The sequence below is a fragment of the Xiphophorus couchianus genome, chromosome 8, assembly GCF_001444195.1.
Source record: "Xiphophorus couchianus chromosome 8, X_couchianus-1.0, whole genome shotgun sequence".
NCBI lineage: Eukaryota > Metazoa > Chordata > Actinopteri > Cyprinodontiformes > Poeciliidae > Xiphophorus > Xiphophorus couchianus.
The window spans coordinates 10,907,373-11,146,365 of NC_040235.1; the positions used below are offsets into that span (position 1 = coordinate 10,907,373).

The 238,993-nt window shown below is 36.8% G+C and overlaps 5 protein-coding genes across 9 annotated transcripts; 4 read left to right on the top strand and 1 right to left on the bottom strand.

The window, feature by feature from the left end:
* The first annotated feature begins 63,690 nt into the window (after window positions 1-63,690).
* Window positions 63,691-169,376, top strand: mmp17a (matrix metallopeptidase 17a). Its single transcript, XM_028026244.1, has 11 exons — window positions 63,691-63,796; window positions 63,960-64,198; window positions 115,300-115,432; window positions 117,235-117,370; window positions 130,254-130,540; window positions 138,667-138,843; window positions 139,293-139,395; window positions 148,746-148,828; window positions 153,261-153,413; window positions 153,535-153,792; window positions 164,523-169,376. Exons 2-11 carry the CDS (start codon window positions 64,049-64,051, stop codon window positions 164,846-164,848), a joined length of 1,806 nt encoding a protein of 601 aa, XP_027882045.1. The 5' UTR covers window positions 63,691-63,796; window positions 63,960-64,048; the 3' UTR covers window positions 164,849-169,376.
* Window positions 169,377-177,749: 8,373 nt separating this feature from the next.
* Window positions 177,750-198,671, top strand: ulk1b (unc-51 like autophagy activating kinase 1). Of its 4 annotated transcripts, none has more exons than XM_028025366.1 (27): window positions 177,750-178,407; window positions 179,152-179,244; window positions 179,943-179,984; window positions 183,146-183,178; window positions 183,886-183,922; window positions 184,710-184,883; window positions 186,200-186,273; window positions 186,396-186,497; window positions 188,430-188,488; window positions 188,859-188,941; window positions 189,174-189,224; window positions 189,437-189,528; window positions 189,693-189,861; window positions 189,982-190,036; window positions 190,184-190,270; window positions 192,199-192,342; window positions 192,471-192,616; window positions 192,927-193,186; window positions 193,278-193,483; window positions 193,824-193,942; window positions 194,288-194,407; window positions 194,762-194,946; window positions 195,156-195,340; window positions 195,969-196,087; window positions 196,181-196,338; window positions 196,811-196,946; window positions 197,072-198,671. In XM_028025366.1, exons 1-27 carry the CDS (start codon window positions 178,318-178,320, stop codon window positions 197,125-197,127), a joined length of 3,075 nt encoding a protein of 1,024 aa, XP_027881167.1. In that variant the 5' UTR covers window positions 177,750-178,317; the 3' UTR covers window positions 197,128-198,671. The 4 variants fall into 4 exon arrangements, with proteins under 4 accessions (XP_027881167.1, XP_027881169.1, XP_027881168.1 ...); XM_028025368.1 differs by having other exon boundaries at window positions 193,305-193,483; XM_028025367.1 differs by having other exon boundaries at window positions 189,985-190,036.
* Window positions 198,672-200,851: 2,180 nt separating this feature from the next.
* Window positions 200,852-205,600, top strand: ccdc74b (coiled-coil domain containing 74B). The gene is made up of 7 exons (XM_028024908.1): window positions 200,852-201,389; window positions 201,966-202,013; window positions 203,345-203,450; window positions 204,545-204,734; window positions 204,880-204,980; window positions 205,078-205,137; window positions 205,392-205,600. Exons 1-7 carry the CDS (start codon window positions 201,110-201,112, stop codon window positions 205,510-205,512), a joined length of 906 nt encoding a protein of 301 aa, XP_027880709.1. The 5' UTR covers window positions 200,852-201,109; the 3' UTR covers window positions 205,513-205,600.
* Window positions 205,601-210,523: 4,923 nt separating this feature from the next.
* crkl (v-crk avian sarcoma virus CT10 oncogene homolog-like) lies at window positions 210,524-220,776 on the top strand. 2 transcript variants are annotated; one of them, XM_028025506.1, is made up of 5 exons: window positions 210,524-210,852; window positions 211,023-211,089; window positions 211,234-211,713; window positions 212,772-213,225; window positions 218,742-220,776. In XM_028025506.1, the coding sequence occupies exons 3-5, from the start codon at window positions 211,403-211,405 to the stop codon at window positions 218,874-218,876; spliced, it is 900 nt and encodes a 299-aa protein (XP_027881307.1). In that variant the 5' UTR covers window positions 210,524-210,852; window positions 211,023-211,089; window positions 211,234-211,402; the 3' UTR covers window positions 218,877-220,776. The 2 variants fall into 2 exon arrangements, with proteins under 2 accessions (XP_027881307.1, XP_027881308.1); XM_028025507.1 differs by having other exon boundaries at window positions 210,528-210,664.
* A 5,846-nt stretch (window positions 220,777-226,622) lies between these two features.
* On the bottom strand, window positions 226,623-230,416 carry LOC114149900 (T-box-containing protein TBX6L-like). Its single transcript, XM_028026008.1, has 8 exons — window positions 230,255-230,416; window positions 230,030-230,132; window positions 229,276-229,440; window positions 229,032-229,178; window positions 228,293-228,369; window positions 228,082-228,155; window positions 227,675-227,888; window positions 226,623-227,519 (listed from the first exon to the last, which is right to left on the bottom strand). The coding sequence occupies exons 1-8, from the start codon at window positions 230,380-230,382 to the stop codon at window positions 227,318-227,320; spliced, it is 1,110 nt and encodes a 369-aa protein (XP_027881809.1). The 5' UTR covers window positions 230,383-230,416; the 3' UTR covers window positions 226,623-227,317.
* Between the last annotated feature and the right edge of the window lie 8,577 nt (window positions 230,417-238,993).

A 238,993-nucleotide genomic window follows, 5' to 3' on the forward strand; every position in this document is an offset into this window, starting at 1 on the left:
GATCAGCTGTGGTTTTGACCTTGGCTCTCCCTGTCTGCTTCTTATTGTTAAAGCTTGAACACTGACCGTAACTGAGGTAATTGTGACCACCCGGTCATATTGTTGATGTGCTCTTGGAGTAATTTTGGTTGATTGGCCTGTCCTCTGAAGGTTCAAACTGTTTCATGTCTTCTCCATTTGTGGGTAATGGCTCTCACTTTAGTTCGCTGGTGTCTCAAAGTCTTATAAATGGTTTTGTAAACCTTTCTAGATTGATGGATCCCATTGACATTTTTTTTTCCATTTTCAGACTTTTTAGATGTTTCTCTTTTGATTTTTATTTAACCTTTATTTTACCGGGCTAAAAAAAAAAAAAAAAAGACTCTTATTGACATCTTTCAGCTGCGCGAGAGGCTTTTGCTTGTGAAACTGGGCTAAGATTTCTAAAAGATGTTATTTAATCACAGTTCATTCGTGATTTAAAAAGGGCAATTGCCTTTAGGAATTAGTATTTTATTGTTTTCCCTTAATGAATGAGATTATTATTTGGAAGCTGCTTTGAGTTTACTCAGGTTATCTTTATCTAATATTAAAATTATTTTGATGATCTAAAATACTTAATGTTGACCAGAACAACTGAAGCATGAAGGCAGTGGACACATCTAAGCTATTCTCTTGTAGCTCTTCCTGTATGATTCGAGTGAAACCTGAATGTCAATTCCTTTGAAGCTTCTGTCTTTTACTCTCTTTTTTTGTTGACTTTTTTGCAGGTTTGCTCTGTTTTCAGCGTCATCCATCTTTCCATCAACTCTGACCAATTTTCCTATCCCAGCTGATTCTTCATTGTGGCGCAAGTATTGTTTCGATTTATGCTTATATGCGGTATTAATTTTATTTCACACAGTGTTTTGCATGTGAGCAAAAAATGTAAGTATGTACGTGCGAGTGCTTTAACCTGCACATGACAAAAAAGTTCATTACCCTTCTGGCTTTGCTTTAATAACAGCCTGGAAGTACAGTGCTGTTGGGTAATTCTACCTTAATTGCCTTAGACTATGTGTCAGTTCATAAGGGAAAAATTAGTCAGACTGATAATCAATTTCAAGCTTGTGTGGTCAAAATCAATTAAGATGTTGACAGGCGACTTGAGGGAAAAAAAAGTTTGTTTTACTTTGTGTATAAACCTGTTCGCATCTTTTTGTTTTATACCTGTGAAAATAACAATTTTGTGTCCAAATACTTATATCATGCTGTGCTAGTTATTAGCATTATTGACTTAATTATAAAGAATATTTATTGCAAAAATGCTCAAATCCCACATGTAATTGAACTTAATTATTCGTATCTTAAAGCATTGTTTTGTTCTCTATACCTATTTATCTTGGATCTAAACAATGTTTTAGATTCTTCTGAATATGATAATTATGAAACCAGATCAAAACAAACTAACTCAGGGAATCAAAACTTGAAACTGTGAAACAACTAAAACTGCAAAGGCATGAAAGGATAAAATGAGCAGCACCTGTCCTGGTATGATTTTGGATGTTTCAGATCACTGTAATGGTGAAACGACCTGGAAAAAGTCATAAAGGAGTGCCTTGAGAATAGAAGTGTTCTTACACTTGCAAAACTTTTCATGCCCCTTGAATCTTTTCACATTACAGCACGAACTGCATTGTAAGTCATTAGGAATTTATGTAAGATCAACCCAAAGTAGAACATTATCAGCATTTGTGAAGTGAAAGAAAAGATATCTGTGGTTTCAGATATTTTTCCAAAAATAATTTGAATAGTTTTCATACTGCATACTCCAAGTCATCAATATAGTTAATAGAATTCATTGGTGTCTAATCTTAATTCCAGTGTGAATACAGCAGAGCGGGGGTTCCCGACTACTTCTCAGGACACGTAATATTTAACCAAGTTAAGGTTTCCTACACTTTGTACAATCTTTATAATAATAAATAATAAATAATTATAAAGGATGCAACTCTTTTATAAAAACTTGTTGACTTTGCTTTCTTCTGTCAGTTAAATTTTTCGTTTTTGATATATATAATTAGTCATAGAAGTCTTGAACTTTTTCCTCCTTACGATCTTAAATATTTCTGCTAATGTTTGATCTCTTTCAGTCTGTTATTAAAGTTTTCTTTTTATTGTAGACTTCATATGCAGTTTTTAAAAAACAATGAATTGCTTCCCAAGCTTACAATATGACGGGCCAGTTGATCTCAATACAGCCTATCAATACGACTGGCTTCATTTCAGTGAATTTAGGCTGACTTTAGCGCTTTGTTGTCCAAAGGATGCTTGACAGAGTGTAAAATTGGGCTGGATTTGTTTCTGCTTTATTGGCCTTCGTTATCAACTCTGCTAATACTGCTTTGTCTTGTCTTTTCATGTAGTTCCTAATAGAAACCTAACAAACTTAAGAGCTCTGTTTTTAAATTAGTTTACCTAATTAAACACGGCCTTTTGGCTCTGTAGGCAAACTTAAGACTATGGAAAGTTTGTCTCAAGAAAGCACATTAAATAGTTTAAAACTTTATACAAACACACACATATATATATCTTTCCCACATTTGGGAGGAGACAATCCCAGTGGGTTACTCCAAAAGGTTGTCTGCCAGTCCCCCACAGTCTGATTCCTATTGAACACACATTCATCACACAGAGTTAAGAGTTGGCAAAAAACTTCTGCAGCTGGCATGGCTCAGAGTTGACTTGAAGGTTTGAGTGGTAAAGAGGGATCAGAAGCAGAGACAGGACAGCCTGCTGCGGTGTTCCTGTGTGACTGATCACCACATCAGGCTGGAACCTCCCCTAGCAGAACATTTTGAGAGCTATCTGACAAATAATCACCCATCTTGAGGGGCTTGTCACTCAGCAAAGAAGGCATAAAAAAAAACATGCCTCTCTCCACCACCATCTGGGTAGGAGTGACCTTTCTGCAGCAGATGACAGCATCATTAAATTGTGGATGGGCTGGTTGGGAAACTTGAAAGGGTAGCGAACACTCCTTATCTGTGATCCAAAATGGGCCAGAATTAGTCTCGCCAGAAGCTTAATAAGACGTGAGGTCAGGGTGACCAAGTTTGAAGTTGTTGAGGCTGTTTCCATAATGTCAAGTACATGTGGATTCAACTAAATTTGAAACGGGGAGGAGATGTTTTTCTGACAATGTTTCATTTTCCAATTATTCACTACTTTTGTTGGTCTATTTCAAAAAATCCCAATAAAATACATTAAAGTTTAAACGTGTAAGGTGAACAGATATTTTAAGGAAGACACTGTATCAAAAAAATCATTCAAAAACATTTTACACACACTTTTGCAGATACTTCACATACAAGTCTAATTGACCATGTCTCTGCTGACTCTACTGCACAGCTTAAGCCTGCCGGTATAGTTTTACAACCTCCAGCCTGTCTTGACTCTCTTGGTTTTAATCACACAAGAACTACAGAGCAGTTGACTGCAATTTCACAACAATAATTTTGAAGACAATTGAGCAGCTGTTTGGAAAGAAGGTGAAAGGCGTTAGCTACGCTTTGAACAATGTATAGTCAGCTAAATCTAAAATGAAGACTTGGCTGACTGTTGTGCACCAATCCCTTTTTTTCTGGGACACAATGGATTGGGAGAAAAATATCCTCAGACTGTGTGAAGTTCAGCTTCTGCCCAAGATATACATTGGGTTAATTGGTTGCTTGCTTCCATGATGCCCTCTGATGGACTGGCAATCTGTCCAGTGTGTGTTCTTCCCCCCGCACCAGCACACTCGGAGGGGAGAAAGTAGATGTCTGAAACAAATTCATCTCAAAAATATATTCAAGACAGAAAACATGTGCTGTTGCTGTTGATAAACTGATAAACAGTGATTCATGGCAATCACTGTGCACACTACAGTTCTTTTAAACAGCTACACTTACACTGTCTGTGTGGAAGATTGCAGGGGGCAGAAGGAGCAATTTGTGCTTCTCACCAGGAAATAATAAGCTTTAACAACTGAGGGCTGGGAGTCAAGTTCAGAGGACAGACAACATACAGTAGTGAGATTCTTTCTTGGTGAAGAAAAAAGGGGAAAAAAACTAGAACTGTTCAAATCCAGAAGTTCTGCTTAAAATTTCAGAGCTCTAAAGGGTTTTTAGAATAGCAAAAAATTTGATGTAAAGGTTGAAATTGTTGAAAATCAGCCAGAGTCTCTGTTGAAAGAGAGCCCTCTCTAAGAGGCAAGCATTTTTCTGATGCTTGACTAAAATAACAATGGTCCCCATAAGAAAATAATTTTTTATGTATATCAAATCATTGTCATGCTAGAAAAAAACACATTTGTCACATGCCTGCAGAAACTGATAGTCACGTCTTCATGCCAATAATCTTTCTATGTAAATCTCTATATTTGTCCAATAATGCCAAAGGAAGGCACGAGAAACTGTGTTGTATGTATGACAGCAGCAGCTTTTCTCCTATGAAACTAATATTGACCTATTGTCAATAATAGTTGTATGATAGAGCACCAGACTAAAACTCAAAAGATTAGCAGATCAAATTTCAGCTAGTGATCTAATCGTAAGAAGCAACTCACATATAAAAAAAACAATAAATCTATTAATTGAATTCAATAATTCTATTATCAGCCTATAAACCAGTGAACCATTACCATGCCCTTTGATTCACAATTCTTTTTTGTAACTTGCAGAGAAGAATGGGCAAAAACTGGATGCACAAAACTTGGAAAGACATGTCTTAAATTAAGATTTGCCGCTTAATTTAAAAATCCCGTATTGCCCCTTCTACTTCATGAATAAGTTGGTTTATCTGTCGTCTAATATAAGAATAAAAAAATAATCTGCTGTTTTAATGTGGTCAACTGAGAAACATCTCAAGTGGTATGAATTTATTTGCAAGGCAGTGTACTTGCTGATGAACCTGTTGCATATGTACTTGCATCTGTTGACATTCCAGTTATCCAGGGATTGACATTAGCAGGAAAACACAGTGGTGTATCTGTTTCTAGCAGGTCAGATCTAAGCCATGCCTGTACCTCATTCTGTCAGCTCAGTCGGCTGGGATACCGCCGCAGCTCGGGATAAAGCTAATATCTGATACCCAGCTGTCTGTTATTGTCCGTTATCCTACAATAGCTAGCCCCGCCCACTTCATCACAACCCTCCGGGGCTGACTACTGACCAGTTCTCTGTCTAACAGGTCCGGAAAATCTCTAAGACCTGGGTATTACCCTAAACGAGATCTATAAGAGATAATCTATTCAAACTGGCGTCGAAAGCGATTCGTCTAGCTCTAACTACCTTCAATCCAGAAGCTACGACCCTTTTCAGTTAAGGAACAATCAGCTGAGTAGCCCTCACAGCTGCATAATTCCAATAACCACTCCTGTTAACGGTAGCTCGCTTTCTAAGATATAACTTGCTCTTGGAACCGGCTAGATTAAATTTAGTGACTTGGATGTAAGTCCCTGGGTCATTATTTTACTCTCACCAAAGGAAATTATGAAGCCTCCTCTATACTAGAACCATGTACATTAGTTTTACCTTTATTAAAAGAACTGAAAAATGATTAAATGACTCAATTAATTCCAATGTCCACCAACCTCATTAGAATTTTAGAGTATGAATTTATTAAGCAAGCTTAAGCAGGGATATGTGACATACAAATCAATAATCAATTGTATATAATTCAAGAGCAGTGTAATAAAATCAACATGTATAATCATACCCTACTGTCTCTTTTCCCTAACCAATGTCGCAGATTCTGAGATAGCTTTTTAGGAAGCAAGTTCAACTCATACCCAGTTGGTGGTGGATCTTTAGCAACAGGAGCGTCCGAGAACCTTGGCCTGAATCTTTGTCCTTTGTGTGGAAAAATCCTCTTTAGAATAGAAGCAAAGTAGAGAGGGTTCAATTGCTTTGAAAACCCGACTCTTTATCCCTCCGGAACCTTTGTCTTTTCTCCAAGTCTGTTGCAATGTTTGGGTTGAGGCAAGACCGACGATCGAATCAGGAACCCGGGTTGGACAATTGGAACTTGTCTCCCTTTGGCGGCACGAAGCTTCAGCTTTCCCCGTAGTTCCAAGGTGTGGTCTGCTGCTGTCTCCTCGATCTGCTTCCTTGTGTCAACTCTACTTCGGTGCCGCAGACAAAGAACAAGAACTTCTCCTTTTCCGTCTGCTTATATACAGTTCTCTGCCATGTATGTGTATGGGGAGTGTTCGTTTACGTGGTTTCCTGAACATCTGCTGATTTCACGGAAACCCCCGTCGGCCCCTCCTGTCTGCTGGCTGGGATGGAAAGTACCGTCCTTTCCTCAGCGTGTTGTTCTTAGCCAACCATACCGCTCCACCCATCCTGTGCGTCTGGCCATCTGTTCAGAACTGCTTGCGACAGCAGGAACTCACAAGTTCCCCTTCTCTTTTTACTCACCCTTTTCTCTGATTAACTATTAAACACAGTCAAATATTAAAAACTATGTGCTGATTTCCATTAAGCATTAATCATAAGCATTAATCTGCTCTTTCACTTATTATAAATCCTCAAACCTTAATCATTTCATTGTTGTTATGTCATTACAGATCATGATTCGTACACTTCAGAATCATTCAGTGATTACTTACACACAGTCATTTTACCTATTGTATTCATACATGCTCAACTTAATCATTATAAATCAAAACACAAGATTGCTTTATTTCTTTCAGGCCTTCATGCACCTTTTTCTGCGTGTACCTGGATAGATCTCAAACCCCATACCAGTTTTCTTCACTGGTATGGGGTTTTTCTTGACTTCCAGAAATCCTAAAAGCCTACCATTGGCCTCACCCTAATCTTTAACTCCTTCCACAGATTCTCAATCAGATTCAAGTTATTACTCTGAGTCACTCCAAACAATAATATTACCTCCAGTTAAAATAAAGAGCATTGGTCAAATTAAAACATTACATTGAATTCAAATATGCCAAGAGGTCTGAATACATTCTTTTGCTACTACCAGGAGCAGCAAAAGAACACTAGTCTTACTGGTCTCCTGACAAAGCAAATGAGGCTGAATTGTGTTAAATGCACTGGAGAAATCAAAGAACATAATGTCAGTCCTTGTTTAGTGTAGATCTTAGATGAGACTAGAGCTTGGATGCCCTGCTTTGTGCTAATCGATCACCTAAAATCACAATAGCCCAATCGCTTTGAAGTTTGTATTGCAGCATTAAGGAATATGAAACAGTTCAACATGTAAGAGCACTTTTGTAAAACTATGTGCGATAAAGCAGTGTGAAAATCACTGAATCTCATGCTGTCTGACTACAGCAGAAGAAAATTGTTGAAATGTTGGTATGGTACATTCTTACCACCTTTCCTTGATACGGTGCAACCCGTCGGTCAGAAATTCAGCCAGTGCTTCATCTGGCCAATCCAGTTCATGTAAAGGGAAACTTCCTTTATAATTGTCTTTTATCTGTCAGCACAGCTGTGCTGGATTTGATAAGAAAAAGAGGCGAGTGACGCCTTATGTGGCATTTTTCAAATAGTAATTGAGCACTACTACTGTGGAATAGATAAGTACGAGTCAAAAGGCTCCACTGAAGCAGATTTACATGAAGAACGAGCCTTTCAGTGCCAAACCAGATTGTCTAATAATGCTTCTAAGCACGTTTGAAGTTTGTTTAATGTAAAAACTCTTTTTATTTATTTCTGAAGACAAAAAAGGAGTATCACTGATAAAGGTTTACTCATATCTTCAACATCATATATGGAAACTGAAGTAAAAGTAGGTGATATGTTTTATGTTGAGAAAACATTAGACTTAGAGAGCAATAGTGCAATTCTTCACATCAGTCATATATCATCTTCAGTTGTCAGCTTTACGTCTCGAACTCTGAACTCTACTATAAAGTTCATGCCATGTTGAATAGAAACCTATAAAAACCCATTCACCTCTGACTCTTGCTCTCAGTACGGAAGTATGACAGTAACTTTCAGTTGAGGTCAAAGTTCATCTCCAGTCTGAATTGTCAGTAATGGAAACATAGGAGGGTTTGTCAACTTTATATTTATAATGTGTATTCTTTTGTAGTTATCTTTGCCCCCAGCAGTTTCTTCTGTCAGTCTGAGAAGTAAACGTATCAGTACAGAAAACTTTTCTGGGCTTAATTCTGGTCATTCACACTCACCTGCTGGTAGCGTTGTCGTTTTAGGAGAAGTGAATGTGCTAATTTTAAAAGAAATCCATTTCTTATTGCTCACACGTTGTATATTCCTGCATTAGGGAAACAAGACTCATTTTTAGGAAATAAAAACAACAAAAACATGATTGCTGGGACCCACAACTATGTTTTCAAACAAATGCAATGTTTTTTTTTTTATTTAATTTTTTTTATCATTATTTATACTTTACATCTTGAAGTTCATCAGACTTTCTGTGAACTCCTAATTAGAAATCCATGACTCCCCTAGGCTCTAGACATAAAATCAGATAGAGGTCATTTTTATCAAAGTGCTTGTCACTCGATTTGATGAAAACCCAAATTTATCTTGCCACCTCAGGATGGCAAGGGAGGCAAAATAAAACTCCAAAGCTTTATTATTAACAGTGCCTTTAACTGTTAGAGAAAGGCAGCAAAACAGGATATCTTAGAGGCACCAAACCAGAATAACAATCTTCAGACACTAGCAACAGTGATGGCAGTAAAACACACTTTCTGTCCTACCATTACAAATGTAGAATTATCAAGTTTGCTACTTGACTAATATGACTTTAAATGAAACATCGTGCTTTGGCCCAGTAAGGCTACAAATTAGTTTGCCGGTAACAGATTTTTCCAACATAAAATGAGGTTCTATGTGGGAAAAGAACCTCGGGCACTTTGTTTAGTATGGTGGAGAATTTGTGAAGCTGTGGACTTGTTTCCTCTTCAAAGGACCTGCAAATATTGGAAGAGCTAACTGTATCATGACCTTTCTCAAATTTAATAATAGCCTGGTTGACAAAAATATTATTATTTTTTATTATTATTATTATATATTTTTTAGACTTTCATCAGGATCCAAAGCATGGGGCCAAATTAAGAGAGAAACAGAGAATGAAGAGAATGAAACATGTGAAACGACTCAGAAGGCTCATGAGAATTAAAGGAGAAATGGTCCAAAGAGATTCTCTGTATTATCCAACCTAGTGACATGTCAAAGAAGAACAGTAAGTGCTATCCAGCTGGCAAAACTGGACTGTGTGAAGTATTGACAGGAGTGATTTTGCTAAAAAATAATACTAACTGTCTGTATGAACTCAAATAAAACCTTGAACTTAAAAAATATATATAATTAGTAACATAAGACTTTTAACAGACTGTGTCTGGCACTGTAAATAGAGCAGCATAAATTTAAAAAAAAATCCAATTGTGCTTCATTCCATTAATTTAAAATAGGTATTTTCATAAAGATGTTATCTCTTACTTTTAACTGATAACATTTTAAATGATAAGACTAAGAGACAAAAGAAAATAAAGTCTTCCTTTTTTGTATTCCTTGAATAAAAACATATTTAAAAAATATCTTATTAGGACAATGTAAATAAGCCTGTCAGTTTTAAAAGCTCCTCAATTTAGAAACTCAGTTTATTTATCAGACTGGAGCTTTCAATATAAAACAGATTTTGTTTAAGAACGTTTCTTTGACCAAATTTTCTGATATATTATGTTTGCTAAGCCTTATAAAGGACAACATTGGTTAACAAAAATGTTTATTGATGTGATTGAGTAGAGTTTTAAGAGCAAAAACAAAAACTCATTCATCCAAAATACACATGGGACAGTTTATTTGCCCACAAAAACAAAGTTCAAGAAAAAAAGATAAACACATATAATAAATTAAGTAACTGTTACGTAACTGTTTTGGAGGCCCACAAGTCGCTCCTACGTCTTTGTCTTAATCATAAGAAAATAAAGTTGACTCCTGCAAAAGTCATGGCTTGGAAACTAAGGGATCCTACCTCTGTCTTTAAAGCTATAAAGGTGTCCATGCATACTTTTAAGTAATTTTTTTTTTTTGTATTTGTGTGTATCTGAAGACATTTCTTGAAACATCCAGTTCTTACAAGAAGGTTTTTTCTTTAGGAGACTTAATGGAACAATAACATAATTTATGGACTCAATTTATTGTACTCTGATCAAAGCCAAAACTCACTTTGATCTTATTTAAATGAGCTTTCTGCACTAACTTTTATCTCAGATGTGTATTTGAAATTCTAATAAAAAAACTTCCAAAAATAGAGTTTAGGACAAAACAACCTGATACCCTGTTTGCTATTCAATCTTCCATTTGAGTCTTATTATAACTGCACAATATTCACACAACTGTTGAATTGTTGCAGATGAAATGGGAAAGGCATTCATAATCGAAATGGTACATTGGTGCCAATGGCTCATCAAAACAACAAACAATTCAAGAAGTTATAAGAACAGCAAGTCCATCCTGCCTGTTCAAAGTCCTGTCAGTAGTGACCAGAATAACCACAAGGCCTCAGCCAAGCAATAAATCTGAATTTTATATGTAATCAAGTCAAACTCATCACATCTGCACTGATTGATTCCAGACCAAATTGCGGCCTGGCATTTGCAATTTCATTAACTCATACTGGCAGAGAGCGGCTAAACGTGTGGGGAGCAAGACACTGTGAAGCAGAAAGAAAGAACGTGCCAGGCGAAGTGACTCGGGCGAGCCGTGAGAGAGAAACATGAGGGTAAGGGAGTGATTTGTTTGTTCTGCGGGATGTGAATGCATCGTAATTCAGTAAGACGTGAAGAAATGAGGGTAGGGGAGGAAAAAAAGGTCCTGGTGAAAAATAATGGTTCCATTCCCAAAAGCAATTCATGTCTTATTCATAGTTTTACAGGCAGACATTTTGGTGAGTCAGGTTTTCTGATTAACCCTGATAGGATTTGACATCATGTGCCATATGATTTTTCAGCGTACAGCTGTTCAATGTTTAATTTCAAGAAAAAAAATAAAATAAAATTGCCACACTTTAGCATAATCATGGTTCACAGCTTCGGCGGGTTTTAAGAACGCAGGGTGAACCTGGCTTTGATGGATAAAGCTCCTAGAGCTGGCAGCCATCTGTGGACAAAGACACAGTGCTCTAATTAAGACGTGATTGGCAAAGCAAGAGCAGAATTCCCTTTGGTAAACAGAGAGCAGGGGAAGACCAATGTAGACATCTATCTATGAACCCTTCTATCTACCTAATCTATTTAAAATTAAACTAGAACTTCTTTTAGATTCCTCTTGGTGTTGCAACAGTTGCCACTTGTTTTAATTAGACCAATTTGACTTGTCTGGGATAAAAGTGCCCTCAGTCTTTCAGTCTTGTAACTTCAGTACACGGTGGCTCAGACTCTCTCCCACTCACTCTGAACTGCACAGAGACAATCCACTTAGTGTGATTACAGTCCCTAATACTCTTCCTACATTCAGGAAGGCACACCGACTTTTCTTTTGTGGTAGTTTGAGTTAAAAGGGATGATTTTGCCTTATTGTATTCAGACTTGCTATGTAGGATAAGAGTCAAGTTGCAGGTTTATTTTCAAAGATGTTACTGAAATCTTTGAAAAGAATGCTTTTTAAGCTTTAACGCTCAGGAGAATTTATTGCTTTGTTGCATTGCTGATGGACTGCAAACCCTTTCATGCTCAATATCATTTGTTGTATTTTTTAAAAGCCATCACAGTTATTGCTGTTTCACAGATGAAGACCATACACCATACCATCAAATGATCAGCCAGAAGATGGATATAAAAGAGTAAAAAGAATTTCACCAAGTATATGAATCAAGCAAACTAACACACAAACAAAACTGTCCCATGTTATTGTTCCCCACACATAGAAACCAGTATGCACTCCCTCCAAGCTGGAAAGATGTACTCATCTATAAACTATGAATGTTGACAGGTTTCAGGAGGAGCCCTGTGAGTCCACATGCACTTCCAATGCAAGATGTATTTGGTCATGCAAAGAGAAGTTTAGCAGTTCGTAGAGGAAAAAATTATAAGCAACAACTCATAGAATCTTAACATGTTTTTTTTTTTTTTTACAAAAGTCACAGTGACTCATAAAAAACACTTTTAGCTTAAGGGCCTTGGCGTGATCACTTCAGAGTGACCTAACAAAAATGCTGAGACTTTGAGCTCCTTTGGACTAAATTTGCTGAGATCTGTGAAGAGAGTGGTGCTGCAGGTGAACATAATTAGGTGAAATGGCACCTAATTCAGTATTGCGCTGAGAAAAACCTTTCACCTGCAGTGAGGTTGCAGGGGGAACAGACTACACAGGTTGCCAGTCAGTTATAGGGCAGCACAGGAACACACAGGACAGACAACTATTTAGGCACACACTTATACCTAAAGGCAATTTGTATTGATTAGCCTAACAGTCGTGTTTTTTTTTTTGACTAGGAAACCAGAGTGCCCTGGAGAGAATCCACACAGGCAACTGGAGAACAAGTAACCCAATGCAGAAAGACCACTGGCTGGGATGCAAACCCAGGACCTTCTTGCTGCAAGGTAACACTGCGTCCAACTGTTCCACCACTCAGGAAAACACTATTAAATCACTGAGGATTTATTTAATGATGCGGAATTGCTCCTTTAATGTTTATTGCAAAGCTGGTTTTCATATTTGAATGCATTTCAAAGATACTAGGTTTGTGGTTAAACAATCCTAACATAAAAGCTGACAACATATCATCAAGACTTATGACCTAAAATCAAAGACCTGTAACTTCCCCAAGACTGACCCATTCAAAAGAGACTCTCCTTTTTTTCATCAACACTTTCTGCTTCACTGCCTGCAAATTACAAGACCAAAGAAATTATATTGCATTTCCTACTGTGAAAGTGGGTGTGAACTGGTGTCAGAATATTAGGGCATATGGATGGATGGCTGGATGGATGGTTGGGTGGAAGGATAGTAGGATGGATGGACATGCCACCTCAAAGTTCACCTCTTAATAAACAACTGACTGAAACATTAGGTGGAAGATAAACTTCCCTTTTTGTGCATCTCTGTGTGCATGTTGATGATATGAGACAAAACCAAAGAAAATACTTTTTCTATGTTTCAGGCTTTTTTTTTTTCTTTTTCCAAAATCAGTATTTAGGTAATTATGTGAGTAAAATAGCCCCCCATGTAAGATTTAGGAAAATGGTGACTCTTCATAAAAATTGCAAATTTTCTACTGCAGGATAATCACATTTGGAGAGATTCAAGCCAAGATAGTGAGATAAATGTTTTGAAACCATCCCAGAGACGGTAAAATTCTACACCTGTGTGTGTTCTATCAAAAGAGATAATAATGTTTATTGTTGGAATAGATGATTAAATTCTGCTTTTAAAAGCCAAATTTTCAAACCCACCACTTATGCCAGTGTTTACCTTTGCTTTGGAAACCATCTGCAGTCTGAACCATAGATTTGCTATGTTCCTGTACATTCATATTACTACCAATTCCAGCAAAAACAAAAAAACAAAAAAAAACTCCATTAAATTATTACAATTATAAAAAAATTGCTCTCTCAAAGTTCTTTATAGTTCTAGCAGGCATGTTTGACATGCAACACTGACAGCTATACTTGTAAGTATTCCATTTGTGTTCAAACATCCCTTCAACAACAGCATTATAATAGCCCCTGGGATCTGAGAGACAACAGATCCGAAGAATTACTGAGGAGACCATAAACCACACAGTAAGAACAGATGAATTTATGCAAAAAAAAAGGTTGTTATCTTTAAAAAATGTGATTTTCAGGACCATAACTGCTTGCAGAGTTTTTCTGTTTTCCAAATGTTACACATTTACATAAGCTAAACTATATTCTCATCTGTGTGATCTAATCTTAGCTCTGTTTGTGTGGAACAATTGTTGGCCATTGTTCACAGTAAGAGCCATTATCATTACACCTCAATTATGTGTATGCACAGCAGGTTCAACACAAACTGCAAACTTCTCAAAAACATTTAAAGTTATTTATGGTATAGACACAGTACATGTGTGCAAATATACACAGAGACTTTTAATAAAAGATAGTGAGAAGATGAAAAGAGTTATCTTCATATAAATCTATCTAATTAACACTTAAAGTTATTTATTTATGTTTAATTAGACTTTATAGACCATTATGTTGTATGAAATAAATTGTAAATAGGCAAATTAAAGATTTGGTCTTAATTGCTTTGAATGCTCATTGAGAATAATAAACCAGTCTCGAAAAGGTACCTGCTCCCTTACTGTTCATATTTTTGCTGCTTTATCATTTGTTGTACTTATAATATATTGTAATATTAGACAAAAGCAATCTGAGTAAATACAAAATGCATATTTCAAATGATAATTTGAACGGTTTGTGTCACCCTCAGTGGCAAAAACTGCCATTAAAAAGGCTAAGTTACAAAGTAAAATTTCTTTTAAGACGTATTTGATACATGTAGCATATAGTAGTAACATAGTTATGTGATTGTGCTATAAAATGCAACTATATGTCTGGAAAATATATGAAACTGCCCCCAAAACCACATACTACTGTTGTTTTTTCTTGCTACTGATTAATATAGTCATAATCCTCATGAAAAAATGTCCATCTGATTTTGTTGGAGTTGTTCTGAACCTTACAGTGAAAACAAAGTAAATAAATTTGACCTTTCAATGAATTGAATGGCGAGTTGGGCCTCATTCGTCAGTCGTTTGTAGTTTTTTAGACCAAATTTACATTTCAGTTGATGTGGCCGAGGTCCAAGTTTCAGAAAGATTATTCGGCGTTCAGTCAATAAATAAGTGGAACACTGGAGCAGAAGCTGTTTCTGTTCTTTAAGCACTTTTTATTGACAGAAAACCAGAAACCTGGAAGGATTAATTTTGTTCAATCTGACTCTGACCTTTTCTCTTAATTTAAGGCTAGAGAGAAGTTTCCTTTTCACACAAACTTCTCCAGTGAAGCACTCAGAATTCTATAGGTGAGACATTTTCAGGATACACGACCAGACAATAAGTCTCTGCTGACCAACAGACACACTCTATCTGCCACAGAAATTGAAAGTGGAGGTAAGATATCAGAGGGAATTTCACCACCAGTTGCAGCTGCAAGGCATTGACGCACCAGTCAGAAATCAAATGTTTACCCAGGTGTGAAGCAGGGAGAAACAAGAAAATGAAACAATTGATGTTCTTTATTTTATAGGTACATTTGCCAATAGTTGTAGGTAATTTAATAAAGCATTTAGAAATCCAGCCTTACATTAGGTAATAGCTTTGGTGGGACAATTTATTATTTTTCTTAGCATGGATTGTCATTAAAAACCCTGCAAATGTTTTCTTTTTTGCAGTTTCAGATTGCTAGATGGATTTCAACATTTTACTTTATTTAAATTTAGATTTATTTAAATTCTGCCATGCCTTTATTAATTTGGGAAAGCCTAAAGGGTTTATAAGCCTCTTACAGGGTAATTCACAAATTTTGAGTTACTTCACATGTAGATGTTTTTTTTAATTTTTTTAATACATACCAAAACGCACTAGTATTTTCTGTGACATCATGGAAAATTTATAACAAATCAGGCAAGATATCAGGAGAATTGTGGACCTCTGTAAGTCTGATTCATCCTTCATTTCAAGATGCCTGAAGGAGCTGCATTCTCTTTTTTCTTCACATAAATCTTTCCAAATATAAACAGCACATAAATGTCTAGCCAATCAGGAAGTAGATGGCTACTTTATAAAGATTTTTATATTGCATTACTATTTTGTAGGAGAGTCAGTTTTATTTTCTATCATCAGTAAACTTCTCGGTACAATGAAAATGTTTTTTTGTTTTTTTTACTACACTTCATAATACAACTTTTTTTTTTGTTTTAGATGAAACAATAATTCTGGTTAGTTGCATTGTATAATGTTACTGCTTTTTGCAAAAATGGGTTTTGCTGTGGTTGCATATGTGTGCTTTGTTGAGTGTGGTTCAGTCGATAAAATGGAGCACAGACCAAGGTTTGTTCAGAGCACCATTCATGCAAGAATCACTGCTGACTGGGACACAATCACTGGACTAATACACCCCATGTAATCCTGATGGAAGGTAGAGTCTTATTTTACTGCAAGTTCAAGATGCTGAGTGTTTAAGTGTATAACCATGGCATTGATTTTGTTAGATTTTGTGTAGTATTGGACTGGGGCTCTGTGTCAGCCGTAGGTTTAATCTTTAATTCTTATTGACGACAAACGAAAAGTCTTTTTTGAACTAGATCTGTGCACTGGGAAAAAAACTGTTATTTTGTAGCAGCTTTTATCAAACAGACTGTTTTGTCAAATCATAGATATTAAAAGCTGAAAAATTGAACCCTAATAAAAGTGAGATTCTGACGGTAAATATATTAACGGCCCAGAAAATATCTGTGTTGTGCATCAGCAGATATACGATGAGTCACACAGACTCATAGTTTTACTACGCTGTGATTTTATGTGGGCTAATGATTCTTGCTCAAGGACATAAAAATGGAAAGATTACTGCTAAGGCAACACAAACAAACCATACCTCTTGCTATGTTAAATCATAGACTCTCACCATGCAGACAATTTCACTAATGCTGAATAAAAGAGTGAATAAAATACAGACCAGAGCGGTTTTTGACCCAGAATTTTGAAAGGACTGCTGATTACAATGCAAAGTGGCAGGCAATTTCACCCAAGAATGCATTACATTGTATCTTGGCATTGATTTTTCTTGACTCTATTCAGAGGTATGGACAGATGTAACAACTAAGGAGGAAATAGGGGGGAAAGGGACCAGAGAAAGGTGAACGGTTTGAGTAGAAACATGATGAGGAGAGACTTTTCAAGAGAATCAATGTCAAGAGTTATGTCAGCATGTGCTACAATGTTTCGCAATGTAAATGTTGCAGTGGGACCTACCGTAAGTGTAAGTGGGAAAATCATATACGGTCTTATGAGGAGAACATTTTAAGACTAAACGCTGCAATTTAAACTGCCATCCTTTTCAAAATTCAAGGAGAACTTTGTTATTGTTGCGATCACACAACATGAGTTCTCACAATGGGACCGTCCTTGAGACAGAAAACCTGGTTTTGCTTTTATCTTTTCATCATTGAACTAAATACATTGCTATTTAAGAAAAATACTGTGGGCATAATGGGGATGAGAAGTTTAAAAAAGCCTTCTCCCTCAGACAGAAAATACAATTTAATATCATTTCTATAATATAAATTCTATATACGTGCCACTAAAAATCTTTCCACATGTACATGTTTTATTCTCTCCCTATAGCCATTAAATAAAAAAGTAGACATTTATTATTTTGACCTTGTGGTGAAAGTTTAGTTTAATTTATTGGGTTGGGTGTGGGGTTAATGATAAAATCACACAAACTAGCACAACATCAAGGCTTTCCTTGTCCATTTTTAGTTTCTTTTGTTATCCTGCCACCTCTTTTCTTGCCTGTTTGGTATCCAGTGTTCCTAGACCTGTACTGATCTCCCAGAAACTCCTATTGACAGTTTTCCTTTGCTTTATTATTAAAAGTACTTTGTTTATTCTCCATTAATCTCTGCACTAGGGTTCTTTAAAAAACTACAATGTGACACCTGTGCCCTCCAGCACCCTAACGCTTGCATGTGCACCCCTACATATGTGCACATATACCTATGAGCAGTCATGCACATATGCATGGATTTCAAACAGCAAGCTTAGCAAATAAATGTTTTTTTTTTTTTTCAGGAGAACAGCTGATATCCTTTCAACAAAAACTAACAGTTACCTTATTATTTTATATTTACATTACTGAGCATATTTTACAATTAAATTTGGAGCTGCTATAAATAGTTACAAAGGATATTTTGTTATGATATCAATTTTTCACTGTGTTATCAGGTCTTGTACTGTTAGTTCAGCTCCATCTGGGATTATGGTGAACCTGTATGTCAGTCACTAGTGAGCTTTTGGCGTCTGCCTGTATTTTTTTTTTTTGTCTGGGTATCAAATCCATATGGAGAAAGCACAATACACTAAAACACACATACCTCTGAGATCTCATAAAATGTACTAAGCCTAAACACATACAGTCAGCAGCACATGCACACACTAATACACTTATTAATGTAGATACAGCTGTGGACAATACCGAGCTTTGTCTCCTACCCACACACACACACACGCACACACACAACCCCTCTCTCCTCTGCATTTATTTTACAGCCATCTGAAAACGTTTGAGTGCCTTGGAGTGCATGCTTCAATTGTTTCCCACCTTCTTAGTGTAGGAACGCAGCAGGGACACATCTTCCCTGGTGCTTTTAAAACCACTTACCAACTTGTGCTCAGTACACACAAGTGTAGTGCCTGGGTAGCCATTAGTTTTGACTTTTCATTGAAGTGTTCCTTTACTTCTGATTATGAATGATTTTTTTCCCCACCTTATCATGCAGACAACCTTTTCAGGTCCCTTTTTTCTTCATTCATGTGGTCTTTTTTGCTGTTTATTAAGAATCTCCTTGTTTTGCTTTCTTTATCTCACCACAGACAAAAATTCCCCATGTCATTGTTCTTTATTGCGAAAAGGTTTAATAATGTAAATGTGTTCCAATGGGATAGTTAGGATTTCTGGAGGTTTCTGGGACAGAAAGATTCTTAAAAATAAGGGAGGGAAATCTCAGCGCAAGAGAACATTAACAGTCAGATGAGAGGCCTTGTTTTAGCTGATATTAAACATCTACACTTTCACAAGACCGTGTTAAGTTTGTATTACATCGTCAGTGCTGTTGCAGAAATGATGATGCAAACACAGCACATTACCACTCATCATCCTAACCACATGGTAAGGTGTCAGGACTCTTCTTCCGCCAGGGAAGTGAAGCTGATGATGTTGCCTACTGCAAAATTAAAAAGCTAACGTCACTACTTATGCACTACAGGCAGGCCAACAAATTGGATTTAAACAGCCTTGTAAGTTTATAATGCAAGTTTATGAACAGTTTTGCTGAGAAAAAGCAACAAATTGAACAATTGTCTCTTGTAAAACTGTAGATGTTTAATGTCCCTAAATACAGCATTGCCTTCATGCAGTGTGAATACATTCAGTTGAAGTTGTTTTGAATAGTTTAAATTACTTTTAAAAAAAAATCACAGGACTTCACAAAATGTGAATTTTCCCTGTTTTTGTCTAGATGTTATAGGAACTCAGCTGTCAGCCACAGAACTGGACTGGAACCTCTTGGGTTTTTTCCTGAATCTGCAAACAAAAGCAGTAGTCCTGGTCTTAACCGTTTTGCCCACTCCTCTCCTCTGTGTGTCGCAATCTCCTGGCTGGTTCTCACAGACGGTCCGGTTCACCTAGACCTCGGGATCTGACTCTTATTTCAAGCTGCTATTGTTCCCCTGAAATGTGAAATCCTTCACAGCCATTCTCCCAGGTTCCATTCTTTGGAACGCAGACAGAGCACTCTGAACAATGGCTCCTGTATAACTGTGATGCTGGATGTGCAGGCAGATCCACTGTAATTGGAAAATACCGCTAATAAGTGAGGTTGAATGCCTGTCCATGGTCCACAAGGTCCAGTGCCTGGGAGTTAGCATTGTCTTTTTCCTCTGAATGCTTTGAGTGTAAGCTCTTTGACATTGCTTGTGGGGGTGAGTGTGTGAGTTATCCCCACTCCCACCTGCCTGATTTGCATTCACTCAAAAGCCTTATGCTTCTATTCAGTGATCCACTTAGTGGTCTTGCTGTGCATCATAACTACCTGGATTGCATCTGCAAATCAGGTTGCCTTTAAATCATATCAAAGACTTTTATATTCCCTTTCCAATTATACGCACTGTCAATGAATGGGTACGTTTCAGGCCAGCTTGCCGTTTTCCTTTGATTTTTTGTGGTGGCTTAGAGATAATCAAAATTGAGGGCAACATTACAGCTCGGAAAGTGCAAAAGGCATATATATTCATATCAATTCAGCTGCCATATAAATAAATCAAGATGCCAAGTCTTTCGTTTCCTTGTCATATTGTCAAGAGATTTATCAACCCATCTTTGTTCAAACCTCCTGATTTACAGCAGAGCAGCAGTGGTTGAAAGCTCACAGATATTACACACCGCGGTCTCGGTCTGTTTGTGCTGCACTCTGACTGAGTGACAGCCACAGTGGATTTCCTCTTTAATTGGTGTAGCATACATTTAATCTGTCTTTTTGACCATATGACTAAGTGTGTGTCCATAACTGGGCAACCTCTTCCACCAACACAGGAAAGCAATAACATGCCTGAGACTCTGAGGCACGATATATTTTCTGCTTTATATCTTTTCTGATTTGACAACTCTCTTATACGTTTTTCTTTGTAAAATTGCACAAATTTCCATACTGAGATTCTAAGAATTTATCCATGCATTTGTTTTGTTTAATTTAATTTTGGTTAATGAAACTGTATTTGTTTAATTTAAATGTTTTTAAAAATTGACCATAACCCTGGTAGGATGATTGATTACTCAGTTGGTCCAACTTTTGTCATGCTACAAATAAAATCAGTAAATTAAAGGCAATCTACATGAAACTAGTTATATAAAATGTCTATAATAATGGGCTTTAACAAAAAAAGTAGTTTCAGAATTGCACTTTTGAATGTCCTGACATTTAAAGATCAGAATTTGCCATTCAAAAAAATGCAATATGCATTAAACAGAATTAAGTTCAACATGTAGGCATTTTTAAGAACTTTTATCTCTGCAAATAATATAAATATAAACCACTATAAACCGTTATGTTACTCTTACAAAATATAATGTTCATAAAACACACAACTATGAAATGAGGATGTTGGGGATATGATCACTCTAGTTTTTGCTCTGGCATTTTCATTTTAGACATAGGAAGCACAAATCTCTTTCTAAATTTTCTTTTCTCCATGCTAACCAAAAGCATGGAAGAGCAAAGAACTAATTTAATTATTTTTAATGATTTCCTAATAGGAACCCTAATCTGATGTCAGCAGGTTTAACAATGTCACTTGTTGCCCTTCCAGTATATTGTTACAGCCCTTAAAATACGCTTTGATCTGATATTTATAAAAATCATTGTTTCAATTGATCAGTCTGATAAAATGTATTTGTAGAACAGTGCAAGTGTCAGAGCTATAGATGTTTTTTTTCTTCATACATCACTGGTTAGGCCACAGAGAATTTGATCGACATGTAAAAGACTAATTAGAGAGCCAGACCAAAGGAAACTGCTCATAATTCTTGTTAAACATTCCTGCGGTCATCAGCTCACTGTGCAGCCTGTCTGGGGGTCAGCAGGTCAGACTGAGATGATAAAGTGCCATGTTCATGTTTCCTGAGTCAGAATGAGATGTCTTTTAGATGCCTGTGGTATCTAATGTTTACTTCGATCATGTTTTTTTTTTTTTTTTAGATGAATGGTGACTAATTAGTGTGACATAAATAATTTTCAGACCACTTCTGTCAAATCCTTCACATAAAGTCATATTCAATGAATTAGTATATATGTTCCATTGAGGGTTACTTCTTGATTAAAGAGTATCACAATGTTGCATTACGAAAAATATGAAAATTGCTAGCTTTTATTTGAGTCAATTTATTCAGTGGAAGAAAAAGCCCAATAAGGGACTTAATTAATCACACTTCCCGTGTTACCCCAAACTCTGCTAACTTATTTAAAGGCCCGCCTCCAGCTCACAGTTTGAACTTGCTCACCTGTCTTCACTGTGGTTGTGGCTTTGCTGTTGGCGTCTTCCACACAAATTGATCCAAATCTTTGAATATACGGACTTGATTGGCTGGTGAGTCTGTCATCTGATAGCAATATTGTTTTTACATCTGAAACTTTTGCTCAATTGCTCATCGGGGAGTTGTTTAGCCAGAATTGTTGGCGCTGTTGACCTGAAACGTCACCGGGATTCTGTCACCACACATTGTGGGTAAGTACGGCCCACTACCATTGAAAAGGTATATTGTTTGGTGCATCAAGAATTTTTGCGTGTTCTGGCACTTTAGCATTGATGCTGAGGCGGCAAGTAAAGTTTAAAATGACGGTGAAATTGATCAGAACAGAATGTAGCTGCACTTTTAAGTTTGATATTGTGCAGTGTATTTATCTATTTTTCTCTCTCTCACTCTGCTTGAGTATTTGACAATTAATTTATTATTTTTTGATTGGTATTTTGAAAGTGCACTTTAAATTGATTAGCTTGAAATATGATTGATACTTTTTTCTTCTTTAAATTATGGTTAATTTAACATGATTATTGAAATGTTGGATCATTATTAGAAATCTAATAATTGCATTTGCATTTAATATGCATAACCCAAATGCCTAAATTTAAAATTTATGCTTTTGTAGCCACAGTTAACTGCCTAGCCCTTAAGTGTTACATTATAGAGGTAACATAAATATTGCTGTGCTTTCTACACACATATTTAAACAATAGATCTTGGTCTTCAACATTTTTGCAAGCCTTGAGCACACAGAAAACAATGTATTTTTTTTTATCATTCCTCTTGTCCTGTGTCTGTTCTATTGCTCTCTGCTCCACAGCTCACTGGTTCTCTATATAGTATGTCTGTGATGGTCATGGAAGAAGATTGATTTTGTGTCTACTGAACCCTTCCTCTGTTGATTTGGCCATATGTTTTGGAGTGTTATCCTGTTTTCTGGGAAAGACCATCACATTTTAATTTGAAATATATGCTATTTCAAAGAGTCTATGATGTGATGGACTCTTAACACGGTTACCATGGGTTTTGGAAGAGATACAGGCCCACAGCATAATAGATCCTCCATCATATTTAGTCCTAGGCATGAGTAGTGTTTCTACATATTTATGCCAAACCTAATTGGAGTGTGTGTTGCAGAAAAGCAAAATCTTGATCTCATGTGATCAGAACACACAATGCCAAAGTTCATGTAGCATTCAGTAACTTTTTCTGGTGTCTCTCTAAAGTAAACAACTCGCATGTATACAGCATCTAACGGTGATTATGGAAACCCTGCTGCAGTTTTCTCATACTGAGCTGCTACTTATGAAGGATGGCAAGATAAACCTGGTTCATTGTTTAATGTATGTTTCATGTTTCCATTTATTTTGAAATTATTCATTTTCAATTTTAGTTGCCCTGACTGGCAGTTTAGAAGTTTTTTTTTCTTTTTTGTAGTCAAGAAATAAATCTAAACTACATTTATTCTTTTTAAGTTATATTTGCCTATTCTTTCCCACCTCTGACATTGTTACAACAATGAATTCTCAATGTAGGATTTTTCTTTTCTTTTTTTTTTTGCCTGATTCATGTAATTAAAAGTTGTGTTTTTCCAAATTTTTCAGTGCTATGCTACTGCAATAATATATATATATATATATATATATATTTTTTACATTTTTCCAAGTCTGAGTCAACAAAAGTAGATGGCAATGAAAATGTATGAAATGTATAAATCTTTCATACTCTCAGTAGTATGCCAGTTTTGTGCAGAAGCTTGGGTTCTTTTCATCCAGCCTTTTACACCCACTGACTCATCAGCAGTCTTTGGGGCTCTGCATACTATACCAGTCCATCACAAGGCAAAGCTGACTGTAAAATCAACTTTTTAGTCTACTTTTTAACTGAATAAAATGTATGTGGTCATGATTTTTAGCTTTTATTGCTGAGCCATAATTTGGACTCTTTCATCCATGTTGAAACAGATTTGCACATAGCTCTTGAAAGATACTAATGACAAGTAATGTCTATGAGCTCTAAGGCTTCCCAGTGTATAAGTAATTCTAGAAAATTCAGATCTGCAATGCTTCAAGTGATCTAATGCCGACACGCTTTGGCCAGCTAGTGCATATTAAATTAAATGACATATTCAAACTAACGTCAAAGAAGATTCAATGTACTTTACTGAATGCAAAAAAGAGGATTATTATGGACAATTAAATTAGATAAATCATTCAAATAGGTGGGAAAGAGAAACTCTGAGCCACCAAATGGAGGGCAAAGAGCACTATTGCCTCTGACAAAGACAAACAAGTCTAATACCCGAGACAGAACATAAAAAGTTCCAGTTTCACCAAAATAAGACTTTAATAGATGGCAGGTAATTGTGCCCTTTTCTGTGACAGATTATGTTTTTTTAAACTAAACTCATATCACGTTTACAATTCACTCCAGATTAAAGTTTTATGTTTCTTTGTTTGGGTGCTTCTGCTGGATCCGAATGACTGCACAGGCTCGATCAGGCTGGCAAACTGAATCACCCCAAGGGACGGCAGGGAGGGATCAGCCAAGAGTAACGGGACAGCAGGTCATTGAACAATACAACTGTCTAGTTTGTGTTGGAGCTGCAGCGCGGACGTGCAGTCGGTGATGTAAATAAGTAACAGTGTTGCGAGAGTCAGTCAGGAGCAAAAATGCCAAATTGTGGCGTATTTGCATGAGTTTCCTTGACATTCCCCAAACTTCATGTATTCTTCATACATTTTGCTTTCACTGCCCCAAACTTTATGCATTCTTCATGAACGATACGTGTATCTATTTTCCTTTGGGAGAAGGAGCAAATATGTAAAGATATACATAAAGAATGAGATAATAATGTCATTTCTTTTCCCTTTTTAACACAAAGTTTTCAAAGGGAAAGATAAGTTTAAAAAGGAAAAAAAACTCTGACAAGGAGTGAACAGGTCACTCTTCTCCTGATAAGCCCACGTTCCCAAAAGTCACAGCCAGAGATGACTGATTGAAGAAAGCAGATTGCTACAGAAGAGGCTGAAGAATACTTGAGTTGGAAACCTAACCTTATGCTTGAGGTTTAGGAAAACATGCTACCAAAAGTCTGACCTTCATACAAGCATCTTAGACAAAGCATAAAACAAAGTGGAAGCGCCTATGAACCTTGACAGAGTCCAGAGAGCTTGAAGAATGTAAGGAGATTAATGGAGTTCAGGAGGTCAGCTCATAGTAAGGTCTCAAATCCCATGGGAGCTACTGGACTCATATGATGACCAAAGGAAGAAGTTTAGTTTCTGTAATAAAGAGCTTGAGCATACTATTTAAGTTCAGAAGGTAGCTGAGTCCTTAAAAATAAAGACTAAAAAGCTCATTTGTTAGATTAATTCTCATCTTTATTCCAGTACCTTATGGTAATAATTATGGATGATTTTGATCCTGATATTTGAGATGTAAAGCACTTTTAACTGCTTGTTGCTTAGTCTATATTGTAATTCATGATGGGCTGTCCATAAAATGTTTTTTTTTCCAATACCGACTATTGCTGGATCCTCACCATACATTTCAGATCGAAATCCTAACAGTCTAGGAGATTACAATTATCTGTATTTTGTGTTCATGGTACTTAATCAGGTTATAGGTGACTAACAATTCAAAAGAAGAAACAGGATCCTGGAGGATATTATTTATAGGCTTCAGAGAGACATCTAATAGACTGTTTTAGTGATAATGTGGTGTACCATGTCATCTGCTGGTGTTGGTCCACTGCGCTTCAAAGTCAGTGCAGCCATTTCCCAGGAAAGTTTGAAGTACTTCCTGCTTCCCTCTGCTAACAAGTTTAATGAAGATAGGGCGTTTATTTTTCTGGATGACTGACCATTTGACCACGCTAGCAAAAGTATCAGTAGCTGCTTTAATGATCTTGGTTCCGAGCATGATTGTCCAGAAATCTTTCCTTACCTACACCCCATAAAGAATCTGAGGTATTGTCAAGAAAATGAGAAATACCACGCACAACAATACAGATGGGCTGAGGGCCATGATTGAAGGAACCTTTCATACCATAACTCCTGCTCAGTGCCAAAGGCTGATGCGGTAATTCATGTGAAAAGAGCCCCAGCCTAGTGTTGAGTGCATATACCATACAGTACATGTACATACAGCAAGTTAACATTTCTCTGCCTTCTTAATGGCCTTGTGTATCATTCTAATTTTCAAAGAAATTCAATTTCAGGATTCATTGCGTTTATGCTATAAGCATGAAAATGACAGAAAAATTGCTTGAAATATTTCACTCTGTGTATAATGAACCTAGATAACATAGAGTCATTTGTACATTTCACTTTTTTGAACAGGTTTACTGAAATTTCTTATTTGGATTTACTTTACTGAGACACTTCACCAATCTTATTCCCAAACAATCAGTTGAACATAAAACTACCAGGTGTATGTTTTGTTGAAATAATACCTTTTATTCCCAAATGGAAATGAATTATTGATTTCATCAACGTGAGCTGCAGACTGAATCACTTTGCATTAAAGTCATTTTCACAGGTTTATTTTCATTCCCTTCCAGCTTTAATGTTCTCTTTCTATAGATGGTCCCACCTTTCTGTGTTTATTTTAATTATTTTAAACCCTTGAAACCATTTTTTGTCTGAATAGCAAGGGCAATGGTCATGGCAGGAATAATTTCCTTGGTTTCAAAGCAAATGGATAAATACTTCTTTACAAAGCTAAACCTTGGAATGTCCTTGCAGATGCATACAACCAGTGAATTGCTGTGTTTACAGTGGCTCTTATCTGGTCAGAAAAACACAGATTAATGCAGACACAGCCTGCAACCAGCTCAACCTATACAAGCTGAGGAAAAGAAAATCAGCAGTCAGGTCTTTTTTTTATTTTTTTATCCTTAATCCTTTTCGCCTCAATCTATTGATGTTTAAGCTTAATTTTAATTGAGGAGGGGTTTACTTGACAGAGCACAAGTCCTCCTTTATTATACCACATTAGAGCAGCTCTCCTTGAGCTGGAAAAATAAAATGTCCTTATTCTCCCACGTGTCCTGCAGTCATTTTTGAAAGGATCAATTGTAATTTGAGCTCAATAACCTCAATGATGGCTGATGGGCTGCTTACACATGCTCACAGGAATGAAAAGACTAATATAATTTTTAAAAATGTAGTCTTTCTTCCTTCCTTCAACATGAAACGTATATTTTAGTGCCTTTTTAAGTATTCAAACCCCTTTAATTATTTCACATTTTGTCAAGCCACATTTGATTGTACATCACAAAAACACAAATAATAAATGATTTTTTTTCTACCCTCCCGCCCATTAAAAAATCTGAAAAGTGTGGTGTGCAGCTGCATTTAGCCGTCTTTATTCTAAAATCCCTAAATAAAACCAGTGGCGTAATAATTTTTCCAGAAGTGATCTAACTGGCAACATCGAGTCAACATGTACAAAAGTTCATCTCAGTATAAATCCAACTCAAGGCTTGTCACACTGCAGTAGTGGGAAAATAGACTCACATGAACCAAGGATGATACTTCCCATAACCATGCGGAAAAACTCAAGGTAAAATTTGGATATAAAAACATGTTAAAGTAAGGCAAAATAGAAAATTAGTGAATTAGTCCATCCAAACTGTGAAGCAGCATTGAGTGTGTTCATAAGTGGAGCACGTACAGTATTTTTAAGAACTTTGAACTAGACAATGCTGTTTTTAAGTAGAAAACAATTTAATTTCCATCTGGGATCAATAAAGTATTTTTGAATTTGAATTGGAATGAAGATAAAACATTTCATTTTGACTGGTTTTTATCAGTCAAACTTGAATATTTGAAATGAGTGCCGTGGTGGCGTAGCGGTTAGCGCGACCCGTATTTGGAGGCCTTGAGTCCTCGACGTGGCCGTCGCGGGTTCGACTCCCGGACCCGACGACATTTGCCGCATGTCTTCCCACCTCTCCTTCCCCGTTTCCTGTCAGTCTACTGTCATATAAGGGACACAAGAGCCCACAAAAGTCCCCCTGGAGTGGTAAAAAAAAAAAGTGAAATGAGTGTGTTTTTTCTAAGACAACTTCAACTTTCAGCATTACTATTGTTTTTAATTGTGCAATGATACTTTAAGTGACTAGGGAAAAAAATATTCCCAAATCCTTAATGTGCTGACTTCATGGTAATGAAACTGTTAAGAGACTGCAGTTACAAATTTAGTTTAAATGGATGCTTTCAGTTATTTTTTTATAAAACATTTCAAATATGTGAATGAGTGTCTGACTGGAAAACTAAAGCACAATTTACAGCAGCAAAAACACCATGGGATAATAAAAGATGCTAAGCAACAGTATATTAATCCTTTAATGATATCATGACATGAGACACACCCTCTCAATGGTGGTGGGACAGTGCTGTGGGGATGCTGTGTCTTCTGTAAAGACTGGAAAGCTGCTCAGAGTTGCTAGGAAAACAGGCTAAAATAGAAGAAATGGCTGCACACCTGACATTGGTAAAGAGGTTCACCTTCCAGGAAAATAAAAACCTAATATGCACCCAGAGCTACACTGGAATTGAGCAAAGCATAAAGTTTTTTTCAAAGAAGAATGTTAGGTTAAAATTCTAGCCTGTGGTCATGCAAAGTTGGTAAAGTCACACAGCAAAATGCTGGAATTGCAGCAACATGTGGCAAAGTATTGACTAAGGTGGGTGAATATATCACAACCTTTTTTGTTTTCAAAGAAATTACAGATATTGGGAATATTCTTTCTTTCCGTCCAGAAATATGCACTTTTAAGTGATACTCTACCACATAACATTCTCAGGGGATGGTTGTAAAGTTGTACATATTGATGGACTTGTGTTTCCCCACTTTAAATAGTTTCTTTGCTACCTTGGATTTATTGACGTTTGAGGTCTCGTTGATTGATACGTTGCTGAAAAGAAGCAACAGTTTTCTTTGGCTGGCTTTTGAAAAGCACCAAAAGTATTTTATTTTATTTTTTTACAAAATAGACTTTCTGTAGATGAGAATTCCTAACACACTGGATACAGAGAGTAAAAGACATGAAATAAATGTGATAAAAGTCAAATTGTTTTTGAGCAAATTTCATATGCAAGCTGTGTATCATTGTTAAAAACTCATTTGAAGATCATAGTAAAACTCTGTGATAACTCTCAAAGCACACTTTAACACAATACTCAAAACAACCTGCTTTTTCTTTTTCTTGGACAAAGAAACATATTGTGATCATAAACATTGAAAAGAAAAGTAGCCTTACACAATGGAAGCTTTTCTCGCCTGTGTATGCTCAAGATGGGTTTCAGTGGCCATAGTGACAGCTAGCAGAACCTGGTTCAGTCATGATTTCAGGGTCAATTTTATGCTAGCAGCATTTATTTCATTTTATACCAGTTTTTTAATATTTTTTATTTGGTTATAAAGGCCTCTGCTGTCTGTTGTCATTAGTTGAGTTTCTTCTTTCTACAGACTTACTTGCAGGCAGTTGATCATACATGTTTTTGGTGTTTTTCACAATTGTTGGCAATAATCTAATAATTAAATTCTTCATAATTTGTAAGTTACTGAACATACATTTTACTTTTAACTAATTCAGCCCTTTATGCTATTTTGCTGTAGGAAGAATGTTCTATTATTTTGGAAGTGTAGTCTTTTTTTTTTACTGTTCATTTGAATTCTTACACTGGAAAAGTAAGGACAATCTATTGGCACATCAGCCCCACCAACAGTTTTTTTTTTTTTCACCAGCTGCCACTGGGTCATAAGTAGCAAACAATCTAAGAGTTGACTAGATAGACACTGGAGCATGCTCTTGCTCAATCCCAAATATGTTTGTTGTTGATGTGATTAACTGCAGCAACCATTAGGGAACTGAGGCGTGATATAACCATGTCTTGTGGAATCAAGAGTTGTGGTCGTATTCAGAGGTGAAATTTGAAGCACACCTTAAGTTCCCTGGTACGATGAGCTAAATAAATATGTTATGTTGTTGTGCAAATGAGCCACCTACTTTGTATTCCAGCTCTGCTTCCTCCCTGGGTTTTTATCTTGGTGTGACACCCCAAGATCATCACTGGCTCCCATTTAGCAGTATTTAGAAACTTCCCCTGTTCATCAGTATTAGGAAGCATTTCATTTATACATTAATATCCAAGCAATATTACCTTTAAATATTTTGAATATGACACTCTAAATTAAAACTCCATCAAGGGTTAAACACTGCAGGTCTGACATACAATAAATACTGTAAATACAAATTCTACCAAAGGAGTCTTTTTCAGATTTGTATAACTTTTGTTCTGTTTTTATTTTAACCTTGATCTTTCAGAATGCAAAGGTCTGTTCTCTAGCTGTATTTTACATGCCTATCATTAATACATGCCTTCTCATAAGTGCACAAACTGTTAAAGCAGAGATAGGATATTTGCTTAAAACAGAGACCTTAGCAGCAGATCTGGCTTTCTGCTTAATTTCAGAAAAGGACGAAACTACAAGTTTGCACAGATTTAGCACATCCACATAACCTTATGAAATTGTCCATTTGTTTCTCTTAACAGTTGTAGATCGCAGGACTATTTAATTCAAAAATACTCCTCAATAGATATGAGCACGTGGGTTAAGAATTTCAAGTATGGGATTTTCTTCTTCAGATGTACAGTATTGCTTTTTCATCTTTCTTCTGCTAATAACTGTATTTGCCTGGAAAACACATAGATTAATTAGTGCATAAAATGAGAATTTGAAAAGCACAGTCAGTTTGATATTGTTAAGCTTGGCAACATTTTGACAGCTCTTCCCTAGAGGCACAAAAAGAAATAACACATTTAAACTTCTAACGTCTGTTCTTTTTTTTTTTTTTTAACAGAAATATCTGTAACACAAACACCAAAAACAAGCTAATTACACCAAAATATTATTTTGGGGTTAATAACTGGCACAGCCTACTTTAGGATCTTGTCACAGTGAGGTGTTTTCTTTGTACACTCATCTCATAAAACCTCAGTGATTAGTGCTCAGACTTATCACAGGGACTAGATCAGTGGAAGGTATTGAAAACATGTTCTGCATGCAGAACCATCACCAGGGAATTGGATAAAGGAGAAATTCCTTAGAGTTTTATGCACAGATGCAATCATTAGCTTACTTATTTTCCAGTGATCAAGCTACCACTCATAGGAGGATTAAAGCTTTAAAGGATCAAACATTATGTGTAAAAGCAAGCTGGTCTGCTCTCAAGGTGCTGTTAAGGCATATGTTGATGGCAGCATTTTACACATCAGACTGAACATCCATTTGCTTTATGGAGATGTACCTTGTAGCTGCTGTTGCACCTCAGCATCATTCCAGCCATGACCAGTCATGTCAGGATACTGGCAGAGTGGTTGGCCTATTGCATCTATTATTAAGAAACCCATGTGTTAGCAGCTGTTCCCTGCCTCATTAGACCTAGATCATAGCGGTACTGCGGTGCATGTTTAGCTGTGATCTGACTTGTTCTTTGAATGCTGCTATACTGATGCCACAGAGCTTATGGGCAAAGCCACAACTAAAATAAGACGAATGAAAGCATGTCATTTACTGGGACAGTTTGTCTGCTCTGGTCATATCCCAGATAGCTTTTCTTGTCTATGCTGTTTAATAAAATGTCAATTCACACAATGAATGTAATTCAGCAATTTCTTGGAAAATATTCAATTTGTTGGTTGTGATCATCTGATCTCTGGCACTAGTGGAAATTCATTTTAATTTTACAATTCTCAAAAATAGACCAATGAGAAATATTCTCATATTCTCATATTTTCTGACAGAGCAGAAGCTCTGTCAGAAAATTAACCTGACTGCATTACATGGCGCTAAAGTATTTTATGTTTGTTTGTTTTATTTTTCCTTTCTTTGGACAGTTTTCTTGAGGGTGCTCGTCCCAGTAAGGCTAAAGAGGTTCTGTTAATGACCCAAAGAAAAATTAAGAAGAAAAAAATAGAAAATTTATAGATATTGAAACCTGCGGCAGAGGAAGCTCAAGCTTTTCAGATGTCTTTTTATATAATTAATACTGTTTTGATTGAACTAGCTAATATGAGCCAACTGTACAATAAATAATAATAAAAAAAACATGTACTTTGATTATATGGGTGGCAAGCCACAAAGTGTATAAAAAGCAGGAATAAACCAATTCAAGAAACAGTCTAAGCATTAGTGAGATTGTTCTCTCTCTTACATGGTGACATTTTGCCAAGCTTTGTCATTAACTTTGTTGTAACTTGAATTCAATTGATTTAAGTTTATAATTTTTCCTGTTGTGGAAGCTATAAACTTGTGGGAACTGAAAGAACTGGACACTTCACGTGGGTTGTTTATTTAAAAATCTGAGACTTTCCTCAGTATAGGGAGAGTCCAGAGCAAACTGATCTCCTGATTGCAGCACTGTAATTATTTTCATACATATTTTTTTCTTCTTTTCACATGGGAGCTTCAGTGCCAAGAGCGCAGAGACTGCTTTAGCCTTTTAACGGCCCGAGGCAGCAAGAAAACTGCCACTGTTGCCCCACCTGAGGAGGAGTGAACTGCAGTGTTTATGTTCGCTGTCATATTCTGGAGTCAGGGAATTCAGAAGGAAAACATATACCTGACAGAGTAGAACCCAAACATTTTCTATAGTTTTTCTTTGCTTGGTGCGTCAGAAGTATTAAGAGATAACATTTTACCATTGGTAAACACAGTAGAATCCAACTTTTGATCAAAAAGCACCGCACTAGAACCAAAGATACACTTGCAAATTGAAGAAGCCTTTAATGTCAAATTTGAAAAAAAAAGAGTCAAGTGTTGGAGAAGGGTTGTACCAGCTCTGGACTTTATTAGAGATGCTCTTTGATCCCCCTTGTCTCTTCTCAGATGCTCAGATTGCTGGGGTAATTAAGGAAAAAGCCAGAATCCCCTACAAGTCCTTTCTGGAATGGCCCACCCTGCCATTTACTCATATCCAGCTGCTAATTAATGAAGTGCTATGGAAGGGTCATCCAATCAAATCATTGTATGAATAAATCAGACTTCCATTCCCATGGGGTGCTTGTTGTGTAATCAAAGAAACTGCTCATAAAACGAAGCATTAGGTCTTTGAAATGGCATTGAATGAATTGGGTGTTTTTTAAGTGTTGGCGTGTTCTCTGGAGTGTTTGTGCAGAGCAGAGAGTTGCTACATTTTTGTTTTGTATGCTCACGTATGAGTGTGATGGCAAAAAGAAATATTTTCTAGACAGGGTTATAAGACATTTTGAGTACGAGATTGTACTGCTCAGCTGCACTAAGACCGGGGCCATTAACCGGATTAATTTAGGAGATTGGCTGTATGTGAAAGGACAGATGAAGGGAGAGCGAACAGAAACCATCATGGCAAAGAAGGGCAAATGAGATGGAATGACAGGCAGTTGTGTGGGGTAGTAAAGGGACCTGAGTCACAAACACGCACACACGCCCACAGGGAGAGAAATGAAGAATGATAAAGAAAAAAAGTAAGATAGAAGGTCAAGATCATCGGGATAAAAAACAGAAAGGGATTGAAAACAGGCAGGTTTGGTGGAACATTATCGAGTGAGACACCAGAAAGGCATGGGATACCGGGATTTCTGTGGATGATAATGGTTTCACTCTTCTCTCTCCTCTACTGCACCCTGAAGGTCATGAGTATTTGTACCCAAACATTGTGAATTAACTCCTAGATAGTTTAGACACTTTTTAGAGATATGGGATCCAAGTGCTTATCCAGGTGCTAATCCAGTTTCTAATCCAGCTAAGCTGAAAACAGAAAAATACAATGGATGGTTTTCCAATTTTTAATGAATCCTATTTTTTTTAGAATTAGGACTGAATGAGGACAAGGCTTGTCACATTGTTAACCCCCTTGAAGCACAGGTTGCTAGCTGTGAATCATAAATACATTCTTTTGAATAGGTTTGCATTTGAATAGCAGGCTTTAAGTGTGCTTCACTGAGGCTTCAAAATAAATAAATTTCCACATTTGGAGCCTGTCTAGTGTTTAATGGAACACTTAAACAGTAAGCACAATAGGTTTTACTACATATTAAAAAGGATGTGCTTATAATTTTGTTTTTCAGCAAACCAGTTGATTAGAGAAACTGTAATTGGAGGCAAAGCCAATGTGCCCGATTTTGTTTTTATTGCAGTTGTGGATTTAGATCTGAACTACATTTTGCCTTGTTTAAGCCGGACAGCTTTTATGGTTTAGTGTGGTTAACGATCTTGTGTTTAATTGGTTTTTATAAGTGCCACAACATGTGTAGGTTTAGCTGCTATTAAAAACAGTACATGCTCTGCCAAGACAGGTATTGGTGGCATGCTGGGTGTTTAAGACCTGTCTGTTGTTTTTAATTACCAGTGTGAAGAACTGGTTCAGACTTCCTGTGCAACCACAGCAATAAAGAGGGAGCTATGGTAATATGGCAAGTACATGGCATCATAGGGAACAAATGATTTATTTTAGGTTTGTGTATTTATTCTTCATTATCTACATCATGCATAATTTTTCCTATTGATTTGAATTGTCTGCTTTATTTAAAGAAATAAGTTTACATGCAATAAGTTTATGGCACCCTTAACCAATTTGGGAAAGCCCAGAAGTGGACAAATAAACACTATGGGGATTTTTCAATTAGCATAGTGCTCAGGAAGAAAACCAGTTCTGGGTTCTTGAGATAAATATGTTGAAGTGCATAAAGTGTGTATCAATTCTGGATCAAAAGCAAAAGGTGTTATGAAGATTTTGAATGAGGCTGAAAAGAATCTTTTAAAGGTTTTTTTTTCCACAATGACACAAGTTCTGTATCGATTGGTGCTGAAACAGCCTGTCCAAAAGTAAGATTTAAAAAAAATACTTGATTATAGTTTGAAATTGCACACAGTCGCAAAAATATGTTTTCTAAGCATTGAAGGTTTCCAGTTACTGCATATGTAGTTTATGAATTTATTTTTTTTCTTTAGTTTTAATATTTAAGTGATTTCACTGTGCAAATTAATCACCTGATAAAAATACTTCTAACCTTCATCATTTTTACAAAACTTGAAACTGGTTTAGTAGCATGTAGTAGCATGTAAAATGTAAAACCAGCACACCTCCTGACCCCACTAGGGACAAGGGTGTTAGAAAATGGATGGATAGTATGTAAAATTAAGAAGAAAAAAATGCAAATATAAATTGGACGTAGGGCATCAGCATATTTTAAAAGAAAATTTGTGCTTCTTCTCTAATAAGTACGTGATAAGAGAAAATAACTGGGAGGTTAGGGTAAAAAAATCATGGAAAACTTTCTTATTATTTTAGAAAAGTCAGTTTACTGACTATTCTGCTAATGATGAGCTAAGTTGATAATTATCCAGTTCTGTATTAATTTTTGTACTATTGTTATAGTTTTTTTCTTATAAAACTTGGCCAATATTTGCCATACTTATGATTCCTCTCCACTGTTAAACATTCCCACATGTCATCATTTGTATCAATGAGCTGTGTTCATCAGCTGTTCTTCTAGAGCTGATTGGATGAGCAGGGAATTTAAGACCAGGTGGGACAGCCTGAGGCAACTTCTCCCTATGATAACCATCAGCCAGCCACATGCCCTGCTGATCTTTTGTCTCCTTTTTTAATTATTTCACTTGGGAGCCTCCAGGAGTATGTTTTTTTACTTTGTTTTGAGGTTAGCTTTTCGTTTGGTCTGAGATAGCTTCTTGCTGTTTATTTTTTAATCATCCGACATCCTCTTGTTGTTTTTTTTGTTTTGTATGACTTTAACTGTTTATGAGATTAACTTGTGCACCTAATCTGATCTTCATATTATCACTATTTAATTTAGATGAACTCAAAAGCAGTTCCATTTTGCAAAATGAATGTTTAGTAGGAATAAAGTGTCACGTCTGCTGGGTTGTGTGCAGGTTTTGTGTGAATGTGCTTCTGTCATGAGTTTTCCTGCAGCAGGGTGTGGCTGGCAATACAAATGGAGCACCAGAGCAAAGAGAAGATCGACAGATTGTTTTCCAAAATGGTGACGATCAGCTCTTTCCTCCTGGAAGTCATTTTTCTACTGCGAGTTACGTACTTACCTCTTGCTTTCTCCGTGTCTTCGATCCTATGGTCCCTCGTGCTTACACTGAAGGTTTTCTGCTGCTTCCTTTGTTGTTCCAGAAGGTTATTGCTCCTAAAATCTACCTCTTCTTTCCTCACAGCATATCCACCGATACCTTTGTCACTCAGACTTCCTCCTCAACCATGTTGAGTGCTCTTAATCTTAATCATTCTGAAACCCACTAGTCTGCCTGTCCGCCCTCATTCTTCCTGCAGTCATGTTTTTCCATCTATGCAGCATGAAAAACATGACTAATATACCACTGCTTTGTATTAATCAGCTAGCTAACCTCAGCCTAGACCTGGTATACAGCTCCCTCTTCCTCTGTATTCAAAGATTCTCTACCCCAAATAGGGAGTACAACCACCTGAACTCAACAATCATTTCTTTATTCACAAAATTACAAATCTTCCCAGCTAAGGCATCACCTCTCCTCCCAATCCTCCTGGACTTCTATTACCAAAGACAAGGGAGTATTCAAGCTACCTGTCTTTTAAACAACTGGGAAGGAAGCCCTACTGATGCTTTTACAAGCTGTGCAATATTATAATTGACTGAATCATTCTGATAAAACAAGATTTAACAGGGTGCCTTGCAGTACGTCTGTTGTAAATTACTAATCTTTCCCTGAACGGTGGTGCACATTTTGCTATTAAATATGGGGTTCATTACACTATTTGGTATTCAGTTCAATTTGAAGCTATATCACAAATGCTGTAATCAAGACAGACATTTTCATAGTTTTAAAAAAGAATAATGAATCAATAACCTTAATTTCTGCTCACTTAAATGACAACAAGAAACCATAGTGGTTGAGTACAGAAAGTATATTAGGAGAAGAAAAAATGTAATTTACCGAAGCAACTTTTCCAGAAGAAAACATACATTTTATAATCCCCGTGTGTCATCTGAGGGATTTTAAATTTATGAACTTGAATATTTGGGGGGTCATCCAGAATTGTAGCAACTGCGGTTGACCCCCTTTTAATGTGACAAAACAAACAAAAACTATTAATTATAAGATGTAAATAGTATCAATTTTCAGTTCACTCCAGTTATTTACCTCTTGCTGAACTTTTGTATGTTTTACCTTCGTTGTCCCTTGGAATGGTTATAATCATTCAAAGCAATTAAGATACTGCAGTCAAGAACAACAGTTTCATAGTATAGAACAAAGCTTGAAAAATCGAAACTTTACTATTAACAGACAGCTGTTGTTCTTCCTCTAACCGTCTTCAGATCAATACTACTAGAGATCTAACTGGAGCCGAAAAAATCAGTTCTAAAGAAATTTCAAGAAGATGCATGGAGTTTTGAAAACTGACATCCACTTTTCAGGTGATGCAGAGATATTCCACTTGTACGATATTTCAACCTATTTATGGTTTCTGTGCGTATTGTAGCACTTTTGTCAATATTGATTCTTTTGACCTTAAAAGAAAGGGAGAAAGAAGCAAGTGTTTTAAAATACAGCAATCACACTCTTCCTACTCATTTGTGTCTTACAGAAAGAACAGAGGACATTCTCCCCAAGATTTACGAGGGACAACGTCTCATAGAGGATGCTTAAAGACTGCTGGTGGGCTATGCCTCAGTAAATCTAAGAAATGACATTTTGAAGTTCTGACCCTTCTAAAGGGCACATTTATCTTTTCAGGAGCATCACATGCCAGTCTGGGGCCACCATGCTCTCCATTTCAGAAAAGGTAATAAAAGGAGCCTCAGGAGAATACAGCTTTAAAAAAAATAAAAAGGATTTCTGCACAGAATTGGAGATTTGGGGTGGTTTCAATTTCAGACACTCTTCTTGTTATACACATTTATTTGCTACCACAGGAATAAAGTATGGATTTGAAGTAAAAATGCAATATAGTACTTATATCACTATCATCCTTATACACTTAATTTACCTAAAATAATTGTCTCTGTGAGATTGTTTAAGAAACTCACTGTCTGTATGCACTGAGAAATGAGGGTTTGAAAACTTTGTTAAAGGGTCACGGGAATATTTAGGATGTAGCTTAAAACTGACGATATAACTTTTTAAAACTTATGCCAATAAGTAACAAATAGAATAACTAAAACATACTTATGCTTACTTAAATTTACAAAGGATGCAGTATATTTGATATCAAGAAGCAGCTGATCTCATGGTCGTGGGAAGGGCAAACGCAGAGCTGTCTCCTTTATGTTTGCATCTTGATGCAGGGTTGGATCCTTTGCCATTTTATACCTTTGTTGTTATATACTTGACAGTCTTCCATCAATTTGAATCTGCCTGGGAGACATTTCATACTCACTTTGACAACCGACAGCTATAAGTAATTTCTTTTACCTTCCTCAGTGTCAACAGTAACAAAATATGGTTTGATGCCCCCAATAACTAATACCCAGCACACAAGCAGAACATTTTGAGTTGGCTGGGTTTGATCAGAGATTGTTACAGTGTCAGATTTTATAAGAGCTGTTTGGCCCCACCACAAAAATAAATTAAAACAGGGTGTGAGACGAAGTAAACACTATAAAGTGAACATAAAAAGTTTATGTGTCCCTGCTAACATGCTTGAGTTTTGGTACATAAAAAATGAAACCATAAGAAATAATTTCAGAACTTTTTAATCTTTTATTTAAAATGTTTTCTGAGCCCATAAGGCAAGTAATATGTAAAGTGGCCTTCCCATTTAGGGTTGTAAACACAATATACAGAATCTTAAAATGAATCCTAAATTAAATGTGCGGTCAGCACAATGAGGCTGTTACTATAGTGATGTGCTCATGTTTTGGATGTGCTCACTCAACAGGCCTGTAGCATCATTTTGGATCAGGAGCAGCCCCTGTAATTGAGCCTGAGAAATTTCTGGGTATGACCCATTCCAGTGTGATAAATTAATGAAGGGAATAACTGTTCATATCTAGACATTAAAATGCATTTAGGTTTAGCAATGATTCTTAGCTGATTGTTAGCTTTGCCATCTGTGATGATCTGTTTACCAGAATGGAGACGTAAATCTAGAACACCTCCCATGTTTTTCAATGAGGCCGTGATGAATCGAGTAAGGTGTTCCAGCCAGTTTATTGTTCAGAAGAACGAGCTAAAAGTTTTGTTCAAACACCAAAAGAGAGTATATTTATGCTTACAGTTTTATGCCTCACATAAATAAATATCAACCAAATTTGTTATTATATATTTAAAGAGTTTATATTCATTTGTCATCTAATAATGTCGGCATGCTGGAACTCTGCAGGACCTGCAAAGGCACAACAATAAAATTCAAAATTTCAATGAATGAATATTTTTCTTCTTGTACTTTTCCGTGCTGTTTTTTTCACCTTAAAGCCCATTGTAGTATAGCAAAATAAAGTAACGGTGTAGGGCTGTCAATATTTTTGCAAGGCACTTCAAGTTTTCAGTTTGTTGGCAAAACAAAGAATTAAAAATTGAACAAACAAGAGATTTGCATTTTATCAATAAAATGGCTGCAATTTATATATAGTTCACACACACACATCTTCACACACAAATAATCCAAATGATGCCTTAATTGGGCAAACATCCTTGAATCTTTTTTCCAACAATTTAACAATTTATTTGTGAGTTTACAGCCATTCCCTCTGGAATCCAACACATTTTGGGGGCCTTAGAAGTAGCGGTGCAAAATTAAGAGCTAAATTAAAGATAAGAATAAGCTACACATCAACTACAGAAGTAAAAAAAACTTTCTAATAACACTACTGCAGGAAGACCCCAGAGCTTTCTCTTCTCTTCTTCCTTTTTTGAGTTTTTGCATAATTATATAACTTTAAAATGCCAAATGTAGGAAATTTAGTTTAGAAATCTTAATGTTCAAAATGTGTCAGCTTCAGGGGTGAAGAAGTATGTGAATAGCTGACAGAAGATCCACCAAAACCTTTCAAATGGAGACAATCATTTGTGTTTACCTTGCATAGCAGCCACAACACTCTTGCTGCCTGTCTGGCTCAGACAGCACTTTTTATAAGAAAGCAGACTGAGACCCCAGTGACCACTCAAAGCGTATCACCAGGGTCCTTTGAAGCAGCATATCAAAAGAGAAATTGTGGAAGACTGGCGATGTTTTGAACACCTAATGGCGTATGACAGTACAGCTGAGATTTGTTGGGCACTTTAGGAATGTTGAACATAAAGGGAATTGTCTTGAATGCCAGGTTCCACACTTGGGAAAAATGAGGATTGTCTATCAAGGATCTGCACAAACTATAAACCGTAGATAGAAGTATGAAAAATACACTGAAAAGAGTGCATCACCAGTGATATTGTATGGCAGAGCTTTCTAATTGTCCTTCAGTGAGAATGTTAATACATCATATAAAACAGCAGTCAAAAAAACCACTATATAAGCACTTAGAAAAAGCCAAACGATCTGAACTCTGCAGAATTGCATTTCCATAAAAAAAACGTCTCTTTTGGCTTCAGGATCACTTATCACAAATGACAGAAAAGGCCAGAATTATTATTTTTTTTTTTTTCAAATTTTCTCTTTCAGGACCTTGAGACTCAACAGTTGTTTAAAAGGAAAACAAAGTTTGATTTCTTTTTTCTTTTTTTTTTAAATTAGAAACACATCAGGGACACTAAGATGATGGATAAACCGCAGAAAAAGGCACAGAGCTGCAGACTCACGAGCAGCACAGCAATGTTGTTTCTCTCTCTTTACTTGCAGTCTGATTATTCCATTAATGTTTAGTCACAGCTGTAAATATAAAATAGGAAGTGGAATATATCTGAAAGCATGAAACCAAACAGGGTCAAGTTGTTTGAAATTATCATCAGGTATAATTTTATGTTTCTTCTTTCTTGTTTGCATTAATGAATATGTGCAAGTCCAACTGACAGCAAAGAGCTGATTCAATGCAAGTTTTATAATTTATTATTATTTACTTACAATTATGGATTTTCCAGTTCATACAAATGAGCTTAGTTCAGTCCAACTAGCAAAGCGCCAGGATCCACAACAGACAGCAGAGTTATAGTTTAGCACACCACTCTGCATCTTCTGTACCGGTCATCCACCCGTTTCCCCATAGACAGTGTTTTGCCCATGGCCAAAGTCAAAACAAACCAAAGAAAAAAATACACTAAATGGAGCAAATCATGAAACCCTCATTAAGACAAATATGACTCTGACTGCGCAGAAAAAAATAAAGCAATTAAAACGTGGTTTATTGAAAATAACATCCATCTCTTCAAAGACTTTGATTATTACAAATCAAGTCATTAACCAACAGTGTGATTTATTTTCGCAGAAACCTGGCTGCAGTGAGGGGATTTTGTTTGTGCAAATCAGTCAGCTCCTAATTATTTACATTTTCACATTCCTCAAAATGCAGAGTGGTGGAAGAGAAGTAGCAACCATCTTCAAGTCAGATTTATTGATTAATCTCAGTCCAATTTATTGCTACAGAAACATCTCCCTGGAAAGGTGCTTTGGCTGGGCTACTGTTGCCAACAGTTTTAATATTCTCCTCCTATAGACGATTCACTTGACACGGTTACCTAGCGCATAGCTTTGTCTCTCCTAGACATAACCACTGGCTGAGCTCTTACCGTGACTAACTGTATGGGCTCTCTTTCATCTTACAGAAGTAAAAACTATCTTCTTAGGTGTGTTTCTCTCCTAGTTGCTCCTACTAAAAGGGTGAAAACTGCCATTGATATGTTACTCTTCTTCAACATGTAAAATACTCCTGGATTAGAGCTTCTGAGTTTTTTGTGTGTTTAGTGTGTCTTCTCAACTGTCTAGTCAGTTATGGCACATGGTGACTCATGCCGAGCCAGGTTATGATGCTTTCTTCTTGTTAATGAGGAATAGTTGCTACGTGTATGCTCAGAATGAGGGACTGCTGCAAAGTCAGCAGCACATTGCAAGCAACAGTCTTCCGTCATCTGTATGCCAGTGACTCGATGCAATCCACTTGATTTTGTTTGACAGAAATCTTTTTAACCAATTTGATAAAATGAACCAATTTGATAAAATGAACATAACTGTTTGGAATGTATGTATTGTACAGTGGAAATAGTGTTTGCTGCCTTCCTGAATGTGCAACTCCAGGGTGATGTAGGTAGCCCACTCCAACAGATAAGCTTTTGTAAACTTATTAGAACATTTTCTGTTTTAATTGTTAAATTGTGATGATGAAAAACAAGATTTCATATGGCCTTGAGATGTTGAGGGTGTTTCTTAGCAACCTGGACTCCTTAAATGTTGCATAAAACTCCACATGGGTGAGTTTTATGAGTGGTAGACTTGAGCTGCATTATGAAAAAACAATATGTAAATTCAAAAGTCACCTGAAATCCTGTGTGTTTGGTAAGCCAGTGGAGAACAAGAAATGATTCCTGGTTAAAACAATTACATGCTTTCAGTCAGAATGTAGTGAACTGCAAATAAAATGATGTCCCTTAAACTTGTTTCACATTTTGTCCCATCACAACGACAAGCCTCAAAGTCTTTTCTTGACAATTTAGATCAAATAGCAAAACATAATTCTGGAGTGACGGGAAGATGATTTAGCTCTGCTTTTTGCTTCAAAACATAAAAATTGTAAAGGTGTGGCCTTCATTTGTAGTCCTGTCGACAGTTTCCTGGAGAACTCTGTAGAACTTCCTTTGTTTAACAAAATACCTCAATCTCAGTGCAACTGGATCCATAGAAGTCTGTCAGCAGCACTTTTTTGTCACACATTCTCAATTTACATTAGGTCTGAACTTTGACTAGGCTATTCTTTGGTCTAAATTTTGCACTGTAGCTCCGGCTAAATATTTAGTGTTATAGATCTGCTAGAAAGTAGACCTTTACCTCAGTGTAAAGTGTTTTGAATCTTAACCAGCATCTCTGATCAGCTTGCCTGACCCTGGTAAAGTCCAGTACTCCCACAGAATGATGCTGCCAGAATAGAGTTAAGTTTGTGATTATAACAGGGCAAAAATGTGGGAATGTTCAAGGAGTGTGTATACTCATACAAAGCGCTCTAAGAAATACAGCACTTTTGCATTTAAAAACTTAATGTAGGGTAATTTTTCTCCCTGCCATTCTATCTGCCCAGAGCCAGTTTTAAATTTTGGTGACTGTAATTGCTAATGAATAATAGAAACAAAGAAACTGTAGTTAAAAAAATCTCAGAGAAAGAGTGCAGCTTGTAGCTGTGCTTCTCCAGATCCCCTTTTTGAATCTCTTTAATCACAGGTTAGTCCAAGTCTAATCTCCATCTCTAAAGTTAAAAGGGCTTTAACCCCTTAACATGCATCGGGATGCCAGCGTGCCGTTTTTCCATTGTATTTTCCAGGGGTGAGGGTTAAGACAAGTCTACCGTTTTGGTTCTCAAGATGCAGCTTTTTAAAATACTACCACTTTATTCAGAATAGTGTTAAATCAGTAGAAATGTGTGGTTAATTTATCTTAGTTTGAATTGGCTGGAATGGAAATCCATGTGGGGGAGTGTTAATGTGAAGGTTTTCATTCTTTGGATGTACAGCCAACGGAAAGAAGACATTAATTACAACCATAATGGCACTGAAAAAACACTTTACGTGCCACAAAGATCAGTAGAACCCGCCCACTCCACATTTTTGTCTTGCATGCACAGCAACATCCATCATGTTTTTGTCAACTTATAGGCCAATCAACATGGGAGCACCTTTGTTCTCATGCAGAAGCTGTGTAAAGGATCCTCATCTCTGAGTACGCGTGTTGTATTTATTTTTATTTTTCTCAACTTCACTCATTTGAACATCAGAGCATATGGCAATGCGTTAGAAGTCCTTCATTGAAGGCCATTTCCACTCGTTGTTTACTCAGTTGTGGTGGTAATTTACAAGCACTATTCCATTTTCCTCCAAGAAAAGGACACCCATCTGGGTAGTTCACTACAGATGGTCAAATATCCAGGAAGTCTTAAGGGAATGGCATCCTTATTTACCCCTAACTAACACCATCAGTGCAAGCCAAAACTTTAGCACAGCTTTTTTATCGTATGGGCACCTGTGAGTGGTTTTAATCATTCATGGTGACTCTGGAGGCTTTTTCTTCAGAATGATCTATAAGATAAAGTTGCACTTGAAGATGCTGCAGTACATGGCTCCACTCTGTAGGATTGTTTTAGTAAAACTGAATAGAACATTGGCAAAACATATAGCTTTGTATATGTGGTGTGCCACATATACAAAGCTATATGTGGTTATACCTTTGTCTTGTATAACCACATCAAATTTTAATGTATTTATGTTCAATTTACTGTACACAAGTAATGAGATCAAATGGGTTTACCTGCTATTTTTCATTTTTATTAAGAAAAAGCTTTACTTTTCTCCCTTTAAGTTCACATTTGATAGTCATAAATATTATAAAGATCTTCAAACACAACTATCCCATATTTTGGAAAATATTTCTAAATAATTACTGAACATATAAAGTGTGTATATTTTCATTGCATGTCCTTATGGTTGATAAAATAAGGTATTATTTCTCAGAAACAAGATACTACTGCTCACAAAAAAAGAGACTGAGATAGACTGAACATTTTTATGATTTCGGAACAATAAATTACAGAACTTTTGTTCCTTAAGGACACTCATCTCCAACTCACATGAAGCAGCAGGTGATTGAGTTAATTCAAATCCTTCTCCTGGTTGAACATCTGATGAACTCTAAATTTCAACCTTATAAGTCATTGTATTCAAAACATTTAAAACACAAACCAACTCCCTGCGCTGCACTTACAACACATGCCCTTGAAACTTTTCCATCTTTGTCAGTTTACTACAACCCAAAACTTTAAAGTATTTTGAGTGGCTTTCGTGGTACATCTATTAAATTTCCCTTAGCCTATCCTTGGATTTGTGCATTTTGAGGACAAAGTGCCCAAACACTCTCATTTAAACTCTAGTGCAGATCATAAAGGCATACTGTTGTGTACATGAAAACACCGGTCTCTGTTTTCTTGGAAGTTCACTTACAGAGGGAAAGCAAATAGACTGGCAAATCAAACAGAAAAAGCATACCAAAGGAAGGAAGTGACATATGATTGACCATGGATAAATGTGATCTGAAACATCAGAATTATTTCAGTGCCTTGCTTGGGGCTGTGTGACAACATCAGCATTCATATTCTCTCCCTCTTTGTCCTTTTCTGAAACATTGAATTTTGTCACATAAATGGGCTATGTTCTCAACCATTACATTACAGACTAGGCAGTGTTTTTATGGCTTTTGTCCTGTTTGAAGGTGAACCACAACCCCATTTTCTAGGCTGTTACAGCTTCTCTCCACCGCCTTAAGTACTGGGTGTCTGTGTGCCACATGTGGAATTTTGTTTGCTGAACAAAAAGTTTTGTTCTCCTCTTATATAACCCCGTCATGAGTTGTGGCAACCAGGCTTGTGTTTTTCTTTCAACAATAGCCAGATTTGTGAGTGCACAAATATTGTCTGACCTGTGACCAGACTGTCCCACCTGAGCAGTGACTGTCTACTGCGAATGTCTGGAAATTGGCTTATTTGCTGTTTTAGGAGGATGGTCTTGTCTAACTAGGCTTTCAGTTGTGTCATGCTTTTGCTTTTTATTTTTAGATGATTGATAGAACAGTTCTCTGTGAGATGTTTAATGCAGCTGCAGTATTGTTTTATAAACTAACCCTGTTTTAAAAGTTTCCACAGCTTTATCTCTGCCCTGTCTGCTTTCTTCCTTTTGCTCTTTATGATGCTGTTTGTTCACTAATATGTTAACAAACCACTAAGGTGTTCACAGAGCAGCAGAGTTTATCTTGAGATTAAATTCCTCGCAGGTGGGCGCTCTTTGCTAATTGGGTAACTTCTACGGGCAAATAAATGCGCTGGATTTTATTCAGGGGTATCACAGTAAATGGAAATGAAATCATGTTTCTTCCTTTCCTCAATTAGGCACTATTGCATGTTTTCCTGTCACATAAAATTCCAATAAAATGCATTTAAAGTTTGTGCTTGTTACATAAAAAAATGTGGCCAAGTCAGTTAAATCTTAATGACATGACCATAAGACTCTGGCTCAATGGGAAAAGTAATAGTTGTCTTGCAATCAGGAAGTTCCTCTCCCATGTTTAATTTCAAGGCATCTAGGGCCAAGTTGCCTATTGGTCTGTTCACTTACGAAGGAGTGTGGCAGGATTAATGTGCTTCTGGGGTAAAACATGAAACAAACAACTAAGTTCAGTCCATTTAGCACTCCAATCCTCCCTTATTGTTTTAGAATTCCAGGCTCGCCTCACAAAACTTAAAAAAGACTACTTTCATTGGGATTTATTCAGAGGCCTAATACTGTAACATAAGATTAAATATGTGTCTGTTGTCTTCAATAGCAGTTGGAGACATGAACCTGATGGAGCCTAAGGCCTTTTAGTGCAATGCACTGCAAACCTGCTCCTTGTACAATAGCACTCCCAGAGTGCTCCAGGCTGGTAATTAAGATGGAAAACTAAATATCTATTAACCTCATTGTTTTTACTGTTACTTGCTAATATTAGAGTGTTTAATTAGACGTCCCGGGGCATTTTCTTGGCCTAATTCTGTCTGTTCCACAGAAAGTGAGACAGCACTTTTGTGCAGAGACTCATGCATACGCAAGTTTTTAGTACACCATGTAATGTGTTCATGGCTAAAACTAAAAACAGAAAATGGCACTTTCTTTCTTCTCATTTTTAATTGTTGCTCTTACGCATGCATTACCTGTGGAAATGCCACTGCATTCTTCTTCATCCAGGTAATTGGACAGCAACTCTCCTTCAGTTGTGGAATGGCACATAACCTTGTGGCACTCACAAACCGCCTAGCAAATGAGGTAGAACTGATGTTTTCTTTTAACCTGTCTGGTTGCTTAACACTTGTTGCCGACGCTTTTTATTGTTTTGCAGTCGAGACACATCAGGGCCTTCAAAGGCATTCCGCGAACACAGACAAATACAAATTATGAGAAATGCGTGAACGACGGAAAAGCAAGGTGTCTGAAGAGTGGATGAAAGCAGAATATAGAGAAGCAGAAGGAGTGAGGAGTATTGCTCCCATGATGTATTGGTTTGCCGCATCCCCCATGGTGCAGCTGTTTGTTATGTGTCAGAATCCCAGCACTGGGGAAGTGAGGAGGAGCGAGCATTTGCTAACTAGTCCTTGCAGTGTTGACATTTATTAGCACAGAATAAATGATGCTTAATAGACCACCCAAGATCTAAACATATACACAAACAGACGAGCAGCAATGCAAGATAAGATTTCAAGACACGGTGGGCAGAGGGGTCTGCAGGTGGCTGCCATGGATACACTCCCTGTCAGCAGCTAGTCATCAGCATGAATGCAGTTAGAATCTGTGGCTCTCAGTCATGGATTTGAAACAATGAATTAAAAAAAAACAAGAATTCGATGCATAGCTTTGAACTTAACGCTCACATAGTAAAAATGAGATCAGAGAAACCACACACTTCTTGTTTTTTTCAAAAAGGTTTTGTGATAATTTTGACTGGATATTTGACGACTCGGCTTATTAAAATGAGTAGAATTTTTCAAAATCTGTCACAGATTTTTAAAAAGAATGTTTGAGTGGTTGCAGTCAGAATTATTCCAAGTGTTTAATGTTAACCTCCTTTATCCAAATGTTTACAGTCTTGATATTTTGGAGTAAAGTTAAAGAATTCGGAGACAGTCCTCCTTTAATATTCAACTTGCTTCGGGCAGAACACCAATGCCAGTAAAACTGACTCTTACCATGATTCTGCCATCACAAGTGCAACATAATAATCTGTTGTTAAGTCTGAAAGCTTTACCATGAATGCTCCAAGCATTATTTTGGTTATTATGACCAAATGGCTCAGTCCTTGTCTGCTTTTGCTACATAGGTGCACATCCCTTTGACTTAAGTATGCTACGTTTTAACTGCACACTATTATGTCACAGTCTTGTCCTTATTGTACAATAATCATTGTTTCTTAGTCTTATTTTTTATGCATTTTAACACTCTCTAGTGTTAAAAAAGATATTACAAATAACATTGTTTCTTTTTTTTGTTATGGGGCTACTCTTTTAAATATTAATAAATTCATCTGAAAAAATTGAATTTAAATTGTAGCATAGCTTTGTAACACAATACACTTGACAAGCTCAGGCAAAACTTTAAAACAAACAAGTTAATTTGAAGACAATTTTGTATCATGTGGTTTTTTTATCTGCAAGGCAAACCTTTCCGTGAATAAATCATTATGAATTAACTTTACTATTTCATATTTTCTTTCATATATAATGCATCTAATGATGCTCAATTAATGAAACAAAATAAGCTTTGACTTCTTTTGACCAACCGGTTTACGCTGGAGAAGAACTTCAATGAAGACAACACTTGTGTTTCTTTTCTCCAACTGAGTGCCCATCGTAGTCATACTGTAAGTATATAATAATGTCAAATGAACATGAATCCTTGTCTTTGTCTCCTCTAAATATTGTTCTAAAACTCCCAGCCTTAATGACAGAGTATCTCAGTGTATAATTGTGTAGAAAAAAAACAAAGAAAACCATTAGTAGGTAATTCCTTTACTCCTTGGTGTCAACGAGGCTGTAGGCGATCTATGGGCAATCACCTATGAGTTCGCTTTGATGAGCTGGAGAGAAATCCGCCAACCCAGGGAACATGTGTTGAGGTGGTGTGTGTATGTGTGAACATTCTGAGTGGATTCTTACTCATCCATGATTCTGCTCTGTGTGCTTTTTCTGAAGCCCTTTTTTTTTTTAACAGTAACCCCTCTTATAAGCCTGGACGAGAAGCTTGGCTTTCTGTCTGTTTGGCAGGATGGTGTTGAGACTCTCCATGAGCACTGGGGCGACAGTGTTTTGGGATGTGTTCTGGGTGTTAATGACCTTAAAAAAAGAGAGAGAGAGAACTCTCAGTGCTTGCACTTGTTGTGAATGTACTACAGCATAAGCACCAGTTGATGGCAGACGAAAATGTCAGTCATCTCATCAGTTTGAATGGCAACTAAATTGGTGCTCTAGCAATCCAACATGCAATCTAACAGCTTACTTAGTACTTGTGTTGATATGCTGTCATAAATGGTTCCTATCCTCAGATCCTCTTTGAGCACATTATCAAAGAAGGCAAAACAACCTTCTTTGTTTTGCCTTTCAGTGATCCATGGCTGTTACATCTGTCCCAAATAACACACAAAATGAACAAAACAACTTTAACCAAGCAGTTATCTTAGAGTATACATGTTGGTTTTTATCCATCTAGTTTTTTTGGACATCAACCACCAACTCAAAGCTGTCATTTAGCTGCAAATTCATATTCTGTTGTCCTAATGTGACAGGTCAATAATGTGTGTTATTGCCTTTTTCAGTACTTCATAACCATCACCAGTAACTAAACAAGTTAAATCCATTGTGGTTTTGAAAACATATCAAAAGCTACACACACTATTAGCTCTTCACCAAAATGTAGGGACATTTGACTTTTGGATGAAAAATGTGGAAAATGTAAAAAGTTCACACTACAATTATATATCATTAAAGTATATCATGTATTAAATCAATAGCCAACAACACTACATCACAACAAAAAATATTAAGGTCTCAATAAGTGATGACACTCTAAGATTAGTGGCCACTTCTGTCTGAGATCATTGTGTTTGAAGCCTCGCAAAGGCAAGGCTATGATGATCAGTTGTCAGGTTTCGATTTAAACTCATGATGTCAAAATGTGAACTGGATGAGTTCTGACTGAACCAGGAAGTGCATTGATTGATTCATGGATCAAACACCAATTGTGAATTTTGCTGTTGCTGAGCTCCCTGTTAGAGAACAGCACGTTGTGCGAAAAGTAATGAAAACATGAAAAGGTGGACAAGTGCATTCAAAAGGTTAGAGAATGTCACATTGAAGTCACCTTTAAAGGTTATAGTGCATTGTAGGTTCTCCCTGAAATTTCACCCAGAAGTCAAATATTACTAACTTCTTTGTGATGAATGTATGCTTGGAAAAAAGCAAAATAAATAAATCATGCATTGAGGGGGGTTTCTGGTATTGCTTGGAATAAACCTGCTGACTTGTATTGTGCTGTGTATGCAATAATACAATATGTAGCTGAAAACTCTGCTTTGAATCTAAAACTCCCTGCAGGTCAGGCATTGTGTTCAACTTTGAAAGGACAACCTGTCCAAGAGCTCTTCTGAATCATGACTGCATAAAATAAGAAAAATAAATAATTTAACAATCTATCCCATCTGTTCAGGATGTCTTTAGAAAAAGTGTCAGGTTTGAACCTAGGAATTAAGTTTAGGTTTTAAAGTTATGAATTTTGGAGTTAACATGTAGCATGAAATTATAATTTGAAAACTGCCTGTCCTATTTTATCTGGTTATTTCTGTCACATGTGTCTGATGATCTGAAATGTCTTTGTGCGACAGAAAGAAATCTTTAGGATGTAAATGCGTTTTCTCAGCACTGTATGTATCATTCTTATCCTATAAGTCCCTTCAGTTTCCCTGCATAGTTGGTGAAGGTAAAATTGCCACATCTGCTTAACCAGTGGAACAGCAGTGGGGGTTAGAAAGGTCCTCTCATTTTTGGAGAGCTAAAGATTCTCTACATAATTAATGATCCATTTCAAAAAGCGAAGACCTCTAAAGGAGCCCTTTAAGGTTGAAGAATAAATCTGATAACGGTATTATCCACTGCAACTGAGCCAAATTTCAATATTTAAATAGATGCTATGAACCTCAGTGGCTTTTCCTGCAAAGGATGAAAGGCAGCTATCTTAATTCCAGATACAAACCTAACTGTCACTGTGGAAGCAGAACCTCTGCTCTTCGCTTATCCCTCCTGCGTTCATAGACACTGCACTGGGGCACTTTACAGTTTAAGTGCCTTGGGTTTGGTTTTCAGCCCATTCTTAATCAGTATGTGCAACCAGACTTTAGCACTATGCAAAATACACATTTCCATGAAAAATAAATGTATTCTTTCCATATTTACTGAAATATTACAAACATGCTGATATTAAAAAGCAAACTTGTCGTCTTAATTCTTTTAGTTTACTTGCAGTGTTTTTAGACGCAATTTAGAATCATCTCGCAACGCAACTGCTGATGCCAGCAAAGTCTTTGATTGCATCTAACATAATAATGATTTGATGAATTAATTAACCATTTAGCATTTAGTCATAGTGTCCTTGTCAGCATTTATCCAATGTCACTACCCACTTTAAGGTACATTTAGTTAAAAAGGGTAAAATAAAGATTTATTTTTGCTAAAAAAAACTTCCTAAATACAAACAGAAGACAGAGACAACTGTGCAACTGTGCAGCTGTAGTGTCAGTGAAGCTTTTCAATTGATTTCAAATGCAACCTTAGTGAAGTCGGTGCTAGCTTCTTTCTCTTGACGTTCTCTCACCTGTTCCAAATGATGAATTCTGGATGACCCCAGTGCCTCGGTGAGACTAGTAGGCAGAACCATGTTTGAGAAAGCGAATAGATCTTTAGGGCTGACTTAAGATCGGAAGAGGGGCAAGTTGGGAGGTAAAGTGGATATGAAATAAAAATATAGCAGCACGAGGCTTACTTCAGGCTGATGGACAGAGAGTGAGGCTCTTTCTTAGGAATAGCAATGAAGACTATTCTATTCTATTTTTCATGGGGACCTGAAATAAAATTTTGTTGGAGCTGCTAGATACAATTGAACATTGCATTGCCGAGGTATGTGGATCACAAAGCCACTTTGGGAGGCTGGGAGCCTGCCAAAGAACAGCTCATACACAAAGAAACAAAACTCAGAAAGATACTATTAATTTATCTGAAAACAATAAATAAGCATCACAGCAGATATAAAGACATGTAAAGTAAATTGCAAAATGATTTGTATTGCTTAAAGCTTTTCATATTTTATTACTTTAAAAAATATATATTTTTTAGTATTTTTATGTGATAGTCCAGCAGAATGCAGAGCATGATTATTCAGGGGAAGGAAAATTACTCAGTTTAACAATATTTTTGACAAATAAAAATCTGGAGGATTATGTGAATATTTTCTTAGACTAGCATGTGAGACCACTTGCTGCTTTCCTTGAAGTATTGAATGTACATGACTAAATATTGTTCTGTAATCAGATTCCTCCACATGAGCTGTGGGACGTTTTAGCTTCTTAAGAACAACTTTCAGTTTCTTTGGCTGTTTTTGATGGTTATTTTATTTATGCCTAGATCCTCAGTAAAGGCCATGTTGGTAGGTTTACTGCTGTGCCATGCTTTTCTCTCTGCTTTTCTTGTTGAAATGATGGCTTGAGCAGTCCTCAATAAGATGATTAAATCTTGTTTCATTATTTTAAAACAAAACCCTGTTTTAAAATTTTCCAGTCACTTTGTCACTGACCAGTTTGCTGTGTCCTTTTTGGTCTTTATGGTGCTGTTTGCTCACTACTTTTTTCAAACAAATCTCCTAGATTTTCAGTGAACAGCTATTTACTAATTAGGTGACTTATGATCGCAATTGGTTGCATTGGATTTTACCTGAAGTGTCAGGGGAAATGGCCAGAAAACATCCCAGATTTTTCATTTACTGTCACCAAAATCTGGCAATTTTGATAATGGTCAAATGAATTTTAAAATGTATAGGTTCAAAAACCAAAAGCTTTTCTGCATGTTTTGTAAATTCTATCATACTAGAAAAAATAAATTTTAGAAATTATAGATCTAGATTTTTTAAAAATAAGTGTTGTTTTCCCAGTTGCATCAGGACAGATTAAGGTCTTTTCAGAAATTATCCCATATGCTTTATAATCTTTTCTGTAAGATGTTTCTTTCATTGTTCGCAGGTAAACCATAGAATTTCACACATGTTGTAAGATGAGGATCAGTTCAGGTTTCAATAAATTATCCTGGAGCCACTTCTGTGATTTCTTGCCAGCTTGCTTGAGGCTGTTATCCTACCACCCTCTAAAATGCAGGGCGCTGCACACAATATATTCAGCTGAAATCGTTCTAAACATTTCTTCATCCATATTTCAGAGTTTAGATCCTTGTCACAGAGGACTCTCCCACTGAAGACCTGCTGATGCCAACATGTTTGTTTGTTGTTGGATTTTTTACCTTTTGTTCAGTAGTAATGAGGTGGTTCTCAGGTTCGATGCTTTTTCTCAACACACCTTGCTGGGTTTTGTTGGGAAAAGCAAATGAATGTGTTCCGTATGATCAGAAGATTTTACTTTCATCAAAGTCTTCTGGTCATTCAAATACCTAATGGTAATGTCCCAGTAGGGTGGGATACCATACATTAGAATAATCTTCAGTCATTTTTACAATAAAAAAAAGTTTAGCAGCTCTCTGCATTGCAGCATTCATTAAGAAGATACATAATATACACAATTACATTTCCCATGAGACAATTAAGTTCTTATTAAGAGGAGTTCACAAAAAAGTACACAGCGAATGTCAGCAGCATAAGGTCAGCCTAAATTATATGCAAAAGATGTTTGCATATAATGTTTTGCTAAATCAATGTAAGGAAGAAAACTTCAAGAGTTATATTGTTTGGCCACAGTGGTAAAGTCTTCAATTGCGCACTAAAAATAGAGAACCATTCAACCTCAAGAACACAATTTCCACAGTCAAACATGGCGGTAAAGATAAAATTCTTCAGGGTAATTTCTCAGCCAGTATGACAGGCAACTGGTCAAAGAAAACACCAACATGAAAAGAGAAGACTACATCAATGCTCTCAACAAAAATATCAGGCAGCCTACAGAAAACTTGATTTGTGCAACACTGGAATCTTTAGAATGACAATGACCCAAAACACACCACTAAAGTTGTAATGACAGGGCTACCCCAAAAATGGGGTGGCCCAACCAGAGTCCTGACTTGAGTCTGATAGAGAATCAGCAGAGGAAGTTAAAGATGAGATTGATGGCAAAGAACCCTTGCAAAATCATTACAAAAAGAGGGTTAAATATAAAATTAAAATAGCAATTAAAAGATTGTGTTTGATTACTGTAATAGATTTTACATTGGTTATTGAGAAGGATATGAGCTCTTTTGTAAATTAATTTTTTTTCATTTAAATGTAAATAAAAACAGATTTTTTTTTTTTTAGCTTAATATCCTTCATAAATTGTAATATTATCTTTGCGAGATGCATTTTTTATTTTCAATTGCAAAACAACTGCTTGGTTCAGTGACTATGACTTTAAATGTCATCCTGTCAGGCTTATAAATAATGTTGGGGCTAACTTATGTCCCCAGCTTTTGTCTGAGTCTGACAACAAACAAACTAAATGGTTTGTTATCATGAGATGGAAGGACTTCTTTTAATTAATGCTCATTAATCACACTTCTATTAACAATAATGTTTGTCAGACAGCGAAGATGATTGATAAAACAGATGTTATGCATTGTTAAAGAAGCAGATTAAAACTGAGGGCCCGCTGCTTGTGGTGCCGCCTTTGGAATCTGGAGGAGAATTCATAATATTCTTGTGATGAATGATGATGCCGGCACACCTGCGGATTGTGCTAAGGAGTGAGGAGAGGGCTGTTGATCTAAATCATTGATGGCTTTCAGCGATGGCTCATGCTGAGGTCCTACCAATGAGGCGAGCAGGTTCCTAACACAGAGCACGTTTTCTATTAGAGCAGTCCCTGTAACAAGATAGGAGCATGCGAGGGTCTCTTTTTGCAGCTATCCATTGCTGTAGGACTGACAGTAACAGATATCCTGTTAAAGCAGGAAAGGCAAGAGGGATCCTAGAGGTACAACAACAGGTTTATCAAGCACACCTACACACCATGTACTTACACAACTGATTATTCCTATATGCTGATCTAAAAGGATTTGAAAGAAATGGATGAGGAAAGAAGCATCTTGTTCTTTCTTGTCTAATAACATTGTTATTTCCTATCTATATGGAAAATAATAACCCTAAGCCAGATGTTTCCAGCTTTGGAAACATCGGTAAACCTTACATAATCTGTCTAAAATTGTGCATCTTATCAAGGCGTTCAATTCCACTTTTAAAATGTATTCATACCATTTTAACTGCTCCACATTTGTCACATTGTGACAATAAATCTCCAATGTGATTTATTGAGATATTATGAGATGAAATAATAAAAAAGGCTGTATAACTATGATAAGAGAAGAAAGTGATACATTGTTTTCTACCTTTAGTGTTTTATACATTTAGATTCAGCCCATCTGGATCACCAGTTGCTAGAACAACCTTTTGTTTTTCCTTTGTTTTATCATGTGATTGGTATGTAAAGGGATTTTCTCCCCACCACACATAGCTTTCTACATGTAAAAGAAAAAGTTTCAGTTTTTGTCTTATCTGACAAGAACATGTTCATACATATATTTGCTATGCCCCCACATGGCACATGGCTTCCAACAAACAGCAAATAGGATTTTTTTATTTTTTTTATCAAATAGCATTCTTCTTTCCACTTCTCCATAAAAGCTATGTTTGTGGATTTGTAGATATCCACAAGTTTAAAGTTTAAATAACCAGAATAAAAAGATGCATACCCACTTTCTCACTGAGAGAAGTTTAATCAGACCCAGTTTGTCTTGTATTCTTCTTCTTCTTTCCAGAAGATAATTGCAATAGATTGCTTAAAAGTTTGACCTTTTTTCCTGACGGAATCGGTGTGACTGCTTCAGGTTCGTAGGCCACCCAGCTCTAACACACCTTTTCAGATCTACCCACAAATATGTCCACTTTGGCTGTATGCTTAAGGTCGGTTGCAAGACCCATTTAAACCTGATCATGTGCTTGGCTAATGTACTTTCCAAACGTATATTAACCACTATGCCATGAGATGTTCAAAGTTCGGAATAATGATTTATAATCTAATGCCACTTTAAATTTATCCACCGTTTCTTAGACAGGTACAGTGCCACTTGGTCTTCATGAGAAAGCTTGTTCTGAAGGCATTTTGTTGGACAGCATTTTATTTAAGGATATAAGGAAAAAGTAGGCTGTGAACAAATTCATCCTATGAGGTAAAGTTTGATTGGTGTAAAATAAGGAAACTGTTTTTCTCCCAATTATGCACTGCTTTCCAAAATGGAAAACATTGACGCATCTTCATCCAAGCCCTTTAAAGTGTGAACTGACATCAAATTTGATTACTGCTATACTTTGTACTGTGATACCTCTGCACAGGGCCAATTTATTCCCATCTTCTATTCTTTATTCAAAGCTAAGCTCTGTGTCTGGCCTGAGACACATTATGCAACTCGAAAACATTTGAGATTGATTTTTTCACCTTACTCTCAGCACCAAAGTATAAAAGAATGTGTCTAAATATTGAACAAGTCCCTTCTTAAATTTAAAGCTAGAGTCAAAGAATTTTGGTTTAAGGGCAGGAAGAAATTTTATAAAATAAAAAAGTATATATTTATTGATCACACAAGAAATTTTTTTTTGCAGGCTTTAGTAGAAGTACTTTATTCATCCCAGCAGGGAAATTACTTCGCAGTTACAGCATAGAGACAAGACAAGAGACAAGACACAATAACAACGTCTGGGTGTTGAGTCTGGAGTTTGGCTGTGGCAAAGCTGATGACGTCACAGGCCACAGCTGCATCAGCTGATGGGGGGATGTAAACAGCGATCAAAATGGCGGACGTAAACTCCCTCGGTAAATAACACGGCCGCATTCCCACAGCCAGAAGTTCAATGTCCGGGCTACAAATCTGTTCCTTCACTTTAACATGACCGGGATTACACCACCTCTCACTCACATAAAGTGCAATCCCGCCGCCCCTCTTCTTCGGACTCTTGGAAAAGTCCCTGCCCCCCCCCCGCCGCACCAAGAAAAATCCAGGGACCTCCACACTGTAGTCCGGAATAAATGAGTGCAGCCAGGTTTCCGTGAAGCAGAAGATACTGCACTCCCAGTACTCCTTCTGGGTCCTAACCAGCGCCGTGAGTTCGTCTGTCCTATTTCCCAAAGACCTCACGTTCCCCACGATAATCGCCGGTATCGCTGGCCTGCGCCGTCTCCTCTTCTACCTCCGTTTAGCTCCAGACCCGCAGCCCCGTCGTCTCCTCCATAACTCCTCCGGAACCACAGGCCCGTCTCCGGGCAGCAGCAGAGGCCCACACAGCGCAATCAGCCGTTCACGCGAGCAAACAATGCCGCTACTCCGCTCGAGGTTCTCCACAACCAAGAGTAGAAAAAGTAGCAGAAGAACGCGGAGAAAATCGACAGAACCACATCCAGCCATTGTGGAAAGCCCAACTGATGATCCATGGGTTCTTCAAGCACGGATACTTAATCGGTTACAGCAAATATACACAGACAAACACACACGACGGGGGCTGCGTCCGCAGGCAGCCAGCTGCGCCGGCGCCATCTTGGCCAACAGTGAAAGTGAGTAAAAGAAAAATGCTGTAGAAATAATAAATACCCCAAATTAAAGCTCAAGTAGATTATTATCATTTTAGGTTTTTGAAGCCTAACCCTTTTGTTTTCTGAACACAAATAGGAACCTTACAAACAGATTCTCAACATATATACTGATCATTGCCAGTGAATTCTAATTTATATTTTGGACTTTAATAATCAAATTCTTAGATATTTATATAGGTATTATATAGATATTATATATAGATATTTGCTTATCTCAAACCATTTAGACCAGACTTATATTTGAAAAATGGAGGACTTAAACACCATTCTCCAAATTCAAACTTCCCCTGAAGTGACAGATTTGCATTTGTTACAACTCAGTTTCTCCCAAAATCAACGATTCTCTCAACCTCTCTGTGATGTTTTCTAACAGTTTCTCTCATGTATGTATGAATGAAAATGGCTCTACTGTCTTTTTACACAGAAATATGCAATTGTGGTGTTTTTGCTATTTCTTCACTGTTGCATCAAATTTGTTGCATGTAGACAAAGATAGCTGTATGAATGTTATTAAAATTTGCATATGCATTAATTTCTAATTAAAGGTAAAGTGTGACAAAGTGTCCATGTTGTGAATAATCGATGATCTGCAAGAAAAACATGCATGCTGGCATTTAAATTGGTATTACTTTGACACTTTACACCCATCTGAAAGATTTTGCAGTCCACAATCACTAACACCAACACCACAACAGCTACAGTATCTTTGACAAAGTATTTACACCCCTTAATCTTTTTGCACTTGTGACAACCACAAACTTTATTTGTATAGCACATTTCAGCAATAAAGTAGTTCACATGTTAAAAACATAAGACAATGACCAAACAAAATGTTACGTTGTTGTGGTAAAACAGAGAGAAACAATAAAAAATGTAATCCACACTAGAATTAATAAATGTTCCAATTATTATTAATCAAAATCAGCTCAAAGCAAATTAGTTTTTAGCTGTGATTTAAAGTAACTTTAAGTTTTCCGGAGGTTTGTTCCAGATTAGTGGTACATCATCCCCACAGTATGATCCTAATTTATCATATATCAGGATCAGATTTGTGATGTGCACAAAGATACTATTGACCACAGATTCCCCCGCCTGAGCTGTACAGTTGTTACACTGCAGGCCTTTGGCTGCATCTCTGATAAATGTTCTCCTTATCTTTCAGTTCTGTGTGGTAGTCCATGTCTCTGTATGCTTGCAGTTTTGCCATGTTCATGTCATCCTTCACAGAACAGCTATATTCATATGCATGGATATAGTGGTTTATACATGCTTTGAATTATATACAATTATATCCTATTTAGAAATTAGAAGAATTCTGATGTCAATTACCAGATTGAAAGGTGCTGTAAAACAAAATGTTGAAAACCATGTATAATTTTCCTTCCGCTTCAGAGATATGTGCTGCTGTGTGTTGATTTATCACATTGGAGTTCATAGTTTTAACAAGACAAGGTATGTGGATGTTAAAGGGGTATGATTAGTTTTTTATGGAAGACAGAGATTAAGTATGCTTGCATTATTTTTTAACCACATGGGCATGACTGATGGAACAGCCGATTAAATAAAGTGTGACTACTCAATATAAAATGTGTGAGGTTTGAATTTATTTATTAATACTTCATCTGATAATGTCTCCATAATATTATATCATCTTATTAGATTTTATATAAAGTGGTTCATCACTCTTAAGTGGAAACTGACAGGGATTGATGAATCCCAAAGATGTCTACTTATTTTTCTTTGGGGCTGTATATAAGAATGGTAGTCAATAAATCTTGATCATCAAAGATTTTTGTTATGGAAAACGGTTCTGATAAAACTATAGTGTCTCAGTTTGAACAATAGTTCTGAACACAGAAGGGGGCAAAAGGTTAGCTAGATGAGTTGTGAAGAAGGTGAGAACAAAATTAAGCAGCTTTCGTTGTGCAACTGCAACAATGGGAACCAATTCTGGCAGATTGGCATTCAGACCATTTAGAGCAGTGATGTCAAACTGCAGTTCTCAAGGGCTGTTGTCCTACAACTTTTAGATGTGCCTCTGCTGCACCACATCTGAATAGAATAATTAGGTCCTTAGCAAGGCTCTGGAGAACTTATCTACACAAGGAGGAGGTAATTAAGCCATTTCATTCCAGTGTTTTGTACCTGTGGCACATCTAAAAACTGCAGGACAGCGGCTCTTGAGGACTGGAGTTTGACACCTGTGATTTAGAGCCTTTCAGGCTTTTCTAATAAATTAAAGACAAAACAAAACTTAAAGTTGCATATGGCATACATGGATTTTGATATTGCCCCCCCATCATCTGCAATGTTGTGTAGGTCCTGACTTTGACAAAGGCATTCTAACACAAGTTTAGTTGAAACCAGTGGTGTCCAAACTTTTTGTCTTTGGAGCCAACGTTACCAAGTGAATGTTCTCATGGACCCCAATTATATAATTTTTTTTACTACCAAAGACACAAAAATAGTTTCAGTGTTATTTTGTATATGTACCTGCTCAACAGTAAATTAAACTCACAATATTTTAATAGAACAGAGTTCTCTGCATTTTGTATCATTAAAAGAGTATATTTGACCTGTTAGAAGAAATGCAAAGTTCTACATTTTTTGCATCTATTGCTTTCTCTTTCTTTGTCTTGCAGGTTTGGGCCTCAGCTCATTCCTATAATATTCACTGGAACCTTAATGGCACCAGCTAGCTAGGCTCACAGGTAAAAAAAAAAAAACAACAAAGATTGATGTATTTAATAATTAGAAAGAAGCTTTAAATAGATAAACTGGGTAAAAACAGATTTTTTTATGTGGACGCTAGAGCCCACGCGATTGTTATGCAACTTCTTTTACAGTCCAGGCTGTGGTTGTGGTGCACAGAAGAAGAGCAGTAAATCATTAGTGACAGTGCAGTTAGGTTATGGATACTGTCGATCAAAGTAGATACAGAACGGTTAGGATGCTGGCATGGGCTGCCAATCTATGGACTTTATACAGAGGTGTGTGTATGCAGCTATATTGTTATTCAGGCCTAATGCTAAGTCACCTTGACACAGCAGCTAACAATGACTTCCCAAAAACAGATCATCTGTCTGTTTTTGGGAAGTCATTGTTAGTTGCAAAGTATATATATATATATATATATATATATTTATATTTATTTTTTTTTAAGGAAGGGGGGCTAAAAAAATCTGTTTTTTGTTTGTTTGTGTAACTTGCAGTGAATAGATTTTTGTGTGCAGATAATGTGTTATTATTAAGGTTTTCTTCAATTCTGTGAAGAAAACATAAAAAGTTGGAACTAAAAAGTTGTTGACCTGAGAACATTTTATGTGAGTGGAAAAAAGAGATTTATAATCTCAATGAGAAATATGCTGTTAAATAAAGGCTACAAAAAACAAGACAAAAAAATCAGATTGTCTGCATCACTGAGACAAAACATCTTGCTATGAAATATTAAATTCCCCACTGTCACTGTGAAGAGATTAAATTGTCCACTTTTGGTTTCTTCTTGAAGATGCGGTATTATCTATTTTCCAGCCATTTCTTTTTAGCACAATCAAGTAACTATGTTACCTTCAGTTGTTATAAAACTGCAACATACATCAAACAGCTGACACCTTAACATTTTCCTTGGTCTCTTTAAGAAGTTCCCGCTCTTTCCAAAACTCTGCCTTCAGCTCTTCATCACAAGCTTAATTTTTATGAGTGCTAGACTGAGAAGTAGTTTGTATAATAAGCTCTCAGACACGCAGTTCCTCCAGATGTTTGCTAATTGATGCTGCCGCTAGTCTGTTGGAGCTGAGTGGGTCCTCTGTGAAGCGGAGTCTTGGCTTGAGACGACAGTTCTAAGGTGGAGCTTTGAGTAATTACATGAAACTTTGTATGAGAAAACATTTAGGCACCCCTCAATGGCTGCCACGGGAGAAGGAAGATTCAACAATTACTCAAACATGCATGAAAGAACCAAAGCAAAACTCCCGGCATGTTTTTGATGTGGAAAAAAGTGTGAATAAAACTGTTACAAAGCCCTAGATCCATGATATGCAGAATAATTCTTGTTTGCACAAGGCTGATTGTGAACAGCCTTGAAACAAGCATTTCTTTAAATTATACGTCCTTGAGCAAAAATAATAAAATACAGAATATGCCACATGCTCTGCAGATTTTAGCCAACTCAGATCACATAGACCTTTATTTTAAGATCTTTAAAGAGACTGAGAGATACGCCAATTTTGTTTTGGCACAAGGGATGAGAGGTGCAAGCCTCAGCATATACTATGATTAAAATGTGCTTTTTAGACCATTAAAAAAGACATAATGCATTTCATGGCATCCCAAAATGTTGGCCTCCAAGACCAAATGTTTCCCTAATGTAATTATGCCACTACACCATTAGACTTGCCCAGGCTTGTATATTATATCCCATATGAAAAAAAAAAAACAACAACAAAAAAACACAAAACAAAGCAAAACAAAAAACTAACAGCAGGAGCACCTGTGATCAATCAGCAGTATAATTTCTGGCACTACCTCAGATCACATTAGTAGACCATTATAACAAAAAAGCCATTTCTTAATTAGCCTTTAGGACACTATCTTTTTTTAATCTCTGATGAATCATGATCAAAGTCAAAAGATATTAAATAATGGACCCCTCCAGCTGAATTTAAATTCTCCAACAGCTGTTGAAATCGACTCAGCAAAGTCACTGGTAAGTCAAAGGATGCTTGAGGAGAGATTTAAACTTCAAAATAAAAGCACACAGAAATCCAGTAATTTTGAAGGATGGTGTTGATTAACTGAGTAATTTTTCACTGGAGCAGAAAATCGTAAGGTCATAATGACTCGGGGGAATAAATACCAAGCCAACCAAACATGTTAATTTCAAATTTAAAGATAGTTTGTTCTTGCTACCTTGTTAATAGCAGCGGATTATTTCAAAACTTAAAATATGCTGTAAATTGTGTAGTTTTAGTTTACCTAGTGAAAATAAATAAATACATGTTTAAGCACAATGATTTTTGTTTACTAGAGTTCCTCTGTCAAACTTTGGACCAATGTTTTCAGGGTTTATGATGAAGTTCTTAGAAATGGTTTATTTCACCATGGAGCAAAAGATAATCAATCAATAAAAACATGACTAAATTTTCAACCTACCACACAGATTCTCTGTGACTAATAATTTAAGCATTTTCAATTATTATTGCCATACAATAATTTAAGTACTTTAGGATAAAAGTGATGTCTTAGTCAAAGTTTTTATTCATTTCTAAATCAAAAGATTACTTTGGAGGTTTTTGTGTCTCAACAATATTTGATCATTTCTGTATCAACATTTTCTATATTCAAAGTGGTCGAACCTCAGATGAACAGAGAATATTTGAAACCTAATTTGAGATTCATAAAATCTCTTTTCTCTTTGAGGCCACTTAAAAAGTTAGATTTAGTAGTGCCTCCCAGTGGGCCAGAGCCTCCAGACTCTTTTGACCATATGGATATTCCTCAAAAATAACTTTTTTAACTAAAAAAATGATATCTATAATGACAATTTATTTATTATGTATATGTATATGTATATGAATATGCATTGACAGACATACACATACAGTATATGTCAATGTTTGTCAAAGAAAAACAGAAATTGGTGCGCTTTCTTCTCCAAAGCGCATCAATTTAGAACACCCAACCTTGCATGACAGCATAAGATAATGCCCCAAAATGGACCCTGGATATCAGCAGTGAAAGTTTTTTAGATGTGCCTCATTTGATTGAGACCAGCATGAAAAATACAATATATAGAGCAACCAAATTTGGATTGAGTACAGTGTTAAAAGATGCCTCTGTCTGTCTATCTATCTGAATCAACTGTTATCTGTAGTTTTAGTTCTTATCATTTCTGATAAGTAGAATGGGCCCTGTCAGGGAAGTAAGTGCCTGTTTGAGGGAGCACGTGGTGACAGAAAGAAGCCACTATTCATGGAAAGACTTACACTGTTTCTTTTCCCGTCATCATCAAGTTTATAACATTGCATACAGAAATGCTCCTCACAACGTACCTACTACATTTTCTTTCCATTTATTGATTTCTGAAAATATTTGACAATATTTTCATAAATATAATCGACAATAAATTATTTTTGCTATGTCTGTGACATTTCCACAATACATAATTGTTATTTAGTCTATAGGTTTTTCTTCCATCAATATTTTTACTTTGGGATTTTCTTCCGGAATTTGATTGGGTAACTGCGCCTGGCTTGGGGGTCCTACTTGCGCGCGACATAACCTCGCGCAGCTGGCGGTGGCTGCTTGCATTTTTTTCCCTCACTTTGTGCTCGAGACTCTACAGCGGAGCGCAGAGCTCGCGCGTGTTGCCACAGGGATCTCAGCTCTGACGGACCTGGCACGAGACAGTTATTTTGTCTGTCACAGAAAATATTTAGGTGTTTATCGCAAGTTTTCTGCTTTATTTTCTGGTAACAAAGTGTTCTGTTTGCCTAAACTGTTTTACTGGCAGCGTGTTTCATGTGTTTTATGTGTTTGCGCTCAACAGTGAGGTAGACTTATACTCCCATAGTTTTCTTTTTTTTTTTTTTTTTTGTACAGTGTCTTTGGCTTGTGATTTATCCCGCGGATGGATGCAGCCGTCGGGGTGGACATTTGAGCCCAGCAGGATCAACCTGTCTTAGGGCATCATGAATTCTCTGGTTCTCCGCAAGTGGATGAGGAATATCTCCCACGAGATGCTGCTGCTGCTCCTGCTGCCGCTGGTGCCGGTTTGGTGTTTTCTGCCTCTGACCGGAGCGGCTCCTTCGCTGACGACCGAGCAGCTGGACATGGGGGTGGTAAGTTTTTGTCTTATTTCCTCTGCTTACTAATCAGAAAACGGCGGACTTAGAAGTTTCCCCTCATTCACAGTTTTTACATTAATCATTCTCACGTCAACCCGGCTGGTTTGATCCTCTTTCTTATTTTTTGAGGGCTGGGGGGAAGGGGGTCCTCTTGAACGTCCACTAAAAGCAAGTGCCGTCTTCTCCAAATACTTGCTCTGAATTTTAACACCGCTCTGCAGTCTAGTTCACAAAGCAGAGAGACGGTGTAGCATGCAGACGGCATGATTAAAAATAAGACCCTTATACTCCAAAGAACAATCAAGTCATGAAAATAGGCATCAAGTTGTCTTTGATAAATACATGCATTTGCCTCAGGGACTCCCACGTTTCATTTCCTTCTACAGATAGAAAAAAAATAATTAAAATGGTCCAGTGGACTGTACAGCAGTCTGTGAGAGAACTGAAAATTCACATAAATAAAGAGAGCACTATTGATTAGAGAAACAGGCAGCTGTTTGAGTTGTGACTTCATCTTGAAAGTGTGTCTGTTTTTCTGTTAAATATAGATTGCACTAGAACTCTTTATTGATTTTATAGGTTCTAATCGGTCTGTAAAATCAGTATTGGACCGGTCTATCATAATTTATCACATGTATGGTATACAATGTAGATGTAGACTCATTTGTTTGTGTTTTCCTTCCTATGTAAGGATTTGATGGAGAATGCATCAGATCTGAAATGAATCTGAGTATGCAAGACTTTCTTTGAAAATGAGTCAGTATATGCCTCGTAAAACTAGATTATCGTCAACATTTTCCTCCAACTAGATGCATTTTCTCCACTTTAATGTCTGACTTAAACTTTTCTCTCTCTCAACTATGCTTATTTCTATGAAGACATTTTTTACTTGACATTTCCTTGAAGCTTACTCTGTCTGATCCTACGCATCTTATATATTATATCTTTTTCCAAGTCATCACTTTTATCACACAATGATTTGAACCCAGCTACTTAGAAGGACATGTGAGGAAGTTATGTAATAGGAATACTAGTAATGAGCACAAACTGTACATCCAGCCAGCCTATTACCAACACATTATGATGGTATTTAATACCGAGAGGCTCTGCTGTTCTTGATGAAGAAAAAGCAGACACTGAGACATTATCTGATGCACTTTATCTCCAAACAAATTGTTTCCTGGCTTTCGAAAAGGTTAGTCTGGCCACATCTGATAATATTTTCACCAAGTGCAAACTGCATAGCTTTTGACGCAAACTACTAAAGCCTTGATTCAGGATGATGCATAAACTGAACAGTTTTCCCTCCCTTTCACTTTTACCTCTATGCTTTGTTTTACTCTCTGGTCCCAAAATGACTTTGTGGTTCTGCATCTGAACTTTGAGTCACACAAGCACTTTAGCTACTGAGAAACAAATATTAATTGGAACTTTTTAAAAACAACTTAAAAACAACTCATAAAAGTATGAGCCACATATTTATGTATGTATGAGGCTCACTCACATATGTGAGCCCCATACAAGTATGAGGGTCACATTAACCCTACCATGTGACCATCAAAGGGTTTTAGCATTTTTTCAAGCAAATAAACTCCTTAAAATGTCCCCCCTTTGATCTAATACCCTCAAATAAACTCTGGTGTTACCACTTGTAGCTATTTTGCAAATACATCTGTTTTTTGTGAAGGTTTTATAAGTGTGCTAGCCAATGTTGAGTCGAGTTTATTTGTGTAGCACGTTTCCAAAGGTAGTTCAAAGTACCTCACGATAAAAACATGAATATATATATATAATATAACTGTATCCCAAACTTTGAACAATTCACCAATCTATGTTCAGAGAATTGAGAGAGCAGGGCTCTTCCAACTGCTGTCCTCAACTGCTACTGTCCCGCAGAGCTTAAATACATTGCTGTTCCAACACAATTAAATCTGCATAACTTGATGATTCACTAAAGACAAAATTCAGTCCTTATATTCAGATATATTCAAGTAGGGATGCATCTAATATTAGCAGAAACATAGTACTTGCAATCTAAAGATTGCCCCTTTAGGGTTTGGCATATTTGCAAACTTAGCAAAACATAGAATGCCACCTAAAGCAGGAAAAAAAGAGAAAAACACAGTGACTTGCTGGAAGTACAGATATTAACAACTCTGGTGGTAGAAATCATCATCAATAGTAGTTTTGCTTTTCCAGTGAAAGACATAAAGTTGGTGGTTATAATGTGAGAAATTGCGAAAACATAAATTAGGACAATGAATACTTTTGCGTACTACTCAATGGAGTGTGTGAAATTATACTTAAGAGATCCTTTATTGTTTTTGTTGTATTAAAATGTATCTGTTTTCTCAGACACCAGAAAATTGTGTAAATAACTATACAGTTGTAGAGGAGGGTAAAGGCAGCAGGACAAGAAAACAGCAAAAGAGACCATTGGCTCATCTATATTCATGTTTTTGTAGTAAAATTAGCAGTTTATGTGTTTGTATGCTGGATAAAAGCAAGAGAGTGGGAGAAACTTCAAGAACAAGTGATAAACATTTTAGACAGGAAGTATTGTGAGCACACAAATACACATACTTGCCTGTGTGAATGCTCTTGACAATTATCTGTTATATGAACACATTCAGACAATTTTCAAGCTTTGGACTTGAGAGCTTTCCAGGAACTTCAAAGTCTGATCCATCTGATGCAAATGTCTGTGCTCTCTCACGCAGCTCCTCTGAAAAACATCTTGGAAATGTCATTTCTACACAGCTTGCTTGAAAACAGCCAAAGAATAATACTTGACGCAGCCGTCTTTGTCCTTTAATTGCTGTTGACTTAAGAGCATCAAGTACTAGCAGTTAGTAATGGTAAGTCTAGGACAAAGTTCTATTGAGAGTTGGATAAACAATGATAGACACACACAGCAGTGGCTGCAGATGAAAAGCTGTTACCATAGCAGAGAAAGTAGAAACTCTGGATGCATTTGTTGACCAAACTGTGCAAAACACTCAACTTCACTGCAGCTTCATGTCTGAAAGACTTCAGTCTTGATGTGGAATCTGTGCTTTGCTGAACGTTATTCCCCTGTAAATGCAAAAAAACATAAGGTAGTTGTTATGTTCGCATTTGTTCTACAGACTTGCGGAATATAAGCTTCAGGTGTGCATTTTATGGAACAGAAATGACACCTTCCTTCAATTTCCCTACTTTCCTCTTGAGGAACAAAAAGCAAAAACATGTTTTTATTGCTTTCTGTCACATAAAGATGGAACATTTGATATTTTCATAAGGTTTGCATCAACCATCAGTCTTGTGTGTGCCATTTTAAAAAGTTTTATACTTTGATAATTTTTTGCAGTTAAATAATTTATTATTATTATTTTTCCCATTTCCAGCTGTCAGCCGGGTATATGCTCTTTTCAACAAAGAGCCGCTGTATATATTTGAATAAAATATAGATGGTTTTTTTAGCCTATTTTTATAAAATGATTGTAACATTGTGACTTGAGGTGCATTGTACCACAATTGGTGCCAAAATAAAAAGAGAAATGTGCTGCAAAATTGTTTCAACTTTATAGACAACAGTTTGCATCGGTATATTTGTTGTTTACAGCACTTTTATAAGCAAATAAGTGGTTTGAAAAGCCTTAAAAATATAATTTATTTATTGTGGTAGCATAAGCTTGCAGTATTAGAAAATCTGATGTAAAATTTGTTTATTTTTGTAATACATAAAGGAATTTAAATGTTACTTTATAGTTTTCCCAAGCTCATCAGAGTGCCACAGACCAAATGTTTTTTATACCACATCTATGATAACTTGATGTCGGCTTATCTGCTTTGGACAGCTTCAGGTGACTTCTGATGAAAAAAGTAGATCAGGTACACTTTATCTACAAACAAAGACCAGCTTTTGAAACTGCTTGTTTTGAGTGGATGGAGTCAACCATTTTGCTGGCTAAATGCAACACACCCATCTCTGATGGAATGAATTGGTGAGGGTGCTGCTTGGACTGCTGGTTCTGATGAGATAGAGATTGTCTTGCTGGAAGAAAACATGTATTCCCATGAAACGCAGCCAGGCTGGATTTTTCACTGTGCCATACATTTGAGAAAAATAAATAAATAAATGGAAGCAGCTTAAAAAGTATCTGTGTTCTTCTGTGGTTCACCCTAGAAAGCAAAATACAGGAAACTCTTGAGCCCAGAAACAACAAAGACATGAAAGTGGCCTTCAGTTTTGTTGTTTTGAACCAAGCTTGGCCATTTCTTACATATAACCATGTTGGCTTGCTTGCAAGTCCAGGAGACATCTCATATTTCTATGCTTTGGGTGCTAGAAAATATTTGGGATGCAGTATCTTCTGTTAATAGAAGCCACAAAATGGAGTTCCTTTATAGATGTAAGAAACTGTGCTGTCTTTTTAGGGTCCATCTCTCACTGCGGAGGTCAGCAGGCTGCACAGTAAACTTCATTGCTGTGACCTTTTCACCATGATAAATAATTTTATGTTCATGGCTGACAGGCGCAAATAGGTGCTGATGGCACAAACTTTATTCTTGTTTTCTTAATTGTAAAGCTTGTTTTAAAGAATTAGTGTAAAATAGTCTCCTTCAGCAATAAAAACAAATGAAATGAAGTAAAAATTTGTCATTTTGACTGTTTATGGACACTTGGAAAAACTACATACCTTTTTAAAAAAACAATCAATGTATAAGAATTATTATTTTAATAACTTCTATTATGGTTTCAAATGGTGATTATTTTGATTGCCTACTAATTTGTCAATACTTTTCCAGTTAGTTGGTATGTCTGTTTTAATTTCACCTTGAAGCCCCTACGCTTCATATCAGTTCTAACAGTATTTCAATAAATAAGAAAATTTATACAAATACGTTTTCCCCTTCTTCAATCAGCTCTAATGTGAAATGCAAAGTAAAATCAATCTGAACAGGTTTATTCTAAATATCACTAAATATAGATTTTTTTTAATCCTAGAGTGTGATTAGTGAATCCTTTATTTTATTTGTAAAGGAATTAATTTAGTTGGCTTTCAGGCCACCTTGGATCAGCTTTAGCACAGCAGCTGCAAGAAGCCTGCTAAAATAGATTACTAAACAAGCCCTTTATGTTGTCTCACATAGAATGAAAGGTTTTGAAAGTTATTTGATTTAAGGGCTATACAACATGAAAGTATATTCTTGATTTGACTTGAATCTGACTGAAAATGAAGGCATTGCAGACTTTGATCCATTTTTGAGGAAAAGCGATGAGTCAAACTTGATATGATTTTTATTCATTTCAAAAAGTGCATCAGATACATGCTGTTAGTTAAAATATTCATAGACTGAAAATTCAGGGACTTTGTTGTGATGCATCTAATAAAATCGGAAGAAATTTTGATATTTTCAGTATATGATCTGCTAAATAATTCCTATTCAGTAAAACAAAATGCCAGATTCCAATCACTAAGTGATAAATTGATATTTTAGACTAATTTGTGTAGAACAACGCAGTTCAGGTTTGACCAATATTTAAAAATTTGAGCTAAGCTGAACAAAGATAAGTCAATTTCCTAAGATTCAGTATATGATATCCACAACAAAACCAGGAACAAATCTCCCCGGGGGTATTTTGAGATATTTTCAGATTCTGAAAGTGTGGATTCTAATCTTTCCAATGGTGTCAAACACAGTGAAAAAAAATTCACCTCTCCACAGCATGACATCTGAGACCCTTTTAAGCTTTGTTCTACTTTCAAGCATTTCAACATCTAAAGAAACTATCCATGGGAAAAAATACAAGGCTATGCAATACTTTGTAGCACATTTCAGTTAAAAAACAAAATTTCTGCGATTTTTCAACAGTAAAATATTTTTTTCTTGGTACTTGATGTGATTGATTACATTGACTGGTCATTATAGCCATACGTCACATTTATCAAAGTAATTCTACACCGAGGCGATTTTGGCTCAGGAGGTAGGAGTTCATCCTGTAACTGATGGATTACTCCAGAGGAATGATTAGAAAGTGAGCTGGTATGTAAAAGTAAAGATATATGTTTGTGAACGGCTGAATGTAGGATAAAGTGCTTTTGGGTCTTCTGGACTAGATAAAGTGCTACACAAGTACAGACAATTTACCATATGTCATCTAATTAAACTTTTTTGTTCCTTGTGAAAGACAGGAAGGAAATAGGAATATAGCTTACTTTATTATTTGTTGACCAGTGAGAATTGCCATCACTGTGGTGTCAGACTTGAATCTTCTTCACTGAAAGGTCTGTAAAGTGCAGAGATTTTCAGATCGAACACATAATTTTCTATTTACACTGGATATATGTTTGTGTGGATGTTTGCATACATGCCTGAGTGATGGATGGCCACTCTGAATGTGGAAACAACCACTAAACTGCATATAATTCACCTGGTGGCTATCGTTGCAACATCCAGTCCCATTAAGCTCTGCATTCTGCTCATATGTTGCTTTAGTATATATTGGTTTTGTCTATTTTGCAACCATGCATTAAGTTTTTTGGAGCTCACACACTTACTTCAGGACATCTCAGGAGTGTTCATTTTACAGCTGTGCAACAAGCTAGCTTTATCTATTAGTTATTTGCGATTTAATTTAAGCGCTTACGGGAATTACATCAGCTGAAATTGAATGTCCGCTGTGTTTTGTGCTCATCATATTATGTTTCTCTGGAGGAATATTATCTCTCCTGAAATGTAGCTGACAGCATCTCAGTGGAACTATCCGCTCACCACAAAGAGCTTTCCCTCCAAGAAGAGAGCATGAGCTGACCAGATTAGCAGCTGATAAATTTCTTTAATCACCGTATTTTCAGATGCATGGAGAGTCAAATTGATAGAATTACATCTGAGTAATGATTAGAAACAGGTGAGACGGTATGAAAAACTAAAGATTTGACAATGTGATTGTTGTTGGTGGGTGTTTGTCAGTTTATTTGGCTGAGAAGTTGTTTTTTTATGATTTAATAATAACATTTCATACATACAATTAACACAAAACCTATAAAAAAATAAAATTCATTAACTGATGGTTGTGACTTGCTTTGCTTCCTAAAAGGGGCATTTAAGCTGGCATCATTAGAGACCTGGTAGATTCTGATGCTTCAACAGTGCTCCCTTTACACTTTTTTTAGGTAATAAATTAATTTTAGCGAAACACTTTGCAAGCTCTGAAGGGTAGGGCGACCTTAAATCCTGTCAGCATACTTGGAGTTGCCTCAAGGACTCCATTGAGGCTACTGAGAAGTACTTTCTGTGTCTGTTTCCCATCATGTTGAGGTGTGGTTCAGTCTGCGTGCTTAAGAATGAGGAACTGGGTGGTAGTGAACTCAATAGAGCTAGATAGTGCAGGATTAATTCCCTCAGGCATCCCTGGGCAGTGACACTCATGTTTACATTCAATGTTATTGCTACCTAAGGGTTTATGGAAATTTATCTGATGGCAGTAACTTGAAATACCAAAAAAGAAGATCTTAGTGTAAATGTCTTAGCGAAAAATAAACTAGTTTATGCAAAAACTATTTGAATAATTCGCAGGACTCCTTCAATCTTAACCAAGACCCCACCATGAGGTCTTTGTAAAGTCTTGGTCAATACTTTTGCTTCCCATTCATGGACCAGGAAACATGAGTGTAGCCTTCCAGATTGTCTTCATTGCACAAAAAACTGCTGTGGTGAAACTGTGTTGGTTTCATTTGTCCTGGCTGCCACATGGAAAGTAGCAGTGGCAGTTTAAATATACCTTTGGACCTAATGCACCTGCATGCCTTGGTGATCAGACAATTTAAAATATTACTGGTGATGCTGGCTTTATCCCAACACTACAATTTAATCATGTCCACAATAAGCTGGCAGTCCTCCAGGAAATTTATTGCACTCTTTGCTCCAAGAGAAGAGGATTCTAAATAGATCTCACCAAGCAGCTACAATTAAAAATACAAGCCATGCTCAGGTCCCATGGTGAGAAACACACATACCTCCCAATTGTGCATGTAGGTTGAATACAAGAAGACTAAGGGGAGTTTTGAGATTTTTGGCTGCATCTCAAATACATATTTTTTTCAATGTTGTAAAAAGATGTCCATAAATGTTCACTGTTTTGAATTGACACACCATTGACTCCCCCCTGCCATTTGGAAAAATGTTAAAGATTTTTAAAATCTATGTACAGTATGTCCAAAAGGACACAAAATCCTATTAAAAGGGTGCAATTTTTCAAGCATAGCAACCACTTTTTCTGTGTTTCAAATTGTTCTTCCTAGACAAGTGAAGTCCAGATTTCCAAACTGCATAATTTTCCATTTAACCACATTAATGGCATTTTTAAAAAGCCTGTGCTTTTTAATGTTGTTTTCTAGAACATGCTGGTGTACTTACACCCTCACCCATCTCTCCCACACAGGAATAATTTAAGTTTCTGTTGACAGTATGTTTCTTCTTGCTCACATGGGTCTCAGGGAATGTTAGTAACCTCACCAATGAATACCAAAAGAAGGCCCATTTTCCACCTTGTCAAGCACTGATTATTTGGTGCTTGAAGTAAAAAAAAAAAGGAAATATAAGAAGTCAGCCTTGTGAATAGTGAAAAGTCTTTGTCAGTAAGCACCAGCAGGTCTTGCTAAATCCATTTCTCACTTTTGTTCTGCTGATAAATTTTATTATTCATAAAACGATTAACATCAAGAATCTGTAGCCACAGGATTTTCCTTCTGCTCTCCTGAGGCACTCAACGCCCGCCCTGACATCTTATCATGTCCTAATATTTGATATCCCATTGAAGATTATTATGCAAAAAAAAAAAAAAAGACTGAAGGAGCTTTAAATAATTAAAATCAATTAATTATTTTGCGGTGACTTTTTTGTCCCCCAATCTAAACGACTTTTTTATTTTTATATGAATGTTTCAATGTTTTTTAAAGAAAAAAAAACAGGGTCAATGAAAACCCATAATTCTCTTTGCAAATTAGTTTAATTATTAGTAGAACAGAGGAGCTTCTTGGATTAATATTTTAAATTGTCTTTTTCTCCAAAAATAAAGTTGTAGCTTCAAGTAGATCAGATTCATTTCCTTCATGCATCAATATTCAACCATCGAAGAAGCAGAAACCCGTGAGGTTTTAGCTAAGGGGAGAAACAGGGATGCCAGTATTTTTATTATTAATATTATTTCCATTCAGAACAGTAAAAATATGAATGTTTGAGCTGGCAACCAACAGATCTTCCACTTTCATCAGCATCTCATATTTCTAAAGGTTTTTAAGTTTTCTCATTCATTCTGTGTTTCCATTCTTTTATTTTGCTCTTGCATTTGCACATTGCACACTTTCCACCATGCTGCTTACTGTCAAATCATGATTCCTCTAATAGCACCCAGGAGTTCGGGGATAGAAAAAGCTGAAAGCAAAGACTAGACACCGATTTGTGCTCTGGAATAACTAGTCAAGGAAAGAAGGTATTATCTAAGTGGCAAGTGCCCAGCGGTGATCTTCAGGGGGAAAAGTCCTCCAAGTTTGTAGTGTGTCTCTGCTTCAACACAGCTGATTTAAATGGTATGTCACAAAGTCCTGCAGAGGCCTGCTATTGAAACATCATTTTATTCAGGTGTGTTGAATCAAGGGAAGAACGGAAACATGGAGAATCCCGGCCATTGAGGTCTGACTTTGGACACCACTAGGATTCCCTGAGGACAGTTTTATTACTTACAATAGTTTTAAAATGAATAAAAACCATCCAGTAATACATCATATGGTTATTGGCCGTATTTTTTGTTTCTGGTTCATTACTTCTCACGAAATGTAATTTTGTGACTTGGTCCATGCTTAAATAATCTGTCTTCTTTAATATGTCAGCTATAAACCTTGATTTAACTCAACCATTAAAATAAGTAGTTCTCAAAGTAATCTTAAGAAAAAGGCAGCTATACTTTATAGAAATTGCAAAAGACTGTAGAACAAATAATTTATCTGTATTTAAATGTATTTAAAGTTCAACAATTTTGTCAGTATAGAAAAAAAAGAAGGCTGAAAATTGTTATTGATGGGAATCCTTTATTATGAGTGCATCTTTCTTCATGGAGCCGTTTTGTGTTTTCTCCATGTAAATAGTCTGAAGATCAGCATCTCTTAAGGTTAACTGTGTTACATCCTCTCTTCATGAAATGCAACAAAAGTAATTCTACTTAAAAACTTGTTCAACTAGGGATTAGATGACCATCTGGAAATGAAATGCATTTTTTTGTGTGCGCCCATAAGTAGTCAAATAGTTATTTTATGAGGTAGTCACACATTTTTCAGTTTGACTTTTTATTTGCTGATTTGAGCTGATAAATGAAAATGTCCCCATTTAAATTAAAGTAATTGGGTGTATATGTGTTTGTAGGTTTTTTAGAAGAAACATGTTAGAACCAGGAACAGATGTTTTATCAATCAGACCTTTTGTATGTTGTTCACACCTCTTATCCTCATGAAAACAATATTTTCAGTGAGATTTTCATAAAGTGAAATGATAAAAAACACATTTATTGTTAGTTTCTGTGTACACCTGACAAACTGGCGCTTTGGCAAATCAATAATATTACATCCTATGCCGTGCCTGCTCACACTGCTTTTTGTATTGAGCTTTGCTACAAACCAGCACAACAATCAAAACTTTTTTTTAACCATTTTTTCAACATCTGACAAGATTCACCTGTACAATGTTGCAATCAAATTTTCCAGTTATGTTGGATATGTGCACCATTTGAGGTTTTTCTGGTCAATACTGAACTTTTTATATCCAACTTACCAGAACCAAATTTGACTGACTGATTTTTTCCAAATGACAAACCTGTTAGGTTTTTTACTACTTCACCTGTTTTTTATATTTTATTTATTTATTTATTTTTACCAGCTAGAGCCAATTACAATCTCTGCTTACTCATTTGGAACATTCACATTTGAATAATAAGTAGATTATGCATTTTGTCATCGGATTAATTGCATAGACTGTCACCACCTACTGGATCAACACAAATATTGTAATTTTGTGTTGATCCAGAAAATTGTTTTAAATTTCACCATCTCATCTGGATTATTTTGCTGATGACAAGGAGGAAAAAGTATGCCATTTTGTACCCTTTTTAAATACTTAAGGCCTTAAGAACAGTGGTGCTTCTAGGACAAAAGCATTCACACACAGCTCAAAGGTCCTATTTGCATAATTTGAAACATCAAGGTGGATGCAGATATGTTTAACGATGGATAAAAAAGAAGAAAATACATTATTTTTATCTTCATCCAAAGCTTGGATCCTTTTGATACTTTGAGCCGTTCCATTTTCATCAACCAGTTTGACCTCCCGTCTGTAGAAATGTATCATGGGACTCATATTCAGGACAAGGAGATTATTTCAGGAACAGTCACGTGGGATGTGATTTGGATCTCGAGGACGCAATATTTCTCCATAAAGATTGACAGGGAGCAATTGTTCAGCATGTCGCACACAGAAGACATTCTCAGCATTGCTGGAAGGAAGAGCAGACTACTTCAATCAGCGCACATCTAATCTGTCATCTATAGGCTGTGTTGAGCAGTAAAGTTTCCGAAAGGACATGCAGGTTCCTGAGAAGACTGTCAGTGTTATTGGGGAGTTCATGATATCCCCAGAAATCAATTCAAAATGGATTTCAAGGGCTCCAAAAGCACATGGTTGTCACTCTGTTGCATGGTGATGTTTTATTTATGTGTGGCACAGCAAGACTTTTGCAATTGGTGTGATTTTCTTTCAGCCAATGATTGCATCAAAACGCAGCTAAAATACAGCAGCATGTCCCTGCATCCTGAATTAACCGTCAGCTTTTCTCATGCTGACTTGGAGAAACAATAGAATAATTTTCTTAAACGAATCATCTGGATTTCACAAACGTGTCCACAAATTACTGTATATGGGTTTTGGCAGTATGAGATATGAGAAGCTGTTTGCTGTCATTGAGAACAGGATGTTTTTGGGGGGTGTAGTTGTAAACAACAGATGGATATGTTTACTAAATAAATAGACACATGAATCACTTAGATCTGCTTGTTAAAGGCGGCATGTTGTGAGAAGATTTTGTATATCAGTTTTTATCCGTGTTTGCGCAATGTATAGGTCATTCATACAACTGAGCTATATTTTGTGCAGTAGAGAACAGAGTGAATTTTAAGCTATATGCCCCTAAATAACTCCAGTAAAATTTTAATATTAGGATGGTAGAGTTAGATGAATTAATTTGATCAATTTTGTCTTCTTTCTAATTTTGTGCAATCACATAGAAATACAAATTGAAGCGGATGTATAGAAGATGCTAAAGAAAGATGCTATTTTATGAGTGAAATCCTATTTCACCCACTAGCTCTTCTCCGAATGAACAATTGCTGATAAGTGTCTGCAGGAACAGTGGAAAAAACCCATTGTGTTTAATTATAATTTTAAAAGAATAATCTGAATCTGCTTAAATTGGTTTCACCAGCTTGTACAAAAACCACGTATCAGTTACAAATTTCCTATGTCAAGTTGCAAGGTGAACATTTAGAGTATTCTGAGGGAAATAGCTTACAGTAAATTTCAGAAATATGTATTTATTGCAAGTAAGGAGCAAAGTGACCGCAAACACAGGGCAGTAGTAAAATCTCCCATGTTGATGGTTAAAGCTTCATAAATTGTTGCTGTGGATATGATTCTCTGTGATCTCTTTATGTTGCTGTATAATTGGAAACATGTATTGTAAGTTTTCAGACTCAAGGAAGTAATCACATTTTGGTCTGTCTAATTTAAATAACATAATTATTTTCAGTAATACAGCTACTTATTATTAGTTGTAATAACAAAGTTGCTGAAATGTTCAAAACAAAAATGTTTTCTTGCAAAATATGCATTTTAGTTACTATTTCAACATTTCTTTCAGTACCTTGTTGAAACACGTTTTACAGCAGTGGTTGTTTCCAGACATTTTAGGAAGGATCCTATAAACTCAGCACATCTTTCTTATGAAAGTTTCTCTCATCTTTTTGACAGAAACATTCATCTTTAACCAGATTGGATGGGGAGCATCAGTGCACAGCCCTTTTCAGATAATTTCAGAGATACTCTTCAGAGTTCAGGTTCAGACTCTAACTGGGTCACTCCAGGACTTTCTCAGAGTTTTATTTAGCCCCTTTGGTGTTTTCTTCTTCATGTGCTTCTGGTTGCTGTCTCATTAAAATGTGAACCTTAACCCTAGCCTAAGATGTTGGGAACTTTGGGGGGAAAAATCACAGGCTCTTTACAATTGCATACCCAAATGCTACAAAGGTTGATGTTGATGCTTTAAAACATCTCCATTAGATGAAAAAGCAGTTTGTGCAGGACATGAAGAAGAGTGCTGAAAATCAGGCATAGATTTCTAATTGTGTTTTATTTAGGCACTTCACTTGCCAAATTTAGAAATATAATCAATCTGAAAATAACAGCTTTACCAGGAGGACAGCTTTGGGCAATTAATGAAATGTAACATGAGTTTTAAAGAAAATGGGTGAAAAATTAAACAACACAATTTAAGACAATTCATAATAATCAAAGTAAATGGTCCAATTTACTAAAAATGACCTGGAAACTTCACATAATGATAATGTTGATGACAGATATACTATAATATTTGGGCAACACTCACATATGTTTCCATTTAAATACAGTAATGTAAATGTATTGATGGAGAACTAATTAGATCCATACCTCCTCTTAATTACTCCTGTCATTCACTCAAAAGAAAGCCAAGCTTCAAGGGTAAAGTTACTTACATGGCTGCTTTATCTGTGGAGATGCTATATGCTTTTCTTTCAGCCCTTGTAGCATAAAGAAAACACCCTCTCGGTGTACTATAACTTATTACTGTTATTTTTTCTGCCATTTCAAGTACAGAGTGTATGAAGAAAGCCTTCTTTCAAACACTCAGCTCTTATCATAATAGCCTGGAGACACAAGAGAAATGAAGAACCTTCTGTGGATTAGAAAGAAGTGTCTTGTTCTTGTGATCCCAATACTATGTCTCATCCAACCCTAGTGGCAATGTACAAGTTTACTCCTCAGTACAGCCTTCACAGTTGTAAATCTGTTACTGCATACAATTTAAAGCACCACAAACATACAGTGCCATGAAAAAGTATTTATCCTGATACAAATTTCTACAGTTTTTTGCTTTTTTGCCGCACCACAATGTCACTTATGATCCTGAGTAAATGCAAAAGTTGTCAAATGTTGACTTTGTTGAATAGTGGTGAAAAAGCTATCCAAACTCATCTGACCCTGAGGTTTAAAAAAATTATATTGAACAACACATCATCTAGTCTGAAGAAAATGAAGAAACAGAGTCATTTACACCTGTCAGTCTGGAAAGGGTTACATAGACCGTTTATCTGATGTTAATATTGCTTTTATGCAGAATAATTCATATTATGATGTAATTTTCCCTATTGCTTCGACGCTGTGAGACAAAACTAGAACACTTCCTTTTAGTTGGAATAAATGTCTAACAAAATTCCAGGCTCTTTATGACTCTTTATCAGCTGCAGTCGCCTGAGGGGTTGAGAGAACAAAAAGGACTTGGTCAGTGAATAAAATCAGTTAATTTTCTTTTAAACGACCCTGACAAACAATCCAGTTCATTAAATAGATCAAAACTAAAACATGTCTTTGAATGTGTTAACAAACAGCACATTCTTAGATTCACTTTTTGTTTTCAATTTAGCAAAAATCAGGTACAGAGCTACATATGATATAATGCGTAGATATTCTGCTAATATTTCGACACAAAAACACTACATCTGTCAAGGATCCTGCAGTGTGCTCATTTTTTTTTGCGCCTCTTGTTTTAGTGTTTTGCATTTAGAACTATTGGACTTTTCAAACACATGAATATTTTATGTCATGGAGCATCAAAGAAATTGCATAAATATGTTATACATGATTGACATTGCTGATGTTTTGACCATCAGACTTTGAGCACAACACTGTCATTGTGATTCATGATGTCTCCCGTCTATGTGGCAGTTGGTCTCCGTAGATTTTTCAAAAAGTTCAACTTCTGAGGAAAATGCACAGAGAAGTTCACAATTGATGAATCCCATTTTCCCAGTGTTTTCTGTGTCAGAATAGAAGAAGACAAAATTGTGAAAACAGTTGCCTTTTTTGCTGCAGCAGCCGTCTGTTGTTTTCATGTGAATTAATCAAGTAAATTGTTGTTCATGATGACATGGAGCTCAGTTGCAGCCGTTCTCAAGTTGGAGGCTGAAGATTTATTAAAATTTCTTTCTTGCTTGCTGTGTTTAGATGGCTGTAAGGGTCTGAATGAACAAGTTTTGTAACAAGAAAGTATGAAGCAGATGCAGACACTGGATAAAGTAACAGCAAGGTAATTATAGGCAGATGGAGACTGATTAGCCATCATTACTGCTGTAACCACAATAAACAATGTGGTTTTGATTTAAATGGTGAAAACGGTTTAATTAAAATGGTTAATCTGCACTTTAAGCCTCATTCTGTCTTTTCTTTCTAACTGCTGCAAGTACTTTGGGCTTGATTGGTTTTGGCAGAGGTGATAGATCCATGTAAACTGTTTGGATGAACATTGTCCGCTTCTTCTCTGCGTTTTTTCCAATGCTTACTGTAACTGGTTCATTTTAGGAAAACCCTAGATCAGCTCCATGTGGCCTTTCTATTTTCGGTGAGGTGAACCACCCTCCTCTTGTTATACACCACATAAAAGTTGTTTGTCTGTGCCAAAAGTGCCCATGTAATCATGGTTGCTTCAGGGGATTTACTCACTGCTAGTTGAAGTTAAAATAATCATACAAAACCTGCCAAACATCTTATACATGATTGATTTTATTCTTTGCCAGATTTTAAGATGTTCAAATGTCTAATCTAGGAATTTGGCTAATTTCATCCTTCCTGGAATTAGATTTATTCTGAAATAAATTCCTTTCTAATCAGCAGTGATGATAAAATGATTTGAGATGACAAGTAGTGACATAGTCTAACATAAATATAGCATCTGCTGTATTTGTGCTTACTTCAACATGACTTTTCAAGTGGGCAAGCTGTTGGGACCTTGCTGACATACACTGTTTACATTCACACTATTTTTGTCTCTGGCATACCACAGCAGTCTCCTCACAGTGTTTTTCAAACCAAGTTGTCTTGTTTTTCTTCCTTCAATCTTGGTTTCACTTTCTTCATGGTCTGCTGTGTGTTTGGCATTTGTTGATTGAGAGTTTTATCCCTGAATATTCCTTGTTGGCCCGCACATTTGGGATGGTCACCGACATCCGGATAGGAACCCACTGCATATTTATAGTTTTACACATACTACACTTGTCAGATGTTATATATCTAGTTAAATCTCACTACAAACAAGCAACACCAAAACAAGTTCTGAGATTTATGCAGCGTGAGAATTCAAGGGATTTTAATGGCCCCCTGCTGGATTGGGGTTCCTTAACGGCACCTTTGTTTACTTATGCCTTCAGGCGGCTCAGTTGGACTGATCCAAACAACTTTAAGACAGATACCGTTTGTCTACTTTCACCTCACCCTTCCTCTATTCTTAACTTAAGTTAATAGGTCATATGTATTAGTTACAGATGTTTACAAAAAACATTTTTAGAAAACATTATTTCTCTGTTCACATACATATTCACACTGTTATCTAAACTAGGATATATTCCATATATATCCTAGTTTTTAAACAACTGTCTTGCTGAGAGAGTTAGTAGATTGCATCTCATCTATTCTTAATTTGCTTCCTAATACTGATCCTAGATCAGTGAAAGGCAATAAAAAGGAAGAAACAACTTTCTTTTAAAAAGGAGAGATGGTGATTAGAGACAAGTTCAGGTAACTAACCTCATTTCATGGCTTAAATAAGATGAGAATCAAATTTATGAGCAGGCACCTTCTAAGTAATTAGTACATGTTATTTGTACATTGCAATCAACATTTTATCCACATACTTCCTAGATACTGGAAAATGTTCATATATTTAATTTTGACTTGTTTCCAGCTCCTCTTTTTATAATTATGTTTAACCAATGAGATACATAACAAAAAAAAGCAACAAGCATTAATTCACTGTCCGATTCACGTTACATAGACTTACACAGTTTATTTTTGTTTAAAGTTGTTCATTTTAGCAAATGCCAGGTAACTTCTTCAATGGTATCGGTATTATGTTTTTCAGTTAATAGTAACACTTAGAAAGTGTACATTCACATTCAGTTGTTCTGCTATTGTTTACTATTACAGCTGCAGTGTTTCCTTCCTTTAGTATGATGTGCTTCAATTCATCATAATCCTCCATCAGATGCTGCTCGCTTCGTGGGAAGTATGGTGCACACAGTTTACTATGCGATCTCATGGTCTATTGAAGAAATCTGTGGATGCACATTTACCTGAATTACTTAAGCCTGGCTTGACATAGTCACACCTCCTGAGCCGGTTTGTCAGGATGAATTGATCACATTATGCCAACCCTGGCTTTATTTCTCATCCCGGATTTCTGAAACAGCCCTCTGCTATAAGAAAGGGAACAAAAAGAAGAAGGAATACCCAGTTAATGACAGCAGTAACCTCTTATGTTTGCGTATGATTGGTTTGTGATAGGGAATAAGATAGAAGTATATGCTCCAAGTATATATTCTTGGAATTGAAAATTGTGCTGCTTTGTTATTTGTTTATCCTTTCTTTTCATTGAAAGAAAAGAAAGGTATTACATGCCTCTGGCCCAGCCGTCCCTAAGCAAAGGCAGAACTCTGCTTTACTTCACGGTCTGAAAATGGCTGCATTGGGGAAAAAAGTTTTTTTACATGGGGATATAAAAAAATCTGTTTCTTCTCTGCAGCGCAATGTATAATGCTTTTTATATCACTTATTTTTTTTCTGAGAAGTGATGGGCACTATTGGGTTTTGGCTGTGAGTTAGCATTTTTTTGTGCAAAAACATAAAAAAACAATCATAAGAGCTGAGAATAAAATGTAACATTTTAAATATGGGTTCTAAGCTTGGCACCTCACAGAAAAGACTGGTTGTATAATTACTAGTTATATTATCTCACATTTAACATATTTTGCCTTAATGAGACTATACAGATATACAGTAAGAACACAAACACATTCTACTAGTTTCAAATGTATTGGTCTCCGTTTAGGAGTGGACCATTGCATACTAGTGTTTTTCAAGACAAAAGGAATTAGCATCAAGTTATTGAGTAGTATTAGTATTAAACAATTCCTTGCTGTTGTGGTGGAAAATTGTATTACATTATACATTATTCTTATGACTTAATCTAGTTATAATTTCATCTTAAGTTTTTGTTTAAAGCTTATGAACTTTCACCACATGAACCTGTCTGAGTTACACCCCCAATGTTAGATGTTGGGGGTGTTGTCTGGCTCAGCTGCAAGTCTCTAGTGTTTATGATTCTTTGTGCTTGGCATAATAATTATGTGTTCTGACAGACTATGTCTGTCAGAGCTTTTACTCTGACCTCCACCTGGTATTAACAAACCTTACATACAAGCTTACATACACTGAATAAAAATACTGATCCATATTTTCTTGTCACTGTTTGAAGTTAAAACAGACTAAACCTGTTTTAGGTCAGTTGAAATTAATCATTAAAAATCACAAATGTATTGGTATTGATGTCGTTACTACCTTTCTGTGTTCAAATTGTTAATTTTTGCACTACACAATGCACTTGAAAGTGTTTAGAGGACCAATTCTTAAAAAAAAGAAAATAGCTAACATCAGCTAATACTGATGTTATTGATGATTTATCGTGCATCTTTAATTTTTAGCGAAATTGGAATTGGCTATGATTAGTGGAATTATATCAAAGCTATAGAAAAATCGGACGCAAATCACTAAAACAGAACTGTCTGTTGAAATTGGGTCCTTAGTGAAAATGTTTGTTTGTTGTCAGATACTCTGTAGGACTGATAGGGTTGCATGCCAGCCTAAAATTCCCCATCATCCATCTCTGATTTTAGATCTCATGAAAAGGTCCTAAAAACATCCAGACTCGTCTCTTTCTATACTCTAGCATAGAAAGCTGCTCTAGCAGCTATTGTTTAGCACACTTATCACGTTTCAACACAATTATCTGAATTTGCTTTATTTTAAGTTTTAGGGTGCTATATAATTAACCCTCCGTGCCTTTTGCTTTCAAAACGTGGCTGGAATTTATCTGTAAGTCTGAGTAAAATTAAAAAAGGAAGACAGTGAGACACAGAAGCAATTTGCACAAGTGGAAGACATTCAGAGTTTGGCCAACGTCTGTGAGTAATGTGTTTATTAGAATTGCTATAAAGGCTCGGATACAATAAGCATTAAGGCGTAAAAATGTGTCCTTGCCACAGAGAGTCGACTCTCTTTGTCCCATGGCACGGCACACAGCAACATTAATTTGGAGAGTGACTACTTTCCAGATTGTATCTTGAGATGCGTATTAGCTCAGCAATTTTTCAACGGCTAATTAGATGTTTGCTATGTCTTTTTCTCTCCTCAGCCCATGGGAAAGAAACAAAAAGAGTTATTTCTCAGGATGTCTCTCCCCAAGTAACAATTAAACTAATTAGATATCCTCCACAAAAGAACAAGTAATTTGAATATCAGTTTTTTTTAAAGCAGTATACTCATGGAAGTTCATAACTAAGAGATTGAATTGCTAAGCAGCTAATATACACACAAGTAAAATTGATCCCTCTTTGATGTTAATCGAGTGCAAATGTGATCTTAGAGCATTTGATGCTCTCTCAAATGGAAATTGAGAAATTTGATAACCAATCTGAATTGACAGATGCCTACAGATTTTAACAGTGTAAACAATAGAACTGAATTTTAGCTGGTCTTCTTCCATAGCGGAGCTGTAAATTCTCCATTGTTTCTTTTAGGAGTGGAGCAAGCCGAAGAGTTTTGGTTACGATCCCATCCCGATCGATCAGGTGGAAAAAAACCCCTATAGACTGAACTAAAATAATTCCCTGAGCAGCAGCTGCACACCAAACCTGCTGTATGCCTCAGTCTGTGTGGTTGTTTTTACACTGAGATGAAATTATGCTATAGCAGAGGGAGACTAACAAATTTATTAACTGAAGTAATGAGATGGCAGTAAGATTAATTTAATACTTACACAGCTTCTTGATCTTGCCAAGCTTAACCAAAATTAGAAAAATAAATATACTGGCCTAGATCAACTCACTGAGGATCCTTGAATATCTCTTTATGCAGCATTAGTCCACTGCAACTGGATAGGCTTGTGCCTAACTGAATATACAGATAGTTATAGTTGTTTATTTTCACATTTTCACATTGGGAATAGAAATGGATGCATGTTAGATTTTACAATAAATGATAAAACAAGGCTAGCTAAAAACAGATTGTGAAGAACTGCATCATGAAACTATCAAGTATCTTTGCAAACCTTGTTGCATTCCTGTCACAACACCTTCACCAGGTGCTAGAAGGTCTCTCATTGCAGAGCTGTGAAGCCTCTAGTCTGTGTCAAAGCATCACACGCTCCCTGTCTTGTTGAATATTCTCACCGCTGGAGAGCATTCTGATTCTTTCCTACCGACAGTCCTAAAAACAAACTGCAAGCTCAATTTTGCTGCACTTTCAATTGATGTTGCAAGAATACCGAGGTGGCCTTTTGTCAATAGCGCTGTGATAAACAGCACAATTTGAAAAATTGATCTATACATGTAAACTATAAAGAACCATGATAATGACATGTGGATTGTTCAAATAAGCAGCATGTTCATGTTGACCTCCTCTGCTCATTCAGAGGAATGTAAATCCCGTCGTGCAACACAAGCTGTGACTGTTGATTGATTTTAGTTTAGACACTGACAGTCAGTGCAGTTGTACTCAGCAGCCTGTGGAGCCAATGAACTACAGAAGATGACAGAAATGCAAATAGTACAGATGTAAGCTTGTGCCATGTGTTTAATTAAAGAACATCTAAGGAGGCTTTTGTGAATGTCTTTTAATATATGTTCAAAAACTGTTTATGCTCATTTGGTTTGAAATCATAAGAGGTACGCAACAACAATTTTGTTTAATGAAGAAACAGAAATTCATAGGATATTGAAATTAGTCATAGAAAATAAATATTTGCATGACTGTCGATGCAGCAATAGGGAAAACTGCAAAACAGCAAAAGTACAACATCACTGCTTGCATAGAAAATTAGCAACCAGATGCTGTTTGTTGCAGAATAAATGTAATTCTGTTATTTCACTGTTAAAAGAGAAGAAACAACATAAATATAAAATGAACTTATTTCTCTTCAGAATATTAATGTAGTTTTTGTCTTTGTTGTTAGTTAGAGCTAAGTTATCCAAATGGTTCAAACAGCAGTTCTACATTCAATGTATTCTTTTGAAACAAACATAATTGCTGTTTTGTTTTGTAATTCTGGTTGTGATCTGACTGCCAGAGCTCATTTGGCAGGTATGGATGACAGAATTCATGTCATTAAAGATTTAGTTCTCAATAAGCAAATTAAATATTACAGCCACTATCATTTACAAAAAAAACAACAAAAAACTAATCAAGTATGGTTTGTTTGCAAGGTTGCTGAGAAAGAAACTCATTGTTTTCTAAAAAGAACATGATTTCTGAGTGTAGGTTTTGAATGTTCCAATGTAGCAATGAACACAATGCTTCTAAAACAATGTTCTTTGACCAGACGAGACTGGAAATTTTTTTATTTTTTAATGAAGAGCACCAATGTTGGACAAAAACTAAACATGGCATCTCTGCATAAAGACCTCACCCTAACTGTAAATCACAGTGGTGGAGACATGATCATATGGGTTTGTTTAGGAACTTTATGCTAGATTGTTCTGGAGATGAAGCTAAAAGTTGACCTGAACTGGTCCAAAGGACACAAAACATTGATCTCAGAGCACATCAGGAAGTCTGTTACAGAACAAAGAAAAGGAAAATAATTAAAGTGTTGCAGTGATCCAGTTAATGTCCAGACTTTAACCTGGACTATTACAGTGCTGTGAGAGACATTCAAAAAGAAAGTGTTGAATTTCCATTGTTTTCTATTATTATAAAGACAGGCTGTGTGATATTTGATGTTTTTTATGTATTTCTCATGCATTTTATAATAAAACGATGATGTAGCTTTATCTCATCGCAGAATCTACTAAGATTTATTTATAATTGTGTACATAAAGCTTCTCTGTTGTTTGAAGTGCTGCTGAGGAAAACAGAGGCCATAAATAGCACAAAAGTGACAATATTCATTTTAAAATACTGTAAAAAAAAAAAAAAGGAATACTCAAAACAACCATGTTTGGATTATTTTTATATTTGTGGCCATAACAAAGCATAAATGTGCCTCATAGAAGCAATTGCAGTAAATTTGGATATTGTTAAAATCCATGCATTGAACAGAATAGTTATTCTTTGACTACAGGCCTGTCATGAATATAACACAAGCTCCACTTGGATTTGTCGCCTACATAGTTTTATTGCCAGGCAGCTGGATTGTGGTCTGACAGACAACTTCTTATTACCTCACTACATCACAGTGTTACTTGGAGCTGTGTTGAAAACACACACACAGCCACACTGACATCCAGCATGGCGAAAGATTTATAAAAATTAGAAATAACGTGAGTAATTGAATAAAATGAAGTTGTCCAAATGTGTTCCTGCCCCTTAAACTTTTCCACATATTGCCACATTAAAACTACAGAATAGTATTTTTATTGTATTATACTTACTTTCATTTTATTTGACAGATAGAAGAAGTAAAGCATAGTTTTGAAATGGAAGGACAATTATACAATAAAGTTTTTACCAATAAAACTTTCAAAAGTCAACATTCATTTGTATTAATTCCCTGTGAGCGAATGCTTTGTAGAATCACCTTTTGTTGCAATGACTGCTGTGAGTCTTTTGGGCATAGATTTACACTTCTATAGACTGACATTTTCACCCTTTTTTTTGCAAAATACCTCAAAGTATTGGACTGCATGGAGAATGTCTGTGAATGGCAACTCTCAAATCACAGGCTGTATGGATTTTTGCCTGGACTTTGACTGGACACACTCTAGGACTGGCGGTAAAAACTGTCTTGTTTTTGCTAGAAGGCCATCCAACTCCTTTTCTTAAAGGTCAGGTTTGTTTAATGTACAAGTTATCCTGCCGGTAGATTTCCCCATTGAGTTGTGCATCTCTGCAGCTCCCCCAAAGTTACCACAGGCCTCTCAGCTTTAGATGGATGGCTGTAATTTGATAGGTTTGAGCTTGGTCTTGTTGATGCTGTTTGTTCACTAATGTCTTCTAAGAAATCGTTTGCAAAACAGCTGCATTTATACTGACACACAAGTCTACACAAATTTAGAGATTGAGGACTTGTGAATGCAATTATCCACACCAGTTTTTTTTAGGGTTATCAAAGTACATAATTCTTGAAGGATTTTCTGACTTATGTATTATCTTCCTTCCAATTCACAGCTATGTAATAATTTGTGTTGGTTTATAGGAATCCACAAAAATAAAGTAAACTTTCTGGATGTAACATGGGAACTGTAAAGAAGGAAATAAATACTTTTGCAAGGCCCCATAATTGTGTATATATTCTGTGTGGAAAAACTGTGTTAGCCCAGAGGTGTGGCTTTATTATATGACCTTACTCTTTTTTTTTCGGGCTGGATGTAATGCTAGAGTTTGAACTTTGACCCCATTTTCCAGGCTACAGCTATGTCGAGTTGCAAAGCAAGAAAGTTCCCTCGGCTCCTTATTTTCTCCAATTGATCTTTCCATTCTTCAAGTTTGAAGTTTTGTGACCTCTTGCCGTACAGACTCGTTGCTTTTAGTTTCAGTGTCTGGGCCATGGAGAGTGTGCGTGATTCCCAGCCAGGCTGTCATTTCGCTGCAGGGTTGTTATTGCTGTAGGTACAGTACAGCTCCTCTCAGCCTAGCTTCCCTAATGAAACAGCACATATCCAGACACTTCATGGCTTTTTTTTTTTTTTTTTTTGCAAGGTGCAGTACAGAGTCTCACGCTTGGGATCCTCGCATTTCTTCCTCCCCTCTGGTACTGCTCCTCTTTTCTCTGAAAACCTTTCAGAGCAGTCACAATAACTACTCATCACAATAGATTTCCTTTTTTTGCTGCTGGGCACAGAGCGAATGGGAGGTTGTAAATAAAATACTAACTTTATGGTGTGTCTTTGAGGATTTTTTTTTGATAATGTAATGTAACAGGAAAAAGGTTTGTGCATGTGTTGGTGAGAGGTTTATTTGACACGTCAGGAGATGATCTGTTCTTTTTGTGAAATCACTGAGAAAGCCCACACACAGGCAAATACGTTGTTGTTTTCACATAGTGACGGGATCTCCCAAGTGCAGCATTTTAGCTCACTGGATGATGAACTCTGTGTAAAGGTTCTCACAATTAAGCATTAATTGTACAGCCATTCATTCAGTACTAATGCAGAAGAGTATTTCTGCATCATGAGCCTCAGCTTCAGTACTCAACTGAGCTTTGTTACCAAAGTTTAACTGCCTCTGACAGATTGTGGAACAGAAGACTATTACTATAATTTCACCTTCTCAAGGGTTTTCCATAGTCACGGCAAAAGTAATATTCTTTCTTTCCATCCTGCCTTATCATTGAAGCAGAAAGTTGTGGAGATGCTTCCACAATGGTTTGTGTTTGTTTGAACCCAGCTCTGGGTCAAAGTGTTTCTTAATAAATACATACTTTCATTTAGTACCCAGGTACTGCCATTTCATTGTTCCCAGTTATTCCATACTCGTAGACAAACCATTTCTGTAATAATTTAAAGAAATCACTGACAGTTGACTATCAGTTGTTTTGTTGTAGCTAAGTGTGTTCTCGGAATATGGAGATGCTGATAAAAGTGCTAAAACATCTATTATTCTTATTTTGCTTTGACAAAATGTCACAAAATTCTGATATATTTGAGCTCCAGAAATGGGACCACCCTTTGCGGTCTTCATTCTAAAACATTATTTCGAGCCTTATATATTACAACCCCCCCCCCAAAAAAAACAAAGAAAAAACATTGTTCACATTTGATCTCTCTGAACTTTCACCAGCATAATGACTTCCATGTGCAGATATGTTTTACAACTTGGAGGAAAATAGCTACGTCTTGGCATTTAATGCACTGGTACTCTTTGGTTATTTGGCACACCACACTTTTGCTCTGGGATGTTTGTGGGTTTTACAGAGCTGGAAACTCCAACATGGAAAAAAAGATCTGTTTCTGTGTCTCTATTTGCATGTCCCTTTTCTACTAACCCTCACTGCATGTTGTCATGTTCTGGCTTCATACCGAAACCCTCAGGCCTATAAATGACATACAAGCTCCATAAATACACTCACGCTTATTCCTGCAGTTTATTTGAACTTTAAGTTGACAGAGATGCAATTTCTCATTCATATGAATGTTTTATGAGCCAATAAACCTACACACAGAGCTACAGAGCAAAGAACCACATCTGACACTGACTTTCATACACTTAGTGCAGAAATTACCTCAAAATTTCACCCTCTGAGGCCCAGACTTAAAAGTCATCTCTCCAGGCAGGGAGCTCATATGTTGACAGTTGAGCAGATCTGTCAAGAAGTCAAGTGTGTGTGTGTACTTATATGCACATCCATTTGTGAGTTTTGCATATTTCGTTCTTATTCTAGCATATAGAATGAATGCCTCAGCAGGGACACTGGGCAGGCGCTATTTAATCCTTATGTTTGTGGGCTTTGGCTGGATGCCATGCCACATTACCGCCCACGGAAAGCGGAACTTCAAAGTGGGTTTGGGGGCTTTTTTTTTTTCCCCAAGTGGAGCCACTGAATCTTCAGCCTGTTAAAATAAAACTTTAGTTAAAACATCAGTTTGTTTATCTTAAAACCGAGAATGATTATTTTCAATGGAAGCACACAACAGGAATCCACTCTGGGGTTCATATAAAATATGCCATTCACTGGATAAATGTGCCTAGTGTTCACCATAAGTCCACATGATTCTTCCAGCTGAGGGCAAAGTTAAACCTTTGTTGTACAGTGTGGTTCTCTTTGCTATAGTAGGACGTAAAGCTTCACACTATATCAAATTGCTTTTGTCATTGTAATATCATTGTATGCAAAATAGCTATTGCAAAGTACTTCTAGATGGTGACATTTCGTAGGCTGTTATGTTTCAAATGTCATTTTTTGCATACTAGAAATAGGCTTGGACAGTTTATGAATATAAAGGCAATGGTTTCTAAACTACCTATAACTTCCCTGAGAGCATTTCTATGATTTAAAGTTAATTTAATCGGATTCCAGAAGAAATAGAGGGTTTCTTTGGTTATATGTGGCTCAGATTAAAATTTGATCTAAGATTCTTGTTCTTCTGTTACCACTTACTGTGCTTAGGCAGTTTTATTGCTAAAAAGTCAATAGTTCATCTATATAGGCCTTAAGGGAGCACTGTTTCTGCCCCACATGTTGCTGTTAGGGCAACGTTTTTTGGGTGAAACAAAAATAAAGGAGCGTCACCCTTTCCTCTCAGGTAAGAGTGACTTAAAACTAAAGATGGACAAGTCAATATATTTCTAGCTGAAACTGATTCTCAGTTTACTTTAAGATATCACATGCCAAGTCAGATTTTTACCAATTCAGATATACATATATTTTATCTATGACCCATAAAAGAGCAGATTTGCTGTAACCTCTCCAATAGAGGTTGTAACTTTGATGGCACAATTATTTCAATTGATGCATTGAATTGAAATTCAATGTTTCAATTGAAACAAACATTGAATTGAAATTCAATGTTTCAATTGAAACAAACATTCAATTATCCATCTCCGTCACTGCTATGTGATTTTTATTTTACTGAAAACATACTTGAGCTTGTGGACTGATGTCTTTTTAGATAAAAAATGTTGCATATTGTCCTAATAAATATGTAACATTTGAGGAAACAGAGGATAGAGAAAATGTGGAATAATAGATATAGCAAATTATCTGATTTTCAACAATAACATTGCAATCACAATATTTCTTGCTGTCTTCACAGAAGCTAAACAACAATATATGAAGTATTAATTTATAAATAGAGGCGTGCTGACCAATTTATTAATTCCCTTCATTGGTAATTTGTTTTCATTTTATTTAACCCCAGCTGAGATCAAACTTATTTAGACATTTAGACATAAAGCTGAAAGTAATACTACACCGGTAGTCAACAGATGTAAAGTGATGTATCTTCTTCCTTGAGATGAACTGGAAAAATAATAGTACATACTTATACCATGTGTGCTGTGGTTTCATCAAATTGAGTAAATATCATATTAGATTCCTTAAATAACATGTTAAAAATTCGGAGACTGATGGTATGGTTCCTCTGGCCTTTAACTGTAGCATTTAATCAAACTTGAAGTGCACTGGTCGGGTTATTTTCAGCTGTAACTACAACTGTTCCTTTGTTTCTGTGCGTCTCCACGCATTGCCTGGACTGCAATATATGGAAAACACGAGGAAGATAAACAGAGGTGTGCTATTTTCATCTGCACCACAATATCTATATGACAGTGTTCCTTAATATTGAACAGGCATCCAGGGTACTGGAACTCATAAGAAGAAGTGGCATCAAGCCAGGAAGCCATTGGTTGTTACTGAGTGAAATAAAGCAGAGTTAATACACAATGGTTGCAACATTAGATACAATTCTTATTTACCCTTGTTCAAACTTGGGTGTAGACTCTTTGATCTGTCACCTAAAAACTGTGGGTTAGGTGCTACAATGCAAAATGATGTTACTGGTATGCAAAATGTAGTAAACCAATGATATAAAGTGGGGGACAGCTCAATCTTGAACATTGTGAGATACTTTATCTCACAGAAATTATTCTGCAGGAAATTTAGTTGCCTGGTACTAATGTTCGGTGTGGTTGAGCTATATTTTGTGTTGGCTTTTGAAGGCCTAATTATATTGAAAAAGAAAGAGCTGTGGCCAATGCCAAGATAAGAAGTGGACATGCTCCTGAGCATGCAGACAGAGACATATTTTATATACATGAGTCATAAAAGTAATCGTTAGTGAGAACCGCAGCTTCTTTAGTGTTATCTGGCAGAATGCAACACATTAACCATGTTGCATTTAATTGTTCTTTGAAGTTCATTTGAAACATATGTGGTTGGGAGACATTAAATATTGCTCACAACTTTGACGTGCATCATAGCAATAGACTGCAATTATCACACTTTAATTTATTACTTTAAATTCTGGTGAAAAAATCATGTCTTGTTGCAAAGCCTTGGAAAATATGTAAAGAACTTACTGCATTCCTTTATGAAAAGATTCTTCCATGAGTGACATTAGAGATTTTAGTCGCATTGTGGTCTCTGTAATCATTAGCTAACTTTGCCCTTTGCACACAACCTGATACCCATTAAATGAATTACATTATATTGGTTTCTGTCAGTTACTTCCAGCATAGCAGCCTCTCAGATCAATTCCTTCTATTACCAGCTCCCTCTCAATCCTTCCAGTCTTTCGTCTCTCTTTGCTCCATATTTAACAGGATTGACCGAATGGCAAGCTCCATTTAGCAGACATGTCCAGGTCATTTAGTCTTGGAAATCTAGAAGAGAGCGGGTGCCTTTTTAAAATCCTCCTCTCTGTCTCCCTCACTGTCAGTCATTCTCCTCTTTTTTTTTTTTTACCCTTCTACTCCACTGCCTCACCCTGCAGACTGCCGTTGTGTCTCAGCACCCTCTGCAGAAGCAGCTCTCATTAAGCCTCGGATTAAGTGATTCACTTACCAACCGCATGTTAATCCTTGATGTCACACTAACTCTCAGACACATTTTGTTGCTTCACGAGGGTGAAGGAAATTGAATTATATCTGAATAATATTCAAGACAGATACATATATAAAGTGAAGCCTCTAGGTTTAAGCTGTTGAAGGGAATCGCGGCGAGAAAGCTGGCAGAATACTTTAAAAAAATTTAGCCATGTGTTTCAGTGCGAGGACATTAGATGGAGGTACTTGTCTAATGAGGTGATTGAGTGCCTCAGCTCACTGCCATCTGCTTGCAACAAAGTGGCTTTGAATCCAACAGATGAATATTAGTGCTTGTCACTTCTTGGCTCTCTTCACAGTTTTACTTCTCTAGATGTTGGAGTGTAGTTTACAAATTGATTTCATAATGCTTCATTTGGATGAATTGTTAGAGGAAAAGAACATTCTAGAATGCAGTGTCTGGCAAAAGCAGGTGCACTGCTTCACGTGTTTCACGTTTTGTGATGTTACAATCATGTTTTAGCTCTCCCTGGTCAAACACATGGGTGATATGTACCTCCCTGGTGTGCATTTATATTCAACTCCCATTTCTCGGTTACCTCTAATAAAATCTATGCATTGTCTTATGCCAATCTCCAGTGGTCATTGGCATAGGGTGTGTAAGGGTGTGCTCTGGACAGAGTAGTCCCCTAAAGAGACACACAGAAAAAAATACCATGCACACATACCTTCTCGTGAGAACAGTTTAGAGACCAAATATTCTTACAGTCATGTTTATTGGTTATGGGAGGAAGCTGGAGTACCTGGAGAAAAACATGAAAGCTCCATGCAGAAAGAGACTGGACTAGGAGTCAAACCCAAGACCTTCTTGCTGAAAAGCAACAATGGTAACTGTTATAAAGTCTTGTTAGCTAAACAATGTAACTAATTATTAAATATGTCAATAACTTATAAAATATTACTGAATAATTCAATGTGGAAATCATAAATTGAGGATTTAATTGAATTTATAAAACTTACTTGAAATGCTGTATTAATGTTTTAGTGATTATTTGGCTCGTCAGATGAACCCTAAAATCCGATTGGTTTATTTGTGCAGCAACTAAAGTCCAGACCTGTCATATTGTCTATTGCTGTGTTATTATTACCCATGAACTTTGAGTGACTTTGTTGGATAAGACTAACTGATATAATTTAATCCACTATGTGCTGGAATATGGAACTATAAAATAACTTAGTATATTCTGAAATTGTTACACATTCTTTAACTTTTTTCTATTTAAACCATGTTGTATATAGTACACTTGCTCAGTCATTTTTTGTTTTACTGCTTTAACATGAGCTTTTTAATGCGCCAGCCTGCACTGCTTCTGTTTTCTATGATGTCCCAAGGATATTGTATCAGTAAAGTCAGCATTTGGTGAGAATGAAAACCAATACAAACACAAAATAGACACTGAACACTATTTTCTGCAAGGGGTAATCCAGATTTCATGTGTTTTTTGTGTATTTGTGCACAGATGCTACAGTGGGCTCTGCTGCACCATGAGGGTTGTTTACTCTTGCTTCTTCCTGTACTTCAGCAGCATTTGCTGATGACACACTCCTGCCAGCATCACAGATGTGAACCCATCTTAGAAATGCTGTGCTTTGATGAAACTTAAAGCACAAAACACTTAAAACATTTTTGCTTTCAGTACGGCACTGAATGTTGCTCTTGCTCTTTATTTCTTACACACAAACATATCTTACTTGCCTTTTTCCGTTTGTCCAATTGGGTCAACATGCTTTTGTTGTTTATGTATGTTGCTTAACAAATTTTTTACAAATGCCGTAAAATCAAAAAAAATATTACATGCATTTATCTACCACCTTTAGTCTGATACGTCTAAATCACGGGTCTCCAATCCCAGTCCTCAAGATCAACTGCCCTGCAGGTTTTACAGGCAATCTTGCTCCAACACACCTGATTCAAATGAATGACTTGTCACCAGGCCTTTGTCAAAATTAATGACATGCTGAAGAGGTAATTCAATCCTTTGATTCAGGTGTGTCGAAAAATGCTCTGCAGGACAGGAGAGCTTGAGTACCAGTGTTGGAGACCCCTTCCCGAAAGAATGTCTTGTAAAACTAATTTTCCACAGAGGTTTGTTCATTTTTAAGAAGTGTTCACTTATGAGTAACTTAATCTCTGTTTAATTGTAGCTATTCTGTGGAAGCCTCGGAGATTCCTTTATGGAGCGAACTGCATAATGAAGACCGGGAAACACAGCACAGGTTAGAGTAAAGGTTTTAGAGAGGTTTGAAGCAGGGTTAGGTAATAAAATAATATCTCACACTCTGAATACTGAACACTGTCCTATCCATCATCAAAAAAATTAATGGAAAGGGTATTATGCAACTACACACCAGCCAAGACAGAACCATTAAACTGACAGCCCAGGAAAGGAGAACATTCAGAGCATTGAAAGGCGTCATGGTAACTCTGGAGGAGCTGCTATCATTACCCGCTCACTACTATGAATTATGCAGTTTGCCACTCATCCACAAAGGCTGGATTTAAAGACTAAAAGTTAAAGTATTTCATGTCATCAAAAGAAAAGAAAGGACAACCCTAAAAGAAAACTTTAAGTGGCTACAAAAGTCATGAGACAAGAGGGGAGATTCACCGCAGAATAGGCAAAAAGATTTCAACATAGATCACGAAATATATTAGAATGGTTTGGATAAAAGCTTTTGCCTCAGCACTGCTGCCTTACAGCATGAACTCCCTTGCTTTGACTGCTGTTCAGAGCCTTTCTGCTTGGAATTAGCATGTTACAGTTTCCAGGCCAAACACAATGTAGTAGCTGCTTACCTAAAAAACTTATAAGTACTATTAACAACTATAAAATAATAACTATTTTCATAGAATTTCCCTATGAATATTTTCTAAAAACCCACCAAAGGTTGTGAAAAGAAAAGCAACCAAAATTCTAATCACCTGCCCAAAGCTGTTTTTTCTAGCCTAGTGTTGCCCAATTTGGCAACATTGCTTAGGTTTCATCCCAAAACATTCTTCCTCAAAAACATGCATGCTAAGATTAATGGTCACTCCAAACCTGTCACAAGTGAGTAGTGAGTAGTTATGTGTATCTGTAACAATACCGAAGAGGAGTGTGCAAAAATATAAGCAACATTCTACAAACATTTATGAAGTTCCTACAAAGTCCGACACATAAGCAATTACAAATAAATAATGAGATATTTTCTCTCCAAAATTATTTGTTGTTGGTTGAAAATACATTGATGTTTCGGGTTATAACTTGATAAAAGAGAAAAAAGTTCAAGGTGTAGGAATTTCAAAAGCTTCCCATTTAAATTGTAATTATGTAAATTAAGGGGTCGTTCTGAATTGCTAGCAGACATTATTTTATTTGTATGGAAGAACTTATACACCTTCTGTACAGATAAGTATAACTACCAACTAAATTGCAAATATATTCCGACAAGATCCTCCATTCTTCTGTTCATTTATTTTGTTGCAGAGGAACAAACAAGGCATGAATGTTTTAGATGAATTTCAGATTTGCAAAAGCAAAAACAGGGTACAAATGACATTACTGATATATATTCCCATACTTCTGTTTGAACAGTTAACGCCATTTATCGACCAGGTTGGATAAGGACTTTGCTGCAAGGTAGCAGCTGGTCAATATTACATGGCTTGTCCCACACACAGATAATTGCTTTTCACCACTGTTTTCTGTTTAACTTACTGAAAAGCTGAGATAAAGTGGAAGTGCAGATGCTGTGATTATTTGTTCTCTGGTGACCACTTTTATAAGCACACAGGAACTCATATGTACCATCTCTGGTGCCAACTTTTTATGAGATAATGACTGCAATATATCAAAATTGGACAGAGAGAGCACTATCACCAGTGCACTGCTTACAATCAGGTTTCTCTTCAGGTTCTCCCAAGAGTCTATCTGAACAAGCATGCATAGTAGGAAATATATTCCAAGCCTACCCTATTTCTATCCAGCGATATGTCTGAAATACTGTATATATGTGTATGCACCTGTGTTTGTGGAAATGGTGCCTATAAACGAGGTACTATCGGTACAGTGTTTAGTGATAAAACCCTGAAACACAATGGACTCAAAGAGCCAAACACTTAGTAACACCACACAACATCAACACATTTCAGCTCCCTGCAGACGACAGCACAGCTGGATATATCGTTTAGAAGAAAAAGATTGATGAGATGTGCTGTGTCATTCACAGTTTGGATCTTAACATAAATAAAAGAAGCCTTTAACAAAAGAAACTTCTACACTAAATTTTGGATTTGGAACTGAGAAGTTGCCAACAAAGTCAGAATTGTCCTTGTAAGACATGAACAACTGAGGTGCAAAACCACCCAAAAGCAAAAGTCTGGTTTTAATTCACCAGGAGTTACAAATAAGCTAGATGTATTATCACCATTCTGGTTAACTTTTTAAAGATCCGAAATATACTGTCATTAGATGGAAATTGCAGCGTATGAAGTTAGAGGTGTATGAAAATTTATGCTCTGCAAGTGCTTTTTTATCTTCCACAGTGTGAATGGATTACATGTGACAAGTTGAGAATGCCTAAAGCAGAAAAGATTTGAAGTCTTTTTCTAAAATATTTCATGACATTGCAACCCATTTTCCATCATTTTTCCATTGTTTCTAGGCCTGTCGCGATAAACGATAAATCGATTAATCGTACGATAAATTAAAACTATCGACGTCATTTCAATTATCGGCATTATCGTCTCTTCCGGCCTTTTTCTCGTTCTGTTGATGACACCGAATGAAAAAAGGCTCAACTCCGGTGCTCTCCACTGACCCTCCTTCCTCATTTCCTTAGTGTAAAGCCCAGCGCACACTGCACGATCATAGAGCTGTCGGCCGATTGTCGGCCCATTTTCAAAACCTGACAGACCGCACATTAGCCGACAGAAATCCTAGGTATAACGGTTCCATCGGGTTCCTTCCTGCCGTGTGGTGTCCAACAATGGGCACAAAATAATGGCTACAAGTCCAGTGAACTAATTTTAAAACCAGGCATTAATTAATGCTTTACTACAATCTACCTGCAATGCATGTGGCTAGTGTCAGCGTAAAGTCCTGACTGAATGAAAATCATTATAATCTATTTATGTCACCTTAACAAAGAACAGCTGAAAAGTTACCGGGTTTATCAACTGCGGTAGCAATTTCGCTCCAACTCCTCCCCTTGTCATTTCTATATTCTTTGCATGTTGAATAAACATTAATGTTGTTTCCACGTCCGCTGGACTTCGGGTTGCACCGTGTCAGCTGTTTGGGATTCCCCGACGTAATTTCCCCTCAGAAAACACGGAGGAGAATCCGCGCTTTCTAATTGGCTGCCTGTCACATTCAACAGGCTGCGTTAAGCTACCAGTCGGGGAAAAACCCCTGATTTAGATCGGAGCAGCAACAACGATCTACCATAACACACCACACAATCTTAGAAAGACCAAAGGTCTAAGATTGTTGTAAAGGGAAAAATAGGAGCAAAAAATCATGTAGTGTGAATTATTGCATCAGGTAGTCGATGTGCCCATCTTCTCTATTTAATTCTAATGATTACTTAAGGGCAACATAATATACAGACTTCATAATCTGCAGTCTTTTGGTTCAATGCAGTATTTATTTACACTTTGGCTTTATGTTGTTTAGTTTTTATCAAGTACATTTTTTGTTAATGGAGACTGAGAATCCATTTTGTTTTTGGTTGTTTTGTTTATTTTGTTTATCAGTTCCAGTGTTAAATATTCTTTTGAAAATAAAGTGTATCTATCTTTGGCAGGAAATCACATGCATTATTACGTCATTTCCATTAAATCAGTGTAAAAAGGTCTTCAGACAATTTTATCGTTTATCGCAATAATTTTTTGAGACAATTAATCGCTCAGCAACATTTGCTATCGTGACAGGCCTAATTGTTTCTTTTTTCTTAGGGCTAGAAGTGCCTTGCCCTCAATTTGTGGCCCACAGGCTATGTCACCCATTTGTATTCCATTTCTTCTTTGTTTTATATCTAATGGATTCCTGTTTGAGTTTGTTTACTCTTCAGAGTTTTGGAGAAACCAACTTTCTCACCATAACATATTTTATCCCGGAAACAACCTTTTTTTTTTTTTTTTACTTTGAGTTTTAGCAGTCAGCATTCCCTTAATGTTTGAGCTTAAAGCTGCAGTAGGTTTATGATTTTTATTAAAAAGATGCTTTTCACATGTTTCCTAAAACTGTTATGATGTCCTGTTAGATAATTTGAGACAGATGACCTGTGAAAAAATGGATGTCCCTTTCCTCCTCCTTGTGGTCCTGCAGCCATGAACAGAAATATGAGTAATAATAAAGGATCAAGAGTGCCTGCATTTAGGTTTTGGTCCATAAATGACCACTACCTTTAAATTTTACTGATTCTGCTTTACTCCCACCGGTTAGTGGAAATCATCCTTATTTAACTGTTTTTTGTAGAGTTTCTTTAAAAGGTCATTTAAAAAATTGCTTTGTGCTTCCTTCAGTACATGAGATTAACAGTTAGAGAAACATCTGTGTCCAATATCTTACAGTAGTTTGTTTGATGAAGAGAAATACAACACGATTTATTATTAACATGTCTTTTCACACTTGTTAATAAATTCTTTCAGTTGTTGTATGTTGAATCTTCTGGGAGCTCTTTTTCCATCGGTGAAAGCTGTTTTGTCAATATTCCCATTGTGTCTTGAAGACAGCTACTTTATCTTACTTGCCACAGTTCTTAAGTTTATCTATTTTTCTTAAGACAAAATAAAGCAGATGGACTTTAATCTTCTGGTAGTATTCTTTACCCTCACAGATTCTCACTTCCATTTTGGCCTTTGTCTTTGTCCTAGAGGCACAGTTTTCAGCACACAAATGAGGCAACTAAACTTTGAGCGAGAACTAAAAATACTTAAAGTCAACTTAAATAAACGTGAATGGTTGCAGTAATCCGTATATTTGGCTGGCAGCGGTGTGAAAAACTCCGAACAATGTTACCTCAAATTGGATGAAAAATATTAATCCATTACCTATTTGCTTAGAAGACCATTTTGTTCACTGTGACACTAAGATGTATATAGAGCCCATTCTCACTCCCTACTCGTCATATATTTACGCATGGGACGGTCCGTTCTCGTCGCATATTGACGCGCAGGGTACCCCTTTTGCGTCAATATGTGACGCGAGGTGTTTTACCCTATGTCTTACCGTAATTTTTGCCCTAAACCTAACCAAATCATCGGGTTTTGAAGTGTCGGCAGCGGTTGCGAGAACCCTTCGCTTCAATAATCCACGTAAAACATGTGACCTACCCAAATCGTCAACATGTGACGCTGAAGGACCCTGCCCAAGTCGTCACATATTGACGCAAAGGGGGTACCCTTCACGTCAATATGTGAGAATGTGTTGGTATATAAGGCAACTTACTTGTATACTTGTCAACTAGATACACAACAACAAACATGAATAAACATTTTGCACAAATTCAGCAATAAATACACAAAGGAGTTTAAAGTTTGCAGTAGATAGAATAATTCTCACGGTAAAATAACCTTGAGCAAAAGAAAAAAATAAAACAAAAAAAAGCTTGTTAGACTAAGACAACTTAAATAAAAATAATAACCAGCTCTAACTTTAATTTACAAATTTCAAACAATTCATGCCATATTCAATGTAGTTAGAACAATATGACATACTTGTTTAATATTCATGTTTTAATATTAATATCCGTTTGATGTTAATATTTTTCTTTGAATTTTAATGAAGGAAAAATCTTAATGAGGGTGAAACAGTGAAGCCAAGTGTGTTGATATACTTTTTAAAAACAGATTATGGAAGATAAATGGCTACTTACATAAATATCTGCCTAAATCCATAACAGTGTTGAACTGAAATTAGTTAATATGGAGAATATCGTAAATTCTTCCCGTTCTTCTCATTGCTAATTACGGTAAGTAGCCTGAAAAATTGGAGTGTGCTGTTTATTTCACGACAGGTAAACTCATTCTCTTTGCATGTTCCATTTCCAAACATTATCTTAAAATAAGATGCCTGGTTGTTCTTTGGTGGCGAAGTCGGTAACTGTTTCTGATAGCAAATTGTACAAGTTGAGTACAGGAGGACTCTATCTGCTGACTGACAGGCCAAAACACACGGTGCAGTAGAGTGGGAATTTTATTCTACATGGTAGGCATGAAACCAGATTCAACTAATCTTGGTTTGGCACAGTCCATTGTCATTGAACATAATTTGAACAGCACATATGCTACAAATAATTAAGAAATGTACTACTGTACACCTTGAAATGAGAACTGCTTCATGACAAGAATGAATTAAAAAAACAACTATACAAGTAAGTTTGTGTAGATATGTATTATGACATTTAAGAATACTTTGAAGTAACTTATGCACATACGTTTGTCATGCAGATTTTTTTGGGAAGACAATGAATAAAATTAAATTTTTCAGTTAAAAGATGATAGATGGTTCTTACACACAAACCTTTTACTTAACAAAAAACTGCTAAGTGATACCCATTTCATGCAGTTCCTTCATTTCTCCTCAGGCATCAAGTTTGCGAGAGTGAACATCAGACTACCCACAAATAGTGACACACTTAGAGGCACATATGGCTGGAACATCTCAGATTAAAAATGACCCAGGGATCAACATATGCTGTTGGTGTTGTGCTCTTGTGGCATCAGTGTCTCAGTTCCCCTCTCAATGCTCTTATATCAAACACTTAAACCAGCGATATGCAGAGTCTACGCTGACATGGTCTGGGATTTTGTTGATGTTGTGGGCAGTAGCTAGTTTTCTGAGGATTTGTGTTGATGTTTATGTTTTTATATTTAAAGACCTACAGTACATTAAATTAATATATGGTGTTTAAGTGCTATGTAACACTTTTTGTTTGTGCTTATTAGAACATATTCTGTTTTATACCAAAACATGACTGTTTTGGTATAAAAAAGGTCTAACAGTACTGTTTTTACAAGTACACTTTGGCAATGAAATTATACAATATATTTTTTTCTTTCTCACAAGCAGATATCAACAAGTTTTTTTTTCATGATAACTTAAAATCATGTTTATAGTAATAAGTATGTAAGCAACTCATTCAAGGTGAAAATAACACACAAAGGAAGTAAAAGGGCTCATTAAATGACATCAGTTGTATTCTTTGAGCAGGCAAGGTCTTTATAAATTAGTTCTTTGATAAATTTATTTCTATCCAAATATCTCTTCTGTGCAAGAAATTTGTGCTCAATTATGCCATTTTACATGCATACTGACCTAAGCGGTCACAAAAGTTTTCTATTCTACCACTATCTGATGCACAGTGATGGAATGATGGAAAAGTCTTTTGAATCCTTTTTGGTAGTCCCTGTACTGCATGCCAAGCTTAAAATCTCCTACTTACCTTCCCCCTTCACTATTGGTTGACAACCCAGACTAAATACCATAATCAGACAACAGTTATGAAATCAATACTGCACTTTTGCAAACAAATCAAGTTCTCTTAGGAAACCCAATTGTATATTGAACATGTTCTCTAAAGTATTCTCAGTTGGCATAGCCAGGCAGGACACAGTGAATTTGGAGAGGTAATTTTCACAGCACTGCATGATTTATGGGATTTTAAGTGACTTTCAATTTGCAGGTAATGATAAAGTTAGAGTGAGGAAGTCAGCCTCTTCTTCATTTTTATCTGAACCCAGCTCTCACAAAAGTCAGTCCTGTTTGATGGGAAGACCTGAGACGACATTTGAGAAACATTCATTACAAAAACAGATAATGTGACTCAGCTTAATTTTTTTTTTTCTGACTTCTCCTGTGACTAAAGCCTTTCAAGCATGGTTCTAAAGGATATGCAACCATCCCTGTATGTCAGCTGCAATACCTCTCTCCAGCTTTCTTATATTCTGTTTCTGTCAGCAGCTCTGTTTGCACAGGTGAGACGGAATCCTTCATTTCTGCAGGAAAGTGTATTTACTTAAAGGGTCTGCCTGTGACTTTCGTTTTTATGAGGTCTTTAGTCAAGCACACAAGCTGTCATCATCTCGCTGTTATATCATCCCACTGTAATGCTTTAAGTAAACGATTTTGCAAAATAAGCTGGTGAAATAAAATGGAAAGCTGCTTCAACTGATTAGGGAATCATAGCGTCACTACTGCTTTTGCATACTCTCCCAGGGTGTAATGGAAATCTGCTTTGCTGAAAGCTGTTGCTTCATGTGCAGATCCACAGTATTTTGTGTGCTGTTCTTCATTATTACACACTGCATTTACTGAGGAAATCTAACTGAACCTTCACTTCTACAGATAATAAACACATTATCCTACATCAAGTCTTGGAGTGCAATAATTTCTATTTGAGATTCAACACAGCAATGTCTTTCAGAGGTTGCATCATACAGTTTCAGTGTTGTCTATTAGCTGAAAAGTTGGTAAGTTTTTCAACCAGGTTCTATGTTTACACCTCCCTTTTACTCTATTCTGAAAGTAAGGTATCATTTATAATTGAGAATCCAAACTAAAGTGATGCACATTTTGTGGTTTAATGATTCACTATATAAAATTCTGGATAAAAGTTTGGGTAGATTTCAATATGAATTCTATATGAATTTTTTTAGGGTAAAATATTTGTACAACAAACAACTTAAAAAAACAATGTTTTTAATGAGCTAGAAATTGATTCATGTGTCAGGTCTAAATACGATAATTACTAAAAATACAATTTATCCAACATCATGAATTTATGTATTCCTTACAGACCCAAAATCCCACCAACTACTTCAAATACATAGATATACTGATATTTCATTTGCAACCCTAGAAAATGTTCGTTGACCAGGCCAGAAGGAGGAAGATGGATAAGATGCTGCTTATGTGTTTATTTCACTATTTGATTTTTTTTTGTTATGATGAATTAGCAAATAATAAACTGACATATTCTTATAGAAATTTTGGCTTGATGAATATAATGTTTAACAGCAGCCTAAAGTTTTTTATTCTTTATTTTTTTATTATCTAAAATAATCATTTTAATCTAACAACCAAGCCTCATTAAAACGCATTCTAATTGAGTGAATGTGACTGTATTTGCTGGTTTAATGTACTGTTTTTTCTTTAAACTAAGCAGACGAACTTCTGCTTTGTCCTGACCTGAACTTGTTGAAGATCATATCTATCATTGGATGTTGTGGGAAAAAAAGCTGTAAAATTTGCCTCTGGCTATCTCTGGAAAGTTGGATACGAGTTTGACTCTTTTCAGAGCTGCATTTGAGAGTTTTTCCATTCTGTAGTGATGAAGAACGAAAGAGCTGTTTTTTTTTTTTAAGGTGACCTATAATTCTCCCCTGCAGGTTAGGTTTCAGACTTGGTCATCATGAAGTTTTTGAAATGCCTCATTTTTCAGGCACCAAAAACATTCTTATTGCTAGGAAACCTTTGGGGTTTTTTTAGAACTTGTACTGATTTTAGAAGCAGTAGAGACCAAAATGGAAGTATAAAAATATACAAAAGTGAATTTTGTATAATAAATCCCTTTTGAAGATTATTTTACACTTTTCTGGAAGAAGCAGTAAGCTGTTTAAAAAAATACAACTGTTATTCATCTTTTTGGCTTATCTTTATGAAATCAAATGAGATCTATTCACAGAAATTTGTCAATGGTACACAATGTGTGGTATCTATTTGAAAAAGCTCGATAAGCGTAGTTTCGGCTTCAGAAAAGGCCAAACAGTCGAGTGCTCCGCAATATACTTTAATTCTGCTTATTTTCCAAAGAGTCTTTATCGTTTTGCAATCTCTCCATTGTATCATAAAACAAAAAAAAGAAAAATCCAGGCATTCTAAGTCCCTCATCTAATGAAAACATTTTTTATCTTTTGTGGTTTATAGCTTCACAATTTAGCAACTTTATCAAATTGCTAATCTAAACAAATTTCTAACACTAAAAATAAAAAAAAATGTTTCCTTTTTTAAAGATTATGGATATGACTCATTATTTGTCGCAATATGTGGCATAATTTAAAATGTTTAACTTTGTTAATCTACAAAATAGAAAGTTCAGCAAATCAGTATTCATCACTTCCTCAACTGAGAAAAAAAGTGTGAAACAAATATACGGATATAAGAAAAACCTACAATTATAGGTGTTCAGTTCCAGTCAGGAATGTCATTTTAGTTTTGAAATTACTTATTTGAACTAATCAGTGGGGTTTGAATTCCCACTCTATCGGTCTCAGTCGTTGTGTCTTTGGGCAAGACACTTAACCTGCCTGCTGGTCAGAGGGCCTGGTGGCGCTGGTGCATGGCAGCCTCTCCTCTGTCAGCCTGCCCCAGGGCAGCTGTTGCTACAATCCAGTAGCTTGCCACCATCAGCGTGTGGGTGTGTGTGTGTGAGTGACTGAATGTAGTGTGAAGCATTTTGGGGTCTTCTGGACTTGATAAAGTGCTATAGAAGTACAGGCCATTTACCGTCTCCTAGCATTATTCTGGCTGGATTTTTTTCCCCAACTCTTGGTATTTTCTCTGTAGAAATGGCTCTTTTAAACTGCTAACAGAAAACGGCCTGCAATTTTGCAGCAATCTAGGAACCGCTAGCGGTCAACTCTGCCATGCAAGCTAATAGAACATTAGTTACTACCATCAACATGAAATAACAAGCTTATGGACAAGACGGAGCAATCTCCTCCAAAATTGACATCTTCAACTTGACTGACATGTCAAAAATGGACAAGTTAATAATGTAATGTATCCATTTAGAAATACCAACTGTGTTTTCATATGCAGTGTTTTGCCAACATTTTAAGCTGTGTAATTCTGAAATAATAGTTTTGTTTTCAAGACACAAACTCAAAATAAACCAAACTTTCTGTTGTTTCTGGTCAAACCTACAAATAATGCAGATGTATAAAAATAGGATTTATTTTTCTATGTAAAAATCCCAAAAGATTGCACAAACTACAGGGGGGAAAAGGGACAGATAGGTTGTGCCAAATCAAAGAAATTATCAAAACAGGGCCTATCTTTAATCTACATTAAGTGAAAACTAAAAGAAAAGAAAACCCTGCTAATCTGATCTAACAAAAAGGCTCTCCAAAACAGTACATGGGTGGCACCAACCTACTTATCTAGTAGGTTGGTGCCTACTAGATAAGTAGGCACCAGTATTTAACAGAAAATACTGATGTGATGGTAATGCACAGGACACCCCAGACTTACCTAGTCCACAAACCTGCAAGTGACCTGCTTGGGTCCTGATTCGTTCTTCTCAAATCCATGAGCCAATCAGGGCAAATTGGCACCAGTTTTCACTCTGAACCTGTGGAGAGACAGGAAACAAAAAAGACGGGGGAACACAAACAGTCTGGCAGATTTGTAACACCTATCTATAATGTTGGATTGAAACAGCAATAACAGCCAAAAATTGAACCATTGTCTGAGGCCACTTCTCTTCAGTGTGATAAATGGGAAATCTTATCCTGAATGGCCATAACGTATACCTGCTTGGAATTTGGTATTGTATCGTATGGAACTATGTGCTCATATAGCTCAAAGAGAGCAATTTTGCAGCTTTATACATACAGTTTAGCTCTCTGATGCATAACATTTGAAAATATACAGTTATTCATCCGACAATATTGAAGCAATGCTTTTGCAGCTAACTTATAAGAAGCAGTAAATGTCTTGCATTAGTCAGGCGGTGAGCATCGTTACGCTGGAAAATCAGCTCTGTGTTGGTTCAGTTTCACTCTCATGCTTTTTGTAATCCATTTCAAACACTATCTTCTTGATCTGGCATATAAATTCTCTAAGGCAGGTTCTTTTTACTTCAAGAAAATTAGACTATTGTAAAGATGGTTTTGGCAAATGCGGAGATCATATGAGGTGAAGGGTTTATTTATGATAAAAGTGAACATAAATATATTTTTGCCAATCACAGGCTTGTGAGCTTGTGTGCAGTTTCACATTCATTCCGTTATCTTGTGTTGATGATTTTCTAAATTCAAACAGCTGTACTGAATCAAACTGTCTCATTAGCAGTCTGATTAAAGCACATATTTAAAACCCACTGCACAACAAATGCAGAGGGACTCTGAAGTTTTCTCTTTTATTATTATCACACACTGTGACTATTCTGACCATAATTCTTAACTAAACTCTGGTATTTTTGTATTTTTCAATTCAGAATAACATGTTTGCTCCCTGTGTTGTTGTTTCACATCATTCCACATCACATCCATCTCACTCTAAAATTGTGCCACTGCTTTTGTAAGGGATCTTCTGTTTCCTTTCTCTACGTTGACCTGGGGGTGGTAAGAAGGTCCAGCTGTCTCTCAGTTGCTCACTGTTGTGTTCTCATCAGTCTAGCCTTCTTTCCACTCTGTTTATTTTCTTTCCCCCTGTGCCTCTGTTTAATAGGAAACTGATTCAAATCAGGCCTGTACTGACCGACCTCATGTCAAGATGTGCAGGAGCAAGGCTGAGTCAGTGCAAGAGGGGGAGAGGTGAAAAAAACTAGGAGGAAAATGTCTGTATGGCCGAGGAACAGAATCCATCGATATTTTGCTTTAATATTTTTCTTGAAGCAAAGAGATTGAAGTCGTGCTTGTTTATTCAGTGTAAAATATGTTTAAAGCAGAGAGAGAGATGCACTAACAGAATGTACGCGTCTCCTTCCTGCTTTGGTTGCACCAGCTGTGTTTCTTTTTGCCTTGTAGAAAGAACAACATGTCCATCCACATTGTACTAAAGTTTTCTGAAAAATCCAGCACTTAATCTGATTGTGTAAGATATGTTGGCAAAATATACATATTCATTTTGAGTTTGTACCTATCATCCACATGAAAGCACACATTTTGAGAGAACGATATAAAAAAAAACATCCGCCAAAGTCTTGTGTTTCAGTGGTGCACAAAGGTTCACAGCTTTGAATAAATAACACTCCATCATCTTCTTATACATCTGGTGCTGTAGCATATCCAATTTAGTCTCCAACTAAACCAGACAGGGTGGAGTTTTGAACAAATTAAAAAACTCCAAGGAACAACTGTCAAACAATACCATTACTTAGTCTCATGAGACCCTATACAGCTGATGTGTTTTATAGATGAAGATATACTCACATTGGGTTGACAAATATTAGAAGTGGCTCCAACAGCAGGGAAGACCAACCTATTTTCTGGCAGTAGTTATTTGACCACTTGGGAGCATTGAAATTGCATCTCCAGATGATTAAGGATGCAATAAGGTAAGCATAAGTGGCAATATAAGAAAAAAATTAAAGAGCTGGAACATGTACGAGACCGCAGCAGCGATGATGCAGTTGTAAATGTTATCTGAACTTAAAACTTTAGCTGCATGAAGAAAAGTTTCATATCTCTTGCTGGAAATTCACAAGCTATCCTCAGGATCTTCTTAATTTGTATTTTGATATTGTCCCTAGCATAGATGTTTCAGCATCTTTGGGGTTTCTGCTTTTTTGAGATAAGAAACAAGAGTGAACCTCAGATTAGTCCTTTGATACTAACTCCATTTTTTTATTTTCAAGAAAGCCATGCATACTGGGAGCAATGTGGGTTAGGATTAATTAGATCAGAACCTCATAAAATGTATCATATAAACTGATAAGGCTAAGGTAGAACTAGATAAAGAAATGATCTAAATATGATGAGCAAACTACTACAGCAGTTTTTCCATTTTAATGCTTTGATGTACTAACGGCTGTATTTAAAGTTAAACAATGATTCAATAAACCTTTTATGTTCTGATGGCAGATACATTGATTTATTTTTATTATTTGGACTTAATCGTAAAATTAGGGATACAAATGTTTTTCACTTCTATTTTTGTATCAGCTGCTCTGAATTCTAAATTGTTGCATTGTTAACAGATTCCCTGTTAACTTTTTATATTCTCATGGAATTATTTGGGAAATACGAGTCAGTGGACTATTTACTATGTCTGGATTTCTGTAATTGAAATTATTAAGATAAACTTATTTATCTCTCTACCAAATACCAGAGTAAACAGTGAAACTTTATGTTTTTCCCCTGGCACATTTTATTTTATTTTTTTTTTTGTAGATTTAATAAAAGTCAAGCTGACTACTAAATAAACTGCAAATAAAACTGAAGTCCATGCTTCACAGCCAACATTCTACATTTGTTGGTTAAAAACATGGCTGGTAAAGACATTGTGCTGGAACAAAACTTTGCATTGAGTTTTTTTTGTAAGAGTTTGCTGAATTGGAAACAGGTTTTAATGATGGAAAAAGTAATAAAAACAGCCAGTGGCACTTTTAGCTGCCTCACAGTAGAAGTTGTTGGGTACATCCTCTTAGCTGGCATCATAACACAACCTGGGTGGTGCAGCTACCAGCTGATCTCTGACCTGCTGTTCCTCCTTTCTTTGAAACACCACATGCGTTTTAGGTAGTTCATATAGAGCCAGATCAATAGAAAGCATAACAGCCTGCATTGGTGTGTGTATGTGATAAGAGCATTTCTGTGTGTTTTGTCTTCTTTCTTGTTGGCCCGCATTATTGATGCTCCTCATGCATGACTTGCATTTACACACTCCCGCTCTCTTGTGGTGTGTGAAATCATAGTCAGTGGTCTGGTTTGATGTTTACAAGGCCGTACAACAGAAAGCTCCCTTGAGCATACGCTGATGTTAAGACTCAAGAGATCTCCTTTTGTTGCACTCAGTGTCTTTCTTCTCTGTCCTCACTTTTCCATGTGTTTCACTCATCTGCTTTTACCGTCGTTTTTGTTACTGTGTCTCTGTTCCAGGGGACGGGTTTTAGGAAGTAAACTTTTGACAGTTAGATTAATGACGGCAACTGGGGGGTTTTCTTAGCGTAGAGCAACGACCTTGCTCTCAATACGCAAACACAGCACAGTGGAGCACCGCTTTCCAATAAACAGCCTCAAGGCCAAACACATATTGGTCAGTTCTGAACTGAAACTGAAAGTTTTATGTAACTTTTTTTCAGCTTTACAGTTTTTATGTTGTTTACTCTCAAACTCTCATTTTTCGGCATTGTGAAGAAAAGGTCAAACTGAGTCTTGCATTAGTCTCAAAGCAAAGCATTGGAGATTCATGCAAAAATGTTGAAAATAATTAGCATTTCTGAAGGCATTAGAAAGTGGATTGAGTGTACCTAAGCTGGTATTTGCATTCTTGTTCATGTTTTTTATTATTCTTTGTTTTGGGGGGAAATTTGTATTCCCCAAACCCTAAAAGAAGAAATAAACATTTGACTGACTTGTTTATGTGCATTTCTGTTTCAGTTTGGCTGGTGGGACTTTATATTTGTCCTTGTGGACATCTTGAAACACAGGATGGGGCTATTGTTCTTGCATTTTAAATCCAATAGTGGAGAAAGCCAATTCCAAATGTGCATGAATCTGAGAGCCAGCATGGCAGTGCTCATCACCCTGGATGCTTTTCTGCTGCATCTGATCCCAAAAATCAGGCCTTCATTGAAGCACACATTGGGACACAGACACATCTGCTGCTTTTGGTTTCTATGTGAATTCAGAAAAAAATTGGAATCGAAAGTTAAGCACATTGAGGAGGGCTTATTAGTGATATTATAGAGCAATTACTGTATAAAATGGGCTTTGCTTCCAGCAGTGAAGTGTAACCAAATCCATTGTATGAATCAAGACATGAGAGCCTACAATGATCGGGCCTTGTAGAAGCTTTCAGAACTCTTGAACCTTTTCACGTCTTTGTGACAATATGACAAATCTGATTTGGGTTTGATCCTATAGACCACGCTAATGTTTTGAGTAAATGTGAATTAAAATGATTTTAAAGTTGACCAATAAAAATGTGAAAAGTATGCCAATGAATAAAGTATTTTCCTGGCTTCAGACATATGCCAGGTGTACTAGAAGGCCTAAAACATTTATTTGGAACACATGTGTCACAAAATGCTACACAAGAAGAATAAAAAAACTGAATTCACAGCCATTTAAAACACAGAAACACAAAATTTTATAATGCTACTGGCCTTGCACTCCACAAAGAATGACAAGAAGAAAACCAATGTTGAAAAAAGTCAAGCTTGAATTCACAAGTTATTTAAGGAACTTAAGGAATGTTTTGAAGAAGGTGCTCTGGTTATACAACACCAAAACTAAACTTTTTGGCCAATATGCAATATGTTGTCCAAGGCAGAAAACTTAAACTTGTGCATCATCTCAAACAGAAGAAATATGTATGTTGCCAATTGATTGTTTTAAGACCAACATATTGATGTAATACAATGCCATAGTCAAATTCCAGTTCTAAATTCAATTACGAATGTAACAGCTCTCTATCCACTCTTACCGGACTTGAGCTATTTTGAGAAGAAGAATTGGGGAAAAAAATGTGGAAAGTTTGTGTTGACAATGCTGAAAAGACTTGCAGCTTTAAATGAAGTGAAATGTGCAGTCTCTCTATGTCAAAATATTGACATATTGACATAGAATTCTGTGCTGTACAGTACAGAATTTTCTTCTGAATTTTATTAGTAAAAAATTTTATAAATCATATGTCTGTTTCCCCAAATTTCTGAAATATGTGTTATGGATTCCTAATCTGTCTTAAAATCCCAAATAAATTTGTAGTGTTATGAATATTTTTACAAGGCACTGTTGATGCACAGAAACTATTGTTATTTTCATCTTCTAAGCAGCATTTTTTCTTACTATTTTTTCCTGAAGAACCTTCTGAATTAATGCAAAATAAGAACCTTGAAAGCCATCCCTACACTAACTTATTATGTTATTTTGCTATGCTCCATAACCCTGACAAGAAATCAAAAATAATCCATACTTCTTTGCCAAACAGGGCAGAGTTTCTGAAAGATTTTATAAAAACAATTGTTCTTACAAGCAGAGACAGCAGGCTTGGAAGTTAGTTATAAATGTTTCTCCCTCTTTTGAGACTGAGAGGCAAGAATGTTGTATTTTAAGCATTGCTTTGAATAGTTGTTGTTTGTGTTTATGTTTCTTAAAGGACATGTCCTATTTTTGACACAGTTTCAGGAGGTCGTACAACTCTAGCCAGTTTCAGGTGGCAGAGTGAGCCACTCCAATCAGACCTACTCCACTCTGCTGCAAGATGCCTCTTTTGATATTATTAGCACAGCTTTGTGCTGCATTGCGAACGGGAACTAGGACACAAATTACTCTCATTACTTTCTGAAAATGATTATTACAATGTGAGTAGCAAGAAATGCATTGCATGAGAGCTCACACTTATATTGAAACAGAGCTCATGGTGCAAAATACCGAAGTGATTCATATACATGCCCTCTGTTTTTTACATTCTCTGGATAAGTGATGCAATATTTGATTAAATAAGATATGCAGATATGTGTTCAACGTTATTAGAAATTGCTTTGTGTTTATTTCAAATGCGATAGAGACAAATGAAAGGAGAGAAGAAAGGGAGAAAGGTGGGGGAAAATATTTAAAGAGACATTTAAGCAATAATACCAGTCAACACTCTAGAATTCTGCTTTCACACCTGCAGAAAAATGTGGGAAAAAAAAAAACAAGAGATGAAATTATTAAGATTGTGTCATGTTGAAGTTGCTCTGTTCCTTGTATCTGTGCCAGCTTAAAAATACGTAAAATGGCAATAAGAGTGTTTTACATAATCAAAATTATAACGCACTTTCCCTCCTCTTCTTCCTTTTTTTTACTTAGGGATGCTAATCAAACATGGCCTGTAGTGTTAAATTTCCCAGAATTCATTGGTTTTGTGGCATCATTAGCATCAGTATTATTTCACGGTCCCCCATTGATCTTTAAATTTAGACATTGATGCATTTGGCTAACTGCTGCAATGTGGCATAATGCACAATAGGCTCTAGATTCTCCACTGTTATTAGAATATTTGCAATATGAAAGGTACTGTATACATACAGTGTATATATATATATATATATATATATATATATATATATATATGTGATGGAGTACAGCATTTAAAAGTCTACTAAAAATTTTGCAAGAATCAATATCAGTATGTTTTATGTATGGCCGGGGTATACTGTGTTTTGGGGGGGGGGGGGGGGGGGGGTTGCTGCCTTATCATTCACTTGCTGAAAGGATCATTTTCCAATGTTCAAGAAATTTGTGTTCATAGCTACACCTGAAATTGAATTAGTTGTGTGTATTAAACTCTGTAGTTATCTTCATTCATGTCTCCAGTCTTCATATAAATATTATAATTGCCTTTCATAAACACAGATTTTAAGAGCACTGTGTTTATACTGACTTTTGCTTTGGTTTGACTGGCCAGAGGACCTCCTTTGTATTTATATAGTTAGTAAAATATGTGGTGTTGTTTCCAGAGAATGAAAAAAGAGCAGTACACATTCCTGGTGGGGTTCCTGGGCTGTTAACAAAGGCTAGAAATGCTATGACTGTGTCTCAAGACATCAAGCAGAAAGTAAATGCCTGGACACAGACATTACACAAATGTTTCTTTTCGTATGCTAAATACTTCTAAGGCATTGTTTGATTTCTAAGTATCTAGTAAAAACTCATTTTTACCTTATTTTAAAGTATAGTTTCACCATATTTACTGATGCAGAAACAAAAATATCAATTCATTTATTTTTCTGCTCATGTTGGACAGCAGCAATTGCTTTTGTCTTCTATAGGTGAATATTTTCCATCTCTGAAGAGCAGAATATCTTGTTCTTCCTTCTGTTCATTGTAATTTTTTGTGATTTCAGGTGAAAACTGTCATGATTTGAGTTTTTCTCTGTGTTTATTTAGAGTTTTCTGTGTCTCTGAGTCCCCGTGTTGTCCTGTTTTCCCCTTGATTGTTTCCCAGGTGTGTCTCATTCCCAGGTGTGTCTTGTTCCTTGAGTGTATTTAACCCCACCTGTGTTCTTTGTTCCTCGTCGGGTCCTTGTCTAAGCTGTCAAGTTACTCTTTTGTAGTCGTGCGTCCCAGTCAAGCCTGTCCATTTGTGTCCCCAGTTGCTACCAGGGTGAGCCTTAGCTTCCACTCAGCTGTCCTGCCTGGAGGTTGGATTGTTTTGGTTGGCTTATTCACCATTAAACATTCTTTTCTCACTTCAACCTGCTCCTACCTCGTCTGCCTCACCACCCACCACCGCATTTCGTGACAAAAATATTTGTTACTCTGAGTTTTGTAAGTGAAGAGTAAAAACATGCTTGTCATGCTGCACATTAGACAATTGATGGGTAAATCTGAGAGATTTTGGAAAAAAAAAGACAGGCTGAGAGAATTTGTAGATTAGACAATACAGTAAAAACAAACACTTAAAATTGCAGCTACTGGAAATTGTATTCAGTGTTGCCTGACAAAAGGAGTTTGTTAGAAAAGCTGAATCCAAATTAATTTGCACAGGGTCAATCAATTTAGTTTGTTATTCATTGTGTGTGCGTATGTGTAAACATGGTTTATTTGGACAATAGAACTGCTTGCAGAAGTTTGAATTTATTGTGAATCTTCCTTAATCCCACTAATGTTTGGTTGAATGTCTCTTACCAGGTTGAACCTTCTCTACACACTTTGTAGTCATAAACAAACTACAGCAAGGAGATTTTAAATTTAACCGCAACCTTTATCCTGTTCAAGTACAGCTCCAAAATTTAGAATTTTGTGGAAAAAGTTTATGAAGTAAAGTCATATAGATTTGTTGGACATAGTGTGAGCTATTTTAAGCTGTTATTTCTTGAAATGTTTGTTATTATGGCTTACAGATCATAAAAATCTAAAATGTAGTGTCTCTGTAAATTATATCACATAAAACCAATAAAGTATGTTTACTATATGTATTTAATACTTGGTTGTGCCTTCTTTTGCATAAATGAATGTATTAATGTGGTGTGGTTGTGAGAGGATTGTCAAGCTAAATCTATTGAAGAATTTTTAAGAACTTCATAAGGAGTCAGCTGAGGCTGGAGTCAGCACATTGAGACCTATTGGTTTTCTTCTACTATGAGATAGAATCTTTTCTATTAGGGCATCATAATGTTAAGGTTGAAAAAAAAAATACAATTGCGACTGTATTCAGACACAAAATCACCCATAATCTTAGTATCTACACACTGTGAAAATAAAAAGCTATTTGTGTGTTGAAGTGTGTCTGCTGCTATTTCTCTTCCAGGACTGGCTGAGTAGATTTGGCTACCTCCCGCCCCCCGACCCGGTAACCGGCCAGCTGCAGACCAAAGAGGCGTTGACCAAGGCCATCAAAGCCATGCAGAAGTTTGGAGGACTGAAGGAAACTGGAGTATTAGGTACATTTGTGGGCGTTTGGATAGATCCTGTACAATCTGTTTTACTTTGAGACTGCAGAGGATGTCAAGCTAAGTAACTGTGAAATGAAGTACAAATATAATGCAGTCCTAGCAACAAAAACACAGAGAGTAGCTTTACAAGGAACTGAATCAATATATCTTAGACAAAACACTGAAAGGTAATATTTATTTGGGTTCTATTTACTGGATAGTATTGCATTGCACAGCTGTCTACCCACCACAGGAGAGCTTGTAAACATGAATCACACTTGCTGTCACAGAGAGAGGGGGAGAGAAGAATGACAATACCTCCACGTGCGTACTGTATGTGATTGATGATGCTCATACGTGGGAAACAGAACAGTATATTGATTAGCATGCATTCTTCTATTCTCTCCATGCAGTATTCTCATAATTTCCTGCAATTTGCATTGGCAGTCTTACTCACTCATAGGCACCACAACCCTCCTCTGCAAATACTGCCATTATTTATCTCCCACATATACAGTAATGGAGGGTAGATTTGAGTTGTAGAGGTTTGTGGAAAAAATAATGTTCTAAATGGCAGACACCATAAAGAGTTTTGTTGCACATGTAAGCAGATATCTTCAAAAGCTTATGTACTTTATCATTTAAATGGATTTAAAATACATTGTGTTGATGCACATATGTTTGCATTGGAACACCTGAATTACCAGGGTTACTGGTGCAGCCAATTCTAAATACAGAAAATGTTCAGGCTTGATTGCAGATTAGATGCATTCCTCTCCAAAGACACTCAAAGCATTGAATCTTTTTCAGTGCCGTTATAAAAGTATTTATATCTGTTGAATATGTATATGTTTGTATTTTACTGGAATTTTATTTAATAGATGACGTGGAAGTGGAACGAAAATGATACATGGTTCTCAAAATGTTTTACAAATAAAAATATGAAAAACTTGATGTCTACAGCCATCCTTTACTTCTATTACAGAGGCAAGTTTATGATCGGTCAGACTGGATGGGGACATCTGTGGACATCACTTTTATTAATCTGGCAACAGATGTACATTTAGATTTAGGTTTGAACTTTGACTGGGCCATTCTACAGATGAATATTATTTGACCTGTACTCCTCCATTTTTCTAAGTATTTTTGTTACTCTCATGTCTTTTGTAATCATGTAACTTTGCTCCTAGTATTGCCCTTTACTTAGCTCCACCCATCTATCCATCAACTCAGACATGCTTCCCTGTCTCAGTTAAAGAAAAGATTCCCTGCAGCATGATGGAGCCACCACCGTGTTTCCCTGTCACATAGTTCTTTCCATGCTGATGAGTTCAAATTTGGTCTCATCTAACCACACTACCTTCTTTAACATGTTTGCTGTGTCTCTTGTGTGGCTTGTGGCAAACTGAAAACGATTTTTTTCCTCCTACAGTGGCTTTCTTGCCTCCCTCTTATAAAGGCTAGATCTGTGGAGTGCATGACTCATAGCTGTCTTCCACCTTAGCTGTAGATCTCTGCAGCACCTACGTTATCAGAGATACAAAATAAGGTGCATTCTTAACATTTCCAATTTTAATTTGAAAATAAAATTGAAATTATGTACATTATTTACCTTCCACTTTTACCACATCAAATCTCTAAAAACTACATTCAGGTTGTTTGTAATATGACAAAATGTGGTTAAGACTTTAGAGCCATGTACACTTTTTAAAGGCACTATAAGCGGAGATTATAAAGTTGTTGTTTTTTTTTTTATCATGGAATGTCATTTTAGTTTTTAACTACTTCCTCTCACCTTCATTGTCCTTCAGACCAAGCCACACTAGGTCTAATGAAAACACCCAGATGCTCTCTGCCAGATGTCTCTGATCCCAACGTGACGGCGGGGCGCAGGAAACGAAGCTTGAATACACAGAACAAATGGAATAAGAGGCACCTGTCGTGGAGGTAGGAAATTTTTTTGATCAGCTTACATGAAACCATTAGCTCACGTTCACCCAAAAATTTCTATCAAATAATCCTTAGATAATAACCAAAGGTTACAAAGCCTTCAAAATAGAGCATCATATTATTTCTTGTTTGTTTAATCACTACAGTGTATGTTTGGACCAACTACCATGTTGCAGCTCAGTAAATTTATTTTTAGATTTACAGTTTATCATTCAATTATTCTTTGTTTCATTTTTGACTTGCTGAGTTTTTTGACATCTGGTGTTAAACCGTAACAATTGTGCACAGGGACATTCCAATAGTATTGACATAATGTGAATTATACTGTATTTTGTTTAATTCATCTCAAACTGTTGCGTGTCGAACCAAGGAATGGAGACGTAATCTGATGAGAAGTGAAAGTAAAATAATAACTAAAACTGATCACTGCACTGATCACACTAGCCCCACTATGACATGGTGGCAGCAGCATCATGCTGTACAGACTTCTTTGCTCATCAGGAGCTCTGGTTAGAGGTTATGGAAGGAAAAATGGAGATAAATACAGGTCCACCCTGAAAGAAAGGCTATAGGCTGCAAAACTCTTGAGACAGAAGTTCACCTTTCAGATGAATAACAGCCCCAAAACACACAACCAGAATGGTTTAAATCACAGGATATGTTTTAAAATGGCCAAGATAAAATCTGATATACCGTGGCAAAAGTGACTAATATGACTGAGGTTGAGCTATTCGGCAAAGAAGAATGGGCAAATATATCAGTGCAGCTGTAGTAGCAGTGAAGGGGGGTTCTAAAAAGTATTGATTTTTCTCATAACCTCCTTTTCACCTTTAACGATTTTTATACCCAATGCATTTTAAAAACCATATGTCACTTTCCCTTCACTTCACATTTATGCTTTGTGTTGATCTATTACATAAAATACCAGCAAATACGGTTATATTATGACAAAAGTGCGAAACCGTTCAGTTGGTATTAATATCTCTATAAATATGTCGCCATCGATGTTCAATTTGAATGCTTATGTAAATTTGTACCTGAACAGATTGGCTGATAAACATGCTCTCTGTCAGGGGTGAATACGCTGGGAGACGGTTTGCGGGAAGTTCATGCGTCTTCCAGCTAGTGGATTATGTGTCCACATGGGCTACCAAAATCGGTGTAGTATATAGAAATACACATGTGCTCACCGAAATCAACCATCTGAGGAAAACAAGTTGTGTAGGACACTAGCACACACACACCCCTGCACACAGACACACTCAGAAAGAATCATTGGAAAGGGGACAGATTCTCTAGGATGCAAACATTTTCATTAAGTCTCATCACTGTTGCATAGCTGAGAAAAATCTTAGCACTTTTTTTTAATTCTAAGATACTGTTTACATAAACAGCTCAATTTTCTATATGATTAACAGCATAAGTGCTAGATTAGTAAATAAAACAAGCTTGCTTACAGTGTTTTATTGTCTTTGCCCAGATAATTGAGAATGTTCAATAGGCAGAAGTCCATTAACAGACAGAATAAAAAGCTCAACAGTTCACTTATCTTTTTGTGATTACTCTGAATTTCCTGGCAAAACATTTAACTTAAGATTAACATTAAATGGATTTGGAAAATAACCTCCTGTCTAGATCCTGATGGTGGTGGGGGAGCTATCAGGGTGGCTGAGTTGCCAAATGAGATTTTTTGTGATGTCATGAACAGGTGAAGGTTACACCACAGACACTTTGGAGGAGAAATCACAGAACAGAAACTCATTTTAAAGGGCAATAGACTGATAAAACCTACTATTTTGGTTGACATCATCTTGGACCTGACTGATGGCAAAATTATGGCAAGACCACTTTAATAAATATGGGTTAGAGGTCACCATCAACGTGGAAAATGTGTTAAAATAGGACAGATTTGGAAACACTGAATGACTTCACAGGAATGTTTGGATGGTTTTCAGCTACCATATTCACCTCTGATCAGAAACTTGTTTTTTAATTATTATTTGCCCTTGTCTTTATGTCAGTCAAGGTATACACAGAGTGTCACGTTGTGAAGTGTTTGTATGTCCACATATTGCTATTTGCTTTAAAATTAAATATTTTCACATTCCCTGAAACAGAAAGGAATGGAAAGAAAAGCAAAGAAAATTAAAGCCATTTTTTAGTTATACAATATAACACAATTACAGCAGATCAAGTGCAGCAGAAAAATGTGCTTCATCATTAAAATATTTGTTAAATATTGTATGTAATAATTTACTGCCATTAATTTTATTCTAGCCAGATACGCCTGAAGTTACTTTTAGTGAGACATAAAGGTGTGAAGGCCGATGCAACAAGCCAATAAATGATGAAATCAGGAGGCTTAATAGATGTAAGATAGGACAGAAGGAAAGCAAAGTCAAGCGAGATGAGGCAAGAAAGCAGGACATCAAGGCGCTGGAGGATTGAAGAAACAGGTCGATGAGCGGGAACCTTCAGCTGTAGGGGAGGCTGTTGGAGCGAAGCTGGCAGAGTGAGGAGGCTGTCCTGGTTAAAAGCAGAACAAAAACTAAAGTAGAGTTATAGTGGAGATCACCAGTGACGTGCGGTCAGGAAAAGAAAGAAAGAAAATATATAATCATAAAGTAATTTAAATTGTTATATTCATCCGGTGGTTTGTACTAAAAAATATTTATTTTTCATGTAGCTTCACCAATTTCGATTTTTATTTGTTCAAAATCGCTGAATTTTCTTATTTTCCCATTCAAATGCTTGGAAGCGATGCCGGTGAGGCAGCAGCGAGCTCTGCCTCACCTTGGATTGCGCAACCCCTGGCTCTGCGCTGGCTGCTAAGCGGAGAGAGCATGTTGCTGTACGGCGTCAATAAAATGGTTTAAATAAATTTAATATGTGAACTTATTTCCAATAATTTAGCTTATGTATATAATGTACAGTGCTTTTTGTCACCAACTGTGTTTGTGTAACGTGTTTCGTGTAATGAGCGATTATAAACGGCAGAGAACAGGTTCGAGGTGAGGCAGGCAGTTCTCTTGCCTCATGGCAGGGGGCGCTCAAGATCCCAGACGTTCGTCTTGTTCACTCCTCAACTGCCGAGTAAGTGACAGCGAGCTAGGCTAAACGATTCGGGAAGCAAGTCAAGTGCAGCGATAGATTATAATAGAGATAGTGAAACATAACCTGTAAACTGCTGTCAATCTATGCATCTATTTGCAAATCTGATTCTGATGACGTCAGTGCCTCACCAGCTACGAACCTCACCGCACGTCACTGGAGATCACTAATCTGTAGGATGAAAGCTATGTTCTGGGCACATATAAATCGATTACTCAAAAAAATGAGACAATCATTGTACTTTTGTTTAATCACTTTAGAGCAGTGATTCTCAGACTTTTTGAAGGAGAGGGATTATGTAAAGTCAAGTTTTTTGAGCTTTGTGTCATATTATGATGATATTCCCTCGTCAAAAACATTCCTGGACTGTTGCTTTGATTCTTTTATGCATGTTTGGGGAACTCTTTTAATGTTAAATAATGAAGAAGCACTGCTGTGATAATGTTCTGAAGGCAGATTTTCAGAAAGAGCTGGAGCTTCTTAAAGGGACAGAGACCCAATTTCAAGGAGTTAAATTGTGAAGTTAAATGTATTTTTAGTCATGCTTGATATTTACAGTATTCAACTGAAGATAGCATCGTTAGTTGATTGTGCTGGCACTGTATACCTGTAAAATACACACTACTTCCCCTTTAAGACTTGTACCACATCTGTGAATACTAAGGTTTTCAAGTACTGGCATGTTGACAGAAATTTGAAAACATTAAAAAAACAGAAGTTTTTTTCATGACCATAATAAGAGTGAAAAACTGTTTTGTCCAGTCTACATGTGCAGATGAAGAATGCACATGTAGACTAAGTGAAACTAATGTTTCACTTAGAACAGGCCTGTCGAACTCATTTTCATTTTGGGCCATATCTAGATTCTGAAAGTCCTCAAATGCCCTGTTGTGACAAAATGTATTGATAAAACTACCTATGATCAAACTGGCAAAATATGAATAAATAGCTGTCTCTTCATTTGATGAGTACTTCTTAAATTTAAATAAGATATTACTTTAATACATTCAAATTGCAAAGAAAACAGACTTCAACGTTATTAGCTTATCATGCTAGTATTATACACAGAAATTAGAATATCCCTCTGGCTTTCTGATTTGCAACCAGAACATGTATGAATTGGTTTTGCCCAGATCCATGTTCTGACTTCAGCCTGACTTCATTATTGGATATGCAGCAATGACTCTGATAAGAACCAAAGTAGGCACTAAACCAGTATGAAATAGCTCAATAGCTGATGTGTTTGATAGACCACCCCCCGGTAGCTGCAGTGGACATAAATTGAGGAAAATCACCCACTACTGATTCCCAGGGATACACGTCTGTCTCATCCAGCTGGAATCTGTGGAGCCGTGCAAGCGTTTTCAGCAGCTGCTCAGGCTGTGAGAGTGATGAGTTCAGAGGGATGAATCACCTGTCACCAGGGGCCAGGATAGTCATGGCTTATTGAAAACAAATTACCTGGAGACTCTGTCCCTGCAGGCAAGGCCTTGTTGAAATAATCCCGCCACATTTCTGAAGGCTCCCAGTCAGAGGTTCAAACAGATTTTGAGGGCATCATGATGGGAGCCTGTGAGTGTGATCTCAGCTGACCTGGAAAAAGAGGTGGCAACCATCCGGTGCTGCTCGCCGTACTGGATCTCTGAAGTCAGCATCTGCTAGAGGGGACCAGCATGCAGACCGCTGTGAAGAGTTGCTGTTGAATAACTACAACATTTAGCCTTTTTTAATAGCCCACACTCCTCTTCTCTCCATCTTGCTTCTCTCTCAACTGCCAGCCAACTACTGCCAATCTCCTGACCTGACCCCCACAGTTTGGTTCTTTAAAAATGACTTTCTTTTTAGCACATTGGAAGCCACCTCTCTACTTTTTCACCAGTAGACACAGTAGATCCAAAACGGGCATAATTTGCGGATAGCTGAGCTCTAAAGACTGTATGTTGTTATTGTTTTTTTTTTTTAGTATGAAGTGTTACCTTTATTATAAGCATGTGACTTATTAGATGTCAAAAACTTAAAAAAACTTACTTACATGAAATTTTGTAAGAATACTCTCTCCAAAACCCTCATTTCAATGTGAGGGTATTAGTGATTCTATGTGGAAAAATAAATAAATAAAGAAACAAAGTTTTCTTTGCTGCTTTCTGACTATCCTACCACAATTCTTCTGCCATTGGGTGCTGGATTGGGATGTTTTCTTCATACAACCTGCCGTTTATTTATTAATTTTTTTTTCATACAACCTGCCGTTTATTTATTTCTTTATTTATTTATTTATTTTGTCCTTTGATCACTGTCAGTCAATCACAACAAGGCTCTAAAGCCTGAATTGTGTTTTTAGGATACTTGGAACATCTGCCATTCAGCTTATTTCACACCATCTACTTTTTGAGCTTCTCCTCCTAATTACTCTCATTTTACATATACTGTACTACCAGAGCCATTCTTTGACATTCTGACAGGTGTATTTTTTAAAAACACAACCTTTTTAGTGTGATGGCAACCACCAAGCATTGTCTTGGATGCAACAAGGACATACAGTATGTGTGCTTTTCTACAACTGGGAAACTTACAACACAAGAGCCCAGTGTACATCAGCATCTTTGCTTCAAGGTGACTGATCATGGCATAGTACTTTTTGTTGTGAAAAAAAGTGGATTATTTTGTTGGAGTTGCATGCTTAGATTAATTTGATTGCATCCAAATCAGCAGCTGGATGCAACAGCAGTTGAGGTGCTAAGCGCGTGGTGAGCATGACGAGGCTGTAGCTTTAGCATGAGACTAGCTTGTCTAATCCAGCTTCAGATTCTCTGATGACCAGGCAGTATGGCTGTGTGATAGCCCCACCGCCCCGCAACATGCTCCCAACACAAAACTAAATCACCACAACTTCATGACTGAAGTTTTATACATATGTCAAAAAATTGGGGGAACTATCCTGCCATGTGTAATGAAGCCCACTTTTCTCTATATGACCTGAAACAGTCTATGCAGTCTCTAGTGGATGTTTAAGAGCTTGGTGGGGTTTTTTTCTTGAGTGAAGGAAATGTTTTGGCAAACCTTAGAAAGCTGCTTCAGAAAACTACAAGCTCATCCATTCGCAGTTACGATCCAAAAGGACTAAAAGCTATAAAAGAGCTTTCTGGTTGTTTATTCCCCTAATTTTCTTGTAGCATTGTGTTCTTTATAAAACATTTTAAATGTGATTTGAGACTATTTAATTCAACCTAATAATTAATCTCGGCATCCAAAATTATTTTACAACACATGCATTGTCTTTTTTGTAATTTCTTGAGCAACAAAAACTGTTACGATCAAATAGTAGTTGTGATTTATTATATCAAACATTTCCTGAATAGTTTTTTTTTCCTTTACCATGACACTTCCAGATAATGTATGATCAATCTAGAAACTTCACCTCAAAATTAGTTGCTATCTCTTTGAACAATATGTTCATTTAATTGGTTGCTGTTTATTTGATTGATTTGCCAATTAGAAGTAAGGCCTCTGAGATTTCAGTACAGAATGTTTAGATTGTAATGGCTATTTAGGCCTTCCAGAGATTGTACCTTAATGACAGCAATTTTCTGTGGTTTCAACTCAGCAATAAAAGATGTCAATAAGGGGAACCTTTAGCCCTCTGAACCAGATTAGATTAGTTTGTAAAAGGTGCACAAAATGTTCCTCCAAAAGGTAGGAATGGCTGAGACAGAGGACAGGTGATTACACTCATCAGGAGATAAGCTTTTATGACTTCTGACTCCTGAAATTTTAAGTAAAACAAAAACGAACAAAAAAACTGCTAAAAACCTTACTAAAATATCTGTCTACATTAAAATCAGTAGACATGAAGATCTACACTCAAAATTTGTTGCTGTCAAGTTCCTCTTTTGGCTTTTTTCAAAAAGTTATAAACAACTGCAAACTCATTCTGATCACTGGAAACTCTTGCTTGCATATTTCATCTCTTTTCTTGCTCTTACCTTCAGCATTCCCCTCAGGCTTTAACAATACTCCCATCTCTTTCCTCTCGGCCTTGTTCATCTTCCTCCTCTCCTTCCCTCTGTTTGCCTGTTAAGCTCCATAGCAAATGATCCCGAGTCCGTCCCGGACTGCCTGCTCGCAAGTGTCAGGGTGTTCTTTGATGTAAGCACTTCTTTGTGTAGGTATTAAATTTGATTGATGTGGAAGCGTCTGACAGCACACTCTGTTCTCAGATATTTATTTGTAAGTCAATGATGCACACTCTGAAGCTCTTTTGCTGCTAAACAGCCCTCCAGCCACAGAGCAGCTGATGACTCCTGCTTTGTGCTGGAGCCAAAATCTCCAGCGTCTGCATTTTTGACTAAACCGTGCTTGCTAATACCTTTATCGCCATATAAGTTTGCCTAAGTCATGATTAGAATAATATCAAGAAAACAGACTTTAATGCTGCAATTGGAAAGCGATCAGCTTAATCCACAGACTTATTCTTTTAGAGCTGAATAGCAGCTGTCAGTGAAATGCACTTGTGCTGCTGGCTTGACTAGAATTTAAAGCTATTTAGTGATGTGTTTCACACTGTACTGACAAGTGTTTCTGTAAAAACATATCTCTTAATTATTAAATAAACATTTTTCAATCAGCTCTCTAGGAAAGGATTGTTAAATGGGAGTCCGTGTTCAAATGTCTGACTATGACCTTGTCTCTCCTCATGTGGTAAACTGGAGCAGTGGCCAGTGATGATAATAACTCCTCCTTAGGGAAAGCGGATTCTTTGCAGATGGATGTGAGAATTAAAGCAGGGTTTAATTAGCAGCAGCAGCGACAGCAGTTTTGGTGAGTATCGGTGTGGATCTGAGGGCCATCCTTGCAGCCATGTAACACCAGAGATGCAACAAAAAAAAATAAGTAAGCAGACTGCTTAATACCTGAATTATGGTTCTCTTTGTGAGAACTGCATTTTATTTGTGGGATCTGCACACTAAGGCCGAAGCTAATTTGCAGCATGTACATATTAGGAGGTAAGGAGCTACACTGGCTCTGAGGAAATTGAGAATTCCTCTAAACTGTGTATTTTCTTAATTATTAATAATCAGTAAAAGAGAAAAATCCACATGCAGGAATTTTTTTCCTGATCATGTAATTAAAAACTTACAAATCAGTACAATATCCACCCTCTTTAAACGGTTTTTATTCATTCTGATTGATTTATTTCAACACACATTCCAGAAGATGTGAGGAATTTGCAGCAGTTCTCCAAGTTGCATTTGTCTTCTCTTTAACACAGCAGAGCAACAGCAACCACGTTCCAAATCCCATTGCTAGCTAAATAAGTGATGAGGATGTTTTAAATGAGTCATAGCCGATGTAAAATGCAGTGAAATGATTCATTCCTTTAACAGGTTCATTCTAAGATAAACAAGCACTGGCTGATATTAAAACATATTTGATTGTAAAACGATTACACTCTGCTGTCTATCTGAATATGTTTAGCACTCATTTGTGTTTATGTTTTTGTCAAAATAAAAAAGAGATTAAAGCTTATTGACCTTTAATGCACACTTTTTCCGTTTCATAAATATAAAAGAAGGTTCTTAGTTTCTGTCATGGCATGGGGGCTGTGCTATCATTGCTTATTGAGGATAAATCTCTGTTATCCCTTTTCTTTCTTTTTTTTTAGTCTTATTTTAAAAACCTAGAAATGTTGTATGATGATCAGGTATATTTTTCAAATTTTAAAAAAAATTATTAACATAGCCGTACACGCAGGTTAGAAAATTTATTTGTATCAAGTGATTGTTAACAAAAACATTACCTTGAGGAAGAATAAATTCTATTTTAGGCCATATATTTTCCCTGATTTTTATAAAGTCAAAACACAAGTTATTTTTTGTTCATTTTGCACGATACAAAAGGCTTTGTTCCTTCATGATCCAAAGATATTTTCTTTGGTGATGTTGAGCAAAAATATGGGCAGACTTTTTTCTTTTTTCCTCGTTTTTACACAATACATCACAAAAGTGTGGTGAAAATTACAAGAGCAGCAGAGAGGCTTTTATCGTCTTGCTCATATTTTAATAGCAGAGTAGTCTGACAATAACAAGGATGCCAAAACTCTAGCTTACAGAGATTTATCAAATGTAGTTTTGTTCACTGTAACTCTTTTCATTTGATCTCACTATTTTATTTTTGTAAAATGTGCTCTGACTTAACTTTCTTTTGTTTATAGATGTCACAACTGATATCACAATTTGTTTTCTTGACAGAAAAGATAAGATAATATAAGATAAGATATAAGATAAACCAAAATAATCCTGGGTCATTGTCCGTTGGTACGGAGCGGTTTGTTTCTCTACAGCAGTATATTTGGGGGAAAAGAAAAAAAAGACAACTGATACAAAGCACGATGGAGGAGAGCTAAAGATTTGAGTTTAGTTTTGAAGTAAAACACATTTTAGTCTAATAAGAGTTTCTGAATTTACCCCAAAATGCTCTCCCTGGGGCGGAAAATATTGTAAAGTGAAGTGGGATCATATGTCAAACATCTCACTGAAGAAGTTATGACCTAAGGTTTGCACAGCAGGGCAAACATAGCACCGTATATACAGCAGTAGTTTACACATCTATCTCAGTAAATTAGAATATTATTGAAAACTTACATTTTTGAGTAACTCGATTCAATTGGGGGGCTGCTACCTTTAGCGAGAAGGTTGTGGGTTAAAATTCTGGCCTGGGATCTTTAAGAATGGAGTTTGCATGCATTGAACTGTTGCAATCCTCTCACAGTCATAAAACATAACTCTTAGGTAAACTGGTCTCACTAAATGGTCTTTGGGTCTGAGTGATCAGCTCTCTCACAACCCTGCAAGGATAAGCGAGTATTTCAAATAGATAAAAGGATGGAGTTCTATAGATGAAGCATTATGTTAATTAATTACACACAGACTAAGGTTTTAAAGCCTTTATTTGTGTGAATTACTGTGATTTTCTTCTTAAAGCTAATAAAATTGGAACTTAATGTCTTAGAATATGAGAATTAAACAGTACAGAAATGTGGGTTTAGTGAAAAATATGTTTAACTCCTGATTAAAGGTCATTTTCAAAAGATCCTTTGAATCTGAGAAACGACCGTCAGCTGAATGCATATTCCAATTTATATGTTGTGCAGAGCGATTGGTTTCTCTACAGCAGCATATTTGGACTTTTATGCATTCTTCAGTTAGAAACATTTTTGCCTTGTTTTATAAAAAAACAGATGTTTTGACTCAGAGTTGAATTACACTGTGTAAAAAATATTTGTCATTTCAGTGATATAATATGGTTTTTGATATTGTCAGTAAATCTCAGTGGAAACAACCAGAACATAAATGCATAGTATTGTGGGCTTAATTAGAACAAGCTGTTTAATAAACATCAGATCTGACTGCAAATGGTTTCTTGATTAAATGTAATCAATAAGGCAGTTAGAATCAAGGTGTTTGACACACTGGCAAGTTCACACTCTGTAAAGATAATCAAATTTAAAGGAGGCACCATGGGGAAATGACACTTGCTTTAATTTTCATGCAAGTGTTGTCTCTGCATGTGGGCAGAGGCAATTCTGTGAGACTCCTTAGTTCATCTGAGATGCAGCGCAAGAGTGCTCTGACCTTGGCAGTCTTACCTGTAATTGCATTCACACACACAGACACCCGCACACACACCCCCCTGCACACGCCTGCACACACAACATTTAGATGCACATACATGCTTGCATCTGACAAAACCATGCACTCTGCCTCTCCATCTTTCTCTCGCGAATACTCTCTCTCTCGAAAACACACAGACATACACAATCACCCTCCCTCGTCAGTCTGAATTAGGACTAATCAGCAGGTGAATTGTCTGTGGAAGCGCTGATCCATTTGCAGTGACCTTGTCTAACTGTGGTTAGCAGCGACGGTCACACACTCAGGTTGTACTGTATGAATAAATAGACTGTGCAGTCCCATTTAGGTAAACAAATAAAGACAAAAGTTTTGTCTCACTGTACGCTACAAGTTTCCCTCCAAATAAATGGTCCGATTACACTTAGCAGCAAGTCGCTGACTGCATTTGCATGTTAATGGAGAAAACCCAATTTTCAAGCGCCCAGTTCGTTATTGCTTTGAGCTAACATTGCATCCAAACTACCAGCGTCCATCTGTTTTGTGACAACATGTTGATACAGACATGTTTGCTAATTATTGCATTAATTAGCTGCACTAATGAACTCATTTGCATCACTAGATGGATTAAAGACATTCTGGTAGCAGGAGAACAAATGACAGCAGGCAAGTGTGAAGTGAAGCTATGGATATTGGCAAGAATTCCTGAAAACCTCTGAAGGGTTTAAGTAGAACAATCTGGTATGAAATAGTTTTCTTTTCACACCAGATATGTAAACACACTCGTATTATTTTCCAATCTTCTGCAGGGCATCACAAAATTGCTCTTTGAAATTTCCAGTTGAACTTTTTCAGCACTTTCCTGAAGAGTGTCAGGCAATTGTTTTCATCCTCTCTGAGAAAAAACTTTGTAGAACAATCAAAACTGCTAGTTTTTGTGGATGTCCACAAGCTTTTCACAAGTAGAAACTAATATTTTTGCTGATTTTCTTGTGAAAGTAGCTCAAGCTCAATCAAATCAGACGTTCATTACCTACAACGATCAGATCTGATCGTTCAGATCTGATCTACAACGATTTGATCCTTAGTTGAATTTAAGTTTGGACTTTGACTGGACCATTCTAACAACTTCCATATTGTTTAGGGTTAGGGTTGGGGTTAGAATCATCAGCGCAGTCAGACCTCTCCAGTTATTTTCTTTTTGCAAATAAAAAAGAAAATATATACTTATATACTTTTTGGGATAAGCTTGTATATACATAAAAGTAGAGATTTAAATGTGTAAAGAGATAAATTGCCGATATGAGCTCCTTTAGGTGTAAACACCATGACAAGCTACTACTCATTCCACTTATGCTGGTTTAAATAAATGTATGCAGTGGTCAAATCGTACTCAGAAGTTTCATACTTTCATGTGTATGAAGTAAAAAAAAATCCCACCTGGACTACAAATGTAAGCCTCTACAGCAGGTCGTAAGACTCTCTTTGATGTGAGGTTTGGCAACGAATGGCTCAGCTTTCCACATTGATTTATTCAGACCGGGTGTTACTCCCACTATATGACAGGGCCAAAGGAAGTTTAAGACATGGAAATTTCAGTTTATTACATTTCAAACTTAATTACAGTTTGAAATGTGCACAGTCTCTGTCCATCTGACTGTTTATATCTATTTCCCATTTTAAGAGGAAATCCATGTTAAGATTCCATAATGTATTTCTCACCAGAAATGGCATTTTTTATTTCAGTTTACAGTACATGTAATAAACATCTTCCATTCTTGTTAGTTACTTAATTTACTCGAATTTCACTGCATTGTTAAAATATTCTTATCAAATATTGAAAAACATACATGATGATAGTTTTTTTTTTTTAACATGCCGAAACTGGATATATGAAGAAAAGCAAAAGTAACTACATTTTTTAGACGAAATCTGGAGAACATCTGCAGCACAAACACTGCATACTTCTTTACATAATATTAATCTATGCAATTTGTTGATGAATAAAAAGCAAAATTCTTCATTTATTAACCCCCACACCAAAAACAAACGACAAGGTCGTTCTGTGTGTTCTTCAAACGCTGAATAATAATGTCATCTCATCTGTTATTTATCATGCAATCTCTTATTTGCTTTCTTAGAGTGAGAACCTTCCCCAAGGACTCAGCCTTGTTGGGCAGGGACACTGTCCGAGCCCTCATGTACTATGCCCTGAAGGTCTGGAGCGATATCGCACCTCTGAACTTCCACGAGGTGGCCGGCAGCGACGCAGACATTCAGATCGACTTCACTAAAGCAGACCATAATGATGGATACCCCTTCGATGGGCCTGGGGGAACAGTGGCACACGCTTTCTTTCCTGGGGAGAGGTTCACAGCGGGTGATACACACTTTGATGACGACGAGGCCTGGACCTTTAGATCACCAGGTGAGGAATAAAGATTTTGTGTCAGTTTTAAGCACATGTGCGTGAACATAAATGTGTTAGGTTATATGCTGAAGGAAAAATGTGAGTGTAGGAAAAAAGGACATACAGTGGAAATCTGGTAGACATTTGCATGAGCCTATAAAACAAAAATGATAAAAACATTCAGTGTCCAGAAAATCCTAAAGAAAAGTGCAGCTTTTATGTTTGAAACCAAAGCTCTGACTGCACCTGCAAGGCAAGCTGTGCTTTTGTCTTATCTGGTCATGATCCAGATTTTATAATTAGCATTTCATTTGTTTGAAGTAACAGTATAACATTCGATGGCCTGTGTGTGGCAACTAAAGCGGCGCTGATTGTTATCACAAGCTTATTAGGAGACATAAAAGGTATCCTTTTATTTTCCACAGCTGCCAGAAACAAACAACTCACACGTATGCGCCCGCTGATAGCCATTAAATCTGTTTTTAGCAATCAGCATAAGTAATTGAATTTCACTGTCAGCTTTCATCGATTCCAATTTGTTTTGCCGTGGGGTTCTGTTACATTTTGGTCTTTTACCCTAAAATTGTGTGAAGACAGAATGCAACTTACTTTGATGGAATTGTACATTTTACATAGGTGATATTTTTTCTTGTATTATACCAGGAGCAGTTTATGTGTGGTAGAATTTAAAGCAGCATGGTGAACAGTAAGGTCATCTAACAACTTTGCCATTGTGTAGTCTTCAAAAGAAGGACACAGTATAACAGGGAGTAGATTTCCCTCACTTTTTAATACTGTTTCATTCTCTATCCTTTAATTTTGTCATTTAAGCAGATAAGTACTTCACACAATTCTGTGGCACTCATATTTGAACTTAGTATTCCATTATCTGCTGTCTTAGTTCACATCCAATTTTGTCCTCAGCCTGCATCAAGGGAAATACTCAGTAAACTGCAAGACAGCACTTTCTAAATAATCATTACCATACCTGCTACAAAGAAGTATTTCTTCATCCTCCTTCAGAAAATGGTCCTCCAAAGTGGTTAAGTGCTTTGAAAGGCTTATCTTGAAATATAAAGTAATTCTTGTACTTATTTTAGAGCCACATTGTACTAACATTTTCTCGACAAATACTACTCATTGATTTAAGTTTATATGATCATTTCAATGAGGAAACTAACCTGAAAACTTCCCTCTGCACCCGACAACTGGTCACCGAGAGATTTTGCAGACTGCATGGATAGATTTTCTCAGCTTGGACCTCTCCATGTGTGCCCTCAGTTTCTTAACTTGATCTAAGGTCAGTGCATGATGCCTGTAGTCATTCAACTTACATATTGGAAAATGTGGTGGAGAAGCAAATTACAAGAGAGCTGAAACAACTAATTTATCTCACATAAAAAACTACATCTGCTGAATGTTTTAGTTAATAAAAGAAACATAAGACCAACACATTTACAATGCTGCTGTATGGTAAGCATAAGGTTTTTCTGTATAATAATGACATATGCATCACCACTCAGGGTGTCCCTCTACGTGTTTGTATACTTCCTGTGAATCCATTAAAGGAACAGAACAGATAAACCTAAAAAGAGACATAGAGACATGAGAGTGGATGCCTTGCTTTTGAAGTGAATGTTTAGTAATAAAAGGAGACATGCTTATTGTGTCTTACAGCTCAAAGTGTCAGGCTAAAAATGCTTTTAATAAGATCCTTTGAAACATTACACCTCATGCAAGCCACACTGTTTAGCAAAATGCTGCTGACCACAAAACAACTTCTGTGAAGGAACCGGATGTATCTGCTAAATAACTGCACTGAACTCTGTTCTTTGCCAAAGTAGTGTTTTTTTGTTGAAACTAAATACAGTAAAACTTGTTTTAAATTCATTTCATGACCAAATTTACTTTATGATTCTTAGAAAATGATAGGAGGAAAACGAAACAAACAAATTATACGAGAATTGTGTAAATACTACGATACTATGATGAAATCGACCCAATTCCTACTTTGAAGCACTGAAGTATGTTTACTTGTGTTTTCGGGGTGTGTGAGCTTCAAAGGCTCAGGAAGTTTGGCCAGAATTAATGGTATGATGAATGCAACATGTGAATAAACGCTGGAAGAAAATGTGCACTCATCATTTTGGAGGCTTTGTAAATAATGACATGGACATTTCAGCGGGACAATGATCCAAAACACAAGGCCGGTTTAACCTGCTTCTGGCTGCAGCAAACATGTTGAAGGTCCTGCATGGCCATCTTCGTCTCCTCACCTTACTATCATTGATTTAAGAAATATCCTGGAATTAACAGAAACAGGAGGTTTCTAGACCAGAAGAATGTGGAGAATTTTAGTACTTTATGCAAAAATGATTATTCTAACTAAAATAATTGCAAAATGTTTCACCAAAGATTTACATATTCAGCCACATATTCATGAATTACATCCTTAGATGGTTTGTGGTTCTTGGCAGAGCATTGGCAAGACTATCAAATAACCTCTGCAGAGTTTCTCTCTTGTTTACCTCCAGTGCATAATTCGTCCATCTCCCCCTCAGATAAGTGCCACGGATGCACTGGTTTATCTATATGATTCATCAGTCCAAGCCACCCTCTTCCATCAGGCCATGGTCTCACTCTGATGCTTGCATTCCCATTACAGGCGTGAACATCCAGAGAAGCAATAACTACTTTGTGCTATGCATGAAAGTCACTGCATGTTTTCCCATGTGTCTCTGCAATAACTAGTATTAGTTTCCAGCCATACATCTCTCTTCAAATTGAACCACACAGGTCAGGCTTTACTCCCTGTGTGGATCATTAAGTTCCTGTGTGCGTGACCTTAGCCGTAATAACAGACTATCATGGCATCCGTTAGACATCTAGTTTATTGACCAACGCCGCATGTAAAAACCAGTGTAGGAAGTCGTATAAATACAGTACTTCCGTGATGTACAAAGTAGTGTGTAATTCTGACAAAGGGTTTTGTTTCACTTAAACCGCAGCGCTATGTGGGGTTATGGTTCCACAAATTTTGCACCTGTAGACACAGAAATGTGCCTGGTTCTGTTTGTAAGATTTGTTTTATTTATTTATTTTCGAAGGAAGAATTTACTTATAATGTTCATGTAAATGTGCCAGATTTTGCTATAGAGAGAAATTTTCACCAGCAGTCTTTTGTTGGTAGCATTGAACAAGAATAAATATCAAATACCATGGTTGTTAAATGACTAAATACTGGAGAATCAATTAAACAAACAAAAAATAAATAATTAAAGCTACAAGCAGCATTGGAGGCCCTCGCAGCTCAACGCCGCTCCGGCCTCATGGCGACTCCGGGAGCTCCAGAAACACCATCCACTTGCCATCGTCAGCTATCTCGCGCAGTTAGATAAACGATGCACACCAATGTGTTGAGCACTGATGTTGCACAAAGAATCCAGTGCAGATCGGTTGATGTGTCACCTGTTGGAAAAATCTAGGGAGTGCAGTGGAGCCCAATAGCATTAAATAACAATTTAATGCTATTTTGCTCTTTAGAGGTTAGCAAAGGTCAATTATAATTATAAGTGGAAGTTATTCCACTTTGTGGGTGAAGGTTGGTGTGTTTTTGGATATAATAAGGCCTCCAAAAGGTTTGTCAGAAAAAATAATAATAATGTTAAAAATAATAAAAAATGTTTAAAAAATGATGATTCCAAGGGGCCTTCGCAGTGCTTCACTGCTCTGGCTTAGTAAAAATGTGTTCAAAATACAGACAGAGAGCCTAAGTGACTCATTATCTCATCATTTGTATATCATAATATAAGATGCTTCTCCATTTTTTTATATTATCTATGTTTAAGCATAGATAATATAAGCATTTATGACTACAGTCTGGTGTATGTATAACCTCTAACCTCACACATTTTTTGTTCTCGCAAAAGTCAGATCTAAAACCCAGAGCAAAAGTTAATATGATAATAATTCACTTGAGCGCTATTGAGCATGTTTTACAATTTCTTCATTTGATTCAGTTGTACTTGCACATTAGTACTTGCCCGCAGTTTGAAAGAAGCATTTGTACTTACAGGGTTTTATGAACGTGAACAGAACAGAAAAGAGGAGAGGGAATCACATGTGTATGTTTGACCTCTGTCTGTTCATCTTTCCGAATCGTACAATTATCTCGAGCCGTATAGAAAACTAGGACAGAGAAAATATTTTCTGTCTCTGATCTGAAATTTCTCACCAGCAGTGACAAGAGAGCATGCTGTGCTGTTCAAGAGAATAAAACATGTCATTTGGCCTTGTTTGATTTTACTTCTTTCAAGGCTACTTTCCATTCTGTGACAGAAGGTGGAACATTGCTTTGTTAAAGCATATAAGACATTTTCATTCAGATGCTGTATAAGATATGGCTGAATGAAATATGTCCCTGTACTCCAAATAGAGATTCAAAATGAATTCAGATTGCCACCTACAAGTCCTGTTTTCCTCTGTCATAGAGTTCAATACAATACAATACTTTAATGACTTTAATAGGCAGTGGGTTGCTCTTTATTTTATTTTACGGTTTCAGATAAAGGATGCATAAATGTGTGCTACTTTTTTGAAAAACATTAAAAACTATGTTTTCCCACCATTAGTTGATGTTGGAACTTTTACACCAAATCCCAATAAAATGAATTAAAATGTGCAAATGTTTATGTGGTAAATAACAGGTTTCTAACATCTAACTTTTTGGCCTCACATGTAACTTTTTAACCACCAATATTCACAGTGTTTTACTCGGTTTTCTGCTTGATTACTGCTCCTAATGATTCCTTTTAAGCATATTTACAATTTTCGTATTTGTTTTGGTTAGCATTAAGTGCCAAATGTGATAGAGGGGTAAATTTGTACACATTTCACATACTCAGGAGGCCCTGAGCATCCCTGGCATTCCAGTAAAGCCATTTGTCTATTTAGCTAATTTTAAACAATAAACTTTTTCTGTCAGCTGTGTGTTACATGCTTTAGTAGTAACGATAGTCAGAGTTGATTAATATAATGAGAAGAAAGATGGAAACAAAACTACTGAATATCCCACACTTTACATACATAAACTTGGAGCAAAATGGAAAACTAGATAAAGTCAGGCAAGCATAAAGGTGCATCAGTACTGACCTTAATACAAGAGGAAAGTAACTGTCATGACAGCCATGATGGAGTGCTTGTAAGAGCAACTGAAATATTTTAGTTATTAATTGCTACAAGCTAAGGTTTTATTACAAAGATGAGACTGTCCCACATTATTTCTTATTTCTTCCATCTACCCATCAATCCTCCTGGTAATCATGGAAACGATAGCTGCTTTTAACCTACAGCCAAATCTCAGAGAAGTTATCCAAGAATGCAAATTTAGTAGCTCCAAATTGGCATTTATGTTTAGTAACAATGCCTGACTCGGTGCAATGGGGTACAGTGTGTTATTGGCTGATTTCTGCAAATATGTATCAGGAAATTGCAAAACGGCTTCCCAAAATGTAATTGATGCTATTTTGAACAACTGTCATGCATATATTTGTCAACTACATGTTCCACTCGGTCAATAGCTTGATGACAGTTATGCAATTTTTAAGGTGTACCATGATTTACAAGTGAGAATTTGAGAGTCTGACTTATAGTTTGGCTTCACATTTCAGAAGTCTGCCAGAGTTCATCAAACTTTGATTAATATTTCAAACTGTTCATATCTCTAGACACTTTTTTTTCATAAAGTTTTAATGATTCAAGTTTCTTTCAGCAAAGAAATGTCAATATTGGAATTTGAGTTTAACTGAAGATGGGAAGACAATATAGTACCTGTGAGTTGTGCCATGCTTACTGTATGGATTAAACATGAAGCAATAAACAAAACAGTTTTCCTTGGAAATGATTCCCTTCTGTGCAAAAACAGTCCTTTTAAAATGACTGAAAATTAATTATGTACTTCTTAATAGTGAATAGAAAAAAAACTTAAACATTACTGTATAATCTCTAGCAGAGCCACTGCATTATATATCTCTAGTGATGTATAATCACTAGATTATTCAATAATCTCTAGTGATTGATTCATTCATTAATGATTTATTAACATAATCAATCACTGTTTTTCAATTGTGGCTTTATCGGGACCAACTATAGATTTTTTTCAGATGTTCATAAATATATGAAGTGAAATGTATTTTTTACCAACAGCATGACGGAAAAATCATTTTTATTTTCATTCATTTTGTTACTAATGATAAAACATGATGCTGTTTTGCTTGTATGCTTACTTTGTGTCAAAATTAAACTGTGGAATCTATCATTTACATTTTTTATATAGGTATTTTGTCAGCAAAGTTGTTTTGTTGTCTTTTTTCCCTCCTGTTAGTTCAATATAAACTCCAGTCATCTTCTCTACCAACTCTTTCCTACTCAGAGTCTTGGGGGGCCAGCAGGCAATGAGTAAACGAGTTATTGGTTCATCACGGAGCCAATGCATATGAAAAATGGATGTTCATGTTTTTGAAATGGACCTTTTTTCTATGATGCAACAGTGCTAAGAACTGTGGCAATATTCAGTGCTGCTGTTCAGACTGGTTAAGTCTTTTTCATCCTCTACAATTAAAATGACATATTTTCTTCTCAGGCCTTCCTCTCTCCCACAGTCTCTACTTTATATCCACATTTTCTCTCTTCTCCACATAGTACCGTAAATTAGACTTGACTTTTTAGCCTCTGGATATCCCAAACGCTGCAAGCACAAGTGCATCTCTTTTTTTGCCTTTTACTTTCGACAGAGCACGGCACTAAAATGCTCCTAAAGTAAAGCCAAAGAGAGTTTAACAGAATTTGTTCATAACCACCAAGGAGTTCTAAGCTAGCTTGCCTTGACATGCATGCTCTCACATGTTTGCAAATCTTTATCCCACCATCCGTGGTTTTGTCTTGCTTTGCGGAAGCAGACAAACAGTTTTTGGAAGCTTTCCATTTTTTTGGCCTAACATCCATGGAAATGTGCTCTAATGGCCTGCAGCCTCTTTGGGTATCTTTCCACACATAGATTTTGATTGGCAGCCCAGGGGCTCAGGCAGTATTACCAGAGTTATCTCACTGCAGCACATCCCAAACAGCACTCATAGCCACCAGAGCTGCCTTAAAGGTCGGTTAGTTTGCAACCCACAGACATCTGAACACTGGGATAAAAATTCAAACCTACCCTGAGCCGTTTCCACTAAAGAAAATATTAAGAGACATTGTGATATTCATCGAACCTGAGATAAGTCAAAGGTAGCTCCTCAGGGAAGGGTTCTTAAAATCTACAAAGTGAGATGTTTTGGATTTTATTCTTGTCTTATTTGACGGGGATTCTACTGCTACAAATGCAATGAAAATCCTCTGTGTAAAGTTTTACAAACAAAATTATTTCTGTAATTTGATGAAAAGCTGTGTTTTAAAGGATCTTTTTAGTGTAAAACTATTCCTTTCAACTTTATTCAGTCTAACGTTTTTTACATTTTGAACTAGAGATAACCAAAAGAAGTCCAGATTCATTCAAACAGATGAAAACTTTAGCCTTGTTCAGGGCTAGCAGTTGCCCTGGCTGTGATATTATAATAGTCCTCAGAAATCCTAACTTCATTTCGAAGTGGCCGACATGCTCCTAAGCTATTGCTTGTTTCAAGGTTTGTAACCCTAAGAGAAGTTTTTATTAGTCAATTTCTCTATGCGTTAAAATTGACAGATTTAGAACAGTTTCTATTTCCTTAAACTCAACACACATCTACCATACAAACCACAGCTACATGTTTTCTTACATTTCCCATATTAAGAAGGGATTTGGACAAATTTCCTTGTTATATACGAAACCAGATTTTATGGATTATAAATTAAAAGGTAAATCACATTCTGGTCAATTTAAAACTATTGCATGAATTATAAAAAAATAAACAAATATTTTAGATATAAATTGTGGTGACAATTTTTCTAACTAAATTCATATAGTTTTCTTACTGTGAGATTGTGCTTCTCCAAATCAGAAAGTAGTTAATTTTATGTATCCATCTAGGGGTGCCAATACTTTTAAAAGGCACTACATTTATCAAATAACAAAAATAATAATAATTCTCATTGCCTCCATGTGTTTCTTTCAGACTCCCATGGGATGGATCTGTTTGCAGTCGCAGTTCATGAGTTTGGTCATGCCATCGGTCTGGTCCATACCTCAGCTATGGAATCCATCATGAGGCCATACTACCAAGGTCCTGTGGGAGACCCGCTGAAATACGACCTACCCTATGAGGATAAAGTCCGTGTCTGGCAGCTCTATGGTAAAAAGACACCTCCATTCTCTCTGTTTGAGTGTGTGTGTGTGGGGGGTGAAAGGACACTATTGACTCCAGTGGGGGAGGTTATTGATTAATGAGAACATGGATGGAGTTAATTGGAACTCTTTATGGTATATGACCTTATCATACCATTCTCTGCAATAGAGAGAATAATGATCATGAAGGGCTGCATGAAAGGTGGGACAAACTGTTAAAGGACAAGGCTGCAAGAATGGATGATTTCTTTTAAATGAGGGAAATTAAAGATAAACACAAGCATAACGACAAGAATGACAAATATTGTTGCCTCAAATTGATTGGAAAAGATAAAAAAAAAAAAACATCTGTCCTATTGTTGCCATTTTATTTATATCCAATGAATCGACCAGACATTTCTTTATGTTTTAACAGCTGTCTTGTCTCTCTCTGGAATAATCATCTGAAATTTGCAGGTGTCAGAGACTCGGTGTCTCACACGAATCAGCCAGGCAGCCCGTCTCAAACCCCTGAGCCTCCTGTCCTCCTCGACCTTCCTGAAAACAGATCCACGCTCCTGTAAGTAAGAGAAACACCTAGGAAACATTATATGATCTATGCTAATGTCTTCAGCTTTCATATGTTCCTATTATTCTCAACACAAACAAATTGATGAATCAGTATCGGGGAACGTTTTACAAGCGGTTCAGTTTAGATAATGATATAAATGGTGCAGAAAGTATGACTATATGTGCCTGACAAGTAAAGCCAAACAGTCCAGTTAAAATATATGTTCATACTGAAATTTATTTTATTGCGATTGCATGTGATAAACATCAGCAAAGAAGATTATGAAAAGAAGATAATTACAAATGAAAAAACAAATCTGAAAAGTGTGGTGGGTAGCGAGGTGACACAGTTGGTAGCAGTTAGAAGCTACCAACTGAACTGGTGGTTCAGTTTGTCTTTCTTTTTACTTCCTCTTTACTCTCTTCTATATGGGTGTGAGAGAAACAAATAAAAATGGTATTTTTCTTTTTTAGATTTTTGTTTGTAAAATTAGTCGGACCCCTCAATTTCACTACTTTGTGTTGATATCTCATACAGTTCCAATAAGATACACTGAAGTTTTTGGTTATGAAAAAGATGAAAAGGTATTGCAAAATACTTTTGTATAACACTGTATGAAATGAAAACTGGGAACTCCTCCTCTCATGATATGCAAGGAGTTTAAAAATTAACTGAATCATCTCAATAAATTGTCAGATTCAGAGATTATTCATCTCTTGAGCTGAAGGAAAGGTTAGTATGCTCAAGGCAATGTGCTTCCACATACAGTTCATGGAGTATCACTGCTAATTTCACTTTTAAAATTTTGTGACCGTTTGGGCATTAACTCATCATTTAACTTCTGGGCCAAATAATGAGTTAAGTCTTGAGAAGAGTAAAAATGGTCAGAAATGGCCAATGAAGCATAAAATGATTGGTGAATATGTATTAAAGGAGATTAAACTAAAAGAACAGGACCAATTCCATTACAGTCTCTTTTTTGTATATAAATTAGTAGAGAATTTGACTTGAGCTTGAAAATGAGGCACATTAGAGTCATAAGCAATCATCATACATCATAGTACTGGATGTGATATCTGAACAGAAGGACAGTAGACAGAAGGGATATGAAGCATTTAAAAGTCTTTAAGTGTTTGACATTTTTTTACATTATGCAAGAGTGCACTGTAAATGTATTAATAACTCCTTTTTTTTCCCACAACCTCTATGTATTTTTTTTATTTAATGTTATAGACAAACATAAAGTTTTGTGAAGTAAAAAACACAAAATGCAAATGGCCTGCAGATTTTTTTATTTAATAAGAATAAAAATCACTTTTGGGTTTAAAATTTTAAAAAGTGTTCTGGACTTTTTACTTGAATACCCCTAAATAAAATCCAGTGACACCAAAAATCAATTAAATTATTAAATAGAGCCCACCTGTGTATAATTTAAATACAGCTATTCTGATTCAGATGCTTAGAGAAAATTGGTGAACAAAGAATATCAAGACCACAGCAGAGCAGATAAAGTTCTGGAGAAGTTTGAAGAAGGTTAGAAGGTTAGATTATAAAACAATACCACAAGCTTTGAATATCACACTGATGATCATTCAGACTGTCATTTAAAAGATGAAAAGACACAAAGCCATACCTTTCTGGTGGTGGCAGCATCATGCTGCTATGATGCGTTTTTCGGCAGAAAAGGGATGCAGAGATGGGTGAAGCTAAAAACAGGCAAGAGTGGGTAGTAGCTAGTTACATTTACTCAGTTACATTTATTAGAGTAACATTTAATATTCCTTGGAGTATTTTTTACTGCACCATACTTCTTACTTTTACTTGAGTAATCTTATTGTGAAATATTGGCACTCTTACTTGAATACAATGTCTAGCTATCTTCTCTAGTGCACCACCAGACATAGATACACACTTACAGTTTATGTTTGAGTGAGACTTATTATCTTTACCTGTTGAGTCTGCTGTACCATTTGAAGGTCAATTAAATATATAAGAAACAATATATAGTCTCAGCTGACGTACACTTGACGTCGACTGTACTAACTGTACCTACTGTACCTACTGTAAGCACTGGTTTCGAAAGTTTAATGGGGCGAGTAATTTGAAATTGGAAATGTGTTTCTTCTGCCTTAATGTTATTTTATTGTGTATTTTTTCTTTTGAAGAGATGCTTCAAACAGACTGTTATTCAGTCTTTCAATAGGCATTTAAAAAAAATATATATCTTGAGTCAGTTTCTGGATGACAACTTTTCACGTTTTAGACATTGAGATTACATGAAAGCATGTGGCTGTAACCTGACAAAAGGCATTCGATTACTTTAGCAAGGCACTGAACAGTACCTCAGCACATTTGTCACTAGATTAATTGTCTTTCAGTTTTAGCTGTTGCCTGTTTTAAAAAGCAAAATGTGTCTCATGTTTTATCTTGGTGGAGGCTGTTTCCCTACTAATAAAATGCAGAGCCCTGTGTTTATGCAACACCGTAAGATGACTATATGCTGCATGCAGGCTTCCAATTTGGTAGGAGTGCGTTTGACCATATAAATTAAGCTGCGTACTTAACCACCTTTAGTAGCAGAATGCTCACATAGATGTGAGCGATCGGGGGAAAAAAAATCCTTCTGAAATAATTCACATGCAAATATTATTAAATGCATGCTGGTTAACATGGTTTATATTCCTGTCACTGAATATTAGCATTGCCCTTCTTGAAGTAACCTTGTTTATTGTTGTTGACATGAAGCACATTTATAATTTGAGTAAACAATGCATTAACCTTCAATGTTTCATACTGCTGAACAAAAATAGCAATGCTTAAATATTCTTAGCTGCATATCTAATGTTTACTCTTTAGATAAGAAGAATCAAGAACAGGAATGGTTATGAATCTAAATATATTTTACTATGTATTATTAAATGTGGAGAGGAAAACCCATCGGTATGTGCAAAAATTAAGATCATTGTGTAAGGTGGACGGAGAAAGAAACAGTAATTCCCAAAGTTTGTCAAGACAAGCTGGTTTTAGTAACTAGTTCTAAGTCACTGTAATAGATGTAGGATTATAATTATTAGTGGTAAATGTGGTAATAGAAACAGTAAAATTGTGGGTTTGCGTCTAAGATCACACAATATCTTTTACACCTTAAATTAGTTTTAAACTCTAAAACAGCTATAAAAGAACCACAATTGTTAAATCCTGCTTCAAATCCAGCTGAACATCTGTGAGGAGAGTTGAAACCTACACCTGTGAGAAAAATGCCAATAAATTTTAGATGGCTGCTGCAGTTTGTTCAAAGAGACGGTCAAAGCTACGAACTGAGAAATCTCATAAAGGGTTTAAAAGGCATTAGCAGAGACTGCATTTATGTGTGCAACAAAATGATGGCTATGGATAAGCTCCAATAGTCTGTTTTTTATTTGTTCATTCTGACTCTCCTTCATTCATTTTCATTTTTCTCCTTTACTCTGTCTTCATTTCTCTCTTTCTTTTTTCTGTTTTAACCCATTTTCCCTCCCTGAACCTTTTCATTTTCTGCCTTCTTCCTTTTGTCTGTCATAATGTCTTCCTCTCCATCACACAGTCATTCCCTTTCTTTTACCATCAACATCTGTATTCTTCTCTTTCATCTTTTTTGCCTAACTTTTATTTCTCTTTCTCCTTCCTCCTCTTGTCTTCTCCTTTCCCCGCTCTTCTTTTCCTGTATTCTTTCTTACTTTTGTCTTTCCTTTCTACCTTCCTTGACTATTTCCTTTATTCTTTCCTCAACTCCTCTCTTATTTCTGACCTTCTTTAATTCCTTTCCTCCTTTCTGCCTTCTTTATTTCCTTCCTTTGTTTTTTTCCATCCTTCATTCCTTCCTCTTTTCCCTCTCTCCTTCCTGGCTTCCTTCCTTTTTCTCCTCCTTAAGCTGAAGAAAAAATATACACAAATTAAAGAAATCTCTGAACCCAACCCTGTTTGTTCAAAGTTTCCTTCCTCTTTTCTTTTTTCATAAGCTGCCTTCAGTTAGGTCTTATTTAAAACTATAATATGTGTATAAAATCCTCTCCTCTGTATGAGCAAGCCCAAGAGTTAATTATTCATCCCGTCTATCACTGTAGTTTTTGTTAATTAATGAACCTTCAGAGGGCAAGTTCTTTGTCGTTATGTGACCTTTTTGTGATCCATTACAATTTTGTATTATTAAGATGTGTACTTAAACATGCTTGCAGTGCAGATATAGCCTTGGTTCCTCAGAGAATATTCTGACTCTAGTAGAGTATCTAATACATTCATGCTAAAAAAATATAAAAATTAAATTCTGGTGATAATACAAAGACCATCAGACTCACAGAGAAGCAGCTGAGGTACTGATGGCTTTATCATTAGCAGACTGATGCCTCAGTGCTCCGAATCACTTACTAATAGAAGAACATGTTGCAGCTACTACCTAATGTTTAGCCCATTCAACTCAAAGAAACACATTCAGCTTTCTCCAGTCAGTGCAGTTTTACCTTTTTTGGCCTTTGTATTCAAATGACATTTAACTGATTTAGTAAAACAATTTTAGGCCTTCTAAGCCCTATCACACAGTTGCACACCTGTTTTTCTTTTGTTTGAAGATACACAACTTTCAGTAGATAATGTTCTATTTATGTTCTCCTGATACTGAAAATATGTAATTTAACCTCCAGTCAAGCCAGACAGCCACAGATTCCTTTTGGACATGATTTAAAATAACAATGTGGGATGAGCATCACAACTCAGGCATGCAATATATATACACTGCTCAAAAAAATAAAGGGAACACTCAAATAACACATCCTAGATCTGAATGAAAGAAATATACTCATTGAATACTTTGTTCTGTACAAAGTTCCATTTGCACAACAGCAGGTGAAATTGATTGTCAATCAGTGTTGCTTCCTAAGTGGACAGTTTGATTTCACAGAAGTTTGATTTACTTGGAGTTATATTGTGTTGTTTAAGTGTTCCCTTTATTTTTTTGAGCAGTGTATATATATATATATATATTATATATATACTAATCTCCTCGTTAGTACAGTGGTGAGTATCCGCGGGAGACCGGGGTTCGATTCCCCGACGGGGAGTGAAGTTTGTTTCAGGTCCGTCTTGAAAATGAGATCTAGATCTCAACGGGGTTTACCTGATTAAATAAAGGAATTTTTAAAAAATATATATATACTGTATTGTCAAGAAAATCCGAGCTCATCCCACTTCCCCATGCTGGAGATTTTAGTTTAACAGTAATAATAAATAAAGTTATCTTTAAAATGAATCACTCAAGTGACATCAAGGCCCAACAGTAGACTTAAGTGTCAATAAAATAAATCTGGTTGTGTGTGTTGTTTTTGTCTCATGCAAACTTTGCTTTAATTCTACTTTTTTCTATCTAATCATAAGAAATCATAGTCAGTCAGAGAGAGTCATTAAACAGGAAAAGCAGGTTTCCTGGAAAAAGAGGAAGTTTCCAGCCTGCAGATTTATAAAAATAGCTGAGACTATTTTAAAGCATGAAAGTTTTAAAAAATTAAATCTAAACATTTTGAGTAATTTGATAAGATTCAAAGTAAAATACTTATATTAATATTGATTTACTTGTAATAATACTTACACTTACATTTGTGAGAACACTTATAAGAAAAACAAGCAACTGTAACTTTGGTATTAAATAATTAGAATCATGGATTATTCTTGGTTTCTTTTCAGAAAAACATCTGTAATAACTCACATTAAGATTATAATAAGTATAATTAATAAGTTATGGTTATAAAATTATAAATGAATGCTAAATCAGAGAAGCTAAAGAAAATAAATGTGATATAAATGTGATTTTGACATTGAACTTGAAATGGTGTAAAAGGTTATAAAACTGCAATTAAACATCACTGATATGTTGGAGGTAGATGGTAGGTGAAAGGTGACAGGCTAAGGGAAACAGGGGAACTAACAGGAGAGCAGAGATGATCAGCACCTTATTTGGACATAGGAGGTTGAGCAACCCTGAGACATTATCACAGACATCATGACATGATGTCTCTTAAGACAGTTACGGATATGAGATCATCTGTCTAAGCAGACAGATAAACCCTATATAAGGTGGGTGCAAAAGAGGAACCTTTCGTTGGATCCTCCGGGCAGCTTCGAGCCAAGATCGAGATGGACAAAGAACTCTGCAGCTGAAGAAGAGCCGGGGCCACGGAGCCGAAGACTGTCTCGCTCATGGAGACCAACCCGTCTGGCCCACAATCTGTGGCTTCGAATCGCACTTCTCTCATCGGCTGGGTTCAGACCCCAAAGACAAAGATGAAGACAAAGACAAAGACAAAGAAGAAGAACTGGTGCCTTTTTTCCTGCCAGCACCAAGTCCTGTGTGACCTCAGCATCCATGCGGAGAGGAGGCTCATCAGACCTGCGGAGATCCTGGCCTTCATCGATCGGCGTCTTCCTCCTGCTGCAACACCTTCTTCATCATCAAGCCAGGTCTGGGGTTCGAAACACCAAACTCCGTCCGTCTCTCTCAAAGGTTCCCTTTTTTAGTTCTCAGTGTCAGCGGTAGGGAAAGATAGACTAGATGATTGATTTTACTTATTTGATTATTTCTGCTACTGAATTAAGCTGTACTGACCCTTGCAAAAATGCCTTACTAATAAAATATTTAGCATAAAGAAAATCTAAAAGATGTTGTGGACATTCAGTTAATGAGTCACCTTAAAGTTCTTTGATGGTTGTAAAATAGCTGTGATGTTTGATTCTGGAGAGGAAAAAGTGGAAAATGTTTTTAGGTTGCTGGTAGCCCATATTTAAAACATCATCCTTGGGACTCGCCCGAGTTACTAAAACCTACCTGGTTCAATAACAAATGCAAGTTGTAAAATAGAGAACGAGCGACCGTTAACAGGTGTGCTCTGTGAAACTAGTTGGCTGTAGGCTGCTCAGTCTGGCTAATTCACAGGGGGAAGAAGGGTGGGACACCTGGATGTAGGCCGTCAGATAACCAGGCGAATCGTTTCTCGAAACCAGCTTAAACAGAGTTTACTTCAGTTCTGGACAGGGTAAATCCCAGCAGATTTAGGAAACTCAATTAACCCGTTAGAAGGAGAGCTGGTAGCACATCTCCCCTCTCAGAAGAGGAAGTACGAGAGTGAGAGAGTAGAGACAGAAAGGAGGGGGGGGGGGGGGTGTTGCGCAACAACAGTATATATATATATACTGTAAATATGCACCACAGTTTATGTAAGTTCAACACCGTTGTTGCAGCAACGACCCAATAATTACATTTTGCAGCATTATGCAAACACCCTGTTGACATCGTTTGAAGTGGCAGGTCCACCAGAGGAGGTCCTGTGATTTTGTTCTTAAATCAGCTATAATTAGTATAGCTTTCAGGTCAAGGAGCTTTCTCAGTGTGAAAAGATTGTTGAATTTTGAGCCCTAGATGATCAAATGATCATTAAGTATAGTAGAAAAAAATTATAAGGGTTACAATTCTGCAAAAAATAAATGTCAACATTCTTATGATGTAGCACATTGTATATTTTACGCCTTTCATCTTATTACACACAGATTATATGTAACAGAGGCATAATAACACACATTTATGACAGAATTCTGAATTTATCATTATTGAGAAAATACACAAGATTCATAAGTGTGAACTCATGTAAAAGGCATTTTATATGTGCCAACATACATTGCAGGATAGATACAGTGTGATAATGACGTTATGCTAAGCTAGCATAGAGATATGTATAGTTGCTGATGGCTCATGCAAAATGATGTAAGATAATCATGTATAAAATTTAAAAAATCTGTTTTTTGCTTTTCTGGCTTGGAAGAGTTTAAAACTCCACGTTGTTAATAAATGATGTTCTACATCAGTTTAGCTGTTTCTCAAAACTGTTGATGGATCAGTTGTGCTAAATGAAGCATATTTTTTTATTATTATTATTTTAACACTGATGCATAAGTGGGTCCTTTTGGACCCGGTGAGGTCATATTTTTGCAATATCTTTGTAATGAAAGGTTTTCATCACTTCATATTCCAGGTATTCCTCAACAAACATGTTATTGATATCATGCAATTAAAATTTTTAATTTACCTTTTACACATTTTAAGAAATAGCATGTTTTATATTACTACTCTGTTCTTTGTTTCTTACTAACTGTGACTGTCAGGAACACATTTTTTGTGAACCATACACTGAGTCCTAAGTCTCACCCCTGAATAATAATATTTGACAAAGCAAGAACTTTTACATATAATTATTATCTTTATTTTTACCTCAAAAATGTGTGTGTGTGTCGATCATCAGTGCTCTGACAGTGTTATTGTCACAAATCAACCTACTAGCCTTCTTTGAAGTTAGCTAACAATAGTTATCTAACCAAGCTAGCTAACATTACTGCCTATACTTTATTGTGCATGTGTATTATTTGTGTGTGGGGGTGTGTGTGTGTAAGGGTGGGGGTGTGTGTGCGTGTGTCTGACACCCTGGATAAAAAAACCAAAAGAGATTCAGTTAAATCTCATTGAAAATGAGAAGTCTAATGTTCAAGAGCGACTTTTTAACAAACAAAATAGCCTCAGCCTACCGAAAAATGAATGGTTATATAAAAATGACAATGTAGCAGAAATCTATCTATCTATCTACAAGAAATATCCTCTCCCCTTTTCTTCACCTAAAAACAAGATCATCTGTGGTTTTTCAGGATTTGTTTTGTTTTGTTGTTGCTGTTCTGTAATTGCTATTGTCAAGTGATTGTTTACAGCCTCACTCTTTTCCCAGTCTGTGTCCCCATTTCATACCAACACATTGCCATTTTATCCCAACCTGCTTCCATTTCAAACCTTTGTTGTTTTTTTTATCTTCTTGGTTCTTTTGTTAAATATTTTAAGGAATTGTGACCATAGATGATCATAAAATCCTCAAATCTCAAATAAAATTTTAAACATTTGTAGATTATTGAAGGTTTTCAATTACACCTTATTTTCATTGCTTGTGGTTCTGATCCTTATTTGGACTGGATCTACTTGAGAAAATATGGCAGATTATAATGTCTTTTTTTAAACTAAACTGATAGAGATTACTGATAGAGATCCCTCTTGGTGTGTGTTTATCAGATTTTCATAAGTAGATTTTAGTAAAAAAAGGCTTTAAGTAGATTAAAGAAAATTACTTTGAATCCTCTCCTGTCAGACTGGGTATGAACTGTCCCATGGGTGCAACGTATTTGTGGCCAGCATGGCAGAAAACTCTGTTTTCATGCTGCATTATTCTTGCTTTCTTTGCACTCTTCAATTATTGTTTTGTTCTTTCAACTTCTTACTCTTAAAATTGCTCTGTCTTTGTCAGACTGGCACAAGATGCTCCAGACAGGTGCACCAGTCACTTTGATGCTGTAGCCCAAATACGAGGAGAGGCTTTCTTCTTTAAAGGTAATTAAAATGGGGGTAGGTTGTGTTTTTCTTTAATATTATTATGATCTATTTTTTTTATAAATATAGCAGATGGAACATACAGTATTTATCTGGTGCAAAATTATATAAAATGAATTAATTTACAGATGAATAGGTTCAGTGTGGTAAGTAATATCAGGTGAAGATGACCAACCAACCCATGTATTGTCCTTATAATGTAGTTCCTATATGCTGTACTTAATAGATGTTGAAATATAATATCCAGAAAAGGTTGGTGCTGGGATGTCAACTGGAAGACAAGTGGATTAGGCTTCTGTTATTGCACATAAGAGAAGAATCCTGTGATATATATATGTCATATAAGAGAAATGGAAAATGATAAAAAGAATGACAACTGAGGAACACAGTGTACCATTGCTTTACTTTTCATGCTTTACCATTATAAATACTTTTGTTGTTGCAGTGTAATAAGGGAGATGCATGCATACAAGTGCATGTTAGCTTCAGATTCTTCTTAAGATAATGACAAGACAGAAAACAGAATAACAAAGGTCCAAAGACTAAATCCTGCAAGACAGTCGGAGATGGACTATAATACGATTGGCCTATCAGGGAGTGTAATGAAAGTTTCTGTTTACTTAAGGTAGAGTCAAGACAGAGGAAACTCAAACCTGCTTTCTATAAATTATTTTTTTATCTAAAGTGTAGGTTATGAACTTTTCATTCTCACAGGTAGTTAGAACAGTATCCACAATCAAGAGACTGATACAGACAGCAGCAGGTAACAGTTTCTGGATCTGAGGGGCAACAAGAGAAGGGGTATAAAGCAAGAATTTATTTATGAAGACTGGAACAAGACTAACAGAGACGCTGAGTCACTACTCTGGCGCGATGTGGTAGAAAGAGACCCACAAGACCAGGGCTGATTGGATCAGACTTGCAGGTGAAGCCAATCACTCACACACCAGGATGGTGTCTGAAAATTAAGCAGAAGGGGGAAAAGAGAGAGGGAGAGCAATTTCCCCAGCCATGGGAGCAAGAAACTGGCAGGCATGACTGTAGACCCTTTGCAGCAAATGCCTTCTGGCACAAAGTACTGGGGTTACAGCAATAAAACTCACTAAGGGAAGGGTCGGGGGATCTTTTGGGATGAGCCTATCACTCTTCTGGGCCATAACTCTTCCAATTCACCAAGAATTCAAAGCTGTGTTCAGAAGGACCGCTGTCTCCCTATGACATTGGGTGATGAGAGAGAGGGGGACACAGGAGATTGAAAGAGACCAATTTGAATTGAGACTCATTAAAGGAGGGATGATTGCAAAGAAAAAAGGCAACTAAAGGCGGAAGGCTCATCTCTAATTAGTAGAAGAGAAATGGAAAAGTAGAAAGTGCTAAGTTTTGTATTTAACAAGTATTTTGATGTTACTCGGCCTTTTAATAGGATACTAATTAAGTTTCTTGTAAAAAATGAACATTACGTTGAACTTTTCCACATTTATGTAGTGTCGCCATGACCATTGATATATTTTAAGATTTTATGATAGACCAATACACAACTGATTTGTCCAACATTGAAGTAAAATTATTTTTTACTCATGAAAATTATATAAGTGTGACATACCTTTGTATTCCACTCCTTTCTTTCCACTGACATCTCTAAATAAAAAGCAGCACAAACCATTTTTGAAGAGTCACCTAATTAGTATATAGTGTGTGTATATTGTCTAATATATTCTCAATGTACAATACACGTTGTGGAATAGTATAAGCATGGTTAGGTTATAAAACAGTGTTTCAAGCTTCGCACAGAGCACATTCAATTTGCCATTTTGAAAATGGAAAGAGTATCCCATGACTGCAAATCTACAAAGACATGACCATCTACCTAAACTGACAGGCTGGACAGGGAGGGCATTAATCAGAGAAGTAGCCAAGAGACCCAGGGTAACTATTGAAGAGCTGCAGAGATTCACAGTTCAGCCATGAGAATCTGTTGACAACACGAATATTAGTCTAACACTGCATAAATCTGACCTTTATGGAAGAATGCCAATGAGGAAATCACTGTTCAAAGAAGGTCATAAGAAGAATTTGCATTTTGCTACATGTCATCCGCAGAGGAAAGTAAGTGCTTTTCCTATTTGCAACATATGTTTTTCTATAAATTATCAAAAAATTTGTGTTGGTCTGTCACAAAAAATCCCAGTACAGTACAACAATATAAATAGAGATTTGTTGGTTTTCTTTGTCCAGAGAACTGTGGTGATATTCTGTGCTGCACAGAGCTCCTTGAACATGACTCTGTAACATCCTGCAGGGCAGGATTGGTCCTCCTCTTTAGTTTGACTCTGTTAGCCTGAGGATATGATCATACAAACCCATAAGAAGGTTCAAAAATACCTAAATACTCTGTGAGACAATGTTAGACAGGAACCGCTGTTTTACTAAGAGGTCATCAGTTTCTTTAGCTCATAAAATATTATAGCCAGAACTGCACAATTTATCCCCTGTCAGTGTGGTATTAAGAAAGTAAAAGATGACATGTATAAAGCCACTATTTGCTTTGTATTTGTTTATTACAAGCATAACACTTGCCAAAGTACAATTGACTATATGTTGACTATTTATTCAACCTTATGACATGTTAAAACCTTTCATCTCAGTTAAAAAATGTCAATAATTACAACAGTCAACCTTTACACACAAGATGATAAAGCTCTGGTCTTTGTACATCTTTCAGTTTTATGCAGCTGTTTGATATCTCTTGAATGAGCTTTAGTTCTAAAATTCATTAAAAACGGAATATTTAATCCTTTAATCCACAAATCTTTAATTCTGTACTTTATTTGACTTATTCAGTGGCCATCCTGTCCGGTCACCATTCAGTACTGAAAGATATCACATTTGGTTATGTGCTCTGTCAACCTGACTGAATTAATTTTATCTTAGACTGTTTCCCTGCTGAGGTCAAGCAGCATACTTTAGCATAAAGTTTAGTTTGATAAAAGAAAGGGAGGGGGACATTTAAAGGGGCCGGTTGTATTTGTATTTCCTTTCTTTCCTCCTATCCCTTGAGTTTTTAGTTAAGTCATTTGTCTTGATTACATAGCACCACAAACTGAGCAGGGAGAATGTATTCTGAATTGCAGCTCCTTATAAACCACTCTCCAATGTTGTGATTGGTCTATTTTCCATCAAGATGAAAGAAGGCAACATCCATCTGTTGTGAGAGATCTGTCCAGTGTCACAATTTTGAAAAAAAATATGTGCTTGTCTGCTTGTCTTGAAGATGTTTGAAAAGGTTAAAGGTGTACCTCCTCTGGCTTTTGTTGGATTGCACCAGAAGGAAACAAATAGTGGCAGTATGGAGGAATAAAAAAAGAGCACGGAGAAGATGAAAAGAAAAAGACTAGAGCTGACATGATGGAATGAACAAAGTGCCCCCCAGGGAGATTGATGGGTGTTATTCCCAGGGATTAGCTAATATACCATTATTGTTTTGTAAATAAAAATAACCAAGAAGCAGAAGCAAAAGGGAAGCAAGGTGTGAGTCAAGTAAAATACTGCCATGACAAACTAGAAAGGGCTCTGGAATTCCAAGAACACTGTTAGAATTGGACAAAAAAGGATTTAACTCCACAAGCCCAAATAACAACAATTGAAAACAGGATGACAAAAGCTGTACAACAGGAGAAACATAGTTTGAGTAAGGGATTTCTGGATTAGCAGCAGGTGTGCTAATAGCAAAGAGGGGGCTGCTGAATAGTCAAAATCGCTCCATTTGATGCATTTCCTCATAAATTCAGCTAATAATAATTTTGTCACTTGGCGGTGCTCACAAAATACATTTGTTAGATCGCAAAGTATGGGGGAAAAAAATCTTAGACGGTGACATAACGGCAGTAATACATCTTGCCAAGACACACCAGAAAACGAATTGTATCCACATACACATGTTGTATACAAAGTGGATGTACTTTAAATGTTGTCACACTTAATACAAATAAGTGACAGGACTTTTGCTCCTTCATTTCTTGACATTTAAATCTGGTAAAATTCCCTGTTCAGACACAGAACAGACACAGAACAATAAACAGTGAGACAGCAGCTTCAATCAGACTCCAACCCTCACCAGTCTTGAACACATTATGAACAAATTCTGCCATCTCAATAAGGTTATTATATTAAACAGTATTTTCTGCCAAAGTATAAATTTAATCTTTCCAGATAATTGTTAGATTCTTTAAGTTGTTTTTATCCTTTCCAAATTGTATTTGGTAAGGTAAGTAAGGTGTTGCTGGAACACCTTACTTTTTTTGATGATAGCAGCTGAAAGAAATAAAGTACAGTCAGCATTCCATTTGGCAACATTTCACCAAAATAAACACGCCTTTTCTCTTAACAACCTTCTTTGGAGAAGCTCTAACCCAGTATCTTCTGGTTCCTGAAGGGAAGTACTTTTGGAGGCTAACAAGGGAAAAGCACCTGGTGTCTCTCCGTCCTGCTCACATTCATCGCTTCTGGAGGGGCCTTCCTCCCAATTTGGATAGCGTGGATGCTGTTTACGAGAGGCCAGGGGACCACAAAATAGTATTTTTCAAAGGTGAGTTTTTACTCCTGATTCAAAGTTGCTTTTATTTTGATTTGCCTGTCTGTACGAGAAAAACATTTGTATAGCTTTGCAAATTCTTTCTTTTACTGCAATGTTTGTCCTGAATCCTCAGGTCAAAAGTATTGGTTATTCAAAGACAATAATGTTGAGGAGGGTTACCCACGTCCAATTAGTGACTTCGGCCTACCTGTGGAAGCAGTGGATGCAGCGTTTGTTTGGTTACACAATGACAAAACCTACTTCTTCAAAGATAACTACTACTGGCGCTATGACGACCACTTGCGACACATGGACCTAGGTTTCCCCAAAGATAGCACACTTTGGAAGGGGCTGCCACTCCAGCTGGACGATGCCATGAGGTGGTCTGATGGTGAGAAGCCACAAACATTCATACTTCATTATTTGATACTTTTATATTAGCTAAAAGAGGGTAACCTATAATATTCTGCATGCTTTGCGAACCTGTTCAGTGAATTAGAATATTATTGGAAAGTATTTTAAAGCTTTTATGTTAATGATGGTGATTTTTTTGTTTACAGCTAACAATTAAAGCATTGAAGGTTAGAATAATATGCCAAATGAATGCAAAGACCATCTTTAATTTATGGGTTTAATGAAAAGTATGTTTAATACCTGAGGTTATTTTCAAAATCTGACAAACGAGCCTCATCTGAATGCTATTATGAATTACAGACATGACAATAACAAAGACTTCTCACTTAATAACAATAAGAACCTGCATCCAAGATTTTCTGACCTGTGCTCCACTTTTTCAATTGAAATTAAATTAAATCGTGATTTGAGCCTGATTTATATGAACATACAGAGAAAAACTGTATAACATCCTTAATTTCTGATACTTTACCATTTTTATTATAAAATGTAAGATGTGTTTTTTAACTTTCATTTCTGAAAAGGTTATTTTAGCTGCTGGTGTGTGTGCCTATCAATTTTCAGTTTAAACAGGAATCCAACCATTTTGCCATATAAGTATTACTTTTTGATAGCACAGGACCAATATAGGCTTTGATTGGATGTTTTTTTTTTCCATATTTTACCAACAGAGTGTTGGTAACTGGGATGTTTGTCCCACATGAGCACATGTTGTTCCCCATTACTTAATGCCCTATGACTAAAGTCTTCTGCCATAATTAACTTTTGGGAAAGGTTTGTTGGAAAAGGTCCCTTTGCTGTTTCAAATGATTGAACTATATATTTTTTTGACATTGTTTTTATTCCCATAATATGAGGAGTATTTTTTAAGATTTAGCAAGTTATGGTACAGTTTAAATATTTGTTTTTCATTTGAGATTGGCATTTCCCAATCCAATACTATGACATAGAATTTGCCCACTTACAGATTTATTCAGGTTTTTGTCACATTTACATGTTTTGGATCATCAAACACTTGTTAATATTAGACAAAGATAACCTAAGTAAATACAAAATACAGCTTTTATTAAGGAAAAATTATTCAAACAAAACTGGCCCAATGGTTCTTTGTTTCTTTGTTTTACAGGACTGTCAGTAATTAGAACTAAATATAGCTTGTGAAAAAAAATGTGGGTAATCACAGTTAATTCATAATTTAACAATTGTCACATAAGTGTGACAAACAAAAACAGAAAATCTGTAAATGCAAATACTAAAAATGCTTTTTCAAAGCACAGGAGGACCTAATGAGTTTTAAATATTGCGTCCCGATAAGTAAGAGACGTTGAACTTGCTTTCTAACATGATAGAAATCTTAAACTCTGCCCACGCTTTAGTAGGGAAAACTTTGCAGGAAGTTTAATTGAAATTCAAATTTCCATTCGGAACTCTGTTTAAATAGCTCAATTTGGCTCACAAAGACCCTGTAAAAAACTATGGATGAAATAAAAGGAAGTTTAATGAGGAGTCAGAAACAACACATTTTATTACAAAACAGGATATTAAATGTGGTAGAGATTTTGGCTGCAGTTGCTGGCAGATCAGTTCTTTAACAATACATCCAGACTCCACTGATTCCTTAACATTTTTAGACTTTTGAAAGCCAGGTGGTCTTTGCTATTCCCCGCATTGTTCCGTATTATTTTATTTATGAGTGCATTCTTGCACAAACAGCAGTTATTGTACAAGCTCTTGGAAAAGAAAATGCGACCAAGTGCTCCACAACAGAAGCTATAAAGCATGCTGCGGTCTTGGAAAATAAAATATCTGGACTATAAACCTTTTAGAAACTAGCTGCTGAAGTTTAAAGACTGAAAACTTTTTTCAATTACTCTTGGTCAATGTAGCACAAGAGCTTTGGCCTTTCCACCATAAACACAGTAAAAATCTCTGTCAGGTGTCATGAATCCACTAGGTGCCACTGTGAGCTTAGTGGTCCCACAGGGAGCACAGATGTTAAAAAGAAAAAACTCTAAAATGGGGTGACAGGTTCTCCAATCAAATCAAAGGGGTGAGACAGGAAACATTTCTCCAGCCTTAACCTCTGCACACAGTTGAGTCCATCATGATCCACTCTTCCAGATCTATCTTCTGCTGCAACAACAAAGAATAAAGCAAAGCTTGTTTCAGACTGTTTGGATCCCACCGAAGCAAGACTAAAGGATATAAAAGTAACGGCTGATTTTACTTGGTGGCTGCCCACTTGTTTCACTTCAGTTCAGTCCTCTCTTTAGCCCTTTCATCACAATCACAGTTTCCACCCACGCAGGCAAACATCAGTAGAAACACCCTGTTTCTACATTGTGCTGATTAAGCTTAGGTATGGAAATTAGAGGTTCTGTGATTTATATATATATATATCCACAAGTCCAAGTTTTTATGCATTGTGTTTGAAGCATTGCTATGAAAATTCATACTTTTAATTTCAGCCCTCATTTGTCCAATTTAATACCATTGTAATTGCACCGTGACATTTATTCTGGCTGAAAATGGCATTAACGCTGCTAAGGTATATAGGTTAATAATTTCTACTTGCATAATAAAACATGACTTTTTTTCTACATTTTAATTTTTTCTTCATCTTTATTTACCAAGGTGAGAAAATTGAGAGCTGGTTCTCACTTAAAATCCCAACTTTGGAAGAACCAGCAGTAAAATCAATCAAATACTACAAACATTCTAAATTATAAGGACGGAGAGAAAATCAAAAAAGCACCATTTCTATACAATACGAAGAAATGAGAAGAAGGTGCATGGATCATTTGCAGTCAATTATTAAAAGTAGTCATAGGGATGTAGGTCCGAAGCTTTAACATGTTTTTGCAAGTCATTCCAGTCATTTAGGGCAACAAACTGAAATGATGAACGACCAATGGTGGTGCAAACCTTTGGCATGGTTCTTGTCATAAAGTTACTGGAGCATGAATTTCTGCAATTTTTTTGGAAATAATAAAAAAAAACATGCAAAGGTAAAGCTTTAAAGGTTTGTGAACACAGTTGTGCTATTTAAGATCTCATCCCAGATATCTCTGTTCCTTTTTGTTCCTTGTCAGTACTTGTAAGTTGTGTTACCTTGCAAAAAGGAAGGGACAGTTTTTCTTGCATATTTATCAGAATTCAGTTTCGTTAGAGAGCAAAAGTCAAGAGAGATGGTTAAGGTTTTTTCTCTTTTTTCTTTTTTTGAAGTGCTGATTCTCCCATTCATTATTCCCCAAAGAAGAATCATGTTGTATTTGACAGGTAGTCTGGCTTTGGCTGTTAGAGCAAAGAGAAAGAGCTACAGTGAGAAGAAAACTTGAAATGATGAAGAGAAATCTGTTCATTGGCCTTAAAAGTCTAAATAAATCTGGAGCAAAGTTTTAAAAAATTACAAAGGTCACGTAATACTACTAAATTAATACTCTTAAAACCTATTAATACAAATGTTACCCTTACTTCTACATACATTCTTTATATATATTCTGTATACTAAACTCTGTGATCTTAGCTTTCTTTGTTGATAGATGGCTATTGGACAAGGGCAAAATGCATTTTAAACAATAGGCTGACTGATTTTAAACTAATTCACTGTCAGATCAGCACATCACACAAATTGCTTAAATTCATTGCCCATTATTTTGACAAGGGCACTGGTAAGTGCTTCATCAGACACACTGTGAATTTGAGAATAACTTCAAACTGTGTGGTGGGTCAATTTGTGAACATCTGATTATCCTTTGGTGATCCAAAACCTCAGTTGTTATCATGCTGATGAAAAGTTTTCTCTGTGTTCGAATCAGCATAAAAACCAGTAAATTCATCAGTCCTGGGATTTATGTAATCTTTGAAGAAATTTAAAAGTGATTGTGGTTTATATGATAAGTGGTTCTCTGAAACAGGGATTTATTTCTCCAAGATTGAGCATAAAACATTTCTCTCCACCTGGTTGATGTATTTTGATATATTTCCAACCCAAACATTTATGGTTGCACACAACATTGATTCAGAATGCTGCACCGGCTGATTGATCTAATTGCATTGAGCAATTATATTCTAAAGAGTGTCATTGATTAAAATGCACCTGTCTACAATTCATACAACTAAGTCATATTGATTTAAAATAAAAATAAAAACATCAGTGTGTATCTGTGTACACTATATAACAGCAGTGTCTGGTGTGTTTAGAGCTTAAACTAAACTTTATGGCACAGGCAGGCATGTTTGTGTCCTCTTCTGGATGGGATGCATCCGTTGTCTGATTCTATGGTTCAGGTCAAGCACATGTACTGTTACATCTTTAGAGATTCATGGATTTATAAAAAAAAAAAAAGAAAATTTAAAAAAAGCTGCAGGCCATTTGCATTTTGTGTGTTTGATCATCAAAAACATCAGCAGGTCTGCATGTTGCCACTCTACAACAATTTTTGTTGAGCTATTGGGTTGACAAACTCTCCCTCTTGTCTTCAGGAACTCAGCAGCTCCTACAGAGCTGTCATGGTTCTCTCAGCTGCTGCTTTGATTAATTTCTCTTTGCCCAGACTGTCAGTTAAGGTCAACCACCCTGTTTTGGTAGGTCTGGTGTTGTACCATGCTGTCTTTTTGGATAATGAACAGTTGCTTTAAAAGTCAATCCTGCTTCAGCATTCTCCAGAAGTAAAGCCCCGAGCTTTCTGCTGTGCTCTTTGGTCTTCTTGTTTCTGTTTGTTCTCTTGTGTTCTCTATCAAACCTCGGATGCCTTCATAGAAGGAGATGAAATCATACACAGATGAACACTATTTACTAGCTAGGTCACTTCTGAAGGCAACTGGATTTAATTTACGATTTTCAGAACACAAGGTGTTGAATACAAAGTCAAGGACAGTTTCTTTCTGAGTGAGTATTCAATATAATAACTGATGCAATTACAAATTTGTAAAGAAAATCTTTGAATTATTAAATGATTAAAACCAGCATAAGATACTGTTTCAACTATGGTTATTGAAATCCTTTTTTTTTTGTCCCAACTTGTTTCATCTACTTTTCTAGTCTACACAGCTAGTCAAGTTTCCTAGCTGTGTGGTTTCACAATATTTTTTGGTGTATGAATACTCACTCAGTCTGCAGCCTATACTTTTACAGCTTGTAGTTGGCCACAGTCAACACTTCATTGTTTTCAGCACTTATCTGCTGTCACCAAGCTGTTGAGCGTTAAAAAATCGAACAAACAAAAAAAATAATAATTTCATTGCGGCATCACAGGTGCTCCCTTTCTGTTTGCGTACAATTAATCACCTTCCTCAAAATGATTATTTTCTGTGAAGTTTCCCGAAAACATATCGTGGAGGGAGTCTGGGAGCCAAATGGATGACAGACGTTCTGTTTACTTCTAAATACCACAAATTGCCTCATAGTTTACTGACAAAGTACTTGACAGTTGTTCAGAAAGGTCATCACCAATCACTGATGGCCCCTTTCGAACATATTTCAGCCTTTTGTGATCTTTTCTTCGCCGAGGCACACATGGTTCACAGATTTTTCTGCGCAAGTGCTCTCTGCAGGGACTGTAGCATTTGCATTTTCCATTTAATAAAAAGCAGCACACGCTAAGTCAAGTGAGGCATAAAGATATTTATTGAAGTAATTTTCACAAAAAACAGAATTTTAATCAAAAATAGCTCTCACATCTCTTATTTTCCTTTTAGATGTGTTGCTGCTTTTAAATATTTGCTGTTTTTGCAACAGTTCCAAAAACTCCCAAAAACATTCTTTTTTTGTGTGTGTGTGTGTGTGTGTGTGTTTTTTTTAGCATTTGAAATTGGCAAAACATTTACAGAAGTCCCTACTGATTCACCTCCAGGATACTTTACTTCAACCAGATAAGCATATGTGTTGTGTGAGCTGTTGGCAGATTTGATATCTCCTTCACCTCCCTATAACCTTCATCCCATCATCCCTTAATACTCATTTTGTTTCTCATCAAGTACCAGGTTTTAAAGGAGCATGTAAAGGGATGTGTGTTACTGGAGCTCATTATGCAAGGCAAGGGCATGGTGTTTACAGGATGCAAGTCTGTATTTCTTCATCAATCTTTGATACAATATCATAATGTACAACAGGAAAATGCTTAGACTATGTGGTAGCATTGGAATTAATAAAAAAAAGTAAGGAATTGAATTGATTTTGGATTAAATTGGACTCAGTGTAGTTAGAAATGAATGTGACTTGTTTGTATGACATTGGCTTATTAATAAAATAATAAAAATTTATTGTAATAGTAGATAAGATTTGTGACCCTAACTCTCTGATGCATATGCAGGCATTACTAGTTGTTTAAACAGATATCATAGAAGTAAATATTAATAACAAATCTATTGGGGTTTTTTTTCATTAGTACGTTTTGCAGCTGTATTGTTGATAGAATTAACATCCTTTTATTATTATATTTATTTAGTTTGATTTCTAGAGGGAACGTCAAGATGCTAACATTGCTAATTCTCGACCCAAGGAGGTGGTTGTGACCCCAACTTTCTGTTCCACTGATCCAGCGGGTCAGAGTCTTAAGATATTTCTATAAAACATTTTTTTGTGTGCAGATTGAGTCATTTTTGGAGAAAAATGTGACTCAAAAGATGTGATCCATCTGATTTTATTGTTCAAAGACTACCTCAAGCTGTCTTTTTGATTTTTAAGCTTATATCTGTCTTACACTGTTCTTATGCCAACCTTTTGCTCTACAAGTGCTGGAGATAAACCCACATAATTCTTATATTATATTTAGACTCCAGAAAAGCAAAAAGTCACGGATCACTTTTTGAAAGTTCATAGACAGTCAGACATACTGTAGGTAACAGAAAATAACTGAGCTTAGATCATTTGTGATTTCCAAATACGCACAGACAAATTGGTAATGGCCAAACATCTGGACATTGTGATTATTGATAAGCAGCAGAGAACAGCTGTTGTGATGCGACTCTGTAGGTATGGCCATGCTTAATGATGGGAACAGCATAAAAAAGGAACTGTGGAGAAATGCCAAGAGCTCAGGGAAGAGTTCTGGCAGATAAAGGATGCAGTTATGCTTTCATACAGTTTAGTCAAGAGATATAAAAGAAACGTTCATTTAAGTGTGCTAATCTAAAATTTAGAAACTCTGGGACACGTGGACTCAGAGGTTCTCAATGTCATTTTTAATGGTTAAAATATTTCTAGGTTTAAAACAGCATCACTTCTGGAAGTGACAGCGCTCAGATGTAGCTTTGAATCAACTGCTGTGATAATAAAGTTGATGTTCTTCATAAAACATCCCCTCTCTGAAGCATTGCCATATTGAAACTTTAAAAAGCTTGCATTAAATTTATGCCACCACACATCAAGGAAAGACACCCTGAGGTGTATGCAGACAACGAACTTGGTGCAACCTAAAACAGCCAACAGAGAACAAATAAAAGAGTTTAAGGATCTAATAACAGGGAGTAAAATGGGGTCTTCGCCTGAAAGGGTTGTAAAGATGGGCGCTGTGATATGAAATATGAATATGTATAAACTTTATAGATGTGCAGTTTAGAAATTTATTGATTTAATCATATACATGTGATCATTTGATGAGAGATAATGTCTCCCTAAAAGTGTCACATCATCATGGTTGTGACATTTTCTTCGTCCCTTAGATGCTGGAGAAAGGTTACCTGCTATTACCAGGGATTTATGATAGGTCAAATTTCCAAGTGCATTGTTGCAGAAACACTTGCATAACAAAGAACACCAAGCATAATATGTAATTTACTATATACATATATATATATATCCACAATGTAAATACATAGAACCAGGTGACCCACTACAGGTGTGCGTGGTGTATTTCTCCTAGAGACACTCCGGTCTGTATTTCTCTTGTTTCTATCAGTTCTGGTTATGCTTTTCAGCTGCAAACCTGGCGCTCTGAGTATTTTTTAAACAATAGATTCAAGATATGTGTGATTTACAATAGTGTGTGTAAAGCTTTTTGGGGAAAAATTATGTCTGCTTTGGAACTTTAACTGCTGGAAACATTATTATATTACTTTTTTGTCTGATTTAGTAGTTTGATATGCAGCCAGCAGAAGTCTCTCCCTTCTAAGAGAACTGCACAATGTGGGAGGACCCAAGTTTGAATGCTGGCTGCATAGTCTGTCAGTTTTACTGAAGGGAGCTCTTTATTCTTTTAGATCATTAGACTTTACAAAATGAGCTATTTAATAAAAGGTTCTCAGGAAACTTTTCAAAGTCATCATCACTCTTTGTTTCCTGCAGCAATTCTGAGTTCAGTGGTCTTCCAACATAATCCACTGTACTAAAAGTTAAAAATGTTACTTTGCTTCAAATCAGCTGCTTCAAATGACTGGATTACCTTCAAATCTATGTCATCAACTCAGCAGGAGTCTTTTAGTGGACCATCAGTTTCTATTCTATTAAACATGCTGGAAAGTGAATAACGAAGCTCTGATATGGGGTCCTAAACTCTCAGCGAAAATAAAGAATTGTAATGGAAGAAAGAGAAAAAAAGTGAATTTTTATTACTGTCTAAAATGTTCTATCTCTCCATTCAGCCATCTGTTCCATTGATATATATCACTAGATAAGGCAGCGCCTATTAGCCGCTATAACTAATGATATGCAACTGCAGGTGCCATTACTATGCTTTCAGTCATATCGATCAAACCAAACCATCTCACACTGTTCCAATGTGGGATGAGCGTGCATCTGTCACAAAAATGAACAAAGCTTCCTTATTTCTTATCCAATATCTACAAAATATGGCTGAGAAAATTACCAAGGTTTTTATGTGTGAAATATGTATTATACCAAAATGGAAATCTATAAACAGTTTGGTTTCTGCTTACAGAAAGCAGAAACCAACTGACAGAGACAGACAGTCTGTCTGTCAAAATGCAAAAGAGGAAAAAGGAAATATCTCTGATATCAGACAATTAATTTAATTTTACACAACTGCTGCTGAAACTGCTACATTTTACCCTATTTGATGACTGTTATGAATATTGTGCCTTTCTTCAAATGAACGAGGCAATTTGTAAAGTTTATTATCGCTTATTGAGCTTTTATTAGCCCCAAACCACTGTGTTGGAATGTATTTCTTTGTCAAGTTGGACCAAAAAATTCAGAAGAAATGCACATCCTGATATGAACTACCACAGATTCACATAAAGTGTGAACAATATGTGGCAGAGAAAGAAGAATCACATTACCATATGCCATAAATATCCTCTTTGCAGATTTATGATCAGTGATCAGTATGAGCTTGAATGCATTGCAATGCGTTGCATTCCAGCTAAATTTTTACAATGTAAAACCAAAATCTTACATAACTTAGGACTGTAGCTCCTACCATGCCCCACTCTTGACAGTCCAGGCCAATATTAAAATAAATTGGAGTTATTGATCAACAGTATGCTATCAAGAGGAGAAACTCTGCATAGCTGGGTAATTATAAGCATAACAAAGGTGTAAATTTTCAGCTCAAAGCAATTAGTCTGCACCTCTTTCAGCTGTCACCCTCTCTGGAATTCTAAACACATGCCATACAGAGACTGACTTCATTAGCAGTATTCATTAGACCTCCCCGAAACACACACACAGCCACACACATTGCACCATTGTAAGCTGTCTTAAAGAAAGATGAGAATTTATTCCTGCAGATTTGGTGCAAACTCTCCCACCCTTCATAAACGCAGGTCTCTGACCAGCTTGCTCATGCTAATAGCTCATTATGTACACTGTGCTAACAAGCGCATTTCCTTCTTGGGATAATGACCATTTTCCGCTCATTACTTTTGTGATTTTTTTTTGCAGTTCTAGGCACAAAATCAGCTCTTTACGTTGGTCCCCTTGTAAACTCTCATTTTGGGTCATTTTCTTCCCCTCACCTTTCTGAAAATCTCTCTAATGACATCACTCTGAAATTCCTGCTAATGCATCTACGTGTGCTGAAGTTTTAATGTGGAAACAGCCGCTGTGCTCCATCTCTGCATTAAGGGCAAGGGAAGGGTTGCCTAACAAAAAAAAAACAATGTAGTGCATTAATGGAAGGAAATGGATGCACAAATAAAAATTTTACGTTTTTTTTTTTGTTTGTTTGTGAACTTCTATTCAACCCCTCTGGTTCTGTGGTGAATTAGTTCTGCAGAACTAATTTGCCACAATTACAGCTGTAGGCCTTTTGAGGATGTTTTTGTCAGGTTTGCTCTTTTTGGCCTGGTACTATTGCCTATGCCTCTTTGCAAGGTAGTTCTAGCCAAGTCAGATTTCTTGGCTTCCCTGTTCATACTAAAAAATTATTTTTTTAAAAACACAGCATGATGGCACCACCACCATGTATCGCAGTGGGGACTGTGTTCAGAGTGTCAATCTTTCACCAAACATGTTATTTTGTTGACGTGAGCAAATTATTTAAATTCTTTGATATATTTTCTTATAATTTTCTTTCAACATTTTTTTTTTTCTTTTGTGCCTCTCTTCTATGACGGCTAGATTGGTTCTGGGTTAACTCAGTGTTAACCTAATTCGTAATCTAAGAGTTTATGGTTGCAAATGTGGCAAAATATGGAAAAGTCCCTTTGCAAGTTCCTGATTTCTACTTTATGTTCTTTTGAGCAACTGTACCCTAATACAACAAAATGCCAACCATGTTTTCTCTTTCAATCTCTACCTTAAAGGATCATCCTATTTTTTCAAGGGAAAGGAGTACTGGCGAGTGCCGGGCAGCGACATGGAGGCGGAGGCAGGATACCCCCGCCTGATTGCAAAGGACTGGCTGCTCTGCACCGAGATGCAGTCGGACTCTCCGGACACAGAAGCCAAAAGCACGGAGACGAGGGTCAACGTGCACCGGCACCCAGACCATGCAGAGAATGGATACGAGGTGTGCTCCTGCACCTCTGACACCGCCTCACCTTTGGGCGTCCACTTATCCCCATCTCCAGTTTGGCTGCTGCTGCCTTTTTGGACGCTCTTACTGACCTTCTGCAATGAACTGTTATGATGCTGAAGCGCAGGGTAAAGTACTTGTGTTGAGTGCAAGAGAGAGACTAATTAGTGGATGCTCTGCAAGAAAGAAAGAAAAAAACTGGAAGAATTTGATCATATAAATATGGTTTATTTTGTTTGCTTTGTTCTCTTTATTTCTCTTTTTTTGGGAGTTATTTATTTCACATGCCATCTTATGGTCACTTAAAGAGCTTTGCAGTAGCCGTTCTATGAACAATTATCAGTTAATATCCACTGATAGTGACAGTATTAGATGTTTCATAAGCTGAGTTGCACAGAAATACAAGTTAACTTCACTTTCCAAATGGCCTCATTAATACTGAGAGGGCTAAGAAGAGGGGAACGTTCAGATATAAGTAGTTATATCATTACAGATTTGATGGCGACTTACTTTGAGGTATTCAGTTTTATGAATAAGAGCTTGTGGCTCAACCAGCTAGGGTTTGATAGCATTCACGTCAACACTGACAGAGATTTGGAAATTACAGCTTCTTACTGACAAAAAAGCTGAATCTTTCATAAAATGGGATTTAAAGCAATTTTATTTATCAGAGCACAATTCTGTAATGCTGATACTACAAATGTTTGCTTATTGGTGATTCATTTAGTTAGTTAAAATGCAGCTCAAATCAGAAAGATATCACTCATTCACAATGATGATTAATGTTCAAAGATACCTCGATCGTCTTTAGGCATTGGGCAGCTACTGGTATGGAGGGCTTAAAAAGTTATGGTTTCAAAACCACTTTTCTATCATACTAATCCTGTATTATGATGGGTTTTTTTTTAGATATGCGTTTCTGGAGCAATATGAGGCATAGGATAATGCAGTGCTGGCCCTCCTCCACTTGTTGCTTGCACTTCTGGTCAGCTAGCTAAATGAAGGCCTCTACACTTTCCCTTTGGTTTACAAAAAAGAAAAGAAAAAAACAGATTGGTTATTTTGAAATATTTAGTTATGCAAAAATATTAAACAACCATGGTTTAAAAACTGCCTATGGCTACTATTATTAGGTCTGTTCAGATTTTTTTGCAGTGAGCATCTATGAAGTCATTGTCAGTAAATGTTCCCTGATCTGCAGGGAAAATATCAGTTTGAATTTTTTTAGCCAAACTGATAATAGATTCTTTGTATTAATCTGCTTCACCAGCCAATTTTAAGACCGTTGGAATAATTTTCAAACAACTACAAGACCTAGAAAGCACGCTAAAAAAACCATTTTGATCCTACTTCACAACAGGTGCAAAATCTATAAATTCACTCCATTGTTGGTGGAGCTACAGCAGACTGATAAGTCCCAAGGTATTTGTTGTTTTGATACTACAGGCAGGCTCAACCAACTTAAATCTGCATAGGAACACAAACACACTTCTGCTTTGAAAACAGCACTAAACATAAAAGCCTTTTATAAAATTGTATTCTGTTATATATATGCAAATTTCCGCAAAAATAATCTTATCACCCTGTAAGTGATAAAAAAAAAAACAGATAATGCAGGCCTTCTTTGGTTCTCATATTCCACCACTATGAGAATGTAGTTCCTTATTTTAAAATATAAATGAGCTTTTGTTGACAATAACTACACACAACCTCTCAATCTACCAAATCAAGCCTTAAAATTGAAGCGTTTTTTCATCTAAACTGTGTTTATTATGACCATTTATTCAGTAAAAACCACAAAAACAAAACCTCACCTAATGAACCCAAAGTAACAAAAGGTTGTTATGATGGGGATGCTCGGTGGATTCAGTTGTTGTGGAGGAGTTTATTTATCCAAAACTTTATCCCTTAGTCTCTCGATGTCCAAGTGTGCATCCTCAAACTCCTTTAATAGTTTGACTTGCATATTCTGAAGCTATCTCAACCAAGCACATGATTACCGTTACCCTGCACTGTCATCCAAATTGGATCCATATACTGTATGTCTCTATTTGATTGAATGAAGCTGTCGGCTTATCGCTGAGGTTAGCTGTAGCATGGAAACGAGGGCGATGCCAGGAGGTGTGTTGCCTTTTTTAATGGAATCATTTCTCTTTGAAGCCTTTTGAAGTGTGAACTAGATAAGATTTGATCAGTGTATGCCATATTGACGACTTTAAAGTTTTATGATAAGATGTTAAAGAAGCAGAATGCACGTGTGAACTCCATGAGTGTTACCCACTAGACGTCCTCTATAGGCTGAAGTTGTTAACTCCAACCAATATATCTGTTAAATAACTGTAAATCTGAGCTAATTTATTACCAACAGAAAAATGAACAAAACAGCAACAAAAAGTGTAATATTCTGTGCAAATATCTTGAATCCAAAATCAAAATTACTATAAATAAATCCTATACATAATGTTACCGTACTCGTAATTCTAAACTTGTTCCATTATTTTGACAGCAGCAGGAATAATTGTAGCTTGTGTGTTACAAATAAATCTACCTTATGAAAAGCTGTAATTTCTAAAATATTTGATCAAGTTGAAAGTGAATACTCTCAGATGAAAGATAGATTTGTTCTGTACAGTCAGTCATCATATATACAGTATATACCAGTCTACATGGACAGTATCTTGGAAAAGTATTCATTTGACAAAGTGTTTTACACCTTTCATTGGGATTTTCTGTGACAGACCAACACTAGTAGTGTATAAATGGAGAATAATTTTATTTCTACTAAAAGAAATGTAGAAACCTTAGTGTATTTAGCTTTCATGAGAAATGACTTTATCTAGTCACCTTTCATCTGCAAATGTTTTGTAATAGCTCTCTCTAGCAGAGGTGGATAGCTTCATAGTGAAATATTAGACGATTTTTCTCAGCAAATTAGCCTTAAACTCTGTCAGATTGGTTGAAGAGTGTCTGTGAACATCAGTTTTCATTGGCACATTTTGGAGTTTTTTAATATAGGAGTAATCTTTGATCTGAAGTATCTATTATAGCAAAAGCTGCACTCTTATGATCATTTTTCTGATTTATGGGCAACCTCTGCCCCATACCCAACTATTTTTTATTCTCTTAACAGTTTTATTTTAAGAATTGGATTTCGTATAGCTCACCTCTGACCAGCTTTCCTGTTCCACAGCATGATGATGCCACCCCATTTTTCAAAATGGGGATGCTGTTTTCCAAATGATGTGCAGCATTTGTTTTCCACCCCACACCGAGTTTTGAGTGATGTCCTAAAAGCTTAAATTTAGTCTTGCACGCCTTGTCTTCTTCATTGCTTGTGGGCCCCTGCAAACAGGATGTCCTATTCCTTTCTTTCAACCATGACTTTCTTTTTGTCACTCTTCTGCAAGGGCTAGATTTGTTGGGTGCACTCCTTTTGTCAAAAGCCAAGGTTTCTTCCCATCCTTTCCATGCCCTGCCTGTCAGTTTATGTAGAAATGTTTGAAAATATGCCATTTTCCATTTTCAAAATTAAGCAGGGCTCTCTAAAATGCTCAAGGTTCAGCATTCTCAAATGTACTGATTCCTGAAGGCAAATTAATTTTATTCAGGGGCATCACAGTAAAGGGGACCACGTTCATTACACTCCACATTCTTCAGATTTGTATTTGCAGAATAACTTGGGAAGCCGTGCGTCGTTTTCCTTCCTATTCTCTACTTTTCACTAGTTTACGTTGATCTATCACATAAAAACTCAATGAAATACATTTAAACTTTGTGGTAGCATGAAAAGGTTCAAGGGGTATGACTATTGTTCTAAGACACTGAATGAGCCGGGTTGAGATTCAGATCAGCTGATCCCGGAGGATGAGACAGGATCCCTATTAGTCTGAATATAGACTCCCACCAGGGGGAAAAGCGATATCCTGAGGTGTCATCATTCGACAGGTGACTGACACTGCAGCGCACGTCTGTGCAGGCAGGTGTAATGTACCTTGGTATGTATTGCAGATAGATGGTTAGGTTTACAGATCAATGACTCTGTGAGAGCTTGACGTGTTGAAGACACATGAGTGGCATGCTGGTTTTCAACAGGTACACGCACAGTCAAGAAGAAGACAAGGGAACACAGAATGTTGGGGGAAAGACGACAAATGAATGTCGGACAGAACATTCAAAACCAAGATTCCTGCTGTTGCTTATTGACGTTCTCCTTGCTTTCTATCCATTTCCTGCACTCTCCCTATCACACAGGTGGTACCTCCCCTGTTCAGATTTCTCACCTTAAGCACTCCCTGCCATAACCAGAGGTAGTATTGGTTTGCTGTATTTTCTTTTGTATTAAGTATGAATATATTGTGAGCCATTGCTTTGATGAGATGACAGTTTGTGGAGCATTTCTGACACAAGCTCAAGCTCCGTTTGATGACATCTAACGCAGACCTCACAAAGGCAGCAGATTTGTTATTGTTGCTGATATATTTACCTACAAGTTTAAATATAGACAGATATATTTGAGTCACAATGTTCCATGGTTACTGCAAACCAAGTGGACTGTGTATATTTCAAGGTGTGTTTTCTAATGTAAAATATTTTTGTAGAAAAAAAAAACAAAATAAAGATTCTGAATGGTTTTCCTGGCTAATCATGGTTGCATGAGTGTGCAGTAAGAGAGATTACTTTGAGGACTTTGGCTTGTGGCTGAGTGTGTAATTATTTTGTGCCACTGAAAATCAACCCATGCTTGAAGACAGATGAAGGTAACAGAACAGCTTGCAGACACCAACTGGGAGTTGATGTCTATCTCTGTGGCATTCTTAAGAACGTTTTTTCATACTTTTATTTTGTAATTCTGAGTGTTCATAAATATTGCAAATTGTGTTATGATAATCCCCCCACAAAATCACTCTTTTGCTGTTATTTTTGTTCTTTGACACTTATGTTGACACTAAGGTGAAAACGCTGTATAGTTTCTGAAGATGTGCATGAATCAAAGAAGAGAACAAACTAAAGACCCTTTATGGACTTCTGAGGAAATCACAGTGGCAATTTTGAGAATTTATTCTAAGAAAATATCAGCTTTTAGGCAGTATTTATAGAATAGAATAGAATTCAACTTTACTGTCATTGCACTGTCACAAGTACAAGCAACGAGATGTATCTTGCTCATAATTAGGAGGATGTATTTCTATTTTCAGATTTCTTTTTTCTTGTTTGAGAATTATTTTTCCAAGCGTATGATACCAAGAAATCCATATTATGCTGAACAAGGTTAAGAGCCATCAAGTCAGATTCACTTACAATAACTTTTTCCAACATTCAGATAATTGGTTATAACAACAGTAAAGTATCTTAACCTCAATCATTCATCTGTCTGCTAGTTCATCAGTTAATTTACCCATCCATCCATTTATGTTAAGATTACATTTAAACTTTTATTTATAACATTCTTAAGTAACTCTAAGTCTGTAACTTTGAAAATATGTGAAAAAAAATACCCATATAACATTATAAATGAATCCATTGGTATTCTCTCCACGTGCTTCTTTTGACACAACTTACAGGCCACGGTGTGACAGCACTGAGAGCCTTTTTCCCTCCTCTTGACACTCTCGAGTGGTGTTACTTAACTGGTGTGTCCCAGCGGCCACCAGAAGAGCACAAAACTCCCTGGAGCAAAAATGATACCAGGTCAGTCCTTATCACTTTGTCCAGCTGATCCTGTTTGAGCACGATGCTAAGTGATCAAGTTAGTAGTATGTGCCATACAGGTATTTGACTGTTTGTTTCTACTATCAAGTTAATTGAATTTTTTTTTTTTTTTAAAGTTCAAGGGGTATGGTCATTTCATTGAGATTCATATATCATGTACCAAGGTTTTCTGAATTCATATAAACGATTTTATTTTTATAATACTTAACTGATCACAACCAGGATAACTTGGGTTTTCTCTGCAGAGAGATTCTCCACCTGAGGCATCTGTACTATGGCTTCTTCTGGTTTATAGATGTAATGTTTTATCTCTGCAATTATTGAACAGTGCAAACAATGACTTTTTAAACTTCAGGTCTTCCACATTGTTGTGCCTCAAACTCCTCTTAAAATATATTTAATTTTATTTATCTGTTCTCCACAATGGGAAAGAAAAATTGGATTTCTGAGGGTGTTGGAAATTTATAGAAAGTGAAAAATTTAAATATTTTGCATTCAAAGAGCTTGCATATAATTCAAAATCACATTTTCCCTCAATGGTAGCCCCAAGTCTTTAGGGAATGAAGTTAACAGCGTCCCCAGAGAGATTTTGCCTGTTCTACCTAAATATTCAGGGAGGATTTATTGCAATTTCACGTCCATATAAATGACACTGAAATAAAATTCACTCTATGCCACAGGGAGTGCAAATAAAACAAAATACAATAACGTTGAACAATGCAATTTGAGGACAGCAACTGAATTGGATGGGATGTCAGAATGCAGCTATTTCAACGGCACATTTTCCATGGAGAATATGACTCACTGCCAAGGGCATCATTGTATCATCGTTGTATCTAGGGCAGCACAAGAATCAGAACCACAGTCCATAAAGACTAGGTGTTGTATAAAATCTTCAAAAATTATTTGCAATTAATTATATTAGAAGTCAGATTTTAGCTTTTATCCTCAAGATTTATGGTAACAAATTCAAAAACACATAACTGATGTAGTGAGTGACTTTCTGAATTGGATAATTCATGGTGGGGTACACATTTGTCCTGATGGAAACAAGACATAACTAGTCCTTATTGGATGAGAAATCTTCATTGCCAATGTTGGACATTTCAACCTGTTGCCACTTTAGACACCTGTGGTTGTTATCATTTCAAATGTTGCTGCCTTTCACTGCACATCTTGTACTGACCGTGCATCAGTTCATACCCACCAAGGGGATGTTTCTTACTTTCACAACTAATACTTTAAAACTTCCAATGTTCTATATCATACACATAGTCTGCTGTTAGAAAATTTAGTTATTTGATTTAATTGCAAAATCTCAAAGGTAGGTGACTTTAAAATATTACTGTTTGAACAAAGGACGTAATGTATCATAACTTTAGTTGAGTCAACATGCCCAGAAACAGAGTAAATACATGGTTTTCAGGTAACATACATTTGAGTTAAAAAGTGAGATTTGCATTGTATGACAATACTTAAGTACAATTTGGTGTAAGTACTTGGTTAAGAAATGGTTAGGAGTGAAACGGGTAGGTACCAAAGAGGTGTGATGTAAAATGGTCATGTATATTGATATCAAATGGTTTATTTATACTAATTCCTTGTTACCTCCTAAAAAATTAGGAGGTGGCAAAGCAGAAAACTGTCCCAAAGTTTCCCAAATATCATGAATACTCTCTAAAAGGGTTTTCTAAAAGAAAAAGAAAAAAAAAACAATCTTTTTGACTTGGTTTTTACTCCCACAGGACCAGTTTTATAGCAAAACATAAGATTTGTCAAATGTAAAAGGACGTTTACTGAATATGAATGAGATTCACTTTTGACAAGATGTGTTTCATTGAAACTTTTCACATAATGGATTCACAAAACCAATGTCTGTCTCATGGCAAACAGATCCAACTCCCAAACTTTCAGTGACACAGTGAAGAAGGGAAAAAAAATTTGATACAGTGTGGGAAGAAAAAAAATTGACCTAGACTGTGTATGTGAGTGTCACACTCCACTGTGGAGATGAGATGCTGTCTGAAAGCTTAGCTTGGCTTCTTCTTGATTCATGCTTGGTGTACCATTGAGGGAAGAATCTGCAGACTTGTCGAGCTCCGGCAGTTCTCCGCTGTCACATTCCACTAAAGGTCAGACTGGATTCAACTTATGCCCGCACACAAGCTGAGGAATATACTAGGACTTAGCCCAGAGTTTGAGTAGAGGTTTCACCTCCACTGTGGATGTAGGGATGGAGTTCCAGGGATAGACGTGAGATCGCTCACTTTAATGAAGCAAGTGTGCAAAGAAGGGTTTTTTAAAAAGGCATGGATCGCAGCTTTCCCTGCTGGACAAACTAGCATTTTTAATCAGATAACGAGCAGTTTGAACCCCTCTGACCATTTAATTTAACTTAGATAAAATGGGAGCAAAGTCAAAGGGGACCAATTTCAGTGAGTCACCATACACAACACTACCATCCTGAAATTAGTCCAGCTAAACAGAATGCAGCCTTTATTTGTTAGAGGCACTGGTGCTCGTCCAGCATTAAATTGCCTAAAACTGGGGGGGGAAACAAATCCAACAACAAAGATGTTTTCACCTGAACCTGGAGCTACTTATCACCATGTAAAAGCTTCAAATCCAATTTATGAATACAGAATGCCTCCCTCAAGTATAAGTCTCCCCTGTTTGTAGTAGAGAGTATTGAATTTCCTTGAGATCCTCAGTTTAATTATCTGCCATGACCTATTGGCAGGAATTACAAGGTTAAGTGTCGTGGTGCAGTGCGCAGACAAAAGTGTTATGCTGATAACGTCTTGTACGTGCATTGCAATGCAGAGTTGGGTATGAAGAGGCGGTGACCTTCTTGGCCAGATTACTAGCCATCTGTCTGCAGGAAAAGCTGAAGAAATGAGCCAGGCGCGGCGCCACAAAACCCAACAATGGTTACTCAAAGAGAAGATTGCAGGAGGCAGTCACCCTTTGGCAAGCAATGAAGGCAATAAAGCTTATCATAAAGAGCTCATAATGCACAAGATGGGCAGCTGGAGGGATTTTACAAATAGAAAAGAGAGTAGTGAACAGATTAAAGTTAGCAGGCGATACTATATTTCATAACACAATTGGAAGAGTTTATGATGCAGTTTGTCTTGTTTGCAAAAAAAAGATTAAAATCCTGCAAGGATGAAAATGAACTCCAACATTTTGTTGCATGGATTCACTTATCAATACATAATAAAAAAAAATATTCTACTCTAAAAATAGTGCATGACATATTAAACCATGTCAGTATTTCTTTAGTAAAGACTTGGTGAACATTTAGAAAAAATAAATACACCTAAGGATTAGATAGCTTGTAAAACCTCCTTCAGCAGATGTTAAGTTTGTATCTGTGTGATTTTATGAATCGTATGAGGGAACCTACAGAAAGATGAAAATTTGTGTAGGAGCTACTTAACAACTTCAAAGACAGGAAGTCAACAGTCATTTTCCATATTGACCTTTTGTACTGAAAATTAGAAAAACTTAAAATCTTAAGAAGCATAGTCTTAAATTAGAAAATATTCAAAGTTTAAACTCAATCAAAAATAAACAAAAAAATAGACATGGACTGGACATAGACTGGAGCTGATGCTAACTGCTAGCCCAAGAAAAGCTACAATCGAAGGAAACTTTTACTGTCTTAAGATAAATTCAGCTTCACAAACATCCTGTGTGTGCAATTTATAACTAATTAAAGTATAATCACATTTAATAGGTGACTATTTGCAAAAGCAATGGAGGACATAGAGATATTTTTTATCTTTATGTGTGAAACGTGCTCTTTCTCTAGCTCAGTAAATGTCTCATACAAAAGCAGAGCAGCATAAAAGGTAAAAACAGCATAGTGGTTTAAGTGAATGGGCAATTAACAATGTTTAAGATAAGATAGTAACTACTTATAAGCTTTTAACTAAAATCCCAAACTATCCCTGAAGCATGTCAAGCAAATGCTGTCGCTTTGGGGATGCAGACATGGTTGAGTCATTCACTGAGGTTGCCCAGGTATAGCTGCAGAATAAGCCCACATCATCATTCTTACACTACCATGTTTTCCGGCTAAGATTTTTGTGTGGATATTGGGTGATCAGTTTTCATCAAAAGTGATAGTTCAGTCGTCATATTCAAATCTGTGTTATTTTAGAAGAAAAAATGTGCTTTGCACAGCACATCAAAACAAGCCATACCTCACTAGATCCATGTTTTTCAGCCAAGGAGTGAACTCTACAGTGTGAGATGCAGCTCTCAGATGTCTTTGCATTTGCATTCAGGCTTGCACAGCCTGACCTGCAGGTGGAATCACAGCGAATTCCACAGCAGTAAAGGTTGTCTTTGGTGTTTAACACTGGTAAACAGGTTTCTGCATGGCAGATATGCACTTTTTTTTTTTTTTTTTACATAATTCTGTTAGTTTTTCCCCATATCATTTCATTTGTGTTTTATCAAATTTTGTGCTAAATATACTGTATAACAAAGTAGTTGTAGAATGTCTGCACACCCTGCTTAAGTTCGAGTTTTTGTGAAGTAAAACTAAGATAAACAAAATCAGATCTTAGTTCTACTTGAGCTTAATGTACATGAAATTATTGAAATGATAATAAATAAATTTTATTAGGAAAATATATACCTACACATATTTTAAATTCTAGTAAATCTGATTAACTTGATGTTCAGCAGTCCCAGATTAGGGTTGACAGACATAATTCGTTTTTTTTTAACAGAAAAAATCAAGACTTAGTAAAAATCTAAGACCTTGTGAAATTATGTTTCATGGTCTGACAAAACTATCCCCAAAATTTTATCTAAAGTTATGTTGGGCACCAAAAAAGACGAGGCCCATGTGACATTTTTATTCCCTGAAACTTTACTGAGAGAAAATATTTGACTTTATCAAAAGGTTTAAAGAAAAGGTGATAGTGTCTGTAGGGGCTGTGATTTTTTTTTTTTTTTACAGGCATGATTGCCGTGAGTGAATGTAAATATTTCATTCACACACAAGATCACCAAGACCCACCTTCAGAATCTGTATGCAGTGTGCACGTACTTTGGGACCTGTCTGGCTAGGAATTTTCATTTCTACCCAGAGCGAACACCTGAAGGCTCTTCCGCTGACTGACACAAACAGAAAGTTGAAGTAGGCCAGGAAGAACCAATCAATCATCCTGTTGGAGCCACAGAGCAACAAAAATAGTCAACACCAAAGCGAACTCCTGCAGAGTTAGACACCTGTAAGGTTGTGTGGTGTGTATCCTTCTGTAGAAACACCAACTGTCCTGCTAAGGCAAAAACTGTCTGGCATGTTAAATCAAGCACAAGACTAAAAGCAGAATTATCATTTGTTTGCTATTTTGTAAATCTGTCACTGTATTCGCCAGACTGCAGCTTGTCAGAGTCACAGCCTTGCAGCTGTTTTTAACTGAGATTAATCAATGTGACTGCAGGGATTTTACTTAATAATAGTAGATATAAATTCAATAGTGTAGTTGTTTTTCAGTTTATTCTTATATTTTCTTTGCTTATGTTGCCTATTATTTTATATTGTTATTATTTATATTATTATGATTTATATAGGAAAACTAATAAACAAACAAACAGAAAAAGTAGCAAGGAAGCTTCTAATTGAATTTAAATGTTCACCATTTCTGGGATTTTCCCAGACTAATTCACTCAACAGTAAAAATGTTGAACTGAACTGGTTTACATTACATCACTGCCCTCTTCTGGTAGTTATACGAAACCTTTTGTAAATATTCATCAGCTGACTCCTGCATATTGATACTGAATGCATTGTTGTATATAATTTGTTATTGTGCATAAATATGGTGCAGCGAGGGTAAGACCAACTTTTTCCTTTCAGCAGTATGTTTTCTTAGCGTCTAAAGGTGCAGTAAATAGAGTAATATAAAAATATACCAGAGATTTTGTAAGGTTGCGATACTTACAAGTCCAAAACACATGTAATGATAGAAATTAGTTAAATAAGTAAAAATTATGTTGCTGTAGACTAATTCGGTATTGTATATAGTTTGAGTCAAGAATTGTGAGTTATACGAGTTCCTACATTATGGTTTTCACCCAGCGTATACTTGGTTAGGTTTTCTTTCTTCTGTGCATTTTTTCCCCAAATGTTTTAACACCCAAGTAACAGTAGCCTCAACTATTGGCTGAGTGTATAATTATTAGTTTCTCTTCATTTTTTATGTTTCCCCACATAAGTACTCTACCAGTGGTTGTTTGTCAATGACTCAACTTCACAGATTTGCTTAAAATGATTGCCCATTCAGACAGAAGCTCTATTTTAAGTCTTGAGATGTTATTTCAATATTTGCAGATGAAGTGCTTTCCAGTGATGTAATCTATTTTGCTAAGTGCACCAATTCCTCCTGAACAAAACTCCCTCACAACATAAAGCTGCCACCATACTTCACAGTTGGAAAGACAGTCTCAGACTTGCTTCTGCCTTTTTCTTTAACATCTAATGATGGTCATTATGAGCCAACACTTCAATTTAGTTTACTCAGACCACAGGCCTGTCTCAAAAATGAAGGCCTCTGTCCCTGTGTACTTTTCAAACTTGTAATCTGGATGTTTATGTTGCTTTTACTGTAGAATGATGGCCTCCCCCTCACAAGCTTTTAAGCCTGTTGTTTTACTTTATGTAAATACACTGTCTTACCAACTTCAACAAGCATCTTCATCAGGTAGTCTATCTGTTCTGGTGTTGATATGAACAATTTACAACAAAACACATTATTTTCTGAAAAATCAAACCTGGCTTCTTTTTTAAGTATTTTGATAGCTGGATATTCTCATGTTGTTTACATTTCAATATTCAAAATGGTGAATGAGGAACCTTCATTCCTCAGGAAGATTTACCTACCAAAGTTTTACCAACCAAATTATGATTATAGTTTTCATCCTGATATCTTGGTTTAATTATAATATTTTTATTAGCTGAAAGTCAAAATCATCAAAATGGACAGACATGTGCGTAATGTGTGAGTTTAAGAGCTTATTAGTTACAGAAACGAAATCAACGTAATGATGGCACTGTATTATGTCTAATGTATCCTTATTTCTGCGTTGTTTACTTTCTTATAAATTCAAGAAATTTAGCGTGTTTTGACTTAAACTATTTTATCTGAAACGTCTGTGTCGTAATAACAACTTTCCTAAGTGAATTGTATCGTACACTTCGACCTGTCGTTTTCGCTTTATGGCTGCTGAGAAGGAAAAACGAGTGACGTCAAAGCTACAGCTGTAATTGAGATGCGCATGCGCATTTGCCATCGAAAGCAGATTCCGCTTCGTTGTGAGCGTCGATGCTGTGACTTTCAGCGCAGTCAGCTGCTATTTTGCAACGTATTGCGAGGATTTTTTATTTTTTTTATCGCACTCACTGGACATTAAATGTTGTCAACTTGCAAGCTCAGTTTGTCGTCTTTTCGCCGGGTGGAAGTCTCAGGCGACAGAAGTCTGGACCTCCTGTATATAAACAAAACGCAGCAAGCTGCTTCTTAAGGTGGCACGTCAAAGACAGCTGTAAAGGGGCTTCAGTCGTCGGCTTCCAGTTTGGCAAGTTAGCTAACTTCGTGTTAGTAGCTTTGCCAGTGATGGGAATAAACGTACAGCTCTGCTAGGAGTTCAACTCCAACAGGGAACCGTGCGAACATGAGAGAAGAGGACAATTTGCTGGTAGGAAGCCAGTCCATGGCAAGCGAAAGAGGGGGTGAACGTTCCTGCAGCAGCCCCCGCTTGACTGAGGAGAAAAGACTATCCAACGAGAAGGGTGACCTGAGGCCCCCTGGTTATTGGTCCAGGTCTTAGTTGGAGAAATTCGGACTTTCGATATGGAGACGGTGGGGAAATTTGAGTTCAGTCGGAAGGACCTGATAGGACATGGCGCATTTGCTGTCGTTTTCAAAGGCAGACACCAAGAGGTGATTTTCCTTTTACACTTACGATGTAACAATTATGAATGACCAATATAGGATTTCCAAATGCTTTTGATGCATTGTTGGGGGATTATTCTCATTTTCTGGTCATTTAGGACGTTTGTTATTATTGTACGGCCTTAAGAGGCCTGGTCTAAAAGACAGGATATTCCCTGAAAACCACCAAGCTATCACATAAAACGCTTAAATAATCTTCGCAATTCTTGCAAAAATGTTTTAAAAAGGCATATATGATTGCGTTGTAGCTTTTTCTGTTTTTGTCGGCATAGAAATGTGCAGATGTTGCACGTCGACTTTGCAAATTCAAATATAGGCCAGTAGACTCGTATTGTTTCCTATGAAAGCTCTATACTAAGGCCAGTGATAGACATGTTGAAACACGTAACACAAACGCATATTAATTATCATGGCTTCATTTACTTAACCAGTTTATTTCAATAATATAAATGTGTAAATGAAATACCATAATGTAACTAAACCAAGTAATGCATGTTAATGTTCCTATGTGCAAACGCTGGATATGTCTAAACGCATTTAGTGTTTTACTTTTAAATATTTCATTTCTATGTAACTTAAGTTAAATGCATAATGTTGGCAAATTTAGTTTGCAGGATATATCGAATGAAAATACAGAAAAATCTACAAAATTTCTTGAGAATAGCAGAAAACTTTGCACTGTTTGTTCCCTCCACCAGAAGGTGATCTTCTGTGAAATATATTTCCTTCTAGAAACTCGACTGGGAAGTGGCAGTAAAATGCATAAACAAGAAGAACTTGGCCAAATCTCAGACGCTGCTGGGGAAGGAGATCAAAATATTGAAGGTGAGCCAGAGTTATTGGGATTGCTGCAAGAAAATACATGTGGAAACATAGCAATACCAAATTGATCAACAATCCACAATTGCATAAATGGACATGATATTTGCAATAAATTATCAGCATATTTCCATATTTTGCAACATGGTGGTGGTAGCATCATTCTGTGGGGATTATTTTCTTCGGCATTGATGGGGAAACTGCTCAGAGTTGAAGGGAGAAGATGAATAGTTCTAAATACAGAGCAAACCTGGAGGAAAGCCTTCTAGGAGAATGAGTGTAAATGTATTGCCAGGGCTACAGTGGAACGTGTAGATTAAAGCATAGTCTGTGTATTAGATTGGTCCAGTCAATGTCCAGACTGAAATTCAAGGACTCTGTGGCAAGACTTGATCACAGACACTGTCTGTCTAATCTCATGAGGCTTAGCTATTTTGGAAAAAACAAATGCGGGTAAAAATGTCTGGCATGTGCAAAGCTGATAGAGACATATGTCCTAAATTTGGCAAAGTATTCATCAATTTATTTCCATTTTACAGTTATACCCAATTTATGTGTTTGATCTTTTACATAAAATCCCAATGAAATACTTTAAAGTTGGTTGTTGCAATATGACAAAAATGTCGTACTTTATGACACTGTATTTCTGTGAATAGTCAAGGCTACAACCTAAAGCCAATATTTATTTTCTGACATTTCTACAGGAACTGAAACATGAGAACATTGTTGCATTACTGGACTTTCAGGTATGTGTGTATTTAATTAGGGCTACAGTGCCAAATACAGTTTGGTATTTCTATTTAGTTAGAAATATCAAAACATCACATTCTTTCTTGTAGCATTTCCATTGGTCTGTAATTGGAAAATGAAGATAGATTCTTGCATATATGTTTAATGTTTGCCTTCCCCCCTCCTCTCTTTTACTGCGTATGTTTATTTGCATTTTTACTCTGTAAAAGAGGATTTTCTTCATTTCTTTGCTGCAAAACGTATTGGCTATAATCTGTCTGACCCTCATTCGCATTCTTCAGTAGAAAACAGATCTTAGTGTCAGTTTACACCCTGACTTTGTGTCCCTCTGAGCACAGTCATTGCTTCCTGTGTTTACATTTTGCATGCAGTCACATAACCCGTTCCTGTCAGTCTTCATTGTTAAGACGTTCTCTGGGATCTGTAGTGCAAATTTGACCCATAAATCATATGCTTTGGCATTCTCTGCAGTATTTACATTCAGACATCGGGTAGCTATACATATTGATCTGTTAACTTGCTGCTAAGTTGTTGGGGGACAAACCTGAGTCCTTAGTGACATTGATGCTGCTGCTTGTAGCCTAGTTACCAATCCAAAGCGGCCTGCTGCAACACCTCCTGGATCGCTGTTATATCATTTCCCTCACGTCTCCTCACAAAATGTTATCTGATCTCAGCAGGTGTTCCTTTTGTTTTTTAGTCCATAATTAACACCCTACCAGCTGGGTGAAAAACACAATGCTGTTTTACAACATTCTAGCCTAAGCTATGCTAATGAGACAACAGTTCACTGTTTGATGAAAAACTCTTTTTAGTTTGCGATGAAGCATTGCTGTGTTATTTTATATATATATTTAATCTCTTAAATGAGTTCAGATGTTTAAGAGTTACATTTTTAAATCCTTAATTTGCAAATAATTCAAGTGTACCGTGTTGTGCATGTGATTTCTGATTTTGGATGTTTAATTGCCTTATTGGCAGTTGTTGGTTCCACCTCTGAGAATACCTTTTGTTCTCTAATCTCTATTTTTCTATAGATAGTGCAGCACCTGCTGGCTTTTGCATGACTGGTTCAAATTAACTGAGCTACAGTACTGTTGATGAAACTGTAGCCTGGTGGTGTTGTTGTGAAGCATACAACTGCTTTGTTAGGTCATCATCAGTAGCCTGGTAAAATAAAAAATCTCTTTAAAAAAGTTGTCACATTTGTGCCAAGCACAACTGGGCTGCACTCCTCACTGACAGTGGGTGGCTGAGAGCGACAGGAGCTCTGTTTCTTCATAGGACAGTCCAAGCCAGGCCTCTAAGATTACAGGTTTCTGTTGATGTTCTTAGCTGGGGATTAATCTGTCCATTGATCCACATCTCGGAAGGTCACAAAGAAAGTGACACCAAACGAAGCACTGCACTCCAGCAAAATTCTGGCTTTCATATTGAATCTGCTTTTTAGACTGTCCTGCAAAGAAATATGAAAGCCAGGTCAAAATCTTAAATAATTTTAAAATACGTCATGTTTCCTTTGCTTGCAAGAAAAAAAAAAGAGGATTTTTTTACTGTTGCATAAAAACATTGACAACTATTGGTTGGACGTTTAAGGCTTTGACATGCATTTCCACATCTGGTTGGATGTGGTCAAGCAGGTTAGATCTCACAGTCCCTTTCTAAACTATTTCTAGGTCGGTTGAATTACAGTGCTCTACTTAGATTTACAGTTTTTCCTACAGTGTCTTACGGGGCAATATTGAGCAGATCTTATCTGAATATTAATGTTGTTTTGTGTTCTTGTGGTTCCTAATAGATAAAATGCCTTGAAAATCCAAGTGGGCTTTTAAAGATGGTAGAAGTAACTTCACACAGGCTTCACAGTTGGGCAGGCGGTAAAGGGGACTGGGACGAATGGATTAGGTCTAAAGGAGTGCCACAGTCACTCTTTTCAGGGTTATGATGTTTGAAAATTACGGTGGACAAACTATCAGCGCCGAATCTTTTAAGAAACTAACTGAAGACTAGTTACCTCAGCAGATAGCCCAACTAAATCAACCAGCTAATTTTAAGTTTGTTTGCCTTTCGGTGTTAAACTCTAATAATCAGAACTGCAAAGGAGTAAAATAGTCTCCACAATGAGAAAACACTAGTAAATGGAGTGGATCTAGTTAAACTGATAAATGTTAGTTGTATTAGTTGTTTGATCGCAATTTGGCCCTGTTATGGGATTTTCTTGCAGACAAGAAAATATTCATTGAAAACTCTGCAAAATGACAAAATTGTTTGACATTATGCTGAATGTTATCTCCCTTTTTTATGAAACCGTTAGCAACAAGGGCAAACATTTTGTACACCAGAGATGTTCTGCCTCAGTTCTTTGAGAAAGCCTCTGACCTCTAGCTCTCTGCCGGCTCTCTGCCAGAACCTGTTTGCTGTCCTTTTTCTCAGTGAAGCCATAAGCAGCCAGCGTTAGAAGCCCTGACTCAGCTGAACTACAGAAAAGAGTCTGGCCTTTGACCGCTGCATTCAAACAGATACTGAATCGGGGTCAGAGTGAGAGATGGCTGTCATCTGTTGCTATGTGATAAGAGGGTGTTTTGAAGTTAGCTGAATTATGTTTTTTTGTTGTTGTTGTTCATGTTTTCCTCTAAACTGTTTTGAAAAGATTGTGACAGACTATAAATTGGATTTCCCTAATAATTAACTGGTTTTGATTACATAATTTACTGATTAAAATTGGTAAGTTCCTTATAACTTTTGACTGCCCATCAGAGTATTGTGTGTAAAAGACACAGGTTTAATCTTTAAACTAAAATAGAAAAATACCAATATGCTAAAAAATTTCTGAATTAAATTTGAATACATATGCTACTGATTAATTATCTAATATCATTAAAATACTTAACTAGGACTAGACTAGGGTTAAATTGCCCCAAGGCCAACAAACCTCTTATTTTCACAGTTTTTTTGCATAATTTGTTGTTTTATAAAATTGTGAAAAGAGTTGATTCAGCTTCTACCAAAGATTAAATTAGCAAAGATTTCATGGTTATCATAAGTTTTGTATTATCCTCTGTAGACGTTAGTTCAGTTTGTTCTCTTGCAAGCTGTTTTCTCGTTACTGTTTGACTGAAATGTGTTTGTGTACTGCTCTTATCTGTTCCCTCTTTAGGAAACTGCCAGCTCAGTGTACCTGGTAATGGAGGTAAGCTTTGCTACGACACGTTGCTTTGTTTGCTTAGAACTGTATTGTCTCAATAATCTCAGGGGAGGAGCTATTATTAGCTGACCCCGCAGTGGGGTTTAAATGGTTTCCAGTCCAAAAATGATCTGTTGCTTTTGCTGCAGCCTCGTGCGACTTAACTTTATAAACAGTGACAGGATGCAGATTTATGATCACCATAAATGGCAAAAATGTTTAGCTCATCAATGGAATGTTTTTAGATATTATTATTATTTTTTTTATTATTATTATATGTTTTGTAGATGTATTTTCTTAGCTATGATTTGTGGTGAAATAACACGCATCATCTTTCCAACAAAGCCTTTTCAAATGAAGCTCAAACTTGAACGTTTTTTATGCTCAGTCCGCCATCGCTCAGTTTAGTCATTTGTAAACTTTCTGGTGCTCCACATGTTCTAGTCCAGTTAAAAATTAATTATGGGTGCTTTTTTATATTCTTGTTGCAGATTATTTTTAATACTTATTTTTCTATCTTAGTGAAGAAAAGTATAATTACAGCCTCACTTGCCACACCTCATTAAATTTATTTTAATACCAGGTGTGAATGTGTGATCACATATATGGAGAATCTCTTCTGTTGTCTCCACTCCATTAGCCTCTCTCTGAAATCTTGACAAAGTCATAGTTTTAAGATATTTTTCAACAATCCTTTTTCTTTTTGATCTCAGTATTGCAATGGCGGAGATCTTGCTGACTACTTACACTGTAAGTATAACAACTAATCTACTGTTCGATTAGCAGCCAATGTATTTCAATGGAAATTAGTGTTTTCTTAGTGGAAATGACTGCATCTTTCATGAAAAGTGAATAGGTCATATCACTAAAATACCAATTTTGTTTCTCTGCTGTCAGGAAAAGTATATGGAATTAGACTGAGGTATTTTCCAGGTCAAGATAAGTATAGAATATGGGAAAATATCAATCCATCGATCATTTTGTGTTTTTTCCTGATATTATAGCTATTGCATATAAAAAATATAGAAAAAACCTTATTAAAAACAAGAACATTTGCAAGAAAACAGGCAAAACATGATACATTTGAAATATTGTTGATTGAAGGAGGAGTTTATTACCCGGCTGAAAGTTAATGCAACCTAATGCATGCTTAAGTCCCTGCTCGTCACATGAGCTGGGAGAAGCTCTCTTAATGGTCTTAGCTAAAGAAAACAGATTTTACATTATAGGAGGAAAAGGAGGTGTAACAGTTCCTTAAAACACTAAAGTTCTGCTCTACTTCAGTGACGGCTTGAGTTTTACAGGGAGAATAACTTTTTAAAGATTCAGCAAAATAGTACCCACACTTTCTCTTTTTTGTTTTTTTTTTAGCTTTAAGATTTTCATTACTCTTTAGTTCTTAAAAGCAGGGATCTGTTTTACATAATGCATTACAATGAAACTGTCTGACATTAGAGATTGGTAGCTTCTTATGAGAAAACAGAAAGCAATTATTTACGTCAGCAAACAGTTTTTGTTTTCCATTTGGTCTCTGCAGCCAAAGGCACACTGAGTGAGGACACTATTCGGGTTTTCCTGCAACAAATTGCAGGGGCCATGAAAGTCCTGCAGACCAAAGGAATAATCCATCGGGACCTCAAACCCCAGAACATTCTGCTCTCCTACCCACCGGGCAGAAAGTCTCATTCCAACAACACCTGCATCAAGATCGGTAGGTTTGTTATAATGAGTTACCTCATTGTTGGCTCTCTGTTTTCATTTTGGCTGTTTAGAGCATATCCTAAAAATGAATTGCATTAAAACCTGATAAATAAATAACCAAGATAGAGGGAAAGAGGTCTGTGACAAGATCTATTACTGTTGTGAAAGCCTCTTTGCTATTAAAACAGTTTTTAACTGATGGAAAATGTCAGAAATTTCTGTCTAAATGTGGTTTACTGGAAATGTTATGACTTTTTTCTTCCTTGATCCCCTATCTGTGTCGGAGTATGTCAAACATTATTATCAAGATTTGTCCTTCATCCCCACTAGATGGGCAATTTGTTTTCACAACAAACTTGGTTACATGCGAGAATAAAAACAAGTTGGGGTTGAACCAAATACATTTTAAGGAGTGCCGTATGAGAGGGAATACATTTATTAGAAAGTAAGAATGGTGAAAAAACATGCCTGATAATAACGTTTTAGATTTATTATTTTTATATTGAGGTCCAGTTCCGTTTAAAATGTATTTATTTATTGTGTTCATACTTTTGTTTACTTTTTCTGTTCTTAATATGGATTACACACACTTCCTCATTGTAAAGGAAGAGTTTTTCACAACTTTCTGTAGGGAAAGACATTGTCTTTCTAAAAACTAGTCTTTTTGCCAAACAGTATATTGGTATTATCCGTAGTACATTTTATATATTTATAAAAGTCATTTCCCAGTCACCATTTACATTCCTAATCATTTAAATGACTACATACCATGTTTCGCAGTATCTCACCTGAAACAGACATAGTTTGAAAATTCCATGATCTGCTCTCACCTTTTACAACCCTGGGAAATCCATTGTGTGTTCCTGTAAGATTAGAATAAAAATTGTTGGTAGCAAATTCCCCCCAGCTTTAATTTTGAGTCTTATCCCCGCACCTGTGATTAGCAGTATTGTGGCTCATTCTGTATCTGATGAGAGTCAGTGCAACTGGGAAATTTAGAATTGAACATTTCCGGTGATAACCTGAACCACTTTCATGCTTTTTGGGTCGCTGAAGGTCACCTGTGTGCTCATTTTGTCGGTGATAAAATCACTGTGGCGTGTATTTTCAGTGCTCTATTTCTGATATATATCACCATAAATCATCTTAAGAATGATCTAATAATTAGGAAGAAATGCAACATTATTTATGCTGACATTTTTATAAAGTTCTGCCTATCTGTACTCGCATCTCTTTAGTTATGTACATAATTTGTCAAAGTTCTTCTCTTTTGTGCATCGGATATTCACTTGTCCTTCCTCTCATCTTTTTCCTGTCTCTTTGTAGCGGACTTTGGCTTTGCCAGATACCTTCAGAACAACATGATGGCAGCTACACTTTGTGGCTCTCCCATGTATATGGTAATGTCAGCATCAATGAATGAGTCTTCCTTTGACTTATTTGTATTGATTGCACTCACCTACAAATAATCATGTGAGCAGAATTACATATTGTTAAATCTGACTTTTTATTTCCGTAACAGGCTCCTGAAGTTATTATGTCCCAGAACTATGATGCCAAGGCTGACTTGTGGAGTATAGGAACCATCGTATTTCAGTGTCTGACTGGTAAAGCTCCTTTTCAGGTAAAAACACACTTTATATGTTAGTGAAGAATGTCATGACAGACAGAAAACCTTCAAGTTTAAGGTGTGCTTGTGCCAATGATATAATGAAAAAAACCGCTTTGAATTCTGTATTATTCAGATCAATATGATTGTTCAATGGAGAATGTCCTACATTTCTTACTGCATTAATTGCAATCTTAAAAGCTTCTTAAAGTGCTTAAATGTTATCTTGCAAGAGTAGGACAGAACAGCACAGCCTGTGGTGTGGAGTATTGCACCTCCACCTCCCTGTGTGGAGGAAGCCATTATGCATCATTCTTCTAAGCTTAACCAGAAGGAAATACAAACTTGACTATCCAGTCCTTCCAGTCCATAAGAGATTATTTACTAGATAAGATAATAGACTGTTATTGTTATTTGTGCTGATATTTGTTTCTGTGCATCTGAAAACACATCAACAAAATTGGGAACAAAAAAATATGTATTATCCCAGCAGCATTTCTGCTATTAAATACTTAAAACAAGACAGGACTAAAGGTCACAAGTTAAACTGCACAAGTTACACTAATAATATGTAATACAGTTCCTACTGGATAATTACTGCATGGACAAATGTCTTCTGTCATTCAATAGCAAGTATTTTCCTCAGCTGACAGAATGAGTATCTTCTCATTTCTTAAACAGCCATGTGGGACACATCCCGTGATTGTGGAAAAGATTGTTCAGGAAGGGTCAAATTATTGCCATCAAGCAGAGAAAACATATAAGAATATTGCTACTACCTACTAACCTTGGGTTGAGAACTGTCCAATGCATCATTAAAAACTGGAAGGATAGAGGGCAACCATCGTCTTTGACGAAGAAATGTGGTCGTAGAAAAATCCTAAATTACCGTGGTATTTGGCAACAACAGAACTCAGGGCAATGTTTAATAGTGAAAGCAAGAGCATTTCCACATGCACAACGTGAAGCAAACATAAGGGATTGGGACTGAGCAGCTGAGTAGCCATATTAATACCACTAATCAGAGAGTCTATCTGGAGAAAAAAGACTTCAATGTGTGGTGGAGTACAAAGATTGGACTCTGGAGCAAGGTTATGTGGTCTTATGACCCTCTGACAGAGTGATGAGTGCATCAGGGTGGGAAGAGAGGCAGATGAAGTGATGCATCTATCATCCCTAGAGTCTCCTAGGTTCTGCAACATTATGTACCCAAAGAATGAGGTCAGCTGAAAACACTGCATGACCAGGTTATTCCATCAATGGATTTTTCCTTCCCTGATGGCACGGCCATGTTCCAAGATGGCAATGCCAGGATTAATCTGTCTCAACTTGTGAAAGAGGAGTTCAGTGAGCATGACACATCATTTTTCACACATAGAGTTCAGACCTTAACCCCATTGAATGTCTTTGGGATGTTCTAGAGACAGTTTTGCAAGTGGTTGGACTCTCCCATCACCAATGCAAGATCTTGATAAAAAATTAATGCAACACTAGACTGAAATAGATCTTGTGACATTGCTGAAGCATATCGAAACAGTTCTACAGTGAATGTAGTCAAAGCTAAAAGCGTTCCATGAAATACTGGTGTGTGACCTTTATTTAGGTCTAGCACTGTATATACTGAATCAAAAGTAATACTGGTTTACTGGTCATGTACAAGGAATGAGAAAACTTTATAACCAAGATTTATTTACAGTTTTATTACATGTTATGAATACATATTCTGAATAAATTAGCATATTTTCCATAAAAGTGTATGTGCTTGATCTTTCTCATCTAAACTGGCCCAGCAGCAAGTAAACATGAAACATGTTTGTTCTTTTCATATCTGAGTGTGCTGTGTTAGAAACACAAAGGAAGGATGAGTCGTAAATTTCCCTTGTGCTATACAATAGCTATGTGTCAACATGCCATTGATATTTGCATATTTTGCATCATCGCCTTTAGGCCAGCAGTCCCCAGGACCTCCGGCTGTTCTATGAGAAAAACAAGAATCTGAGTCCCAAGTAAGAACTGCAGTTTTAAAACTGAACAATAAAATGTTAGCACAGCAGTGTTTTGTGGTTAAGAGGAATAATAAAGGTCCCTTGGTTTGTTGCTAATAAATGTTTTTCATTGGCTGCCTTACTTTTGCTTGAATTTAGACTTGGATTGCAACCTGAAATGTTACAAAACAAGTAGGTCAGGCATGCCAAATGTTTACTGTGTCTCTTAAAAGCTTAGACTGACAGCCATGTTCATATGTTAGAAATAATTTAAGTTATAGCTTTTGAGATTTCTTTGTTAACAAACATGATTATTTAAGGTAGAACATTGAGAGCAAACAAGGCTATTAGAAAAAATCCTCTTTAGATTTTAATGTTTTATTTTTTGCAGCATCCCCAGAGAGACTTCTAGCCATCTGAGGAACCTGCTGCTCGGTCTGCTGCAACGCAACCACAAGGATCGTATGGACTTTGGTCGGTGACAGTTAGCAGTTTTAACCCTTTCAAAATGCTCTTTCTGACAGATGTCACACTGTCATAAAAAGAGTCCGATAAAACTCTTTCATATATATGAAAATAATCACAAAACTTGATGAAACAAGTGTAAACACTCTCTCAACTATTTCTGTTTATTAATTTGAATTCTGCTCAGCTTTTTCAGCATTGTTCAGTACTTATTCTTTATTTTCTTCTCTTTGGTTGGCAGATGAGTTTTTTACCCATCCTTTCTTGGATGCCAGCTCATCCATTAAGAAGTGTAAGTAAAAGTAAATATTACTCTATTTAAAGCTTGGTTGGGTGTGATCTGGCATGTTTTCCTGAATTCTAAGAGGAAAAGTTCACATTTCTTTTAGACCAAATGTTAGATAAAAAGGGAATATGATTGCTGCTCACAACCAAAGTAGAGTTTTTTCTTTTATTCATGTGACTCATGAACTATTTCAACAATTGTTTTGCATTGCATCACAGCCATCCCTACAGTGACCATGACCTGTTTGCCCAGTTCGGCATCAGCCAGCTCTTGTAGCAGCTCCTCCACGTCTCACCTTGCCTCACCACCGGTTCGTACTCACTTTTTCTCTTATTCCTCTGCTTCTGTTTATTTGCATGTAATTTATGAGTCTGTACATGTCTGTGCCTTCTCAACCATTTCTAAATGGTATGTGTTTTATACTTTAAGCTCATACTCTTCTTCTGGTTCTTTTGCGTCTGCTTCCTTCTGCAGCAGTCTTTAGCTGAGACTCAGCAACTGCGTGCCAAAGTTCTGGCCTCTCCAACGCAAGAGGCTGCAGGTTTTCTCCTGAAGGACTCGTCTGGAGCAGGCGGCAGCAGCAGCAAGAACTCCTCCTCTTGCGATACAGATGATTTTGTCATGGTGCTTGCTCATTTTACAAGTGAGGATACGTATAAATAACATCAGATGAAACCGTAAAAGTTATTAAATATATTGTTGTAATTATTAGAAAAGCTTTTTTTCATTGTTGTGTGTTATTTTCATATGATTGACTTTCCAGCAGGTGAACTGACTTGTGAGAGTAAAGTGCTGCAGGACAGTTTGATGAACAGCGGGTGAGAGGCACTGACTTTATTTATCATGGAAAATAAATGTTTTTTTTATCCCAGAACATTTACAGTTATTTAAAAAAAAATCAAAGGAAGTACAGTTCTTTATAGTCTGATTTCCTCTCCCATCTTTTTTTGTTTTATCTTTTTTAGCTCTCTTTTGGCTTCAGCTGGTCTGTGTAACCAAGCGAAAACACCACCGCACTCTCCTTCTTGCAGTGGCTCTCCAAGTCCTGTCAGGTAGAAGTACTGAGTTAAAATGTTGAGATTTAGCTATAAAATGAAAGTTAAGCACAAAATGATAATTAAATTTTAAACTGAAAATGTGTTAGAATGACCCAGTCAAAGTCCAGACGTATTTGCAAATTTTGGCAAGACTTGAAAATTGCTTTTCACAGACACTCACCATCCCATCTGACCGAGTTTGAGCTGTTTTGCAAAGAACGTTTTGCAACGCTGGTTGAGACATACCCTAAAAGGCATAAAGCTATTCAAAACCACCTGTTATTTTCCTTCCAATTTACAGTTCTACACTACTTTGTGTTGGTCTGTCTGATAACATCCAATAAAATACATTGGAATCAGTAGTTGTAAGGTGACATAAGAAAAGTTCAACAGAAGTAAAAACCTTTTCGAGGCACTTTTTCAATGCCTCCAATGTGAGTAGCATTTTTTAAAATTCATTTTCAGCTAGTCCCTAAAATTCCTACATCATGTCTTGAGCCCATAAACCAGTGGTCCTCAAACTACGGCCCGCGGGCCAGATGCGGCCCGCCTCCACATTTGGTCCGGCCCCCTGAACAATACCAGAGTATTTTCATATATGTGCATTTTTATTTGATAAGTTGGACTTTTACAATAAAATGTTCCTTAGTAATGAACTTTATTTATTATTAACTATTAGTTAGTAACTATTTTATACATGCATATAATTGACCCTAACCCTTTTTTTTTATGTGGAGAACCCAGTGTTATTTGGTTATTATTTATTTCATAAATAGTGTTATTTCCTGACTTTTGTTCTCTGAAGAATCCAGAAAAGGTTATTTGATTGTGCTTTCTGAAAAACAATACATTTTTATGTTTAGCACTCTTACAATCGTCACACTTTTTCTGTTACAAAATGACCCCGGCCCCACATCAGAGAAGGGACAAGTTATGTGGCCCTCACAGGAGAAAGTTTGGGGACCCCTGCCATAAACGTACAGAAACAGATTTTTAAAGATCAGTTTCTGGATCAATTTCCACTCTTTCTTTTCAGAGTTTGAAGAATCCTTTGTTGTGATGGAACAGAAAATAAATCTAGTCATTAAAAAATCCCTGTCATCAGAAGTTTTGGCATCCGATCTCACTTTCTTTTGCTATTCAAATAAACTGCAGATATTAAAAGTACCAAACGAAGCCTTTGCATAAGACTTGAAACATAACCGTTTCATCACTTTATTTTTTTCTCTCTGCAGTTTGGAAAACCCATGACTTTTTCTTTTTTTCCACCCACATCCTGTCTTTTTCCTCCTTTAAAAGCTGAAACCTCTAATTTTCAAATTTACTTAAATATTGTTTTTTTCTTTTTCTGAAGGTGAAGCAGATGCCAGCCTTAAACATAAGCTTATCCTTACAGTCCATGTTGAAATCCTTAAACTGTTCAACATTGTAATTTACTTTCATTCAGCATCTAAACTAAAGATGTTAAAATTGTTTCATTAAAGTTTACCTTAATCCTGCAGGTGTTAAGATTGGACAGTTTCAGCCCAATCTCGTCTTCAGAAATCTTCACAGCTGTTTGGTTTTGTTTACAACAGGCCAGTAATTCAATCCTTCTCAAACAGAGAAAAACATTTCCCACAACCTGAGGTGATATCTTCCATTTTGCATCTCTAGGAAGCTGGCCACTAACTTGCCTTTAGCTGAAAGATAATATTCCCTGCTTTGTTACTTGGCTTTAGCCTGGCAATTATTTTTTATAGGGATTTCAAGAGTTTTGGTTTTAAACCCAGTAATAACCTCTGAAAGCTTTGACCATATATAAACAGAATGCCACATCTCCAAGATGATGCTGGGCTTTCCCAAAAAACTTTCATGAAAACATAACTGTCTGCATAACCTCTTGCTGTTTGTGCTCTGAACATCCCCTCCTCATGTTCTGCCCTTCTCTCTGCTGTTTCCAGGCCCACCGAGTTCCCTGGCAGTAATTACTGTGGTAGCTGTGGAAACCATGTTCACTCATTGCCTATCCCAGTTCCCACTCAGGTCCAGAACTACCATCGCATGGAGCTGAACCTTCAATCTACCAAGCAGGATGGCTCACCACGGTCTGTATCCAAACCAGCACACAACCAAACAATTGCACATATGAAATTCTGAAACTAACGCTGAAGTATTTTTTAGAGTTTCTCAGCTAAACTTGAGTAATATACTGCTTTTTTTGTTGACACACCAGGTTGTCGACAGCGGTTCATCGCGGCAGCAGTGGAAGCCTGGTGGGCCATGCTAGAGCAGGACCTTTGGCCCCATGGCAGGGAGCGGTCCCCTCCTCCCGTAGGCTTTCACTGGGAGGGACCAGAACATTCCAGATTTCTCCTCAAGGTACTTAAGGAAGCTGAATGTTATATAAAACCCGTTTTTTCACTTAATGTGTAGATTTCAAACATTTCTCTTTTAGATACATTTACGGTTTTTATGAATGATTAAAAACAGTTTGCTCTTGGGGTTTCCTTTTAACCTTTTGTTGTATTCTGACATGCAGATAAGGGATTATTTGAATTGATAAATCTGTAGATTGAATTTCCCCTATTTTTTGCTTTTTTGTTTTAACATAATTTTAAATCTACATTAATAAAAACAATTCCAAACATTGCACCATACTAGAGGGTCAAAGTTACTTTTCGCTCTCCAGGCCCGCAGCACGTTGAGTCGAGGCAGACGTCTCAGCAGCAGCCACAGGCACCAGGGCTCGGCACACGGCTCCACAGTGCCCCCTGTCTGTTGGATTGCGCAACTGGCAGCAGCAGACAGAAAATCAAGAAGCAGCATTCAGACCCCGTCGCTGTCCCTCCAACTGGGCTGATGACCGTCCGGCCGCTCCACTCTTCCCCCAGACTCAGTGAGCTGATGCAGCGTAACCCTCTACCGACCATCCTGGGATCCCCGTCCAGGGTGAGACGACTGTCTCCATGAATTTACTCCACATGCACAGGAAAAAAAAAATAAATAAATTTTATGTTTCCTTACTTGTTCGCCTTCTCAGGCTATCCCTCCTTTTGAATTCCCAAAGCCGCCAAGTTCTCCAAACATTGTGACGTTCCTGACTCAGAAGGGTTTGGTTGTTGGTTCGCCTGGCAGCAGAACTGCCCCAGGAGAGCTCAGAGACCTGGGACAACAAGCGCCGGCGCCGTCCACCCACCCAGCCTACTGCGTCCACAGAGTGAACGATGATGGCAGGAGCTTTGGAAGGTCAGGTTCATTCATTCACTGTTTATCTTTTCAATCACAAATGAGTTGTTTAGACACAGGAATCTTTTCTATAAGTATGAAATTAGTTATGAACAGGACATCCATCGTTATCTATTAACTGCTTCTAACTTATTAGTTCTAGTTCGAAATTAATTATCATTTGTAAAACTGCAGTTGAAGTGATTTTTTTTTCTTGATCTAAATGAAAAAAGGTCAGAGTAGTGTTTAACCTTTTCAGAGTAGATGGATATGGACAAACATAAAGTAAACAGATGAAGAGAATTGATGGGAAGTGGACAGGTTTATGAAAGCAAAGCTGTCTCTCATCTGCTTGCTTCAGGTCACAGAGTGCCGGCCGTCTGTCTGACATGCTGCTAATGGCTGCGTTTGGAGCAGGACATGCAGGAGAACGAGGCAGCATGGAGAACCTGACCTCAGAAAAAGCCATAGACATAACAGGTCTGCATGATTCTTACAGAGGATGGATTAAAACGTTGATTTTATTTATTTATTTTTTTCTTCGTCTTTTTGCTAAGCATATGACAGTTCAGGATGAATTCAGCATCAGCATTTTCAGCATTTTAAAAGCTTAGAATTAAATGGTTCCAGACATCATCAGATTTCTTTATCTATTTTGAAGCCATGAGTTTTAACGTTTAGTTCAGAAGAATGCCAGTAAAACCATGAGGGAACCGTTTTGTCAACACTGCCATTGTTTTTTTCCTAACTGATTCTTGTATATTTGTTTTTTCTCTAATGTGAATAAAACAAAATAAATAAAGCCAATGTTTTTCTGCTCATTAGCTCCTCCTGGTGGTGGCTTTGCACCTGGTTCTTGCAGCCCCGCACAGGTGGTTTTCACTGTTGGCTCTCCACCAAGTGGCAGTACCCCACCTCAGACCTCCAGACACAGGAAATGTTCAGGTAACACTATAAAAATGTCTGAATAAGTTGGCACAGAAGATAATGTGTTTTTTTTTTTTTTACAACACATTACATTTTTTACAATGTGCTAATATTTTACAACATGAGAATGTACAATGAGAAATGTTCTTTCTTTTTTGAGATTACAATATTCAAATAAAAAAAATCTAGAGGTGAAACATTCTTTGTTTTAAGGCCAAGATCTAATATCACATATCTGGATAGATGGTTTAGTAACCTACAGCAATTTCCTCAGAAGTCTTATACATTGTAATTGCTTAAAATACATTTTTTTGTTAATTTCACAGTAGATGAATTGAAGGAAAAGGTTTTCCTTTTTTCTGACTCATGCAGGCTCCTTCAGTTCAGGCAGTCCTGCAGGCTCGTTGACCAGTCACTACCCCCAAACAGGCACCTTTCCCGAAGGCTTTGAGGCCCCGCCCAGCCCTCGCTACAGTTTCACTGATCCTATCACCGCTAACATGGGAGGCGCTGTGACCTTTGAGGCCCCTGAGCTGCCTGAGGAGACGCTGATGGAGGTGAAGAACTAGTTTCCCACAAATTAGTGAGACTGTAGACATTTTTAGGACTGGAGCTTATTTTAGGATTCATTTACCTATAAAATGAGGAATCAATATTTTCTTTCTAGCAAAGTAGATTCTGTAACATCACACTCTGTTGTCACATGATATAAATTGTCTCTAAATTATTGTCCTTTTCCTCTTTTTTTGCTTTTGTCGGAGTTCAGCAAGAGCACACAGACACGGTGCAGCGCCTGCGTTTCACTTTGGAGTTTGTGCTCTGTCTGATGGAGGTGGCTAGCACTCGTGGGGCAGTCACAGTCGGGGGACAGGGAGACTTCTCTCACCCCGCTGTCCTTCAGCAGCAGAGCCTAGTGGCAGATCAGATAAGCTCACTGAGCCGAGAGTGGAGGTAAGGTCAATGGCATTGTTTGTTGATGGTTCAGTTTTGCTCCATTTAGACAAATAAAAGCACCCAAAACCCCTAGACATAAACAATGTGTGTTAAAACAGCTACTTAGTTTATTTTTGCTTATGTCTCTGGTGTGGTTATAGTAACAAAAGAAAAGTGACATTTTTGAAAAGAAAAAACAGCTATATATTTTCTGTAATTACTTATTTAGAAACGATGAAGTACCGTAGATGACTAACATGAAGCTTTGATTGTGTTTTTCACTTTAAGACTGCATAACAGTCTTTTTAAATGATAAGATTTAACATTTAAAAACATAATGTTTCATTTTTTTGTCTGAAATGGGTGTCAAATATTTAGTTATTATAATCTGGCAGTGAGTTTATTTTATTACTTCACTGAGAAGCAGATATTTAGCTTCTTTGCCATTTTATACTTGTACAGTTTTGGGGATATTGTGTATTATAAAAAGTCAGAAAAATCAAATCATGATTGAAATTTTAAGCAATAACATTTTTTTTATATTTCCTAGAAAGGAAATTGACCTGGAGGTGCCTAGAATTCATTTAAATACTTAGTCGATTGAGCTAAAGTGCTAAGTGATGTGTTTTTGTGTTTGTCTCCTCAGTCATGCAGAGCAGTTGGTGCTCTACCTTAAAACCGCAGAACTGTTGTCTACTGCCTTACACACGGCCATGGAGCAAGTTAAACAGGGCAAACTCTACCCCTCCTCTACTGTCAAACAAAGTAGGAGGCTCTTCATGTCACAAAAATTCTATAAGATCTCTTTTCCTTTCTCAAAAACAGAAACCTCTTTTCTTCCAATCTCTGTATTCGCAGTAGTGAGGCGGCTGAATGAGCTGTACAAGTCCAGCGTGGCATCTTGCCGCTCTCTCAGCACTCATCTGGAACATTTCTTCTCCAGGAAGCATCGTCTAATGGACCAAATCAGCTCTATCACAGCTGAGCGTCTGCTCTTTAGCCACACAGTGCAGATGGTAGGCTAAAAAAAAAAGTAGAGATAAACCGTTTCACATGGCTCTTTATGTTACAGCTTTGACAGGAAGCCAAACTAATCTCCAACAATTGCAGCCTATATTAAACCATTACATGTAAAACGCTGTATGTGGCAACATGACGTAACCACACACCATTTCTACTGAGAAATGTAGTGGTGCAGCAGCGATGAGAAAGCTGATTAGAGTTGAGAGTAAAATAGATTAAAAGTCTGAGGCAAGACTTGAAAGTTTGTGTTTACAAACTCTCTCCATTTTGAGTTATTTTGTAAATGTCAGTTTTTAAATGTGCAAAACTGGTGAGAAACCTTCAGCCAAAAGTAGTTCTACAAGTATAAATTAGGATAACAAAAACCCACTACACTTCTCAGTCATTTGTAAAAAAATTTAAAAAAAGTTTTCACTATTTTTAATTTAATGGAACAGACCATTAATGTTCCCGTTGTGATGTTAGGTTCAGGCTGCTGCGCTGGATGAGATGTTCCACCAGGGGGAAGCGTCAATCCTGCGTTACCACAAAGCTCTCCTGCTAATGGAGGGCCTGTCTCTGCTCCTCACTGAACACGATGACATCCTTATTGTTAGCAAATGTAAGAATCTCTTTCAGCTGCTCAACACTTGTAGTATTTGTTGTTCTTGGGGGGGAAAAAAAAACAACTTGTTTCTGTTTACGCTGCACTAAATATTCTGTCTTTCTTTGACCCTGTTTCTGCAGGCAAGGAGTGCATTGAACGTCGCCTCACAGCTCTGCAGTCGGGTCTCTGTGTTTGACTTGAGACAAACACAGACACATAACTCTGAAACTAGTTATGTGTCACAGTGCAAACCCTCCATTTGCACTCGGAACTAACCAAATCTCCACCCACATTTTATGGTTTCACATAGAAAAGCTTTCGTTTTCGCAAGAAAACCACAAAGTTTACTCAGACACTGGAGGGTTTTGCGCATGGAAGATCTTTCAGTTTTCAGGGTTGGACTGTGACAGAAACATCTCTACTCTGGAGGGTGGACCAGTAATGGACATAAGGAGGACTCTGCTGCTGAAGATGGAAATGCCAAGAAAAAGATTTGCACCTAATTACTGTTGGTATAATAAGAAGGAGCAGTTTTTGCCAAGTAGTCACATTCCTTCATGTTGTGCTTATCTAGCATAAGAAAACAGCTTTTTAGGATTCATTCTAGATGGAGTGGGATGAGAAGATTAATGCAGTAGAAGCTGCACAGCTGGTGAAATGTTCTGATAGAAACTCCCTGTGTCTAAATATTCCCATAATGTGTTTTTGGCTTATATTTCTAATTTCCTCCCATATTTGTTCTGTATCTTCTCTGATTCTTTAATGCTTTTTGACAGAAAGTACACATTTATAAAGCATAGTGAAATTTAATCAGCAGAAGTATGTACAAGCACTATTACAAAACCACAACCAAATTACTTTCGAAAGACTTGAAGTAGATTCAGTGTCTGCCTCTGCTGTTTTGATTAAAAAAAAAAACATGAATGAGTAAGAATTTTCACACTGAGGTTGAGAGGGAAGTATTTTAATTCTGTTCATGAAAATTGTGACTTGCAATAATCGTAGAGAAAACAGGTCAGGTTAATGCTCAAAACACCCAGTTCTAGTATAGATTTATATACAGATGGGGCAGAATCTGATCCATCTACATTTGTCATCACAATCATGTTAGCAAAAATGTTGCAATAAACTGGGCTGTACAGGTGCATCTTGATAAATTAGAATAACATTGAAAAGTTCATTTATTTCAGCAATCCAATTTAAAAAAAATAAAGTTATTAATTTCTGTTCATTTTGATGATCATTGCTTAGAGCGTTTTACATTCTTTTAAAGGTTGCTGTAACCGTTTTGCCAAATTTTGTCCTTCCACCTAACTTTGGTTACATCACTCTGAGAAAACAGTTTTTTGTGATTTCTTCACCGTGTGGAGGATGCCAATGACTGTGTGCTGAACAACGTTTGCTTCAGTATCAGCCTTTATCTGTTTTGCGTCATTGACTCTTGTGTGTCTCATCTTCCTCTTGGCATTACTCCACACGTTCTCTATGTAGTTTAGGTCAGGGGATTTTGCTTGCTAACCGATAACACAGTCATTAAAAATGGACCATGACAATTTCTTCCTTCTACGCTGTGAGCAGCTAGCTTTATCTTTAAAAATCTGCTTATTTTGCTCACACTCCATCTGTATGAGCAGAATAAATAAGTTTATCTTAACTAAGATAAGTGCTTGAACAATATCACATTGTATGAATGTGTAGAAAAAATGAGTTTATCCAAATTAATTTACTGAAATGACTTTTTAGTAACATTTAAATTTCTTGAGCTGCACCCATGTTCATCCGACACTCGTAGGCTTTCACACTCATTGCTGGTATTTTCTGCAAATAATTTCCAGACTTTTTCACGGGGATTTTTGCATTTTATCTCTCAATCTTATGGGTGTTCAGCGAGTCTAGTCAAATATGAATGTAGGGCTGTCAGGAAAGAAGCAGCATTAAAATCAGGCTGAATGTTGAAGGGGGGAGGTCAACATTTAAGCTGATCTTAAGGGCTGAATGTTTTTGCACTGTTGACGTACTGTATAGATAGAGGAGTATGCTAAAAGTGTGCAGTTTGTGTAGCCGTGCTCATTTAGAGACTTCTGCTTATTCATTTTAGTGTTGTTTTAGTTGCTTTTGCATTTACCTTCATAAATTGTGTATGTTTTTAATGTTAGAGTGTTGAGAAGGAAGTTGTATAAGCTAGTTTTCTAGAAGAGGAAAGAAAAAAAATTCACACTGAAAAAAATGTTGCAGTTCTTGTTTTGTGCTTTATTTTAACAGTTATTGTTTGGTTTGGATTTTTTAAGGCTTTATGCCGTTTTCTGCTTGCTTGATTAATTTTAATTGTGGCTGTTTCAGATGTTCCCCAAAAGATTTTTTTTTTTTACTCTTCTAAATTTGATTGCCTGATTTAGGTTAGGTTTAAATCCTACATTAGTTGTTTTTTTATGGGCTGTGTGCATGCAAGTGTGAACTGGTAAGCCTGATATTTAACACGGTAACATCAGAGGGACACGTTAAGCGCAGAACTTGCTACATAGATCTGCTCTTGTGAGAAGCAGAACATGTTACTCTGATGTAATTGACATCGAAACCCACCACTACCTTATTTTACTCAAGATGTCATTCCCTCTGCTGCTCAAGGCAGAAATTGAGTCCATATTTTATATAATGTTTGCGTGCGATTTTGGCTCAAGAGGCTGTACTAAGACGCCTTTTTAGCTTTGCAATCGGCAGGACAAACTGGAGAGATAATTTATCTGAACAGACATTTTCTGTGTTTACTTGTTGCCTTTCATGTTGTGTCCTAAATGATGTCTTTGTCTCTAAGTATACATTCCTAATATTAATGAATTAATTCCTCCGCAGAAGTTTTGTCACTACACTTGCTGTGCTGACCTTCAAGGAATCAGATGACAGAAACAACTGATGCATGTGTCACTTTTTTACTGTTCCATACAATCTTTATTCTGATTAGTGAAAACAATGCCCTTTGATCATAGCCATCATGTCAGTTTTATTTCAATTTGTTTCTTTTACATATTTCTAACATACCAGGATGTTTCCATTTTATGTTTTTCCCTTGACTAATTCTGTGTTGCCTTTTATATGTCGTTCACGACATATAAGTTATTGTATATTCAACTCTGGGGAGATGATGGGCCACCCGAACATTCCCAAAGACTATTAAGCTTTTTTGCTTGATCTTCCACATTCTCTCTCTTGCTGTTGCAAAAGCAGTTTTAATGTTTTCATATCCATAATAGACGCACTATCTTCTGTACCCCTGCTGGTAATGTCATCTTTACTGTTTGGGGAGCTTCGTCATGATTAAAGTGAAAGGACATTTCTTCAGGATGTTGTGTTTTTGTTTTAGTTGAAAGGAAAATGCTATTAGAGTTGGTTTATTTTCTTGTCTTAACATCAAAACCACAAGCTGATGTAATTCATGCAAAAGGAGCCCTGGCTGGCTGTTGAATACATTTACCAAGCAGTACATAAACCTACTTTTCAATAAGCTGGCTTCTCTCTTTCAAAGTTTTATTTTTTTGTGAATGTGTATAACTCAAATTTAATAGTAACTTAATTTTTGGTTTTCATTTGCTGTATAACATAATTCTCAAACTAATTTGAAAAGGCTTTTAAAATGCACCACTCTGTTTTGTGAACCTATAGAGTTTCACTTTTTAGTTGAAATTAATGATAAAAATAAAAAACTATAATATAATAATAATATAGATTTTAAAAAAATATATTATATCACCCAACCCTGCTTGTAAACGAGAACAATTAGGAATCCAACTGTTACTTTTTAATCGTACAGAAAATACATGAGCTCTTTGTTGCTTGTGTGAAGCTGCTATATTCTTCAGCCACCACAAGGGGGAGGAATACAACCCCAAGCTTTCCCCAAAGAAGAAGGCGAGCCATTTCTGCAGCTTGCTTCGGGTCGTCATGACAACGTTGTTTTTCTCTTTGCACTTGCAGTTTGAGTGCAACGCAAGTCAAATAAGAGCCAAAGAAACCCGGGAGGCTCACTAAGCCGTTTTCTGCTTCTGTGCTGTCTAATTGGTTGTTGTAATACAACAATGTGGGTTAAGCTGAACTTTAACAGGATGTGGAAAAGAGCTGCCAGCTAAACCGTGTAGAAAAGACGCCAACTAGTTCCACTGAATGCTGCTGAAAAAGGAAAAAATATGCACGGTAATGACCTCCCACCGATATATCAATCGACATTCAGGACCAGATTTGAATTCAACAGGAAAGCAAATCCTCCACCACGTCGCCCACCGGGATACCCGGTGCCTGCTCTTTCTCTGATTGTCAGAGGGAAAGCGCCACAGACGGACAAATTGAGCGCCGTGGATCCCCGAATCATATCCCTCCAGAAGAACGTCCAATATCTGCAACAACAACAAACGGAAACTCTCGAGAAGCTTCATGCAGAAATGGAATTTCTCAAAAGGGAGAATAAAGGTGGTTTTTCTAGACATTTTTTTTCCTTAGAATGTATCCCAATCACATATAATAATAATTTTCTTTTCTCTATACAACAAATATTGCTATAAAAGTAGCCTGGGCTTGTCCATAATGTTGCAAATGCATGTACTTTTAAAAAACCCCAGACCAATGAAAAAAAACCCCAAAAAACAACGTGCATTGTGGTAAATGTTAGTCTGAAAGTGTTATTTCTAATTTTTCCCCATTTGGCTGTTTCATTAAAGATGGCTACATAGAATTGAATCATTCTCAGTGGGTAATCAGCAGGGTTTTGACATTCATTAATGAATCGGCCAGCTTCACTTACCTGATGCCAAACAAATCAGCCACATTCTGTACATCATTATTTTCCATCTACAAGGGTTGGATTTGATGATTCAGAGTGTAATGGATTCAAGCCAGAGACCTGACTGTCCCCATGATAAAGTACTGATGAGAAAAACACTCAATCTGGGCACATTGGTAGCCAATTTTTGCACCCCGATCTTATGCAGTGGCTCTCCCTCAGTGCAAACTATTGACACTAACTGTTTTCTTTTATGGCTGTTGCAGAGCTGAAGTATAGATTGACTATGGACTCAAACAAAGCAGGCAAAAAAGGTAAAAGATGCAATCCTGATTTATTATTGTTTCTATTGCACCTTCAGTGGCAGTTTTGTTACATTTTAAGTTACTTTAACCTTACTCATCTCCCTGAAACTTTTTTCCCATATCGTCATGTTACAACCACAAAATTCGGTGTATTCAGATTTTATTAGGTAGAACAATAAACAAAGTAATTATCTGATAAGTGTGGCCTTCATTTGTATGAGTTAATACTTTTTAGAGCTACATTTAACTAAAATTGCTGTTCCGAGTCTTTTGGGGTACATTTTTACCAATCTTATGCCTCTTGGAACTGAAAGCTATTTTAGTCAGACTGGATGGAGTTAGCCTGTGTTTTTAAGTAGATTTAGAGCTGGACTTTGATTGGGCCATTGTAACATGTGACTAAAACAATAGCAGTCTAGCTCTGGCTTATGCTTAGGCTTGTTGTCCTGCTATTTTACTTCTGCTTCAGCCTTAAGTCTTATGCAGCAACAATCAGGCTTTCTTTCAGTATTCCAATGTACTTGGCTTCATCCATTTTACCTGTGCATGCTTAAGAAAACTACCCCTATGATGCTTTCACCGCCATATTTTGGAATTGTGCTTTTAGGTTGATGAATGAATGCACCAGACGTGTCTTCAACATCTTTGCTGTGTTCGCCACATGGCTTGTGGCAAACTGAAAACGAGATTTATGCTTTCTTTTCACTACTATTCTATAAAGAATTAAATTGGAGAGTTTATTACAATATCGTCCCATCAAAGGATTCATTTGAGCTGTAGACCTTGAATCCTCATCAGAGTTCCTTTAGACCTCTTGGCTGCTTCTTCTAGTAATGATCAACCTGCCCAACCTGTCAGTTTAAGGGGACATCTCTGGGTAGCTATGCAGATTTTCCATGCACATTTTTGAAGTCTGGTGGGTAAACATGATATTTTTTTAGAGGTATCGAAGGGGTCTGGAAAAAAAAAAACACACGCCAAACTGTTTAGACATATATTTCTAAAAACCTTCAAAAAACCATGTATGATTTTCTTCCCACTTCACAATTATACATTAATTTGTGTAGGTCTATCTTGTTAAAGTTCAATAAACAACACTGATGATTTTGGTTGTAGCATGACAGAATATTAAAAAGCTTGGGTGTATGAGTACCTTTAGGGTCACTTTAGATTCTTGAATCACTAAAACTCCACAGGATTAGTGATTCTTGATTTGCAAAGAAGCCAGACGTCCTTGATCTAAAACCTTTGTCTTTGTAGTTATTAATTTCTTTAGGTAAACGTCCGTAAACCAGATAGCCTTTAGAAAGATTGCTTAAGCTTAGTCATTGTTTTTGTAGGAGTAATGTTCAACCGAAATGCAAGATCTCCCTGTCAAGGCGCCCACTCTGGACTCTCCGTGGAGGAGCTGCTCGAAGACACAATGTTTCAAGACCAAGCTGTAAGGTGAAGTTGTGTCCAACCATCATGTAGTTGAACTTAAACTGTATCCTGTATTAAAAATGAGATCCAGACTGCAGATGTGGTCAATTTAAACATGGGTATGCAAAAGAGGCAGGGCTGCTGGTTGTTTTATTACACCCAAATAAAAATGAGTTTTTAGCAGTCATACATGGCTTCTAAATTTTTAACTAAAGGAGCTCACTGTTTTGTTTTTACCTGGGAATTATTTGCATATTAGTAGCAGAGCCCAGAGCAAGATGCAAATATACTATGTGAAAACAGTGTGGAGTGCTATTTTGTTTTGACAATATGTTCACGTTTTCTTGGCTGTTTTTGACATCAGTGCAATACAGTGACTTCTACAGTCACACATAAATGCTTATTGACTTTAGGACATAATTCATTTGCACATAGAACCTATCAGGAAAATCTCAATAATTATTTACTTCCTGAACACATAAAAAGAAAGTTTAATGTTTTTAATGTCAATAAGACATACAGACAGTTTGTATCCAATTACATATAACCAGTCAATTAGGCTCCAATTTATTTCATATTCATATTTATTTCAAGATACGGCTAAACAGAATCCCCCATGTCACCTGTATCTCTGCGGCAGTAAAACTCCATAATGACAGCATAACTTTGTGAATGGCTCTGTCCAGAAAAGAGACAGTGCTAAACACAGAATCTCTGAGTCAGGAGTAATTTTTTATTCGAAACAAAAACAAGGTGAGAACACAACTGGAGTGGCAGCAACAATTCCGTCAATGAGTTTGTAGGAGAAAAACATAGCAAAACACAATCACTTAGCCAGGTGTATCTTCATCAAATATCGCACATTATTCACATGTGGATAATGGCGATAAGGTGACAAAAAGTGGAAAATATGTCCTCCGTTAGACTAAGCCTGGAGTTGTGTAATTACACAGAGAACTCTGGATATCATACTCTACTCTATATGAGTTATTATAAACAAATATGTTTGGCAGTCTTAAAAAAAATGTTTAAATCTGTGGATTTTGGTATTTAACATACACAACCAAAACTGTCATTTTTCATGTTGGTTTTCATTTACAATATTTTACTCTTCTTAGGGAGGTAAGTGAAAGTCCGCGATCTGTACGACTAAACCATGGCGGAGAATTAACAGGGCTGCGAAAGACCGTTTTAGAGCCTGTAAGAATCGACAGCACTCCACCCGATATGGTACACCCTTCAACAATGCAGGAGTGTGAGGCCATCATCCAACAGCTGTTCAATGTTAACAGTTTACAGACTCAGGAAGTAAGTACACATTATTGGATGCTGTAAAGCATCCCTTTACGTGCCTGAAACTTTTGTAAATATGTACTTGACGATACCCTTTTAGGACCCTTGCTATATTTATTTAGGAAAAACTAACTTGAATGTATCTATGTCTGCTGCATAGATTGCACGTCTGAAGACGCTGCTTAGTGACATAATTCTGAGCAAAAAAATCACCCGGGAACACCAAATTTTGAGCAAAGCCTATCTTGCTGACAAACCATAGTAAGGAGACATAAACATCTGCTTTATTTGTACCATAGAATCAGATCTGAATATACTTTAATCTTTCTGCTAATTTGACCTTTTTTGCATGTTGCAGCAAACCTGGAGAAGAGAAGACATTTCCCAAACTTGGTCCTCGCCCAGTTCCAACAACAGTGTATGTACTGATTTGTCTTCCAGTGGTTCTGCGAAGTTTAGGTCTGGGGTGATGCCCAAATAGCAAAATACAATGTCTTATTTATTTATTTCTAAAATAAATAAATAAATAAATTTGTAGCTATAAAAAACACAGTTATGTCTTTGTTTTCAGGTTTTCAGACTACCAAAAAATAGGATTTCAAGCAGAAATAAAGAGTATTTTTTGTCTAACAAAATGTATCCGTTAAGTCAAATCTACTTATCTTTCCCCAGACCCTCTCGCCCTGGTGTAGTTCTCCCTGGCCTGAAGCAGAGCCTCAGTTCCAATGCTGCAAACAGACAGAAGAGGCTCCTGCCAATTCACAGACACCACTTCCAACAGGGTTTCCGCTGACTGGCTAGAAAGGCCAAAGTCTGGGTGTTTTCATGGTCAAAAACTTTGGTCACTAACACATCTTTATTAAAGACTCATTAAAAACAAATACTAAGCCATAATAAATATTCTATTAAATTGAAATTTTATTTTAATATAACTTTGAAAACCTATCTCTTGTTATCCTTATTGACATTTGCTCTTCACAGTAAACCACCACAGTGAACCAACAGTTTGTATAGCAGGACCTTCTATAAACAGAGCACAGTCACCAGTAGTACGCTGGTGTTTTTCAAGCTATAACATGTTAACATATAAGCAGGTAAATAAGTCTGTGACCCAATCCTATTCTCCAACCTGACACCTAATCATTGGACCTTTAAACGCACTAACGTCAACGGTGTAGTGCTGAAGGTCATGTGGACTTTAAATGGAATTATTAAGCTGCACGGTACATGCTTCTTAAGCAAACCTTTTGTTTTGAAACAATAGGGCAATATTAAGAAAGAAGCAACCCCATCTCTAAATACAGGTCTGCTGTAGGATTAGTCAATGAATGTTTGCATCGATATAGCTATCAATCAATCAAGTTCATTTGTGTCAACTGAAAATAGTTGATACTGAGTTACAAAAACTGCAAAATTAGCAACTCAGCAAGCGACAACTAAAACATGGGGATACAAGCTAAAATAAGAAAGAATAAAAAAAAGAGAGAAGGCATATGCTATTTACATTTTTTAAATCTTAGTTTATGTATAGCTCATGATTTGTAGAATCCAGAAGAAATCCAAGTTTGGAAATTAGAACAGATCATCTAAAGTTTAGGAACTTGTATGATTAAGCTTTGTTGTGAAGCCTTGATCAGACGTTTAAAATCTTACTGACAAGTCAATATAAGGATGAAAGTAATGAAATCCATAAAAGAATTATACAATAATATAGGGAGTGTTAAAAACGTCTTGCATGACAAACAGTTTCCAAGTTGAATCAGGCTCACTTCTTCCTTAGAAGTCTAAAAACATCTGCTCATTATCAAATGACTCAAGTCCAATCCTGTGGATTTATACTTGTGTTGTGTTTTTTGGAAAGTTACCGGGTTTGGGATTGTTTCTGATAAGCAGCACTGACTCAGAGAGCTGAGTACAAGACTGAAAGTGTGACCTGACATATTTCTTAAGTCCTTTTGCTATTTATTATAATGAAGCAGATTGCATCTCTTAAGAATTTTTCTCTGCTCAGCAACAGAACGATGGTTGCACTGCTCTAAGAATACATCGAGAACTTTCCCTACAACATCTTATACAGTAAATGTAACTATTATTTATCTTGGGTTAGGGTTATCGTGATACCTCATTATCAGCTCACATCAGTGATATCTTTCTGTACACATTCTACAATACATCCTTCACTCTCTCCTCAGTGCTGCCATAAAGTTCTAGACACCTCACTTATTTTTCAGCTAGTAAGTGATGGATCTTAGGTGTTTTTAATGAGAAGGTGTGATTGTTAGCACAGCTGAAATTATCCTGCCAAGCTAATGCCGTCACCTGCAGATAGCAGGAACATAGGAACATACCAAACAGGCCAGAGTTAAGGTTGTAAAGAAGTGCATAGTTGTGCTAGGCTATAAAACAATATCCTGACTTTGAATGTGTTAGAATGAGCTAAAGTACATATCTAAATAAATTCAACTGGAAATTTCTGCTTAATGACGCTTGAGTTGAATGTTTTCCAAATAAGCAAAACTTTAATTGCTAGGTAGGTACCCACACACGTAGAGCCATGCTTAATACAAATCTGTGCCACATGTTTTGTTTTTTTTTAAAACATATTTTTCTTCTATTTCACAATTATGCACTACTTTGAGTTTTGTCTATCACATAAAATACTTTGAAGTTTTGGATGTAAACATGACAAAAACAGTTTAAGAAGTATTCATCCTTTTCCAAGCTACATTTCCAAAGTAATGTAGCTTTATGGCTGATGACCCTGACTGGAAAGATTTATCATAATTTATTAACTTATTTTGATTTCATTGTACATACATGGAGAGTACATATGTATATATATTTATTTATTTACTGGGACAAATGTTTGTATATTTTTTGATTTAGCTCAGGGGCTTTTATGTGGCTTTTTTTAACTTACGTGACTGTTAGTGTTAATAACGTTTCATAGCACAGCTACACATTAACAATCTATGTTTTATGAATAAGCCCAATAGTATTGCCAAGCACAGAATAGAGGCAGTCTTCATTGTCTCATAAAGGAAAAATTCAAGCCTATGAGTGTAAGGAAATAAAATATGAGTTTCAGTAATAGATTAATCTCTTATCAGATAGTCCTCCACTAGATGGTGTTGTTTTTTGAAGGAATCTTCAGTGGCCACTGCCTCAGTACAATACTGAATGTATGTGTAGAGTAGTACACATACATTCCTCAAAAAATGTTTAATTTGATCTTTAAATCTGTCTTTGTGACTCCTTAAAAAAAACCTTTACAAATATTTGTCACAGCTTTGTAATAAGTTACCTCAAATAAATAGATTGGAACCAAATATATTTAAACTAGCAAAAAAATATAGTAACTATATTTACCCATAAGCAAATTTCTAAAGACGATGAAGCTTTTTCACCCAAATTTGTTTCCTTGACACTTCATTGTTAGAATGTGGGAATTGGCAGACATTAGCAGTTAAGACACAGTGGGTACAAAACTATTAACATTCAGACAGTGTTCCAGGGGTGTGAGCTGCTCTGTGCCACCTCTAGTCTCATGAGATATGGCCACTAAAACCACAAGCACAGCGTTACTGCTTAGTCTTTTCTGGGCAGCAGTAGCTTCGGTGTGAACTAAATATCATGTCACACCAATTTTCTCTGATGCATCATTTTATCCATGTTGCATTTTAGGAAGGCTTTTTCCCCAAGGTAGTGCCCTGTGAATTTAAATAGACTCTCTCCCTTTCAGCACACTGCGGTAGAGAAGTAGCTCCAAATCAATGTGTCTTAGTTCTGTGCCAAAGAATTCAAGTTATGAGATTAAATGGAAGGGGAAGTTGGAGAGCAACAGGAAATGAAAATAGGGAATTATGTAAAATGTTTTACTTGTGGTATGAAAGAGTTTACTGCAAAAACCTACTGTACACTTTAAGTGAGGTCAGCTAATGTCACGATTTATTACAAAAGAATCTCCACTACAATCAGCAGCATCTATTATGGACGTATGCTCTCCTCAGTGATGTTATGGTTGCAATTCATGGCATGTTTCTGCTAAATGTGGCAGCGTGGGTTATAGTAAAACATAATCCTGGTTTAATTCAGAGATGGCTGCATAAAATAGGAGGAATTCGTTTTTAATCATCTTGTATTTGTTTCTGTAATTTCAATCTATTTCTGATTAGTTTTCTTTTGATTCATTATGTAGTTTGATTTGTTTTGTCTTGCAATCTTGCCACATAAGTTGTCAGTAGTTCCCCACACTCACACCTCGTCACATTAGTCTTTCATTTATGATCAGTATAATTGTCCACGCTCAGTAATCTCCTTCCTCAGCACTTTTACTTCCTGCTTCTCTCATTTCTCTTGGTTTGTCCAATCCTCCTATTTTCTGAACATGTATTGTTTTGTTTTGTTGTGCAAAGTTTTTGCCTTTTTTGTTACCCTTGAGTCTCAATTTAATGATTAAAGTTTCTCCAAATATCTCTGGATCTGTTTCTTTTCTCTAGCAGAGTGCCACAAGATTATGTTTTGCTTTTTGAGAACCGGACAGGTCACCAGTCCATAGCAGTGCAACAAACAGGACATAAAAACATGCACACACGCCACTCAAATCTAAGGACAATTTTAGAAAAACTAATTAGCTTAACAGTTAAAGCTGAGTATCTTCACGTATGCAGTGAGAACATGCAAATTCCATGTGGGAAAAGCCCAGGTTGGTATTTGATTGTAAACTATTGGAATTTGGATTGGAAACAATCTAATTTTACCCAATTGCTAATGCACAGACAGTGCATTAGATAATGTATGTAAACACTATTTGAAAATTGTGTACGCTGTTAAAAAACATCCCCAGATGTTCCTCTTGCTCCGACTTTGCTCAATATCTGGAAAAGTGGCCAAAATGGACTTAATAGTGTTGTTCACTACAACTGTCACCATTCATGACTTCTTCTTATGTTTCCTGATTGATTAAAAGTGCATCCTGAAAGATGTAGCTCAATGAAGCAAATCCCAGACGGAGCACTGAAGAGAGAAGAAAATCAAGCGGAACTGCAGGAAGGAAATGGCCAGACTTGGAGGGGGCTGGAAGGAGGTAAAGCCAAACTTAACTTGTTAAAGGGTGACAAAAAATATTGAGATTGGAGCCCAGGTTTACATCCCAGCTGGATTGCATTCAAACAAAAGCATCATCACCAGTTTATTTATGATTTATAAATTGAAAAGACATATTTTTATCTCAGCATGCCTTTCCTTAAATTTTTTCTCAACTAATTTGTGCAGCTTTGTTTCATGCAGATGCTGTGTTTAATTTGATCCCTGATTGCACCTTCGTTTACTTCAGTGTGTTTGAGCGACTAGAAATGTAAAATCAGTGTCCGAAAAAGTTGTTTTTTTTTGGACACAAATAAAACATGAACGGTGCTTTATTTCGACTTTTTAATTAATTATAGGCATTTTATGTCATTGTTCTTGTAATGGTTTTAATGCTGCTGTTGTCAGCTTACAATTTTAGTCGATAGCATTTAAAATAAAAGACATGAATACAAAAGAAGCTGCTTTTAGAGGCTATCCTAGAATTTGTACTCTTGTTATGCATTGGTGAGTGATACAACTGCTTGTGATTATTACACTTTTCAAGCTATTTCATTTTTCAATGCAGCACCTTGGAAATTCGAGTAACATGAAGCCATGAACGTATCCCCACCCCCACCCGTGCTCAGTCACCCAGCTGCCCACCCCCCATTTTCTCAGCCAGTCTTCATTTCCTCCGCCCACCTCCCCCTCCAGTCATCGAGTGACGTGCTGATAGAAAGCGGGACCAGCCCTCCCGTCGCCATTTTTTTTTTCTCTTACACTCGCACTTCTGGTTTCTCGAGCGAGCGGAGGATAAAATAAAAAAACAACTGCGAGTTCGGGACAGATACTCGTCTGGTCGGGATACTTCGCTTGCGGTAAGGGAGTGCAGCTCCTGAGATGCACCAGCAGCGGACAGGCGGCTGCTCTGAAGTCACTTTTTGTGTGAAGACGTGTTGCGGGCCGCCATTTTTTTCTTGCGCTGCCTCTGAAGTCTGCTCGAACCCGAGAGAGGGAACTCACAGACCTGTTTCCGTGCCTTACCGTTAAGTCGAGAGGATATAAAGTAACTATCTGTGTTTCCCCACCTGCGGCTAATATTAGCCTGTTTATTCACAGTTATGATGATTTCTCAGTTAGAAAACTGAGACCACCTTTTCCGCTTTTATATTAACTGACACTGACCGGAGGAGATAATCATTTGAAGCCTTGTGTGTTTTTTTTTTTTCTCGGAAGGCGGAACGAAAAGGAGGAAGCTTAATTGATCATTTCTTGCTTCGGCCTTCCTCGGCGTTTTTCTTTCGTAAGTTAATCATTTTCTTTATTCTCAGCCACTCAAAGCTGAGCCAATATGGTCCAAAGTTGGATCAAGTCAGTCTTAACCTGTCCCTAAAGAACCCCAGGTTGTTTTTTCTTTAATCCTTATTGTTAATTTTGTTTTAATCAGGTTGACGAAACCTTCAGTGGTTCTGCAGAAATTACTCGAAAACCGCACAGGGGCGACGAATGCCCTGCCCTGCACCTACTGAATCATTCACTTTGGATCAACGCTGAAATCTTAGCAGTAAATTTCTTCATTTATATATATCTACTAACTTATTTTTGGGGGAACAGACATGTCAACGGCTCGGTTTGACTCGTGTGATCGGTCCGCCTGGTATTTTGGACCCGTTTCCCGACAGGAGGCACAGAACAGGCTACAAGGACAGAGGCATGGCATGTTTTTGGTTCGAGACTCGTCTACCTGTCCCGGCGACTATGTCCTGTCGGTGTCTGAAAACTCCAAAGTGTCTCACTATATCATTAACTCATTACCCAGCAAGAAGTTTAAGATAGGCGATCAGGAGTTTGAGAACCTCCCGGCTCTCCTGGAGTTCTACAAAATCCACTATCTGGATACGACTACGCTAATAGAGCCTGCCCCCAGGTAAGGAAGTCACGCAATACCCCCTTTACTAACTATTAACCAGACAGTTACTTTATAACAACCAGCCTACTTTCAGGGAGCTGTGTCATAAAGCAGAGTTTGCTTAATTTGCATTGGACTCATTCAGATTACTGTTTGACTCGAGCTTTCTGCTTTACAAAGACACCTTTGATAGAAGTAAACATCTCCTAGGAGGCTGATTTCAATTTATTTGGAACTTCACATTAAAACAAGTTTGTATTTTAAGCCAGTGAAATGCTTGTTTGTGTAACTTCAAATCCAGCTCCATTCAGCTAGACCTGGGTAAGTATGGTGGCATTGAGTCAAAACTATTTACACAAAAATACATCTACTACATTTATATCCAAGGGAGAAAAGCAGCAGCTACCAAATGTAAAACTGCCTTAAGATTGATGGGTGTTACACGCCTTTAGTTTTCACACCATGCCTGCGTTTTTAAACAACTGGCAGTGCACAACAACAGGTGGGGGAGGAGCAGCACTGTTATGGGGCTTTTTTTATTTTCTAAGTTTTCAATTAGAAATACACTAAAATTTTAGCTCAAGATTACTCCATTATGTGGAGTAATCTTGAGCTAAGATCCATTGTGGCTGATATTGAATATGGTCAAATTTACAGGTATAAACTAGTTAATAATTGTGAATGCATTCTTTTACAAGTGAGGAAGGTGTGTAGCAGGCTTCTTTCAGCCAGCTGACAGACAGTACACAGCAACATGTTCAGGAGGGGCAGTACTGTGTTGACTTATTCTGAATAAAGTCAGGAAAACCTTGTTTGGATACGTTTCAAAACACCTTAGTTGATTTTGTAAGTTGGGGGAATAAAAGTGTATCGTACCACTGCTGACCACGTCCAGCTGACAGGCAGTGGTCAGCAGCACATAGGGAAGGTGCCTCTGTGCTATAATGCCAAAATTCCTTTAAACGAAGGTGTACTTCTCTTTTTAAACAATTAAAAAAAAAGGTTATTAGCCCTAAATGTACAAAGATGTCCTAGTGACTAATTGACATCCCTTTTGACTGCGTTGTCTTGCCAAGGTACCCAAGCACCATCACCGGCGCCATCCAGACCATGGTTGGTCCTGAGGAGAACCAGGAGTACGTGCGGACATTATATGACTTCACAGGAAGCGACGCAGAAGACCTCCCGTTCAAAAAGGGGGAAGTTCTCATCATCCTCGAGAAGCCGGAGGAACAGTGGTGGAGCGCCAAAAACCGCGAGGGCCGCGTCGGGATGATCCCCGTCCCGTATGTGGAGAAATTGGTGCGACCGCCTCCCCATCCCGGCCAGCCTACCCATGGATCTCGTAACTCCAACAGTTATGGGATCCCAGAGCCTGCCCACGCCTACGCTCAACCCCAAACGTCTTCGCCGGGCACGCCAGGCGCGGTCATCACACCCCTGCCCTCCATGCAGAACGGCCCAGTCATCGCGAAGGCCATCCAGAAACGAGTGCCTTGTGCCTACGACAAAACGGCTCTTGCCCTAGAGGTATAGTAATGTCCGTTTTAAAGGCTTTCAAGTCTTTTTTCTTGTAACAGAAAGCCTGATACAAGGCTTTCTGATGCCTTGTATGAATTGTTTTAAAGGATTTTGTTTTGGAAACTTAAACTGTTTTTACGGCTTACTTTTTTTTCTGCTCCTTCTTATGGTCAAATTTGCCACCGATGTCGTCCTTCATCAAGCTTTTTTCTAAAATTAGCCAGCACATTTCAGTTTTTCTCCCCTAAAATTATTTTGCTCAAACCAAAACCCTACCAATAAGAATCCTCTGCGTATTTTTTTATTATGAATAAATGTCAAATAGAGAAGAGGAATGGACAGCAACACTGACAGGCGCAGTTCTGCGGGCTGAAGGTGTAAAACTGTCCCATCGCGTCTCGAGTCATTTTTCAAGTGCTCTGGTGTTGGCTACCATCACATTTTAAGTGTGTGATCACACCATAAGATATGACTAAATAGTTACTGCCTAGCTGCTGCATGTAATATCGTTTTTTTCCTTAAGCAGTAAGAGTTTGCATGTGTGTTTTCCTCTGCAGTCTTAAGTCAACCTATGTTCTACAGTTCTGTTCGCTGTTAACTGTGGCTGCTAGTTTCCATAAAAACCCTGCAATCTTGCCTAGAGCTAAATATGTTAACTTGAGGTCAGGTGGGTCAGTTTTACGTTTTAGTTTCTTTTCGTTAAATGCTGAATCCAAAGCAATTCATGTGTGTTTTCTTTGTATCTGATGCTAAAGAAAGGTCCAAGTCTGACAGCAGCATTGTTGTATTTCTTAGCTGAGTCCTCTTGGGTTGCTCTTTTTATGACAGCATGTCGAAACTTGCGGTGTATGCTGGAGAGCTACAGCAGCTCTCTGTCTTGCTGTGGTGATTTCCCCAGGCGAGAGATGAGAATGGGAGTTATTTTCGAGCCAGCTCGGCTGCCGTTCAGTGACGTCGGAGTGTGTCAGCAGTTAAGAGGAAATGAACTAGCTTGCTGAGAGTTGTGTATAAAGATGCACTTGGTCCCTGTGACTCTTTGCACACAGCTCTGTGGAAAACATTAACAGAGCAACCAGGATTTATCAGCTACATGTCAAAGGTTAGATTGCGCTCCCTAAAAAGAAGATGGTACTTTAGTAGTTTGCTGTGTGTGTTCCTTCGAGATCTTAAGGCATATGAAGGTTCAGATAAATGTCTTATAATTTATTCAGTCTGCAACTGCAACCCAGTCCCGTTACATTAATAAAAATGATCAAACTTCGCTTTAAATTCAATACAGGAAGAAAATGAGTGCACCATTGTTGAAGCAACTATGTATTAAACTGATTTACATAATTACTGTATTCAAATATATTTGGAGTTTTAAATAGCACAGCGTATGGTACTTGGTATGCTCAAAATTTTGTTAAATAAAAAAAATCATTATTTATTACCATTAAATCACGCTGTCGTGTTCAAGTGCTTTTACAGCAAATGTTGTAGTTTATTCTGTTCTTTGTTAGTTAGGTTTTCCGCTTTGATAACCACTCTGCTGCTGTAGGCTTCTATGCAGTTATCAGTAATAATTTCCTTACCTTTTGTAGAAATATGTAATATGCATCAATCAGCCAGCAGTGTACTTGGAACTTATCAATCTTTAGCTCCAATGAAAACCATATAAACTTGGGATTTTTGCATCATTTGTGCAGCAGCATTGAAGATTGTATCTTTCAGCGTTTCTGGTTGTTTGAAAATGATCTTGATTGACTCACTAACTCTTAAATACAGATGAGTGGGGCTTGATTAGTTTTTTCTCACGCTGTATTTCTAAACAGCAAATTTGTTTGTTTTTCAACAAGAAAAAAGTCTAGTGCCGTTCTTTCACCCAGCTGAAGGTGAACAGCAACAACTAATAGAGGAAGGACTAGGCATTAATCTGTGCTTTATGCATTCAGAGAAAACTTTGTTGTCTCCATAAGTGGACTTAGACGTAAAGAATGTCATTGCTTTTATGTACGCTTTTAGGAATACCACTTATTTTAAAATATTTTTATTAAAGTCTTGCTGTAAAAACCTTGAACCTTGTTCCCTGAAATTTTGAAGAAATTTGCCTCTGGTAGTTCAGGGACCTCAGGTTCTGTTAGAAAGTAGAACTTGCATGACTCGAATTGAGATCAATTATTGCAGAAATTGCTTTTGTATGGTTGGTTTCTGTTTTTCTGTTGGAATATCAAGAGACTGCTGTTGGTGGAATGTGTGTTTATGGGCATCTTAATCAGATTTACCAATGCTAAAGGTTGGCTAAAGTATGTCATTAGCTCAGTGTTCCTTTAACCTTTTTACTTCCCTTTCTCTAGTTGTGTCATTAGTTTAATGTGTGTAAACTCCACATTAATAATGGCTGATTTCACTATTGGCAGTAACGAAGGGAGTTTTGTACTCTATATATAACCTCACTACACACCTGGGCCTTCTCTGATTTACCTGCTTTCTGGTCAAAATAATTCAGTTTGTTTGCCAAGGAACAAAACACAAACTTTGTTGCTCTTTTCTTGAGTTCAGTCAACAGCGTGCTTGGAAACTCTTCTGTTGGCATGTGCATTATGGTCCAACACGCTTCCTGTGCATAAAGTAATAATCCAAGCAGCCATATCTGCACCATCACTGTAGATTCTTGGTTCACTTTTTTGTCTTCTCAAACTTTCCAGTAATGGTTCTGACATTATGTGACACTAAAGGAGTATTCCAGACAAATAACTGCTGGAACGGTTCAGATCAAGTGAAACTACTAAGGAGCAGCCTCTGAAGACATTTGTACTGTACTGCATTGCAGTGCCTGGACAGTCACTGCCCCTCTGGGACACCTTTGTTTCTCTCCAACTGGCAAAGAAAGAATTAGGGAAACGGTTTCCAGGTTTTATATTAATTGAAATTCTCTCTTTTTTGTAGTTTTTTTTTCTCATAGTGCTGGTTTTTATCTTTAGGTATTGGCCTTCTGGGACGTTTTGTTCGATCTACCAAGAGTCATTTCAATTGTTGATCAACCGAATCTTAACTATTATTTAGTGTTTTAAAGTTCCACTTCTCTACCAATGTTAATTAGCTACAATGCAAGCTTAATAGTTTAATATAAACTACAAACTAGTTAATATAAACTGACAAAGTTTATATTAAGTTTGTATTTCGGCTGACATGATTGTACATTAGTTTGAAGTGGAGGAGGAAGCTGCAATGATGGCAAACTAACAGAAAAAGGCTGGAGAATCATTAGGGTTTTTGATATCCAGGCTGGTGATTCGCTTGGCTCCCAGGATGTCGCGTCGCTGCTTCTTGTCTCCTTTAAGCGTCTGGTTCCGAACACATTACAGATTCCAGAAAAAACCTTTAGATCTGTGTCATGGCTACATTGGGGCCTTTGAAAGTCGGGAAGCAGAAGCAATGAGTCATTTTACAGCAAGTCAAATTCAATGGTCTCTTTAATTTTTTCCTTTTATTGTTGTTATAATGTAGTTAAGTAAAATTAATTCATCTTCAGCTCACAAGGTTTGAAATTCTATAAACTACTCAGCTTTATAGAGCAGTTTATAAATCTGAGCAGTTTATAAATCTACCAACTGCACTATCAACAGTGGCGCAGTTGGTAGCACTGCTGCCTGTGCATGCGTGGGCTCTCTCCGGGTACTCCGGCTTCCTCCCACAGTCCAAAAACATGACTGTTAGGTTAATTGGTCTCTCTACATTCTCCCTAGGTGTGAGTGTGTGTGCATGGTGGTTTGCCCCTGTGTTGCCCTGCGATAGACTGGCCTCTCGCCCAAAACGTCTGCTGGAGAGAGGCACCAGCACCCCTCCTGACCCTACTAGGGAGAAGGGTGTACAGAAGATGGATGGATGCTCAGATTAAATACTTATATTTTGTCATATTTTATGATTAACTATTGAGATTTCATTTGTTAAACCAATACAAAGCAGCAATCATTTTGAAGTGGTTGGAAAATGATCGTCACCCTCTTTGTAAAAGTCCATTCTTTATAGAATCAAGTTTTGCAGCAGGAACTGAGTCCAAACCGCTCCATTGTAGTTCTGGTTGTAGTTTATAGCTTTTACTACATTTCACAAAATTTTAATCTTTTTTTTTTTCATGCCTGCTGATGAAAACCATCCCCACTGTATGATCCTGCTGCCATATTTTACTGTGGGGTTGGTGTGTGGTGTAAATCTCCTCCAGAGTTACCACTGGTTCTCTGTCGCCCCTTTCAAAGCCTTCACAGTACAGACGGGTTTATTTTGAGTTTAAGGTGGACAGGTTGAGTCTGTTTGGTCAGGCTGATATTTACCAAATATTTTGGTTTTTGAAGATTACATTTTTTGAAAATCAAGATTTTTTTTTTATTCACCAATGACAGTTCAGAGTGATGTCAGCACGTCCAGAGCCGCCATCTTGTTTGTCAAATGCTTTTTCACAGCTTCTGTTTATTTGGACTTTAGGTCAACTCTACGACAAGTAGGGTCAGGCTAAGATTTATTGTAATGTTTTAAAAAAATAACTTCAGGATGTTACAAGGATACAGTCATAGTAATTCTAGAATAAAGTCTTAATCACCAGAATAAAGTCGTAATATTTGGAGAGTGAAGTAGTACTTTTGCAAGGATCCAAACACAAAAAATAGCAAAAGATTAATTAACCTTACTAAAATTACTCTTCTTGCAAGTTTAAGAGATTCTTATGGTAAAATTATCTTTATTCTACTAATATTGTGACAACATCCTATTAATTAAACAAAAAAATCTTGTATCCAGGCCACAGTACTGGTTGTACAACTCACAGAAGGAATGATTTGAAATAAAAGCAACTTTTTAAATTTTATTTTTAATGGAAGAGAAAGCAAGAAAAAAATCTGTTAAAATAGTTGCTGGTATGAAAAAATCAGAGATTTTATTCTTGGCTTACTTTGAAGCATCAAGAGTAAAAGTGGGTGAATTAAAATACATTCTACGCTAGACTTTTCATATTTTGGTGACATTTGTGGTTGCAATATGTAGATGAATTTAGGAGGTGAATACTTGGCAAGTTACTACAAACTTTAAAATATAAAAATTTCATGTAAAGCTAAACTTTTTTCCATTTGGATAATCCTTGCCGTACCCTTCACTCTGAAGGTTGCTTCAAATAAAATCCTAGTCTCTACATCTTTAAAGCTTTTTTTGTTTTTCTTTTAAATTAATTCTGTGAATAATCTAGTTTAAAATGAAAGGTTTAATCTTGGTTTTGTTTTAATAGACTTTTGCTCTAATCCTAATTTGAAGGAGATTCGACCTGGTCAGATCAGGGTCACTTTTTGGGCTGTGTATCTGTTCTCCTGCCGTCCGCTGTGTAGAGTGCAAGTGGAGATCTGAGATGAAAGTAAATCTTCCCACAAGTTGCGTAACATCACAGGTGGATTGTTGAATAACTTCAGGTCGTACTAATGAAGCCTCGGACTGTATGTGTTCATGTGTTTAATGTATGGAAACGTGGGAAGACTGAAGCTTTGTCCTTCTCTCCTCAGGTCGGTGACATCGTCACGGTCACACGGATGAACATCAGTGGTCAGTGGGAGGGAGAGGTGAACGGACGCAAAGGCCTCTTCCCCTTCACGCACGTCAAAATCATAAACCCTCAGAATCCGGATGAAAGTGACTGACGCGGGGGCTCGTCCCGAGCCTCTCGGCGGTGTTGATGTGTACCTCGACCCGCTGGCCCCTCCCCACCTGTCCCACCAGTGTCCTGGTTATCCGCTTTCCTGCTTTGAGAGGAAATAAAAACAACTCCCACCTTCCCCTCTATGCCCCCCCCACCACCTCTGTTGCCGCCAGCCTTCGGAAGGCTTCCTGACTGTTTACAGCTGTGGACTCCAGACTTAAATTAAAAACCAGACCTAACCATTGCTAGTTAAATTTTCAAGCTATTTTTCTTTTTAATTTGCAGAGCTTCACTGGGCATGCATCAGCGTGAGTGTGTTTGTATGTTGAAGTTCATGTGAGCATGCTCACAACGGATTTCTCCCACATTGCATCACAACATGTCAGTCCTCTAAGACGCTGAATATTTGTCATGTCAGCCTTTTCTTCTTTTTTTTTTGGCCTCTGAAAATGTTTTTGTCCGTGTGAGAAAAATTGTGCAGTAAGTGGGATAAAGCAGCGTCCATATGGATACAGGAGAGCACTGAGGAGCTGGCCAGCCAATAAAACGACATTACTGCAAACAATCAAGTCACTGTTGTACCTTAGCTATCAACTAATTGGTCATGGGGTTGGACTTTTTTTTACTTTGTTTGGGGGGGTTGAATTTTGATAAATGTTTTTAGCAATGCTTGGAATGTCCCAGTAGAAGCAAAAACACGGGTGGGGTGGGAGTTCTGGAAAGATTTCATTATTGATCACATTTTCAAATCCTGACTGGCTATTGAACTTATTTATGCTGGTGAGAAACAATGTGGCCAAAATTTCATCCTGTTTTTTCTCTTAGTGTGTCAGAAGACACATTTACCTCCTCTTGTTTTGAGACCTGAGTGCATGTTTGAGGCCAAGTCTACCTGCCTACTTTGAGTACAAACAAACCATTGGAGCATTTTTTTTTAATTTTAAGAGAAGTGCCAAGCATTTTTTAGCTAAGCAGTGGCTGTAGTCTAGGTCACCAACTTTGTTAGCAACTAGCAGCCTGTCAAGCGTAAAAATGGAACTCTGGCATCTAAATTTTCCGTTTTCTTCAAGGTGAAATAATTCTTATGTTTTATTTAATGTACTGATTCCCTTGAGTTGAGATGATGTTTTTATTTTCACATTTCTTAAAATAAAACAACCCTAGTAGTATCCATGTCCACATTGTGCAACAGGACCCCCAAAGATTAAACAGTTCTGCAAACGATGCAGCTTTCTGTAGAAATGCGAAACCATTTCTCCATCTTTTTTAATTTTTTACTGCATAATGTTTAAATCGACGCTCGGCCAAATACGCCACGGTATTGTGCAGCTTTGAACTGTAACTTTTCTCTTTGGTCAGTTTTGAATCAAGTATTTTAAAATGAGTACCGGTAATGTTATTTAAAGGGTGACTTACTAAAAGGGAAAAAAAATGCCTGCTGGTTGCCTACGTGCATGACCTCTTGGCCAGTATCGGTGGTCTCGCCTGGTCATATGCTGCTTGTCATTTATTTCATTAAACAAAGTTTTCCTTTATTATTATTATATTTTTTAAAAAATAAATCCAGAATGTTTTTTTTTTTTTTTGCCAGGATTATTTAAATCTAGTTGAGCAATACACCTTGAGCATTTCCCTACTTGAGATGAACTTCTTTTCTCTTGCTTTCGAGTTATTTTGTAATGGCATTAACAGTATTACTGTGCTCATGTCCCCCCCCCCCCCCCCCCCCCCCCCTCATAATTCTAATTAAGTCTTTTTTTGTCCTTCAAAAAAATCAAATTGTGCCTTTTTATTTTCTAATACCATTTACATGTGTTAATATTTCCCATGGTTAACACCTGTGCTGGTAATGACCCTTTATGTACAGAACAAGTAAATAAAATTTATGTCTACTTCTTTAAGCCGTTCTCTCTGGAATCTTTTCACTGTGCCCTACATGTGATGTGACAGATGGGTGGGTGGTTGTTTGCAGCAGCTCTGGCGTCACCGCTTGTGTTTCTGGAGCACAGGACAGTTATTTTTTTCTCTTTTTTTTTTTTTTTTTTAAAGAAAGTTCCAGTTTTGACTCTTGTCTGCACCCAGGAGAAAGAAAGCAATTAATGAATTTTAATGAGGTGCTAAGAAAAGAACGTCAGCTGACCCAGAGACAGGAACAGGAAAAGTTTTCAAGGGCAGCTTTGCGTGTGTCCATGTGGCGTGTTTGTCCGGCACTTTGCATTTGTTTTTCAATTCACAATGCGGTAGAGTTGAAATGCTGATTTATATTTAGGTGGAATAGTTCTCCACACAAAGATGCTATTGGAACGCTAAAATTAAGATTTAAACATTTTGACAAATGTTAAACAGTGACAACTGCATGTGAACGGGGTTAGAAGGCACTAACGATGTGGCGTTCAACATCTGAATTTAAATAGTTTATATCCGAACATTAGTGGAGATTAAGAGGAAGCGAAACCTTAATTCTGTTTTTGTCATGTGAGAATATCTGACTGAATTTTCATATCATTAGGTCGGGAGATGATTCTGTAAAGATGACTGTAGTTCCACGATTTAAACAAAAATATTTCTGCAATACAGTCAATTTATTTTTCTGTTGATCATTAAATGTGCCTGTAAAAGGGAAGCAAGGAAGAAAATGAAATTATGCATTTGCTACCTTTGCTTTAATGATGAATTGACAAGAAATGCTGACGGCTACAGGGGGCTGCAATAGTATTCATAGCCCTTGAACTTTTCAGCTGCTCATGTTACAACCACAAGCTTCATAGTATTTTTACTGGGACTAGAGCAGTGGTGTCCCAACTTTCTACCATGCTTGTCAAAACTGGCAAGTACTAGAAAATGTATTAATATATTTTTATTATGCTACTCAATAAACTAAACATTTTTAAAGATTTCTGAGGCAGTAGTAGCTTTTATTTCCAGCACTTACGACAGGAAATGGGCAGAGAGAGAAGTGGGAAGACATGCAGCGTAGAATCAAACCTAGGATAGCTCGATATACGATGCTCCCACTTTACCACTACACCACACACTGCCCCAAAACATTTTGATTATGCAAAGTCATCAAATTTGAGTTCAAATGGTTTGTAAATCATAGATCCAAAACATGTTGGTCCTGTTAAAAAGCAATGTCCTGTATTTTCTTTGTCTAGAAATGTATTTTTAGTTTATTCTTGATAACAAAAACAAGAAACTGGGTCACTCCTGCTTCAAGAAGGTCTGCTTTATTTAGCAAAGTTTAGGTAAATAACTCAGATAAATAACATTAATGTGTAACTGGTAGAGATGCATGGTAACTGGATTTAATTAATACGTGCCACACTTTTCAGATTTTATTTTCAAATATTTCCACATCACAATCTTTAGCTTTGCTTTTAAGTTAATATCTCCACAAAATGCAGTTTTGGGCCATAACATAAAACATAAAGAAGTTTAGGGTGTATGTGTGTATGAGTTGGGTCTTTTAAAGTGATTTAGAGTTGATGCTGTTTCTATATTTGCCCTATATTGCATTCTGTGTGTTTATCTCAGAGAGGTTTTTATGTATCGAGCTGATTTGGTATTGGAGCAAATCAATGTATTCCTCAGTACTGCCTGTGATTGGCTGTAGCTCCGGAGTAAACAAGCTTAATGAATCCAACTTAGCCAAGTCTGACCTCTCCTCCGGGCACAACTTGTATGCATGTGTGTGTTTGTGTGTTTCAGGGTCGATGTGCTGCAGTCCATTAGTGCTGCCTTTAAGTCAGCTTCACTGCCTGCGAACATGCAGTTTGATCAAGTGATGCAAGGTACTGTGCAGAAATATGAACAGGATGTTGGATTTTGCTTCTGTTGTTTTGTGTCTTATTGTATTACATGGAAATGAATGAGTAAAGTCAAAATTAAAGTAAAAAATAGAATTGAAAATATAAATCCCCACCACAAATGTAAGAGTGGAGATGGAGACGTTATGTATGTTTATATTCACACATCCAAGCAAACCTTGTTAAGGGGTTGGCTTGTTTTCTGCACACTTGCAACAAGAGGAAGTTCAAATTATATAGCCTGGTTTATAAATATGTTTACCAGAAATGTCATAAAAGTTGAGTCTGACATTATCACTGTATGAATTTGAAGCTAATAGTCTATACCAGTGGTCCCCAAACTACGGCCCGCGGGCCAGATGTGGCCCACCTCCACATTTGGTCCGGCCCCTGAACAATACCAGAGTATTTTCATATATGTGCATTTTTATTTGATAAGTTGGACTTTTGCAATAAAATGTTCCTTAGTAATGAACTTTATTTATTATTAACTATTAGTTAGTAACTATTTTATACATGCAAATAATTGACCCTAACCCTTTTTTTATGTGGAGAACCCAGGGTTATTTGGTTATTATTTATTTCATAAATAGTGTTATTTCCTGACTTTTGTTCTCTGAAGAATCCAGAAAAGGTTATTTGATTGTGCTTTCTGAAAAACAATACATTTTTATGTTTAGCACTCTTACAATCGTCACACTTTTTCCGTTACAAACTGACCCCGGCCCCACATCAGAGAAGGGACAAGTTATGTGGCCCTCACAGGAGAAAGTTTGGGGACCCCTGGTCTATACTGTACACTTATTCACATGTAGCTCTTCATGACAAAAAACGTGAAAGTGCTAAAAAATCTGGGATTTTTTAATAGTATTGGACAGGTGTAACTTTAACATATAAAAGCTAACCCCATCTTTATTCTGTCATCGATTTTTTTGGATGGATGCTTATTCAAAAGCCAACATGATCTACATTCTTGCAAAGTCTTGAAACAGATTCTTGATCAGTTTTAGGTCTGAGCTTTAACTGGGCCTTTCTCACACATATAAATATGCTTTAATCTAAACCTTTGCATTGCATCTCTGGCTGTATGTCAAGGCTTGTTGTCTTGCTGGAAGGTAACCCCCCTCTCTGCAGCCTTTAACTGGTTCTTCCACAGTTGTGCTCTGTTTGGCTCCTTGATAAGTTTCCCTGCAGGTGTTTTTACCGAGTGCTTCATATGCTTGAAAACACGTAAAGTTAAACAACATTTTCAGGGTCTCAAAAGAATTTTAATTTTAGATCAAGTCCATTAAATTGCTTAAAATTGTAACTGATTTAGTTTTGTGCCACTTTTCACACCTGTATACATTTTGCATAGCAGCTTACACACTAGTTCTGTCTTAACAGAAGCACCAATATTTCTCAGCCTGAAAACAGTACTTCTAGAATTAAAATAAACATAGTTGGAGAGCTTAAAGTAATAGATTAACATTGGTACAAGTACCATGGAGTTTGATTCGTTATTTCAATCTGTTATGCTAAAAAATGAAATCGAACTTCTAAAAGGAAAACGTTGTCAATCTGCATACTTGCAAACCAGGACATTTGTGCAGGGAACTTTCTTTAGCACAACACCTGGCTGATGTAGTTATGCAGCATCATTCTGAGGTTGTCGCTATCACACCTTTCTGCAACAAATTATATCAATGTCTGTAAATAAAACAGAATAAAAACCTGTTCATAAGCATTGTTTTTATGCTGAAGTTTTTTAAGTGCATTTCAGAATTTAGAATAGCCAAGAGATGCAATATACATTTCATATTTATATTATACATTACATCTCATTCTGCACGACATCTGCAAAGTTTGAAAATTGGAGCTTTTGCTCCCAGGTCAAACTACGTAAACCTAAATTGATTTAGTGGGAAAACTGTCAAAGCAACAGTTAATACTATTTAGTTTTATGGAATGATGAGGTAAAACCTTGAACCACGGTATACTACTAGTGTTTGTAACTGTAACAACTGTAACTATGCAGGCTGCTGGAAAATCATAAAAAATATTCACGAGTGTTCTTAAAGTTCTCAAATTTGACATTCTTAAAATATTAACTTTACCTGTAGTTTGTGAAGAAATGCTTCCCCACTTCATGATGCTGCCACTACCATATTTCATGGAGAGGGCTGTGTGTTCTTGGTGATCTGTTAGTTTTCTTCCACACATAGGATTTTGAATGTGAACTAAAAAAAGTTCAATATTTGTCTTACATGTCCAGAAAACCTTCTTTCACATGTTTTCTGTTTCCCACATGGCTTGAGGAAACAAACAAGCAGGTTGTCATAATGACTTTCAGCTTTCATTGTGCTACTCTTCCAGCTCCAGAGTTTAGGGAATTGGTTGCTTTGGGTTTCATTTAGTAAAGATGGGTGAATAGAAAAACTACATTTTCAAATTATTTGTTAAAAGAAAGATAAGTATTATTTGATGTGCTACAATTTGTCTATACCATGGAAATCTAATAAAATATGTTGAAGTCTTTTGGGAAATATGACAATCTGGAATCGGGGTGTGAATACTTTCGTGAGGAACTTCATTTCTAGAACATCAAACAGTTACATAACCATTGTGTAATCAAACTCCCTCTTATTCCGGAGCCACCATGTCTTCTTGTTAAACCCTCAAACTCATCAAGTGACTAAAACCAAATGTCCTCCATAGCTGATCCTTCTCTGAAAGCACTTTGTACAACGACGTTAAAAGTAATGGCTTTCAACGAAAAACATGTCAGTAATGTGCTTTAGAATATATTCTATAGCAACCCAGCTCCCTGAGGCTCTGCATGTGTCCCAGATAGAGCTTCTCTTCTCCATCTTCTGAAACATTTACAGTGGCAGACGTTCCGGCCGTCTGCTGGGGGTAGCATGCCAGAGCGCGAGGGTGACTCCACATTGAGCTGTCTGCCATCTCTTTCTCAGGTCAGATGCTTTGCTTTGGGAGAATCTAATTGCTTTTATGCATCCTCAAGCCTCAGTAGTGTTATGTTTAATCTTACTTTTACACAGAAGATTTCAGTATAGGTCTTTTTTGAGATATCTAAAATGTGATTAGTGCTATTAGTCAGAAATGCTATTAGTCAGAAACTGACTAATAGCTACTCAGTTTCTGCTTGCTACAAGAACATTTTTTGGAATTTATGAAGCTTTTTTTTTTGTATTTCAGTAAGTCAACTCAAACTTAAATCATCCTGCTCAACATACCAGGAGGTGGGGAGATGGTCTCTGACTTTGGAACCCAAAGAGATGGAGATGGGTTGGTGGTGGAGGAGCTGAAGAGAACAAAGCAGAAGCTGACAGGCAGGCGAATAAAATGCAGAGTACAGCTGGACGTTTTGCAGCTTAAATAATCCTTAGGGTATGTTTGATTTATCCTCAAAAGTTTGATAAAAGTCACATGTAAGGCAGCAGCACGGCTTGAGATGACTGCATGATTTGCAAATGTCACCTTGTTTGTGAAAACATGCACAAAATCGCATTCACTGACTCATCAGTTTGCATCAAATCAATACTTTTTTGTTAGTTGCTCAAATTAACTGTTAAGTAGTTGAGTTACTTCTCAACTATGTACCGGTAACTGAGTAGTTACATAGGTGTTGGATGTCAAATATAGATTTTTGAACCAATAGGTCACACAGCTTAGCTTAGCTTATAATATGGTTCTGTTGCAGGTGTCGGCAGAAATGAAAACGGGAACTTGATATGACTTGCAAAGAAAGCCATGAATAAAACATAATACCAAACATTATTAATCATAACTGAATGAAAGGGAAATTTAACTAGTGAGGTACATGTATGGTTAAAGAAATAAAACCTTAGCATCTGATTGTTGCAGAGGGTCTATCATAGCACCTTCATGCCTACTAAAATGTTAACAAACACTAACTATTTTGAGTCAATGCTTAATAGACATTTGATGGTTTTATTGTTTTGAAGCAGTTGTACAGTCACCCATCATGCAGGAGGGATACAAATCAGCACATTTCTTTTGCTTACCTAGCTTTCGACTTTAGACCAGAGTGGCAGCACAGCAGGCTGAATAAATTCTGAATCCCATTGGTCAAGAAACAGATTTAACCCAAAGCACATTCCATTAAACACCCCTCATGTTGATAATCCAAAATAAAAGGAATAATGTAAAGCCAAACAGTGCCTTGCATTTAAAGCAGGTTTTTTCACATTTTGTCTCATTACAACCTCAAACTTTAGTAAAATATATGCGGTAGATTAACCACTTGAAGTGACCAGAGATGTATTAAAAATTTCCAAATTATTTTGCAAATAAAAATCTGAACCTGAAACATTTGTGTTCAGTTTCAGTGATGCCAATTACTTTCAAAAGTCACCTACTAAATAAAAATGTCATCAATGTGTGACTCAAGCTGAGCAGGAATGCAGCCTCACAAACTGTTAAAAAGCCAACACTTTTTGCAAGCAGTATTTTGCAATATGGAAGAAAAGTGAGAGAATGTCGTCAGCATTCCTAACTGCAAAAGACAAAAACAAGGCCAATTCTTTTCAAAGTTTGTCAAATTTATTCAATTGTATCCAAATGTAGTTAAAGGCCCTCTTCTGGCAAGGCCATAACTGAACGGTGTCCAAGTTCACCAGCAGGAATAGGAGAACAGCGGGTACTGGCTCCAGTCTGCTGGGTTGCTGTGGGGGCCCTGTTGGTTGCTGTAGCGGTATTCCTGTTGCTGGGTGCCACTCTCCGACGTGGAGAGCAGGTGAGGTGGAGCGTGGAGCAGTGTCTCTATTGGATCTCGGTTCCTGGGAGGTAACGGGAATCTGGGGTACTCCACTGATCTGAAGGGAAGAAACAGATCCAGTGACGTGTTATACAGAACATACTAGCATTTAGTTAATTATTTCTGAGTATTGGTGTTGCCGTTGTGTGAATCTTGTTATCATATTCTATCACGATCGGATGCTTATTTGTCACCTATGTCAGATTTTCAAACCTGTAAGGTTGGTAGGCGGTGGATGCAGGAACCAGCTGTTCTTCACAGCCGTAGTTGTACTCCTGCTGCTCCAGGCGCTCAGTGTGGATACTCTCTGATGAGTCCTGCTCTGGAGCCCAGGGGGAAAGGTGACCCGCCTTCAGTGACTGCTGTGTAGAGGCTGGCTTCTTTCTGACCTCTGTTGACTGAGAGGTAGAGGGCATCCTCTGCAGGCCTGACGAGGAAATACAACATCTATTTGTGAGATATATTCATCCATGCTACCTTGTGGTCATTTCATAGCCTCAGTTTTGAACGCAGGGCACCAGCAGTGCAGGGAACCTATTATAATCACAGTACATGACTAATTTGATGCATTAGCCACAGTTTGCAATCAGTTTATTTGGGTGAAATGAAAAAGAAAATACCTGCTGCACTGTGAGAAGGACCTTTCCTGTCTTCTGTGTACTTTTTTGCAGGAGAACCTTTATTTGAACGGCATCTGAAAAACAAACAAACAAAAAGCAATAGTGTCATAATTGCCGTAATTTTAACAGAAACTCTTAAGGACACATACAGGCAGAGGAAAATACCTGAAGAGGCATCTGCTAATGTCCGATAAAATGCCAAAACATGTACCTTTTACTGTGAGAATGAGTGCCTCCTTCCCTAAATCCTTTTGCAAATGGATTGTGGTCAATCTTCAGCCTGGTAATCTAAACAAAGACAGGAGAAAATAAATCAGTTTGCATTTGTAGGAAACAGCCATACAATTGTGAAGCAAATCAAAAAATCTCCTACTAAACGGCCATTATTCAGTCTGGTTTGTGCACATCTATCAGTATGTGGTTTGGCTCAGAATGGCTCCAAACTGCAACAAACAACCAGACCTATAAAGAGAACTTTCTCTCCATCCATGACTTTTACAGGTCAAAACAGGGCAGCTAACATCTCTGTAGATCCCACACATCCTGGACACAAACTGTTTAGATGTTTATTTGGAGGTAAGCATGGAAAATTGTTATTCGCAAAAAATAAGTCGCCACAGAGACAACTTCTTTCTCCAGGCTGTTCCTCTCATGAAAACTAACCAACATTTTCACATTGATTCCATGAATATTTGCACTAATTTAATCCTGTTTTCCTCTTTTGTAAAAACTCTGCATATATAAGAAAAAAATATGTCAGAAATATTTTATTTATACGGTGGACATATTTAAAATGTCGGGAAGCACCGTGTAACCAAAGTCAAATTCCTTGTTTGTGTGCACCAACTTGGCCATATTCAGATTCTGATACTTTCAGAGAAAAGGTTCAGATGGTCTACATACTTGTTTTTTGCACTGTACATGGGAAAGACGTGACGTTTTATTGCTACCTTTGGATTTTGGTAAGCGGTAACAGCAGTGAAAACCGTCTCTGGGAACGAGAAGGTCTGAAACGATCCCCAACACACAGTGTGTGGACTGTCCGCCTGTATCACATGAAACCGTGGGTAGTAACGATGCATGGAGTGAAGGATAATCTAAAAGGCAAAACAAGGAAAGTGAGAATAAGTCACCCAGCATAAGGAGAGTTTAATGTTATATTTTAAGATTTAAGGTGTGAAACAGTGTTTTTACATGGCCATGCTGATCCAAGGTGTTGTTGGTGAGCTTCATCTTGAGGAAGGACAACGACTGCTTCATCCAGTGACTTCCTACAGCGGGGGAGTCCGGGTGAATGTATGTCCGACATGGGGGCTGGGGCTCAGACTTCCCTGCGACCTCCCACTGCTCCTTCTTCCACTACAGAGAGACAGATGGGGGGAGGGAGAGGTCCAACATTACCACATGAGAGACCTCAGGATATCAGTAATTAGTCAAGATGCTCCAAGTAGCAAAAAAAAAAAAAAAAAATCCATTTTAATTTCTCTTAATGTTGGCATATTTCCAGGACTGTGACAATACTTTTATTTTTCTAAAGGAAAGTAATCACTCAGTTTTACATCTTGATCTTCACAGATCCCCCCCAAGGCTCTCCTGGAGAGGTTTGATTTGCACTACACTGTCTTCAAGTGCATGTTGACAGCAACCGCTTCCACCAAATGGGCCGCAAAAAACGATAGGGACTGCTGAATGTATGGGATGGCAGACTGCTCCTTGTTCATCGACTGTGAATGAGGCCGGGATGCTAATTGATTGGGCTTCCAGCTGGGAATGCACAAACAGGAAGCAATGAAAGGCTTTGATATGCAGCAGTGAACGGTCGCAGGCAGACAGGGCAGAACTGTGTCTGACTGCCAACTGCTGTCTCTTATATTCTGCAGTCTGGTGGGTTAAATTCACAGAGGGGAAAAAAAAGAACATACTTGGGATGTGTTGAATGTGATCATACCTTGTATTTGACATTGTCTGCAGGGACGATATCCACCATGACGACATAATTTGCTAAAGGCTGAAGCCCAGATAGGCTTATGCTGCACTGTGGAAACATTCTCCTAAGATAAACAGTGTTAGAAGTTGCTTTAGCTGTTTGTTTTTTTTTGTTTATTTTGCAAATGTTTTCCTCTTTAAAACAGAGCTCTGCATAAATTAAGAGTTCATTGGAAAAGCTTACTACCTTCCATGTTTGGTTATTATCATCTCTGTTCCAATGGTGTGAAAAGACTTCCATAGCTCTGAGTCCTCAAGGGTTACCCGGATGCAGCCCTGCTGGTAAGAGTTAGTGCCTGATGAAGACAGTGGCATGCCAGGATTCAGTCTTGGATCTGCTGGAGAATTGGTAAGAACTGCAGAAATAAATTGACAAGAAAAGTGAAAATGTTCATGCAAAAGTTTATTAGCTACATTTGTCATCCAAATGTCTTAACTGCAGTGCAGAAAATTTTGTGTAATGTGCAAAATATCTTGCAAAGTCTGTTAAGCTGGCATTTGTCTAGACTGTTTGTGCTTAAATCCTGATAAGTTTCTATAAAATTTTGATCAGCTTAGTAAGACATTAAAATAATTTTGTACACTTAAGCAACTTTTGTGGGATAAAATGTAATAAATAAAGAGTAAATTATACAAATACTTTAAAACCAAATATATAACAACATCAATATTTGTTGAAATACGTAGGGTCAGTGTCAGAGAGCATGCTTAAAATGCATATTCATCCTTTCAAAAATCCATCTTACCAGGGACGTTTGGAATGTTACTGCATCGCGCTGTTATCATCACCAACCAAACCACAGGGGAACCACTGCTTTCAAATATTTGAACAGAGATGGGATACTTCAGGGACTTCTATCCTGGAGAGGTCTGGGAAAGGTTAAACTTGATTGGTCATCACGGTATAGGTGTGGTCTAACCCGCCTGGAGGGAGAACAGAAAATCAGGGAGAGGGACAGAGGAGGCAGTTGGGAAAATTACTTGTTCTGTGCAAATTCAAACACAATGTACAGTACTGATTTTTAATAGAAATACAGCTGGTGCCTCAGAGGTTTGTTAGTGAATATTGGTGAACAAACGTCATCGAGAAGACCAAGAAACACTGTGGACATGTCAAGGATAAAGCCATGGAGAGATTGTAAGCAGAATTAAGTTATATACAAAAACATCCAGTTGACTCTTGGTAACTCTGTAGGGATGAGCAGTAGTGGAAAACAAACATTACTTAAGGCTTTGTTCTTCAAGCAAATCTAATGTATGGAGGAACACATTATCCTGAGCACCCTATTCATCACTGTAAAACAAGGTGGCGGTAGAATCATTCTGGGGGATGTTTTTCCATCAACTTGTCAGCATAAAAATGGAGAAATGGATGAACGGCAATCCTGAAATAAAACCTGTTCAAGATTTGAAAAGTCCTGAGATCAGAGTGGACGATCCCCTCCAGATCTATAAGGAAATCATTTAGATCAGAGGACATTCTGAGGATTCTCTTCAGTAATCTTTCATTTGAAATGGTGCTGTTTTCTGAAAGCATAAATGACAAAAATGGAATAAACAGTTATTTTATAAAATAGTAAGTCAAAGAGGCTGAATGCAAATGTCTGCTGCACTTTGAAAAATTTTATTTGTGGAAAATATCTAAAACTATTTGTGTTGATCCATGACATAAAACCCAATGGCATCTAATGGAGTCTGTTGATTCTAATGTGACAAAAAGTGAAAAAGATCAAGGCATCGGGAAACTGGAATATTGTAATGTATGATTAAATAAAACTGACATTTCTTTCAAAGTGCCTTGAGATAACATGTTGTGAACTGGAGCTTTATGAATAAACTGAACCAAACTGAATACTCTTGTAAGGAGCTTTATTATTTGCAATGCTGAGAATGCAAAGACTTGAAGTGATCTGAATTTTAAACTTTCTGAGGAACAGGAAGGCCTCTTCCCTCCTGCTTTGAATGTGTATTGGGTGCAGGATGTGAAATCACAGAGGTAGCTGAAGTTTTAAGTCTGGCCTTGACAGTGGCTAACTCTGCTTATCCCACCAAATGGCCTCACCACATCCATCCCCCATGTCTGGATCATCCTATCTTTCAAGTATCATGGGGGGAGAGCAGCCTCTCTTCTGCTTAAAAGCCAGTTCACAAGGTTGAGTGAGAAGAGAAAGGGAACAAAGGCAGGATTGTATGAAAGAATGAGTTGATTTTTATGTTAAAATCTTTACAGTCCAATTTAAAATATTTTCTGAAAGACTCACCTTGCTGTGGTGGCGTAGGGGATAGCGCGACCCACGTTTGGAGGCCTTGAGTCATCGTCGCAGGCTCGATTCCCGGACCTGCCGATATTTGCCACATGTCTTCCCCCTTTCCTGTCAGCCTACTTTCATATAAGGGACACTAGAGCTCACAAAAGACCCCCTGGAGGGAAGAAGAAGAAAAAAAACATGAGCTTTTGAAGGATGACTGATCATCCATACAGAAGTGCTGAAACACATGGACTTTGATTACATTTTATTCTCAGTACATTTACTGTAGTATGGTGCTTTAATATTGAACTCCTCTAGAAGAACTTTGATAGGCATTATAATTATGGATGCATTATGTACTAGTTTCGCTGCAACCTGTAACAAAAGATCCTTTGGGTCTACTTACTTTTTCATAAGATTACAGATGTGGATATCTGATTAAAGTAGACCAAGAGTATTCATCTAAGAAAAATTTATCTTTCTCGAGAAAACATCTCTTGCCTTGGTTAAGGTTTTAAAGCATAAAACCTGATGCAATTATGCTGTAGCAATAAATTACGTTGTTGTATGACTGTTGTGAAAAACACATTCTCTACATTTTAGAGTATCTTTTGAATTACTAAGGAGCTGACTTGGTGTCCTAACAAGAACTTTTGGTTTCAAGGAAAGACAAGTTGGAACATTCCTCTCCTGCCTGAATCATCTTTAGGCCTGAAGATGGAATTTGTTCTGTTCCAGCCTGTGGCGGGTGTCACCTCTTCAACTATGCAACCACACCTGCCTCTGCTAATGATGTTCTGTCAGACAGAGTAGAACTGTGAAAAAAAGAAAAGAAAAAATAAGATTGTTTTAAGAGCAATGCATGAAATGTTTTGTCTACATTCTATAAACTGTGTAGCTAAATTGTGAAGATAAAACATCATTTTGTGCGATCCCATGGGTTACGGCTATTCTTTGTAATATTTATTCTGCATGCTCAGCTGCATCCGATGCCGCTGCACTCAAAGTTTCTTATAACACAGGAAATGCTGTGGTAGCATGTTAAGCTGCAGTTGGAAGATGCAGAGCATAGGTAGTGTTTTGGTAGAGCATTTGGTTCACCATCTTTGGATGCAGTTTAAATGAAAAAAATTTGGAAGCTTCTGAAATGCTGAAATGTTCCAGAAAAAAACCCCAACAACATTTAATTTACAGAGAAAGAGCCAGATGTGGGTGAGAAAAAACAAACAAACCAAACTCTGAACCACAATGGAGATTGACAACAGATATTGGTTTGAATAATAGCTCTTAAACAATAATTGATCTTCATAGAATAACGAAAGCTCTGAATGAGTCACCAAACTTCAATGTGAAAGTGACTTTCTCTAAAAAACAGGATGTCCAACATGTTTCAAAAAAGAGTAATAATATGACCAAAAGCTGCAGTTTGGAAGCTAAGAATATGAATCGGCAAAGTCTAAACATAAAAACAGACACAAGCACATTCATTCTAAATTAATATGTTCATTGAACTCCCTAGGTATTACTGTAAGCATAATGTGATACATCAGAGTTGACAAACACATTTCAGAGAACAGAAAAAAGGCTGAGCAACCACAGAGAACGTTCGCCTAAAACTTTATTTGCTGGTAATGCCACCTGCTGGAATACCCTGAACAAAACAGTTTGAACATAGATTTGAAAAAAAAGGAGGATTAAATTGAGGTTTTAATAAAGACATTTTAATGTGTTTTATATTGCCACTTTTCTGACCCCATCTTGAGGGTAGCTCTGCATCCATGGTAATTCTAGCTTGTACATAAATAGCAAGTAGGTAAATGGCTATAGTATGAGCCATTTACCAAATTTTTGTAGAAATGGCTAATGAGACTTACTTTTCTAACTCTCTACCTTGAGGGTATAGCTACGCTGCAGTGCTTAACAAAGTGGGGATTTTGTTATTTTGCACTTCTTTATAACAGAGGTACTATTTTAGTCAGCGTTTCTGCTTTTAAAAATATTCAGTATTGTTTGCTGCACTTTGCTAATGGATGTTAAGTTACGCATCAGCCACCAAAAGAGGAGTGGCTGCAGTCTTAGTCGATCCCCTCTTCACAGCCTAATTAGTTTTATTGACATAAGATACACATATTTAATTATAATATGTATTTAATGAGCATAAGTGACAGCACCTCTACAGTGCATAATCCTGAAAAATTGACATCAGCCAGCAAACCACTGTCTATTATTCCTTGTCAGGGTTGCAGCAGAGAAGATGCCTATCTCTTGAGGTCAATAAGCTACACTGTGGACAAGGACCACTCAGCAGTCCATCCATCACAGGGACACACAGCAATGCATGCAAATATTATTTTGAAGGGTGAATTAGAATCCCTGGTTAACCTAACAGGGATGTTTTGACTGTGGGACATTGGCGTACATAGAGAAAAACCCTTTAACCCAAGCAATTATTCCAACAACAGTGCCAGACAAAAAGTGTTAGGATTTCACTGGACAGGCAAACAAAGCCAGTTGAAGCAGTGCTTTGTGTAGTTACTGACATAAAAAGGTGCTGGGCTAAAGACATGGCTTAAAGAGACCTGTGAATGATGGTGATGGTGTGTCACTGTATTAGAAACGTTGTTGTGTAGTCATCGATGAACACGGACAGAATGGTATGAACAGAATAGTGGAGCCATGCAATACCTTGGTGTTGACATTACAATAAAAAACACAAATACCTTCTACATCTATTTTTGCATCAAATGCCATCATATGTGCAACAAAATGCTGGAGATCAAGTGTTGCAAGAATAAAATTGTGAAATTCTATTGAAATGAAAAGAGCTGTAAACATGTATTCATATTGTAACCAGCAGGGGGGAGCACAACACAGAGAAAACATGGAAAGAAGTATTTATTGAGATTACAATTGTTACTCTATTTTTGTGTAGGAAATGTGTATATCTTAAAAAAATCAATAGTGTTATGAAATCCAAAAATGGTTTTTAGTTGGTCAAATTAATGTCATACAATCAAAACAATCAAATTGCAGAGTTATATTAACATGAACAAAATATTTCTGCTTGTTTGATTTTTGTTTATTTTAACAATAGAATAACTGCTATGGAAAGGCCTCGTATACATCAAGAAAATTCTTCCTATGAGTATTGTATCCCACAATTAACAGTGTTACATCCTTTTACACCAACACTGGTTTCACAGGAAATTGCTCCAGCAGCAAATATTTCAGCCTTTGTTTGCTTCACTTCAGACTGATCGATTGGCTCTACCCGACCTACAGGAGCCCTGCCAGTGATAATAGCAGCCGTGGGCCTTCAGGTGCCGTTTCCGATTAAAGGAAAGGCTCTGTGCACCGCCAGAGGTGCCTCACACATTTAAATAAATTTCCATACCAGTGGTGATCATTATTTAAAGCATACTATCAGAGGCTAATAGGGAGTCAGCTGTTTTATGTTGAATCTTATGAGCAAGGATTTACAGAGTTTTGAGTTTCTTCCACTTAGTATTAATTTATACAAGCGCCCCAAAACCCCATTACCTCGAACAATCTCCTACAACTCAAATGTTGCTCTTTGGCAGCCGTTCAGAGGACAGCGCTGTTTATTCAGCACCTGCGCCAACTTCAGGGGTCCTACTTTGATGTGCGTTTGAGGACAGACGGAGAGCTGAATGGACAACGAGATTGACAGCTGCTCCTCTCCCCAAAGAACACCACCTCCCAGACTTTGTTAGAGGGTTATCCCTTAGAGCCCAAATCTTAACATTGTATCTGTAAGCAGAGAAACAATCAACTGCAGTGAGCATAGCATGAGACTGACACAGGGGGTTTTGTTCAGAGTACATCCTTGGTTAAAGATATGTCTGGACCTCACCATCATTGAGATCATGGCCAATCAGGTATTCAGTCTTAACTCAATATGAAGCAAATATAAAAAATGCATTAGTTCCAAGCTAAAATCTAGTAGTATTTGTTAAATATTCTCAGACATGACCAGATTAGCAACAATTATCAACACAAGCCAATAGCAATGAATTTCCTAGCATTTCTCACTCAAACAAAAACCTCAAATCCACAAACTTCTTATTGTGTCTTTGTTTGTTTTCACTGTCAACAAGTCAGTCAGAGGTGATGGATTTCTTCTTCATTCTGCCCCATGCAGAAAAACTGCAGAATAAAAGTGAACCAAATCAAATGAAGGAGTGAATTTTTTCCTCATTCCCAAACCAAGCAAATAGAGTTCCCTGGACTCTCTGGGTGTGGATGTGGTCTGAGCCTTTTCTCAGCATGGTCTGAGTAAACTCTACTTGGTTTGGAAAGGTTTTCCACTGGCAGTAGCTGTGGTACCAGGCCCTGTTTAAGAGCTTGCGTCACTGGGGTTTCAAGAGTGCCATGTTTGCCTGAAAACTCAACATTTTAACTTTTTGGCTAAAGGAGTTGAGTCACTGATTGCGTCACTATAGCAACTCTGTCTCTCTGCTGTATTTGCCTCCCTGCAGTTTTCTTTTTGGCTCTCTTCTTTGAATTAGACAAAAAGCAGACTGAGCAGACTTTTCAACATAGCTTCCAACTCCCCATTTTTACTCTCTGTTTGTGTTGTGTAAAGCTCATGTCACACTACTTTTCAGAATCTAGGGCCAATGTGACTCCTCCCACTACTGTAATGGGTGGGATTTTTTTTCTTCACATTGTTAAAACCAAAACTAACTGAAGACTTCTATGTTATTATATCTTCCCAACAAAAAACAAGACTTTTTCAGTTCAGACTCAATAGAACTTTTTTTTTTTTTTGACATTTCAAGTTTAATTTCTAAGTGAAGCTTCCAGTTTTCTAATTCTGCCGTGATATACGTAGCTAGCTATGGCCTACTTTACCCATAAAGACAATTTATTTTTCAGTCTGTTAGGGCTATTTAAAAGAAGCAAAAAGAAACCTAGCATTTGGCATTTTACATTTTTTATTTGCTGATTAAACATGACCTCAAAACCTAAGAGTGTACTGAACTGTAATTTAGATTTACCTTTAAGATCCTACCTTACATCAAATATCTTGGCCATTGCAAGCCTCTCTATGTGCAGTTTCTATGGTTTCAATACAAAAACAAGAGACACTGAGGTTGAGGTTATGTAGAAATATATTGAATTTCATGGCACAGTTTATGTGTTAAGCATCTTATCATACATTTAAAATCTATCATCTAAAATTCCTACATTTCTCCATGAATTTAACAAAAAGTGGTTTATGTGAATTTTTTTTAAACCTGTATTGCGTAAACTCTCAATCTAATATTCATAACCAACTAAGCTAGATAACAAGGTAAAAACACCTTGTTTACAACATTGTCATTGTAAACTTCTTGAAAAAAAATTACATTATCAAGTGAAAACAGTTTCTCAATCTGCCTCTAGTATTACATGTGCTAACAGTTAGATAGCTTTTATCTTTCCTCATTTCAAGTCTTCCATTTTTTGGCTTCTCTCATTTCTCTGTTTATTAGTCGTTTTGCTTTCTGGCTTGCAGTTTTCATTTTACTTGCGAGTCTGTGTCTAACTCCTGTATCAACGTATTATGCCGACTTTCAATTTTTCTTCCACTTCCTGCCTAGTTGTTTCTGTTTGCTCTATGCTACCCTCCACCACCCCTGTCCCGTCAGCACTTCCACTGCAAGACTCTGGGCTTGCATGCAATTTTGCCAAGTTCTGAATATTTTAGTTACAAAGTGATTGATTGGTTCTGCCCTGCCCCTCTTAAGCCTCTGACAGTGAAAGTATTAAAGATTGAGTATATATTCCTCCCCCCCCCAAAAAATAAAAATTCTAAATGTAATATGTGGATTCTTAATAATTTTTCTTATTGAGGAAAATTATTAAGGATCTGCTAACACACACACACACACACACCCCAACACCCAAAACACCCTGTGTTTGCCTGTGGGTACAGGTGCTCTCCACCAGTTAATTAACACCAGTGGAGTGTGTCAGGAGAAGGAAAGGAAAACATGCTGCTGTCGGCAGAAGCAGTGAATGAGTGACTTTGTAAACTCTTAAACTTAATTTTACCTCTGAAGGAATAAAGTTGTGAGATTGCATTTTCCAGGCTTGGGTTGAATTTCTACCCGTGGGGCAGGATATACAAACAAACATCCATAATGACGCTAACACTCGTCAACATCTACAATCTGTACTTGTTAATGATGGAATCTTAAAATGGTTGAATCGAAATAACTTGTGGTTCTCACTATAGGTTTTTGATTTGTGCTTTATGCCTGAAGAATTTAGAAACACTTGACGTCTAGCTGAATTTGATTCACAGGTCGGATGTGTCAGAGCATGCAGATGTTTTTGTGTCACTTTCTTCCCCCTCTGATTCCTAGGAAATATTGGCATTCTGTACAATATTCTGTCACCAGATCTCTTTCGGTGTGACTGATATGGTGTCATTTACAGTACATTCTTGTAAAGCACCAGTTATCGCCTTAGAAAAAAGTGAAAATATATTAAAGTGATGGAGAGTAGCTTTTGTCATCTTCATCTGCTTAAAATGTTTGTCATGGGAATAAGTCTAATTAGTTTTGGACTTTTAACGATTCATTTCAACCAGGGTGGATTTATCACATGAAAACATCAGTGAATTTAGTGAAAAGGTTTGAACTTATTTTCACTATATCACAAACGTA

What these genes read in the sequence shown, in the direction of transcription:
- LOC114149900 (XM_028026008.1), bottom strand. Translation starts at nt 230,382, where the DNA reads ATGCCACTGTCTTCATCAGGCACTAACTCTTACCAGCAGGGCTGCATC. An exon ending in CAGACAATGTCAAATACAAG is followed by an intron (nt 229,441 to 230,029) that starts GTATGATCACAT and finishes GTCTCTCTGTAG; the next exon opens with TGGAAGAAGGAGCAGTGGGA. An exon ending in ACCGCCTACCAACCTTACAG is followed by an intron (nt 227,520 to 227,674) that starts GTTTGAAAATCT and finishes TCTTCCCTTCAG; the next exon opens with ATCAGTGGAGTACCCCAGAT.
- mmp17a (XM_028026244.1), top strand. Translation starts at nt 64,049, where the DNA reads ATGAATTCTCTGGTTCTCCGCAAGTGGATGAGGAATATCTCCCACGAG. An exon ending in AGCAGCTGGACATGGGGGTG is followed by an intron (nt 64,199 to 115,299) that starts GTAAGTTTTTGT and finishes TTTCTCTTCCAG; the next exon opens with GACTGGCTGAGTAGATTTGG. An exon ending in CAAAATAGTATTTTTCAAAG is followed by an intron (nt 153,414 to 153,534) that starts GTGAGTTTTTAC and finishes CTGAATCCTCAG; the next exon opens with GTCAAAAGTATTGGTTATTC.
- crkl (XM_028025506.1), top strand. Translation starts at nt 211,403, where the DNA reads ATGTCAACGGCTCGGTTTGACTCGTGTGATCGGTCCGCCTGGTATTTT. An exon ending in CTAATAGAGCCTGCCCCCAG is followed by an intron (nt 211,714 to 212,771) that starts GTAAGGAAGTCA and finishes TGTCTTGCCAAG; the next exon opens with GTACCCAAGCACCATCACCG. An exon ending in AAACGGCTCTTGCCCTAGAG is followed by an intron (nt 213,226 to 218,741) that starts GTATAGTAATGT and finishes TTCTCTCCTCAG; the next exon opens with GTCGGTGACATCGTCACGGT.
- ulk1b (XM_028025366.1), top strand. Translation starts at nt 178,318, where the DNA reads ATGGAGACGGTGGGGAAATTTGAGTTCAGTCGGAAGGACCTGATAGGA. An exon ending in TTGCATTACTGGACTTTCAG is followed by an intron (nt 179,985 to 183,145) that starts GTATGTGTGTAT and finishes TTCCCTCTTTAG; the next exon opens with GAAACTGCCAGCTCAGTGTA. An exon ending in AACAAGAATCTGAGTCCCAA is followed by an intron (nt 188,489 to 188,858) that starts GTAAGAACTGCA and finishes TATTTTTTGCAG; the next exon opens with CATCCCCAGAGAGACTTCTA.
- ccdc74b (XM_028024908.1), top strand. Translation starts at nt 201,110, where the DNA reads ATGCACGGTAATGACCTCCCACCGATATATCAATCGACATTCAGGACC. An exon ending in TCTCAAAAGGGAGAATAAAG is followed by an intron (nt 201,390 to 201,965) that starts GTGGTTTTTCTA and finishes TGGCTGTTGCAG; the next exon opens with AGCTGAAGTATAGATTGACT. An exon ending in TATCTTGCTGACAAACCATA is followed by an intron (nt 204,981 to 205,077) that starts GTAAGGAGACAT and finishes TGCATGTTGCAG; the next exon opens with CAAACCTGGAGAAGAGAAGA.